Source organism: Grampus griseus (assembly GCF_964374135.1).
Source record: "Grampus griseus genome assembly, chromosome: 2".
In the NCBI taxonomy this organism is placed as follows: Eukaryota; Metazoa; Chordata; class Mammalia; order Artiodactyla; family Delphinidae; genus Grampus; species Grampus griseus.
In genome coordinates, this window is record NC_139018.1 from 10,860,462 (window position 1) to 11,148,819 (window position 288,358).

At 39.3% G+C, this 288,358-nt stretch overlaps 1 protein-coding gene across 4 annotated transcripts; it reads right to left on the minus strand.

Moving 5' to 3' along the window:
• Positions 1-16,841: 16,841 nt before the first annotated feature.
• UNC79 (unc-79 homolog, NALCN channel complex subunit) lies at positions 16,842-217,562 on the minus strand (the record flags this gene model as incomplete). 4 transcript variants are annotated; one of them, XM_082681874.1, is made up of 49 exons in its annotated part: positions 16,842-17,042; positions 18,687-18,728; positions 27,912-27,989; positions 30,049-30,246; positions 31,855-32,041; positions 33,011-33,186; positions 35,194-35,283; positions 40,861-40,938; positions 48,968-49,072; positions 56,594-56,704; positions 60,171-60,239; positions 63,816-63,989; positions 64,876-64,961; positions 65,050-65,162; positions 68,027-68,065; positions 71,117-71,257; positions 73,746-73,848; positions 77,751-77,834; positions 80,428-80,544; positions 83,944-84,051; positions 91,178-92,395; positions 92,978-93,127; positions 95,591-95,753; positions 96,331-96,513; positions 99,108-99,394; positions 107,410-107,475; positions 108,930-109,109; positions 109,907-110,108; positions 111,878-112,059; positions 116,603-116,760; positions 118,864-119,012; positions 119,097-119,176; positions 122,731-122,872; positions 126,879-127,106; positions 129,109-129,330; positions 131,527-131,667; positions 133,669-133,792; positions 134,371-134,561; positions 149,440-149,670; positions 157,540-157,711; positions 160,058-160,287; positions 165,753-165,781; positions 167,970-168,010; positions 168,629-168,717; positions 174,832-174,896; positions 201,648-201,777; positions 202,451-202,506; positions 208,961-209,053; positions 217,460-217,562. In XM_082681874.1, 49 exons carry the CDS (start codon positions 217,545-217,547, stop codon positions 16,842-16,844), a joined length of 7,590 nt encoding a protein of 2,529 aa, XP_082538000.1. The 4 variants fall into 4 exon arrangements, with proteins under 4 accessions (XP_082538000.1, XP_082538002.1, XP_082538001.1 ...); XM_082681876.1 differs by lacking the exon at positions 107,410-107,475; XM_082681875.1 differs by lacking the exons at positions 92,978-93,127; positions 107,410-107,475 and having other exon boundaries at positions 217,460-217,547.
• Between the last annotated feature and the right edge of the window lie 70,796 nt (positions 217,563-288,358).

A 288,358-nucleotide genomic window follows, 5' to 3' on the forward strand; every position in this document is an offset into this window, starting at 1 on the left:
GAAAAATGACTCACTGAACCTCAGGCCCGGGGCCTGGGAAGGGCAGGGGCCACTACGCCTGTCCTCAGGTTCATTCCCTCACCTGACCCTCAGAGGAACCAACGCTTCCATGTGAGCCAGGCCCTGCCTTTCCCCCGGCAGAGGCCGCCACTTGTGCCAAACCCACCGCCGGCCCTCTGGGCCTGGCCCACCCTGCCTGGCGCTGGGGCCCCTGATGCTCCCCTGAGGCCTGGTACCCAGACCCTTCCCTGAGAGTCTCCAGGCCTCCCGTCACCCAGAAGGAGGCAGTGTTCTTCCTGTGGCTTGCTTTGAATGTCTTTTATGTTCTAAAAGCGCTGAACCCTCCAGAGTGGTTGGTAGATGAAGGGAAGAAAAGGAGATGTGAGGAGAGGGACCCTCCAGGCCTGGTGACCCCCATCTACTGGCCCGGTGACCCCCATCTGCCAGTCTCTTTGGCAGTCGGCCACCTGCCCCGTGGGCACATTGCTAGGCCCTTGGAGACAGCAGCCTTGTGGTTCTGCACAGCCCATGCGCTGGGAGAACACGCCCTGCGGTTCCCTCACTGCCCACACACCTGCTGAGAAGGGACCCGACCCAGCCAGCGGCTCCGCTGGCTGGCTATGTAGGGACTTAGCCTGGGGACCCTGACCGCCTCCTAAGCCATCCGTGTCGTTCTCTGGGGGGTGTTTGGGCCACAGGCGAGACTTTCCCATCCAGGGGAGACTGATAGACTGAAAACCAGTCCCCTTTTGGGCTGAACCTTGAAACATCCATTGTCCAGGAGCCCTGGTGCCCACGGAGTTGTCTGTGGGCCGAGCGCAGGGGAAAAGGTGAGTGCGCTGTGACCCTGACCCAGGTCCTGCTCCCAGGTCAGCGGGTACAGGCTGAGGACAGGTCCAGGGCAGACTCTCCCAGAAAGGATTTTTCCTGCTTTTCCATTTTCCCCGTGCGTTGAGGCCTGAGTGTGGGTGCGGATTGGATTTTGCTCTCCCTGTGCACCTTAGCACAGGGCCACCTGTGGCCTGCATCCCTGGTGAGCACATGGCAGTACTCATGGTTCATGCCCTCCAGTTCCCAAGGATGCAGACCTGGGTGACAAGCGGGCCAGAGGCTGTGGGTCCTCAGCGGGGCACACCCCACCCCAGCGCACTTCCCCCACTGCCTGCAGCCTCCTGCTGAGTCCCCCCTGATCCCTGAACAGAGACCCAGGCAGGACCCCAGCCCTAAGCACACGCCATCCTGGGTTCGGAAGTGATAGGAGAGCACCTTCAGCCAGAGGGAAGGATCCGAGCTAAGGGATCGTGGAGTGCTGGACAGCCAGTCTCGGGGGGACCCCGAGGGGGGCAGGTCACAGCCCGGCTTTTGCACAAACCGACTGGTCCACCTTCCCCAACTTGAGCTTAAATTTAGGAGGCCCGGATTTTGCAATTAGCCTAATCCTCCAGCCCCGGCGAAGCTCCCCACGAGGAACCCCAGTGGACCATCCATCCATCACTCTGGGGCCAGTATCCCCTTCCCTGGAGACACACAGCCAGGGCTCCATGAAAAGCTAACGTTTGTGCGTAAATTCCCCCAAATTGGGTTTGTCAAATCTCCTCTCACCAGTTAGTGAAAACTAAGAGAAGGGCCCAGTTTTTAAAAGAGAATTCACTTGAGAACAAACCCAGAACCGGCCATTTGGAAGACAGCTCTCACGGGTGCAGGGGGAGAGCCCCACTGGATTTTCAGCTTAAGCAACAGAAGCAACAATAAAACTACCCCAGCCTGGTGGTTGAGCTTAGAACTTTAATTTAAGGAGTGTATCTGCAGCCCCTAAACACGGACCAATCCTCAGACTAGTCTGAACTTTCGAGAACGAAATGCACATTCCTTCTCTGCATTTTCTCAAATAGATATTTTTCAACCGTCTCCTAGTTGAGCCCAACTTTCGAGTGGCATATAGATCTCCCAGCGTTTTCAGGTGTTCCTTAGAAGCTTCTAAAGTCAGTTTTAGAAGAAAGACTAATAGCTGTAAAAATATAGACATATATATTATATATAGTTATCTATATATATTTAAAGAGATATCTATATCTATATCTATATATAATTACTGTACTCTCTGAATCTGTACAAAGTATGATTTAAACAGCCCAGGTAGTGTGAGATATCTAATGCATGAATGTAAATACCCTGAGACCTGCCTTCCTAACCGTGTGCCGAGAGTACCCGGGAAGATGGCTCTTATTCCCAGGAGTTCTGTCTCAATGGACAAATACACGCATCGGGGCCGTCTTGCCCACCAACAAGCCACTGATGTCGACTCTGTGCTGAGATGTTGCACAGGAAGCAGGACCGGCAGCGCTGGGCGTGGGCTCCGTGTTACTTACGAGGAAGAAAACATCATGCCTTTTTATTTTCAATAAAAATATACTTATAAAGATGGCTGTCAGTTGTCCTTTGTGGCGGAGTGGGGAAGGAGAGAGCGGACTGAGTGTGGTGGTGTGGTCCTTCCTTGAGGCCCTGCTATAGACCCAGGTACCTTGGGTACCTGGCTGGCCGTGGTACTTTGCTTGCCTGGTTCCTATATGGTTTTATCGTAATGCCCCGAGGCTGGCATTTGTGGGCATTCCAAGGTACCAAGCCTCTCCGTCAGCCCCAACCCGGCCACACTGATCCTTGACTCAAGTGAGAGGAGGGTGGCCAACCATCCCAGTTCGCCTGGGACTGGGGGGTTTTCCTAAAATATGGAACGTTCAGAGCTGAAACGGGAAAAGTGCCTGGCGGACTGGATGAGCCAGTCGCTCTAATTTGACAAGTGCTCACGGGAATCAGGGGGGCCAAGGATCCGCGGGCCACGCTGGAGGGGAGATGGGTTACTTCTGTGGCCAGTGACGGGCCTCCTACTATATCTACCCCCAGGTCTAGACCTCGGCCCCCAGGGTCAGTCTGCAGCTGCTCAGATCACTGTGGTGTGGCCTACCCTGCGCCCCCAAGCAGAGGGACCCCAGCCCCACCAGGAGCAGCCCTCTTTCCCTGTGCTTTTGGAGAGAAGAGGCTCCTGTCTGATGGGCCAGGCAGGATAGAGAAAGAAAACAGTTGCCCCTGCAGCATCATCGTTTTTATCTGAGGAGTGAGGAAGCAGTTTGGAGACGGAGTGACAGCCAAGGTCACGCAGACACAGGAAACGGGTGGGACTGGGGTTTGCACCCAGACTTGGGTGTCTTCAGCATGCAGCCACTGGACACGGCTGAGGGGGACCCCAACCCAGACTGTCTCCCCACAGTTGGGGTGCTGCTGGACCCCATCACCTCTACCTGGGTTCCCCACGGCTTCAGAGTCAGCTCCGTGGAGACAATTGGGAGGCCCCTGTGTGCCCGGAGTTGGGGGCCTGGAATTTCTCCAAGCTGACAGCCCAGGGGGATGTTGGCTCAGTGCAGCGGCTCTGGAGGAAAGGGCCTGTGTCTCAGGCATCTGGGGTCAGGGCAGCGGAGGGGAGCCGTGGAAGTCCCTGCTGAGAGCCAGGAGGCTGTCATCCCAGTGGCACAACCCCCGACCTCCACCTGGGATTCCACGAGCTGTCATTTCCCGAAACTTGACACGTGTCCTGGCAGACAGTAGGCGCACGGTGGGTGGTGGCCACCATTGCTGTCACTGTCACTGCTGTCATTAATAAAAGGCTGCCACCCAGGCCACAGGGAGAGCTCCTCCGCCCACTGGCCACTTACCCGGGTCCCCTGTTGGGGGCTGGTGAAGATTCGGTGGGGCACCTCCGGCCTCGCTCCCGAGCACCCCAGCCTGGCCAAACTCACAGCAGCAAAGCCCAAGGCCAGCAGGGCGTGTGGCAGGGAGCACCAGGCCTGGGTGTGAGGCTCTGCTGACCCCTGCAGGTGCCCGGCGGGCAGGAAGCAGCACCAGCCTAGGAGAGGACAGGTGCTGGGGAGCCGTCAGCCCAGAGCGGCAGAGTGCCCCCGCCACTTCCCATCTCCACCCCGCCTTTCTGGGGCTTTTGGCCACGCTTCCAGCTCCAGACGGAGACCAACACGGCAAAAAACGGCGGGTGCTCCGGCCGCCTGCCAGCCCCGTGCCCACCCATGAGCCTCGCCCCTCGTGCTCGGGGTCCTGCTGCCGCCACCCAGGTGTGGGACACGGTGAGATCCACAGATGACCGGGATGGCCGCACGGAGCTGTGCTGGAATGACTGCCCCTGGCCAGTGGGGGGCGGCTCTTCCTCCTTGCTTCCCTCAGACGCCACACTGAGACTCACCGTGTGTGACATCTCGGGAGACGGTCCTGTGAGGTGGAGGGAGCAGCGGCACGTGGTTCCCGGTGCGGACTCGCTGCGGCCTCATCTTTGGCCATGCCCACCCACCCCACCTGCCTAGGGACCGGCCCCACTGGACCTCCACTTCCTTCCTCCACCCTCCCCTGCCACCCACCCCCGCCCAGGAGGGAGCCATTAAGCTCCCTCCTCCCTCTTCCCAAAGTAGCTGTCAGGAAAGCGCCTGAAAACTTCCTTGACATAGTAGTTTTGATGCCCTGTCTCCTGTTTCCATCCCTGGCACAAACAGTGCCACCAGTCCAGACTCCAGGCACCGCTGTGACTGCCCTTATCCAGCACATCCGACCCCTCGGGCCACCCCTCCTTCCCATCCTCTGCTGGGGAGCGGCTCTCCCGAAAGTACATCCTCAGGCTCCTGACTTCAGCTGTCAATCATTTGCTCAGTCATTCCCCGAATACTTACAGAGCATCTGATACGTGGCAGGCAGCACACTGGACACTGGGGTTCAGCTTCCCCGATGCTTGAGGTCCCAACTCGTCCCTGCCCTCAAATCCGGAGGGTCCCGCCCTGGCCCTCCAATCGGCTGTCCAGTCCCACCTCCGCTGTCCCAACCCCCAGTGCTGGTCCCACTCCCCACTTTCCCCAAACTCTGCCTCATTCCATCTAGCCTCTGTCTGCCCACAGGAACTTCCTCAAACCTACCCCGCTGACGGCTAGGGACCGCTCCCTGGCCACGGTCTCTGGCCTGGCTGCCCTTCCCTGGGCCATCCCACACCGCTCACCGCAGCGCAACTCCACGCGCACACCTCCCCGTCTGCAGGTTTCAGGCTCCCCTCCCCCACCCCTTGGCCTGGCTGCATGGCCACATCTGATGTGCTATGCAGATCCTCTCAGAAGCTGCCTCTTCCCTGACCACATGGACCAAAAGCCCACGGGTGCACAGAGCCCAGTGATTTCTACCTTCTCTGGACGGCACAGACAGCCCTGCGTGCACAGCTCTCATGTCTGCCCTCTCCCGTGGACAGTTCCAGAAGCTTTCTCCTCTCTTGTGTGAACCTGTCACCCCCTGGAGAGCCTGCATCCACTCCTACCCTAGGTGTTGATCATGCTGTGTCCTGGGGATTCAGAGAAACAGGAGAGGGCCCCACCCCCAGGAGCAGTCTGGTGGTGGCGATGCAAACAGACAGTGACACCGGTGTGGAGATGGAGGGACACCCAGGGTCGACTTCCCAGCACTTCACGTACATCATCTCTTTTAATGCTTCCTGCAAGCCTAGGACGATGTAGACCATCCCTATTTCACGGAAGAGTAAACTGAGGTTCAGAGAGGTTCAGAGGGGTTCAGCGGCTCACCAAGGGTCAAAAAAGCAGTAAATGGCAGAGCCGAAATTCAGACCCAGTTCTGTGTGGCTATAAGTTCTAGGCCCTTCCAACCCAGACAGGCCCTCAGATTTCAAATGGTCCATCCCAGCTAGATTTACACCCGATTATCTTCCCAGCCCACAAAAAGCAAACAGGACACTCAGCGTCCCCAGCCCCTGGAAGCTGGAGTCAGGGATTCATGGATCTAACATGAATCAATTTTTGTGATTTCTTTTTTTTTTAACTGAAGTATAGTTGGTTTACAACGTTGTGTTAATTTCTGCTGTACAGCAAAGTGATTCAGTTCTACATATATATACATCCTTTTTTAAAAAATATTCTTTTCCATTATGGTTTATCATAGGATATTGAACATAGTTCTCTGTGCTATACAGTAGGACCTTGTTTTTTATCCATTCTAGATATAAAAGCTTCCATCTGCTCACCCCAAACTCCCACTCCATCCCTCCCCCAACCCCCTCCCCCTTGGCAACCACGAGTCTGTTCTCTATGTCCATGATTCTGTTTCTGTTTCACAGATTGGTTTATTTGTGGCATGTTTTAGATTCCACATATAAGTGATATCATATGGCATTTGTCTCTCTCTTTCTTACTTCATTTAGTACTAACATGAATCAATTAATATGTGATTCTGGCAAGCCCTCTCCCCTCTCAGAGCCTCAGTTTTCTCACCCGTGAAATAAGAGTAATAATCCCTGGCCAGCTGCTGCTCCGGGATGTGCACGTGGAAGGGACTGGAAGGGTCCCAGCATCACCGGATGGAGGTCACAGCAGTTGGGTCCTCATTGCAAGCCTGCAGGAACCTGAAGCTCTCCTGTCCTCTCTACCCATCCCTTGGGGACTTACATCTGGCTACGGACTTCAGAGCCTTCAGGGTTGCCCCGGTCCCCAACAAGCCGGCCGTCACGTGACACCCAGTCCCTGCTTCCTGGGTCTCCACAGAAGATTCTCCAAGTCCTGTGAGACATTCATGTACGGGACGACCTTAGGGGGGCTCTGGGTAGGTGGGTGGGGGGAAAATTGCCTTCTCAGTCAGTACTGGCACCTGGACCCTGAGGATGCCCCCAGCCCCAGGGAAGGAACCAGAGATGGGCCCGAGACCCAGGCGGCCCCTCCTTTCTCAGTCTTCGAGAAGGCCTCGCCCCAGCCATGTGAACCACAGACTCGAGGGCCCCTCCACCAAAGGTGGGGAGCCCGCGCCAGGCCCCCCAGGGGTAGTAGGGGCTCCCTGAAACCAGAGGGGCCTGCAGGGCTGCCCAGAACAATGTGAACGGCGGCCCTGGACCTCCTGACTCCCCTTGGCTGGCGCAAACAGCCTGCTTCCCGCCAGGCCCAGCTGCCGCTGGGTGTGGGTGCCTGAGGTACCCTTGGCCTCGCATGTGATGGCTCTCTGTGGGTGGCCGCGTGGCCTCAAGAGGGTCTTCCTGGGACGGCTTCTCAGGGACAGGAAGCAGAATCCTGCCCCCACAAGGTTGCACTGGGCTCTCATCCTCCCTGGCCCCTGGTGGGCATCGTCACCCCTGCCTTGGCTGCAAGGGCGGTCTTTCAGAGTCATTCCCTCAACAGAAGCCCTTGACCTTTGACCTCAGCCCTGTGCTCCTGCCCTCATGCCACATCTCTATTTCTTCCACTAAGTTTCCTCAGGGGGATGGGGGTCCTTTCCTGTCGCCTAACCACAGCCAGAGCCATCTGGGGCCAATAGAGAAGCTCTTCTAACAGTGAAGCCCAGAAGGGACAGGGTTCAGGCTTAGTTCTCTTCTCCCAGGAGCTTCCTGAGGGAAAGCATCCTCCTTTTTTTTTTTTTTACGAAGACAAACACAAGCCCCCCTTTCCCAAAGGAAATGAGTGTCTACGGACTCCCAGCTAAGAGGGGCCCTCAGGAATTCCTCCCAGAGCAAAGAGGCAACTTGCTGTCTCCACCGTTAGAACTGGAAGAAATCAGAAGCTTTTGTTTGTTGCTCCTCATGTGCCCGCCCTACACCCCTTAATTTAAAAAAAAAATGTCCTTTCCAGACTCACTGATACATGGGGATAATGCAATTATGAAAAGGGAGTCAGGCAAGGCCCCCCCACCAAAGAAAGAGTGGCTCTGATGGTGGGCGTGCAGGTTGGGGGACGTCTGAGTAGGGGGCACTGCACCCCTGACGTGAGCGCAACCCTAGGAAGCCCAATCCCTGCCCAGGAAGACAGAGGGGTCCAGAGGATCGTGGCGACACAGCTAAGCACACAGACGATCGCCAGTGAGGCCACTCTGAACCTGTCCTCAAAGAGCAGGGCTGAGGAGGGTCTGGTGGAAGGAGCCCCTTTTCTGTGGAATTCCAGGGGGGCTGGCTTCATGCCACTGACTTTTGCCTGGAGGTTTGGCCTCAGCCTTTCAAATGGGACGTATTCTCAGCGGTAAGTCTGTTCTCTGTGAGAACTTCATTTTCGATTTCATTCTTAGTCAAACTTAAAGAAAAAAAAGTGTAATAAACATGTCTGGATCATAGGAATACATACTGAGATTTCAGGCCCACGTTTGTGTTCACCGCCCGGTGACGACAAACAGCACCATTTTAGTCGTCGTGGGTGATGAGAAAAGAAGCCAGCCGGGCACCGTGGCTGGCTGGCCTCCCTGCTGCCTGGCCTCTCCGTGCAATCCCCCTCCTCTGTCTGCCACACCCTCCCAGAGAGCTCATCCAGTCCGGGGCTTCACACCCCATCAAACATTCATGACCCCCACGTTCGTGCTTCCGGTCCCCACTTCCCAATCATCCCCAGACCTGAGTGCGTCCAACTGCACACTTGCTGTACGCGGGCATCTCATCAGAGCCCGGAAGGACTCCTGGCTCTCTCCTTACGACCTCTCGTCACCCCATTGTCCTCACCTCCACACTTGGCCTCTTCAGCACCACTGTTTCTCAGCCCAAACCCTGACAGTCAGCCTTTATTCCTCTTTGCCTCTCAAAAGGGACATGTTCTCAGGGGTGATCATTTGTCAGTGGCCAATAAACCGGCAAGTCCTATCAACTCGGTCTCCAAAACGCTTAAATCCATCTGCTTAACTCGGCCCCGACCACCCCCATCCAAGCCACCATCACTTCCTGCCTGGACTACAGTGACAGCCCCTGCCTGGGCGCTCTGCTTCCACCCCTGCCACCCCCAGGATTGTTCCCACAAAAGCCAGAGGGATCCTTACAAAACCTAAGTCAGACCGTACATGAGTTAAAAACCTGCCCATGACTTTTTTCATACTTAAACGCCACACTCCGTGCACTGGCTCACAAAGCCCGTCCTGACCTGGCCCCTGCTTCTCCGGCACCCACTCCCCTTCGTCACCCTGGCCTTCCTGAGCTCCTCATATGCGCCAGCACCTTCTCATTTTAGGTCTTTTCAGCCACTCTTTCCTTGGTTATCACCTGTGGCTTTCTTCCACCAGCCCTAGTCTTCCTCTAATCTGTCGCCTTAGTAGTTTATTTTCAATACAGCACTTCTCGCCAGCTAAGGACACTTGTTGAGAAGTGTATGCATTTCCTGGGTTTCTCCTCCCACGTGAATATAAGATGCGTGAGGACAGGGGCCTGCTCTGCTTTTGGGTCTTAGCCATTGCCAAGTCTCTAGACCCCCAGTGTGACTGACACCAGAAATGTTTGTAGGATTCATTGATTAATTAATTGTGGGTTACACATTTAATACCGTACACACAGCGTCAGGAAAAGAATACAGCACTTTATTTCCCAAAACTGTTCAGAGTCCCCACCTCACCGGGTGTAGCGGGGTTGAGGCGGTAGAAAACCCTGAATTTGCAAATTGATGGTGTTTGGGCCTCTTCTGGTTTAACTAGTTTCTTTTGGATGACTCTGTCTCTTTGGGACAGACGCTCAAACTGCGAGCCATCTCCTCAGCCCGGCTCCCCTCCAGGAGGCTCCCAGGTGTGCCCCTGAGGGGGTATCTGTGGTCTCGGGCACAGGCAGAGGCAGGTGCAGACCACGTGGTACCTTTGGGGTCCTGGCAGGTCTCGTGGCAGGCCTGGGCTGCTTCCGGGCCAGGTGACTGCAGAACTGTGCCTGGGCCCTTCCGGTCTCCAAGGGTGACGGCACCTCCAGCTGTCCACACTGTGGCAGGCTCTTCCTCCTGACCACGGGCCCTGCCCATCTTCCTGCTCTCTCAGCTCCAGCCACGGGGACTCTGGAACCTGCACGCTCCCGCAAGCCGGGAGAGAGCTGCCGGAGCTGGGTGCAGGATTCCATCTGCAGCCCCGAGGCTGCCCAGGGCTGCCGGCCCTTCTCCTGGAGGCTTGTGCACCACCATGTGGTGGGGCTCCCTGGGACATTCTCATCAGGGCATTTCTACAATGTTCTCACCCCCAGCAGGGAAGCTGCCGACATGCCCACCTGGCCTCTCTGCCCTGCCCTACATTTGTCTCCCTTTTTCTTTGGCCAACAGTCCACTAGGGTCCAGAAGAGGCAGGCTCTCCATTCCCTCATCCTGTGTGACCAGAACTTTCCCTGCGTCTGAACCCCCTCCCACCCACGCCATCCATGGAGCTAGGCTGGGGAACGCGATTTCCTGGAGAAGAACAAAAGACATATCCATTTATTACTTTCAAAATATCATCCCCATTACAAACACAAGGATGTGTTCACACCATGTGAAGTCCCAGCGATGAGAGAACACACCATATGCAGGAGGATTTCCCAGTTGCTCATTCAAACAGAGAAACGCGGGGGAGCCTTGAGTCACCACACGCAGCCCAGCAGCGTAGGAATGCCGCATTCCAAAGGATGGGAGCCAAGGTCCCATTGCAAGCTGTGATTACATCTCAGCAAAACACCAGCTGTCATTACATGGCATTACAGTTGGAAGAAGAAACGGCTGTGTGAATGTCGGCTTCTTAGCCCACAGCCTGGCATTCCCAGGAGTAGCGAGGGTTCCTTAAAGTTCCACTCTTATTCCTGTTTACGACTCCCTCTTTGTGCTAAGTACCTGACAGACATCATTTCGTTTACTCTTCACAAAAACGTCAACAGAGAGGAATTAGCATCTCCATTTTGCAGCTGATGAAACTGAGCCTTAGCGAGATGAAGTACTTGCCGGTGGTCATAGAGCGGGTCAGCGGGAATGTCCGCAACTGGCCTGGCCACAGAGCCTGTGTGTGTTCCCCTCCAGCTGCCCCCCAGCCCTGAGCCCAGCATCGGGCTCTCTAGCTGAAGGCTCTGGGCACACCGTGCTGTCTGAAACTGGCCGATACCCTCTTGGGAGCTTTCCCACCACCAGCCCCCAGCACCCCACCTGGGCAGCGTGATTGTCCTCACCTGGAGTGTTTCTGTCCTTCATGCCTGATTACTTGCTTGTTCCTTTCTTTTCCAAGTGGCCACCTGAAGGAGCGGAAATCAGGGCATCTGCCAGGCAGCCCCGGGAGGCTCCCCTCTCCACCGGCCTGCGGGCGGGGGCCTGTCTGGACTGCATGATTAAAAAGCCAGCTCTTTGTTCGACCAGATCCGTGCCTTCCGCCAATGTCCCGGGCACCCTGCAGGGACGAGCTGCTGCCAGGGCTCACCTTGGAGGGACCAGCCCTGACTAGAAATGAGGTCGAACTGATGGGTCGGGGTGTGGAGGGGGCCCATGGCCATGCAGATGGAGGTGGGGGAGTGATGCCAGGGAGAGGTGGGCCACTGTGGGGCTGAGAGCACGGCCCCAAGTCCTGCTTGGCCACTGGCTCGCTAAGTGACACTGGGTCAATCCCACCCCGTCTTAGGCCCGTAAAATGAGACGGTCGGTCTAAACTGGGTGGCAAACTCACAAGCCTGCAGGGTGGAGCAGGTGAATGAGTGAAGCACCAACTGGGAGGCAACAGGATCTCTGCCGAGAGGCTGTGGGGTCTTCCTGCTTGGGAGGCAGAGGTCAGTAGTGGGAAACAGTACAGAACTGTAGACTGCATGCTCTAGCGGAAGTATTCAAACTGAAAGGGGAAATGGAAAGTTCAAGTTCATCAAACAAAATATGCTGTGGGCCAAGTTTCACCAGCAGGCTGCCGGCTGCTGACTTCTGGTCTATGCGATTCTAGGTTACCTTGCGGTCAGGTGAGTAGCAAAGGACTCTACCCATCATTGACCTGCCAGAATTATGTAGTAGAAAGAGCCAAGGCTTTGGAGGCAGACATATCTGGATTCAAAGTTTGCTCTGCCTCTTACTGAGTGACTCCTTCAGATATTGTCTCTCCATGCCTCAGTTTCCTCATCTGTAATATGGGGTTAATAACAGAAGTACCTGCCTCACATCACTGTTGAGAAGACTAAATGACACTACTGTATCTAAGGTGCCTGACATGCAGTAAGCCCACACAGAGGGCAGCTATGATTATTTGAATTAGGGGCAAGTCTCAGCAGGGCTGAGTGAACTCAGACCCCTAATCTAATAGAGTTCATCATCCCAATCTGATGAATTCAGAAAACTTTATTCTTTGCCATAAAACTATTATATTAAGTGGGAAACTAAATGTGATTTAATTTGTGAGCTATAATTTTTTGGCAAATAAATGAATTCCCAAAGTAAAGGAGAAAATGCCTTTGTCAGATGAAGTGTCAGTGGCTCAGTGGAAATTTATTATAGATGATTAATAAACAGAGAAACCAACAAGACTGAGCTTCCTCCAAAAGAGCCCTCAGATTGCTTTATCCCATGCTCTTGGCACATTTTAGCCAAAAGAGGCCAGAATCAAAGAAAGGGAGAGAGAAATTAACATTTACTGAGTGAAGCTCTGATGGAGTCAGTTGGCCTTCTGGTCCTAATGCTACTACTGCCAGCTTGACCTTGGATGAGTCATTTAACTTCTGGGCTTCAGTTGCCTCACCTGCAAAGTGGGAATATTAACGGGGAAGAGAGGGCTAAGAGAAGTAAAGATAATGTTTGTGAAGTGCTTAACACCTAGTAGATACTCAGTAAACGGTGGCTCTGTGGTTTCACTTGAACTCCCTCAAAAGAGGCTCACTGCTGTCAGTGGAAGGAACTGGCCAGCCTCTTACTGATAACCCTTCCTCTCCCAGAGGGTTTGACTCATAAAAACATAGTTTGGTTCCATTCCATTGAGTTCCAACCACTCCCTTCATTCTTCTTAAGACCATTACTGTTAAAACACCCAATTTGCCCAAAATACATAGTTTCAAATTAATTCTATTAAAGAGGTATATTAAATGATCTGCATTGTCCGATTAATGCCAGAAGCCCTTGAGTCCCAGCTCACGAAAGAGTCTTGGTGGATAACCCATCTTCTCTGATCCCATCCAACTTTATTTGTCCTGTTGTAGCTTGGAAATGGAGACGAAGTTGCTGCAGTCACTTGGCCTCAGATGAGACTCTTAGGGAAGAGAGTTGCTGAAAATATCCCATTGTCAGGCAGAATGACACGCTTGTAAAGAATGGCATACAATGAAGACTGGACACCCTTGGTTAATGAGCGTGTTTCAGCTCCCATGGGTCTTGTAGGTCTTGCTTCTGAGGGACTGGCTGAAGGAAAAACCAGATGAGCCTGCAGCTGTGAGCTGTCCCCTCGTTTGGTCTTCATAAGGTGGCACAGGTTTCCTCGGAGGTCCATAGAGTCTGGTACAGTCTCCCAAGCACCACCTCAGTCCTCCACTCGTTTGTGCTTTCCATCCCCCCAGGGAGATGCGTAGACAGCTCCATTTTACAGATAAGGCAAAACAGAGGTCCAGAGAGATTGAATAGCGTGTCCAAGGTCACCCAACTAGTAAGAGGCATGCTCACTGCAAAACAGTCATGGAATCTATGCATTTGCAGATTTTGGCCCATTCTACCCTTGGGAATCTCAGAATGTTCTGTTCACATCCTGGAACCCATAGGATTCCGTGAGGGAAGGAAAACTGAATTTATTTATTTATTTATTGGCTCTTCTCCAAGCCAATAATCAGAACTGGCCAGATCTGGATTGGAGTCTCTCTGCCCTCTCTGCTGCTGTCAGAGCTGTCACCCGGGGCTGGACTGTGGGGTAGCAGGAGTCTATATGGACTGTGGTTGAGAGCACAGTCCCTGGCATCAGACAACCTGGGGTCATGTTCCGGCTCTGCCTCTTACTAGCCGTAGACCTTGGGCAAGGAGCTTTACTTCTCTAGGCTTTAACATGAGAATAAAAACAGTAACCGATAACTCTTAGTGAGGGCTTACCATGTGCCCGGCATTGCTTTAAGCTCTCTCCTTGCATTCTTTATTTCGTCATCTCAACAACCCTATGAGGTAGAATGTGTCACTGTCCACATTTTACAGATGAGGAAACACTAGTAATGCAACTTCAAAAACCCTGGGGCTTTGGGGAAAATATACCCATGCAAGGGTTCAACTCAGTGCTCCTCGGTGGCCTTCACCTAGGCCAGAGGTCAGGAGACTTTTTCTGTAAAGGGCCAGATGGTAAATGTTTTAGGCTTTCAGGACTATTCAGTCTCCTTCATGACCCTTCAACTCTGCCGCTGTAGCACAAACACAGCCAGAGACAATGTGTAAATGGCTGGTGTTGTTGTGTTCTAGTAGATTTTTTGCAAAAACAGGCAGTGGGCTGCAGTTGTCTGACTCCTGACCTAGGCGAATGGCTTCTCCTCTTCCTTGTAAGGACCAATCCTGCTAAACTTCCATCTGTCCCTTCTTTTCCTGGCTTCTTTCTTCTAAGTGCCTGAGCCCCACTTGCTGGAGAGGCTGCCACAATGACATAACAAAAGAAGATGAGGATACTGGGTAATGAAGTGGGCAGGGGGGAGTGAGTGTAAGCCAGAGAAGCCTGCTGATCTCTATCAGCCAATGAAGTGGCAGGGTCCCAGCAGGGGCAGTATTTTGGTCAAGCTGGTAGGAAAACTGGTCCCACAGTTCTGAGGGGCAAGGAGGGAGACCTGCCTGGATGGGACCAAGGACCCAGGTTGTGACTGGGGTAAAGGAAACAGGTCCAGATAGCAGGAAGCATTAGAGGCGACCCAGTCAAGAGGGCTGAGCTAAAGGGTCACCTCCAGCCCTTGGGGGGATGCAAATACAAAGGGAAATTGAGGCAGAAGTTCATTCAAGGAACTGGGCAAAGAAGATGGAGAAGAAGCTGTGGATGACTCTGGACTTTGTCTACTGGTAGAATAGGGCCACCAAGATCCTGGCCACCTGTGGCAGGGTGGGCTCAGGACCACTAAAGAGCTGGGCCTACAGCTGAGCCCAGATGGGGAAGTCAGTTAAACCTCCAGGGAGAGCAGCCAGGGCCTCCTGCTCCAGCCTGTGTCTATAACCCCCTCTAGGAATCCCTGCATAAAAAAGAGAAAGTCACAATTTAGCCCTTGCTGAGCCCACTGGGTAGCTCAAGAAAGACCTGCTGCTTAATCAAATCCGTTCCATTCAATAGACACTAATTAAACATGTACTATGAGCCAAACCCTGGGGATACAGAGACAGGACATATCCTCAAAGCCGTCACAGTTTACAAGCGAGATAAGTACATGCGCAACTTTTTATCATACAAGACCAAATGTGCACAGAAGCGTAACCAAGCACGACTGGGACGGAGGAGAATTCTGAACAGGGGAAGGCCTTTCCAAAGAGTTTGTTAGCAAAATATGAAGAAGAATCATTTCTATAGTCTTACTATAAGGACCTATTGGTTCCCCACAAGTTTTCATAAGAATGGAGATCTGCGGGCTTCCCTGGTGGCGCAGTGGTTGAGAGTCCGCCTGCCGATGCAGGGGACGCGGGTTCGTGCCCCGGTCCGGGAGGATCCCACATGCCGCGGAGTGGCTGGGCCCGTGAGCCATGGCTGCTGAGCCTGCGCGTCTGGAGCCTGTGCTCCACAATGGGAGAGGCCACGACAGTGAGAAGCCCGCGTACCACAAAAAAAAAAAAAAAAAAGAATGGAGATCTGCCACCCTGTCTTTCTAGAACTCATGTGAAATACTTAACATTTGAGGACTTGTTTTCCCCTGAGAAGCATTAAGATATCAGACTTCCCAGAAGAAGAGAGAAGCTTCTTTAAAACCAACATAAAAAAAAAAAAAAGTCTCATGCCCTCAAAGTCCCTCCTAGAGAATGGACTTCAAATAAATTGTGTGTTTCTCTCACCAAATGACCTTAAAGAAAGCCTTTTCCTCTTAAAATTGTACTTAGTCTTAATGGAAGTTAGAAGTTTTAAAAGTTTAGAAGAAATGGTTGTCAGGAACTAAACTCTAGCTCTATAAACTGATTTTAAAAAACCCCAGGCTCACAAAGATAATAAAAAATGCATTTAATAGCATGTCAATATACAGCTTAAATGTATATTAAGTCTTCTTTTAGTCAGTGCATTACAGGGATAGAGAAGAGAAATATCATTTGTGAATGCACAGTCAAATGTTAAATATAAGTGCTGATAAATCTTGGTGCTCTTACACTATTAAAATTCCGTTTTATGAAACATAGCTCCAGGTGCAGTGTTCTGTGCCAGCGTGGGGAATCGTCTGGTCCAGTATGCAATCTACAGTTTTAAATTGAATTGTATACAAGTATTAACAAAAGAATAAAATTTATTATTCACAAAACTAAAGTGGTTGTCATAAAGCTTACAAGAAAGTACAGCCTAGGACTAATGAGTTGAAAAACTAGTTTTAAAAATAATAAAACTTACTGGACAGTCCTGGAAAATGATATTATAAAACAAAGAAAACAGTTGGCACAGTTTAACCACCTAATTTCTAAGTGCACTTTGTAATGGTCCTTGCAAGCTGCCACTTTTCCCAGGATAATGACAAAAAGCTTCAGTCAAGTGTCACTGGCTTATGGTGACGGGTTTTTTTTATTGCATTGCCAAGAGTGGATTTTAAGAAAAAACACTACAAAGGTTTCAAAAACCCTATTTATTCTCTATCATCAAAAATAGCAACAGGGGGACTTATACAACTTTTCTGTGAGTACCCACCAGTCTATTTTTTTTTTCTTAAAAAAAATAGAAGTTAGTTAAAGAAAAATGATTTGGTTTTTAAAAAATAATGTAAGGAAACACTTAATCGGATAGCCCAAGGAGTCATCAGAAATATGTAGCAAGAAAGCTTCATTTTGGCCCTCTCCGGCCTTTGCACGTCTTTTACTAAACTAGAAAGAGAATGTACAGTACCAATATGTTCCCCAACCTGCTTGGATCGAATTGTTTTGTTTTGAAACCCATTATTGCTAAACCAGAGTGTTGACACTGAGAGCCGAGGAGTCCGCTCATAGAGGATAAAATTGAGAGGCTGCTTCTGAGGACTGGATCTCCACCTGGGCCATTTTGAACTGGGTGCACTGCAGCCACTTGCGCAGGGCCGCCAGGCTGGCACTGCTCTGGGTGGAACCCGGCAGCGTCCTGAGGCTGTGGTGGTTCACGTTGTTCTGAATGGCCTGGAGGCGAAGCTGGAGTCCCGCAGATAAGTGCTGTAAGAAAGGGCAAGACGGTAGTTTAGTTTCTTTCCTGCTCGGGTTCCCCGTCAACCCAGGGAGTGCCGGCCTGGACTTCTTCTGCAGGCGGGACTTACACGTGGCACGGGAGCTGTCTGGCCTGAAGAAGGCCAACTCCCAAATTTGGGGAGGGCTCAGGGCAGAGGGTGTGGGCCGGTGCCATGTTCTTAGAGCCCACCTGGCCCAAATCCATCCAAATAATGCCCCTCCCATCTCGATTCATTCTTTGCAACACCAGTGCAGGGGCTGACACTTAGACTTGTCCCCCGAGAGCTGTTTGCTATGTGGGCCTGGTGTCGCAGGCTATGCTGCCAGGCTCCCTGGGTTCATATCCTCGGTCCTCTGTAAACAACTTGGGAACAAGGTTTTTCGGTCTGTGTTTGGATTGTCTCCTGGGCAAAGTGGGGATAGTAACACTCACCTGATGGGGTTATTGTAAGGATAAGTGATTTAACAGAGGGGTCAGAACAGAAGCCGGCACATAGGAAGGGCTCAGGACATTTTCATCATGATTATAGTCTCTCTGTTCTCACGTTCATGCACACGTTCATGCACACACGAAGGAGCTAGGTTGTAAGCTTTTCTTATTCTTCTTAGCTTTCCATGAAGTTCTGTTGGCCTCCACTTAGCACTCTGGGCAATGTCAAATTGCCACAGATGACCGCCAAGCAGGGGGAGGGCAGTTTGGAATACCTCGGGGTGAAAGTCCAAGCAGTTTTCACAACAGAAGCTAGTGGTGCAATGAGGTTTTCAGCAACGCCATTGGCCCTACCGGTGGCCACAAACAGCAGTTAGGCCGTGAACCAGTACTCAAAGCCTGTGGGCACTGCTGACAGCTGTATATCTCTCTTGGTATCCCTTGAAGTCACCTCCCTTCCTTCCACAAGCATCCCTCCCCAACTCTGGGAGGAAATCCAGCAACAAGGCTTCCATCTTTATGGAAGATACTCCCTGATACTCCCAGTGCCTTAGACGGGACCCAGTTTGGGAGGGAGAGGGTGGTGAGCTTTGCCATCTTAATGTTAAGCCCCAGTAACTAGATTTACAGCCATGGAGTACGTCTGGCCCTGCAGTGACAATGCGTCACTCAAGGCGGGGCCTGGCAGTGAGAACTACGTTCTGTCTCCCCCTCCCTGGCTGTGGGACCCTGTCCAAGTTACTCTTCCTATGTTTCCTCTTATATAGAATGAGGGGGGGAGTGGGCAGGTCCCTTCTAGTTCAATTCTGTCGTTCACTGAATGTTATCCTCTCTTAATAGAATTCTTCCCATCACAAAAAGTCAGTCCTAGTGGCCAGGAAATAGCACCGGACATGTCTGGGACCAGATCCCATGGGTATCCTCCGAAGGTAGAGTAGCTTTTTAGCCTGTGTTCTAGTCAGTAGCGGAGCCTCGCCCAGACTCTGGGATCCTCCCCCTCCCCCTTCAATCAACGATGAGTAGGACAGCGGCTCCTGCTGTCACCTCGGCCCACAGGCCCCCTACCTGTCCTGCAGGGTCTCCTGCATTATCAGCCCCCAGAGACCAGGAACAGGTAATGAGTGGCGCATTGTAGAGCCCTGTGAATGTTATGAGCTTCTCTGGAGGGAACTGAGCTTCCAGTCCACCCGGGGGTGACTTACCTTGATATTTGACTGAATCATTGGCAACCACATAGGTATCAGCTGTATGGAGAAACACAGAAGGCCCATTATTACTGTTCTCCATTCTCCCACATAAGCTCCGCTTACTGCCTGGCAAAGCAAGGCACACGGAATCCCTTTAACATCACAAAAGGATGTGGGCCTCCGATGCAGAGTTCTCCTCTATCAGACAAACGTCTCTCTGAGGCCAAACCCTGCTGAGCTGGTGGCATTTGGAGGTTAATAAGCGCCCCATGAGTGCCTGAAACACACACCGTAAATGACTGATTGTCTCTTGAAAGCTACCAAGCATGGGAAATTAAATGTGTATTTATTTAATTAAATCCTCTCTTTCTTGAAATAGAATTTCCTCCACGGGATCTTTAGAACTGAGTCTCCAAGTAGCATGGCGAAGCTCTCTGCCTGTGGTCGTTAAGCAAAGATCACTGGGAAGCGGTTAAAATGCTTAAGTGATGGACAAAGACAAGCCCTGAAGCTGCCTGGCTGTGATCTGGAAGACGAGACACAGCACGAGTGAGTGCCGGCCGGGGTTTCAGCAGTGTGGGTGCACGGGCAGGCGAGCAGCGGGTCCCTGCTCCAGCCGGGAGCAAGGCTCTCAAATCTTGGGCATCTGGGGAGCCCTGCCCCTCCGCTGCCTCTGATTTGCCCTGAGACCCTTCCTAGGAGGTCACAGGTGCCCCGCCCGAGCTCCCCCAGCAGCGGCTCTCCTCTGTCCGCTTTGGTCTCTTGCCACACCTCAGCCCTTCTGAACGCAAGTGTTGACTTGTGTTCGTGGCCTCATAAATCCGGAAGTCAGGGACAGAATACATTTCCCAAAGTGTATTCCACAGAACTCCAGTTGGGTGGGATTTAAATGGGGAAGGGGGGCTATGATCTAATCAGTTTGGAAATGTTAGTTTCTTTCAGGACTGTTCAGATCTTTAATATGCTCAAATGCATCATATCATTTCAGTCCACGCTCCTTCTGACCCAACTCCAATAGAGTTGATATGGGTTGCATTGTGTCCTCTCATATAGCCGTTGTAGTCCTTGCCCACACAGCCTCAGAAGGGACCTTATTTGGAAATGGGGTCATTGAAGATGTAGCGAGTTAGGATGAGGTCACTCTGGAGTAGTGGGGACCCCTAATCCAATATGACTGGTGTTCTTATAGAAAGGGGGAAATTTGGACACAGATAGGTACACAGGGAGAGCAGCACATGAAGGTGAAGCAGAGATCTACAAGCCAAGGAACGCCAAAGATGGCCAGCAAACCCCCAGGAGCCAGGGGAGAGGCTGGGACAGATGCTCCCTCACAGCCTCAGAAGGAATCAATTCTGCCATCACCTTGATCTCATAACTTCTTGCCTCCAGAACCAGGAGACAATACATTTCTGTTACTTCAGTCAGTCACCCAATTTGCAGTGTTCAGCAGCCTAGCAAACTAATACAAGGGCACTCAAGGGAGCAAAGCCCAGAGGTGGGCGTGTGCAGAGAGGTGAGGAAGCAGTGGAGGTTCACGTGGTGCTGAAGGGTGAGGTTCTTAGCACAGGATCATGAAAAGCAAGTTTAGAAAAGCAGAGTGAGGCCTCTGGATGTTTGGCCTTGATGTTTGGGAAATACCTGAACTGACCTCTTGTTAAGAATCCTGAGGGACGGGGAGGTGGGTTGAGACCAGGGAACACTGAGTACTCTGCCCCTGGGTGGACACCTTTCCCAGGGTTGCCCCACAGGCTAAGGGCCTTTATGAGGCAAACAAGGAGAATACTGAGGCTGATTTTAGAAGTGCTTTTGTTATTTCCCCACTGATGTAACACAAGACCATAGGATTCTAAATATACCTGCAAGGGGCCGTCAGGTTTGTGATTTACCAACCTGACTGAAGGCATCAGGTTAAGGTTCATTGTGAAGGACAGCATGATACAATCCAGCAGTCATCCTATTTCAGGAATGCTAATTTGACTGTTTTGAATAACGGTTCATTTCAGTACCCTTTTGCTAGTGGCTCCTACAAAGCTGTCAGTAAGAATTAGATGTAATTTATTCTGGGCACTGTAATGTTATAATAAAATTGGTTGTTTTTTCTTCTCCAAAAACAATATCCAGAAAACTGAAGGACACTTAAAAAATATGTTTTTCATCAAAATCAAAGGGATACTTTTCCTCTTATCTTGGTTTATGTTATGGGATAAATTGAAGACTTCCCGCTCAGTTGGACTATATTCATTTCACTCCATGCTTTTTCCAGCCCTCAAAATAAAATTAGTCATGAAACTTTCTCTTTCACCCAAGATGGAGTAACAGAGACCAGATTTACAATCCTGCCTAAAACAAAACTAAAATTCCAGATGAAGGGTAATGAAACAATGATTTTCAGACATTAAGCATCAGCAATGCAGGACAGTGATCACTGAGGGAGAGGAAACAAACAAGGTGACCCCTACAGTTATCCTAGCTCACTGCCTAGACAGTGTTTTCAGGCAGTAGCACAGGGAGAAGGAACCCAGGTAGAGTCTGGTGGTCTTCCTGAGGTGAGGAGATGGAGCTGGGAGTCCAGGGAGGCCAAGGGAGCTAGAGTTTGTAAGGCAGAGTAGTGGAAAGGAGAGAGCTGTAGAGAGAGAGAGAGAGAGAGAGAGAGCGCTAATTCTCTGAAGATCTGTAAAGGGTTCCCCTTGAGTCTTCAGCTCAATACTGACCAGTATACACATGTGAGAAAATTATCCAAGGCTGAAGAAAAAATAACCTAAAAAGATTAGAGGGAAAAATCCCTGGTAATCACATAGCAATAGTTTGTGTTTCCACTAGTTATAGTGGAAAAATCTTGCAAATCATAGAACACCAAGTAGACTACTCAGGATATTACCTTACCAGTGAAGAAATAGTAGCCCTAGACAAACTGCTGCTCCAATCCTACCTAACAAAGCTTAACACCAAGTTTCAAAGGCATAAAACTGTTTCTAAGTAATTTAACTATGGCATAGAGTACAGTTCAAGAATGCTTGTAGGAATAAAAAAATATCTAGCACCCAAAAAAGTCAAATTCAAAATGTCAAGAATCCAATAAAAAATTACCAGCCATGCTAAGAAGCAGGAAAATGTGATTCATAATGAGAAGAAAACTCAAGTAACTAGAAAAGACCCCGAAATGACACAGAGAACAGAACTGGTAAACAAGGACATTAAAACAGTTATTACAACTATATTCAATATGGTCAAGAAGGTAGAGGAAATACTGAGTATGTTAAATCGAGGTATGCAAGAAAATCTTAAAGAAACAATAGCTGATACTTTTCCAGATATAATGAAAACTATAAATTCACAGATCCAAGAAAGTCAACAAAATCAAGAACAAGAAGTATGAAGAAAACTACACCAAGGCATATCATCATCAAATTGCTTAGCAACAATGGTAAAGAAAAAAATCTTCAGAGCAGCCTGAGAAAAAAGACATATCATATACAGGAGAAAAAAAATAAGAATGACAAAGATTTCTTCTCAGAAACAATGGAAGCAAAAAGACAGTGGATGAATAGCATCTTCAAAATACTAGGGGGAAAAAAAAACTTTGAACCTAGAATTCAATAACCACTGAAAATAGCTTTCACATATGAAGGCAAAGTAAAGACTTTCTCAGACATACGAAAGCTGAAGGAATTAAGCTTCAGTAGACCTACACGAGAAGTTGTAAAGAAAGTCCTTTGGGCAGAAGGAAGATGGAAGTTTAATTCTACAGAAAGGAATGAAGAAAACTGAAAAATGTAAATATGGCAAAAACAGAAAATATAAAACAAAATTTAAATTGCTTTGAGAGATAATTGTTTAAAAAAAATTATGGTTTGGTTTATAACATATGTAGGAGTAAAATGGATGACAAATCATAGCACAAAGTCTGGAAATGGAAGTATACTGTTGTACATTCTCATACTATACATGCAGTGGTACATTATTACTTGAAGGCAGATTGTGTTAAGTTAAAAATGTTGACTATAAACTCTTAAGTCAACCACTAAAACAACAACAGCTAAGACATATAGCTAATAAGATAACTGAAAAACACATTTAAATAACCCACGGGTCAAAGAAGAAGTCAAAAGGGAAATTAGAAAGTATTTTGAACTGAATGGAAATGAGAATATATCAAAATTCAGAGGAATACAGCCGAAGCAGTACTTAGGAGGAAATTCAGAAAACCAAACACTGACAGCTGAATAGAAAAACGTTCTCAAATTAATGACCTCAGCTTCCACCTTAAGAATCTAGACCAAAAAGTGGAAATTGTATCCAAAATTTAATCATTAAAAACTCAATTAGTCAAAAAGAAGGTAGAAAAAGAGGGAATAAAGGACAAAGAACAGATGGGAAATAAAGAAAACAAATAGCAAGGTATTTTAAGCCAAATGATATCACAAAACACATTAAATGAAAATGGTTTAAAAATCCCAATTAAAAGGGATTGTCAGATTGGATTTTTAAAAAAGCCCAATACCCAACTACATGCTGCCTATAAGAAATATACTTTAAATAAAAAGACACAAATAGGTTAAAAGGCTAGAAAAAGATATACCATACTAATACTAGTCAAAAGAAAGCTAGACTGCCTTTATTATTACCAAAGAATATTATCGAGGATAAAGAGAACCATTTCATAATTTCAATTCATTAAGAAGATATAACAATCCTAAACATTTATACACCTAATAATAGCTTCGTAATATGTGAAACAAAAACTGGTATACCTGAAAAGATAAATTAGGGAGATATTTCAATACCCCTTTTCAATAACTGATAGACTAAGTGGATAGAAAAAGAAGGAAGGACATGAAAAAATTGAACAATACTATCAACAAGCTTGAATCAACTGACATAGGAAACTATATTCAACAACAGCAGAAGACATATTCTTTTCTAGTACACACAGCATTTACCAAGATAGACAATATCCTAAACAAGACTCAATAAATTTAAAATGAGTCAAATTATACAAAGTATTGATATTTTCTCTGATCATAACGGGATTGGATTAAAAATCCATAACAGAAAATCTCTAGAAAAGCCTCAAATATTTGGAAACTAAATTATTGCCTCTAAATAAGCAATGGGTCAAAAAGGAAAGCAAAAGGGAAGATAGAAAGTATTCTGAACTGAACGTAAACGAGAACAGAACTACCAAATTGTAGGATGCTGCTAAACCAGTGCTTAGATGGAAATCTTAATCACTTATGTTATAAAAGAAAAAAATCTCAAATCAGTGAATTCCACTTCCACCTTAAGAAACAAGAAAAAGAAGAGCAAATTAAATTGGAAGTCAACAGAAGAAAGAAACTGATAAAGAACAGAAATTAATGAAACAAAAACTACAGAAAAAATCTATGAAAACCAACCAAAAGCTGGTTATTGTTGTCATTGTTTTAAATCAAAAGCTCACTAAAATTGATAAACCTTTAACCAGATTGATCAGAAAAATAAAAGTGAGATCACAAATCACCATTATCAGGAATGAAAGAGGTAACATAACTACTGTTCCTACAAATATTAAAAGTATAATAAGGGAATATTATGAGTAACTTCATGCCAATAACATCAACTATTTTGATGAAATGGACAAATTCTTTGAAAGACACACTGTCAAAGATCACTCAAGAATAAGCAGATAACTTAAATAGTCCTGTATCTATTAAAGAAATTGAATCTGTAGTGTAACACCCTCCTGCAAAGAAAATTCCAAGCCCAAGCAGTTCCACTGGTGAATTTGACCAAATATTTAAGGAGAAAAAAAATACCAAACATACATAAACTTTTCCAGAAAATGGAAAAGAAAGGAATACTTCCTGACTTACTCTATAAGGCCATCATTACCCTGATACCGAAACCAAAAATAGTTATTACAAGAAAAGAAAATTACAGTCCAATATCCCTCATAAACACAGATGCAAAAAAATTATTTTAAAGTGTTAGCAAATAGAATTCAGCAATACATAAAAGAATAATACTTCAAGACCAAGTGGTTTGTCCCAGGAATATAAGGTTGGTTTAACATTCAAAAATCAATCCATGAATCTCACTGTTAATAGTCAAAAAAGAAAAATCAAATGACCATCTCAATAAATGTAGAAAAAGCACCTGACAAATCCTACATCTATTCCTGACAAAAATTCTTAGCAGACTAGGAATAGAAGAGACCCTTACTCAATCTGACAAAGGGTATCTATGAAAAACTAACAGCTAACATTTATATTTAATGAATGCTTTCTTCCTAAGATCAGGAACAAGACAAGGTTTCCAACCCTCATGACTTCTATTCAACTTGTATTAGAGGATCTAGCCAGAGCAATGAGACAAGAAAAAGAAATTAAAAGTATAAAAATTCAAAAGAAAGAAAGAAAACTGCTTCTACTTGCACATGACATAATTGTCTACAGAGAAAATCTGATGAAAGCTACAAGAAAGCTACTAGAACTAATAAATGAGTTTAACAGATTGCAGGGTATAAAGGCATAAATCAGTTATATTTCTAAATACTAACAATAAAATACCAAAAATTTAAATGTAAAAAACCATACTATTTATAATACTATAAAATTACTATACACTTAGGGATAAATTTGATAAAATATTCTAGTCCTGTATATGGAAAACTATAAATATTGCTGAAAAAAATTAACAAAGACATAAATAAATAGAGTGGTATACTCTGTTCAAAGATTGGAAGACTCAATATTGTTAACATCTCAATTCTCCTTAAAGTGATGTATACATCAGTGCAACCCACATTCCCAGCAGGCTTTTTGTAGTAATTGACAAGTTGATTTTAAAATGTATCTAGAATGCAACGGACCTAAAATAGCCAAAACAACTTTGAAATAGGTGTAGAAATTTAGAGGAGTAACACTACATGATTTCAAGGCATATTAGAAAGCTATAGTAACCTAGACAGTGTGGTACAAAGGTAGACAAACAGATCAATAGAAATGAATTGAGTATCCATTAATAGAACCATACATGAATGGTCAATTGATTTTTGACAAAAGTGCAAAGGCAATTCAATGGATAGAATTTTTCACAAACAATCCTAGAATAATTGGATATCCACACACATAAAAAGTACCTCAATCCATACCACACACATCCACAAAAGTTAACTCAAAATGGATCATAGATATAAACTAACACCTAGAAGAAAACATATATAATATCTAGAAGAAAACACAAAGAAAACTCTTTGTGATCTTGGATTAGGCAAAGATTTTCTTAAATACAACATCAAAAGCATGATTCATAAAAGAAAAATTTGATAAATGGTATTTCATCAAAATTAAGACTTTCTGCTCTTCACAAGTCACTGTGAAGACAATGAGAAGACAAACACAGAAAAAAAATCTTTGCAAATGACATATCTGATAAAGAACTTGTATCTGAAAGTTCAATAATAAGAAAAAAACCAACTTGATTTTTAAAATGGGCAAATAATTTTAATAGACATTTTACCATGCAGATATATGGATAGCAAATAAGCACATGAAAAGATGTTGAGCATCATTTGTCAACAGGAAAATGCAATTTGCAGTACACAGTTCTTAGAATGACTAAAACTAGAGATTAACTACATTAAGTATTGACGAAGATGTGTAGGCACTGGAATGCATACTGCTGGTGTGAATGTAACAGGGTACAATCACTTTGGAAAACAGTTTGCCAATTTCTTTAAAAGTTATACACATATCATACAGCCTAGCAATTCCACTCCTTGGTATTTATCCAACACACCTGAAAGCCTATAGCTACACAAAGACTTGTGTATGTATATTCATAACAGCTTTATTTGTAATAGCCTCAAACTTTTGGAAACAGCTCAGATGTCCATTAATTGATGAATGGATAAACAAAATGTGTTATATCCATATAATAGATACTACTCAGAAATAAAATAATCTACTGATACATGTAACATGGATTAATGGTAATATAATTATTCTGAGTGAAGGAAGGCAGAGAAAAGCATAACTACTGTATGAATCTATTTATATGAAATTCTAGAAAATGCAAACTAAGCTATTATGACAGAAAGCAGATCAGCAGGTGCCTGGCGATGAGGAAATGGGGTACAGGAAGTGGTGGAACAGAGACTAACCAATGTGTATGAGAAAACTTTAGCTGGGGAGGACAATATTCATTATCTTGACTGTGGTGATGGATGGCTTCACGGGTATAATATGTGTGATGTGAAGATATCAAATTGTACATTTTACATATGTAAAGTTTACTGTGTATAAATTATACTTCAATAAAGCTGTAAAAAACAAAATCAGGTATGATCACCCAAGTGTCAGTCATGTAGTTTCTCCCATAGTGTTGACTTTTGCTATTGACTGTCAAGCTAGATAAGCTATATCTATCCCTTTTTAACCAACAACCTTGCAGTTTTCTGGTAACAGTCAAGTTTTCCCTAAAATCGTGCTGCTTTTCTTCAGCACTGTGTGAGTTAACTTTACAAATGTCCTTTATTGAAGGGAGTCAACCAAGGAGTGAAATAGGAAGTTATAAGGTTCTAAACTGATGCACTCGGTGGGTTGGCGGGGGGGAGGTGGGTGGTGATGGTGGCTGGGATAGTGGAATATAGACATGGAAGGCAAAGAAGGAAGTGGTACAAGAAGAGGAAGGACAAAGAATCAGTGAAACAGAGGTGGAATGATAGGAAGGAAAGGAAAAAGAATGGAAATAAAAAGAGAAAGTGAGTGAGCAACCAGGTTCTCCTTTGTTCTTTTATCTTTTTATCACACTAGCATGTTTCTGATGTCCCTGGATAGATAACAAATACCTGAATTACTTTCACACACTGTACAGTGATTTAGAAGAGTAATATTAGAAACTAAATTAATTTATCTTAGAGAAAAGTATCCGCTACCAAGTCGAACAATGACAGAGTATTTTCCTTGGTTGTCTGGATATCTTGCAAGGCGAGGCTCCACCGAACAATTTATATGACTCTAGGGTCATTTCCAGATCAATGCTTCTGCTAATATTTTAATTACTTATGTTGCATGCAATCATGGTGTGACATACCGAACCCAGCTAGAGTTGTTATAGGAGCCCGATTCCTCCAGCCCCAACTTTGAATGTGAAAATTAAATCAGTTTTATTTTCCTCTTCAGAAGGTACATTCAAAATAAATCCACATTTGTTTTTAGAAGCAAGAAATGGTCTATAGAAATCATAAGATTTTCCTACCTTGACAAAAATTGTTGAATTGCATTCTTGCAATGCCTCCATTAAACTAATCACATGGAGACACACCATTTCTACCATCTGAAACAACAAACAGGAAAATCAATTCCACTCAAGGTGATACGGAAACAGTCTGCAGCCGCATGCCCTGTGCCCACGAGGACATTCTGCACAACAACCAGAGGGGACCAGGGGTATTTATTCCTCTCTAAAACTTCAACCAGAAAATGAATTTTATAGGCTGCAGAGGTTTCCTCATGCCATGCCTTCCTCATCTAACTTGGGGCTGCCAGTGAATTCAGGTATCAATCTCACTAATCTGCACCACACTGCGATTCACACCAGAGGATAAACTGTTTCTGCTTCCTTCATTTCCAACTGCAGAACTCTTGGGCTTGGGTCTTTTCTCCATCTTGATCGATCCTTTCTCCACAGTTTCTTCACTTGGAGCGGCTGTTTCATTTATTGCACCACCTCTGTTTGAGGCTTTATTCTCCGTGGAACAAGGCAGTCATATTTACGACAGTTTAAAAATACCATAGAAATGATATCCCTCATCAGAAATCCCTGTGGCTAGATTTTAAACACTCCAGGGGGGATTTTACCAGACTGGCTTATGTAGTTTAACAAAATTTTCAGAATTTAAAATTAATTCAAATTCATTTGTAACACCATTTGCACAAGATTCACCAGTAACAAATTCATTTCCAACATTTGAATATTAAGAGACATTTGGAGGAGAGGTATTAATGGTATCAAAAAACGAGCGACAATAGAAGGAAACTCTGAATCTCTAGTTTAAATTTAAGGTCCCAGTTTCATCGTCTGTAAAAGAGCAGAATAGAATACTTGACCTCCAAGTGCTTCTTCAGTCCCAGACTCTATGATCTAATAAATGTAATTATCTATGCGGTGGTCAGAACTGTTGGTGTACCCTAAAGTTTTCACATAAATTTCCCTTAAGTTGAATTAAAACACCTCTCTCCCTACAGAACTGCCTTATAATATCTGCTTCTCTAAAGAAAAGAAAGTGCTTCCCTAAAGGAAAAATATAATCCCCTTTCCAATTACAACAAAAAGAAAATGTTTCTTAGACTAATATTCAATCAGTCAAAACCATTGCAGAATGCATTGGTGGACAGTGAATTACTGGGTTTCTGGGCACATTGGAATCATCATTATGGCGTTCTTCCAGGCCCTTTGCCCTTCACAGATAAGAACTCTACTGATGAAGCCCCCATAACCAAGACACTGGATGCTGCTTTCCCAGCTGAGAATCTTCCTCCAAAGTAGCAAACTAAACCAAAGGACTCCCTTGTAAATTCCTTCCATACACCCTCCAATCTTGACTCCATAGGACTAAGCTAAGCTTGTTCAATGAAGTGGGCTCATGCTATCCATACCTCAGCTATTTTCCAAGGTGAGCCATCCACATTAAAATGGAACTGGATTTGAAGATTGAGGAGCTTAGGTCCTCAGAGGGCAACTTAAAATGGTGAGACTCTTTTCAGCTTTGGGCCCTAAGTAGAATTAACACGTACAGTCAATACGCTCTTTTTTTTTTTTTTTGGTACGTGGGTCTCTCACTGTTGTGGCCTCTCCCGTTGCGGAGCACAGGCTCCGGACGCGCAGGCTCAGCGGCCATGGCTCACAGGCCCAGCCGCTCCGCGGCATGTGGGATCTTCCCGGACCGGGGCACGAACCCGCGTCCCCTGCATCAGCAGGCGGACTCTCAACCACTGCGCCACCAGGGGAGCTCCAATCTGCTCTTAAACACCACAAAGAGATGACTTAACTGGCTATGGTTTTTCCAAATTGCCTTAGAATCCAAAAATAATATAAATGTCCCTCCTCACTCTCTGACTTTATAGCACAGGACAACTCTTAAAGGTAGAAGTTTCACATAAATTTCCTTTGGCACTAGGCAGAGAAAACAAAAATGGTTTTTACTGAATTTATTTGTTTGCATTGTTTTTCATCAAAATGATTATGCAGGTAGAACACCCAGGTTATAACATAAAAATTCACCAATCCATTTATGTACTGTTACAACTGAAGTCTTTAAAAAAACATGTAATGTGAGGACTGAGAGTGGTTTTTGAGATTCTGTCCAAGAGGGGAAACTCATTTGTGAACTCACCACTTTGTTATGGGCCATCAGCTGAAGGATGCTGGGTGTCACCCTACTCCAAAATTCCAGTGCTGTCAGTATCGCTGTGAAGCTGAATTCATTCTGACTTTGAACATTTGTAGCTACAGCACTTTGTTCACAATATACGGTCCAGAGCTGAGCAAAGATAAATGCATGGAAAAGAGAACACATGTGCAACACGGAGGTCTGAAAAGGAAGAAAACAGGGAACCGTTACATGCTAGTGGGCTGTGGTGCTCCAAGGAGCCCTCTCCGCACGGCTTCGGCTTTCCAAGGAGCACAGCCAAAGTACGTGTAATTCAAGAGATCCAAGGCTGGAGGAGTCGTCTCCAAGTTACAAACTCATGATTCATCACCTCCAAACAATCTGCTCTTCACTCAGTTAGTGGGAGTGCGCTTAGAGACCAAGCATCTTTTCAGAGAGAAGGCACCTTAGTTTGCAGAATAAATCTACCCTCCCCCTTGCCCTTTAATGAAACTGACGTTCCTATCCCTACACTAGATTAGGAAGAACAATCATTCTACCATTTTAGGGTGTCTGCTGATCTGTAACATGGAGATAACAGTACCCTCCTCAAAGAGTTGTAGTTAAGAGTAAATGAGGTGATATACATGAACGCACTGCCCAGAACTTAATAATTATACTACTATTAGTAGTGACAGCAGTAGCAGCAGCAGCAAAGACAGTATTCCTAACTAGTAGTGAGTACTGATAGTATTCCTGACTAGTATAAGTACTGATAGTATTCCTAACTTGTATAAGTATTGATAGTATTCTTAACTAGTAGTAAGTACAGATAGTATTCCTAACTAGTAATGAGTACTGATTGAGTAAGCACCTATAACGTCCCAGACACTGTGGTAAAGACTTTTTATAGATCACCTCCATAATTCTCAAACCATTTCATCTATTTTACAGATGAAAACCTGGAGCTCAGAGAGGTTAAGTAACTTTTTCAATGTCACAGAATTACAAAGTACCATCATGAGGACTCAAACACAGATTGGGTTGAAATATTAGGAACTGACTGCCTAATTCCTTTTGCAAACATCATTCAGGTCATTTGGATGGGTGCTCTATTTGATTTCAGAATAAATCTATTGCAGGTCAGCTTGCCCCGGCCTAAATCCCAGCTGTTCCCAAACCCGCCGTGACCTCCTAGAATTTGCCTAAGCTCTGTGAGGGGACCTTGTCTCCTCATAACTGATTAGTACCAGTGTGTCTAGTTTGCTTGTATAGGTTCATGATTGATGCTTGCCCTGGACTGACTTTATTCCCTTAAGCACATCATCTGTCTCTACAATTTATAAGTTCCTCTGTGTAAGTGATTCCAACATATACTTTAGTGAGCTCCCAACTGGCCTTATTTTCATTTTTTATCTTCATGTATCTCTAGAGATTTAAGTTGAAAGGCAGTGCATAAAAAATTAGAGTGTAAATTATCCTCCTCTTCATATTTGGTTCTAAAAACTGATCACAGAATTTTTATTATATTTCTATGCTTGTATTGCTCTTCATTATTTTGAGACAGAAATGCCTAGGAAGCTAACTCTTGCTTGCCTCCATAATTTATCTTCATAAAAGTAAACCGAAAAACAATTTAGGGGGAAGAAAAGATAGTCTGGGAATTTGAACAACTTTAAATAAGGCATTAGCACAAAGTTGCTTTCCTAGCATCCACAGGAGGGCAAGTGATAAGATGCATTTTCTTCTCAGAAGAAACATAATTGGCTGATAAGGGTTTCCATTAGCAATTTTGATGCATATGGTTTTAATCTTGCAGAAATCACTTACCTTTGATTGCTCTGGAAATCCAATCAGGATAACAATAAGATGATCTGCAATATGGGAACCTGCATCCAGAGGTATTGGCAGGCAGGGAAAGGAGGCATTTGGACACACTGCATTATGAGTGAGGGAACCCAGAAGCAGCCAGGACAGCAGCCGGATGTGAGAGACACACTCAATGAATTCTTTTGGTCTATTAGGGAGGAAGGAAGTGTTAGAGATGTTTTTGTGTTTTCAGTTTCGTTGGGTGCTTAACAAATGCTTATTGATGGAGGGGTTTAAAAGTGTGGTCTTGTAGGCAGTTACATGAAGTAAAACACCAAAGCAACAAAGTGAGAACAAAATGATAAATCTGTTTTTCTTGTTTTGCACTCTAATCCTGGATCTTAGCTTCTTGAGCAAAGAGCAGCCTTTGGCGACACAGGATTACACATCATTCTTCCGCAAACCTGGCTGCCATTCTGACTAGCTTCTCTTTCTAAACTCTTTCCTTTCTTCTCATTAGAAAGTTCTCGGATATCCCCACCAGAAGGGAAGGAATAGAAGAGGAGATAAAATACACAACCACCCACATTCCTGTTCTCCAGTAATTTTCTCCCCCTGCCCCCCTTACACCCCACTCCAAACCTTTCCTCTAGCCAGGAAGCTGCCCATGCAAGATGGCAGGTCAAGCGTGCTCCAAGGTCCCAAGTAAACTAGCCCACGGGCGCCTCTCTCTTCTCAGCCTCCCTTATGGGCAGGGTCAGGGGCTCACACCTCCTTGAACTCTATTTCATCTCTGATGTAGATTCTGTTCAAGCTATAATCTAAGCTCCTTGAAGGCAGAAGCTACGTAAGTGCACAAATAAATACCTATCAATTTACTTAACTAGTGGGAATTAAGAGTTAAAGTGATAGTTCTAAGCTCCAAGTTTTCATCATCCATCAGGATGACTGAGGTCTTTGTAGGAGGGCAACTTTTATTGCCAGCATGTCATGAAGTACTCGTGTTCAAAAATGCTGCCAGGTCAGCAAATAAGTCTGGAAATTGGTCTCAATTCCCATCTCCCTAAACAACCATATTCTATTCTCATAGGTCTTCAATGCATTCAGTAGCTCTTACTGAGCCCCGGGAAACTCAGGGGTGTTTCCTGCCTCGTGGCCCGAATAATAAGGGTCTTACCCTTGTTGCATTGCAGAAGGGGGATGATAGAGCCAAGGCAGATAGCGAATCACAGCTTTGTTATCTCTGTGGTTGCCCCGTGAGATTTCCATGGCTGCAATCTGAGCCAGCCCAACTTTGAGATGGCCACCAAAGGTATCTTCATGCAGAGGCTGGGAACATGTCTTCATGTGGCTCTACAAAACCAAGTGGTATTTTGTGACTTTGGCAGAGTAAATGGGGATGTTCCAGGGCACTCTTTAAGAAGATCAGGTTGTCATTTCCACATCTTCTATCACCACTCCCAAGCATACAACCCATTTAAACTGCTTCAGGGGCTTCCCATTGTTCTTAAGATAAAGGGGAAAGAGATTCCTTAGCATGGCCTAAACAACTTATGTTGTTCTCTCTCCCTGAAATACCGTTTCTGCCTCTCTTCGCCTAATTAACCCTATTCATTGTTCAGATTTTAGCTCAAGTGTCACCCCCTCCAGGAAGTCTTCCTTGATCTACTTTAGGAGCCTTCCTAACCTCCCTGGTAGGTCATATCACCCTATTAGAAGCTCTCATGCTGCTGTCTACCTCTTTTTCATAGCATTTGTGAAAGTCACAATTTCACTTTAGTTTGTATGAAATTTTCATTAAAATTGGCCATCGCTGCCAGACTCTAACTGAGGGCAGCCACTGTGTCTGTTTTTGCGGATCATCACATCCTTAAATGCCTAGAACAGTGTCAGGCATGTTATTGGTGCTCAATACATACCAGTGGAATTAATTCAGAAAAATTTCGTTGCTCAGTGTGGCTTAGTGGAAAGAGCAGTGAACTGGGAGTTGAGACCTAGGTTCTAGACCCAGTTCTGTCCTAACAGTCACATGGCCTTAGCTAAGCCACTTGCCAGACCTTTCTGATCTGTTTCCTAATACGTAAAATCAGAGGGTTGGATTATGTCTACAGTCCCTAACCTTTTGGTCATCATAGATCCTTCTTATTATTTTTCTCTGTATTTTGGAAGTGGCTATAAAACTATTTAGGTAATATTGTTTCCTCTTCAGACAGCAAAGTGGTTTCAGCGTGGGCAACCAGATTCAGCACGTGCATGAGCAAACACTAGGGGAGCTTACTCAGAAATGACTGGATTTGGATATTGTGAGAAATCATCAATTTAAATTTTGATTCTACTCTCTGCAGAGCATTTGCAAGTCTATCCCTATCCCAAGAAACACTTGGATCATCTGAGCAGAGCCTGGAAACTGAGTTGGGTGCTGAAGGGACCGTAGCTGTAGCTGATGAACTTCTGGGACGACTAGATCCTATTTATCAAAAAGCCACATTTAGTGCTGGACTGCAATCTGGCTGCTCATCGGGCCAGGTCTGGCTCCTCTTCTGCTCTTTGTCTGGGGCCTTCCTCAAATCTCTCGGACTATCAATCTTTTAGCTCCCTAGTCTTCTCGCGGCAGGGAAGTTGACTTGCATCAGCAATTCATTCCACCCTGCAAAGCAATCAATATCCTCAACAACCTCACTGGGATTTTACCCATATGCAAATTAAACGTTGTTCTGTCTTTAATTATTTTCTGGAAGGAGACAGCTTTAATGCAGATAAAAACCATAAACAACTTACGTTTGCATAAGGTGTACACATTTCACACGAACTAAAGTTTACAAAAGTGTCTTCACATGCATTATTTCACACCAAACCTTGGAACGGGCAGCAAAGGTAGGTTGATTTAGGTGGGTTTATTAGACTTCCTTTGCTAATGAGGAAACTGAGGCTCAGGGTAGTTAAATGGGTGCCACAGTGAAAAGAGAATGGATTGGGGGTCACTACAGTCTTAGGTCGCCCCTGACCCCACCACTTAGCAGTAGCGTGATCTTGAGCAAATGACTGCACCACCTTCGGCCTCAGTGTCTACATTGGTAAAACGGGAATATTTTACAATAGGGGTATTGTGAGAATTGAATAAATGGCAAAGTAACGGTATGCACAGAACTGGAGCCGCCATGGAAATATCCTTTCCTTTCTTCACTCCCTCTTCACAGAGGTGGAACTCGGTTCTTCAGAATCCCAGGACATGGGCTCATTCAACAGTGCCACCACGGCCTCTCCAGGTAATGATAAATTTCCATCCAGTCTGCTTAATTCCCTAAAAATGTCTCTCCAGTCTCGCTAACCTGAGGGATGAGGGGACGCAGGCCCTCTTACCTTCAGTTTGGTCAGCGTGTGCATGTCTGCCATGAAGTCCAGCACGTCGTTGATGTACTGCCGCACACACTCCATCGCCGCCGTCCCGCACTGAAACACACAGGACACGGCGGGGCGCGCGCTCTGAGTCACGGCCTGCACTTTTGCCCTGATGGAAGTGATTGTCTCGCTCTGGTTTCACGCTGTTTACTAATGAGCTGTTTCATTTTCTGGATTTCTGACTCACTTCGTTACTCTCAGCCATAGCCTGTGATTGTCTGCCCCAACTTTGGACAAAAATTAATAAAAAGGTTTGTGGTGGAGAGCAAAAAATGGGATGGCCTAGGGAAGACAGGGTTTACAGGCTTTTTTTTTTCCACTGGGTCATTGAACTGATTTTGTTTGCTTGTTTTTAAACTGGTTGGTATATAAAGATTTAGCCTATGTAAAAGTCATTAGTATTGGTCTTCATGACATGAATCACCTCAAAACAACAGTAACACTGAATTTATCACTCCAGGGAGTCTTAGACACACAAAAAATATGTACCACCAAATTCTACCACCATAATCTTAGATGTCTTTCTCTATCAAAAAAAAAAAAAAGGACATAAACAAATATCATGTTTGTTGAAAGAGTCAAAAATTCTTATATTCAAGCACTTACAACTTCTTATACATAGTAGGTACACTATTAAATAGATAAATTTATCATTGTTGAATTCTTGCTAGGATAATTAAAGAAACAAAATGGTCATCTTCCCCACATACTAGCAGCGTGTTTGATACGTTTTAAAGGAAAAAAAAGCATACTTGTGTTTCAGGTTATTAAATGGAATAAACCTGCTCTCTCAGGGCAATGCAGTGAATTTAGGATTATAAACAAAGAAAAGGAAAATGGACAGACAGGCTGCTACATCAAAGCTGTATGAGAGAACTCATACATAAGACTGGATATAGTGTGGATCAAAAGCAGGCCCTCTTTGAAGCCATCTGAATACTATGCTAAGGCCTTTCTTAGCTTTCTTTAGGAAAATCTGGAACATTATATACTTAACTAGCTCACCCAGTGGCTCTCATTTTCCCATATTCATGTAAATCTGCACAGCACTGAACTATATCACCTTCTATCTCTTCTAGAATGTTACGCCTGTCGGTTCCTCTGACAGGATAACAAACAGTAAAATAAGGTCATTGGCAGTTCTGTCAAGAGTGTTTTCCAAGCATTTCATATGTTTTAAGGTTTTCTTCTTTTAATTTAAATCAAGTGAAGGAATTATAAAAGGTTATTGTGCTCCTGCTTTGGGAATATTAGTCCCTTAGTGCAAGAAAGGATTTCCCCCCCAGTTTATTCCATTTTCTCTGACCTTTCACATGTCATGCAAATAAGAGCATATACTCTGCTCCTGAATTTCTTGAAAGGGATTTGTTTCTTTCATAGGCGATATTTTATACCATTTCAACTAGGCAAATGTCACAGAAAATAATTACTTGGAGCATTATTCAATATTTGTCTTTTACTCTTGAATTTCAAAAAATGAGAGGAAAGAATTTACTATTACCAGTTACTTTTGCTCTAGAGACAGTAAATAGATCTAATAAAAGGCTTAAAATACACTTTCTAGTCAGGATAACTTCAGTGAGCCATCTACACTTATAAAACAAAGCATATAATTTCCAATTGCCCCCCTTTTTTCTTTTACTTTGCAAAACATAAGTATAACCTTAGTGTGTTATTTTAAAAAACCAAAAAACATAAAGAGTCTAGCTCAACTTGTTTCAAAAGACTTATGTTTATTTCAGTGGGAAAACTGATGATAAAGGAGTTGAAAACATACTCTAATCTCAAAAACATGAATTGAAGTGAACCACATCCAATTCTTTCTCAAAACTTGTATCTGATTTTAAAGTTACATTTCTTACATTATAAAGATAACACGTGTTCGATGTAGAAACCTTGGAAAATATAAATAAATAAAAGAAAAAGAAAAATCACCATAATCCTAATTCCTGCTCTCTACCTCTGAGACAGCCACTGTTAATATTTCCAAATATTTTTTAATGCATATAACATACACACATATATAATTTTTTATAAGATTGAGATAGTTTTTTCTAACCTGCTTTTTAATTAGATTCATCATAAGCATTTTCCAATAATTAAATATTCTTTGATTTGGTCCACATAATAGTCTATCTTATAGATGTACTTTATTTTATTTAAATAATACCCTAATGTTGCACATTAATTTTGTTTCCATATTTTTCCTATTTTAAATCCTACTTTAATAAATATACTTGTAGATAATTCTTTATGTGCTTGTAGATAAGTCTATATTTAATTACTTTCTCAAACATATTCCTAGAAGTAGATTGGCAACTCTTTTTCAGCAAAACTGACTATCACCAGTAGCTTATAAGAATTTTTGTTTCGGGCTTCCCTGGCGGCGCAGTGGTTGAGAGTCCGCCTGCTGATGCAGGGGACGCGGGTTCGTGCCCCGGTCCGGGAGGATCCCACATGCCGCGGAGCGGCTGGGCCCATAAGCCATGGCCGCTGAGCCTGTGTGTACGGAGCCTGTTGCTCCGCAACGGGAGTGGCCACAACAGTGAGAGGCCCGCATACCGCAAAAAAAAAAAAACAAAACAAGAATGCTTGTTTCACTTCATCATCAGTAAGTTTCTTTGTTAAGAAAAACCTGCTGATTTGCTAACTGATTTTAAATTTTTATATTTTATATTAATTTACAGTTCACTGATTGCTAGTGAGGGTAAAAGGCTTATTTTGAATGGCTTATTGGTCATTGGAAAGGGTTCTATATGTAGAGCTATAACTGTTGCTATTTTGTTGTTTTGGAATATTTGTCTTTTGTTGATTTCAATAAACCTTTATATATTAGGGATATTATTTTTTAGCTATCGCATAGGTAGCAAATATTGAGTTTTAGAGAATTAAATAAGGAAACCAGTGAGTGCTGGGCAGAGACTGGCTAGCTACTCACAGAACCATTTTTCTTCTTCCCTAGGATGCACTAGACCACATTTCCCATCCTCCTTTGCAGTCGGGTGTGGCGGAGTGACTGAGTTCTAGCCAATGGAACGTGAGTAGGAGAAACGTGCACCACTTTTAGACCTGGCCCATGAAAACGTTCCATGTACCATATTCCCTTCTCCTTCCCCAACCACCAGCTGATTGCAGAGGACTGCACATGACAGAAGAAAACTGATCCCCAAGTGCTCATGTGGAAGTCCTCCTCCCTTTGTTAATCAGGACACCCATTCAAACTTCACTTGAGCAAACAATAAACTTTTTTGGAGCTAAGTTGCTAAGAACTGGAATTTTATCTCATAGCATCTTGTATTACCCCAACTATTGTCAAGAACCTTTAAAAAAAGCCCAGAATCTATTAATCTACTCCTAGAAATCTATTATAAAGAAATAGTCTAAAATATGAACAAAGATTTAAGCACAAAGATGTTTATCATACATTAGTTACAATTGCAGAATACTGAAAATAATGAAACTATCCAACAATAAGTAGTGTTTGTTAATAGTATTTTTTTTACTTTTAGTTGTATTTTATTTTTTTATGGACATATGTTTGACATATAATGATGTAAATTTAAGGTGTATAACATGTTAATTTGATGCATTTATATATTGTAATATAACCGCCATCGTAACGATAATTAGTACCTATATCACATTATGTAATTATCCTTTCTTTTTGGTAGGAATAATTAAGTTTTAGTCTCTTAGCAAGTTTGATTATTATAATACAATATTGTTGTCTATATTCACTGACCTGTGCATTACATCTCTAGGACTTTTTTACTGCTCATTGTAAGTCTGTACCCTTAAACATCACCTGTCCTGTGCCCCATCTCCATTAATATTATTTTTAATAGTTAATGTTTACTCAGCACTTACTACATATTTAACACCATGCTAATGTGCTTTACATGCATTATCTCATTCAATCCTCAACCTAGACCTTAGGCCCTATTATATCCCATTCTACAGATAATACAAATCAAAGCATCATGGGTTAAATAACCTTCCCGATCACACAGCTAGTCAATGTCAGGCCTCACACTCAGGTGTGAATCAAAACCCATATTGTTAACCACTATTATATGGTGCAGTCACATGAGGTAATGTCACTTTGGGGAAAATGCTTATGACATTTGAAGCCAAAGCTGCATCTATATTACGGTTTGACTATATTTAAAAATATACATAGAAAAAGCAGAAAGAAAATACATTAATATGCTAGCAGTAAAATTATCTCTGGGTTGAATGACTGTTATTCTTCCTCTCTCATAATATTTCTCCACATCAAAAAAAAAATGAAGTAATGTTTAGTGTGCTGTGGATAAAACTGGTATACTTATAAATGTAAATGAATAAAACCTTCTTGGAAAGCAACATGGGAATACGTATTGTGAAGATGTTCCTGCCCACTGACTAAGGAATTTATCCCAAGGATATCATTCAAAATAAACATGAAGAGGATCTTTGTGTATATGCTATATACTATGCTATGCTATACAAGCAAAGAAACTAGAAAGCATATAGATTTCCAACAATATGGGAATAAGCAAATTAGGATACTGAATAGATTAAAACATGTAAAAAATTTCTAAAACAATAGGGTTCTTATTTTAGGGCAGAAGGATTATAAGTGATCTTTTTTCCTTATTAAAATTTTTCTCAGACTTCTCTGGTGGTGCAGTGGTTAAGAATCCTCCTGCCAATGCAGGGGACACGGGTTCGAGCCCTGATCTGGGAGGATCCCACATGCCGCGGAGCAACTAAGCCCGTGCACCACAACTACTGAGCCCACGTGCCACAACTACTGAGCCTGCGCTCTAGAGCCCGCGAGCCACAACTACTGAACCCACGTGCCACAACTACTGAAGCCCGCACGCCTAGGGCCCGTTCTCCGCAACAAGAGAAGCCACTGCAATGAGAAGCCCGTGCACCGCAACGAAGAGTAGCCCCCGCTCGCCGCAACTAGAGAAAGCCCACATGCAGCAATGAAGACCCAATGCAGCCAAAAATAAATACATAAATACGTAAACAAATAAACTAAAAAATATTTTTTTCTCTACTGAAAATTTAAATAAATTTTTTCCATTAATAATTTATATCTCTAGGTTTTCTCAGTTTGTTGCAATAACCTTGCTATCAATAAGTTATTGTGGTTTCTCATATTCAATCCTATCTATAAGAATCTCAACATATTTCACCAAACAGTTCACTAGTTGATGATAATAGAAGTATTTTTCAATTTTCAGAGGAAATATTATAAAGGAAAACAAGGTATTAAATGCTTATTTCTTTCTGGCAGTAGTTAAATCAAATTGGTTAACAGAAGCCAGTGTAAGAAAACTGATTCTGGAAAAATTGAACTTTAATCAAATCTATGCTGTATGCCTGGTAATTTCTTCCCTCTCCTTAATTGGCTGCTTCAATTTCATTCATGTTTCCTGGAATTAAAAGTTTCCAGGGGCAGAGATTGATTTAAATTTTCACCAGTGCTCTTTCAAACAAGATACTAATGATTTCAATTTTACAGTGTTTGTTCTATCAAAAGCGAACCAGGACACAGGCCAAAAGTACCTCTTGGCTAAATGAGGAAATGAGGAGTAATAGAAAATGTGGATAGTTAACTCGGTCAGGACTTACTCCAGGTACAGAGGCGATCATCTGCTTGCTCAGGATCGTTGACTCAGCTAGTTTGGTTCCAGCATCTGCACAAATAAACTAATAAGAAATTGAAAGGATAATTATTTTTAAGAGCATTTGGACAGTAATAAGGAATTTGTAATTTTATTAACTTGGCTTAAATTCATTAGCGTCTACTTTGGTGACAAGCTGCCCTAGATATATGGGACTTGCTAGTCATGAGAGTTCATTCCTACCAGAAATTCAGAATCGTAGTACTGGGATTAACACACAGATTCTCACTTTAACCAGACAGTAGTTCAGTGGCACTGAAATGCCACATTCAGTCAAGGAAGAAAGGAAAGGTGTCACATTGCCAGATTTATTCTGAAGTCATGCTATTTATTCTTCAGCACTTTTTGACAGTTCCTGAATTTTCATAGATTTTCCGGACTTCTGTCATTATACCATACATTTTGACTGAAAACAGAAAAACAGTCAACTTCAGAGTGAGGACTGTACCTGTTTCTTCCCCTCCGAGGCCCCTCAGTATCTGGTCTTTCTCCTCCCACTTCATTCATGCCTATCCTCTGTGCTGATAATGACCCCCCCCCCCCCCGCTCCCTCTCTGTGTCCCCACAGGACTTTCCACACATTTCCATTGTAACAGTCATCACATCAGGTTGCAATGATCTACAAGTCTATTTCTCAACTGGCTACAAGATCTTCGAGACCACAGATCTGATGCAGCTCACTCCTGGCGCTAGCTTCATGCCTGACATCTCGGAGGGGCTCAGCAAGAGTTTGTGAAATGAGACGATTAATCAGGTATGACTCGAGATCACGGTGAGGATGGATTTGTCAGCTTACAACCTGATTTGCTTCATTACAGATTTTTACAGGTGTTTCCCACTTAATGCAATGCCCAACTATTTATTAATGGTTTTAGGGGAAAAGTCAAACATGAAGTCTGTAGAGTTTGCTAAGAGCAGCTAGTTCCTGCTTAGTTTCTCTTTCCTGGCCTCTGGCCCCAGTGACTTGAGGATCCAAAGCTGCTGCTACCCAGAGCTCAGAGGTTCTGAAAGAAGCTTTGACCCTGACAGCTCTTCCTTCTAATTCATTTCACTCTCATACTGGAAGAGCATGATAAATTTAGGTAGGTCAGCCAGGCAGGCATGGCCCCCGTCAAACTGAGGAGAAGCAGTACGGATCGGGGTAGCAGAAAAAGTCTCAAGGAGGACGAGGAACAAAACCCAGCATGTTGTCAGGTTAGCCAGAGATCGGAATCTAGGCGTTATTAACAGGCAGCATTGGCCAATAAGGTGAAGCTCTAACGTCAAAAGACTTTCTGAGGGTCAGGGGCCTGTAGACTTCTCATCTGGGGCCATGAGCTGGTTTTCAAGTGTGGGAGAGCTGGTCCTCCCTGAAAGGTATTTCGGGACAGGTAACTGAGCTGGAGCTGAGACGACAGCAAGCAGAGCTGTCCCTGAAAGCTGCATGGCAGGAGTGGACACAAATCTCCAGGCTCACATTCTATCCTCTCCATTTGCCTCGCAGACAGTTAGAGAAAGCTGAAGAATCTATTTGGCTATTAACTCTGAAGACCAGCTAGTAACATCTAGGGAACACCTAAAATTTTCTATTATTTTATTCAAGAATGCTTATGTCTGCTCTCCTAACTTGGACTTATTTCTAATAAGAAAAAGTAAATAAATGAGGATAAATAATAATAATGAAGCCTACAACCTTGGCAAACCTCTAAGTAAAAAAGGAAAATATTTGAGGGACTTCTCTGGTGGTCCAGTGGTTACGACTCCACACTTCCACTGAAGGGGGCACGCGTTTGATCCTTGGTGGGGGAACTAGGATCCCGCAAGCCGCACAGTGCGGCCAAAAATTTTTAAAAAAAAAGAAAAAAGTAAAATATTTCATAGAGATACATAGTGAAAAGAAGCAACACTCCCAACCTCCTGGCAGATGCTGCATGTTTTCCCAAAAAATGTATTTTCAAAAGCTATCAGAGTCTGCCATCTAAGACAAACGACTGATAATAAGTTCCAAAAGCCCCGTCAGGACTCCAACGTTTTAATTAATTTCTTTACAGCAAAACCAAGAGACTGCACAGCTAAGAGAGGCAAAAAGAAAAGAGAGAGATGTATCTAACTGTGGGTGAAGCAGGTAGGAGTCCTCTGCAGTATCCTATGTAAGGATGGTGTAAACCCTGACCCCTAAAGTATGCTTGCAAGCCTGGCTGTGCCCCTAAGGGCAAGAGAAAATGTGTGAAGAAGCAAAATTTCAAGTGCCTGTATCTCCCTCAGCAGAAGCGTTTCTCCCTCACCAAACTCAGGTTAGAGCTTCACCTTACTGAGTAGCATAACGTAAGCAGGTTGTTAGCCATGTGGTGTTAAGATTTGAGGCCAAATTCAAACGTCCGATCTGCGAGACCTAATAGATAACTTCAGAAGTCAGAATTAATTTTTTAAAAAATCACTCTAAAAGTTATGGAGGTGTCTCAGACAGTCTGATGTACTAAAAGGCATAAAAGTACATAAACCTCTAAAATCACCTACTATTTTTTATCAATGTCTTTTCCTCCAGTGTAATTTTACATAATATGTATGACTGAAACCCTAACAAACCTTTCTGTCTTCATTTTATATAGCTGCCAACTGAAAAACTCCATTATTATTTTATAGAGTTGTTCAAAATATAAAGATACAACAAAATCAGAGGGAAAAAGAATGATGGCTATAGAAGGAAGAATTCAGTACTTTTAGATAGAAATATGCCACTGAAATAGGCACTCCCACATGAATACAAAAGAAACGCAATACCCATTATGTGTCATTACTAAAATCATTATCAAAATGATACTCAAAATAGGATCACCACCTCTCATCCCAGAGAGTGATCAGATTATTACTAACGCAACAAATATTAATTACCCCACATCAATAGTATCTGGGAATTAAAAACAACAGCCGTAACTCTGCCGTTTCTTTGTCCTCCAGCCCACAACTAAACTATCTTTAAAAGAAAACCTTTCACCCACATGATTTCTCACAGCTTGAATATGCAGGTGTATCCCACACAGTGGGAGTGTTACATGCAAATTAGCAGAATGTCTACTCTTGACACATAATAGGAGCTGAGGAAATTCTTTTGGATTTGAGCCTATATAGATTTTATGGTAGCTTTCAATGAGTTATCACTCCATTATGAAAACTCTAATCCATCCTGAGAACAATAATAATAGCTTATTACACATGACATATCTACAGCATGACAGCAGAAGAGAAAATGTTATAAGTGAAAGCAAAAATGTCAACAGATCTGAATTAAAACAAGATAGGGCAACTGTCCAAAGTATAAAAGGGGAACTATACCCCGATGGTCAACAATAGTAGATTCTGAAGAATACATATATTTTTTCTATTTGGAAAATTCTTTCCTGTCTCCATGCCTCTTTTTCCTTTTTTAAAAAATCCACTTGAACATTTAAGGCCACCTGATTGTATATGTAAGTTAAAACAAATAACAGGAGTGATGGCTGAACGACCATAATACAGCAGACTGGGAGATACTCCACAGTGCCAGGCCTCCAGGAAGAAGTTCTAGAAATTGAAAACCAGATTGGTACCTGTCACCGCCTTGAAATGTTTAGAACCTGAATGACCCTGCATCCCTTGGGCAAGTGTTCCATTGTCTTTTAAAGGAACACTCTTACTGCCAGAGTATTTGGTAAACAACAAAAGTAGGGTTTACCCATGAAAAGAATTATAAACAGCCTCATATCTGTGAACTCATCTATCTACTAAGTTATTAATTAGAGAAGTACAATAGTAGAGGGAATGTCCTAGTGGTTCCCTGTGGGCTGAAAGAATGAATGGTAAATCCAAGGTCTGAGCAACTGACTCTCTTCTCGCCAGTGGGGCTAGTGTCACTCATGATGGATCACCAGGGGACTTTTGGTTTTTTTTACTTCTAAGCTTTAAGAAATTTATCTTTTTTAAAATTTTATACTGGAGTGTAGTTGATTAACAATGTTGTGTTAGTTTCAGGTGTACAGCAAAGTGATTCAGTTATACATATACATGTAGCTATTCTTTTTCAAATGCTTTTCCCATTTAGTTGGTTACATAATATTGAGTAGAGTTCCCTGTGCTATACAGTAGGTCCTTGTTGGTTATCCATTTTAAATACAGCAGTGTGTACATGTCAGTCCCAAACTCCCAATCTATCCCTCCCTCTCACCCTTCCCACCAGGGGACTTTTTCCTTCCAGTTGTTACTTTCTTTTCTTTTTCCAAGTTGCATTTTCAGTTAAACAGAGCCACCTCCAGTGTCCTGAGATGACGGTCATGATATCCAAGAAGGAAGTCGCTGTCTGCCCCAGACACATTGTTCATATTGTGAATCTGGTCTCCCAGGTACCAGGAACTGACACTGCCCACCAGTAAAGGGGAAAGCTTCTCTCTGACTCCATGCTAGATTCTCTGGTTTAAGAGAAACTACCAGAGAACAGGCTACCACTTCTGCTACCCGCCTGAACATTTGTCAAGGGCAAGAGAAAAAGGAACGGGGAAACACTGCAGAAAGATGCACCGCTTTCTGTAGTGAGACAAAAGATGCTTCTCCCTCATCCCATGAGTGGCCCTGTGGCAGACTTTTCTCCACGACTTAGCCAGGAAGCACAGCGGGGAAAAGGGAACTACTTTTGTTTTTTTTAAGGTATGCCTCACTTTTATTTCTCTCAGTAATTTTTTCATTACTGGTTTATTCTGAGTTTATAGAACAAGGATATGTTACTTCAAAATGGCATGGTGTTTAATATTTTTTGTTGGAGAAGGTCGAAGTGTTATTCACTAGGTTGTTCCTCATGGGCATGATCTCAAAATGTCCCCCCCCCAGATATCTCTTTGATCTAAATAATTTTACAATCTGATTTTTAAATTTAACTTAATGACTCAATGACAAATACATATTTGTTTTTAAAGATGAAAATGTTATACATTTGAAATGGCATGAGAGAACCCAAAATACACAGAAGAATTTACTTTTTTGTCTTCCTTCTTCCTAAAGCTAATTTGTGTTTATTTATTCACCTAGCTGTGATGCAATAACCACTGTTTTCATGGTCTCCCGAAGCACTGAGCAATTTAAACTGTCGGTGTTCTTTCACCGTCTTGTGACAAGTTCTTATTACAGCCAGCTAATGTACTTCAGAGAAAAACCCGCCCCCAGTTGCAGTCACAAAGCGGGGTGCTAGAACCCAAGAAGATCAGCCACACAGACCGGCTCTGCCAGGACTGAGGGCAATCAAGGGACCAGCCTCTGACGCCCGCAGGAAAGCACCCTCAGGGCCTGGAAACTGAGGTTGCTTTGAGGTGGCATGTCCCCAATCTAAACGCTATCAGAAGCAACTGACTTCCAGACACTGTCAACCTGCTGGCCTTACCTCTCTCGTGGGCTACTTCACTAAGCCTAGGTCACCTGCCCTCTCCTCCAAACCAGTGTTGATCTTATTAACCTCTATGGTCAGTTGCATCAAAGTTACTTGTACTCAAAAGTGGTGTTGCTGCTGCTGTGTGAAGAGGTAGGACTGGCCAATGGCAATCCACTGGAAGAGATTCAATCTGTCTCTTCTTAGGAACACAGATATTTCCCGGCTATGCTTTGCTTCTGTCTCCCTCTTGGGCTGTCCAGCATCTTGGTACAATGGGAGCCATTTCACTCTGACTATATCATGCCCAACATCCACTGCCATCACTTTCCAGCAGTCACTCCTCTCAGAAAGCATCACTGTGCCTGGGAAAGCTCTTTAAACATGACTTAAGACCATTCTTCACTGAAAGTATACCAACTTTTTATTAAATCTCAAGCCTTTGAGAAAAACTCCGTTCTGTTCCCAAGGATTACTAGTATAAGGCGGGGGAGGAAGCGGACCAGTTAGTGGATATTAAATGGTTAATGACAAGGGTATTCCTCCTCTTCTCCCAGGTAAACACCCAAACTTCTGCACACCCTTCAAAAACATACGATCCCTTTCCACACCACTTCCCTCCTCAGTACACACCTCTGCTACCGTACCCATCACACTGCGTCGGGAATTTTTGTTTCGATGTCAGCTACCCCTATCCGACAGGAGACTCCTGGGAGGAAGGGGCCATGACATTCATCTCTGTGTCCCCAGCACCTGGGCCAGGTCAGGGCTCATAACGGTTAATGAGCCTTCCTCCATTTCCCAGGCTGAGCTGGCCACTCCCTCCTCTACAGTAGTTTATATACCGTGCAGACTTTCAGTATACTGGTTAGCACGTTATAAGGGTAGGGCCTATGCCTTTATATCTCTATATCCTCAGAACCTAGCCGAAGATAGGTGGTCAGTAAATATTTGCAGTGGGAAATAATGCCAGATGATGGAAGACCTTGACAATTCGGGTACCACAAGGTCACCGGAGGTTTTCGATGCACAGAGTGATATGATAAAGAGCAGAGTTTTAGCAAAATTCCTCTAGGCAGCCATAGGCTATAAGACTGGATTGACGTGGGGAGAAATAAACGGTGCAAAACGCTAAGAGCTATTAACGGTAATCCGGGCAAGTGATGTGCGGGGCCTGACTAGGCTGTGCTCTATACTGATTAGACCCTGTGGTCGGGTGCTTACGCTACTTATGCCAGCTGTGTGATCGTGGGCAAGTCACTGAACCCCCCCGAGCCGCGGTCTCCTCATCTGTGGTACAGGACCAATTCCTCTCACGGTTGAAGGAGTGAGGGGGATATATAAAACCCCAGCATGCTGCCTGGCACTTAATAGGTGCTCCATTAATTTCCCCTTCTCCCTCATCTCTCCAAATGGCACCCAAGGTACCTAAGATTCAGGGAAACCGACAGCTTGATATCAAGCTCCATTTTCCTTCATTCATTTAAGCTCAACCTTGTAGGCCCAGACTCTGGGACTGGTCATAACGCTCAGCAGGGAGAACTGAAACAGCTGTGACACACTTCCTGGGTACTTTGCACAAACGCAGGCTGAATGATACCCTGATCCCAGCTGCAGCTCATGACCAAGTCTTTAAAACCAGGCTCAACCTTTGGGGTAAGAGGCAGGATCCCAGTTTACCTGATCCCTTGCTGACACCCCTGGCATGGCCAGCCTTTTTCTAAACCCATCCTCATGTCGTTATTCCTAAATTTATTCCATCTTTCTGCTAAAGCCTCCCTTTATTGCTTGAAGATGGTCAGCCTCTGGTGCTGAACTCCAACCCCAGGCAGAGTTTGGCCTGCACCCACCAGTCCTTTGTGACCCAGTTCAAACGCCACTTCCTTCATGAAGTCTTCCCTGATTTCACATCATATGAGGTAAGATGCCTCCTGCTCTTAACTCCCCCCTAGGACTTTATCTACATCTCTTTCTCACTCATGGCACTAACTGCAGCCTATCTTGTGTGATCAAAACCTGCACACTTGCCTAAGATGCTGAGCTTAGGATGCCAGGGATGGAGAGCTAGAGCCTCTCGTAAGCAGCCCTACAACCAAAAGCACTAATCTTTGCAAGTTCTCTAGAGCCTGCCTGGTATGTGTTCAAGCCCTGCCCCCTGCCTTAGGGCTCCTGTGGTGCTGGTTCTTTCACACCCACATCCCACCCTGGTTGGACTCAGTCCGTCCTGCCTTTTGATCATATCTGGCTGGGCCCACCCTCACTTTCACTTCTGCTTCACAGAGATTTGGCGACCCATCCATACTCATGCGACTCCGCGATCAGACCTCAGCCTCTGGGTCGCTCATTTTTGGCTTCGTTAGTCCTGCCTCAGCTCTGGTAGCCATTAATGGGCTGCCCCTCCAACCTACTGGACCATAAACTTCTCGCGGACACATTATCGTTTCATTCTTCTTTTTCGTTTTTCACAGAACTAGTTCCACAGTAGGAACAAAATAAATACTCCTTTTCCGGTCTTTTTTGGCCAGTGGAAGTGCCAAGTGCATAGTGATAGACAGATCATGGCTCACGTAAGATATTATTTCTTATCTCTGGACAGACATTTAATTTATGCATATGTCCCACACCTTCCTTAAATTTTCCAAACATAAGTGAATTTCATGAAAAGTGAAATGAGGCATAAGCCTACCTGGACAAGCAGAAGGAGGTTTGTATCCGGTAAAGGAGATTTGAGCTTCAGGGCCTGCAGGAGTTCTAGAACAACACTACGAGACAAATAGAATTTATCCCTCTCCTAAACGAAACAAGAGAGAAGAAGGTAAGCGATTTCTAAAACTTCAGTTAGAATAGATCTATGTCAAAAGAGCTTCCAAAAGATTCACAGATCAGAAATAAGAAACAGTATTTTAAAATGCATAATGAACTGTCCTTAAGAAATAAACCCAAGAAAAAAGAAAAAGGGCATTTTTGTGTTTGTAATGAGTTTAGTGAAGCACGGAGAACACATAAGTTAATGGATGAGAGAAAGACAGGCTACCTCTTAAAGACGGGAACCACGAGATTTGGTTCTTATTCACAGAGGAGAGGTTCCAAGAACTGCAGAAACTAAACAAATCTAAAAGGATGTTTTTCAATAGAAAATGATTTAGAGAAAAACATGTAACTGTTGAAAGGGTCTCATATCCTCTCAAAAGGAGCTTACTTTTAAAGTGGACTATTTCAAGCATACAGAAAAAGAGAGAGATGGAATGCGTCATCTACCTATTACCCATCTTTGTTAAATCATAGCATTTTGCTTTATTTAATACTTTTTATCAAAAATCAAACATCACAGAAATAGTTGAAGCTACCTATAGAGTGCTCTCTTTTCTTTCTCCCTTCCTTGAAATAGCCACTATTTTGAATCTGGTGCTTATTATTTCATGTACTACACTTTTACTACATATGTATACCTCCATTATAAGGCTTACTGTTATTTTTGCTTGTTTTTAACTTTCTATGTTATCATACAATGCAAATCTTTCTGCAACTTATAATTTTTTACTCCATTTTTTATATATATATATATATTTTGTGGTACGTGGGCCTCTCACTGTTGTGGCCTCTCCCGTTGCAGAGCACAGGCTCCAGACACGCAGGCTCAGCGGCCATGGCTCACGGGCCCAGCCGCTCCGCGGCATGTGGGATCTCCCGGACCGGGGCGCGAACCTGTGTCCCCTGCATCGGCAGGCGGACTCTCAACTACTGTGCCACCAGGGAAGCCCTCCGTTATATTTTTGAAGTGAGTCCCTGTTGATACATATAGTTCTCATTCTTTCAACTAAACAGTTTAATGATGTTTTATTGTATGAACATACTGAAATTCATTGATCTGTCCCTGTTAATGCAATGCTAGAATATTTTCAATTTTGTAAGCTTTATTTATTGTCAAATATAGCACACATGCAGAAAAGTACATAAAATATAAGTGAACAGATAAACAGATTAGCATAGATTGAACACTCATGTAATCAGCACCCAAGTCGGGTACACATCACCAGTACCTTAAAAGTCCCCTATGTGTCCTTTCTTGATCATAACCAACTTATTGGAGACCCTGTAGGTCTGTATCCACTGTCTTTTCTTTCTACTCATTCTCACTTGTGGTGTCTTGCCTCCTCATATGTCTGGTTATCTTTGCATGTTGCATCCTTTATTTTTAAAATATTTTTAGAAATAATTTGAGGCCTGAAATGTTATCTTCCTCCAAAGAGCTTTCTCTTCATTTTTTACCAGGTACTGGAGGCACTAGTGATCCAGGGTTACCTGAATACACATACAAACCTTGTAATATCTTATCTTGGGCCACCAAAGGTCTTGACAGGGATCTGTGTCCATGTGAGGACAACTTTACTTCTGGGTTATCTTTACTTAGTGGTCCCAGCCAAAAGGTGCAAGGAGGTGCAGGATCAGAGAGTCTCCACTCTTGGAAGGTCCTGGATTCTGACTTTTTTCCCCCTAGCCTCCTGGATCTTCCAGAATTGTCACATCTTTCAGATAGGCAAACACCCCCAGAGCAAAAAAAAGGTCTTCAGTGCTAGGCTCACATCTCTGCATTTCTGTGTTCTCTCAGATCTTAGCCTGGTAATTCTATATCTGGTTAGCATTTTGATGATTTTTTAAAGTGTTCAGAGAATAGTTTGTTCACTTTTTTAAGAAACTTTTCAAATCAGGTGGGAGGATACATTCAAATTATCTAGTCCATCAGTATCAGGAGAGAAAGTCTAGGATATTTATTGGAATTATACTAAATTTATAGGTTATTTTGTGAGAATCAGCTATCTTTATTATGCTGGGTCCTCATGAACATGAGATCTGTCTCCATTTATTTAACGTTGTTTAATAAAATTTTCTGGTTATCTCCATAAAATTATTGCATATTTTTGTTAGATTCATTTTTTTGTTGCCACAATAAATGCTAGTTTAAAAGTATATTTTATAATCATTTGTAGCTGAATAATTAAAGGTAGATGATTTCTGGGTATTCATTTGTATCAGCATCCTTGCTGAACTGTCATAAAAGTTATAAAAAGGTGTCTAGATAGATTCTCTTCAGTTCATTTGTAATCACATCATCTATGAAAAGGGAGAGTTTTTTTCCTTTCTAATCCTTATACTTTGATTTCTTCTTCCTGTCTTACTCAACTGAGCAGGACCTCCAGAACTAGAGCAAATAGAAGCAGTGATAATGGCCATTCTTGTCTTACTTATGATTTTAAAGGGACTACTGTTGGCATTTCACCATAAGTATAATGTTTCCTAGAGATTTCTGGTAGACATCCTTTATCAAGTTATCCCTTTTAGTCCTAGTTTGACAAGATTTATCATAAATGGATGTTGAATTATATAGAATGCTTCTTTTGTATCTCTTGAGATAATGATAAAAGCTTTTTCTCCTTTAATCTGGCAACATAAATAGATATTCTAATATTTAAACCAATTTTATATTACAAGAGAATCCTCACTAGGTCATGAGGCTTTAGTTTTTTTTAATTTTTTAAACTGAAGTATAGTTGGCATACAATATGATATAAGTTCCAGGGGAACAATATATTTATTCACAATTTTTAAAGGTTACACTCCATTTATAGTTATTATAAAATATTTCCTATATTCCCCATGTTGTATAATATATCCTTATATTTTATACATAATAGTTTGTACCTCTTAATCCCCTACCCCTATACTGTCCCTCCCCACTTCCCTCTCCCCACTGGTAACCATTAGTTTGTTCTCTGTATCTGTGAGTCTGTTTCTTTTTTGTTATATTCACTAGTTTGTCGTATTTTTAGATTCCACATATAAGTGATATCATACAGTATTTGTCTTTGTTTGTCTGATTTACTTCACTTAGCATAATGTCCTCCAAGTCCATCCATGTTGCTGCAAATGGCAGAATTTCATTCTTTTTTATGGCTGAGCATGAGGTTTTATTTTTAATGCATTAACTTGGGATTATTCATTCAGAATTTTTGCATCTTTGAAGTATAACTGGCCTATAATTTTCCTTTCCCCTACTGCCCTTGTCTGGTTGGTATCAAAATTCTATTGGCCTCATAAAATATGTTGCAAATTGTTCTCTTTTTTTCTATTCTCTGTTTTAGTTTGCACAAAGTAGAGCTCAATCTGCTCCTTAAATGTTTAATGAAAGTTGTCTTTAAAATTGGAATGGTTTTTAAACTTAAGATAGATAGCTAGTGGGAAGCAGCCACATAGCACAGGGACCTTTGTGCTTTGTGACCACCTAGAGGGGTGGGATAGGGAGGGTGGGAGGGAGGGAGATGCAAGAGGGAAGAGATATGGGAACATGTATATATGTATAACTGATTCAGTTTGTTATAAAGCAGAAACTAACACACCATTGTAAAGCAATTATACTCCAGTAAAGATGTTAAAAAAAATTGGAATGGTTTTTAACTACTGATTCCATTTTTTTATCATTTAAGTCTAGCCATCTTTTTTCTGATTGTTACACATTACATTTTTTTCTAGAAAATTGTCCCTATTTCCCAAGATTTCAAATTTACTGGCTAAATCTTCTCTTTATATTCTTCATTTCTTTATCTCCCTTTGCTGCATGCTATATAATTTCTTCAGATCTGTTTTCATTTCACTAAATCCCTCTTTGGCTATGTCTAATTTGCTCTCTAACCTGTCCACTGAGGTTTTTTTTATGTCAATGACTATTTCATTTCTAGAATTTCTACTTTGTTCAAATCTATCTGGTTTTTTTTTTAAGTGACTAGATCTTTTCTCAAGTTTTTAATTCATCTTTTAATGCTTATCATTCAGAGTATGTTTTTATAGTCTCTATCACATTGTTCTAATATTGGAAGTTCTTAGGGGGAATAATCTGATTTTTGTTGACTATGCTAAAGTAGCTCATGGTGGATTATTTCTTCACATGTTTTGTAATTTTAGATCATGACCTCATGTTCATCCAGACTTTAATTATGGGAATCCTGTTGGGCCTAGGTTGAAGGCATATCCCTCCAGAGAGCTTTGAGGATTGATTTTGAGCTTGCTTCTGGCAGACACTCCAATGCAATTACTTGCCCAGCACCAATTTATTTGACTTTTGGGGGTTCACGGAGCATGCAGGTATTACAAATTCAAATTCTAAACATGTTCAAAGACAGGCTCATGTTTACTAATTCTCAAGGGAAACTACAAATCTTTCAGTTCCCAGGCTCAGATAGAGCCCATTCTTTGTCACCTCCATATAAGAATATATCCTTTCCAAATCAAACTTTTCTCAAACATATAGCCTTTCAAGGGTTCTGGCTTTCTCCTGGGGACAACTCAGCTCCGACTCCCAGCCTGAAATAGTCCCAAGACTTCATTTCCTTTCTCTGTATGGGCTTTAAAACTCAAGTCACTAAGGAATATAACAAAAAAGAAACAGACTCACAGACATAGAGAACCAACCCGCGGTTACCAGCGGAGAAAGGGAAAGGGGTAGGGGACTAAGAAGTACAAACTATTGGGTATAAAATAAGCTACAAGGATATATTGTACAACACAGGGAATATAGCCAATTTTTATAATAACTATAAATGGAGTATAACCTTTAAAAATTGTGAATCACTATATTGTATACCTGGAACTTATATAATATTGTATATCAACCATACTTCAATTAAAAACAAAAAACTCAAGCTACTGAGTTACCAAAACAATCAACTTCTCTACCCCAAGACTGCTACAATATCAGCTTATATGCTTACCACTCTGGTTCTCAATTCCCTTTTCATTTTTTCAACTTTCATTCTTATAAAATTTGCTATATATTTAAAATCATGTTTATTACATGTCATCCATCACTTCTAGCATTTTAAGTGGGACAGTTTTCAAGTTATCAAGACTGCCCGATTGCCAAATAGTCTCCAAAGCTATTACCTTTCTATGTCTTTTCTTGGGCACATGAAAAGATGCTCAACATCACTAATTATTAGAGAAATGCAAATCAAAACTACAATGAGGTATCACCTCACACCAGTCAGAATGGCCATTATCAAACAAATCTAGAAATAATAAATGCTGGAAAGGGTGTGGTAAAAAGGGAACCCTCTTGCACTGTTGGTGGGAATGTAAATTGATACAACCACTATGGAAAACAGTATGGAGGTTCCTTAAAAAACTAAAAATAGAACTACCCTATGACCCAGCAATCCCACTACCGGGCATATACCCTGAGAAAACCATAATTCAAAAAGAGACATGTACCACAACGTTCATTGCAGCACTATTTACAATAGCCAGGACATGGAACCAACCTAAATGTCCATCGACAGATGAATGGATAAAGAAGATGTGGCACATATATACAATGGAATACTACTCGCCATGAAAAGAAATGAAATTGAGTTATTTGTAGTGAGGTGGATGGACCTAGAGTCTGTCATACAGAGTGAAGTAAGTCAGAAAGAGAAAAACAAATACTGTATGCTAACGCATATATATGGAATCTTAAAAAAAAAATGGTACTGATGAACCTACTTGCAGGGCAGGAATAAAGAGGTAGACATAGAAAATGGACTCGAGGACATGAGGTGGGAGGGTGAAGCTGGGGTGAAGTGAGAGTAGCATTGACATATATATACTACGGAATATAAAATAGTTGGCTGGCGGGAAGCAGCAGCATAGCACAGGGAAATCGGCTCAGTGCTTTGCGATGACCTAGGGGGTGGGATAGGGAGGGTGGGAGGGAGGCTCAAGAGGGAGGGGATATGGGGACATGAGTATGCATGTGGCTGATTCGCTTTGTTGTGCAACAGAAACTAACACAGTATTGTGAAGCAGTTGAGGAGAAGCCTCAATTAGATACTGCTATTTCTTTAGCTATTTCTTATAGTTTCTCATTATCTGTGAAAAAGGTGGGAATGCCCTAGATCAAAGCTTTCTACAACTCATAGTCATTTTGAGTTGCAGAATGAAGAAGGGTAGATGACAACAGGAAGAGAGAGGCCACAAAAGTTATGATAGATTATGAGGGGATATAATGCATAATGAATATTTAAAACCAAAAATATCTTGAATTCAAAATAGTGGAAGGTCCACTGTAATCAATACTTATAGTACACAGCATAGAAAGTACAAACTCATTATGATTCCTCCTGTATAAAATATATAATTTAAACAAATCAAACATAAAGAAAATTAAGAAATAAAATGACTTCTAAAAATAGAATATCTTTTCATTGTATTTGCTGCTGTGTCTTTTTTTTTAAGTGGAAAAAAAGAAAAAGAAGTTATTTTTCAGGAAGGATTTGAAAGAAGAAAAAAATACTGATTATTTTCGTAGTTAGAAAACATATTGTTCCAGGCAGAGTAATAAACAGTTTATAATCATAAAGATTAAAGAGAAGGTTATCATGAAACACTTAAACACCATTCCATGGTGGAATGGACACAAGATGGTAAGAAAGGAGACAAGGGTGTTTTAAATAGAATGAAAACTTTGATAGAAGTTAGATTTTTAGGAGAAATTAAAGGGCTTGTAGAAGTGGACAACGTGAATAAAGGAGTATTCTGAATGTTTAAGAGGGAACAACAGAAACAGAAAGCCCATTGAAAATAAACTTGGAAAATTTGGAAATTGGAAAAGTAGCATTTGCACATTGTTCTTAAGGACAGAAACGCTCTCAATTTGTCCTGCCTTCTGCTTTTCCATTAGGATAGTGCCTATCAGCACCAACAAGGCTGCTATATGCACTGGGCAAGCAGTACTTTTCCACTTCCTCAGTAGTGGGGCAGGGGATACTAAAGATAATGCAATAGAGAAACCATTATCAAAGCAAGATGACAAACGATGAGATTACAGTCTCAGAGGCCAAGAACCCAGAACTGGGGAGACAGACAAATGATGAGAATTAAGGAGCTCTCCACAGGCTTTTACAAATGACAAGCTGGTATTTTTCTACTCTGGGTATAAAATTGATATGTACTGATGGCTTGCCCACTAATCATAGGATGGTGAACTTGAAAAGGACATTAGAGGTCATTTAGACCATTATCTCATTTCATTCAGAATACCTCTTCTCCTCTAAACCATATGACCCTCAGTTCTCCACATTTGCATATATAACGTATAGTTTATATATTTGTGTGTGCGAAGTGTTTCCTTCTAATGAATTTTATTAGACCTCAGTTGAATTACTCACTTTTAACTATACTGAGGCAATTAACCTAAGAGGGATTTGATACTGATTAGAAAGAATATGTTTCTGCCAGTTTTTTGTTTCCCAGGGACACATAAACACACATGCAACCTTACCTTAGTGAAAGCTCGGTAACATAAGCCACACACCTCCACCAGGTAGGCCAAAGTGAAGATGGCATTCTGAATTACAAAGCTGAGCAGTTTTGAAAATGGTTCCAACAAACTCTGCAATGAGATTGGGGCCAAAATAAAACCAAAATCAATTGCTGATTCTTTCATTAAAAAAATGTATTAGAGTCTAATGATACCTTAACTAATGGGATCACTCTTTCTTAATTTCAAATCTGTTGCCAGGTGGCTACTGTAGCAACCCTGTTTGTCTAACAAGAACAGAACTGAATCTTCAATCAATGGCTCAAAGAGCAGGACTTAATCATTTTATTGCTAAAAATAATCCATTTTTTCCATGTGGCATCATTTATAAACCTATGTAACTCCAATCTTATCCTCACACCCACCACCAGCAGTCAAGACTCTGTGAAGTGTGCTTTAGGATCTCCCACTCTATTTCTCTGAATCTTTAGGCATGTGTGAGTTCATCAGACCCAGCTCCTCTAGAAGCCTGTCATCTCAGGTAAGTAGCACAAACCACCCTTGCACGTAAGTACCAAAGCAGTGTTAGCTTAGATAATACACATCAGGACCCAGCTTCCTGCCAGTGTTTACCAGGAAGGCTGTCAGTTTTGGGTTCTCCATCTGAATCCCACCCATAAAGGGTCAGTTTTAGATCCTTATGCTTTAAGTCATTTAGAGACATTTATTGGGCACCTACTAAGTAGCAAGCAGAGTTACACGCTTTTGTTTCGTTTATCTCATTTAAATTTCTGATAACAATCCTGGGGAGACAGTATATTATAATAATTAATGACACAAGCTCTAGAATTTCACACCAGTGTTTGCAAACTTTAGCTCTCTGTGACCTTGAATAAGTGATTTAACCTCTCTGGACTTAATTCTCTTCCCTGTAAAATGAGGATAATAATGACCTCCATCTCAATAGTGTTGTGAGAATTAAAGAAGATAATGTATGTAAAGCACTTGGCAACAGTAAGCCTTCCATCACTGTTAGTTATGAACTGCGCCATAACTCTCTGAAGCTTTACTATCCCCATTCTTCAGCTGAGGCAGTTAAGTAGGCAAGTAACTTGCCTAAGGCCATACAGCCATTGAATGGAATTCAAACTCAAATTCCAGGGCAATTTTCCAGAGGGAGAATTGCTCTGTAGGGAAGACAGGATTTTAACTGGGCTCCAAAAGACTTTGATGCTGTGATTTCCACTACTTCTCAACCTCTATGGTCCTAACTATCTGGATTATGAAAGTAATACATGCTCAGTGTGCAAACGCAGGATCTGTAGAAAAGTACAGATAAGGAAATAAAAGTCATCCATATTCCCATCACCCAGTGATAACATTTTGATATATTTCTCTTCTTCATCACACACCAGTTTACTCAGTTGAAATCTTACACGTATATATAATACTACATTTTGTTAAGATAATAACGTACGAAATTTCCAATGCTATTTAATTCTTCATAAAGATCCATTTTAATGGCCACAAAAGTCAGATTTTATTATATATAACATCTCAATAAATATGTTTTTGCATGAAATTTGCATTTTCTTCCTTAGAATAGATTACCAGAAAAAGAATGACTAAATCAAAGAATATGTGCATTTTTGAGGTCCTTTTTCCTTATGGATACAAAAATGAATTCATTACATGATAGCTGCCTCTGAGGATAGGAATTATGTTTGTTATTTGTATTACCCGCAAAACCATGCAGTGCTTTCCATACAGAAAATCTTAGAGACACTCTAAGTGTGTGCCAATAGTATTATAGTATGTGAAGAATGAAGAATGGGGATAGTAAAGCTTCTAAGTGTGTGTCAATAGTATTATTGATTCAGTATTGTTTGCTTCGTATAAATGTTGTTGCCTTAAAACACTAATAATGAATGAACAGGGATAGGGATAGGAATATGTGTCTGGTTGATATACATCCTTATTGGTCAAAAAAAGAAACCTGAATTCAGACCTATATAGACCCTTGCTCTTTTATCTCGCAAAGCAGCATGGTAATGGGGCAATACAGTACAACAGACAAATAAAAAAGCTTGAAATCAAAGGACATAGATTCAAGTCTCAAATCTTCCAGTAACCAGCTCTGTGACCTTGGCCAAGACACTCCATCTCTCTGAGCCTGTTTCCTTATCTGTAAATGAGCAGACTAGACCAAATGATCTCTATGCAATTTTCCAGCATAAACCATGAGTCTATGCAAGCACAGTCAAGGTAAAAAGTTACAGGGGATGTGGCTTCTTGGTATATTAACTAGTAGCTACAAGCCATTGCAATACAAATTATTGCACTATTGCATATAGTGCAGCCTGGGAATGTAGCCAGGAATACGAAAGTAAATGAGCCATAGTGCTGGACTTCATAAAGCTCACAGGCTCACTGGGGAGACTTCAGTATAATGTAACTGCTCATATAGAGAGCTCTGTCAGGTATTGTGGGATCTGATATAGGAGGAAGTTGCTACAGAAAACGTGAGCCTTTATCAATTAGAATGGAATTCAGATTCTCATCTTGAAGAATGAGAAGGAGTTCACTCACCAGCAAGGGTATAAAGCCTTTCGGGCAAAGGAAATGGCCTAAGCAAAGGCAAGGAAGTATGAAATTAAATAAGATTATAAATGTACAGCAATTAGCACAATGTCTGCCATAAGGTAAGTGCTCAGCAAACAGTGGTTATTGTTTCACTGATGATAATGATGATGATTCTGAAAGTACGCAGGAAGCACAGGGATGGGACAAGTAGCCAAAGACTAACTAGGAAAGGTAGGCTTGCAAGCTAATGACGTACCTTCTTGTATGCTCCATTAAGGAATTTGGACATTATCTTAAAAGAAGGCAGAAGTTATCAAAGATTTTAAACAAGGAACCAGTGCGATGAGATCTGTGTTTGGAAGGATCATCTCGTTCATAGTATTGAGGATGAACTGGTGGACATGGCCCAGGACTAAAAGGACCAATGATATTGTAATCTATTAGAGTTCTTCATACTAGGCACTTTCAGAAGGTTGAAAGTGGCAACTACAGATTATCATACTAAGTGAAATAAGTCAGAAAGAGAAAGACAAATACCATATGATATCACTTATATGTGGAATCTAAAATATGACAGTGAATCTATCTATGAAACAGAATCAGGGACATAGAGAATAGACTGTTGGTTGCCAAGGGGTGGATGGTGGGAGAGAGATGGATTGGGAGTTTGGGATTAGCAGATGAAAACTGGTATATCTAGAATAGATAAACAACAAGGTCCTACTGTATAGCACAGAGAACTATATTCAATACCCTGTGATAAACCAAAATGGAAAATAATATGAAAAAGAACGTAATATATGTATAACTGAGTCACTTTTCCGTACAGCAGTAATTAACACAACATTGTAATTCCTATACTTCATTAAAAAATAAATTTAAAAAAAAAGGTTGAAAGTGAAGCATTCAGTATGTGATAACTATTTCTTCAGTATTGCTTGCTATATGCCTGTCTTTTTAGGTTAAAAAAATAACCAAATAACCAACTGGTTATGTTTTTCTGAAACATACATACCCTTGTGGCATTGGTAGAGGGTATCTTCAAGAGGCAAATCATAATTCTCAAACTGGAATCTAAAGAACACTATGAACAAATACAAAAAAAGTAAAAGTCAGTACTCTTCTTAACATATCTTTTGCTTCATATATTTCCTCTAAGCATTTATTTTAGGGAAAAAAAATCTGAAATATAGCTGCCTCCTTACAGTTTTCCATGCCATATATTCATGTTGAAAAAAAAAAATTCTTAGCTTTAAAAATTTCATTAAGCCATTAATTAAACAGTGTTAAACAATTAAATAATATTAATTGATATTAAATGTGCCCAATCCTAAAGAGGTCTATTAATTTGTGAAAGGTCCTGTTGAAAAAAACCTACTTAGATCAATTTAAAACCATTAGGCTTATTAGTCCAAATAAAGAACATTTCATCTGTCATTTCTCTGCTACGAAAAGATATAACAATAACCTAAGAAAAAGCAGTAAAATTCCTACAACAGAAAATCATGCCTCACAAATCAAGTAGCATATTTTGGCACAATTCCACATCAAAATGTACTTTTTAAATAACGTGTACTGGGTTTGGGGGAAAATGTTATAGCAAGAATAAGCAATGATATTATTTAACATTGTTAAATATATGAAAATAGCAGGTTACAGTGAAATCTCTGCAGCTGTGTACAATACGAACCTCTTTAAGATAGTACAAACGAAGCCAGTGTTTCTCCAAGTATGATCCCTGGACCAGCAGCACCTCTATTACCTGGAAACTAGTTGGAATGCAAATCCTCAGGTCGCACCCCTACTGAACCAGAAGTTCTCAGAATAAGGCCCAGGATTCAGATTTTTAGCAAGTCCTTCAGGGACACTGACACACACCGATGTTTGAAATCCACTTCTCTAAATTGATGAGAACAAACTACAGAAGGTCTTTCAATGGCTTAATGTTTTCCCCAGAGATTAAATACACAGCATAGGATGATCAGAGGCAGTGCCCAGACAAAATCCAGCAGGGCAAGTTTTCAGATAAATGCTGAAAGCATTTCACAAGTATCAATACCTCCTAAGGGAACCATTGGTCTATTTAATCTGCTCAATACCCATAGGAGTTGACGTGACATTTACATTACTTTAAACCAGGGGCTGAAAACCGGGTGCTCATCAGGTCCCCACAGTGACCTATGAAGGAAGTCAGGAAACATCTTAGGAAACGTGGGGAGATGAGGATTGCATTCTCAAATAACAGCTGGCTAGAGTGGAGTAGCAGCTGACCCCATTAGAAAGGACTGGTGCTCTCCAGTTCTCAGGGGTCTCAATTCTCCTTATCTCACTCCACTCCACTCATTAACCTTGCAGTCAGGGTCCCTTTGGACAGGACTGATTATTACAAATTAGGTTTACTAATTGTTTCCAGCTGGCAATACTTCCAACTAGTCCATGTTCAAGTTAAATATTTTCATTATAGCACCGCCCTACAGGCATTTGAATTTGCCATGCCTGCCCCACACCTCCTCTAAAAGTGTGTGGCTCCTAAGCAATGAATGGCCCTGAATGGCTCTCTGCTCCTAGGGAGGGTCCATGTGGTCGTGTTAAAATGCATGCACTTGAATATTTTGGTACATGACTCTTTTTGAATTATGGTTTTCTCAGGGTATATGCCCAGTAGTGGGATTGCTGGGTCGTATGGTAGTTAGATTTTTAGTTTTTTAAGGAACCTCCATACTGTTCTCCATAGTGGCTGTACCAATTCACATTCCCACCAACAGTGCAAGAGGGTTCCCTTTTCTCCACACCCTCTCCAGCATTTATTGTTTGTAGATTTTTTGATGGTGGCCATTCTGACCGGTGTGAGATGATATCTCATTGTAGTTTTGATTTGCATTTCTCTAATGATTAATGATGTTGAGCATCCTTTCATGTGTCTGTTGGCAATCTGTATATCTTCTTTGGAGAAATGTCTATTTAGGTCTTCTGCCCATTTTTGGATTAGGTTGTTTGTTTTTTTAATGTTGAGCTGCATGAGCTGCTTGTAAATTTTGGAGATTAATCCTTTGTCAGTTGCTTCATGGACTTGAGGATACGGGGAGGGGGAAGGGTAAGCTGGGACGAAGTGAGAGAGTGGCATGGACATATATACACTACAAAACATAAAATAGATAGCTAGTGGGAAGCAGCCGCATAGCACAGGAAGATCAGCTCGGTGCTTTGTGACCACCTAGAGGGGTGGGATAGGGAGGGTGGGAGGGAGGGAGATGCAAGAGGGAAGAGATATGGGGACATATGTATATGTATAACTGATTCACTTTGTTATAAAGCAGAAACTAACACACCATTGTAAAGCAATTATACTCCAATAAAGATGTTAAAAAATGCATGCACTTGACTTCCTAAGTGTATATGTACAATAGCTATGTACATACATAGTTTCAAAGTACCAATTCTCTTTGCTTGGATTTATTCAACTACTCTAGATTTCTGGATAGACAAGAATCACAGGATGTGAGAGATGGCAAAGATCTCAGTATTCCTGCGTCTTACAGTAATTTCAGACTCAAAGAAACCAGCATACACCAAGGTAAGGGTCCCTGAATTATCATCCTTACAGACCTTATTTGGGGGTCGCATTTTCCAAATTTGCCAATTTGGGAAAAGGTATTATCAGAGGTGGTTGGTCTTTTAAAAACATTTTACATATATGTAATATTCATTTCAGAAGTAGTGCTGCCAACGTGTAACTTCACTTGTCAGATCCAGTTTTGCTGCAAGTTGAATATTTTTATCTGTGACCTGGATAAAGCACAAAAAGCTTGTGGAACCAATGAGGTTCAAAGACACAGCAATGGCCACTCCCAGCTACCTCCCTTCTCCCTGCTATAGAGACCTGAGTGCCTCTAATTCACCCTTGTTCTAGAAGGACTCTAGGAGTCTGCTAGTGAAAGGACACTGGATTGGGAGTCAGAAGACTTGAGTTCTAATCTTTACACTGCCACTATCTCTCTGAATTTGCAGATCTCCATCTGGAAAATGGGAGCATTGGAAAGGATGGTTTTTATGGGTCTCTTCCAGTTTTGACAGTATAGGATTCTGGTTTTGCATTTAATGGGCTCATATGGAAAATGTTCCTTAGGCTACCAGATTTCTAGCTAGGTAATTTTGTGTGTATTCTTGGAGGGCGGTGTGGCGTTGGGCAGGGGCTGGGGGAGGGAGGAGGGGGAGGAGGGGTAAAGTTGTCAAATAGAAAAATATCATCTTGGTCTTTTAAGTACTTTATTCACACACACAGAAGCAATCACTTCCCTTTAGATAATGCTGTAAAATTGAAGCCTTACATTATATATGTCTGGTCTCCTTTTAGATGAAACTATTATGCTTTTATTTAATATCCTTTTGAGAAAAATTTCTAGATGAACACAATCTACTAACGTCTTCCTGAACTTTTTTATGTTTTACTCAACCGGAAACATGAAATCACTAAGTCAAAAGGTCCACTGCATATTACTGTCAATCTGTAACATTTGAAGGAAAACCTAAATAACATTCTCTACTCTGTGGCTAAAAGAGACTCCTTATAGCCCTTTATGAAACATTCAATCACCCAAGACCCAGATGATCTGCAAACAATAAGGAAGTAATTTAAAATGAAATCCTGGGCTCAGCTTACCTTCAGAGGCAAAACACAAGGTAGCTTGGCAAAAAAAGTCTGAAACTGGTTGCTGATGATTGCCCAGAGGCTACTAGGAGAATCCATGGGCAAAGCTTCCATGAAGGTAGCAATGTTTTCCAAACAGCGTATCATAGCACCCCCTGCTGGTAAATTCTTTTTGTTATTTAGACCCTAAAAACACAAAGCATAGGCCATCAACTGCTGAAACTGTGGGAATTCATACAGCTATTTGGCGAAGATCAGTTTTTAAAAATCATATATTCGCACTATAAACACGTGTTGTGTGCCTGCTATAAAGGCTAATCATTGTAACTTCAGGAATACAGGGAAAAATGGACGAGTCCACACAAAGTTGGGGGGGAAACTGTGATCTCTGACTCAGTGAGAAAGGGTGACATGTGAACAGGAAATTAGAAACACCTTTTAAGGATCTACAATTGGTGTGGTTAGGTGTCAAGAAACGCAGTGAATGATGCTTGTTGGCAACTCCACCGGCCAAAGACTGAGGATGACTACTATAGCAACAGCAAAGTCCCTACGGCAATCTGCCAACCCTCCAAGCTAACCGAGCAAAGCTAATGAGCAGAGGACAGGAGACAGACTCCAAGTAAAGCGATACAGCGAATAAGCCGTAGAGGTGAGAAGCAGCTTCAAGTCTCATGATACAGAAAATAAGCAGACCTCGAACCCAGATCCTGTGATACACAAACAAACAGTGAAGCTGAAACCTGAATCCAAGTCTCGTGATGCGATGCACACGGATCTGCGCACCACCCATTCTGAAAGCTGGAGAGTTTTGTGGAGGTGAGTGTTCCACGCCTGGCATCCACCTCTTAGCGAAGGGGTCCAGAGACTTCAAGTAAATTCTAAGTCCGCACTAAACAGCAGTGTCCAACCGACACTATTCTATGTGTTGGCAATTTTCATTTTTTTAATTTTTTAATGTTAAATTACTTAAAATTTAATTTAAAATTTAATACTTAAATTAAATGACTTTGAATTTCTTCCTCAGCAGTGATTTCGGCAGGGGCTCAGAGTGCCGAGAAAGCAAACCTACCTCCAAGAGCTGACTGAGGACAGCAACAGAGCTCAGTTCATTGAAGTCCATCAGAGACGTGGCCAAGGTCCGTAAAAAAGTCCCATCTGGAAAGACAACCATCAGATTTAGTAGCATTTGGGTTTCAGCGACTAGCCACGTCTGTGGTGTCTGGATTCCCCATGGATGAATTACCTTTGATAGTGCTCTGGAACAGCTGCGGGAAGATGCCATTGGGAGCCAGTTGATGGAAGATACAGCGCAGGAACTGCTTGGCCACCCCCGCTGCATTGCCGGGGAGCATCATGCTGGCGTTGACCAGGGAGAGAAAACACAAGGAATCTTGGAGCAACCAGCATGAGTTCAGGTATATATTTACTTATTTATTCACATACACATCAGTCCTCTTATGGAATATCCCACTGTCATTTTCATTAGCAAGATGAAATATTCTAGTCACATGGAATCCCTGTTAACGATACGTTTTTAGAAAGAGGGAACCAGGTAATGTCAGAGTTGGTCTCAGGCTAATTCCAGCCACCCCACTGTACAGATGAGGGCTCCCAGTCAGAGAGAAAAGGTGACCTACAAAGGCTACAAGTCCAGAGAATGGCAGAGTCAGGACTAGAATCCAGGATGGGGATTATCAGCAAGATCCTCTCAGAAAGTGGCGTTGGCTAAGAGAGAGAGCCCCTCTGAGGGAAAATGCAGGAGGGAGATGTCCATTCCTACTGGAAGATCTGGGAAGTTTTCTTGGGGCATCTGAGCTGCTACTTGTAAAAAGGTTAGGACTTTGATATGTGCAGTTTTCCCCTTTACCCTCTGCACTACCAACTGCATGTCAAAACAGGGAGCCAAGAGATGATTATTTGGCCTTTCCCCTTAGACCAAAGTATCAGAAAGGACGTTCCCAGAGGTGATTGTAGCTGAGTTGCTGAAAAGAAGAAGGAGGAAATCAAAGAGCCCAGCGGGGTAACTAGTAAAAAATCCGTCTTGTCTAATTGTTTCTTTCTGCCTTGTCTACCCTGATATGCTGGCTCAAACTTATAGGTCAAAAATGTTCTTCAGGAGGAAATGACACCAAACTCTCACAAACTCTTTCGAAAATTAGAAAAGGAGGGAACCCTTCCCAGTGTATTTTATGAGGCCCTAAAACTAAAATCAGATAAAGCATTACAAATAAAACAAAACAAAAACCAAGAAGGAACAAAATGAAAAGAAAAAGGACAGACCAATAGTCCTCATGGACATTGACTCCAACTGTAGATAAAAAGGATGATTGACCATGACCAAATAGAGTTTATCCCAGGAATGTAAGAATCACTTAATATTCAAAACCCAATCAATGCAATTCAATATCTTAAAGAATAAAGGGTAAAAACCATAGTTATTTCAATAGATAACAGAAAGCGCATTTGATAAAATTCAACATGCATTCATAAAAAACTCTCAGCAAACTAGAAATAGAAGGAACTATCCTCAGTCTGGTAAAGGGCACCTATGAAAACCTATAGCAAACATAATTAATGGTGAGACATTAAATGATTGTCTTGTAAGAGCAGGAACAAGGCAAGGGTGCTCATTCACATCTTTACTTTTACACTGGAGGCCCTAGCCAATGCAAGAGAGTAACAAAAAAATAAAAGGCATAAAAATCAGAAAGAGGTGAAACTGTCACTATTTACAGACGATATGACTTTCTACATACAATTGCCTTTACATTCTAAGGAATCTAAAAGACAGCTACTACAACTAATAAGTGAATTTAGTTTATTACATTACAATATTAATACAAAAATTGTATATCTGTATATCAGCAGCAAAAAGTTAGAAAACCAAAATGTTTTAAATTTCATTTACATTGGCATTAAAAACCCAAAATTCCTGGGAATAAATTTAACAAAAGCTATGCAAGATCTCTACAATGAAAGCCATAAAACATTGCTGAGAGAAACAAAGACCAAATGAAATGACGATAGACACCATGTTTATTAATTGAAAGACTCAATATTTTTATGATATCATTTATCCCCAAACTGACTTAGAGTCTGAATACAATCCTAGGAGGCTTTCCCCCACAGATTGAGAAGATTTTTCTACAATTTATATGGAAATGTAAGGAATCTAGAATATCCAAATCAACCTTCTTTTAAAGGATGACCAAAGTTGGAGAACTCACAATGACTTCAAGACCTACTATACGGCTACAGTAATCGAGGCTACAGTAATCGAGACAGCGCGGCGCCAGCACAAGGATCAACATATAGATCAGTGAGGCAGGACAGAGAGCCTAGAAACAGACTGAACCTAATACGGTTATCTGATTTTAACAGACACCAAAGGGATCCAATGGGGAAAGGGAAAGTCTTTTTTTTTTTTTAATGGTGCTGAAATAACTAAGGTATTCACATGGATAAAATGGAACTTCAGCCCCTACCTCACACCATACATAAAAATTAATTTGAGATGGATCATGTAAATGCTAAATATAAATGCTAATACCATAAAACTTCTATTGGGAGACATTGGAAAATATATTCTTGACTTAAGGATAGGCAAAGGTTCCTTAGATAAACAATAAGAAGGAATAGTCATAAGTTGTTTTAAAATTTTAAAACATTAGACTTCATCTAAGTTAAAAACTTCTCATCAGAGCTTCCCTGGTGGCCCAGTGGTTAAGAATCTGCCTGCCAATGCAGGGGACACAGGTTCGAGCCCTGGTCCGGGACCACATGCCATGGAGCAACTAAGCCCATGGGCTGCAACTACTGAGCGTGCGCTCTAGAGCCCGTGAGCCACAACTACTGAGCCCGCGTGCCACAACTACTGAAGCCTGTGTGCCTAGAACCCGTGCTCTGCAACAAGAGAAGCCACCGCAATGAGAAGCCCACACGCCGCAACTAGAGAAAACCCGAGCACAGCAACGAAGACCCAACGCAGCCAAATAAATAAATAAATTTATTTTTAAAAAAAAAGTATTTGTTGACTGAAATGAGTGAATGCAGGATTGAATAAATGAAAGTGTGAAGAGAAAATGAACGAGTGCTCTCTGGAGCTGCAACTGAACCTAACCATATTCCTCCCGTGGTAAACACTCTAGTGTTTTAGAAATGGATGAACATGCACAGGGGACAAAAAGAAAGTGAGATTTGAGCTCATTTTAGGACCTTACCTTTCTGCTTGATTAGAAAAAGTTGTGCTGGATGCCAATCTAGGAAATAAAGTAAACAGAGTCACATGAGTATCTTAGGGTTTCATGATGAAATGCATGAGTACTGTATGCCGCACTGCAGCTCCCATTTAGATGGGGGACATGTAAAACCATTGACAATTCCTTTGACCAGGGACAGAGGATCCACTCAGGGGTCAATCTCCAGGGTTCAATTTAATCTAGTTTCTGAAATCTGCTTTCTGCATCAAATATTTCCATGGAGATGCATACAATTGAGTTAGTTGAATAGCACCCAGTCAATCTACAAATATGTCCTTTGCAGCCAGGTTAGACAGATAACAGAACAGTATTTGACCCAGTCCATCCCCATATTAACTCAACTCAAAATTCATTTCTTTGTATACAACCTCTGAAACCTCACCACAAACAAACCACAAACTGTAAAAGCCTCTGTAAGATAGCAAAATAGGTAACGGGTATTTGTCAGCTAATCATTGGGTTGAAATGACATATTGAAAAGAGAAATGTATTAGGTTAAGTAATCAATATATAACATGTAATTTTTGAAAAATATAATTATATGGTTCTATATGCATGGAAATATTCTAGATGTATAGAAAGAAAAAGAATGTAATAAATTCGTGGGTTTAGAAAAACACGTCTTGATCAGTGAGATACTGAAGAAACAAACAAGGAGAATGCTAAAAATTTATTTACTTAAGACCACAACAGTGAATCGAGTCAAGAATGCATTTGGACAGGAATAGAGGGTCCAGCACCAGTAACACCAGACATGATTCCCAGTTTCTTTGGTTATGGCCTCTCTCATACTAGTGACACTACAATGAATAGATAAGCATTGGCAAATGAAATAAACAGTAATTAAGGGTGCAGCCAATGTGATCTTGAAGGCTGCATCTAGAAAAAGGGGTGGGTAAATGTTAAGAGATCTAAGTAGAAAGCAAAATATGAAATCATATGGAAAGCCTTGGGTGATAAATGAAAGGATGTGCTGAACTTACACACTCTTAGAACATGCTGGAAATAGTTCCTGTGGGATTAGAATAAACTTACGTGTTCGTAAATCCACGTTGCCTCACTTGGAATTGAGGTATGCAAGGAAAGCCTGAATCAGGTGACTACTGAATCTGCCTTCTTGGTAGGTTTGGTTGCTAAGAATTGGGCAGCTTGCTTTAATGCTCTCCCTGTCTCTTGCTAGTCTGCCCAAAGGAGGTACAGATTTAACGATTTTTATATGTAAGTATGTAAAAATGTATCTCTATTGTTTTTCCTTTGCTTTTCTTCAAAACTTGTTTGTTTCCATCCTAAGAATTGGCAATGCTTGAACATGATTTATTCTCCCTTATGTTAAAACAAAATAAAAACCCCTCTATGTATCTATTACAACTTAGATCAGCTATTTCAAGGAGATGGTAACAGACCAGAACAATAATTCTGTCTGTTCTAAAACTGAAAAGTATTGACAGTAGGAATCGAGACCTTGCATTAATAAAAAACTTTCAATTACGCAAGTATTGCTGATAGCTGGTATAACATTTATTCCACATTTATTATGATTAGGTTAAATCAAGGGCTTAATTCATCTTTTCTTACCTATCTCCCTGTGTTCATCACTTACTTTACACATTGGCTATTTCTAAGTATTAGAGGTGGAATAGTTATACCAAGTCTGACTGCATACTAAGGATACACACACCTAAGGATACTACAGAAAAATTTGGGGAAGGGGGGATAAGGGAGTCACATACTTCTGGGCTTGAGGGGTTTTTAATGCTTCCCTGTTTGTCTTTAACTTGAAATCATCATTTTTTTCATTAAAAAGATTAAATTTTAGCTCCATCAAGATTCATTCTCTTTCCTCCATCGAATACCAGGAGTTTGCAGAATCCAGGTTTTTTCTCCAACCTCCTCCATAGAGACCTTCCCTAAGAAATCATTTCCATCCTGAACTCCCATAGCACTCACCACACATATCGCTCATGAATACAGCTCTTAATCATGTCCCAGCTTTTATGGCTACTCAGTTATTCCACACATCCCTGTCCTCTTCGACAACTAGGCCATAGAGCACTTGAGGGCAAGAGCTAGGTGTAATGGCTGCATCCTAAAGCACCCAGCTCTGTGCTAATAGCACAGACAGGAAACTTAACACACTCACGGGGCGTTAACTCAGTCCTCTCCTATACGCTGTGTATGCTAGGACTACAATTTGTTACTGAATTTGAACTTTACTTATATCCACGAAGTACATCACTTTTCTTCTAATGTCCTATCTTACTAAATGGAATTTTCTTAACATGAAAATTCTCAAAGCAGCTAAGTTTTAATCAGTCAGGCTGAAGGCTCTGTTCCCAAAATGAGTGCATCTTTCCTTTTTCTGAGTCAGAAGTATAAAACTACTATACTTCCATTTATCCCTTCACGTGACGATGCCGCAAGTTGCATAATTAAGTGAGCCACCCTGATTACAAGTGCCTAGAGAACCCATCTTAAAACAGGTAAAGTGAAGGACTTCCCTGGTGGCACAGTGGTTAGGACTCCACGCTCCCAAAGCAGGGAGCCTGGGTTTGATCCCTGGTAGGGGAACTAGATCCCACATGCATGCCACAACTAAGAGATTGCATGCCACAACTAAGGAGGCTGCCTGCAGCAACAAAGACCTGCTACAACCAAATAAATAAATAAATATTTTTTTAAAAAACAGGTAAAGAAAGATAATAATAATATCTAAAAGTTACAAAGTGTTTAGTGTGAATTATGCACAGTTCTGAGCACTGTAACATACACTGGCTCACACAGTATTTAATAGAGAACAACAAACAGTAGGGTTTTCTTAGTGCAGTTTCCTCTAGCTCCACTCTGACATTGTGACTCATGACCCTACATGGCTGTAGAATTCAACCAAAAGTTTGGTACATTCAGTTTGTGCAATTAGTCTGAGTTGATCCCACAAATATCAAGCATCTGTAAGGTTACAAAATGTTTCCCTTTTGAATTGGCAGTTTTTATTTAAGGATACAGATTGAGTAAGGCTCCTTCCTACCAAACAAAACAGAAGCTGACATTCACCTTCCCACAGACTGCATGATATCCAGCAACAACGGGGCTGCCAAGTCTGGGCTTAAGTGAATGAATGTGGAGAGGACCACAATGGCCAGCCCAAGGGTTTCCTCATCATACTCTTCAAGAATGGCCCCACAGTCATGGCATCTGCAAAGAAAACAGAGGAATGCTTTCCGTGAAAGCCGACAGTGGTTTCAAGGTGTAAGTACATGCAGCCATTTTTGGTGAGTCTTGGAAAAGTCCCCAAAAGGAGGTCAGCGGTCCGATTCTAACAATAAATAGAAAACTCCAGCACCACCATCACCTTAGACACAGAAATAGCACACACACCAGAGATCAGGAAGGTTCCGTGGATCACTGAAAATGGTCTTTCAACTCATTACTGTCTGGCCTTTACACGAATTAGTGCTCCATTTTACAATGAGCGCCAATTGGACTAATAGTTTGAAGCTTCTGGTTGAAGGATTTTCTGCATGTGAAATTATTTCTGGGGATAGTCACTAACTAGATTTTTTTTCATTTGTCTAGACAAAAATGGAAGCCTTCCCAATCTTTCAGATTTAAAAACATCCTATTAATAAAGACGTAGACATAGAGAATGTACTTGAGGACACGGGGGCAGGGAGGGGGAAGCTGGGGAAAAGTGACAGTAGCATCGACATATATACACTACCGAATGTAAAATAGATAGCTAGTGGGAAGCAGCAGCATAGCACAGGGAGATCGGCTCGGTGCTTTGCGATGACCTAGAGGGGTGGGATAGGGAAGGTGGGAGGGAGGCTCAAGAGGGAGGGGATACGGGGACATGTGTGTGTACATGGCTGATTCACTTTGGTGTACAGCAGAAACTAACACAGCATTATGAAGCAATTATACTCCATAAAGATCTATTGAAAAAAGAAATAAAACAAAAATAAATAAAAATTTAAAAATCCTATTTGTGGGTGAGAGACAGAATAGTCTATTCAATAGAACCCTGTAGAAAGCCTAGGGAGTCTGGATCAAGTCTCTTCTCTACCCGTCGTCACTCAGATCAGTTTATGAACTCACCACGCCTACTGAGAGTGCAGTCTGTAAAAACACAATGGTCCCTGCTCTTAAGGAACTTCCAGCTTATTGCTCTTTGTAGTATCTAATGTGAGTTCAACTGACGTCATCTCAACCAAAGCGGAGCTCTTTTTCTCAGTGGCCGCTGAACAGATTTATACGGTGAAGGGAAAAGCAAGGGAGGCAGCGCTAAAATAGCTACTGTGACCTTTCCATCTGAAAACTTCCTGATATACATATATATCACTCCTTACAAACTTCCTGATATACATACATATCACTCCTTACAAACTGACTTTTTAAAAAAATATAGGATTCACACTTGTAACTAAAAACGAAGATAAATGGAGTACACACAAAGGCAACCGGGAAGACAACTAGGAAATATTGAGACTTGGAGGAGGACACAAAATGAGAAAATTATACCAGAGAAAGAGCTAAGAAGAGTTGCTAACAAGTTGCTAACAAGCAACTAGGTGCTCCCCATGTGGACACGGTAAGGAGCTGTTCAAGACGGGCCTTTCACTTCTTCAGTAATGACGGCCAGCTGTGGCCAGCTGCATGGATCCTCATACCAGCCCCTTCCACCTCACCTTCCTCTCCTTTTATCACAAGCCTACTCAATTTCTCACGTGGGTCACCTTTACCAGGAAGCCTCCCCGGCACAAGGGATCTCTCCAAATTTGAAATTGTACAAGTCTTATTCTTTATCGTATTCACTGAACAGCATTTATGTGCCAGGAAATGTATAGGGAGCTCAGAGTATAAAGTACAGAAGAAAGGGTACTAGTCCCTAAGGAACTCACAATCTATTACAGAACATGTGTGTATAAACACCTAACGATTAAAATACACCGTGATAAGTGGTAGAACAGAGAGATGTATCAAATACTATGGGAACTTGGAGAATGGCATGATGCGTTCTGCCTTGTGAAATCAGGGAAACTTGGCCTCAGGCTGGGTCTTGAGGCATGAATAGGAGTTCACCAGGCAGAGAAAGTACAGAGTGAAGGGCACCTATGAGATCACAGAGGAGAGAACACATCAGGCATGCTCTGGAGAAGGTGAGGGGGCTAGGGAAGGAGTTCCTGGTGAGGAGTGGTTAAGTCCATACCTTCACAACCTAAAGGGTCTTTTACAATCAGCTAAAGCGTTTGGACTTTATCCCATAAGAAATCTGGGGGGACTGAAGGCTGACAAACAGAGAGGCAACGTAACCAATCTGAGATTCAGAGAATGAATTCTACCAGCTGGATCATATCTCAAACTTAGTCCCACTCTTAACAATTTGAAGCTTCTGGATGAGAGATTTCATTTGTGTGAAATTATTGCTAGGAATAATCAGTAAGTGGACATTACTTGCATTCATCCAAATTAAAAAAGAAAAATGCCTTGGCATAGATGAAAGCTGCCCATACAATACTGCATTTCTAAAGTAACAAATGCTTACCAACACTTATGGCTACAGCCATTTGAAGAACAAATTATGACTTAAAAGCATAGCATGCCTCCTCTGATATTTTCTCACAACCATGGTGAGCAACTTCTCAAATTCTGTAAACAGTGAAGAAAATAACTGTGAGCTTACTTGTCTGTCATCACCGTCGGCTGCTCGTCTGTGAATTCTTCGGGTGCTGGTACAAACATACTCACAATGCTGGGTGCTGACAGCAGGCTGGATTTCGTGGCACCTGGGTAAGCAGCAAAGAAACAGCTGGTGAATAGATATGTGTGTCCGGGGGCCAGGAAAAGCCCTATTCTCCTCTTATAAATCCTCCAAAGATCACATTCACAGGGATGTAGCAGGGACAGCCCAATTCCACTGTGAAAAACCGTCAAGAGTGAAATGAATTCAAGAAAGACTGATTTGTTTCGGCTCATATCATTTTAAGAGCTAGACTCCTATGGTTCATTTTGCTTCTTGACTCTGAAAAAAAATCAGAAAGAGTTCAGGTGTGCCAACAGGGTACTAAAACAGAGAGGAAAAAAAGTGTGTGTGTGGGATCTATTCAAGGGTATCCTTAAATGAGTTACAACCCTTAATTGCTAGGCATAAATGGAAGCTGCTCATACAATACTACATAAAATCACAAATGCATGCCAACACTAAAATGTTGCTAATTTGGAAAGGGAACCAGATCCTAGATCTCTACACACCTAAGCAAGGGGAGAAGTTTGAGCTAAGAAATATCAGGAAAGTTTTCTACTTTGTAAATTAATATAAGCCCCAAAGCAAAAGACTTCATTTTTCAAACTGAAATCTTTATGAATGAAATATGAACTGTTTTTGAATGAACCATCTGGTGACGTCAGCCAATCGATATCACAGAGTTTAGTACTTTGGGTTTTGCTGCCTTCAGAGAAATCTGAGGCAGGAATCTAGTGCTCTAGTGATGAGTAGATCTGGAGATCCAGGAGACTGTTCTCCATTAAGAAAACCACCAGCGCTAGACAGATTCTCCAGGAACTATGGAAATAAGGCACTCCAAGAAGAATACCAAAGTGACAACTCAGAATAATACCATGTTCTACAAAGTACTAACTGAGACTCTGAGTTCTTCAAACAGGAAAGAAGCCAGGAAAACCCAATGGTCGTTAAAGAATCTGTTTTTCATTAAGGAACTGCTAACTTTGTGCTGAAAAACAAAACAAAACTGTCTGGTCTTTCCTTAAATAGGAGAAAGATAATGATTCAGAGAATTGGTTTCTAAAGGAATCAACATAAAAATTTTTAGAAACCTCACCAAGTGGGCAAAGTATTTCAATCTGAGGGAGAAAAAAATGGTATCAAAGCCTTTGATGCTTCCATACTATACAGACTCCCTTGTCTGATCAAAGGCTACAAAATCTGTTTATAAGGAGACCTTCAGACCCAAACAGCAAAGGAAATTATCTGAAAATATCTTGATGTCACTTCTGAGGATCCCAAATGGGAATCCAAATTTTGCTACTATATTTATCAGCTACCTCTGAGATAATACTCTTTCCAATTATATCATTAACAAAGATCTCCAGCTGTTTCATAAAGATGATGCTTTGAAAGGAAGCAACATATTTATTACAAGCAAAAGTATAAATTGATTAATAATAGAAAAGGCAAGAACTGGGCCAAGATAAAAGAAGATATGATTGATTATTAAAACAGTAAGGTAAACTGCATGAAGTTGCTTCAAGAAACCAAAACATAGAAAGTTCAACTCCAGTACTCCACATTTCTTGAACATTGACACACCACATCTGCCAGATGCCATAATGCCTGTGCTAAAAGTGGAAACTCAGCCCACAAGATACGTGGTGATATATATACAGTCTTACTAGAAACATAAGCAACTGATTTTTTAAAAAAACAACAACTCTGAGTCAAGGCTTTCAGAAGATGCTTGCTAATTACTATTGCATACATAGAAATCACAATTCAAGTCAAGAAGAGTGGGAATCCAAGTCATTTGGGTGGTTTCAAGCCAATCCTTACCTAATACAAATGCCGAGGAACAGACTTTTTTTTTTTTTTTTTAAAGAAGATGTTGGGGGTAGGAGTTTATTAATTAATTTATTTATTTTTGCTGTGTTGGATCTTCGTTTCTGTGCGAGGGCTTTCTCTAGTTGCAGCAAGTGGGGGCCACTCTTCATCGCGGTGCGCGGGCCTCTCACTATCGCAGCCTCTCTTGTTGTGGAGCACAGGCTCCAGACACGCAGGCTCAGTAGTTGTGGCTCACGGGCCTAGTTGCTCCGTGGCATGTGGGATCCTCCCAGACCAGGGCTCGAACCCGTGTCCCCTGCATTAGCAGGCAGATTCTCAACCACTGCACCACCAGGGAAGCCCAAGGAACAGATATTTTTGACAACAGCATCATGAATTTGTTTTTCCACACAACACAGAATGTACAAGGCAATATTTATGACAGTCATTTATAAAAGCAGATAGGTTAAGTGATGAGACATTGGCCACCTTATGGCAACATTAGCTGAATCAATGGATTTCTAAATACTGCTTATGATAAGGGAGCAAAGAGTAATATACAAGGAGAAGGTGGGCAATGCAAAAAGGAAGCCATTGACCTCAGCCACCTTGTGCTATAGCTGAGTCACAACTAAGTCTGCAGTATGAAGGGCAGTCCCATTATCTCCCATCATCTAGGGCAACACTTCTGGTGCCACCCCTACTGGTTCCCCTACTGAATACCCAAAGTGCACTGTATATGGAATTAGGAACAGAAACAGAACATTCTTAGAAACTTGAATAAAGAGGGGTCCTCCTCCAAAGCCCAACTTCATAGCTGGAGAATTTTTTGTTTGTTTGTTTTTTGAGGTACGCGGGTCTCTCACTGCTGTGGCCTCTCCCGTCGCGGAGCACAGGCTCCGGACACGCAGGCTCAGTGGCCATGGCTCACGGGCCTAGCCACTCCGCGGCATGTGGGATCTTCCCGGACCGGGGCATGAACCCGTGTCCCCTGCATCGGCAGGCGGACTCCCAACCACTGCGCCACCAGGGAAGCCCATAGCTGGAGATTTTGACAAAAGCTTCTTAGAGAGTCTTGGAGAAAGTATACAGGTGCTGGTTTGTCTCAAAGCGTAAATGCACACATCAGTCCCCTAGTTATATCAATGGACTCTTCAGTTTACCATGAAAGAGACTTTCTTTGTTCCCATTACCTCATGCCACTTTTGCTTCTACTGACCGAGTCACTAGATCACGGACAAGCACCAGAGTTTGTTCAACCACCCTGACTTCTGCTCATAAAAGCTTTTCCTAAGCCCATAAATGAGAAGAGTCTCATCTCATCGGATACAGGAGATAAAACTGCTACTCAATGCCAAATAAATGTTAGCCAAAGCTGGAGATAACTGTCTCCTCATTCCTAAGGAAAATCAGAAGTGATATGGTCCAGGATAATAGGTTTGCTTGATTTATGGGACTAGCTAAGAGATGTGGTCATAATTCATTTTTGCTTTTTGGTTGTCACAAGTAATAGGTTAACCTGCCTTCTAAATTAAAAAAAAAAAAAGAACAAAAGTAATGATTAACTAGACATAAGATGAATTTAAAAAATACATATTCTGATTATCTTAGCATAGATTTATTCTCAGCTTGCTCCTATGATCATCATAAAGTCAAGTGTATATTTTGTTCAGTTCCGGATAGCTGAAAAGAAGCTATTCATCTATGATCTCAATAATCTAGAAGAAACATAGATAAGCTGGGCCATGTTCAGAGAAGGAGATACAGGATGATATGGAAAACTGATACATATTAGGAGGAATATCAAATGACCAGGGATGTGTGGTTTAGAAAAGCCTGAGGAAACAAGCAACTGGTGGCTTTCTTCAAATATCTAAAAATTACGTGAGAGAGTCTAGACTTGCTTTGTGTGGCCCCAAAGGTTAAAAATTCACTATAAGGAAGAAATTTTTGTCAGTCATGTTCAAAGATGAGATGTCGTACATTCCCAGGTCCTGGAAGCGTTTGAGCAAAGGTTGGATCCACTTCATGGAGCTGCTGAAGAAGAGATTTCAGCACCTGCTGGGTGACTAGATGATTGACATATATGGTTTCTTTCACCCTTTCGGTCTGAGATTCTGCGACTCAGCTCACCTCTCATTCTCAGTGGCTGTCCCTCCAGGTCAGGGTTTAGGCACATTGGCACATTACACTGGCGTTTCCCAGGCTGTATCTGTTCTGTGGATAAATAGAACATTTCAGTCTTCATTGCGGTCAATTGCGCACAATTCACAATACAAAGAATTTAACCAATAATCTCTTGGGGCCATATTGTGGTGATTGTTACTGTTGATTATTAACATTTACAGGAAACATCCTAGATTTTAGGGTAGGGTTGCTTGGGGTTTCACTACAAACCTGCCATTCAGGTGTATGAGATGCAGCTGAAAGCAGGAGAGTATCTAAAACCATCCCTAAAAGTCCAGATTCTCTAATCCCTCCCCCACAAAAGCTCAAATCGCAAATCTCTTGATATGAAATGAAAGAAATGAAAGGCTAATGTCACAGCCATGAAAGACATGTTTTATGCAAATCAATAAATACGTAAGTGATCATTTGTGGCAATGACCAGATCGACCGTACAGAAAACATGTGGAACTGGTAGCAAGGAAATGACAGGCATTTGACTGAGGGCTGCAGAACAGGAATAAGGGGACAGGGGCACATGGAGGAGTAGTGCTTCAGGAACATTTTTTTCATGTGAAAGATGAGGCAAAGAAGCAAGCCATCAGATACGCATGGGTGGAGAAGAGGCAGGTATCCTCTGAGCGAGCAGGCACATGCTGAGGTGAGTCGATCATGACCCATGCTTTAGGCTGCCTTTCTCAGTGTGTCTGCATGACCACATCTGTTCTTTTGGAGACTAGCAAGTCACTGAATCAACGTATGTGGTATAAAGTGACATGCCACGTAACAAAAAACTCCACACTCGTCAACTCTCTCTGGTCTTGGATTTGGGGAGAATTTTTATGACACTGATAAAAAAAAAGAATATTGAGATGAAGCTCTAGGAGGACTTGGTGACTAGCAAACCAACTTGGAGGATGGAAAACAAGCCCAGGAAAACTCAGACGAAAGAAATTCAGACAGCATGTGAATGGTTAAGTATTAGATGATAAACCAGAGTGACATGAACAAGGCTGAGGTTTAGTTGAAAAGTGAAAAATTCAGTTAAATGGGTTATTTGGCATCATGTAGGTTTTTTTTTAGATTAAAATTTGGATTAGAAATTGAGATCTATTTGCCTTTTTATCACTCTACAGAGTCAATCAAACTAAGCTGTAATTGTAGTCAGAATCTAAAATGGAGAGCTTAGGCTGAGCTTGCTACAGAGAACAGCAGCATGGTAAAATAATCTTCAGGTCAACCTAAAGAAAGATGGGCATTTAATCAACGGAGAATGAACCTAACAGCAGCTTCCATTCTCAGTTTTACATAGCACGAGCTCAGTAAAGAGAGGAACAAAGTCCTCTTTGGTGTGAACAGAAAAGCTTCACCCAAACCCAGTAAACTCTCAAGGCTGGTTATTCAATGTCTTTCTCCTTGTCTCCCTTGCCCATTGGCTTTTGGCCATTTCATTATTCACTACCACTTATCACTAAAAAGAAGACAAAACACTAAACCTTTAAAATGTTAAGAACCTTAATAAAGGCCAGGAGAGTTGAAATTATCTGTTAAATATAGGATTGGGTATGGTGTGTAGGATTTAGTTATCTAGACTAGCTCTCTTTTTTTTTCTTGAAGAACAGTGGGGAAAATAAGACGAAATATATGTAAATATTATGGTTGTGAAAAATTAACAGTATCTCAACATTTTGGTTTTGTGGACACTGTAATTCCTGGTCATAAAGAAAGCTATTAAAATAATTTCATATAACTGTAGCCAGAAAGTATACTAACCACGATACAAAAATAGTCCTATCCAAGTGTTGGTCCCCAGAGCATATCACAGTAGTAAACCCTGACATTTTCAAAGTGCATGCGTCTTGCAAAAAGCTTTCACATATATAATCTTGTAATCAAATGACCCATTTAATTAAAAAAGAAAAAAGAAAAGGCAGGCACTCAAAAGAGCAGAATTGCAGCAGTACTACTGGCTTGAGAAAGTAGTACATGTGCAGAACGTGGTAACAAAGTTTAGAAAATGCAGAGTGATCATGTTTAAAATAGACATGTCATGGCGGTCAATTCTTACTTTAAAATTGAGGTTAGAGGCAGTTCCATCGTATGAGCATGAGGGTGTGCGGCTGCAACCTGGTGACCCTGCTGACTAAAACACAGAGCTCATATTCCCAAACCTACCGGCAGATCATGACGTCACTAAGCTGACATTTGTTATTACTGTTATTATTACTATCAATAGTCCCTCATTTTTGATAATTCAGAGTTTATAAAACAGAGAATATTGATAATCTGGTGTTTTGTTTTGTTTTCTAATTTGCATCATGAAATCATAGTTCCATTCCCTCCTTTATGCATTTATATCATTTAACCCCCAAAGAGATAGCCTAACATCTGGTATCTGGGTCTTAGAGGAAAACAAACAAACAAACAAAAAAAAAAGAGTTGGACCAGCCGAGATGGAAGAACCGGTGGCTCTAGAATACTTGGAAAGTTTAAATAGACTTATTAATTACCTTAGGTTAAAAAAATTGTTTGAACCACAGAATATGAGAAAAAATCTATTCCTTCACAAGGAAGCAGAGGGGACACAGAGAAAGTGGCATTCGCTAATCTGAGAGGTAAAACAAGAAGAAAAAGCTTGACCCACCAGTGTCCCAGTTGCTGATGTTATGGGGGGCGCTAGACTGATGTTCCAGCTGTCGCTTCATTAACTGGCTCATTGTCAGAGCTCCCAGGGATCCCCTTTTCATCTGCCTATACTGAGCTATATGGAGGAAATTAGGAGATAATTACTAGGGGGAATAAATATGCACAGCACACAAAGGCTCTACACATCCACACAGAATCTTAATTGAACCTTCACTGGCTATTCATCATTGTTTAGTGAGTTGTATGCTCCTGTTCAGATGAAAAACTAAGGCACTATGCTATTTCTGGTGCCTGTCTTCACTCGATAAAGAAAGAAACAGTGCCTATGAGCACTTATCTGTAGCCTGTAAATATTTACCCCAGTTACAACAATATGATATTTTCATTTACTTTTTAATTTATATACTCTGCCTTGTTCCCAAAAGGATTCAAGACAGATACTACTACTTTGAATTTATAGCTTAACTTTCTTTAATGGAGCTGTGCATACATGCATAGTTTCAGTTTCCATTATATCCCTCTGAGGCCCCCGTGCATGTGTGTGTGTTTGTGTATGTACATGCATATTTTGGAGTAGGATGACACATATCAACCCCAATTTTTAGGGAGAAATTGAAGCAAATGAAATTATGTTCCTTGGAACCGACCAGCAAATGAGGTGGTCGTAAAACCAAAACATGTTGACTCCAAAGTCAATGCTGTTTTCAATCTCTGCATGAGCCTCTGCCTACTGTTGGAAAAATGTGAATTGAATAACATTCCACAAGTATATTCTAGTACACATCTTTGTTTTAAAAAGAAATAGTGGTAACATTTTTATCTCGCAATTAGGCATTGACAAATATCCCATGATTGATAAGTCACGTACATAAGCATCTCCAAACCGGAAAAACAGTGAAAAGCACTTCTGACAACAGACTGCTGAGTGAGAAAGCAACCTGTCTCCTACCCTCCTATCCCTCCTCAAGTGGTCCCACCAATCCCTGCCACCAGCCCAGTGAGAAAGGAAGAGCATCGCTAAGAGGCCTTTTATACACGATCCCAAACAACTGGATATTTGAGAACTTGTGGTTATTCACTCTCTTATAAGGACAATTTTAGAAACTGAAGCTCTGAAATACATAGTCTAGAAGGGGATGGTAGAAACCGAGATGTCTTTATGGCCCTAGAAAGCCTTCCTTACGTGTTATACACAGGTTTCACAATCATGGTACCAGGGCAGCAACTTGGTGTGATGTGAAATCAATTATGACATTATTTTTAATGTAATTAGCATGCTGTTTGATTCATGGTGGTCATGGCATGTTTAGCTACAAAATAATCAGCTGATAAACTGAGCAAAAAAGAGGGGTGTGATGAGAATTCTTGTGTCTTGGAGTCCATGTTAACTGAATTCATGGAAATGACTATGCAAACTAATGAAAAATCTGATTCTTGTGGTTGATTGGTAAATTTTGCAATTTCATGGTTCACTTGAAAGTGCAGCTCCAGGTAAAATCCAAAGGCAGAAATCTTTTAGAAAATTTAACAAATTTCAAGTAAAATTCAAAAGCAGAAATCTTTTGGAAGATCGACAAATTTAAAAATTAGCCCCATCTATCAGACAAAATCAAAGAAGGGTTAGAAACCTCTAGTGATTGATTAATTTCTCCAGTCCTCAGTATTTTTTTAAAGACAGAAGAATTCCCTGAGAGTAAAGTCCCTTAATGTTTAGCTCAGTGTGTAAAGCACCTGGCATTATGTCTCTAAGAACACACCACCAAGAGCTATCCAATACATGCTTTAAATGGAGAGAAGGAGGAAGGTGGAAATTTAATGATGCACTATGCTGAATCCAAAAGGGCTAGATTCAATCATGACTTCAGGATCATGATTCATTGATACACTTATTTTATGATACATGTAACTAGCACTGAAGCCAAACTGACTTAAGTCATCCTATCTCAAATTATATCCAACTTGGAATTCTAACTATAATTCACTTTTTTCAGATGACTCATGCAAATTAGGAGGAGAAGATACACTTTCATGATTTTAGTATATGGACTTAAAAATGGGCATTTTTTCATGTTATAAAACAGATTTTTTGTGATAAAAGAAGAACAATTAGATTCAGAACGAGGCGTTCTTCTTTGCTGCCAAAAGGGCAAATAACTGTTACTTGAAAATGCTTTCTTAGAATTTCTGTAATCTCTATTATAACTGAATTTGAATTATTCTAAGGCAGTGTGGTATACTAAAAAACACCATGGGCGTGAAAAATCAAACAGACCTAGCATCAATTCCTGTCTCTATCACTTAATAGCCGTATGACTTTAGGCAAGTCATTTAGCCTCTCTGAACCTGTTTCTTAGTCTATTAAAACTGGGTCAATAATATCTGCCATGCAGTGCTGACACGAGGATTTAATAAGGTAGCAATGTGTTAAGAGAGCAACCACTTAGCACAGTGCCTGGAACATGGTGTCAAATAATTGGCAGCAATTATGACTATTATGTCTGTAAATGCCTGGAGAACAAGGGGTGTCTTATTTATTCACCTGTGATCACCAGTACCAAGCACAGTGCCTGGCACTCAGCAGACACTTAATAAATACTTACTGAATGAATGAAAGCATGAATAAATGAATGATGAAGATGACGATGTTGTTCCATACTACCAGTCCAGCATTTAAGTTAAGATCTTTATCTGGTTTTCAGGATCATCTTTACTTCAAAATACTGTCAAAGGAAAATGCACTAGCCCTTGAGGCAGTGGCCACATGGAACGCAAAATACACCAGCACAGATGACAAGGGTTTGCAGAAGTTGCACCACTGTTTGTATCTCTGATTCCTACTGAGAATTTCCCATGCTAAAGTCTTTTAATTGACTCCACTGAGCCAGGTGGACACCCTTATTTTCACCTCAATGGAACTCAAGCTCTTCATGGGCAAAATATAGGACCCAACAAACAAGGTAGTTTCAAAATACTGAATAGTTGCCTCCAGTAGATCCAGTAATACTTCATGCCATTTTAATTTTCCGATCCAAAAGCGCTATATTCAATAATAACTTTGGGATCATGATATATCTGATACATTTATTTGATGATAACTTAGATAAAAATTTTGTCAATGATGGAGGTGATTCAAATTAAACAAAGGTGTTTCATGTAAAATTCTGTCACAGACAATGTTTTTCACTTGTCCCAAAACCAGTTCCATGTTTTATGTTTAGGCTAGTCATACATAATACTTATTTTATTGAATTATCCAGTGATTATACCTTAACAAATTAGGATTCTTGGCCTATCAGTAGCTGTACTGATTTATCAAACACTTGAGATGCTGACAAAAGTGGGCCTATGTCTCAGGGTCTCTGAGAACATACAACATAGTGTTACCTAGGAAGCTAACACAACGTTAAAAAAAAGAAGAAAAAAACAATACCAAGAGTGTGAAAATTGAAAACTATGCAGCAGATAATGTTCCAAATCAATGTACAGGTGAAATGATCACCAAAGGAAATCTTACTTGATATTGAAGAATGGCTACTTGTTTCTGGCACACCTGCTTCTAATGTAGGGGCAGATGAGGATTCTCGTGGCATTTCCAAAGTTGAAAGTCCTTTAGTAGCAGGATCTACAAACAGAAATATTATTTAAAACTCAGGACATTGATTAAAAGCAAGTTCAAGAACCTTTTTCATATATTTTCCCCTCTTGCCCAATTCTCCCATTCAAATCATTATATACTTTCTGGCCCTACTAACTACTTTAATGGAATCACATACACACTGGTTTCAAAGTTCCGTGGGAGTTGTATCCACGTTATATTCTGCATGTGTTGCTGTGCCTCTCAGAAATTAACGACAGCACAATTACAAAGCTAGAGCTCAGCATGCTCATATCACATATCTTTGCACCTTTCCGGAACTGAATTTCTTTTCATACAAAACCCAAAGACACCTACAGTTGATCCACCTATATCATTCCACCACTCCACCTTTGTCTGGCAATTTCCTACTCATCACTTACATCTCAATTTATATAGACAGTTCCTCCTCCAGAAAAGCATCCAGGACCCCCACCCCCAGATTCAAACAAAAAACTGAATCACATGACCCTCTTATACAATCCCAGAACACCCTGTCCTAACCTGTACCAAAATGAACACGCCATAATGTAACTGTCTGTTTACCGGTCTACAACCTTTGCTAAATCATAAGTAATTTCAGAGCAGGGACTGTATCTAACTTGGAATAATTACTTACCAATTACTCAGGTTTTCGATTTTATTAGTTGAGCAAGAAAGACGTATCATTTGCTTCTGCTGTTGACAAATGCATCTAAGGTAAAATATTTTCTGCATATACTATTGTCTTTTTCATCTATGAATAATGGGAAACAAGCTGTCCCACATTATCCTAGGTAAAGATTATCCTTTAAAGCTTTTTGAAAAGTTTAGTGGTTTATCATGGCAAACCCCTAAAACTTTTTTATAAACTTCCTTGACATCTTAAGCAACACTCACTGTATATTGAGCTCAATGAGCAGCCTGGAATTACCACTATGGGCTTCCATGATTATAAATGTCCACCCTAAACGGCTTCAAGTTCTTAAGCTTCATGACATCTGTCTCCTCCTTTTCAGGTTATCAATTGTTTTTCTTGCCACAGAGCAAGTCACCATACATTCACACATACATAAAATATAAGTATGCAGATGCTATTCTACTATTGGGTGATCATTAAACTTATTAAACTGTCAGAAATAAAAGTAAAATAGATCCTAGGTGAGGGCTGAGGAGAAAAGCTTTTAAGCACTGATTTTGGAACATCTATTTTTGGTTCTCAGAGGTCTTTCTGAATAGATACATTTGCCAGATAAATACTTTCTTCGAAACAAAAGAAGTATAACTGTTACAATGTTTCCCAAACTCTCCAAATACAGCATAAAAATAACTACCCATTAAAAATTCCTTAGTGATTAAGCTATTGCTTTTCTCTTAGGTATTCTCCACAAACCACAAGTTTAAAACATGCATAATTACCTCTCTTACCCTTATCTGCTTCTGGTTTACATTTGCTGCTACTCTGGCATAATAATCTCACCGATAATGTAGAACAAGAAAGCTTAAAGGCAAGAATTCTTTAACAGATTATTGAGACTTTTAGGGTGTCGATACGCTTATTAAAATCCTTGGTAGCTTTAATTGTAAAGAAACGTCATAACTGTAAGATACTTATTAATAATCATTAGTGTACCAAGATTCTTTAAGCCAGGCAATTTTTGCTCAGTCGTAAATCATTTTATGAAGGCTTCCATTTGTATATAGTTTAAGACAACAAGTATTTGAATAGAGCTATACACTTAGCTTAAAATTCTTCTATTCAATTTTTTATACTGATGTGAAGAAAATGTCATGTTATTGATTCATTCATTCATCAAATATTTGCCACCACTCTACTAGGTACTTGGGATACAATCAAAGAACAAACCAGAGAAAATTTCTTGCCTTTGAGAGAACAGTGGGGACAGACAGACAATAATTAACATACATAAAAGTAAATAAATTATTATATATTAGAAGAATAATTCTTTATAGAAGAGAAACAGAGAAGAGAAAGTGATTCTAAGATGCCGGGTAGGGGTGGAAAGGTGGGGTGTGGTCCAGGCCTCATGGAGAACCTGACGTTTGAACAGAGAATTAAAAGAAATGAGAGAGGGAGCCAGGCAGGTATCTGGAGAAGACAGTTTCAGGCTGAGGGACCAGCCGGTGCAAAGGCCCCAAGGTAAGAAAATGTAAGGAGTGTTCAAAAAATGGCAGGAGGCCACTGTGGCTGAATAGAAGAAATGTGGAGAGAACCAAGCAAAATGAAGTCAGAGAACTAATGAGAATCAGGACTACATAAAGCATTTTAGGAATTTAAAGGACTTGACTTTTTACTACGAAAGAAATGGGAGCCAATGGAGGGTTTTAAGCGGAGTAATGGTATAATCTCATGTTTTAAAGGATCACGGTGGCTGCTGAGTTGGGCAGATACGAAGGCAATATGGGTAAAAGGCAGGAGCCCAGTTAGGAGGCTATGGCAGAGATGTTAATGGCTATGTGAGAGATGTTAATGGCTATGTGAGAGATGTTAATGGCTCAGACCAGGGTGGAAGCAGGGCAGATGGTGAGAAGGAGTAGATTCTGAAGGTAGATTAAGGTGGCCAGATAAAAGAGGACACCCAGTTAAAATTTAATTTGGGATAAACAACAGAAAATTTTTTAGTATGAGTATGTCCCATGCAGTTTTTGGCAGATGAGGCCCCAATTCTTCACTCCTCTCCGAATCAATGACCGTTGCCATGTAACGTAAAAGTTCCTCCCACTAAAGAGGCAGAGTGTATCTCCCCTCTTGACTTTGGCTCCAGCCAGGTGATTTGCTTTGGCTCGTGGAATGTTTGCAGGCATAACATGACCAAAGGCTTGCCAAGCTCCTGTGCAACGGGGCTTGCTCTCTTGTGCCTCTTCCATCACCCTAAGAAAAATACTTCCAGGCTTCATGGGTCCCAGGAGGAGGCTGGCCACCCAGTCCAGCCTAGATTAGCTGATCTGCAGATAGCCAACAGCCCTTGAATTGAATAAATGCTTATTGTTATATGTTGCTGATATCTGTATGTTTATTTGTTACACGGCATTATTCCAGCAGTAGGTACCTAACAGAGTTGTCTCAGTATACAGACAGTATGTAAAACTACAAGAGTAGATGACATCACCAACTCACTGAGTGTAGACAAGCCTGAGAAAAGGACCAAGGACAAAGACCCTGGGGCACTCCCTCATTAGGGAGTTAAGGAGGAACCAAAAAAAGAGATTGAGAAGGAGTGACCACTGAATATGCAGAAAACCGAGAGAATGTGTATCCCAGAAGCCAAGTGACGGGGGGGGGGGGGGGGGGGGTGATCAACTCTGTGAACTATTGAGTCAGAAGATAATATCTAAGAGCTGACCATTGGATTTAGCAGTGGAGGCCACTGGTGACCTTGACAAGTGAAGTTTGGGTGAACTCTGGAAGCCTCATAGGAATGATGCGTACTTTTTAGAAAGAATAGTATGGGAGAAAATTGGGAATAGTGATAGTACAGATAACTCCTTAAAAAGTTTTGCTAAAACCTAGAGGGTATTATGCTAAGTAAAGTAAGCCAGACAGAGAAAAACAAATACTCTATGATTTCCCCTATATGTGGATTCTTAAAAACAAAACAAGTGAACAAGCAAAAGAGAAACAGATTCATAGATACAGAGAACAAACTGGTGGCTGCCAGAGAGGAGGGGGATGGAGGGATGGACAAAATAGGTGAAGAGGATTAAGAGGCACAAACTTCCAGTTATATAAAATGAGTCATGGGGATGTAACACACAGAATAGGGAATATAGTCAACAATACTGTAGTAGCTTTAAATGGTGATAGATGGTAACTAGACTTATCACGGTGATTATTTTGTAATGCATATAAACATTGAATTGCTATGTTGTACACCTAAAGTTAATATAATATTGTATGTCAATTATACTTCAATAAAAAGGTGGGGGTGTTTTTTGCTAAAAGGGAAGAAGCAAATGGGATAATAATGGGGAGAATTAGGATCAAGAGCTTTTTTAAAAAGAGAGAAATAAGATGACGTTTGTATATTCAAGTCAAAGATACCTTAGAAAAAACTAAGGGAGGAGCAAGAGGGGAGATTTCTGGGCGTACATCCTTGAGTAAGTAAGAGAGATGGAATCATGTCCACATATGGAAAGGCTGACTTCAGACCAAAACACAGTTCACTTGCAGCCCCAGCTAGGAAGGCCAGGTGTATGGGTGCAGTTGATGGAAGGGAGGCAGAGGAAGGGGTAGGAGGATGTGGAAATCTCTTCAGATTATATCAAATAGGAAGAGATACTGAAAGTCTGGAAAGAAAAGTAGCTATGAAATAATCAGGAGAATGGAAATGTGAATGGACCAGGGAAATACGGTATGATGCCAGGTAGCTTTAAGGACCCAGTTGAGGTTCATGGTCATGAATTTAAAATAAGACCAGTCAATATTGTTATGCGTTTTTTTATCCAGCCACACTCATCTGATAGGTACAGGTGTTGGTAGATGGAAAGGAAGATTTGATGAGGGCTGTGTTTAGCCAAGCAAGTCTGAAAAAGCAGAGGTCAGGAATGATGTAGGCAAGAAGGGATTGTAATGATTGACTTGAGAAGGGAAGACATGAAGAAGGGGAGGAACAGTGAGAGGCGATAGGATCAATACAGTGCTGTCCAGAGAGAGAGGAAATGGTAATCAGAGAATGGGAGACATTGGACTGACACCATGGACTGGCTGCAGTTATTGATAATAACAAGTTCTGTGATATGACCATAGGAATAAGTAACTGAGTGAGGGTGGAAGATGAAAAAAAAAAGTCTCTGGGGAAGACGAATTCGAGGAACTGAGAAGCCAGAGTGTCAGAAAACACTGTACTAAGACACTGTACTATGTGTATTAATACTGAAATCAACAAGAACTAAGACAGGAATAGTTTAGGAAAGAGTAAAAAGAGCCAGGAATTAAAACTGTCAATAAATGAGAAAGTCAGGGTAAGTAATGTGAGATTCAGCGCTGGGTGTTTTTAAAGACAAGGTGGGAATGGTCTGAAGGGGGAAATGATGAGCAAGAAAGATGCCTACACCCTGGCCCTAGTCCAAGGACACGCTTCCTCAGGGAAGAGCTGGGTTTCCATTAGACTAAGAAGGGAAAGGAAACAGAGCACATGAAGGACCATGAATTTCTGATGGAGGAAAAGTTTCAGGAATTGCGATAAGGTGGGAGAAAGGATCTGGACAGGAGATGTGCAAGGCCTTATGGAAATTAGAGTGAGAGAGATGAAGGGTGATCTGGAGCTTCTTGCAGGGGCTGACACGAACAGAAGGAAAGTACACAATGCCATTAGACTTGGCAGACTCGAGGCAATTAGCAATGGCAAGGCTGTGAGTCCAGGCCTCCCTTGACTATGACCGATAGAGGCAAGAAGGTCTGGGGAAGCCTGAGTCTTACTCTGAGCACATGGCCCTCCTTCCAACACCCAGCAAGGAAGGGTAGCTCTGCATGTCTGTGGCAGGTGGGACACTACGCAGATATAAAATGATTATGACAGTATAACCTATATTATAAAAATTTTAAATACGTATCATCTTAATTGTCAGATACTTTCCTTCTTGCTCTGGTAACAAATATATTAATATAATACCAATCTCCTCCCTGGTAGTCTGGGGAACAACCTGACATAAGGATGAATAAAGAAGGCAGCACACACACACAAACATACATACCACAACCTATATACAACCTATATATCATATACACCCACTCTATTGACCTCATATAGTTTCTTATATACCCACCCTACAGACCTTATATGGTTTCTTATATACCCACCTATAGACCTCTATAGTTTCTAGGTCAGTGCTTTGCTCCGTCTATATGCAACAATTTTCTTGGCTCCAAAGAATAAAAGTGTGTCCCAGTTTCCCTAGAAACCTTCTTACACTTTCTTGTTATTATGAGAATCTTTTTCTTCCCCCTGCCTGGCTGGAGCATGGCCTTTTCCAAATACATTAATGTTCATTTGACAAGTTTTTACAGAGCCCCTTGAAGGTACACAGCTCTGTCCTATGAAGTAGAGAACAATTGGAAAGCTCAGGAAACGCCCGGGGCAAATAAAAGGGCTGAGCCTGTTCTCTGAGGAGTTGCTTTTGTTATGGAGTTGGGGAGAAGTGCTGTGTGACCTGGGGCAGGGCACGTCCCCTCCTCCGAGTGTCAGTGTCCTCTTATAGGAAATGAGGGATTATACTAGAGGTCCCCAAGATTTTTGCCAGTGCTCAATGTTCTGCAGTCCACGGATCTACTAAAATAATCATCCCTGGCCAATCTCATTTTTTCTAGAGATTCACATTCTTTTTTGTTTTTTTTTTAAAATATGGGCTGAGAAATGACGCAACATTCTGATCAGTATTATGATAACAGAGCAGAGAACTGTGTTTTAGGATGAGGTGGACTACCAGCTTGTCACTTTTTCAAGTTAATCTTTCTTGGAAACAGTGCCTCCAAGGAAACACAAGAAACAGCACTTGAGGCAGGAAGTGCTCGTACTATAACAACTTCACCATCAACTGGTGACCATGGATTACAGTCTAGGTTGTAACTGGGCTCTTTTTGGTTCCTGAGGGCACACAATGTCTGCCAGACTGCTGATACTTGCTTAGAATATGTAACCAGTATAGACCCTAAATGACTATACAGTCAATTCTTAATCATTCCAAGCACTCTCTGCTTTATTTTAGCCCTTCATGATATTTTAGCTGTATCATAATTCACTAAAGTACAGCAGGAAAAAAAAGAAAGCAATAAGAGTTCAATTAATGACTTTTGCTGTTTGAGGAAAACGAAAATGATACTTGGAATGTCTTGATATGAATTAATCATTGCTTCTTGTTGTCAAGGATGATCAAGAATTGAGTGCAGAGTTTAGAAACAACCAATACAAAAACCTTTATGGAGCCAATAGAACCACATCTGAATCCAAGACACTCCAGTAAGCAGGAAGGGTTCAGAGTGATAATGAAGCAATTATAATGTCATTCCTTGACATTTTAAAATTGAGAGTTTGATGCGTATCAGTGCTAAGACCCTAACAAATAAAATGCAGAAACTTGAACGTAAGGCTGGGAGAAAGAAGAGAGACGCGCTCACCTGGATCTTTCTGATCTCCCAATTTGTCTAGAATGTTGAAGGAAATGTCAAGGTACTCTCTCTGGATGGCACTGACCGCAATCTTCCTCTGTTTCCTCTGCCTGGGGACAATCTGAATCTTAAATTCAGATTCCTCAGCTCCCTCCTCTTCTGCCTTCCTTTCAGGGTTCTGTTCTGCGTCTGATTCAGCACCGGCGTCTGGCTTCTCACTTTCCATTGGATTCTCCGAATCTTCAGGGACTTTGAGGAGGACAGTTTTTGCCCCTGAACTTGGCATCAGCCCACCGGGCTTCGCTTCCTCAGTGCTGGGCTCAGGGTTATCGTCCAGTGACATCTCAGGGAGAGCAAGCGTCTTCTGAAGGAGGTCTCGTTTTTGCTTAAGCGTGAGCGGGCTGCCACAGGAAAACCCTTGCAGCTCCTCAGGCTGTGATAATTCTTCGGAGTCCGTGGGGTCTTCCAGAGCTATGAGAGGGGGGTCCCTGTCACCCGCCGACTGGTTATTTCCTGAGTCCTTAGAAGAAAAGTCTTTGGAACAGTCTTCCACGCTTACTCGCACGAGGGGCGTCGTACTGAGGCTGAGGACAGAGGGGCGGTTGCGGATGGAGGGAGAAGAAGCAGCATCCTTACCAGAGGTACCATCGTCCCCTTGGTCCATGGTCTCCTCTTCATCACTCTCTACTATTCGGAGAGGGGGAAGAGGTTCAAACACAAGGGAGTCGCTGTCCGATGTTGAGAGCGTAGAGTGTTTTTCAGGCCCAGATGTTGAATCTGAGGACAAGTCTATCAGATCTAAATCCTCTTTGGGAGCAGGCTTTAGTGGGGAATCCACTTTCACCTCAAATGTCTCCATGCAGTTTAACCTAACTTCTGGTATTACAGGCCTCCGAGCTTCTTGAAAACCTTCCAGAGCTGGGTTCTCGGGGATTTCGGCATTGTCAGACCTCGTAGCAGAGTTCTGTCTAGACCGTCCATGGTCATGCTGTCTTTGCATGAAATAAGCAGCTTGGGCTGGAGGCTTGTCTATGTCACACCGGTCTATGCAGGACTTCCTACGGTGCTCATCTAGCGTGAACAGGAGGGAGTCTGCATTCCCTATATCAAGAGACTTTTGTTTTAAAGAGCGCAGCTTCTTTTTCTGAATGCTTTCTTCTCTCACACAGTGTAGAATGTTGTCTTGTAATGCACCCGTTTCTCTATATTCAGCCAGTTCTATTTCACCTGATTAAAACAGAAAAAGCTAGTACTATTTTACTTGGAGATTTCACCTTTCTCTTCCCCTCAAACTTGGGCATACAATTGGCATCAACCATAATCATAATCCCAGCTCTACCGCAAGGTAAAACTGACTTCCCGGCCACATTTTCATAAGGTTCATTCTAATTTCAAAACCCAGAAAACTCTGGAATGAGAGAACCCCAAAAGGCAGTTTAAGATCTTATTTCTGAAATCAGGCTTCGGGATAATTCCTCAGCTCTGTTCATTCGTGCACGGGAGAGGGGATCGCTTTTGGCTGAGGCGGATCTAGGAAACTTTATTCAAATTGTGTGGAAGAGAAGCAAACATTTTGCAACAAATCAAATCAAGCAATGGCCCTCTAAGACGATCATGACGTTAATGATGTATCTGTCAGTTCACGTATATATATAAGTGCATATATATATATACTGGTTGTGCATACATACATATCAAATCAACGGCATTAAAAATGTGTAGTAACATAATAAAATTGAGATTTCACCCCCAAAAAATGGTAGAGTACAACATTTCTGCATAAAACTACCGAGAGGAAAAAATTCATACTTCTCTGAACATTCATCTCAACCGGCTGATATTTCACCATTTTGCTGCCGCCTATCCTTTTCAATCTTGCAAAAAAAGTTTGAGACTCTTTATTGCAGGGTCCAGTAGGTGTATCATGAATATCAGATTCATCAAAAACACTATCTTCTTCTAATTGGGGAGAGAAAGTCAAAATTACACTTAAGAGGTTATTCTCTCTTAGGCTGTATCTACACAAGCATTTCATTGAAAGCATTACGGAACACAGCCTGGGGTGGTTCTAAACCAGCCCAAGTCTAGCCTGGCTTGGCGTTTCATTCAGGTGTCAAATTATTCACGCGTTGAACAGAGCAACTGTTACACGTTTGCCCCTCATACTTCATATCACAGTGGGCAGCATTTTCAAGACAGGCGTCTCGATATTCCAATGGGACCTTCATGGGAAAACTTTTCCAATGTACTTAAAACCAGATAACCAATACATGTCAGGAATCTGGGACACTCCTTAAATGTGCCTGCTTTGGGTGAATTTTCAGGCTGATTTGGCAAAAGAAAATTAAACAAAATGAGTGGATCTTGCCCCTTCCAAAAATATATGCCTTCCTGGGATTTGAGAACTGGCATAGACACAGCCTAACAGTACATGCACCTTAAACTTTGTGAATGCAAAATACTGTACTCTACATTTGGCAATGAAACACACAACACACAGAGAAAGCTTAGAAAAGCCACCGGTCATCTCAAAAGCTCCACAAATGATTATGGACTGATAAACAAAGGAAAAAGAAAACAGAAAATAACATTTCCCCATATTAAAGTAAGAGTTTGCCACAGGTAGCTATTATGAATCCCAGAAAGAATCTTTGACTCTTATGGTCCTGAGGCCTCATAAACAAACTGGTCACTTAGAGTCCAATCAAGCTTGTTTCTATGTTCTCTTCTATCCACATTTGGCTACTTTTAAATCAAAGAGAAACCCAAAAACACAGTAATGAGGAAAAGGTTGCTATTTTGCAACCCATGAAGTCCACTGAATAAATTTTCTTCTTGCATCCTTTAGAAAGGCCAAAGCCATGTACAAAGCAGCAAGAGAAAAGGCCACAAAAGTGCATTTAATACCACAGTAAATGGAATTAACCTACTCTTCAAGTTGAACATCACTGAAATCATAGTATTTGGCCTATATTTATATCTACCTATCTGACAAAATGAGCCTCAGGTGTGATTATGATTATTTAAGACTTCTTGAGTATAAGGGGAGTACCAGCATAGGGTTAAGTTTTAAGGACCGATCCTGTCTTAAAACACAAGATTCTATAAGTTAATGAAATTTGAAGCAGTAGATGTTAGACAAAGTAATCATAATAATCTTTTTGGTCAAATAAAAAAATTAGTGTTAATGATCAAAATGGATACAAAACTCCCAGTGAACTTCTGCGATGATGAGGAAGTCTATCAACACAATGATCTGTTTAATTTATTTCCTTTTTAAAAATACTCTCCTTTGAAAAATACAGTTTTTCGAAGAAATCATTGTGTAACTTCCCTTACATAACTTGGAAATGATTCTCAAAATGTACTGAATGAGAGAGATGGAAAGACTTCAAGATGGCTCCTCCCATCCAGAAAGGTTCATCTGGGATTGGCCCAAACACTGAGCCCACATTGACGACATCTATAGTTCAACTGAATCTGTCTAATTTCCCAGAAACTAGGACCTAAGATATTCTTCAGGAAGGATCTGAATGGTACCAGAACTTAATGAACTTAGTTCTGACAGCTCTATCTCTGGCCAACCTAGGCTCTTGGACCTTTTGGCAATAAATGAACAGTGGAACACTGGCTCCAATCCCTCCTATACAGACATTTCCAGAGCAGTCCCACCAAAAAGGAATCTACTAACACCACAAAGGGCCACGGGGCACTTGGCTTTCTCCCAGGACTGGACTGATGATGTCACCTTTTACGAGTCTAGTCACCCTGCGACATGCACTAAAGACACACACCTTGGCTCTTCAGCTCTCACCTGAAAACATCCAGGCTGGAAGTTTATCTAAAGTTTCATTCTACTGCCTCCTTTGCCGACAAGCTATCAATATAAAGAGCGTTGATACTGGAAATAATTTAAACCTATGCAGCAAAAATGTTTCATTTCAGTTGCCTTAAGTTAATTCTTATTGAATAAGGAGGCGAGGAAAAACCACTTCAGCATGTTTAGGCTCCATTCAAATCTATGAGCACAAGGTCAGGAGCAAACTAGAGATGGACAAATTATGGCTCCACTGAGTGCCAACCAAGATCTACTTCACAGTCCAAAGCAAGATGTTTCCAACATATAGGAAAAGGTTTACAAAGCCTCCTTAACTAAACAGCAGACAATTTTTTTTTTACAAAACACGATTTCTTATGAAGGGGGCTTTAGAAGCATATCAATTATTTCTCTTGAGTGTTCATTTTAAATAATGAAAGCAGCAACATTCATGGGAAAGTTGGAAAATTAATGAAGCAGTAGGTCATTTTTTGACTCCAGAATGATAGCTGGGGGGGCTCCTCTATCATCTAAGAAAAACATTGTCCAGAAATGTATTACGTATGCAAGCTAAGTTTGAGACAGAATTGAGATATGTAAAGTACCTTTTTCTTTTTCGCTGTATCTGCTTATGTTACTGTTGTCACTGTACAAAGGTCCTGCCGCGGCATGGGGCTTGCAGCTATGATATTGTGCATTGAGTGTATTGACTGTTATGTGAATCAGATGCAGCAGGACCTTGCTGATATCACAGTCTCGGTATGGATACTGCTCAATGAAATGGAGGGAGAAAAATATAAATGGTTATTTTGAAGGGTAAATTTTTCCACTTGATCTTGCTAGATATTCTTCTCAGTCTCTTCTGGGTATAATAAAAAGAAAAATATAGAAAAGCAGAAACATAAATTCTTATCATGGCCTTATTTTGACAAGGGACTGTATTCCCTTCGTCTTGCACCAAATCATGGATGGCAATGCATGCCACTTTGTAGTTATAATTCCTTTCAAGAAAATTACCTGGCATAAACATTTGGTGTATGAATACAATTTTAAATAGTTTTCTTGTTTTCTGACATAATAATTAATATATAGATAAGATATGAGGTTCTGAGCATAAAGAGAGATTATTGATCAATATTCATCAGATTTTGCTTTAAGCATTTTGGAGTATACACTGGCATGGTCTACATTTCTATTTTCATTCCAATGGCTCTTTACTTCTTGACACTAATTGTGTATCATGCATCTTCCTCTGAAGGTCAAATTACTATCCTACAGAGATCTCTTAAATGTTCTCGCTAAGAGAATCATTCCACCCAAAAAATGAGTGACTACAGCAACTCACCTTGTAAAGGATGACAAGCAAGGCCTTCAACCACATCTGCCGGATGTGAGGTTTTAGGGACCAGAGAGAACAACGAGGTGGCTGTTGGAAATAATGCCGTAGTTGAGGACAAGAGCAGTATTTGAGCACCTGAACCACCAAGGGGAGAAGGTGTTTTCCCAAATTAATGTTATAGTCCATAACCTGAAATAGGAAAAAACGTAATAACTGAAGGAAAACTATAAAGAGCATTTATAAGCCAAAAGGAAAACTTTGAACCATCAAAACACGGGAGAAATATTTTACAGGTATCTCACAAAATAGTAATAGTAACGGCCAGTACATATAGAGGGGGAAAAATCCTAGCTCACAAGAAATTTAATAACTTGTAACTTAAATAGTTTTAATCTACTTACCTATTTAATTTATCTACTTAATTATCTGTTGAAAATAAATTTTATCTTTTGAAATGTCCTATTAAACTATTAACTAGAATTAAACTAGAATCAATGAAAACACATAGTATTGGTAATTATGTAGGGAAATGGGCATTCTCAGACACCACTAGCAAGAGTATTTCTCAATGTTTCAGGAGAGCAATTTAGAAACATGTATTCAGAAGTAGGAAAAAGCACATAGCCTCTAATACAGCAATTAAATATATCCTAAGGAAATAATCCGACAGGCATTCCCAGATGTATGCATAAAGATATCCAGCATTATAGCCACCACAAATTGAAAACAACCTCCATATTCAACAATATGGAATTAAATAAAAGATTGTTTATATGACAACAGAATACTGTGTAGCCATTAAATGGAACATGGTACAAATTTATTTACGTGATATGAACTTCATAATAAATTTTAGGTTTAAAAGATACATATATGTATATATATACATATTCATACACACATCAGGCACATATATATATCAGTATGTATAAATGATCCCATTATTATAAAAAAATATGTGCACATATACATATACACACATATGTATGTATGCATGTATATATGAATGTATGTAAATCTGGAGCCAGTGACATACACCAAAATGTTAGTAAGTTATATTTGTCATGGGTTTCCTGGAGATTTGCATTTTAATTTTTTTCTTATATATCTAAAATAAATATGCATAATGTGAATATAGAAAGAGAGAAGTGAGGGAGGAAGGGAGGTAAAGTTTGGTATCTGAAATGATGTATTCTCTCTCCATCATAGACAGCTGAGTATTAGTGGAGATTCATCTAGTTATCAACACCAGCAAGAGACATACATATTGCTCCCCCTTTGCTTCTCTGTGTTCATTATATTAACGATCTATTTGAGCTAAATAATAACAGCTACCATCACTGAGTCCCTACCATGAGATAGGCACTGATTAAGGCGTTTGCAATATGTTGTCTCTAATCTTTCCCCCAAAAATCTATTACCACAGAGCAAAGAAGCAAGGATGCTTAACAGTTAATAACAGTGGCAGAGCTGAAATTCGTATCCATTTCTGTCTAGCCCCAAGTTCTACACCCTTCGCAGATTGGGACAGCCATTTCGGACAGTGAGATTTGTAACATTGGTCAAATTAGGCATATATATACCCAATGATCCGTTACGTCTGCTCCTGGACCCATATCCCAAAGGAATTCTTACACTGGTGAATAAGGTACACGTACAGAATGTTCGTTGCTGATCTGTATAGGGTGGTGAGGAGTTGGGAGCAATGTAAGTATCCATCACTGGGGGAGTGGATAGTTAAATCATGGAAAATGTATACCATGATGTATAATACAGCAGTTAGAAGTAGCAGAGAAACATGAAAAAAGCCAATGATGATAAGGCGACATGAAGTAAGTTGGGTGATTAACTCAACTCTCCACTTGAAGCCAAGAAAGGAAAAAGATTTTTTTAAAAAAAACCTACAAACAAAACTTCCACACTTCTTTATTGTTTAATGGGTAGAGTTTCAGTTTAGGATGATGAAAAAGTTCTAGAGATGGACAGTGGTGATGGTTACCTAACAATGTGAATATACTTACTGCCGCTGAACTGTACTCTTAAAAATGATTAAAATGACAATGGAATATTACTCAGCCATAAAAAGAAACGAAATTGAGTTATCTGTAGTGAGGTGGATGGACCTAGAGTCTGTCATACAGAGTGAAGTAAGTCAGAAAGAGAAAGACAAATACCATATGTTAACACATATATATGGAATCGAAAAAAAAAAAGGTTATGAAGAACCTAGGGGCAGGACGGGAATAAAGATGCAGACCTACTAGAGAATGGACTTGAGGACACGGGGAGGGGGAAGGGTAAGCTGGGACAAAGTGAGAGAGTGGCATGGACTTATATATACTACCAAATGTAAAATAGATAGCTAGTGGGAAGCAGCCGCATAGCACAGGGAGATCAGCTCAGTGCTTTGTGACCACCTAGAGGGGTGGATAGGGAGGGTGGGAGGGAGGGAGATGCAAGAGGGAAGAGATATGGGAACATATGTATATGTATAGCTGATTCACTTTGTTATAAAGCAGAAACCAACACACCATTGTAAAGCAATTATACTCCAATAAAGATGTTAAAAAAAAAAGATTAAAATGCTAAGTTTTCTGTATGTTTTACCCCCCAAAATCCCCAACTCCCTTTATGATACCAGGCGGTTGACGTCCTCCACGTACCCCTGCCTAATAAAGTAACTTGTGCAAAACTTTACACTTAACCAATGTCAGCTAAATGGAATTTAATGACTTGTTTGTACTAAAAGCCTAACGGCATGACTCCTGAAAGCTTACACTTACTTGGGCAATTCCTGCAATAAACGCATTAAAACAAGTTGACAGGCGCATTTTTTGAGGTGCAATCATGAAGCAACCTTCCTGCTGGTCGTAGCCAAGTAAGACATACAGGTGCCGCTTGACCGTGTTGAAGGCCTTGGCGCTGCTGATGTCTGACTCGGCGCTGCTCTCATCCTTGGCCATGAACTTCATGAGCACGGTAATCAGCTGGTGCACTGTCTGGTGGTCGATCCCAGCATCTTCAGGGAGCAGGTCCTTGATGGTGTTGTCATTCTCAGGGGATTGTTGGCCTGTCAGTACAAGAAAGGCCATCGGTGGGTGGTTCCCCCACAGGGAAGTTTACACTAAAAACTCACTGATCAATGAAGCACCATAGCACCCTGTTTCATTCTTTATATCAATAAAGCCTCTAAATATTTAAAGGTCTGCTCTAGACAAACTTAAAGGCACAATATGGCCTACTGAGCAAAGCACTGGTCCCAGGGTGGAAATTACAACGACCAAGTAATTTGGGAAGAATAAGGGAATGCAAAAAAAAAAGGAGACACTATAAAGCAAAGTTATCTTCAAACAGCAAGACAAATACCTACACAAACTTTGCATTTAGCAAATTTTTGAATATCTTGGCAAAGTTTTATCCTCACTAATAAAGAGAAGTTTCCCTTCCAGCTTTGTAAAATAAGCGTGTAAGAATAACCACAAAAATCATTTTCCTAAAATCTACTGAGCAACTAAAACATCCATTGAGTTATTTTGTCTAAATTATAATCTCAATTCAGTTACGTTCAAATATCAGCTGATGCAAAAAGAAAAGTTTTCTTCTCCAAATCCTAAGATATTAGCAGTGTGTACTCTTTGAATGATATAGTCGAAATTAGAAATAGCAAATTATAAGCCCTGCTGTATGTAATGAGAAACATATAAGGGGTGGGAGGGCACAGACAGAAAGAAAGAAGCATGAACTTTTAAAAACAGAGAAAAACACCACATGAAGGTGAGCTGAAAGTTCACATGGAAAGAAAAAAAACCTTAGCCCTTGACTTACTCTTAACCTAACAAATAATTATATCTGAGTAGGTCCCTGACATTGACTTTCTCTGTTATTTCTCAAAGTCAGAAATTATACCCTGTCTCCCCTTGTTTTCTGCCTTTTCTGATCTGGTTTAGTTTAGGACTTTGAGGGAAGGAAGAGTGAGATTTGCTCTTCCATATTTATGTTTATGTTTTGGGCCTTATTCAAAATACCCTATATGCATTCTTGTCCTTCCTTTGACAAGCCACATGAGAATTTCTAAATTAGAAACAAAGTTTTTGCCTGGTGGGTTAGACCCACACACCAGCATTCTCATCTCTCATCCTGAGAGGAAACGTTCTAAATAATGACAAGCTTTGGTTACAAATCATTACAAACCAAACTTTGATTCTATCCATTTTAATTATGGCATGCAGGATACAACCAAGAGCTAGGTAGTAATTTATTTCCTTTAACGCCTCAACTAATTTGGCAAAAATCTCAGTCTTCTAGGACCAGCCAAGAGAAGCAAGATAGAAGAAATGTTTCCTGGAGACCACAGAAATTAGCTGTCTCAAGCCTAAACACTTTCTCTGAAGTAGTGGCATGAAGGTAATGTCAAATTCCAAATTTACTAGTTTAGAACTGCACGTAAGGTTACATGCTTGGTTGTCTAGTTTTCCCAAGATGATCAGAAGAATGTTGATCTTTTCAAAAGTGATACACTGAGATGGGATACTTGACAATGAGTGAAGAGGCAGCAGAATCAACTAAGTCTAAGAACCTCTAGTATAGGGGAAATCACCTAACAAACTTCAATATGACTCTCGGACATTAACATCATTTTTCGGTCTCATAGAGTCTGTTCATGAAGGAATAAATGTATGCAATGTACTTTAGAGAAGTTTTAACCAAAAATTATTCAAATAAAACCTAAGGATTTGTTTATTACACTGTTTCACATGCAGAGAGTGGTCAATAAATTGTTACTATTATCATTATTTATTAGGCATGCATGACCCATCAGGAAAAAAAATCAATTCATGTGGAACACCCTATTTCACGACAGGTCATAAATGTAAAGCATTACTGTATAATTAAATTAAATGTCTGAAATAGAAGATCAGACCGAATCCTTATTTTAAAAGTTTAAAGAACTATCTTTTCAGCACTGAAAAATATTTAGTCTTGATTTTTTTTTTTTCCATCAGAGTATTACTTTACAACTAGCAGGAGGGTATTGCTCTGGGCAAGCTTGGGCCAAGAATGTGACAAGTGTGAGAATCTAGGTTACCTGCAGGGTTCAGTGTTATTGTAGCAGCAAGCAATGGCTGTTACGATGATATAGCTTCATTCCTCAATTCGTTTTAGCTCTGGGGGGCAAGGTTTAGGAGAGCATGTATCACTCAGCCCTGCTCAGCCACCTCCAAGTCTAGACTGGCTTGACTCCAAAGTTAAAAATGGAACTGAGGAGGAATTGAGAAGGAGATGCAACTTTGTTTTTTAGCCCTGAGAGTCTAGGGGACTCAAACAGAAGAAAGGGAGATCCAGACAAGGCCCAGCTAGGACACCGGCTCCCTATTTCCTCCTATCTAGTTCAAGCCTAGAAAATAAACTATCAGGCTTCAAGTTTAAATATTTCAAATCTCTTCGCCCCATTGCAAGTAGACATTCATTTTAAAAGTGTGTAACCCTTGAGAGTCCGCCTGCCGATGCAGGGGACGCGGGTTCGTGCCCCGGTCCGGGAAGATCCCACGTGCTGCGGAGCGGCTGGGCCCGTGAGCCACGGCTGCTGGGCCTGCGCGTCCGGAGCCTGTGCTCGGCGATGGGAGAGGCCACAACAGTGAGAGGCCCACGTACCAGAAAAAAAAAAAAAAAAAAAAAGTGTGTAACCTTAGTTTTTCCCATCAAATCATATTTTCCTAATGACTAAGTATCATTTCACAAAGGCCCCATCCTCATTTTGGATTCATCTTCTTCCATCTGCAGTGGTTAGCTTTAAGTTTGCTGCTCTTTGCTTTCCCTGAATAGCCAGTAATGAGTGATCTTTCACAAACCATTAAATGTACTGAAAAAAGAACTAGTTAATGGAACTTTTTGCATAAAGTGAAAGAAATCTCTTTTCATTCCAATAATTTACCCCTCCAAGTGTGGGCTTTGCAAGTCTATGCTTTGTACATTGTCTTTCTTTAAAAATAGTGTAAGCATGTGACTGACACCACTCTTCATCAGGAAAAGTTACCTTAATCAAATCCCTAAGAAAAATGAGCCTAGGAAAGCTGAAATTTTCTTTATGGATAAAGACAATATTACTATTTTAGTTATCTATAAAAGATATAAAATTTCCAGTTTAAAACTAAATGCCTATAATATTTTCTCTAAATGTGACAATTAAAACACTTCCTTTTGAATTCTAGTCTGTGAAATTCCTATATCTGTTTTAACTACAGAGATTTAACAGGTTAAGGGATTTGATTTTATCATTTTTGTAAAGAAAAATGTAAAAATCTTTATTATCATGGGGGCAGAGCTACTCCTACCCTCACTTTAACATGGACCGGGTCCATCATGACCTGTCCAGAGAGTGGCACAGCTGATTGAAACGCCACGGTATAATACAGTTTTATTTATTCAGAAGATGTGAAACCAGGCAGGATCAGGATCTGCTTTTCCAGACTTATCTCCTATTGCTCCACCCTAAATGCTCCACAGTCTTACTCACGGGGCTACTCCTGGATCTCAGAACGGAGCCAGCCTTTTCCCATCTTGGTGTCTTTGCTCGTGATGCTCTCTTCACCTTGCACGGTGGTCCTCCACCCGCACCCCCAACTTTATCCTATGGATCTGGTCCCCAGAAGCCATTCTTATTAACATGCCCACCCTCCTCTCAGCAACTGGGGTCCCTAAATCTATACATCTCCAAAAACAAGAAAGGAGGGAAGATGGGTGGGAAAGAGTGCAGGAAAATTTCCTTTAGCATTTCCCAACTCTCATGTGGCAAATAACTATTATGCGAGGCAGAACTTTTTTTTTTATCCATTTGCTGTATTTCCCCTGTAAGAGCAAAGACTCCTTGAAGGCAAGTGCTATGTCTTATCCAATTTTACACCCCTCACAGAATACGGGACAGTGTTTGATATATAGTAGATGCTCATAATTCGTATATGTTTAAAGTGCATTGAATTCAAATAAATATTTCATATCTTTTCCACATGGGCAAAAACCTGATGAAGTCCCCAAACAGCAAGGAAGTGGGTAGGGAAATAGGGAACATTCCTCTTTGTAAGTCGACTCACTGACTCCTCTGTCAAGCCGACAAGTGACAATTAGGTAGTGGAAGGGAGTTTCTATGAGTTTACTCTGCATTTGGTCCAGAGAAACCAACGATCAAGCACTATAAATGAGTCTGCATTATGTTGGTAGTTCTAACTACACTGCCTCACTGGTCTCCGTGGCTCATTAAAACAACTTAAGGCTTCGTTCACAGCAGTTCTGTTCTGTATGCACAGAGCCACAGGAGGGCCGTAAAGCTGGGGCCGGTTACTAGCTGCATAGCCTCATGTGCTCCCCATCCCTGCCTTTGCCTCTCCTATCCCACTCCTATCACCATGCATTTACCTCCTATCCACCTGTCTAGGCCTGGCTGAGTCACCTGTCCACAAAACCTTCCTTGTTCCCTCCAGCTCTCCTCCCATTGCATTTGACGTGAACGATCCTGGAGTACTATCACTTTCACACGAGATGAGAGTTCACCTCTGTTCATACTTTATCTCCCTTACTTGACTATAAGCAAGTTGAGAGTACAAGAATTTCTGATGTATCTTCACATTCTTCATATTTTCTAGTACAGCAGGTGCCCAATAAGTGTTTGGTCAATAGAAACTGTCGTTTTCCGAAACTATCATTTCAATCAAGGTCATTCCTATAAAAACAATTGAATTCTTTGATTTATTGGCTCTTAATGATCAACAGGCATTTTGCAAGTTAGTGAAGACATGAAATGTAAGCCACCTCTAGAAAGAAAGCGAGAGCCCAAAGAGAAGTAATTTGGAATTCTAGGCTGGACATTGAGGGAGGCGGGAAATACAAGAGAGTTTTACCAGTGCTACCCAGTACTGGGTACCTTCTCTTGTTGACACAAATTCAGACCAAGAGATCTCAAGATTTCTCTGCAGGCTGGAGTAGAATTGAAAGTATATATGTCCCTTTAGGGATTAGGATAGCTCTAGACCAATCTATAAGTCCTGGTCAGGAAAGGTCCTTTGGTCTGGACACTCATGGGCTTAAGTCACACTGGAGCTTGAGTGCCCAAGTCAGCTCCCTGATAAGACTGGTGTCCTCACGTACCCCAAGGCAGGGACACCCTAAGACCAATTTATTGAGAAGAAGCTGTAGTGGAAAGAAAGCAAATAAAGTCTCCTGGACTCAAGTATCAGTCTCTATCTAACTAACTAGTTATATGTGATCATGAGCAAATTATATAAGCAGAGTTACTTAGTCCCCCAGGACCTCAGTTTTCCTGTCTGTATGTAAAGTGGAAAAAAAATAATACTTTATGTATATGCAGAGTTGTTGTGAAATCGAAATTAGATGATTTGCATTAAAAACACTCTTTATAAAAAGGTACTATACATATATAAAGTGCTATGGTCGTTATTAACATTATATACCTACTATTGTTTAATTATTCATCCCAGGGGATGAGGAAGAAGATATAACTAAGTTTCCCATGATCACATGGGGTTGATACCAATTTTCCAGTACGGTCCAATGGTAACCTACCATAACTGCTGCATTATATTCAATTAATATTCAACAGGTGTTCTGAATCACCAAAAGCAAAGAATTCCTGGTTCTCACAGCATCAGTGAAAAAACAGCTTATATCTAATTATAATTATACCAAATTCAGACTAGCAGGTAAAATTGTATATTTCATCAATTAGGATTAAATGAAGGTGCTGAGCTCCTGCTAGCATTACCACACATGCCTTGCAAGAGAGATCAAGACATCTGGGCTTGAGACCCAGATCTGTCACCAACAAGCTTGTGAAACTTGTTCCTTTCTGGGAACCTCAGTTTCCTCTTCTGGAAAATGAGAATGTTAACATATCTCTAACGTTTCAGCTATGACAGTCTATGAATTTTACTTTTATGCACAAAGGCCTTTGATATGACTCATAAAAGTCACAGAGGGGGCTTCCCTGGTGGCGTAGTGGTTGAGAGTCCGCCTGCCGATGCAGGGGACACGGGTTCGCGCCCCGGTCCGGGAAGATCCCACGTGCCGTGGAGCAGCTAGGCCTGTGAGCCATGGCCACTGAGCCTGCGTGTCCGGAGCCTGTGCTCCACAACGGCAGAGGCCACAACAGTGAGAGGCCCGCGTACCACAAAAAAAAAAAAAAGTCACAGAGGAATGCAACTCTTCAGTAGCCTTGCAGAGTTTACCCTCTATACAAGTGCATTTCTGCTGCAAAATTTGCTGTGGGCAATATGTAAATGCTAAGATCAGAGAGCCATAAACTGTAAATCCAGTGTCCAAAACTTCAGCCTAAAGAGCAACTAAAATTAAGTCTTGCTGCATAATTAAAGGACACCTGCTTTATTTCAGGCCTGATCAATAAGAGGTGTTGCACAGAGGAGCTCATTACTTGTACCAAACAAAAGCATGTTCGTTAAATAGCAAGGTCTTCCGTTTCCATTTAATTACTATCTTAAACCACTCTGTACAATCTTGTGATTATCCTGGCGTGTCTTTGCTTCCAAGTTAAAACACTCAGTGTTCAGTAAATAATAAAGCAAAAATGAAAAACTACTTTGAAATTGCCTTATAAGCTGAGCCACCTGTTTCCAAATCTAAGCAAGTTTTGCTTATGGTGGTGTCATGTAATTATCTTTGCAGAAGCATTAGCTTTATATTTAATTTAAACAATACTGTTATCTGCCCCTTTTCCATCTGATCACTTTTGATGGGACAATTAGACGCCTAAGGGCTTTTCTTCATGAAACATATGTACATGTTTTTCCAAAGAGATGTGAGAGGACTCCTACGGTTGGATTGTTAAAATGGATAATAATAATCAAAGACTAGCTTTTCAACTAAGCCTTAAGACAAAAAGAAAAGACAGGGTAAGATAAAGGTAACTTATGAAATTGCATAAGACCAATCTCAAAAAGACCTAACTGAAGGGAAAATGGAAATTTTCACATTTTAAATGAAGCTCAGGATCAGAAATTCTTATTTTTATTCTTTTTTTTTTTTAAATCCCAGCACAATTGAGGCCCGAGTGATGCTCAAAACAAGGTAGAGGGACTCTGCCAAGTGTGTGCTCCCCTTTTCTCATCAATTTTAAAAGCAAAAATGCACTTAGGCCAACATCTGCCATGTGCATTCACAGTATTTAGGGCTCTCCCTCTTCCCCTCGTCTCCCACGCCTAACTGCTTCTCTTTCTACCATCGTTTTTACAACACATTCTTGAAAGTCTCCTTACTTGAAATACTCTCCTTCTGAGAGTATCGGTACCATTCTGAAAAGTTTATTTTAAAACTACTCTTAGATGAAAAGCCAAACGTTGTATAGCATGATACATAGGTGGTAGTTACCAGGTTTGTTTTGGACAAATAAGCAGGTATTCAGAACCTCCACAATTTTCCCAGCAAGTATGGCATCATGTGTGTAGATAACATTCAGTCTGTAACAGGCTCGCCAGCGTCCCTTCAACCCTTAAGATACTTCATGATAAGTTAATCTATCAAGAACGTCAAAGGACAGTTACACTCTACCAAGCAGAATATGATCCCATGGTCCTCTAAACAATGGAAATCCTCCTCGAGAGACAGAAATGCATGTAAGAGTTGCAAAGAATCGGAAATGGCTAAGGGGATGAGTGAATGATGGTGGTTCAAATGTATAACCTTTTAAAATGTAAATGAAATGTTTTTCCTAGAGCAGATATATATGAACATAATATTTCTATGTGTAAAAACACATACAAATATAAGTACTAGGTATAGTTCTAGTCATACTGGCTCTCGGGGGAAAAGTGCATACTCAGGTAACATGATGCTTCTTACTGGACCATAAGTTAACAGGATCAAAAGTCATCTGCCAATTTTAAGATGGAAAGAATTGCCATGTCAGGGGCTCAAACACTTGAGCATCTCGAAGGGGTAAAACGCTTCGAGCTTTCAAATCCTAAATACATCACTCTGGTCCAGTTAGAGACATCGTATTCTTTACCTCGTCCACCTGTGATAGACACTTGCACACGGCCCTTCAACGTCAGAAGTACCCACCTGGCATCTGTTCGGGTGTCGCACCGAGAGCTGGAGCAGACTGCTCATGCCTGGTCAACCTCACAGCTTAAAAATCAACAACAACTCTATTTAAATAAGCATTAAAAACAACTTGAGCCTAGAAAACATACTCAGTGCTAACTGCACTGGATAGCAGGAGCAAGTTTAGTTTTCATATTTGTAATTAACATCACATACAAGATGTTTACGTCACAGAAGTTCTGTGGCTTTCTTTGAATCTAAAGAACATCCTTTAATGTTACTTCAATTCTTATTCTTCAAAATTGTCATGTGAATCAATTAACAAGAAATAACAATAAATAAACTTTATATCCCAAACTGATTAGTTAGGTTATAAAAGAGCTGGGAAATTCATATAGAAATTGTAATTTATTGAATCTAGCTACTGGTTTCTAGAATCTGATGCAGTTTCACTGGGCCTAGCAATGCTAAAGGTTATTCTTAAATGGCCATCTGTTATTATCTTTGCTCCCTGAAAAGCTGGGTCATTGATTGCTTAAAGAGCTTTCATTGACTCTTCCAAAGTTCAAAATACCACATTTCCGTAGCTTGTCATAAAATAGAGAGAAATGCAATAAAAAAAATAAAATCATATTTATGATTAAAAATGGTTATGTTACATAAAGCTGACTTCTAAGAAATGTCAATGAAAAAGCAAACATTTCAGCTTCTGACAGGATAAGAAAATATGTTTTATGGTGTTATTTTATTAACTACATGACATTATTTAAAAATTAAATCATTTAATAAATGTTACAAGTTAGTATTATATTTAATGTACTTATTCACTAATATGATGATTTAGTTATGAATTTTTAATTATTTGTCATTCATGAGCCATTGCTAATCATTACAGTTCATCTAGTCATTTGGTAATTTTTTTTCTTTAAAAGTGCAATATAAAAAAAGACCTTTAGAAAACAAGTATATATGGTCTTTTTTTAGTTGGCAATGATGTTTGTTTTTATTTATAAATTATCTGGTGAAGTTGGGCAGAAATTCAACTTATCAGCCTGTTTTTTCTTTTTTGAAAACACCATTATTATTGGTTTTCTAGGAGCTTGTTGGCTGGCTTTGTCATTCATGAAAAGAAAATGCATTCCAAAGTTCTACTCTATCCTCTTAGTTGCCATGGGTCTTGACAAAGTCTCACCCAGGAAGCTCTTAGGTTATAATGGTGGTAGTGGAAACTTTCATATTCTAGGACTTAGGAGCAAACGCTTCTCCTGCGTCTCATGCCATGCATCAACGGACTTAACTGCCTTCTACATTTCAAAACAATCTACTGCTGGATCGGGGATTTGTTTCACCAGCAACTGGGAAAAGCCACCCAGGGCATTGACACACCTGAGGGGACCCTCTAGGGAATGTGAAGGCCAATGCAGCTGAAGGAGCTCAGTTTGCTAAATACACTACTCTCTGTGAACATTCAACAAGACATGTCAGCCTCAGAAAGACATCAAACAGATTTAAGGGAAGGATGGAAGAAGATACTCAACGGATTTTGGAGGTTAGGGTCTCAGGGAGGGAGAGCGCCCTCTTGGACTCCGCGGGCCCTTTCACGCTGTCTCTGAGGGAACGCACACTCTTCTGGCGGTTCCTTGCAAAACGAGCCCTCTTGATCTTCCACAATGCTGCATCACTGAGATTAGCGACATTGGTCCTCACAGCAGTGATAGCTTTGCAAAAGGAATTAGAGGTGATCATTTTCCTTAACTCGCTATGTTATACAAGTAGTTTGAAACAATCCATCTGTGTATATTTTCAATATTAAAAGTCATCTTCCATGGATACATTTCTCATTCATCTATCTCCCTCTATGATAAGCCTTATATTAAAAAATCATGGTATTACCTATTTTGACTATCATTTATCATTTTTCTGTTTAGACCATAAGATTAAAGTATCTAATTTTGTTATCACGGGATAAATAGCTGAGTGACCAAAGTCTTTCCTCCATCTGTTTAGAGCTCCAGGTAACTGATTACTAAGCATGGAAGAGTAAATTTACAAAGTGCAAATATATCTCACAAAATTGCTCACGGACATTACAAACATGATGGTTGAATAATATTTAAGGAACACAGAGTCACAAATAGTTCTCATCGGTCCTCAAATAAATGAGATTTTTTTTTTCATTTTTTTTTTTTTGGCCGTGCGACATGGCATGTGGGATCTTAGTTCCCCGACCGGGGATTGAACCCATGCCCCCTGCATTGGAAGCGTGGAGTCTTAACCACTGGACCGCCAGGGAAGTGCCTAAATGAGAAAAATTTTGATGTTGGAATGCCAGAAAATAGTTAACCTGCAGATTACCACAGTAGTTATCCAATAAACATTTGATGAACTGAGTACATGAAGTCAAGGTACCCTCCATAATGGGAAATTAAACTACATGCGGAGTATCTTCTGTTTATCCAGCAAGCACCAGAATAGGAACTGTGACTGTTTAAAGCAAGTTCTTTGTTTTGCTTACTTGTAGGAAAAGGAAATTCTTTGTTACAATCCAAATGTAGCTGAGCTTCCAAAGAAAGCGTTTCAAATCTGTTGACAAAGAACTCCCAACTCAAAGCAGGAATATCTTGCTTAAGAAAATGCAAGAGTAAAAGCTTGCTCAATATTGTGGGTCGATCTTTAACCACAGTATCAAACTGGAAGTCAAGACAAAGACACAGACCCTGGGGAAAAGGTTAAAAAAAAAAAAAAAAGGCAAATCAGATGTAAATACACCAAGCAAAGTCAGTGAAACAAGGCAGCCTCCTCAATCCATGCTTACAATGAAGAATGATTTAACTGAAATCTTCTTTGATTGCATTTTTGGTAGGGAAAAAAAAAAAACCGCAGAAGAGGAGCTTCTCCTAATTGTTGAATATCTCTTGAATTTTGACTCAGAAATCTGAGCTAAATGTATATTATTGATTCTTCTGATGCATTGAATAATAACCACTTAATCCAAATACCCTCAGACCAGTGTTTCTTTCTTTAATGTCTGTAGTTTCTATTAAGAGAAGCGTACTTCCAAAACTACATTTTAGAATACACAAGAATATGGTCTTTAAATTCCCTTTCAGTGCTAAATTCCATGATTCTAAAAGAAAGGAAAGTCATCTTGTCTTCTTGGAATGTGAGTGGAACATAGAATCTTAAGAAATCCAAGTTGGAATGGACTGAGCATCTATTTCTCTAGTATGTGAGTCTACCATTTCCCTTTTTTTAACTGAATGAAATTTTAAAACTAATTCATCCAATTATGCTATTAATTCATTCAACTCTCATCTAATGAGTGCCTCCTATGTTCCAAGCCCTGAGCGGGGGTTAGACATACAACTACCTTGTCTTATTAAGACCAACACAGAAGGACTATCCAGAAGACAACTGGGAATTTTTACATGGGGAGGTATGGGTCCACAAGCAGCAGAGCTCTACAATTTTTCAGATTCTGCATAGTTTGCCCTTTCTTCTTAGTCTTTTTTACAAGAGAAGCTCTCACACTGGTTTGGGAGACCTTGTGTACACACACACATACACACACACACACACACACACACAATTAAGAACATGGACATTATTATGAGTCAGACCTGAGTTTGTGCTGCCACTTATTAGCCGTGTGACTCTGAAAAAGTTACTTAAACTTTCTAACCCTCAACTTCTCTATCTGTAAAATGGGAACACACACAATATTATTGTGAGGATTAAATGAAGTAATGCATGATGGGACACTTCTCATACATTGCCCCGGAAACACAATACCTGTTTGACAAATGTTAGTTCTTGCCATTATTATTACTTTTAATAATAACAATATAATAATAAATCAGGTGCCAATGTGGAAAAACAGTAGATCAGGACTTTAGAGGTTCTAGTCTTGGTTCTCCCATGAATTCACTCTGTGTTCTTTGAAAAGTCACATTATCTCTCTGAGACTTGGTTTTTTCAAGTATAAAATAAAGGTGCCAAATAAGATAAATAAACAACTCTCTCCAGGTCTCATATTTCATGTCTCTTTGATTTTACTTTGTGGTATTTCATTTCAGTAGTATATTTGCCATCTCTTGTTTTGCTTTGGTTTATATTATAATTCATCTGATTTCTCCTTGCATCTAGACTCAGTGACAAGGGCTTCTGCCCCAGGAGCCAGCTGAATGGTATAAAATAACCAACCTAGTTTAAAAATCTGCCACACACACAAAATTATACAATAATTACATCTGTCAGAAGCGATGGCAGCATAGGGACAAAGACTGGAAAGAAAGAATCAACAAATAAAAACAAGAGATCTGTTAATACAGTGTGGTTCTGGGATGCTTTTCTCGATATAAAAATTTCCACTGTTACCATCATCATCAGTATTCTGTGTGTTTATGTGACAAATAACTCAATGAATTAGTAGAGTAGAGCAGAGCACCATCTGTAGAGCAGATAATGCACATCTGAGGGACGTCACCTGCAAGGCTGGCCTCTTTATGGTGTCAAGCAGGAGACCAGCCCTCGTAGCCACAGCTGGGTTGACGTCCTCCACAGCCGTCAGAAAGCAGCAGAAGGCGTGTGCCAGGGAGTACTTCAGCAGGTGGTTTTTGGTCACTGAATGAATATCCAGAAATCTACAAATTACAGCCACTTTTTCCACTGCAATGTCAAAGGCAGAGAACAAAAAAAATTGACATTTATTTAGACGGTCTGAGAAATGAGCCCACAGAGAAAAAGCTAACTCTGGGCCCCCCTACACTGATGTTAAATACCAAAAGGAAATTCTAATGCCACCTTTTTTTTTTAATTTATTTATTTACTTATTTTTATTTTTGGCTGTGTTGGGTCTTCGTTTCTGTGCGAGGGCTTTCTCTAGTTGCGGCAAGCGGGGCCCGCTCTTCATCGCGGTGCGTGGGCCTCTCACTGTCGCGGCCTCTCTTGTTGCGGAGCACAGGCTCCAGACGCGCAGGCTCAGTAGTTGTGGCTCACGGGCCCAGTTGCTCCGCGGCATGTGGAATCTTCCCAGACCAGGGCTCAAACCCGTGTCCCCTGCACTGGCAGGCAGATTCTCAACCACTGCGCCACCAGGGAAGCCCTAATGCCACCTTCTTTAGTGTTCCATTTTATCTGTGCAGCAGAGACCATTTCTACGCAGTGTAGTATTTTTATGTGAGGCAGCCTTGATTTAGTTCTGGGTTTTCTTTTCTTTTCCTTTTTAATGGTCTTTACCTTTGTTTAACTTTCAGCCACATTTCAAACTTTTCAAAATGCCTCCATGCTCATATTTTTGTCCATTCTATAGAGGTTCTGCAGACCACACAGGGATGTGGGATGTGCCCACCAGGGCTGGCTCTAAGTCCTTAATATGTCATGAAGTGATATGACAACCAGTCTTCCTGGGGCTATAGAAGCCACATATTTCTTCCATGAAACAGATGCACCATTATTCTGCACATCTATATTAAATTATTCCAGCCACTCTTTAAACATAGCTTTATAAAAAGTTATAATAAATAGTGAAGCAATATAGTTCCATGCAAAGACATTTCAGGACTTTACTTAAGCTGTTCCAGCAGCCTAGATAGAATATTCTTTCTATTATTTTCTGCTTATTGACATTCTACCATCCTTAAAGAGTCTGCTGCTGAAATTCTACTATTCTGTAAAGTCACTCTGACTTCCTAGAGTGGCCTTTCCATCCCACGAACTCCTGCAAAAATACTATTCATTTACCTATGGCATTTGTGTGTTCACATATAGCTATATGACATATCTTCTGTTGTCTGAATTATATCTATACCGTTATCTTCTGTTGTCTTGAATTATATTTATACTGTTATAGTTTCTTAACCTCTTACATGTTTATATTTGATCTCATCAATTAAATTCTTGAGGGCAAGAATCTGCTCTTACACTCTTTGTATTGCTCCCATGATAACTAGTACATACAGTATTTATTCAATAAATTCACTGATTCACTTATTTTTAATTAACCATAATGGAAAAGAATATGAAAAATATGTATAGGGCTTCCCTGGTGGTGCAGTGGTTGACAGTCCACCTGCTGATGCAGGGGACATGGGTTCGTGCCCCAGTCCGGGAAGATCCCACGTGCCGCAAAGCGGCTGGGCCCGTGAGCCACGGCCACTAAGCCTGCGCGTCGGGAGCCTGTGCTCTGCAATGGGAGAGGCCACAACAGGGAGAGGCCTGCGTACTGCGCAAAAAAAAAAAAAAAAAAAAAAAACTTCCCTCTTAGAACTGCTTTTGCTGCATCCCATAGATTTTGGGTCGTCGTGTTTTCATTGTCATTTGTTTCTAGGTATTTTTTGATTTCCTCTTTGATTTCTTCAGTGATTTCTTGGTTATTAAGTAGTGTATTGTTTAGCCTCCATGTGTTTGTATTTTTTACAGATTTTTTTCAGTAATTGATATCTAGTCTCATAGCATTGTGGTCAGAAAACATACTTGATATGATTTCAGTTTTCTTAAATTTACCAAGGCTTGATTTGTGACCCAAGATATGATCTATCCTGGAGAATGTTCCATGAGTACTTGAGAAGAAAGTGTATTCTGTTGTTTTTGGATGGAATGTCCTATAAATATCAATTAAGTCCACCTTGTTTAATGTATCATTTAAAGCTTGTGTTTCCTTATTTAGTTTCATCTTGGATGATCTGTCCACTGGTGAAAATGGGGTGTTAAAGTCCCCTACTATGATTGTGTTACTGTCAATTTCCCCTTTTATGGCTGTTAGCATTTGCCTTATGTATTGAGACACTCCTATGTTGGGTGCATAAATATTTACAATTGTTATATCTTCTTCTTGGATTGATCCCTTGATCAACAAAGTGATCATTACATAGTGTCTTTGTCTCTTGTAATTGTCTTTATTTTAAAGTCTCTTTTGCCTGATATGAGAATTACTACTCCAGCTTTCTTTTGATTTGCATTTGCATGGAATATCTTTTTCCATCCCCTCACTTTCAGTCTGTATGTGTCCCTAGGTCTGAAGTGGGTCTCTTGTAGACAGCATATATACAGCTCTTGTTTTTGTATCCATTCAGCCAGTCTATATCTTTTGGTTGGAGCATTTAATCCATTTACATTTAAGGTAGTTATCGATATGTATGTTCTTATTACCATTTTCTTAATCGTTTTGGGTTTGTTATTGTAGGTCTTTTCCTTCTCTTGTGTTTCGTGCCCAGAGAAGTTCCTTTAGCATTTGTTGTAAAGCTGGTTTGGTGGTGCTGTATTCTCTTAGCTTTTGCTTGTCTGTAAAGCTTTTAAGTTCTCCGTCGAATCTGAATGAGATCCTTGCTGGGTAGAGTAATCTTGGTTGTAGGTTTTTCCCTTTCATCAGTTTAAATATGTCCTGCCAGTCCCTTCTGGCTTGCAGAGTTTCTGCTAAAAGATCAGCTGTTAACATTATGAGGATTCCTTGTATGTTATTTGTGCTTTTCCCTTGCTGCTTTTGATATTTTTTCTTTGCATTTAATTTTTGATAGTTTGATTAATATGTGTCTTGGCATGTTTCTCCTTGGATTTATCCTGTATGGGACTCTCTGCGCTTCCTGGACTTGATTAACTATTCCTTTCCCGTATTAGGGAAGTTTTCAACTATAATCTCTTCAGATATTTTCTCGGGTCCTTTCTCTCTCTCTTCTCCTTCTGGGACCCCTATATAATTCGAATGTTGGTGTGTTTAATGTTGTCCCAGAGGTCTCTAAGACTGTCCTCAATTCTTTTCATTCTTTTTTCTTTATTCTGCTCTGTAGTTATTTCCACTATTTTATCTTCCAGGTCACTTATCCGTTCTTCTGCCTCAGTTATTCTGCAATTGATTCCTTCTAGAGAGTTTTTAATGTCATTTATCGTGTTGTTCATCATTGTTTGGGAGGTGGCATTTAAATGGAACCTTGAATAGAAGAGGATTTCAGATGGAGAGCACAGAATGGCCAACACATGGATGAAGGGAAGCAGGAAGCAATGGAGAAATAGCAATGGTATATGTAGAAAGAAGAGTGGGAAATGAGGCTGCAAACACTTGCAGTTAGACCATGGAAAACTTTGAACGCCAGTTTAAGCAGTCTGAACTTTATTCTCTGGGCACCGAAAACCCATTAAAATTTTTTGAGTAGAAAAGCAACATACTCGGAGCTGTGATTCAGAAGGTTAATTTGGCAATAATCTAATCCTTAAATTGTCATGAAAGAGCATAGTTAAATATTTACCTGCCTTATTTGTATTCAAATGCCTATAAAATGTGGCCAATACTATGTAGACTTTTGCTAGAAGGTTTTACTCTAATTTCATACAACATTATGTGCTATCACATAAATAAACCAGCCCCTGGGATTCATGGGGCATTAAAAGCAGGAACTCTTTGAAGTGGTCAGTTATTAGGGAACTGAACTCAAAGTAGAGTAGTTAACTCACCTGATGGAAGTTCCATTTCTCTGCTAAATTTTTGAGACACTAAAATATATGAAACCATTCTGATAAGGCACAGGTTGGTATGCCAACCCTGCTTGCTGCCCCCTGAGAACGGGAGTACCAGCAGATTAGGGTGACAGTGAGACCAGCAGATGCAAGACTAAGAGAACACATCCCAATTCCTTCCTTACCATGTTCCTCTGGGAACTTGCCATTCTAAGCAGTAGGAATTATACCCATCACTTCACCAGATTTGGTCACTGATGCTCCAATGGCAAGAGTACAACAGCAGAGCTTCTCAAACTTCACTGAATTACCTGGAGAACTTGTTAGAAAATATAGACTTCTGGTCTCACCTCCTGAGATTCTGATTCAGGAGGTCTAGGATGAGGCCCCAAAATATGCATTTTTAATGAACATTCCCAGGTACTCAAATGCAAGTAACCTATTAGGTGACTACATAATGTATTATTCAAGCCAGGACCCATTTGAGAGTAAACAAGGGTGCAATTAATAAATACACCTGGACAACAGGCATAAACTAGGACTATCCCAGACAAAACTAGACATGGTCAACCACCTAAGGACCACTCTGAAAAATTCTATTATCAAGGGCTCAACTAAGGAGAGCCATCAAAGAACACTAGCAAGCAGGACAATGCCTTCTAAAAAGAAGGGAGGGGAAGGGAGGGCCAAAAAGAGATGTCATGACTGGACATCTGGTTTACCTTGTGACCCAGAGAGAATTTTTAAGCTAATACAGAGGTACCTGCTTCAAACCTCATCTTCCAGTCTTTGCTGTTGAAATTGCCATTAATGATTGTCCAAAAGATGTCAGCACCATGAGGAAGTGACAAAGCGTGAAGAAGGAGAGGAACTGCCAATGAAGATAGCTGGGAGAATTCAGATTTGACGACTCTCCACAGGCTGGGGAATCAAGAGGAAGCAAAGTGGTTACAGTTATGACAATCTTTCTAGGAAAAGAACCTTATTATCTTAGTTTGTGGGAAGTATAGTTAACAGAGGGCTGGTAGGAATGCTTTTGGTGAAATTCCACTCATTCACAAGAGTATAACCCTTGGAAAACCGTTCCTATGCTCCTTTCCTATGTTAATTTTTTTAAAGAAATTACTTTTATGTAATAACATAGGAGAACACTACCAGTTAACGGTGCATTTTTAACATAAAAGTTAAAAATTGTATATTATAAATGAAGGTACATAATTGAACAATGACTGTTCAATAATAACTGATATCAGTTATGTTAAGATGATGGGGTGATAAGTGATTTTTTAAATTTTTTCCTCTTATTCTAGCAAAGAACAACTTTCTCTACTAAGAACAGCCTCTCCACCAACTGGCAGGACTGTCAATCAAGTTCCCCCACCTTCTCTATCCTAATAATGAACACAAAACCCAGGGTGATCAATGTCATGAAGAGTGATTAGTCCAGGGGTGGGCACGTGACCCAAGCATGAGAGCACTAGCATCCTTTTTCCAGGTTTTGATATGCACTCTGAAATCTCAAGAATGAAGTGTAATGTCAATCTAGGGCTGCTAGCAACCCTCTCTCTTTCCCACCTCACAGGAACAGCCTGAGGAGAAGAAGCCAGCACAGAGAGAACTAGGCTAAGTGATGGGGAGGGAGAAAGGGGCGGGGAAAGAGAGAGAGAAAAAAACAGAAGAGAGAGGTATCCCTGGTAACATCTTATGAGTACCTGCCATTCTTAAAACCAGACTACTACTGGTCAAAAACATACCTTAGCAAGTTTAAGCTAAGTCCCTATCATTGCATGCCAGAATAGTGCTGACTATATATTTCTAGTAATAATGTTTTCAAAATTTTTATTCAATTATTTAAAGTATGCCTTTTATTTCTTTTTGTTTTGTTTTCTATTTGGCTCCAGAGTTAATATCAGAATCAAAACTATGTTTGACTTTAAAAACTTATAATGCAGCACTAAGAGAAAGAAGAAGTGACACATTATCTCCGTTTTACAGAGAACATATTGAGGTACATGTCACTAGAGAGCCTTGTTTTTGAGAAGACGTACTAAAGCTATGGAATGAAAAGGAGTAACTTTCAAACACTGTGTGCTTCATCTTAATAGTAGAAATCAGACAAATATAGATCTAATCCCAACCCTGCCATTAATTGGCTGTGTAACCAAGCATAAATTTCTTAACTTCTCTGAACTTTTGTTTCCTCCCAATGCTGGTTGTATTAAATGAAATGATATGTAGTACTTATCACATAGTAGGTACTCAAAAAGCTTGAGCTACTGTTATTGTGTGATGAAGGATGATGATGCTTCCAGAGCACAACAGTAGGTCTTATATAAGAAGAATGTCCAAACAATTGCCCTCATGGAGCCTGCAACTTAGTTGAAGGAGGCAAAGCATATATATATATATATATATATATATATATATATATATACACACACACATACATACAGCACTAGTAGAAAACCGTCTCAGTGACAAAAAATTCTGGATTTGGCCAGTAACATATAGCTCTCCCAGTTCTCTAAGGCAGTCTTGTTTGAAAAATGGAAGAGTGTCCCTTCCCCAAATCCCTACATTGTCCACCATGGCTTTTGTGTCAGGGTGGTACTTTGGGGGAAAAACCTGGAATACAAAGCCCAAAGGCTGAGGCAGAGATCCCACGGCATCAGCAATCCAAATGGCCTGGGTTCATATTTGGTAGAGATCGCTTTAATAACAACAAAAGTCAGCCCACCTAGAGTACACAATATTCTTAAGCCATCTAACAACTGAAAGGCATAAAATAATCCTTCTTTTGCCTTTTCTACTTCTAAAGTACCTAGCAAAGACAATTACTATTCTTCATACTGACATACTCAAAAATTAGACTACATAAAAGAAAGAAAAGTAGTTCCCATAGGTAATTAGCCTGTGCTGGCTAAGAGAAATAACCCAATGAGTTGCTACGTCTTATTCTAAAATTGATTTTCACAGATAAAAGCCTAAAATATGAACAAACAAAAAACTACTAGAAAGACATACCTTGCAATCAACATATGATCCTGAATATAGGCTAAAAACTGAGGATGATCTTTTCTAGCGCTGTATAAACACTCTCCGTGTAGACAGAGGATCTTCAGGCAATTGAGCATATTAAAAAGAATGTCTGGCTCTTCAAACTTGGCCATTTCCTATGCAAAGAACCACAAGTTTACTGAGTTATCTAAAACGGCAATGCTACTAAATATAATATTCAAATATTTCAAATAATATACCTGGAAAATGGTGTATATTAGTCTCAGCGTTACTGGAAGCTGCTGGTAGCAAAACTTTCTTTCAGTATCATTCTTTATTGCTGGGAAGAAATAATTACACAAAGGTTAGCATAACTCCTTCCCCTCACCGTTCATGAATTGATCAAGACCATAAAACAAAGAGGAGTAAACACAGAAATAGAATATATTAAAAAGTGTTCATGTAATGGGTTTATTTGTTCTCCAAGGTAGCATATATCCTTTCCACGATGCAAGTGCAGGAAACCTTCTAGATTTAGGATCCTCAGCTTCCACCTTCCACTGTGTATTCAGATGTCTTTGATTCCCTGAGGCAACCCCAGCCCAGCCTATGCTCCTGTGGACAGCTATTTCTGCTGATACCTGGAAGGGGCTTAGGGCCTGCCGAGGTTTGCCCTTCTAACTGAAAGGGAGATAAGCAGGTATTAAAGAGAGATATGCAACTTATATTAGCACCTAAGGAGGGATTTACCCCAGGACTCAAGTGTACACTCTTCACACATGCACAGGACCCCCATGTGCAAAAAGGGAGGCTTTTAAAGAAGTCAAGCATATTCAGATCCGAGCTACTCATGGTTTTATCTTCCTGTGAGGAGCTCTAAAAAGACCTTTGGGACTTCCCCCGTGACAAAGTGGTTAAGAATCCACCTGCCGATGCAGGGGACACAGGTTTGATCCCTGGACCGGGAAGATCTCACATGCCGCGGAGCAGCTGAGCCCGTGAGCCACCACTACTGAGCTTACGTGCCACAACTACTGAGCCCACGTGCTGCAACTACTGAAGCCCAAGCACCTAGAGCCCGTGCTCCACAACAAGAGAAGCCACCGCAATGAGAAGCCCGTGCATCACAACGAAGAGTAGCCCCTGCTCGCCGCAACTAGAGAAAGCCCGTGCGCAGCAACAAAGACCCAACGCAGCCAAAAATAGATAAATAAATAAATAAATAAATAAATTTATTTATTTAAAATAAGTAAATAAATAAATAAAAAGACCTTTGCCTCTATAGTGGGTAGTGGTGGTATATTTTACATGAGGCATGCTAGAGAAAAGAATTCAAAAGTTAACCAGATATAGAAACTAACGTAAAATGTTTTCAAATCACCATTCTAAGTTTTGGCCATTCGTAGGATCATAGACAGTGAGAGTCAAACCCTCTTGGTGTATATACTAGTTTATTGGGGATCTTCCACCCCAATGTATTTTAAATACTTGTTATCAGCACTAAACTCCATTCGGTCTAGCATGAAAGAAACTTTTAACATTTTTAGTGGAGGACATCTCTGACTGCTATAAGGAATAGGCACCAGGCCACAAAATGCAGAAACAGGAAATACTCTAGAATGAGAGAGGGAAACCGCTGAACACGCGTCAGTAGAGCACCCATCTGTTCTCTGACAGAGGAGCTCAAGACCAACACCTGGAGACCCACAGAGCAGAAGCAGGGTCAGCATGCGTAGCAGCCAGGGCGGCCGGGCTTGGAAGAAAATTCCTCTTCCCTGAGGACACAAGTGATAACTGTGTCCTGTAAGACAGCAGAAAGTAAAAGAAGGAAAACAGACCAGAGGCTGTGACCAGAGCCTGAAGTAGTGTTTGGGGGAGATGAATAGAGCAAGGGTTTAAATAAGTGGAGTTTACAACAATTAAGCAAAGGAAAGAGTAATTTATAAAAACAAATTGCTTCATTTTAACCATTGTTCAAATAAAATGTTACATATAAATTAAAATGGTAGTGAACTGATTTGTGTGCTATGTCAGGTTTAAAAATATATATTTACATCTAAAGAGTACAGGTTATTGGATCATAAGTGAAATCGTTGCTTCCCTTAGGCATCAATGCCTGATAGAAACATGGCCCTGGGATCTAGTCTCAACCCTGCCACTAACTAGTTGTACAATATTTGGGTTTCCAATTCCCAGTCCCCCGCCCCCAAATATGCCCAGAATCAGGGGTGAGCAGGTGGAACTCATTTCATTTTGTGTTTCAGCTCCTCAGATGACCCTGATGCTCTATTACAGTTTTGAAATCATGTTAAGCATAAAGCATAAATCAGGGCTTCCCTGGTGGCGCAGTGGTTGAGAGTCCGCCTGCCAATGCAGGGGACACGGGTTTGTGCCCTGGTCCAGGAAGATCCCACATGCCACAGAGCGGCTAGGCCCATGAGCCATGGCCGCTGAGCCTGTGCGTCCGGAGCCTGTGCTCCACAACGGGAGAGGCCACAACAGTGAGAGGCCCGCGTACCGCAAAAAAAAAAAAAAAGCATAAATCAGGAATGAATAACTTGTGCTATATGACCATGGGCAAGTTGCTTAACCCATCTTGGATGTACTTTCCTCATCTACAAAGTGAGAAGGCTGACCTAGATCCGCAGGTTTCAAATTCCTTGCTATGGAATCCTTTGTTGAAAGAAAATCTTACTTAGAACTCCAACATAGGAAATAGCGCAAGTCAAAACACTCTGGTTGAAGCAGGGTGGGGAGCCTGGGTCTTTATCATTTGCCCACATGTTCTCACCAATTGCCACCCCAATTAAGGAAGGTCAAAAGGAAACAACACAGAGATTTACAACTCCAAGTACACACTCAAAACCAATGAAGTAGGTTATCTCAGGTGTTCCCTCATCTAAGTTTCAATGGTTCTAAATAGTGTGAGGCAACATATACATCCTCAACTGACTAGTTACACAATCATGCTGAAGCAGTTAGTTTCAACCAAGCATTTTGTACTAATGATGTAGTTATCTTGGTCTGATAAGACACCACGTGACTTGCAATGAGCCCCACAAAACAGTCACTTAATAATGTTTGCTGTCCACTGAAGAAATGATGGAAAGCTTCCCAAACTTTGGTTCTGGGGAGTAGGCTCCCCAGGGGTCAGGTATTCTAACAATTCAGGATAGTGGAAGCAAGAAGATAAAAATTCCGAGAGTGTCACAGTGCAGATCCAGAAACCAGGCTTTCTCAGAGGCACGTGGAGTCCCATCCTAAATTCCTGAAACTCCTTCAGAGTTTGAGGAGCTGGAGATGATTCCAGGCCTGCCTGCCATCTTGCTGGTCCCAATTCACCTACATAGAGCCTTTAAGCAAAGTAGAAAGAGGTCACCTCTCTTCCCAGCTCTCAGCAGAGCCAACTAGCCTTAGAGTACGACTTGTACAGCTACTCACGGTGAGCCCATCCAGGGTCACAGCCAAGCCCCTGGGGCTCAGAAGCTGCACGAGCTCAACTTTGGTCACCTCTATGTGCTTTGGCCAAATGCCCTGAGTGGCTTTCAAGAGTGTTGGCAGCCTCCACTTGGGCCCTTCAGCCTTGATTCACAGCTACTTCTCCACAGAGAACGTGATTCACTATATGTAGAGGTGATGCTCTCACGGACAGGGTAGGTTTTTATCGATAGCAAGAAATATGCGCAGTGACCTCTCTTCTGTGAGAAGCACAAGCTGGATCTGTTCACTTCATAATCCTGAGAGAAATGGTTCATGTGCACAAGTCTGTACTGAGGAACCCGGGTCTGAGCTTGCCCAAGCCGATGGTGACCTAAGAAATCCGGGCTCTGAGAGTTAGACCTGTGCAAACTGGGATGTGCACACCTCTCTCCCCATCAGCCAGAGTCCACCTACCAGCACGTTCCATGGGCTCGGTGCGATTGCCTGGGTTCTCCTCATGCTTAGTTGCTGGGTTCTCCTCGTCCTCACCTTCCGGGCCTATAATAAACTCTGGTCTGGAAGAAAGGAGGCTATCCTCAAGGCTGTCTGTGGGCTCCTGAAACAGATACGACAAGCAGCCAGATGAGCAGCCCTTTGGGGATGTAAAGAACGGCTCCACTTAGTTCCACAAAGATGTATGAGCGCCGGCTGTGTCCCAGGCCCTGTGCTGAGCCCAGAGGGCAAACGCATGTGCCCTCATAGAGACTTGAGTTTATTGCCACAATGGTTAAAGGAAATTTGGATCCGCTGTTTTCTGAAATATTTTCATTCCCTTAAAATAAATATGGAAAAAATCTCAAAAACATTGTTAAATCTTCCTAGGCCCGCTTTCTCATCTCTGCTGTAATCCCTGAGCATGTCTCACTTGCCAGGTGATTCCAATCCATGCTCATTTTGTTTAATCACAGCACTTAATTAGCAGAGAATAATAAGGGGTTCACACCAATATATTTAGATACAAATACTGGTTGCTGGGGGAAGTCAGATTTTTAGGAGCAAGAAATTTCTATAATATGTGAGTTAAAGAGAGCAAGGTATGGCAACCCAGGTGTCCATCAACAGATGAACAGATAGACAAAATGCATACAACAGCATATTATTCACCCTTGAAAAGGAAGGAAATTCTGACACATGCTACAACATGAATGGACTTTGAGGACATTATGCTAAGTGAAATAAGCCAGTCAAAAAAGGACAAATTTTCTTTTTTAACATCTTTATTGGAGTATAATTGCTTTACAGTGTTGTGTTAGTTTCTGCTGTATAACAAAGTGAATCAGCTATATGCATATGTATATCCCCATATCCCCTCCCTCTTGCATCTCTCTCCCACCCTCTCTATCCCACCCCTCTAGGTGGACACACAGCACCGAGCTGATCTCCCTGTGCTATGTGGCGCTTCCCACTAGCTATGATTTTACATTTAGTAGTGTATATATGTCCATGCCACTCTCTCATTTTGTCTCAGCTTACCCTTCCCCCTCCCCACGTCCTCAAGTCCATTCTCTACGTTTGCGTCTTTATTCCTGTCCTGCTGCTAGGTTCTTCAGAGCCATTTTTTTTTTTTTTTAGATTCCACATATATGTGTTAGCATACGGTATTTGTTTATCGTTTTCTGTCTTACTTCACTCTGTATGACAGTCTCTAGTCCATCCACCTCACTACAAATAACTCAATTTCATTTCTTTCTATGGCTGAGTAATGTTCCATTGTATATATGTGCCACATCTTCTTTATCCATCCATCTGTCGATGGACACTTAGGTTGCTTCCATGTCATGGCTATTGTAAATAGAGCTGCAATGAACATTGTGGTACATGACTCTTTTTGAATTATGGTTTTCTCAGGGTATATGCCCAGTAGTAGGATTGCTGGGTCATATGGTAGTTCTATTTTTAGTTAAAAAAGGACAAATATTGGATTATTCCACTTATATAAGGTATCTACAGGAGTCAAACTCATAGAAACAGAAAGTAAAATGGTGATCTCCAGGGGTTAAGGGGAGGGAGAAATGGGCATTATTGTTTGATGGGTATAGAGTTTCCATTTTGCAAGACAAAAAGATTGGTTGCACAACAATGTGAATATACTTAACACTATATCTGTATGTCTATATATAGATATATAACAAGCTGAAAAATGGGTGAAAAAGAAGATTTAAAGAGAGAGAGAGAATGTACTAGGAATAGCTACCGTTTAAAATATCCATCTCTAGTTATCCTCCTATTCCAGTTTTATTCTCTCTTTCAACTCCCACCTTCAAATATCCTCTTCTAAAATCATCCTCTTTTAGGGGAAAGGTTGGGGGAGGGATAAATTAGGAGTTTGGGATTAACATATACACAGTACTATATATAAAATAGATAATCAACAACGACCTACTGTATAGCACAGGGAACTGTGCTGAATGATCTGTAATAACCTATATGGGACAAGAATCTGAAAAAGAATGGATATATGTATATGTATAACTGAATCACTTTGCTGTACACCTGAAACTAACACAGCATTGTAAATCAACTATACTCCAATATAAAATAAAAATTAAATTAAAAAAATTTTTACATAAATAAAATTTTAAAATATCCTCTTTAGCTAACACTTTAACCAGTAATTACTTTAACCAGTAATTTGAAGAATTACTTGATAGCCAGCTGAAAGCAAGAAGGAGGTAAAGATTGATGGGATACACGAAGGACACCAAGAAGAAAGAAACCAGTGCTAAAACGGTGTCTGGGAGGGTTCTGAAGAATATCTTTGCCAACTTTGCAGTTTTGCTGAGGCTGGCCCTGTTCCTTGGTCACCCATGAACAAGACACTAAATCAAATTATAAACTGAGTTTCATAAAATTCGATATGGCAAAAAATTTCCTGCTGCATACACCCAGTTTTCTTCGGCATACACCCAATAACTCACGTATAATTTTCTATAAATGGAAACATCATCAGCTCCCAAGCCAGAAAACATGGATTTGTCCTCAACTTTTCCATCGCTAAACGCTAACTAAACACCAAGTGCTGTTGATTCTCTTTCCTAAAAATCCGTCAGGTCCACACCTTCTCTTTATCACCACCATCATTGCTTTAGTTAAGGCTCCCCTGTTTCTCCCCTGAGCGACAGCATTACCTTCTGACTAGATACCTGTCCCTGGCCTCCAAATCCTCTCATCTCTCTCCTCCACTGGCAGAATTTCTCAAATTCATCAAATTATATCACCACCCTGATTAAAATTCTTCAGGATTCCGCCATTGTCGCCAAGACAAAATCCTTACCTCTTAGTTTGGCAGACAGAGCCCTTAATAAATGTGACTATAAAACTGAGTCTACCTTTTACTCCTTTGCCATCCTCCTCGCTGCTCTGGCAACGATGAACTACTCGTAGTTTCCTGAGTGTATCATCACCCCCTTTCCTCTGTATCATTTAAACAGAGAGCTTCCTGGGTCTCAGCAGTCCTCCTCTCCTATCACCTTCATTTCATTAACTCCACTCCTCCTTCAAATATGTGCTCAGCAGACATCTCCTCCGGAAAGACCTTACCTATCCCCATCACACCTCTAACCTAGATTCATCCTCTCTCTGTCCTCCCATAGTTGTCTTGTTCATCTCTTTCTCACTATGATCATCGTAAGCATCTTAGGTTTTTCATTTACGTAAACGTCTTCCTGATTAGGCTCTAAGCTAGATGATGTTTTCGAACCATCTATTACTGTGACTGCTTTAGACTATATACCCAATGACGGTGTTAAAAGACCGTACTACAGGAACATTATGTTGTGGCAGGTAGGACTAATGAGTTACGTGGGCTGAAAGGTATTTAAAAACTGAAGAAACACTTTACTGCATATATACTATACGTCCCCAAAGAATTTTTTAAAAGAAGTCGCTTTCTACCTAGACAAACACTAGGGGAAGAAAAAGAGAAGATGGCGAACACCGGCTCAAATGATTCAGGTTCATCTACCTATGATGCTATGTGCGTATTTTGGTGATGTGTGTATCTTAGATGAAAAATAGGCTAAACAGGGAATAACTAATATATGGAGTAGATAATTCATGGCATATATTAGCTGTTCCCTATTTAAACAATTTTCTTAAAAAGCAGAAAATGAAATGAAAGCTTTATTGGTTGTTGATCAAGTCAATTGGTGTTATACGCTGAGGTGGCCAAGGAATTTTCAGCGTCCATATCCAATCTACTTACTCAATATTTGATGTCTATATTTTGTAGTATTCATTTTTATCTAAACTTTGTAATATAACTTTGTGATAAAAGTTATTTCAAGAATACCAGTAATGCTTTGTATTTATGAAAACTGTATGAACGGATATACTACAACCCTAACTCAAGACTCAAGAATTCTGTGTAATGTATCTCCATCTCATGTCTCTTTCCAGGAGCCTGAGTTAGCAGAAGGAACAGGGAAACTTTCTTTTAACGCAATCTCACATATAACCCAGCATGGAGCATAAGATAATACTGGAGGAAGACTCCATTACACCATCTACTGCAGTCTTTATTACCATTAGGCATGGATCATCTCACGTCTTCAACTGCTTACCACCAGCCGGCTTTCTTCTTTGGGAGCCAGTCTCTCCAGGAGCTCACAAGCAAGCTGATAGCAGAGAATACTAGACTGACATAAGTTACACTCAATTGCTTTTTCTTCCTTCTGGCAGGTGTGGGAGCCCCCCCAGGGGGCTTGGAAGACATTGTTTATAATGGAAATAATGTCCTTTGATAAGCTGTGTTCTAAGCCCATCGTGATCCCATCATCTTGTAACTCCATCTGAAAGATACCAAAAAAAAGCCAAAAAAAAAAAAAAAAAAGAAGAAGAAGGAGTTTGGTCCTTTTGTCCAATATTTCACTGGCACACTAACTGGGGACAATTTTCACTAACTGATGACAATATAAATTATTTAAAGATGATAAGGCTTACAGACCATGAGCATACATTACTTTCCATGGAATCTTCTAAAAAGAATATAAACACAATACAAAGTAATAGGAATTATTTTTTAAATCATGTAGGACATTTAAAAGAGAGTTCTTTTTTAAAGCCATCACTTTGTGAGATTTTACACATTTAAAAAATGCTGTTCCTCACCTAGTGTCCAGATCTTGGTTTCTAAATACCATTATCCACTAAAGGAACCAGGACTCCTTGGAGAAATGGCTGATTCCAGGGTTGGGGCTAGGAAAATATAAAATGAGCCTGGAACATTCTGTCATGTGAGACATTAAGGAAGTGTTCAAAGAATGATGGGAATATGTCAAAAGAACACAGAAGCCAGTCTGAAGGGACTCTCATTGGCCAAATGTGGGATGAAATGAGCCTCAAAATAAATAATCATAGTAACAGATTTTAGCCCACTGAACAAAAGAATCCATGACTACATTCGGGTATAAGTAGATTAAACAAATAAATATATAAATGGGAGAGGCAGGGAACCTGCTCCTTCAGTAGAATGCCAGCTAATAAATTAAAAGAAATGATGGAATTAGAATATTATCATTTGGTAACCAACAGAGTAAAAATTGATTCAGGCATGAATCATCCATGGATACTAAAACTAGAAGGTGAAAGTCTGATGAAAAACAGGAAATCTGTCTTAAAGTACCTCCCTACAAGTTAGTTATTAATTACAAAGGGGAAAATAGTGGCTTTGTAGTAGAGAAATCTGGCAGAAATCACCTTAACCAAGTTATTACCACCAGTAATGGGACATTATCATGTCATGTGCCCCCCGATATCATGCACTGAAAACAACATAACATCACATCTGTGGTATGACTGACAAAAATGCTTAAGTCAAATTGATTCATAAGGAAACATCAGACAAACTCAAATTGAGAAGTATTCTATAAAGTAACTGGACTGTACTCTTCAGAAATGTCAAGAATATGAAAGATAAACAAAGATTAAAGGACTAATAAATCAGGACAAATCACTGTAATGAGTGATGCTGGATTGTGTCCTCAGTCAAAAATAACTTTTTACTTCTGCTATAAATATGGTATGATTATTATATCAATTTTTAAAATAAATAATTTCTGTAAGTTTTATAATAGATAATAATATTATAACAATATTAATTTCCTGATTTTGATAACTGTCCTTGGTTATGTAAAAGTATGTCATTTTTTAGAAAATATACTCTGAAGTATTTAAGGATAAAGGGACATCCTGTTTGCAATTTACTTTCAAATCGTTCATTAAAAAATTCTACAATTCATACATACACATAATTTAAGAGAGAGAGAGGAGAAATAAATGTGGTAAATGTTGACATCTGGAGAATTTGGGGGAAGTACTTGGGAATTTTTTGTAGTATTCTTGCAGTCTGAAATTATTTCAAAATAATAAGTTAAGAAAAAATGTTCTCCTGACCAAAGCCTTTTTTAAACTTTTCTTTTAAAATTAACTTCAAAAATCAATTTATATAATATATTAAAATCAGCCCATCACTATTGAGTTGTACCTTGCTCTTCCCCAAAACAGCATTACCCAGTTTGTTCACCAAATTTGTTCAACAGAATCAATTCTAATGATGCTAGGGTGTTTCTAAAATTCATAACCATTCTCATGTGTCAACATCATTGAAGTTATTCATAAGTATAGTATTTTTCAGACTCCTTAGGAAATCCCCATAGAAGTTTGTGAAATGTCTTAAGCGATGCTGCATCATTTCAGTAAGTGCCAAGATGCCCAACACATAGAAAGAATCACTATACAATGCTTTCCCTCATTCTTCACCTCTGAACTAAAGGAAGTTCATGCTTCAGCTACCTGCTTCAGGAGAAGATCAAACATGAGGATGAAACAATTTAGATTCATTTCATCATCTTCACAATCAAAGTCAATAGTCCTTCCTCCTTGATGTCCAAAATTCTTGAAAGGACTACGAAATGGGCTACGCATAGGACTCCGAAATGGACTCTGAAAAGGACTATGAAATGGACTCAGCATATTGTGCTGAACTCGTCGACCAGGATCAGAGGCAACACTCACCTAGAAGAAAAAACATTAACACACATAAGTGAACTCACAGGAGCTCAAATGGCTGTACAAAATATTTGACGACTCTGTGTAAGGTATTTCCAGCTGTCACACTGATTTCCTTCCTTAGCCAATGGCATTAGTACCTCCAAATCCTATGAATCTTCTCAAAACATAAAAATAAGAAATAAAATATCTAAACTTTCTAATTGTCAGGTGAATGAAACATAAGTACCCTGAAGAATGAAGGCAGCTCTCTTTGCCATTATATTTTTCATTCCGTAAAACATTTCCAATTAACTAAACTGCATCTACTTAAAACCATAACCTGAAAAATGATAACCTACAGGCATTGCAAGATCACTTTTAAAATCATTAGCACAGAATCTCAGATTGACATGACTGGTTAAAGAAAAATGGTTTCTGGGTATAATAAGTATTAAACTGTCATGAAAAAACAATATATGTCAAGCCTGCTGTACTGTTTATTCTCCGTTTGCCAACCCAATCCTTCCCCCCCAGAAGGCCCTCACTGCCCTTTTCTGCCCTGTTCTATGCCCAAGGATGCCCAGGACTGAGTCTTTCCTGGCCCTCTTGATGGCTGGCTTCCAGTTGGGTTCAGTTAATGAGAGGCACCAGTGGAAGACCTGAAGCTGAAGGAGCGAGAGGTAGGAGTTATTTCTTCCCACCTCCTGCCTCCTTTGATGCTACATCTTTGGCAGTATCTCCACCCTCTATAGTTCCTCTAGCCAGACGTTCCTTATAATTTAAGCTCCCAAAAGGCCCAGGAACATTTTCCCTTGCTCCTTCAGCCCTAGGGGTATAAAGGCTTCCTAGTGAACTACTGCTGGCTCCTGGGTGCCTCACCAACCCCATCGCCCCCTTAACCTTTCCCATAACTCTATAGGCAGAGTATCCATTAAAATCTCTTCATTTGAACCATCCAGGATAAATTCTGTAGCAGGACGCTGACTGACATACCTGTACATCATTCTGAAATCATCTTTTTTCTATTTAAGATCTCTCTAATGATCAGAAATCTCCTTGAACACCATATTTAAAATAAAAAAGAAGAGTATCCCCATTAAGAATCAGAATATCTGGATAATGATAGCGTTATCTATGGCAAATCACTTCAGCTCACTGAACCTCAGGTTAAGTAGTTGTAAAATGAGGCTCATGAGCTCTTCCCAACTGCCTCACACAATCCTGTGATGTCATTAAGTGTGAATATGTTACACAGTATAAAGTGCTAATAATGTACTGTAATATTAAAGATTACTGAAGAAATCAATAAAATATAAATGTTTGGCAGCTGTCTCCTATGAGGCAGATGAGAAAAGAAGTAATGATTTTTTAAAAAGAAAGCACTGAATACAAACTATGATCCCCTGATCACGTTATAGTCTCATTTTCTAATCCCTAGAGAGCAGGTAGCATGACTGGGGGCCTGCAGTATACAGCCGGGAAAATGTTAGGGAGAGGATTGGCACGGAGACAGGTGAGAACAGTCCCTGCCTTGGAGACATTGATGAGAGTCAACCTCTCCAAAACTGATCATGGTCTGGGAATGTCAGAACAACAGCAGAAACTTTATCAGGTCCTCCATAGAAAAATTATCACAGATGTCCAATAGTTCTTGTACACTGTAGACCAGACTATATTTTCTCATCCTCAAAGGTACAAAGGGGTCAATAAGATGGGCTCAGTTAGTTTACAGTGACAACATCACTCACAATCACCCCTAGTTGATCATCTTTTCCCAAAACACAATAGGGAAAAACAAAGAGCAAGCAAACAAAAATATCCAAACTGCTCATTCCCAAAGTGAAGCAGTGATCTGCCCACTAGCTGGTAAAGAATTCTTATTCACCAGAAAACAAAACAAAATTGCATAGTACCCCAAAAGCTCAAGCTACTCTTTTTGGTTTATCGAGGATGAAAGGTAGCTAGCAGAGATGTGTAGGAGAAAAACTCAAAGGAAAATGAAAACTCAATAACTTACTGATTACAGACAATACCAAACATGTCTTAGAACAGTGTTTTCTGTTATTTAATGTGCTTAAAAGGTTAACAGAGTGAGTGGGATAGGATGAAGAAAGCATTTTCAGAGCAGTTTATGAGGATGTGACTTTAAGGCCCACTATAATTGACAAGAGTTTTCAAAATCTTAACAAGTAGGACAAAAACAATTGTGGCAATAATTACCCTTCGAGCTGCAAGGTTCCCTGCCAGTTCACTGACTCTTGATTTTCTTTGATTTGCCAGTTCTTTAACAGAATTAACTCCATCAGAAAACATACTGATTAATAGTTGAAGTGGAACCATGATGTCTAACTCTGATAATACCTGGGGAAAAAAGGCATATGTCCCCCAAAATATAAACATTAAAACTCAAAAAAACTATGTTTAACATTCTTCCCTAAGGTGACCTATTGAACATAAGGACATTTAGCCTCACACATATTCTATCTGCGGTCATCCTCAATTATTCATGCTAAAAAATTCAAAGCTATCATTGAACATTCCCACTCCTCCACTCCCCACACCCGATAAATCACCATGTTCTTTCTATTAAAACTTCTAAGTATCTCCTGATGCTGTCCCCTCCTCTCCATACCACTGCTGTTGCCTTAGTTCATCACTTTTCTCCTGAACTAGTATAATCTGCGAGCAATCTTCCTCCAATCCTTCCCCACTCTGACCTGAATGCCCCATCCGACCTTGCTCTCTGGTGCAAGCTCAGGTACCCTTCTGTCAAAATCATGTTACTTTATCTGTAATGAATTTTCTAGAAATAGATGCCTCCTTCCTTCAGACAGAATTAATCCATCTGTCTTCTCCGCTTTCTTAAAACTTTGTACATACCTTTATTAGAGCAATTATCACTTTTTATTATATTTGATTATTTGATACTATCTCCCCACTGTGAGTTCCTTGAAAAAAGGAAGTATGAGGAAAGGATCATTTCTTATCCCATTTTTATCCTACTGCCTATTACTGTGCCTGGTACATAGGAGCTCTATAAATGTTTCTATAATTAATTAATAAATGAGTCAAGCCAATCACTATATTGTTCACTCTATTCCCCAAATGGTTAGACCAGAGGTTTAAAACCTCCTTCAACTACAGAGGGCTTTGAAGCACTCTGTCTTCAAAGCAAAATTGTGTCAAAGCCCAGTCTGTAAAACATATAAGCTGTAATTGCTCTAGCTATGGAGAACCTCTATGCTCTGGAGGTTTACAGGCCTGTCTGCTCACCTCCAGATGGCACAGCTAAAGGGTGTATAACTGAATAACGGAGGCGCTATCTAGCCATCTGTAGAAGGATGGGCTTTGCTAAAATGGAAATTATCTTATGCAAGTCTACTCGGGGATGAAAAGTTAAAATTCTGAGTCCCAAAAGTGACTTTGTTTTTTAAATCCCTTTACTACTTGTCAGTTATGAAAAATATTATTCTTTAGTTTACAACCCAGAAAGGCATCTCCAGAACTTGAAAAGCCTTTGGGATCACATCCTTCCATGATACAGAAATGTATCTGCATCCGTAGCTAATCTAAATATTGACTCTGTCCTCCTTTTCTGAAATTGTCCAAATTTTATAACAGGAATTCAACTCAATTTAATACATTTTTAAGAATGTACACTAAATAATAAAGTATGTGCCAGATGCTGAGAGGAAAGGATGAGGGAGTTATAAATTCAAAAATGAAAAAGACCTGGACCCTGCACTCCAGGCATTTGTAATCAGGAAAAGAGATAAAAGTTAACTATAATATTAAACAGAAATAGAGTTTACACAGAGAACCTATATGAATACTGGGGGAAGGAATAATGAACTCTAATGGGAAGATAAGGGTGTGACATACGAGAAAACTTCATAGATAATTTCGGAGCTGAATTTTAAAGAATAAGCTAGAGTTCACATATGGAGACAGGAAATGAAGTCATTCCAGGCTGAGGGAATAGCATGAACTACTCCCTAAATCAGTAACTTTCAACCTTTCCAAGTAAAGGACCTATTTAATATCAAAAAATTTATCAGACTCCCACAAGACAGCTATTACACTTTTAGTATCTATTGATAGAAAAAATATAAGAACCAAAAGCTACTATGAATTCAGTAATAGTATTGCACAAATTTGTATTTTATTAACCACAACTATAGCTAATATATTTGAAATATAGCGATTTGTCTATGCATATGAGTTACTAGTCTACAGATAGTCCTGAGCAAACATACGTGTTTAAGGATTCTTTGCAATAACTCTCTGCCCCTCTACCCAAGGAGCTAAAGTTCATAGGCTAAAAACTATTGCCCCAAATGATCAAAAGTGTCATTTACTTACATGAAGCCACAGTAAAGCTTGTTCCTGCACAGAGGAAGGGTATCCTGTGAACCGACAACTAATAAAGCCAAACATCTCTTCCATTGAAAAAGGTAGAGGACAAAGCTCAATGTCAAACATTTTGCTGAAAAGCAGAGCAACAAAAGTAAATGACCAGTGGGCATATAGTAGGGTCTACTGTTGCATTTCCATCTATATCTTATTTGGGGAGCCAAATAGTTTAGTCTGTGTTCTGAACTATTAGCATGTTTCATTTTACTGAAAAGGCTTATGTCGCTGGAATAGATATAAATAATTCATACAGTTGTTAATAACATTGGGGTTCATACTCATATCAGGTTTAACAGAAGGAATTGCATTTCTAGGGAATTGCACTTCTAGGGAATTGCTCCCCAGCATCTAAAAACACTGTCCCTTTGTACTTCTCCCACTTTATCCAAATCATAATTACATTTGAAAATAAACAATATGGTGTATCTTTTTATTATCCCGTAAGAACGAAATCCTTTCTGAACAATTACAAATCATCTTAGCACAATTTATAGCAACTATTTCATTTTGAACCTTCCAATTTTTCTATAGGATCATGTAAAAGTAAATAAGATTATATAAAATGCTTATCACAGTGCCTGGCACACAGTACATGCTCGATAAATGTTAAACATCATAATTAACGGTGACTTCATTAAACTACTTACCCACCTTAATACTTCCCTGAATTCTTTTAACTGATTATCTGGGACTTCTGTTCTGATGGCTTCCAGCCATTCTGGCATGATACACTCCCACACGGACTGACTGATCACATTGTAGGGAATCAGGCAGAGGATTCGGTTGAGACCTTCCTTCAACTGAGTCACTGTGCTACAGGACTTATCCCAGTATCCACCAACCTGATGGCATTTCCACAGCCACAGGGGAAAAGAACAAAGTGCACTTGTTACATTTATACTCAAGGAAATACTACATGAAATGGGTACAAAGACCACTATCCATTACATCTGAAACCTGGGCCAAGTATATTGAGTAAGATTTGGAAAAAACTACAAACCACCAGGATCCCTTTGTTACCAAAAAGAAACCATAGTTACAAATAGGTCCAAATAATGATCACAGACTGAATTTGAACTATTCTACTGCAGACTTCTCAAATCACACATGAATTAAAATTCCAAAGATTTATTCCTAGTAGGGTGAACAGGCTATTGGAGCGTTTTTTCTAAGGTTTGACAAACCCACTGCAAATACGTGCAGTTATACCTGTGTTTCAAAGGAACACAGATTTCTACTACCGTACACTTTGTATTGAAGATTTTTCATATGGAAAACGAAGGGACAGAGAGTACTTTTTTCCCCTATGCTGCATATTCTGCCACAATTTTTTCCCTAAGAATGTTCTAAGGCTGGTTGAATCCATGACTTTTTTTAAAAGCTATATTTTTTACTAAATAAGATAGTATATTAATTTTCTAATGCAGAAGAACTTAAAATTACAAACTGAGGTTCTGTTTGTAATTCTGATTTTAAATAAAGATCCTATATTACTATTATACGTATCAAAGTAACAAAGGGTTGACTGGTCCTAGATCTTTACTGTATAACACAAGATTTGTGGGAAAATATGTTATTTTTTTCCTTCCAGTTTTATTGAGTTATAATTGCCATGCGGCATTGTATAAGTTTAAAGTGTACTGTACACCATAATGATTTGACTTACATACATCATGAAACGATTACCACAATAAGTTTAGTGAACATCCGTCACTACAGATACGAAATTAAAGAAATAGAAAGATATTTTTCCCTTGTGATGAGAACTCTTAGGATTTACTCTCTTAACAACTCTCACATGTAACATACAGCAATGTTCATTATATTTATCATGTTTTTACATTATATCCCTGGTACTTATTTATCTTATAACTGGAATTTTGTACCTTTTAGCTGCCTTCATCTAATTCCCCTTTCCCCCACTCCCCGCCTCTGGTAACCACAAATCTGCTCTCTTTTTCTATGAGTTTGTTTGTTCGTTTTTGAAGTATGATTGACCTAGAGCACCATATCAGTCCCTGTTACACGACATAGTGATTTGATATTTCTATATATTTCAAAATGACCACCCTAATAAGCCTAGTTACCATCTGTCCCCATATAAAGATATTCCATAGTTATTGACTATGTTCCCCACACTGTACATTTCATCCATGTGACCCATTCATTTTGCAACTGGAAGATTATACCTCATAATCTCCCTCACCTATTTCTCTCTTCCCCCTAACCCTCCTCCCCTCCCGGAACCACCTGTTTCTTCTTTGTATCTATAACTCTGTTTCTGTTTTGTTGTGTTTATTCAGTTGTTTTGTTTTTTTAGATTCCACATATACGTGAAATCACACAATATTTGTCTTTCTCTATCTGACTTATTTCACTTAGCATAATGCCCTGTAGGTTCATCCATGTTGTCACAAAAGGCAAGATTTCATCCTCTTTTATGGTTGAGTAATATTCCATTATATATGTACCACTTCTTCTTTATACATTCATCTATTGATGGACACTTAGGTTGCTTCCATATCTTGTCTATCATAAATAATGCTGCAGTGAACATAGGGATGCATGTATCTTTTCTAATTAGTGTTTTTGTTTTCTTTGGACAAATACCCAAGTGGAGTTGCTGGATCATATGGTAGCTCTATTTTTAATTTTTTTGAGGAACCTCCATACTGTTCTCCATAGTGGCTGCATCAATTTACATTCCCACCAACAGTGCAAGAGGGTTCCCTTCTCTCCACATCCTCACCAACACTTGCTATTTGTCATCTTTTTGATAACAGCCATTCTGACAGGTGTGAGGTGATATCTCATTGTGGTTTTGATTTGCATTTCCTGATCATCAGTGATGTTGAGCATCTTTTCATGTGCCTATTGGCCATTTGTATGTCTTCTTTGGAAAAATGTCTATTCAGGTCCTCTGGTCAATTTTAATCGGATTTTTTTATAAGAGTTGTACGAGTACTTTGTACATTTTGGATATTAACCCCTTATCAGATATATCATTTACAAATAGCTCCTCCCATTCAGTACGTGGTCTTTTCCTTTTGTGAACGTTTCCTTTGCTGTGCAAAAGCTTTTTAGTTTGATGTAGTCCCATTTGCTTAGTTTTGCTTTTGTTTCCCTTGCTTGAGGGGCCATGTCTAAAAAATATTGCTAAGACTGATGTCAAAGAGCATACTGCCTATGTTTTCCTCTAGACATTTTATGGTTTCAGGTCTTACGTTTAAGTCTTTAATCCATTTTAAATTTATTTTAGTATACTGTGCGAGAAAGTAGTCCAGTTTGATTCTTTTGCATGTCTAGTTTTCCCAACACCCTTTATTGAAGAGGCTGTCTTTTCCCCATTGTACATTCTTGCCTCCTTGGTCATAGATTAATTGCCCCAAAACTATCTTATTTTAAATGAATCCAATTTTAAATATTTAATTGTTATATCTAGAATTCCACATTATTCAAAACAAATAAACTCCATTTAAAGTTGAAATATCTATTTGGTATCATATTGGCCAACACGCTAGATGATTGACTAGACATTTTCAGGAAGTGACTACATTTCTGGGGTTGTTGTTAGTTACATAGACTCAGAAGAGCTACCACTGATAATGTTGCGATTGTGGAATGTATCATTACTGAGGTCCCCTTGGCTATTTAATTTATGGTTAAGCCATATAAAGGCCTGTTGGTTTTGGGTCACATTTTGGAACAGGTATCCTTATGGAGATACTAAATTGTCAGTGACCAGACAATGGATCCTTTGATTTGGAAAAGTTTTTATGTTTAAAAGGATTTTAGAGAGTTCTCACCCTAAATAAATGTCCTCTTACCAATGGGGAAGGATCAGATTGACAGAAGCACACCAAAAAAAGGATCACAGCTAGCCTAAAAGACTCCCTTAACAAAACTGAAGAACAGAAATCTGATTTAGAAAGAAAAATAAAATCCACACCCACCCTAAACCTCCCCCCTCCACCACCTCCCTCCTACGAATGACCCAGTTGGAGGTTGACATTCAGAGCCTGGTAGGAGCCATTATAAAGGCCTTCCCTCAGAAGTTTAATTGCACTAAAATGGAATGATCTACTTGGAGAAAAGGAATATATCCTAAAACCTTTGTCACACAATTTATAAAAAATATTGCAAAGGCACACAGCTCTAAATCTACAAATCTCAGATCATAGAAGTCTTTTGTTTTCTACTTTAGTTGAAAATCTCGTTTCTGATATAAAGAGGTTACTTCAAAGTAATGTGGTTGCATGGGCAGGCCAGCTCCCTAATGTTATTATTGAGGCTGTCATCTAATTCTTTGAAGAATTAAAAATAAGTGGCCTTGCCTTACTAATTGAATATTTACAAAAACTAAACTGTGGCTCTGGAAGAATCCCAAAGCTCATCCATCCTTCTTACCAGCCCCAAAGCCTCCCCTATTCATCTCAAAATGATTGCAGATACCGTAGAAAGTCAGGACATTGGAAAAGGGACTGCCCTGCCCTTCAGAAGAAGAAACACTTAAACAGCAATCGTCTTAGGCCCAGCCTCCTCGGACAGGCTCCTCTGAGTCCTCTTCTCAACTAAGACCTCACCTTGGACCTGTTAAAAACTGCAGACTCTCAACACAAATAATTTTGTCCACCTCCCATGAACCTCCTCAAAATGCCTGCTTGTAAAAGCTCAACGCTGCCAAGAGAATTTGTTTGTCCCAGTCAAAACCTGTTAAGAGACAAATCTGCCCTTGAAAACCCTCTTAGACTGTTATCTTACAAGCTTGCATCCTTTCTCTCCCTCTTTGACATTTAAAACTTCTACCACCCAGCACTATCTTCTCAAGGACTTGAGAATCATCTCTTTAAAATGCAAATGTTCAAGGAATTAACTGTGGCTCTCTAAGGGGTGCCTTGCTTTTATTTGTACTATTGCCTCCTCTCATAAAATAGGAGAAATTTATTTCTCCTCCTGATAAGCATCACTTAACACTCCCCTTAACAAACCTCCAATGCCTTTTTCCTTAGCACACTCCAGCCTTTAAAAAGTACCTTCTTAGTCAACTAAAACAACTGTCTTAGGCTGAATCACAGCCTCTATCAGATTATATATCAGGGCAAATAAAAAGCTCTTAAGGGTCTCCCCCTACAAATATTGCTTAAAAACTTTAACCCTATATTGAACAGATTAACTAACAACTTGGTCCATCTGCTAGAAACATAATTTGAATAAAAGTGAGGTAAAGATGAAAACCAGCTCTTATATAAACTAGTGAGTTTTGTATTAGGTCTGTATTTGTGTCTGCCTGTAAGTTTATATATGTATGGTATGTATATATGGTATTTTCTTCCTCTGGATGGTTTTGCCAAATTATTTATAAAACACCTTAAAAGATCTCTATTCTAAATGGGCTTTAAAAAAAATAAGAGCTTTTAAAAATTAAATATTCCTCCAGTCCCTCCCATCAGGAAACTTGCACAAGCCTCTTAGATAGCCTTATCCACCAGAGGGCAGACAGCAGAAGCAAGAAGAATTACAATCCTGCAGCCTGTGGAACAAAAACCACATTCACAGAAAGATAGACAAGATACAAAGGCAGAGGGCTATGTACCAGATGAAGGAACAAGATGAAACCCCAGAAAAACAACTAAGTGAAGTGGAGATAGGCAACCTTTCAGAAAAAGAATTCAGAATAATGATAGTGAAGATGATCCAGGACCTCGGAAAAACAATGGAGGCAAAGATCGAGAAGATGCAAGAAATGTTTAACAGAGACCTAGAAGAATTAAAGAACAAACAAACAGAGATGAACAATACAATAACTGAAATGAAAACTACAGGAGAAGGAAGCAATAGCAGAATAACTGAGGCAGAAGAACAGATAAGTGACCTGGAAGAGAGAATGGTGGAATTCACTGCTGCGCAACAGAATAAAGAAAAAAGAATGAAAAGAAATGAAGACAGCCTAAGAGACCTCTGGGACAACATTCAACGCAGCTACATTCACATTAAAGGGGTCCCAGAAGGAGAAGAGAGAAAGGACCTGAGAAAATATCTGAAGAGATTATAGTCGAAAACTTCCCTAACATGGGAAAGGAAATAGCCACCCAAGTCCACGAAGCACAGAGAGTCCCACACAGGATAAACCCAAGGAGAAACATGCGGAGACACAGAGTAATCAAACTGACAAAAATTAAAGACAAAGCAGCAAGAGAAAAATGACAAATAACATACAAGGGAACTCCCATAGGTTAACAGCTGATTTCTCAGCAGAAACTCTACAAGCCAGAAGGGAGCGGCACGATACACTTAAAGTGATGAAAGGGAAGAAACTACAACCAAGATTACTCTACTCAAGATCTCATTCAGATTCATTCAGATTCATTATTCACGCAAGATCTCATTCAGATTCGATGGAGAAATCAAAAGCTTTACAGACAAGCAAAAGCTAAGAGAATTCAGCACCACAAAACCAGCTCTACAACAAATGCTAAAGGAACTTCTCTAAGTGGGAAACACAAGAGAAGAAAAGGACCTACAAAAACAAACCCAAAACAATTAAGAAAATGGTCATAGGAACATACATATCGATAATTACCTTAAATGTGAGTGGATTAAATGCTCCAACCAAAAGACACAGGCTTGCTGAATGGATACAAAAACAAGACCCATATATATGCTGTCTACAAGAGACCCACTTCAGACCTAGGGACACATACAGACTGAAAGTGAGGGGATGGAAAAAGATATTCCATGCAAATTGAAACCAAAAGAAAGCTGGAGTAGCAATACTCATATCAGATAAAATAGACTTTAAAATAAAGAATGTTACAAGAGACAAGGAAGGACACTATATAATGATCAAGGGATCAATCCAAGAAGAAGATATAACAATTATAAATATATATGCACCCAACATAGGAGCACCTCAATACATAAGGCAACTGCTAACAGCTATAACACAGGAAATCGACAGTAACACAATAATAGTGGGGGACTTTAACACCTCACTTACACCAATGGACAGATCATCCAAAATGAAAATAAATAAGGAAACAGAAGCTTTAAATGACACAATAGATCAGATAGATTTAATTGATATTTATAGGACATTCCATCCAACAACAGCAGGTTACACTTTCTTCTCAAGTGCGCACGGAACATTCTCCAGGATAGATCACTTCTTGGGTCACAAATCAAGCCTCAGTAAATTTAAGAAAATTAAAATCTTATCAAGCATCTTTTCTGACTACAACGTTATGAGATTAGAAATGAGTTACAGGAAAAAAAAGTAAAAAACACAAACACATGGAGGCTAAACAATACGTTACTAAATAACCAAGAGATCACTGAAGAAATCAAAGAGGAAATCAAAAAATACCTAGAGACACATGACAATGAAAACACGACGATCCAAAACCTACGGGATGTGGCAAAAGCAGTTCTAAGAGGGAAGTTTATAGCTATACAAGCCTACCTCAGGAAACAAGAAAAATCTCAAATAAACAATCTAACCTTACACCTAAAGGAACTAGAGAAAGAAGAACAAACAAAACCCAAAGTTAGCAGAAGGAAAGAAATCATAAAGATCAGAGTGGAAATAAATGAAATAGAAACAAAGAAAACAATAGCAAAGATCAATAAAACTACAAGAAAAAAAAATTTAAATATTCCCCAAACTCTCAGAAATATAGGAAGCAACCCAAATGTTTTTCAAGTTCATGTGATTTTGAAACTGAGCAGAACCTTGAGCCCCCACCCCACCCCCAAGTACAAAGGCCCCTCTATGTTCCCTGCCTCTTGTTTGTAGAAAAGCTGAAGTCTCCCAGGCCTCCCTGAGTCACCAAAAAGCAGGCTCAAGCAGTTAATGATTAGGACTAGAGAGTCACAGAATCTTTCAGTGTCTGGTGCACATTCCTGAGCTGTTTTACAGATACTCTAACTGCCACCAGAGGGGAAAAGCTGACTGCATGATGACCAGACTGTAGCCATGACATAAGGTGCTCCACTTGAGCAGTACTGAATCTACGGCTAGTACATTTCTAAGAACTGGCCTCAAAAGAATGGGATTAACATTATTGCTCATAATAATCTATATCTTTGTGGGCATCAAAATAATTATAGCTTGCTCTGCCCATATATATAAGTGGGCAAGTAAAATTGTCAGCAAAGAAATGCTATAGACCCATGTTGACATCTTTCACTCTGAGAATACAGTGCCCTATGTCAGCATGAAGAAGTTACAGAGAACAGACCTTCACCCCTAATCCCACAGAAATGGAATGATGTCTGAAAAGTGGGGATTTGTAAGCAGCTCTTTTGCCCCTTTTCCTGTTTGCCTATTTCTGTTCCCCTCAAACCTTATAGGAACGAGATCACTAGACAATTTAACCTAACTCCTGACTTATGCTCTCCTGAGTGCACACCATGCCTTGCCTAACCTGTGGATTCTTCTCCTGGATTAAAAGAAGCAAGAATGAAGAATTAAGGAGTTAAAGAATAACAAGCTCTCTACCCCCAGCAGCACCCTTAGCAATCCTGCAGGCAGATCACGCAGGCAATATAACATCTGAAGAAAGAGTCAGCCAGTCTGCACCCAACGGGGAATGATGCAGAACCCAACTTCCTGCCTCAGTGATTCAGAGATTCTTTCCCCTTTTTCCTTTTAAAAATTGTCATGGGGCTTCCCTGGTGGTGCAGTGGTTGAGAGTCCGCCTGTCGATGCAGGGGACGCAGGTTTGTGCCCCGGTCTGGGAAGATCCCACATGCCGCGGAGCGGCTGGGCCCGTGAGCCATGGCCGCTGGGCCTGCGCGTCCGGAGCCTGTGCTCCGCAACGGGAGAGACCACAATAGTGAGAGGCCCGCGCACCGCAAAAAAAAAAAAAAAAAAACTGTCATGGCTGAGCACAATCTTCCAACTTGGTCTTGGGACATGAGTTCACCTCTTCAGATTGCTGGCTTTTCTAATTAAAGCAACTTTCCTTTCTACAAATACTTGCCTCTCAAGTATTGGCTTTTGAGAAGTGAGCAGCCAAATCTGAGTTCAGTAACAATTTGTGTAAATCTTTGATAAATAAGACTATTTTAATACTGTTGGTTTAATAAAAACAGCTGCATCTTCTGAGTTATCAGCACTGAGTATGATATGAGCATACATTTTTATTCGACGTGGGTTTACTAGTCAAATAAGCTCATATTATATTTACTAGAGGTTTAAGATTATAAAATTTATAGATTCCATTTTAATCAAATTATTATTATGACAAGCTTTATTTCAACAGTAATTGTGTGTTATAATATGTCTTCTTAGAAGTAGGTTCCAAAATCTTTTTGGTAACCTGAAACTAAATTTATATTGAGTCAAATGATAGATATTCATTGAATATCTAGATCATTTCTAAATAAGATAAAACACCAAAACATTAACTACTGAATATAAGTTTAATTTTATCTACTTTTGGCTTCTTATTTTTACAGAGAGCTAAAGCTGTTTGGATCTGTTAATAAATGTGTTCATTTGCCACTCTGAGAAATTATACTATGAAGAAGCATATCCTCTAGAAGTTATGAGATGGTATAATCATAAAATTTGCTAGTATGCTACAAAATGCTGGTATGTGACAAGCAATTCACAATTGTTTACTTCCTGGTCTTCGTGGAAAAATAGAGGTTATTAAGTGTTGAAAATTATAATCAATATATAAATGAAACTTCTAGAAATAATAAGGATGAAGGAAAAACCTCTTTATGCAAAATATTCAAGGAATGAGGGGTGTTCTTGTCAAGGGAAAAGATTGTGATTCTGTCCTAAGGTATCAATAGTGGTTTAGAGGTTGTGTGAAGGCTTTCAGATGAGAAAGAGGAAAGTGAAGGACAAAAACCTGAATGAAAATATGAAGTTGTAAAGGAACTGTGTGTGTGTGGGGGGGGAAATGTCTTCATCATGTCCTCAATTATTTAAAAGAACCGAGTCTTCTCAATTTTAAATTATGTTAGATCCCATATTTACTTTTGATATCTGTATTGCCATTTTGGTTAAATGGATAACTAAGTATCATTTCATAGTGACCTGTCATCCTGGTTAATTAAGTGTCCAAACCTTTTGACATTTTGACAACTTTTGATATTTTGCTTCCCCAGATCAAATCCTTATGCTCGCTTCGGCAGTACATACACCAAAATCAAATCCTAAATAAAATCCTGATCTCAAATTGACTTTGAGACTTCTGAGAGGGCCTCTGGAAAACCTCAGAGGATTTGTTCTCTCCTAGGAAAAAGAGATGTTAAGCTAATTAGGTCTATTTAATATGTTGAACTGCATGAAAATCATGGTCAAATAAGAAGAGATTCTTAACCTTCCCTAGCTTATATCTGTATAGGTAAATGTTTTTAACATAAATATTCCAGGAATTAGATGTAATTTCTAAAAATCTGTCAATGCCTTTTTTGTTCACTATTATATTCTTATGCTATTTTGCCTGATAGTATACAATAATGGCATAATTTTATCATCATAATTCCAGTTGCTCTCATCAGATCTTTAATACAGCCATTTTAAGCCTTTATCATTCACAGTTATTGTTTTATTCCAGTGTTTTCCAGAAAGCTCTTGCAATCGGCTACTATCCAGAATGCTTCATCTTCAGCAAAAAGGACTGTCTCTGAGACCCATGGAAAGGACTATAACAGGTAATCTGGGGTACATACTTCTGATGGAATTGCTCAAGTAACTTTGAGACCATGCCACTGGACTGAGTAAAGATTCCAGAACTCTAGTGGAGAAGCCAATGGGTTCATAAAACTGCTAACCCAAGACCAAGCAGAACAAATAATTAATTACATGGGACTGAATGAACTGCTGAAGGAAGATGGTAATTTTTATGTGTTTTTTACTGCTGGTTCATTAATATTCTGTTTTCTGGGTATAAGATTTCTCTTAAGCTATCTATAACTCATGACTATTTAGTAGATTATACCTTTGTAAACAAAAGCAAAACATTTCTTTTTCTCCCTACCTGAACCTCCCAGAATTCAGAAACTCTTACAATACTCTTATTTATATGGCAATATAGCTATTTACACAAGTTCAGTAAGAATCTGTTCTCCTTGTAACAGGACATAATTGGAAAAATTGGTTATATTATCAAGGCTTTGACTGAAATGTCATATTTGAGAAAGATATGCATAGAATCAAATATGACCAGACAGCTTTAAGGAACTAAGGTTGACATCATGGAACCAATGCTTATAAAGCCCTCTTGGAAAAAACCAGCCTGGTACCTGACTTATGATGTTCCCAGCCTACAGGCAAATAAGAAAAGTCACTTCTTGACAGGCCCAGGAAACAGAGTATTTTGGGGAGCTCAAGAAGAGAAATGCACCCAAATCTATAGGTACTGCAGATAAGTATGATGACAGATTGGCTTCCGAGCATGGAGAGGCTTTTAAAAGTCCAATCTGAGGGACCTTCCTGGCAGTCCAGTGGTTAAGACTTCACCTTCCAATGCAGGGGGTGCAGGTTTCATCCCTGGTTGGGGAGCTAAGATCCCACATGCCTCGTGGCCAAAAAACCAAAACATAAAACAGAAGCAGTCTTGTAATGAATTCAATAAAGACTTTAAAAAATGGTCCACATCAAAAAAAATCTTTAAAAAAATAAATCAATAAAAGTCCAATCTGAGATTCTTTAAAAAAACTTCCAGCAAAGCAAATTTTTAAAGGCCCATGTGGTCAAATACCATTTTTGCTGCACTTATGCAAATAATCAGGCCAAATTTAATGAGACTAGACTTATGTTGTGAACAAGAATCATCTTACTTTGATTTTCTTTGATCAAAATGGTGGTAATTGAGAGAGAAATTTTATGTTTCAGCAGAAAACTATAACCCATCCTGTGGATTTTCAGATTCTAGTCCTGTTCATTGTCTTTGAGCTATTTTTAACCTCTTTATAAACTGGATCCTGCTGTCTTGCACATTTTCAGCAATTAATGTTTCCAATTTTTCTACTACCCTCTTCACTTGGTGTCACTAAGAACTAAAACCTGACTGCCCAGTTCCTTATTGAGACTCTAGGTTGTCTTGTCCCAAAGTCCTGTAAGCTGAAGCAGGACAACTTGACATAAACTTCAGAGGACTAATTGCTGCAACAGTTTAGGCCACTGAGGAAGTTCACCAAACATCCGCATCTTCCATGCTCTGCTCTAGGAAATAACCACGACCATGACACTGATGGTCTCATTCATCATCTAAAGATGCTTCAAGCCCAACATCTAGAAATCTTCTTGACTGGCTGCCCTTCGGACTCAGAAACTAGGTTTACTGTCTACTCTAACCACTAATCTTTGTTTTCTTTTTATTTCCTTGTTCTAATTTATGCTCTTTTCCTCCTGTTCAGATCTCTTACCTAGCATTTCCTAACTCAAATCTTCTTTCCAAGTCAATCAACCTAGATTCCTTTTCGTGTGAAACTTCTAGGGAAGTTACAGATAGGAGAAATGTGGGGACCCACTCAGACCCCCAGAGTTGGTATAAAGATTATTTTTTATCTTTATAAAGTGAAGATAAAAAAAAAAAGTGAAAACATTTGAGCTGAAGAAGATGTAGAGAGAAACCTTATCTGAACTTCCCTTACCTGACTAAAGCAGAGCCTCCAGAAAAATATGGCTGCCATTAACCCCCTTCAAAGGAAGTTTCCTGTGAATTCAGCTGCCTTGGAGACAGGCTGCCCATTTCCATTGGCATCAAAATGCCCAGAAGAACTTTCCATATCTTCCCATTCAAGCCTCCTCCGAAATGCCTCCTCCGAAATGCCTCCTCCCACCCCACCCCCTGGAAGTTTGGTATATAGACCTTTTATCTCTGGTTATTAAAGAAATTACCCGTCAATGAAGAGTACTCCTGTGCATAAATATTAATAAATTTTGTCTCTTCTCTTGTTAATATGTCTCTTAACAATTAATATGCAGGCTCGCAACCACTGAACCCAAGCTATAAGAGGAATAGTTTTCCTCCCAACATAATCACTTCTTCTTATCTTTCAGAATCAGATCACACCAGTTCTTTACTATTCCAAAAGGAACAATGATAGAAAACATATCAACACAGTCAAAGAATGCCAGGAAGTGGCATTCTTTGCACATTTCCATCATGCAAAAATCTAATTTTATATATGAGTCAGTAGGTGGCACCAAAGAAGAAAGAAGTGTATCCTGGTAAATGCAAAGAACGCTCTGACTCCTGGAAATCTAATAAAACCTACTCTTTAGAAGGTCTGTGTTCTGTTTTATCCTTAAATATCTTATTTAAACTGAAAACTGGGACTTCCCTGGTGGCGCAGTAGTTAACAATCCGCCTGCCAATGCAGGGGACATGGGTTTGAGCCCTGGTCCGGGAAGATCCCACATGCCACGGAGCAAATAAGCCTGTGCGCCACAACTACGGAGCCTGCGTGCAACAACTACTGAAGCTCACACGCCTAGAGTCCGTGCTCCGAAACAAGAGAAGCCACCACAATGAGAAGCCACGCACTTCAACGACGAGGCCCTGCTCACTGCAACTAGAGAAAGCCCACGTGCACCAATGAAGACCCAATGCAGCCATAAATGAATAAATACATAAATAAATAAATAAATGAAATAAAATCAACTGAAAACTGCCTCAAGACTTCATTGAAAGTAAACCCAAAAATCACACAAAAAAATTAAAACTTAGAAAATACCTTGAAAAAAATTCATATATTGCTGCCAGAAACTGATTCTAGATATCCATCTTGCTGGGTTAGACACAAATCATATTGTATTCAAGAAATATGATGTCTTACCAGCTGTATATCTGAAGCCTGTGATCCACCGAGGCAGAAGCAAGAGGATAAGCACAGAGAAATTTGTCCTATAAGCCAGAGGAAAAGGAGCATTGTGGCAGTTCCTAAATCTTTTGGGCATTCCAGATGGGAGGGCAGGGACCATTCATCTCTAGAAATATATGTGAAACCACAGAAATTGCCCCTAGTCAAATGTTAGCCTTTCCACAGACTGTAAACCAGAAAAGGACTGAGCTCTTGCCACCTCATGGAAAGGCTTTTTTATTTTCTGCTGTTTCTTAATAAAAATATTCAGCGATATCAGGAAAGAATATTTCCTTAAATTTCTTAAAGATACTTTGCACATTCATCTTGCCATTCTTCCTCATCACAAACTATCATCAAAGCAGCACATCACTTAAAATGTAGTTACTAAACTCACTTAGCTATAATAAAAATTAATATAAATAAATAAAAGACTAAGTTAAAGAGAGATGTCCCTCTTCTACAGTCACTGATAATACTCTAGCGGCTAAGGTAGTGTAAGCAGATAGGGTAGGGTGTCCCCAGAGAAAGAGAACCAGGAATGGCTTTCTTGACAGAAAAGAAGCCATTTCACCTAAGCCATTTTGTGATCTAAGCCTGGCCACAATGCTTGCCCTTGAACAGGTCTCAGTAATTAATGATTTTAAGGGCAGGAACAAAGGAAAAGCAGTCAAGAAACAATAGTTCAGCAATAAAGCAGAGTCCTAGTTCCTCCTCAAGAATATACATCACAATCTGATACATATTTTTGAGTTCTGCAGGAACTAAGCCCCCCCCCCACACACACACACACACCCTACCAGGTAGAGGATGGTAACTACATGCTGAGACCCCAGACTGGTCGGAACCTAAGGAATGATGATGTTGACCTTTTCTGACCCCCGACTTCTATCCACTAAAGTCTGGACTCTGTCCATCTTTGCCCCAGTTCTATGCTGAATTCTCTGCTCAAGTCCCTTCATGAATATGCACGTACCCTTAGCTTAAAACTTCCCCAATTTTGCTGTTCAGAGAGACACTACTTTGGGAAAGAGCCCTGGTGTTCTCCTCACTTGCTGCAAGTAATAAATCCCTCCTTCTCCAGCTCTTTGCCTTGGTTGTGTCTTCTGGCTCGACACCCACCAAGAGGCAAACCCAGTGTTTCTGTAACAATAGTGCTTCTCCCTAAGTCCTCCTCTCCAACAAGGTCCAAGCTGTAGGCCTTGATGAAAACAATTCATATTTTATAGCAAGACAAGAAAATTTTAAACATAAAATTTTTCTCTGGGCTTCCCTGGTGGCGCAGTGGTTGAGAGTCCGCCTGCCGATGCAGGGGACGCATGTTTGTTCCCCGGTCTGGGAGGATCCCACATGCCGCGGAGCAGCTCGGCCCGTGAGCCATGGCCGCTGAGCCTGCGTGTCCGGAGCCTCTGCTCCGCAACGGCAGAGGCCACAACAGTGAGAGGCCCGCGTACCGCAAAAAAAAAAAAAAAAATTTTTCTCTGCCCATTTGGGCCTCCTCCATCCCCTTTAGTGTGTGTTGTGCAACTGCATTAACCAGACTTCCTTAGGAGATAACATTCCTTCTTAACCTCATCAAGGGTCACAACTCCTTAGAAGATAACTTCCCTTCTTGATCTTGTAAAGGGCCATGATGACCCATGACCCACTACGTGCTTTGTATGTGTAGATCTGGATTCTGTAAACTGTCAATAATACATCATTTGATGTAAAACCCTTTGTCTCAAAATTTTACATACCTGGGCTTTGACCTCTAATGGGCAGAACAGTCCTCAGAACTTTCTGAAAGACTCTCTCCTGGGTTATAATCCTCAGGTTGGCTCAAATAACATTTTCCATTTCTTTCTTAGATCGATTATTGATTATGTTTTTTCATCGACAGCCTCCACTTACCCTGGCAAATTCCATTGGTTTGGGAAGAAGGCACATGACCATGACATCAAAGCGAACATCACATACTGTCTTCAACCACTTGGTGACAAACTGAGGCTTCAGCTTTTCCACTAAACTTCCAACTTCATCATCCATCATATACGCTGTGGAGTGAAACCACTGAAACACCATGGCCACCAGCCTGGCCAAGCTTTCCGTAGGGGTGTTCTCACTGGGCGTGCAGAGGCTCACCTGGAAATAGGTAGATCAGACTCTCCTTCAGCCTCCTTACATAATTATTACATGTTTGGTAAAAGACGAAAACAAAAGAAAGATGCCCCGTATAATCCATTTGAAATAGGCAGAGGCTTTTTCAGGGTTTTTTTTGTTGTTGTTCTTTGAACCCTTTGAATGCCTATTTATTTATTTAAATGTTTGAACCACTTTAAGAATTACTGAAATATGATTTGTTTAAATTCTTATTAAAACTACATTTATGAGTAATTGAAATCTCCCCCCCTTGACAGGAGTGACATAATACCACTGTCGGGTAACTGCTTTACCTCGTCCTTCTCTTCTTGACATCTGCTGCAGCTTATTCACTTAACAAGAGGTAGAGGCCTTTTCTGGTTTTTGGTTTTGTTTTTGTTTTGTTTCGTTTTTTAATGTACAACTTGTCAATATTTGGCCAGGGAAACAAGTCTTTATAGCAATTGTATCTCTATCTTTTGGGCCAAAGTTTTTTTTGTTTGTTTGTTTTTTATTTTCTGTTTTTTGGTTTTTCTTGAATTTTATTTTATTTATTTTTTTATACACCAGATTCTTATTAGTCATCCATTTTATACACATCAGTGTATACATGTCAATCCCAATCTACCAATTCATCACACCACCACCCCCACCACTTTCCCCCCCTGGTGTCCATATATTTGTTCTCTACATTGTGTCTCTATTTCCACGCTGCAAACCAGTTCATCTGTACCATTTTTCTAGGTTCCACATATATGCGTTAATATATGATATTTGTTTTTCTCTTTCTGACTTACTTCACTCTGTATGACAGTCTCTAGATCCATCCACGTCTCAACAAATGACCCAATATTGTTCCTTTTTATGGCTGAATAATATTCCATTGTATATATGTACCACATAATCTTTATCCATTCGTCTGTCAATGGGCATTTAGGTTGCTTCCATGACCTGGCTATTGTAAAGAGTGCTGCAATGAACATTGGGGTGCATGTGTCTTTTTGAATTATGGTTTTCTCAGGGTATATGCCCAGTAGTGGGATTGCTGGGTCGTATGGTAGTTCTATTTGTAGTTTTTTAAGGAAGCTCCATACTATTCTCCATAGTGGCTGCATCAATTTACATTCCCACCAACAGTGCAAGAGGGTTCCCTTTTCCCCACACCCTCTCCAGCATTTTTTGTTTGTACATTTTCTGATGATGCCCATTCTAATTGGTGTGAGGTGATACCTCATTGTAGTTTTGATTTGCATTTCTCTAATAATTAGTGATGTTAAGCAGCTTTTCATGTGCTTCTTCAGCATCTGTATGTCTTCTTTGGAGAAATGTCTATTTAGATCTTCTGTCCATTTTTGGATTGGGTTGTTTGTTTTATTAATATTGAGCTGCATAAGCTGTTTATATATTTGGAGATTAATCCTTTGTCCGTTGATTCGTTTGCAAATATATTCTCCCATTCTAAGGGTTTTCTTTTTGTCTTGTTTATGGTTTCCTTTGCTGTGCAAAAGCTTTCAAGTTTCATTAGGTCCCATTTGTTTATTTTTGTTTTTATTTCCATTACTCTAGGAGGTGGATCAAAAAAGATCTTGCTGCGATTTATGTCAAAGAGTGTTCTGCCTATGTTTTCCTCTAAGAGTTTTATAGTGTCCGGTCTTATATTTAGGTCTCTAATCCATTTTGAGTTTATTTTTGTGTATGGTGTTAGGGAGTGTTCTAATTTCATTCTTTTACATGTAGCTGTCCACTTTTCCCAGCACCATGTATTGAAGAGGCTGTCTTTTCTCCATTGTATATTCTTGCCTCCTTTATCAAAAATAAGGTGACCATATGTGTGTGGGTTTATCTCTGGGCTTTCTATCCTGTTCCATTGATCTATATTTTTGTTTTTGTGCCAGTACCATATTGTCTTGATTACTGTAGCTTTGTAGTATAGTCTGAAGTCAGGGAGTCTGATTCCTCCAGCTCTGTTTTTTTCCCTCAAGACTGCTTTGGCTATTCGGGGTCTATTGTGCCTCCATACAAATTTTAAGATTTTTGGTTCTAGTTCCATAAAAAATGCTATTGGTAATTTGATAGTGATTGCACTGAATCTGTAGATTGCTTTGGGTAGTAGAGTCATTTTCACAATATTGATTCTTCCAATCCAAGAACATGGTATATCTCTCCATCTGTTGGTATCATCTTTAATTTCTTTCATCAGTGTCTTATAGCTTTCTGCATACAGGTCTTTTTGCTCCCTAGGTAGGTTTATTCCTAGGTTTTTTTGTTGTTGTTGCAATGGTAAATGGGAGTGTTCCCTTAATTTCTCTTTCAGATTTTTCATTATTAGTGTATAGGAATGCAAGAGATTTCTGTGCATTATTTTGTATCCTGCAACTTTACCGAATTCATTGATTAGCTCTAGTACTTTTCTGGTGGCATCTTTAGGGTTCTCTATGTATAGTATCATGTCATCTGCAAACCGTGACAGTTTTACTTCTTCTTTTCCAATTTGTATTCCTTTTATTTCTTTTTCTTCTCTGATTGCCATGGCTAGGACTTCAAAACTATGTTGAATAATAGTGGTGAGAGTGGACACCCTTGTCTTGTTCCTGATCATAGAGGAAATGCTTTCAGTTTTTCACCACTGAGAATGATGTTTGCTGTGGGTTTGTCACATATGGCCTTTATTATGGTGAGGTAGGTTCCCTCTATGCCCACTTTCTGGAGAGTTTTTATCATAAACGGGTGTTGAATTTTGTCAAAAGCTTTTTCTGCATCTATTGAGATGATCATATGGTTTTTATTCTTCAATTTGTTAATATGGTTTATCACATTGATTGATTTGCGTATATTGAAGAATCGTTGCATCCCTGGGATAAATCCCACTTGATCATGGTGTGTGATCCTTTTAATGTGTTGCTGGATTCTGTTTGCTAGTATTTTGTTGAGGATTTTTGCATCTATATTCATCAGTGATATTGGTCTGTAATTTTCTTTTTTTGAGTATCTTTGTGTGGTTTTGATATCAGGGTGATGGTGGCCTCATAGAGTGAGTTTGGGAGTGTTCCTTCCTCCACAATTTTTTGCAAGAGTTTGAGAAGGATGGATGGGTGTTAGCTCTTCTCTAAATGTTTGATAGAATTCACCTGTGAACCCATCTGGTCCTGGACTTTTGTTTGTTGGAAGATTTTAATCACAGTTTCAATTTCATTATTTGTGATTGGTCTGTTCATATTTTCTATTTCTTCCTGGTTCAGTCTTGGAAGGTTATACCTTTCTAAGAATGTGTCCATTTCTTCCAGGTTGTCCTTTTCATTGGCATACAGTTGCCTGTAGTAGTCTCTTAGGATGCTTCATATTTCTGCAGTGTCTGTTGTAACTTTCCTTTTTCATTTCTAATTATAATGCTATGAGTCCTCTCCCTCGTTTTCTTGATGAGTCTGGCTAATGGTTTATCAATTTTATTTTTCTTCTCAAAGAACCCACTTTTAGTTTTATTGATCTTTGCTATTGTTTTCTTTGTTTCTATTTCATTTATTTCCACTCTGATCTTTATGATTTCTTTCCTTCTGCTAACTTTGGGTTTTGTTTGTTCTTCTTTCTCTAGTTCCTTTAGGTGTAAGGTTAGATTGAGATTTTTCTTGTTTCCTGACGTAGGCTTGTATAGCTATAAAATTCCCTCTTAGAACTGCTTTTGCCACATCCCGTAGGTTTTGGATCGTCATGTTTTCATTGTCATGTGTCTCTAGGTATTTTTTGATTTCCTCTTTGATTTCTTCAGTGATCTCTTGGTTATTTAGTAACGTATTGTTTAGCCTCCATGTGTTTGTGTTTTTTACTTTTTTTTCCTGTAACTCATTTCTAATCTCATAGCGTTGTAGTCAGAAAAGATGCTTGATATGATTTCAATTTTCTTAAATTTACTGAGGCTTGATTTGTGACCCAAGATGTGATCTATCCTGGAGAATGTTCCGTGCGCACTTGAGAAGAAAGTGTAACCTGCTGTTGTTGGATGGAATGTCCTATAAATATCAATTAAATCTATCTGGTCTATTGTGTCATTTAAAGCTTCTGTTTCCTTATTTATTTTCATTTTGGATGATCTGTCCATTGGTGTAAGTGAGGTGTTAAAGTCCCCCACTATTATTGTGTTACTGTCGATTTCCTGTGTTATAGCTGTTAGCAGTTGCCTTATGTACTGAGGTGCTCCTATGTTGGGTGCATATATATTTATAATTGTTATATCTTCTTCTTGGATTGATCCCTTGATCATTATATAGTGTCCTTCCTTGTCTCTTGTAACATTCTTTATTTTAAAGTCTATTTTATCTGATATGAGTATTGCTACTCCAGCTTTCTTTTGGTTTCCATTTGCATGGAATATCTTTTTCCATCCCCTCACTTTCAGTCTGCATGTGTCCCTAGGTCTGAAGTGGGTCTCTTGTAGACAGCATATATATGGGTCTTGTTTTTGTATCCATTCAGCAAGCCTGTGTCTTTTGGTTGGAGCATTTAATCCACTCACATTTAAGGTAATTATCGATATGTATGTTCCTATGACCATTTTCTTAATTGTTTTGGGTTTGTTTTTGTAGGTTCTTTTCTTCTCTTGTGTTTCCCACTTAGAGAAGTTCCTTTAGCATTTGTTGTAGAGCTGGTTTTGTGGTGCTGAATTCTCTTAGCTTTTGCTTGTCTGTAAAGCTTTTGATTTCTCTGTCGAATCTGAGTGAGATCCTTGCCGGGTAGAGTAATCTTGGCTGTAGGGTCTTCCCTTTCAACACTTCAAGTATATCATGCCACTCCCTTCTGGCTTGTAGAGTTTCTGCTGAGAAATCAGCTGTTAACCTTATGGGAGTTCCCTTGTATGTTATTTGTCATTTTTCCCTTGCTGCTTTCAATAATTTTTCTTTGTCTTTAATTTTTGTCAGTTTGATTACTCTGTGTCTCCGCGTGTTTCTCCTCGGGTTTATCCTGTGTGGGACTCTCTGTGCTTCGTGGACTTGGGTGGCTATTTCCTTTCCCATGTTAGGGAAGTTTTCGACTATATCTCTTCAAATATTTTCTCGGGTCCTTTCTCTCTCTCTTCTCCTTCTGGGACCCCTATAATGCGAATGTTGTTGCGTTGAATGTTGTCCCAGAGGTCTCTTAGGTTGTCTTCATTTCTTTTCATTCTTTTTTCTTTATTCTGTTCCGCAGCAGTGAATTCCACCATTCTCTCTTCCAGGTCACTTATCCGTTCTTCTGCCTCAGTTATTCTGCTATTGATTCCTTCTACTGTAGTTTTCATTTCAGTTATTGTATTGTTCATCTCTGTTTGTTTGTTCTTTAATTCTTCTAGGTCTCTGTTAAACATTTCTTGCATCTTCTCGATCTTTGCCATTCTTTTTCCAAGGTCCTGGATCATCTTCACTATCATTATTCTGAATCCTTTTTCTGAAAGGTTGCCTATCTCCACTTCACTTAGTTGTTTTTCTGGGGTTTCATCTTGTTCCTTCATCTGGTACATAGCCCTCTGCCTTTGCATCTTGTCTATCTTTCTGTGAATGTGGTTTTTGTTCCACAGGCTGCAGGATTGTAGTTCTTCTTGCTTCTGCTGTCTGCCCTCTGGTGGATGAGGCTATCTAAGAGGCTTGATGGGAGGGACTGGTGGTGGGTAGAGCTGACTGTTGCTCTGGTGGACAGAGCTCAGTAAAACTTTAATCCGTTTGACTGCTGATGGGTGGGGCTGGGTACCCTCCCTGTTGGTTGTTTGGCCTGAGGCAACCCAACACTGGAGACTACCTGGGCTCTTTGGTGGGGTTAATGGTAGACTCTGGGAGGGCTCACGCCAAGGAGTACTTACCGGAACTTCTGCTGCCAGTGTCCTTGTCCCCATCGTGAGCCACAGCCACCGCCTGCCTCTGCAGGAGACCCTCCAACACTAGCAGGTGGGTCTGGTTCAGTCTCCCCTGGGGTCACTGCTCCTTCCCCTGGGTCCCGATGCGCACACTATTTTGTGTGTGCCCTCCAAGAGTGGAGTCTCTGTTTCCCCCAGTCCTGTTCAAGTCCTGCAATCAAATCCCACTAGCCTTCAAAGTCTGATTCTCTAGGAATTCCTCCTTCTGTTTTTGGACCCCCAGGTTGGGAAGCCTGACGTGGGGCTCAGAACCTTCACTCCAGTGGGTGGACTTCTGTGGTATAAGTGTTCTCCAGTCTGTGAGTCACCCACCCAGCAGTTATGGGATTTGATTTTACTGTGATTGCGCCCCTCCTACCGTCTCATTGTGGTTTCTCCTTTGTCTTTGGATGTGGGGTATCTTTTTTGGTGCGTTCCAGTGTCTTCCTCTCAATGACTGTCCAGCAGCTAGTTGTGATTCTGGTGTTCTCGCAAGAGGGAGTGAGAGCACGTCCTTCTACTCCACCATCTTGGTTTCGATCTGTCCAAAGTTTTAAATGTACACTTTCCTTCTGGCTATTAGGAATTGTATGTTAAGAAGTCCAAGACTGGCCTTCAGAAGAAGCTGAATCAGGCACTCTCTGCCCCTCAATCAGAGTTTGGGACTAGAGCTGTGTCCCAACCACCTTCTGCTCCTAACTGGTTGTTAGCAGTGACTGTGGGCAAGTTGAACTGCCTCTCTGGGCTTCTCTGTCCTCATCAGAAAAATGAAGGGGTAAAATAGGCAGTTTTTAAATTGATGGAGGACCACTTAGCCTGGAAACTGTGTTCTTCTCTACAGAGAGAGATGTACTGTAAGAATTTCCCCTCGAGATTGCACCTCCCTATAAGCTTTTCCCATATAAGAAATCTGTTACATAATCTGCACTAGATACTTTTAACAAGTTAAGTCTACAAAGTGAAATTTCATAAATATCTTCAGTAAAAAATAATCTATATATATTTCAGTTCTAAAATGATCAGATTTAGCCAAGAATTTCCTATCAGTAATAATTCTGAAACCTTAGAGCCCACCCCCCAGTTCACCATATTATAAATAGACTTTCCAAAACTGCTCATCACTTAGTAATTCAATCCTTCTGAAATAATCTCTTATTAAGCACTGAAGCAGCGTTCAGGAATATAAGAAATAAGTAAAACGCTATCTTTGCCTTCAGGAGTTCACAATAATAGTCAGTATGTCATTAGATAATAAGTTCTAGCAGCAAGACATGCGAAATCAACAATTAAACCCCAATTTGGCAAAACAAAACAAAGCAAAACAAAACCAAAAAAATGTGTGAAAGCATAAAAGAGATGTATCCCTTTGGAGACTTAGTCCATGTCTCCAACGGACAAAAACAGAAGTCTGCTTTTCTGCAGAACTGGCAAATTCAGCATGCTTGGAACTTTGGATCTGTATGTTTGATCTTTCCTGAATGAATACTGCAGTTGAATCAGTCAATAGCAATCAAATTCCTTGCATTGGTTTGGCTATAATTTTTCTGGCTGTATTGCAGACTTGCCATAAATACACAAAAAGCTCCACAGAGACTGAACTTTCAAGCAAACTTTCATGTCGATCGGATGAATGATCTGTAAATTATATTGAATCCAGTATCTCACAATCTACCCTAGCAACTTCCCCACTTGTTTATTGTCAACCTGTGCATTTCCAACAGTTTAGGGTCTGGCACGGTAGGTTTCAACACCTGGCTATTCATTAGAATCAACTAGGGAGCTTTTTAAAAAGGTCCCAAGATTCTGGGGTGGAATCTGGGCAATGGCATTTTTTAAAAGCCTTCCCAGGTAAATCCAATGTGCAGTCACTGTCCTAGAGTATAGAGTCCCTATGCTAAGTTTAATTTTTCACTATTTACTATTTACTTCTTTAAAAAGAACAGAAGAAATTCCTCATCAGCGCAATGTTGGAATGAAACATAAGAAAGCAGAGAAGAGTTAACTTCTTTTCTTACTAAGAACCATATCCCAAATTGACTGAGTAGCCGCTGGTCGTGTTTATCATCATCTTTGTTGTCAAAGTCAGCGTTATCCAGGGAATGGTGGGAGGAGGAGAGGCCCAGCTGCCGCCGGCGATTGAGCTCATGTTCCCGCTGCTCAGCATGGAACTCGGCTTCTTTCAACAAGCTGCCAAAGGGGAGAGATTTCAAGTGAGACTGCCAAAAAACACATTCGAGATTATGACCTATTCAGAGCAATTACTTCATGAGTACTCAAGCATTACTCATTGCTCTCCTTTAAATTGGAAGGAGCCTAATTTCCTTACTATTTTCTACTCCATCCCCATTTCAAAGATGAACAGACTGAGGCACAAAGAGGCTACTTCCTCCAATCAATTAGAATCAAGCAGAACTGATGCCTTCTGGCTTCTAGTTCACCAACCATCCCACTATATGTCAATGCTTCTCCTATATCTAATATGAAGCTGTGTGGACATCAAATGCATAATACAAGGAAAGACTGAGGAACTGGTACCCAGATGGAAAACTATTTAATATCTAGTATTCAAAGACCTGACAGTGAGCAACGAAGATTCCTTTTTCACTTGCTAAGCAAATGACAATTTAAAAACATAATACCCAATGTTGGCAAGGGTTTAGCAAAAACTATCAGTTTCATACGGTGATGTATGAAATTCACATACACTCTCTGAAAATCAGTTGGGTAATGTATCAAGCACCATTAAAATATTCAGATCCTTTGACCCAGTCAACCACATCTGGTCATCTACCCTAAGAAAAAAAATATACAAACAGCACTATACACAAAAATAGTTATCAGAGTTATTTTTAACAGTAAAAAAAAAAAAAAAAAGGAAGAAATTGAAATATCTACTGGTGGAGGAAAATAATCTAGATAAATATTATGTAGGCACTAAAAAGGATAAATGTGGAAACTACACAACATGGAAAAGAGCTAATGGTATAAGGTTACATCAAAAAGAATGTGGATACACTGTGATTACAGTTATATAAATAAAATATGCATTTGAATAAACCTAGAAGAACATGTGCAAAAGTGATGATGATGACAGCTGTATGGTTGATTTTTTTTTCTATTTCCAAACTTTCTGTAATGTTTTATTTAGCAAACATTTATTGCACTTCTACATGTATCAGCCACTGGGATAAGAGAAACAGAAGACTTAGTCTCTAGCTTTAAAATTTGCATTCTGGGGCTTCCCTGGTGGTGCAGTGGTTGAGAATCTGCCTGCTAATGCAGGGGACACGGGTTCGAGCCCTGGTCCGGGAGGATCCCACATGCCGTGGAGCAACTAGGCCCGTGAGCCACAAGTACTGAGCCTGCGCATCTGGAGCCTGTGCTCCGCAACAAGAGAGGCCGCGATAGTGAGAGGCCCACGCACCACAATGAAGAGTGGCCCCCGCTTGCCACAACTAGAGAAAGCCCTCGCACAGAAACGAAGACCCAACACAGCAAAAATAAATTAATTAATAAACTCCTACTCCCAACATCTAAAAAAAACTTGCATTCTAATATTTTTTCTTAATTTTTAAAAATCTTGCCTCAGTGAATATTATACAAAAAGAGAACAAATCTAGAGGTTATCACTTCTAAAGCTTCCTTTTTTGTGTGTGACAGAAGGAGAAAAAGCCAGAAGCCTGCAGGATCAGGCCCCTGCCTTACTCCACAGTCTTCTGGTTTACTCCAGGACCGAATTATCTAGAGCTCTCCCATCCTTCACTGCTATCAGTCAGGTCTGGGACAGCCTTATTCCCACCTCTCACTCTGACTGGCGCCTCCACTTCATTCCCCTAAGACCCCCTACTCTGTGTTGTCATTGTGCTCACCACACTGGATTGCAATTTCGTCCTTCTGTTTTTATAGTCCCTACATGGGTAACTTGAAAGCAGACGTTACATTTTACTCTCTTCTGTCTTCCAAGTGTCTGATACATGCCTGGCACATAACTGGCATTAGATAAAAATATTTGTTGAATGAATGAATTAAAACATCGTCACTGCAACATTGTGGAAGTTGAGCTGCCCGGCTGAGGGCACTTGAAGTTGAATTAAATTTGCACATCTCGGACTTCCCTGGTGGCGCACTAGTTAAGAATCCGCCTGCCAATGCAGGGGATGTGGGTTCGAGCCCTGGTCCGGGAAAATCCCACATGCCACAGAGCCACTGAGCCCGTGTGCCACAACTACTGAGCCTGCGCTCTAGAGCCTGCGTGCCACAACTACTGAAGCCCACGTGCCTAGAGCCCGTGCTCCACAACAAGAGAAGCCACCGCAGTGAGAAGCCCGCACACCGCAACGAAGAGTAGCCCCTGCTCGCCGCAACTAGAGAAAGCCCGCGTGCAGTAGCAAAGACCAATGCAGCCAAAAATAAATAATAAATAAATAATTTTAAAAATAAAAATAAATAAATAAATTTGCACATCTCAATGTGAACAGGGTGGCTCAAAGCAAAGGCAGTGTTTTCAGGGTAAGTTTCTAATGAAGCTGTTACCTAATCACCGCCTCCACGGCGCAGACAAGTTCCTCGGCACCACATTCTCGAGTGTTGATGGGTGGAGGGGAGGTCTGATAGAGGTGGGTCTCCGAGGCAGCTCCCAGTTCGTTACTGTGATGATTTGAGTGGCATCTTTTGCAGTACCGAACAGGCCTGTTTCCGTGACGACCACAACACCCTGCTGAAAAGCAGGTGACAACAGCTCTTCTAACGTGGGAACTGCAGTTCTAGAAGAAAAAGAGTGAAATCAATTAAAAGTCACCACTGAGGTAAATTTGGCTACTAACTGGAACAAATGGAAACTTAAAGGGCCACTGGAAGTGGCAGCGCATTTCTGAAGTGCCACTAGTTTCCAAAATGCAGGTCATCTCTAACCAGTGAGATTTCAGCTATAGTTAAAAATAAAGGTGAGAAGTGGTTTCTATTAGTGTGAGTGGTAGAAACGTTCTAAATATGAGTGAAACTGTAGAAAAGTCCTCTGTAAAGTGACCTCAGCCATGAGGCATGGGGGTCTTCCTGGATTATTTCAAGTTAGCATTTCAAGAGTTTTCAGCAGAAATATGAAAAAAAATTAAAACTGTGGTACAGAGACAGTGCATCACAGCACATGAGAGTCGGAAACAAACAATTTTAACCCCTAAAATAAACTTTCAAAATTATTTTATCCACCACCTAAAGGGCCGATTTCCACTGCAGCTCATCTGTCCTTGGTGCGTTCAAGGACAGGCAGGGAGCTGTGCTGCACCGAGCTGATGACCCCAAAGCTGGCCTGTCCATCCCCACGGGCACTCTTTCTATCAAGACCTAAAGAATATGTCAGTGGACACCACAGGAACATCAAAACACAGCAAGAAGCATTCACAGACTCAGCAGCTGACATCAACTAGAGGAAAGGAGTCAACAGATGAAGTGAGAAAAGTGGTGCAGTATAAGAGAGATTCTGAAGCTCAGGGGGGGTTATTATCAGAGCTGCCCTGACAAGAAGCAGGGGAGAAAGGCAGCGCCCACATAACGCAATTTGAGGAGCAATCAGGAAATATCCCTGACCTCTGCACAAAACTGTGCCCAAGCCTTTTAGAGATGTCACCACCACATAATCAATGTCTTGTGTCAAGAGAGCATTTCAGTCTTTTAATAGAGCTTATTAAGATGGAACACACTGAAAAAGAATGACTATATGTATATGTATAACTGAATCACTTTGCTGTACATCTGAAACTAACACAACATTGTAAATCAACTATAATCCAATAAAATTTTTTAAAAGATGGAATATAATAGGGGAAATAATATCCTAAGCCATTATGAACTCAGGGCTTGAGGAAGACTGAAAACCTTCCATGACAGATATCTTGCGAAGTGCAGAGACAGAAGAAGGAAAAAGGCAAGTACAAAACCTATATCCAAACATTGACAATGTATTGAATTGCCTATCGGAACAACCATTTCAAAGTAAGGCTTGTTCCACTTCGATTTTAGCACAAGGCTTTGGATACGAGTGCTAGGAAATCTCATTTTCTGAACAGGACCCAGGTCAATAAATCATAAAAGCAAGTTTAAATTTTTTATGATCTTTTTTCCCTTTTATTAACAAGTTTTTAAAAATTATTTGTTAAAATACAGTGTGCTGCCTCTGCATCTGAAGCCCAGGTCTTCTTCAGCATCCAAGTCAGCCCTGACTTCTCCAAGTGAGGTGTCTTTCCTGCTTTGTGCCTTTTCTTTCTCTTTCACTTACTAAATTTCATTCTGGAAGCACATGAATCCTTACTGGTTTGGGGCTTCTCCAAACCAAACCAAACCAAACCCAACCACATCACTAGCAGGGTGGGTTATATCGGAGTACATTGTTAGTGTTTATTTCTTCCTTCCAGTTATAGTTAGTCTTTGTTCCTCTGGGATTCCCACTGTTACATAAACAATAGGATGTGGATATGGGTTTAGTGGGTAGTTATTAGCTATAATAAAGTCCCAACGTTTAAGGCCTACAATTTCCAATCCTATTTTCTGGTCACAAATTATTTACATTCTTCCCACATGCAAATTCCTGGCTGGAGGTCCAAGGTCTTCTTGTCTAAATTAAGTCCAGCTGTGGGTGAGGCTCTTTTGGTTTAGTTCCTCAGATATGCTTTCATGAGCCTTGAATCTGGATGGGCTGTGGCTGCTTCAACCAACAGAGCACGGCAGAAGTGATACTCACAGGACTCCCAAGGCAAATTCTAAAAGGACATGCAGCTTCCAACTTGCTGTCTTAGAATATTCTCTCTTCAGAAGCTTCCTCATCAGGACACTCTTAGAACTGTGCCATGGTCAAGGCACATGGAGAGGCAATGTGTAAGTCTCTACTCTAAGCCCAGCCTTCAAGTCACCCCAACCCAGAGCCCAAACATACGATCTAGATGTCTCTAGGTAATTCCAGCCCCTAACTAGTCAAGTTAGTCTTCCCAGATGAGGCCCCAAACATCATCAAGCAGAGATAGGCTGTGGACTGTGTCCTGTCCAAATCCCTGACCCTCAGAATCTGTAAGCATAATTAAATAGTTGTTGTTTCATGCTGCTACATTTTGAGTGATTTCTTAGGTAGTATCTGGACATACTGTGTATGTTAGTATCTGGAATATCAACTAAAAGTCAACCTGCCTTATCCCCATGTGCCATCAATTCTAAATAATATCAGCAATAAAATACTTTGCCCCTAAATAACCTTTGGTTGGTCAAAGTTCTAAACAGTTGCTGTGGTTCCTACTAAGTTTTAATAATATATTTCCAAGCCACAATCAGTCCTAAACCCTGTGGACTCAGCTACATGCATTCATTTCAAAAGTAAATTAGAGAGATTTCCCTTAGGTTCAGATTCAGCTGGGCATGTTTTCAAAGGTTCGCTCTAGCCACTCTGTTGCATTGCTTTGAATTTTAAATATAAATAAATAATTCCAAGTGGTCTCACAGAACAGCAGAATTGAAATAAAGCATCTGTCTCTCGATGCTTATTTGATACAGTTTTTTAATTTATTTTTTTACTGAAGTATAGCTGATTTACAATGTTGTATTTGATACAATCTTGATGTTTATCTCAAACCTACTATTCAAATGTAGGAATATGTAGTACTGAATATATAGTATTGAAAGACACAAACTTTGCCCAAAGCAAGCTCAAACAATTCTGATCTATTAGGAACTTAAGGAAAGTTCTCCAAGTTAACTTTCATATAAAACACAACATTTATTAAAGGATAAGTAATAAAAATGTGCTAATTTTAACTTTATTACTGAAAATAATTTTGTCATATAAAGGAGGGGAGTATTAAAAAATGATCCACCCTGGGTGTCAAGTATGTTACGTATACCACCAGAGCCAGGAAATGCCAATTTAGAAATAAAACTGTTTCTCATCCTAGTCTCTCCAGCTTGTAAAAGATTCTCAAAGTAGGAAATAGCCTCGGAATAAAAATGAAATCAAAAGTATGCTGAATGACTATATGATCCCTTGTTAAAACTTCAGAAAGCTATATAAGGCGATGCCCAGTTGAGCCTTCCAGCTAGAACAGGGCTTCTAATAATTACTGTTAAGGGCTGAAATGCCCAAAGTATAGAAGGCATTTCTATACTCAAAAAGAATTATAGATGTGCCTTTGACAGCACTGAACCCCAAATAGATTCATTGAAAATCCACAAAGTTTTAAAGAGAGGCATACTAGCAAAAGTACCACCAGCAGACCAAATGGGACAGACACAGTTCAACACGAAAAGAGGACTATGGAACCCCAACTTCTACATACAGGAAGCAGACTGAGAGGGTTACTCAGCTGCAACATGGGCCATTTCTTATTATAAAGGAAAGATGTCTTAAAGAGTGGAGCAAAGATCCCAGGAAAGAAATGACTTAGGAAACTATTCCCAGGAAGCAAAATCAGATCCTAATCAAGGCATATTTGCTATTCCTTAAAGACAGAGGAACTGTTGACATGTTCCTGGCTAGAGCTGCTATTGACTAGTAACAGCTACCTGCTTCCCCTTCCTCTTTCTGAACAGAGGTCTATTGCTGTTATCCAATCCCTGTCTCGCATTTTGTGTTGGGTATGTAACTTGCCTTTTTAGTTCACAGGTCTCTGGTTCAAGAAAATTCATACCCGAGGGGTTTCATCAGTGACCAGACCAGATGCAGATCATAAGACAATGGACTTTAAGCCTGAAGCCATAAATGGGTAAGACTTTTGGAGGTCTTATAAGGTGCTGAGAGTATTTGGTACATGGAAAGAATGTAAGTAATGATGCCCAGAGGGTAGATTGTGGTACACTAAATATGACCACAAAATTCTTGCTGCTCCTTCTGTAAAGAGGAGGAGTCTATTTCCCCACTCCTTGAAATTGAGCTGTCCTTTGGACTTGCTTTGGCCAATGGAATGCAGCAGAAGCGATGCTGTGTTAGAATAAAAGGTATATGATACAAACTATGATTTAGAAATTAGTAATGAGTGTTCTTCTTTCTATAGTATAATGCTTGGAAACACAGCATCGTAAATGTGATAAAACATAACATTTAACATTGTAAAAAAAAAAAAAAAAAAAGAAGTGATGCTGTGTGACTACTGAGCTTCAGGTTCAAAAGGCCTTGCAACCTCCTCTCTCGTTTTCTCAGAACACTGATATCTTGTGAACAAATCCAGCCTAGCCTCCTGGAAGATGAAACACCTAATGGAAAGAGGGAGGGCCAGACACCCCTGTCATCCCAACCATTCCAGCCATCCCAGCTGAGGCCCCAGACATGGGAGTAAAGTCATCTGGGACCAACCAGTTGCCAGCAAACCCACTAACTGATTGCAATTATCAATACATGAGTGAGCCTAGAGGAGTTTATCAAGAGAACTACCCAGGCGAGCATAGGCAAAACTGCCGATCCACAGCATCGTGATCAAACAAATGTTTGTTGTTATAAGCCAGTACATTTTAGGATGGTTTATTAGGTGGCAATAGATAACTGAAACAGCCCTCTAAAGGTATCCACTCATAAACAGCTCCCAAAAAGCATAAATGACTTGTACATAGTCTCATAGCTAGGTGGGAATAGAGCCGACCAGAACCCAAGTATCACAACCAACTAGTGCAAAGTTCTTTGTATCACACCATACTACCTTCTCTTGTACTTTTCAGCAACTGGAGCAAGAAAAGAAGATGGAAATGGCTTAGGGAAACTGTCATGAACAGTGGCTATTCAAAAGTGGAATCGTTAACTAGAGATATCATTCAACTTACATATAAATTAATATTTTCCATATATACTTGGTCTGGGTATGTTTCTGACACACATATATTGGACTATTTGCATTCCACTTCCAAACAATAAAGACTTTTAGCAAACACGATCATCCTTTACCAAAGTTAAGTTCCATGTATTGCATTGTCACTCAAACCTTTTTGTATTTAGACTTCTATCCCAGAGTTACACATATGCTTTTATTTCAGATTACTTTTCAGAAACACTGTGCATAGATGGGTAAGCAAAAGCAGAAATGTAAATAGAGACCATCCAGACACAGCAATCTTGCATGCTGAATTATTTCCTTTCCCCCTTCACAAATACAGTGACATGTACACACTGGGAAACCATGGTGCAGAAATGAGGCAGATGTCAATGAATGAATTTACATACAAACACAGCAAATCATGCCCCACCATACAGATGGTTTGCTCTTACCTTCTTCTGACATATAGCAGATATTTCAGCTGTAAGGGGAAGGTACACAAAATATCAACAAAGAAAGAGAGCCCGTTTTAAATAAGGGCAGCCACCAAGGTGAGCAAAAAACAAGCTTAGTAACACAACCTCCAGATTTGGCCAAAACAGTTTCTCCCTCCTCTCATAAACTGTCATCTAGTTATGTTTAATGAGGTTAAAAATACCTGTGGTATGTTTAATGAGGCTGCAAATATTTTCACCTATCCTTAGAAATAATTCAATCTTCTCAGACATGACTTAGAATTCAGATCAAATAACTTTAACCTCACCCCCTCATTTGACAGAGAACAAAATTGAGGGTTACATGGCTTCTTCAGAGTCACACAGGCCATCAATGGTACAGGCCAATCTGGAGCAAATGTCACTGGACTCCCTGTCTACTGTTCTTCCATTATGCTGTGACACTGAGTTGATGTGATATGCTTAGAGTTTCACCATGGAGATGATTTGCTATATCAGAACTATAGAAAAAAACTTAATAACTTGGATGAATTAGACTCAAACTATCAACTTACATCAGTCCTTAACTAGTGCAAAACCAGCTGCAGGCTTATTTAAGAGAAAGCAATTTCAAACCCATGGATTGGCCAGCTGGAGTAAAGCTGTCAAATTACTTTAGTACTTCAGGATTGATTTTAATAAATGGATAAAAACTCTTTTTAGTGGGCATACCAATTATTTCCATGAAAACTGATGCTTGGGTGTAATTGAAAATAATTTTTCCAAGAATCTGTTAACATTTCCCATGAAATAGTAAGTGCTCAAAAAATAGACTTAAATGCCGATGTCACAATTTATTAAAAAGATCAAAGATAAATGTCTCCCAAACTCTGTCTGGAAATTATGAATTAGCGGATGTCAAATCAATGAAATTAACAACTCAGTTGTTAAAACTGATTTTGTATAATTAATGGTTATTTAACAGTTTGATATCTTGGAGTTTATCTTAACCTGAGGTTAATGGGTCACATCTCTGGATAAATAATGAAAAGTTATTATCGGTTTTCTTCCACAGATGAATATCATCTGCAGATCATGGCCAGAATTCAGCAACATATCTGAAATTTAAAACATAGTTTAGAACCTGACTATGGGTTTTACCTCGGAGCACTGGAAGTTCACTAATTTAAGGGGAAAAAAAGGTTACCTTTACCCATGTAAGCCCAAATCTTTTTACAGATATTCTTATATAAAATTTTTAAATGTCTCTTTAAAGGACATAGAGGCTGACATTATTGACCCATTTTACAGATGCAGAGCACTCACTAAACAATTTATTTCTTCAGGTTGAGATAACCTAATATTAAGAGTTAGACTACAAAGAAGGAGTGTAATTATCATCAGGCAAAGACCTTAAATTTTGAAAAAAAGTGTTTACCGAATTTAGTTAACATGAGGTTTTTACATTTCTTTTTAAGTGAGGCCTTTCATAAAAATTCTTTTATTATCTACCTCTGAAGTTATAGATCAAGTTCTTCCTGGGTGCCTGATCTGTGCTCAGTATGCCCCCAGCTTTTTCCACTTTTCATCTTTCCTCTGCTAAGTATTTTTCCTGGTCATTTCATCCTGCAATTAGGTGGCTGGAATACCTGCCTCCCCATGTGTAGGGAAACACTCTGTCTGCAACCTGCCAACTTATCAGGCACAGCTTTCAGAACTCTAGCAAACTGCAAGCATTACAATCTCGTCTTTTGACTGAGATGGGTCAGATATATTTATCCCCATTTTACTGAAGGGGAAACTGACTCTCAGAGCGATTAAATAATTTTCCCTAAAAACACAGAGCTGGTAACCGTGGCAAGAGAAAGACCCATTATTTATGCTCTTCTCACTGATGTTCCTTATTTCCTTTCTGACTTGCACAGCAAACTTGCAGGCAACACCTGTTATATACACAGAAAACCCCTTAAGGCAGAATCCAGCTTTGGTCATACAGAATCCTAATTCCAACACCTACCTCTAATTGTGGTGGAGATGATACCTCTTCCCTCATTATTAAATGTGTGGGTATATTACAAGCAAGACATTGATATCATGCTTCTTATCAGTGAATATGCACAGAAAGTAATACTTTGGTTGCTGTCTTTGTAAAATAAAACAGTACAAAAGGAGAAAAATCAACGGTGCCATTAGTCATGATTACTCATTATTCATCCCTTCTGAAGTAAGCCATACCTTGTGGCAGAAGAACGTCAATCAACCATTCACTGTGGTCCCTATAAAGAAAAACAGAATTCATTTTTGAACTTTGTTGCAATGTTACCCTTCCACATGAATGCTTATAAGCTGCACGCTATTGCTAAAAGGCTTTTAATATAAAGGATGTGTAATTAAGAGCACTATCATAATAAACTTTTTAAATGTCTAATGCATTCCATCTAAATTATAAATTATAGGCATTTCATCATATTCAGTTATCTTTAAATGATACTTTCCAGATGCTAATTAAGTCAACCAAAATACAGCATGATTTGTACAAAGCTGAGTGTGATTCTGTGAAACGAACAAGCATAGAAAACCCATATGAATTTTATGTCATGTTTGAAAACCACAGCTTTCTTTTCTTTTTCTCTGCGGCCATTTTCACAGGGTCAATTGAAGAGTGGAGCTGCTTTATTAAGTGGAATTGCTTTCTCTTGTCACATGGAGAGAAATACTGCAATTTTTCAGAGCTGAAATCTTTTCAAATGAAAGTTTGATATATATTAAATATCTGACAAACTAACCTTTAAAAAACAGAGAGGCTAGTGGAAAATGAAGGTAACAACCAATTTAAGTCGAAGTGATTATTCTTCTCTTCTCATTGTAGCCCTATTTCCTTTTCTTATACCTACCCTGCAATCCTCTGGCTGCATTCTTCACAGAGATACAATGGGGGTGGTTTATCACCCAAAGCTACAGACAGGGAGGGGTCTATACACATCTGAAACACAGGAAAAGACAGAATGAACTCTCCTGTTTATCACGTTCCCTATATCAAGCGCACAAATGTTTCGATAATAGATTTTCGAAAGCAAAGCAGAATAAATATTTTCAGTAAAACCCATTCAACCTATAACTGTTTTCCCACATTGGAGGTTTAAATGTGGCTGCTGTGGTTTTTCACTTCTCCTGTTATTTGCAATTCAAGTCACAAATAGTGTCAAGAAATCCACCCTCTGGACTTCCCTGGTGGCGCAGTGGTTAAGAATCTACCTGCCAATGCAGAGGACACGAGTTCAAGCCCTGGTCTGGGAGGATCCCACATGCCACGGAGCAACTAAGCCCGTGCACCACAACTACTGAGCCTGCACTCTAAAGCCCGTGAGCTGCAGATACTGAGCCACAACTACTGAAGCCTGTGCACCTAGAGCCGTTGCTCCACAACAAGAGAAGCCACCGCAATGAGAAGCCTGCGCACCGCAACGAATAGTAGCCCCCACTCGCCACAACTAGAGAAAGCCCGCGCACAGCAACGAAGACCCAACGCAGCCAAAAATTAATTAATTAATTTTTTTAAAAAAAGAAATCCACCCTCATTCTATAAAGATAAAAAATCATCTTGTGGGTTTCCCTGGTGGCTCAATGGTTAAGAATCCACCTGCCAATGCAGGGGACACAGGTTCGTGCCCTGGCCCGGGAAGATCCCACATGCTGCGGAGCAACTAAGCCCGTGCTCCACAACTACTGAGCCTGCACTGTAGAGCCCACGAACCACAACTACTGAGCCCATGTGCCACAACTACTGAAGCCTGTGCACCTAGAGCCCATGCTCCGCAACGAGAAGCCACGACAATGAGAAGCCCGCGCACCGCAACGAAGAGTAGCCCCGGCTCACCGCAACTAGAGAAAGCCCATGTGCAGCAACGAAGACCCCAAACAAAAAACAACAACAACAAAAAATCATCCTGTTCTGTGGCTGTTCACATTGCTTCTGTATTACTCATATAGTAACTCCTTCTTTAATTCAGTAAACACAGTAATCTCTCTTTGGGAAAAGGAAAATGTATTATTAAGATTTAAAAATCATAACTGTTACCGAAATGCTGGCAGTAGAGAATTTTGCTTCTCAAGATAGACCTCATTCAGAAAACTTAGCATTAAATCTAACATTGAGTGATTCACTTTTCTTACTCTGGAATAAGTTCTATATATCCAACTTTCAACTTCAGGTAGTTTTTTTTCTTCCACATATGAACTGTAGTTTGTTTAACCCTGTAGTGCTCTGTTCAATTTTGAGTTATTTATGCCTATTTTCATTAGTGTAAGTACAGAGATTAAAGTATTAATCTTAAATTGATCATTAGGATATTTCAAGTATCTGGATGTTTTAAATCAAATGGACAAAACATTCAATGACTAGTAAAAACTGAATTTTGTACTTTGCATTGGTTTAAATGTCTATGACTTACTGAACTCTTTTTTTTTTTTTTTGGCTGTGCTGGTCTTCATTGCTGTGCTCGGGCTTTCTCTAGTTGTGGCGAGCAGGGGTTACTCTTCGTTGTGGTGCTCGGGCTTCTCATAGCAGTGGCTTCTCTTGTTGTGGAGCATGGGATCTAGGTGCGCAGGCTTCAGTAGTTGTGGCATGTGGGCTCAGTAGTTGTGGCTCGTGGGCTCTAGAGCACAGGCTCAGTAGTTGTGGCGCATGGGCTTAGTTGCTCTGCAGCATGTGGGATCTTCCTGGACCAGGGCTCGAACCCGTGTTCCCTGCATTGGCAGGTGGATTCTTAACCACTGCGTCACCAGGGAAGTCCCACCAAAGTTGTCCTTTTTTTAAAAATAAACATTTATTTATTTTATTTTTGGCTGCATTGGGTCTTTGTTGCTGCACGCAGGCTTTTCTAGTTACGGTGAGTGGGGGCTACTTTTCGTTGCGGTGCACGGCCTTCTCATTGCAGTGGCTTATCTTATTGCAGAGCACAGGCTCTAGGCACACAGGCTTCAATAGTTGTGGAGCACTGGCTCAGCAGTTGTGGCTCACAGGCTTTATAGCTCAGGCTCAGTAGTTGTGGCACACGGGCTTAGTTGCTCCATGGCATATGGGATCTTCCTGGACCAGGGCTCAAACCTGCGTCTCCTGCATTGGCAGGTGGATTCTTAACCACTGCGTCACCAGGGAAGTCTCAAAGTCATTTTGAATTCTGTTCCTGCCCTTCAAGAAGTAATCAATCTATGCTACAGCTGAGTATGCAGTTAACATGCCTAGTACACAAATTCTTCTAGAACTTCACTCTGCCTTTTCTTTAGGCTTTTTTTTTTTTTTAATGATTTGAAGGGGATAAATGAACTGAACTTATGACCCAAGCAGCCTGTCATTTAAAGTTAAAACCCTTAGGAGTTTCAATGGTTGGGGAAGTAAGAGTTAGAATTCCTAAACTTAAATAATTATACCATCAAAATCTGTAAATTATATATTCCCTGGTGCTAAAGGCCCAGTGTGAAAATTTTCCTTAGGTAACTTTCATGCTTCCTTTGATACAGTGAATAACTACTTTGTGGTGTGTTAAATCAGGGATTGGCAAACTTTCTGTAAATGGCCAGGAAGTAAATATTTCAGGCTTCGTGGGGCATAAGTTCTCTGTCACAACTACTCAGCTCTGCTGTTGTAGCATAAAAGCAGCCAGAGACAATACGTAAGCAAAAGAGCACAGCTGTGTTCCAATAAAACTTTACTTGCAAAAACAGGCAGCAGGCCATATTTAACTGCAGCCATAGTTTGCTGACTCCTGTGTTAGCTAATTATCTGGGATTCAAGTATTTCATAAAGTGATTTTCAAATAGGACCAAGTAAAACCAAAAAACAGAGTGGGATATAATGAACTATAATTTCCAACATACTTTCATTTTAGGATCCTATCATAACTTTTGGCTCTTCCCTTAAAAGTACTTTGGACCTTATGGGGCCTTCCCGAGACAGACCCTTCCCCCATATCCTCTGCTGTAGCTCCTCTCCGAAATACCTAGTTATATAACAGTATCTGATGAACATTTCCCGAGTTGTTTTACAGATTCTAAAACCACCACTAAATGGAAGAAATTAACTACTTCATGATCACGAGCACTTTGTAGCCCCCAGACCTACTGGCACCTAAGGACTGATAATGTTAACCCCTGTGACATCACCGTGTTACCTCACCATCAACCAATTGGAGAACTGTGCACGAGCTGATCACAGACCCTGCGACCCCTCCCCCCTGCCCCCACCTGGCCTTTATAAATGCTTTGCTGAAACCCACCAGAGAGTCACGGTGTTTTCAGCACTAGCCGTCCCAGACTACTTGTATGGCGCCTTACAATAAATGCTGTGCTTTCCTTCACCACCAGCCGGTATCAGTAGACTGGCTTTACCGCACACAGGCGAGCAGACCCAAGTTTGGTTCATTACTGCCTAGAGGTATAACTCACATTATGGAGATATTAGGCTTTTTGTGAAAATAAATCCATTTTCCCTGAGTTTTTCCCATGCACTCCATGTAGACCTCTTCTTCAGCATAGGTACTTTACTCTCATTTCTAATGAGTCATTGATACCTCTGTCAGGTAAAGATATTTTTTCATTCCATTCCAAAGTAAAAACTCCTAGGATGTTAGAACTGTAAAGAGTCATTAGAGGTTAGCTAGTTGACCTCTGACATGTTAAATGAATTAACATGACCCTTCAGATTTGTGGCTAGGAGTGTCAATCCTGTTCCGCACTGAACAGGTCAGTTTACATCCACATTAATATGTTCACATCTGACTGTTACATTTAAAAATAGTTATTTTCTATCTATAAATATAATACATGCCCAAGGTAAAGGCTTCAGATAATGAAGAAAAGGAAAGAAGAAAATTTAAATAACTCATTAACCCTCCATCTCAATGCAATCACTGGTAATATTTTGATGAGAATTACTGGTTGGTGTTCATTATGAAGATGAATATAAAATTCATATATGTGATTTTTAAACTACATTTGCATCATACTGTACACTTCATAATTTCTGTTTCATTTAACATTATTCTGTAAGCATCTGGATGTTGGGTACCCTTGATTTACATGTCATATGCTCATATCTCTGTGGGTTTGTGGAGTGCTCATATTGTAAAGAAAGAATAACCCTGAGCCAGACCGGTGGTCATGCAAAAACAGCCTCTGCACAGGAAATGACAACAAGAATATTCCCTTTCTGGGAAGCATAGAGTGAAAATGTAAAAGGAAGCCCTTTAAGAAAACTGGGATTGAGAAAGTAAAATTTGGGGGGGTGAGAAAAACGTTTAGGAACTAGATAGAGGTAGTGGTTGTACAACATTGTGACTGTGATAAATGCCACTGAACTGTCCACTCTAAAATGGTTAGTTTTATGTTATGTGAATTTAACCTCAATTAAAAAATGACAGAAAGTGGGATGGTTTGGCTTATCCTGGAGGACTGGCTATAGGGAATGGCCTGTGAGAAAAGTGAGGCCAGGCCAGAGGAGTAGACTGGGCTGTTTGCCTAAAGAGAGGGAGAATTTCTAATTCATGATGACTTCTGCGGGAAGGAAGCCAAAAACCATTACTAATCAGGAAGTCAGAGGACACCCGAGAATGCAGTCTGACATAAAATCAAGGAAAAAATAACTGGAAAACTTAAAACAGATTTTCAGTACCTCCTTTCTGTTGATGTCTGGGTGAACGAAAAGAGGGCACTGTAACTTAGGCAGAAAGAGGAAAGGACAGATATAGAAACTACGGGAATTGTGAAAGTCTCACCACTGTGAAGAATTAAGCTGAATACTACATGAACTCACTTGTGTTTAGCTCAAAATGTCCTCACACCAAAGAAAAGTACCTTTGAACCCCAAATGTTTATGGAAGTTCAGAGGAAGAGTACACATCGTAGAATGGGAGAGGACTAAGCTTCCATTGGTGGGTTACCCTCACCTGCTCTTTCTCAGCATAAATTCATTCAATTTACTTTCATCAAAAGCAGAGATCAAGCATAATAATATAAGGATGTCCTTTGTTGGTAAGATATATCTAGATGACAATGTGATAATTGGCACTCCTGTGCCACTTTTGGTATATGAAATACATGTTTTATTCCATTTAGAGTTCTTTTTGGTTCCATTTATATTTATATTTTTTATACCTCATTTTACCTCTTCTACTCTGTTTCTAAAAATTAGAGTATTATTTTTCTATTATTTGATAATCTTTACAATCTACCTCTCTATAGAACAAGAGAGGCAAACTTCCTTGACAATAGGTTCTAAAAAGCAACTTGAACTCTAATCACTTGACCTAACTCCCACTCCTCAGAATTTAAAAATTAACCCTTGTAAATCCAGACACAGGTCTCTCCAGCCAAGTGTTGTATCCGACAAATATACCAAAAGTAATTTTGTTAAGTGGTGTAATTATTTTTCTTAATTTTCTACTTCAAAGATTCAGGATTATAACAGGACAGAACCAATTAGATGTGGTAGGAAAAGAATAAGGCTGAGAGTCAAGGTACCTAGTTCTGTCTGCGTGACCTTAGGAGAGTGACTTGACCTCTCTAAACCACTGTTCCCTTACCTCTTTTGTAATTTTCCATGTGCTTGCTGTCCAACTACCTCTCAGTCATTTCAATTAAGTCACATCTGTGATCTGAGCTAAGACTTAACAATTTTATCTGTTTTTGTCCTACGACTCTTGAATTCACATAGTCACACACTAGACCACTCATAACTTGTAGCAAACACATGAAAACAGGGCCAAAGTACATTCCCCTGAGTTTATTAGCCCAGACAGAAATCAGTCAAGGACTATGTAAGTGTTTCACCAGAATTATTCCGATAATTAGCGCAGTTCTCCACAGCACTTGGCTATGAACTCAGAGTCAAATTTGCAGATATCACTATTCATTGCTCTGTCTTGAACCAATCCACCAGAGTACAGTCAGATCCGAGTAGAGAACAGTCATTTGAGATGACCACAGAGTACAGGATTCTGCTTTACAGAGAAGGATGCAATCTCCATTTCATTCAGCAATTTGCTCCTGATAATTTGACCACTGACAATATAATACAGCACCATGTCTAATCAAACAGTACCTTCACAGCTGGTTTGTTAATTGCGTTGTGGCATTCAGTGTGCTGGCAGTGGATGGGGTTCCAAGCTGTAAAGCAAAGCATAGCTGATGAGTATTTCTCACTGAATTATTCATGCCCTAGGAAAAACACAGCAGATACTTCACTAGTTTTCCTTAAATAGAACCATCATCAGAAGGTTTCCTAAAATAATTATTTTTTTTTCAGTCTATTAAGTATTTTTAAATTAAGCAAAGATATCACAACCCCATCCATTTTCCTATGGGGAGAGACAAGCTAATACAAGGTGGCATACCCAATACCATAATATTATTTCACAATGATATACCATTACTAAATTCTTAGAAGCTTTTACATCTGTGTTTTCACTTGATCCTCCCAACAACCCTGTGCGATAGATACAGTAGATTATTAACCTCATTTTATGTGTAAGTTAAAATTTAAAAGGTTAAGTAGTTTGCTATGGTCACAGAGTTAGTAAATGAAAAGCTACGACTAGAACATATATCTCTTGGTTCTCAAAACTGTGCTCTTTTCACTATAGTATACTATGCTAAACATCCTAGATTTTTGGCACCAGGAAGTGTTTCAGATTAATAATAACTGAAATGAGTAGTAAGGCAACCTCCACCATTCCATTTCCCACCCATCCCCATTAAATGTGGAGACTGAAAAGATGAGTTTCTTGCCCAAACAAAATGCGTCCCTCTCACACATTAGTCACAGTCTAAACCTCTGCTAGTTTGCTGATACCCAACTCCTCAACACAGTATACACACAGAATGAGGACAAGAACCAAGTGATCTGAGACAGATCAGAAAGAGAATTACAATTACTTCTCATCATCCAGATGATTCTGTAGCCCAAGGCACTTAGCTAACAATATTCCACCATTAAAAAAAAATGCAATAGGATTTTATGTTTGAAAGTAGGACATTTTTCTAAATCGCCATATTCTAATCCTATAGGACCATGGTTGGCCTAATATATAAAAATCTGCAGATGAGAAGATATTCTTAGTTACATGTCTAATTATAATCCAAAAATATTTGTTATTAATGATCTGAGCCTAAGTTGTGCTCTGAACATTTTGTAAAATTTTCTAAGAGTGTCCCAACTTCAATTCTTCTATGCTATTGTTAGACCAGGAATAAGACTATGTGTCTGATTTGGAATTCAAGAAAATATGGTCAACAGAACCAGTGACCTTAAAAAAAATACACAATGGGTCTATTTATTTAAAAAGAAGTACAGACTAGAACTACTACTATAATAACACAATATCATATTGATTATATCTTTTGAGAGAAAGAAAGAGGAAATGAATAAGTAAAGAATGGATGAATGAAGAAATAATTTAAATAAAGACATTCCATATTTGTTTCCTACATGTGGAAAAGTCAAGATACAGTAGCAACAAGTTTTCTTGTGTAATTAGAGAAATCTAGAGAAAAAAGAGTGCCTTCAACCAGTACAGAAGTTGCAAATACATGGAACGTGTACCCCATTCCTCCAATCCCAAACTCATGACAGATAAGAGCATTCTTTCCTGCTGAGTCTAGAACTGGCCTTAAAATCTTTCTCAACACTGAGCTCCAGGAAGTCACCACTAATCAAAACAGAGCTGGCATACAAGATGAAATCTGCTAACCATCTCTGAATCCATGTATTATGAGAATCCATGTATTATGAGATCACTTTATAAATATTAAGAAAAAGTTCATGGCATTTTAAGATAAAAGTAATATTTAAACTACATAACAACTGTTATGGCACAGGTACAAACAAATTAGAACGTGAAATGGCCACAGCACTTGATCAGAGTTCCAAAAACTCCTGCTCTGCCAGAAATTAATGCTTTATATGTGGATGGTGGGGATATCTAGGAGGTCCTACTCCTCTCTTTATTCTATTTTTACAGGGTGTCACTAACTTAAGCACAGGTTGTAGAATACCTCCTTTGAGTTCACCAAAGTCACACTAGATTTAAGCTTACTAGACCAGTGATTATTGGCTTTTGTTTTGTATCACAAATCATCTGTAAAGGTTTTTAAAATATGATGCCTGGAACCTCAAAGCCCAGGTATCTGTAACTGGGAAAAGCAACACAGTTGATTCTGATACAAGGACAATCTACATACCTTACCATATGGCAAATATTTTTATGACAGACCTCCCTTTATTTGAAAATAAAAACAAAAATATAGCATAAACATGGCAGACAAGAATTCTGCTTCCAACAATGACAGAGTAACTTGTATTAGACTCGCCCTCTTACCATAAATAACTAGAAAACTAAAAAATACATGAAACAACTGTTTTAAGAAACCTGACTACAGGTAGTACAGGACAATGACCTTTGAGAGAAGAAACAATGAAATGAATCCTACAATTACCCTTGGTCTCTTCCTGGAAGCAAGTTCCAGGTCTTGGTCCTAGAGGTAGAAAGATAAGCACAGTAGGGTGGTTTCATTGAGTTGAGGGGACAAAAAAAGAATTTAGAAAGGCAAAGCGGCTTAAACTTGCTGGGTAGAGTACCAAAGACGAGGGATCTATGCAAAGAAAGAGCTCCAGATATCTGAGTAGGAATCCTTTTGGGTCTTTGGCTTTACACTAAGCTGAGCATGTGTAAGGCAAAACTCCATTAAGCTGCTTAGAGAAAACTACGGGGGATCTGTAAGCTTAATAATTCCTACATCTCATACAGGGCTGAGAGATATTTGAGCTTCAACCGGCCAGAGTGGAGGGAACTCAGTGAAAACCTGCGATATTCAATTGAGACTCTAGGAGGTCACACCTTAGTAGTTGGGCTAAACTAACATTAGGGAAATGGCTAGTCCAGGTTCACCCTAAGAAAATATAAGAACAAGGCTTGAAAGGGTCAAGCTGATCCACCAGTAAGCTGGCTGCCAAAACAAACTTCAATGCACTGTAATGGAAGGCAGCAAAATCCAGACACTCAATAATGTAATGTTCATGAAGTCCAGTCAAAAATTACTTGATATTTGAAAGGGGAAGAAAATATTATGCAAGAAAATATTACCCACAATTAGGAAGAAAAAATTGGCCAATATAAACAAACCCAGAAACTACAGAGATGAGGTAATTAGCAAACAAAGACTTTAAAACAGCTATTATAAACATATTCAAAGTAAAACATGAACACAATGAGGACAGAGATGCAGGACATAATAAAACAACCAAATGGAATTTCTAAAAATTAAAAATACAATATCAAAAATTAAAAATTCTCGGAATGGGCTTAAAGGAAGATTAGACAATGCAGAAGAAACGATCAGTGAATTCAGAGATGTAACAACAGATCCTACCCAAACTGAGGTACTGGAAGAAAAATAAATAGAGCTTCAGTAAGCTGTGGGAAAACATCAGGCAATATACCTGTGGTTAAAAGCCCAGAAGAAGCAAGGTTGTGGAGGTGGGGATGGAGGCAAAACTTTGAAGAAGCAATGGCCAAATTTTCTCAAGTTTGATGAAAACTGTAAACCCACAGGTCCAAGAAGTTCAATGAATCTTAGGCAAAATAAAAGCAAAGAAAATAACACCAACACTCATTATAATCAAATTGATGAAAACCAATGATAAAGAGAAATATCTTAAAAACAACCAGGGAAAAAAAGACATTACTTACAGGGGGTCAAAGATAAGAATGATCACTGGTTTCTCGTCAGAAACAATGCAAGCCAGAAGACAATGGAACAACATCTTTAATAGGCTGAAAGAAAAAAACTGTCAACCTATAATTCTAGACCCAGTGAAAATATCCTTCAAAAATGAATATGAAATAAAGACTCTTTGAAGGCAAACACAAGATAAGAGAATTCATTGCCACCTGAGTCCCACTACAAGAAAAGCTAAAGGAAGGTCTTCAGGCTGAAGGAAAATGATACCAGATGGATGCTAGGGCCTACACAAAGGCATAAAGAGTTCTGAGCATGATAAATATAGTGAATAACTACAAACAACTTTCTATATATAGAGAAGTAAAATATTTGATAAAAAACTAAAAGGATGGGAAGGGGAAGATGAAAGTGCACAGGATTCTTGCATACGTGTAAACTAGTATAATATTACTTGAAGGTAGACTATGAAGTTAAAGGTGCATATTGTAATTGTAGAACTGTAGAGTATTCTTTTTAAAAAGAGGTATAACTAACAATTTAAAAAGAGAAACATGGAATAGTAAAAATTAACCAAAAGAAGGCAAGATATTAAAATGAAAAGGAACAAAGAATAGATGGGAAAAATAGAAAACAAGCACAAGATGACAGACTCAAGCCCAACCATATCTGTAATTACACTAAGTATAAATAGCCTAAACAATAAATACATTACATGTAAATAGTCTAAAAGACAGAGATTGTCAAATAGGATTTAAGTTTTTCAAAAAGCATGACCAAATATATGCTGCCTGTGAGAAACACACTTGAAATACAAAGGTAGAGAAGTTAAAAGTAAACGATAGAAAAACTTACACCATTTAAATGCTAGTCATAGGAAAGCTGGAGTGTCTATATAAATTCAGACAAGTAGACTCCAGGACAAAGAATATTACCGGGAACAAAGGAGGATGTTTCACACTGATGAAAATGTCAATTCATCAAGATAACATAACAGTCATAAATATGTGTGTATCTAAAGATAGAGTTTCAATTTACATGAAGCAAAACTAACAGAACTAAAAGGAGAAATAAGTCTATAATTAGTGTTGTAAATTTGAACAATCCTCTCTCAGTAATTGATAAAACAAGCAGACAAAAAAAATCAATAAAAATAGAAGACTTGAACAACATTCTCAACAACTTGACTTAATTGATAACTATAGAATTCTCTACTCAATCACTGTGGAACAGACACAGTGTCTAGGTAACATTTCCTGAGACAATATTCACATTCATAAAGTAAGCTCCAAAAATTTAGATGGAGTGGTAGAATAAAGTATGTTCTCTGACCACAATAGGATTAAACTAGAAATAAATAACAAAAATATACCTGGAAAATCACCAAATATTTGTACATTTAAAAAAATACACTTCTACTCAATCCACAAATCAAAGAAGAAATCACAAGGAATATTATAAAATATTCTGTTCTGAAATACAATGAAACCACAGCATATCAAATTTGTAGGATGCAACTAAAGGAATGCTTAAAGGGAAATTTATAGCTTTAAATTCTTATTTTGGAAAATTTTAAAGGTCCAAAATAAATGATTCATGCTTCTACTTAATAAGATAGAAAAAGAAAAAATTAGATTAAATATTAGTAGAAGGAAGAAAATAATAAAGATAGAAGCAGAAATCAATAAAATTGAAAACAGAAAACCAACAGAAAAAGTCATAAAACCAAATGCTGGGTTTTTTTGGAAAGTTCAATAAAATTGATAAGCCCCTAGGTAGCCTGATGAATAAAAAAATAGAGAAGAAGTAAATTATCAATATCAGGAATGAAAGGTAGGACATCACTGCAGATACTGCAGACATGCCAATAAATTGGACAAGTTGGATAAAATGCCCACATTCATCAAAAAACTTGGTTACACAATTACAAAATTCAACTCAATTAAAAGTAGACAGTTCAATGCCCCATAACTGTTAAATTGAATTCATAATGTAAAACCTTCCCACAAAGAAAGCCCCAAGGCCAGATGGATTTACCAGATGGATTCACTATTAATTATTAAAGGGATAAATAATACAAATCTTACATAAATTCTTTCAGAAAATAGAAGAGGAGGAAACACTTTCCAACTCATTTTATGAAGCCAGCATTACTCTATAAACAAAACCAGATGAAAACATTATAATAAAAGAAAACTAAATCAATATCCCTCATAAATGCAGGACCAGAATCACTTAACAAAAAATTAGCAAATTGAATCTGGCAATATAATATAGCCAACAATGTGGAATTTATCCCAGGAATGCAAGGTTGGTTTAACACTGCAAAGTAAATCAATGTAATTCACCTTATTAACAGAATTAAGGGGGGAAGTCATATGATCATCTAATAGGAGAAAACACACTTGACCAAAATAGACATTCACTCATGATAAAAACTCTCAGCAAACTATGAATAGATGAGGACTTCCTCAATATGATAAAAAGCATCTGTGAAAATCCTACAGCTAACATCATGTCTAATGGTGAATATCTGAACACTTTCCCCCTACAGATGAAGGAAAAAAACAATGATATCCACTCTCAGCACTTCTATTCAACACTGAACTGGAGTTACAAGCCAGTGCAATGAGAGAAGAAAAGGAGAAAGGAAGAAGGGAAGAAAGAAATGGAAGGAGGGAGAGAGAGAGAGGGAGGCAGGCAGGCAGGTAGGCAGGCAGACAGACATACAAATTAGAAGAAAAAAAAGTTTAATTATCTTTATTTTCAAGAAAGCATAATCATATATACAGAAAATCTTAATAAACTTACAAATAAGCTACAAAAATTAATAAGTGAATTTAGGAAGGTTCAAGGATATAAAAGTCAAAATACAAAAATCGATTATATCTATATAAATAATGTCAATAAACAAGTAGAATATTACATTTTAAAACACTACTTATAATAGCACCCAAACCAATAAAATATTTAGGAATACCTTTAACAAAATATCTACAGGACCTGTACACTGAAAACTAGCAAATATTGTTGACAGAAATTAAATACGACCTAAATAAATGGCTAGAAATGCCACGTTTATGGATCAGAAGACTCAATATTGAGTCTTTTCTCAGGAGGTCAATTAAACTACAGATTAAACTACATATTCAATGTAATCCCAGTCAAAATGCAATCAGACTGTTTTGTAGAAACTGACAAGCTGATAGTAACATTTCTATGAAAATGCAAAGGTCCTAAAAAATAGTCAAACAATTTTGAAAAGGAACAAATCTGGAGGATTTACACTACATAATTTCGAGATTTACTATAAAACTACAGTAATCAAGATAGTGTGATACTGGTGAGAGGACAGACAATGAAATAGAATATGGGGTCTAGAAACTGATCCACACATATGTGGTCAATTGGTTTTCAACAAAACAGTCCAGGTAATTCAATGTGGAAAGAGTAATTTTTTCAACAAATTGAACTGGAACAATCGGATATCCTTATGGGAAAAAGTCAACCCTTACGTCCCACCATATACAAAAATTAATTCCAAATGGATCATATACTTAAATGTAAAAGCTTAAACTATAAACTTCTAGAATAATACACAGGAGAATTTCCTTACAACCTTAGGAGAATTTCCTTATAACCTTAGGGGAGAGGAAAGAACCATAAAAGAAAAAGGATCGATACACTGAAATTTACCAAAATTTGAAAATTTTGCTCTTTGAAATACCTGAAAAGGAAATCCCCTGATTAAAAGAACATATTCACAATACATATATCTGAAAAAAGTCTTCTATTTTAAACATATAATAGACAAGCAACCCAATTTAAAAATGAACAAAAGATTTCATTGAGAACTTCAAAAATATATGTGTGTGTGTATATATATATATATATATATATATATAAAAGCACCTGTAAAGAGGTTCATTAGCATTAGTCATCAGAGAAATGCAAACTAAACAACAACGTGATATTACTACTTGGCCATCAGAATGTCTAACATTAAAAGACCAACAATCCCAAGTGTTGATAATAATATAGAGCTAGAACTCTCATATACTTCTGGAGGGAGTATAAGATGGTACAACCACTTTTGAAGAAGTGTTTGGACATTTCTTATAAAATACACTTACCATATAATCCAGCATTTTCATTGCCAGTTATTTATCAAAATAAATAAATGTATATCTTCATAAAAACACTTTTATATGAATGTTTATAGCTTTACTCATAATAGGTAAAATGTTCATCAAGAAGTGAATGGATAAACTGATATAGCCATACAATGCATTACTACTCAACATTTTAAAAAGTGAACTACTTATATACCAACATGGATAAATTTTAAAAACATTATGCTGAGTGAAATAAGCAGACACAAAAATAGTACATTCTATACGATTCCATTCATATGAAATCCTAGGACAGGCAAAACTAGTCTATAATGACAAAAAGCAGATCAGTGGTTGCCTATGGTGGATGGACTGAAAATAAAACTAGGAGATATTTGTGGGGTGATGGAAATGTCCTGTATGTTGATTACAGCTTTGGTTACATTAGTGTATACACTTGTCAAAAGTTATCAAACTATGCTTAAAATGGGTCATTTTATTGCATGAAAATTATATCTCAACAAAATTGATTTTTTAAAAAAATGAAGGACCAACCAAATGTATACATCAAAGGAAATGAAATAGTATACTGAAACCTGAGAGAAAACATTTGTCTGAAAATTACCTAGTCAATGAATCAAAAGATTTTAGGAAAGTGTGTGGCATCTGCAACATGAAGCAAGAACATAAGACCTCTATAAAAACAGGAGTAGACAGTCACAGAAATTCAGGGTGACATAGGACACTAACAGAATGAGATAAAAATAGAGTTAGGTAAGAGACATGATAAACGTAATTAAACTAAAAATTAGATAGCAAAATTAGAGACCCTCATTCAGTGCAATAAATAGAGCTGATTTGGGGAAAAAGTCAAGTAAGTTATAGAGTAAACCAACCTGAAAAACTAAGAATACAGAGAAAAAGATAAATGTATGGAAAATAGTGGCTATTAACAGCTACACAGCACAGAAAATGAAAACATGACCTATGAATTACAGGTGTTCCTGAGGAATAAACCAAGACAATTTGAACACAGCAATAATTTAAAATTTCATTAATGTGAAATTTCCTGAAAAAAGGACCTGAATTTGCAGATTGAAAGTGTTCTTCACATTATAGAAATTAATGAAAAGATACTTATATAGAAATATTTAAGAAAAGGTTTTTTTTTTTAAATAAATAGATAAGGCTCCAAGAATTAAGAACAACAAAGGTAACTCTTGTAACAGATAAAAATCACTGGTCTAAGATTTGTCTTCTGTAACTCTGATATTCCAGAAAACTATGAAGCAATTTTTACATATTTTTCACAGTGAGGCAGACGTTTCTTTCATGTGTGAAGAAATAGAAAGACATTCTTAAATATGCCTGACCTCAAAAAATATATATGACCTTCATTTCACCATTGAAAATATTACATTAAAAAAAGTCTGGGTTCCATTTCTCCAGAAACAATAGACAAATAAATTCAAGTCAGTTCTCCTAATGAGAACAATTAGAAAACCGGACAAGATTAAATGCAAAAGGAAATAAACAAACAAACAAAAACCCAGAGAATTGTATGGGAGAATTATGGGGCCATGATCCAAAAGAAAATGGGACTGCCAAAAGGTAGGCCTGGCATTTGAGGCCACTCTTTCTCCTTTGCCTATTTCTCTTTCTGCCAATTCCACAAGATGAGCAGATTTTAACAGACTCTCTGAAATAGGGGAACTAAATTTGGAATTGGGTGACTACCAAGGAATGGGAAACCTAAAAATCTCCCTGGGCTGTGGGTAGAGGTCCCAAAAGGTCACACCTAGGAGTAAAGAGGAACCAGAAATAGACCACCCCTCACAGGGACTGAAGACCAGCTTCAAATCATCTCAAGAATTGACCACAGATTTTTTTTTCTGAGCTGCATTAACGTGACCTGGGTTACCAATTCTACAGCCTCCTGCCAGAAGCAAACACACACATACTCTCTGAAGAAACATAACTTAATCCTAAACCTCAAATTAACTCCATAGTTTTTCTACCTAATATCTTGCACACAATTATTTAAAAAAATACAAATACAAAGACAAGAAAAAAAAAAAAAGAAATGACAATAGAATCAGAATCTCCAGAGATCTGGAATATTGAGTTATCAGGAAAAGACTTTAAAATAAGTATGCTTAATATATTCTATAAAGTAAGAGACAGTTAGAGAAAATAATCAGATATTGGAATTTTTAAAGAACCAAATGGAAATTCTAGAACTTAAAAATATAATTAACAAAATTAAGAATACACTTGGGAAGTTAACAATTAATGATGGGGAAGAAAAGTCAGACAAAAAGATTCAGAATGAAGCATAGAAAGATGAAATGAGAGAGGAGAATACAAAAAAATATTCATAGAAGACATGGGAGAAAAGATGTAACATATGTGTCATTGGAATTCTAGAAAGAAGGATGAGAATATGGTATAAGCCATTGTTGAAGAAATAAGGGAACTTCCAGTTACAGCCATGATGTTTTAAGAATGTACTGGACTTACCCTTCAACTGGACAAAATGTATAAAGCAACTTGTTTCCGACACTGGGCATAGATTTTAACACAAGGTTGCAATCCTCTGAAAAGAGGGGAACACATAAATTAAGTTCTACATTCACCTTGGTTTTCTGCCTGGGAACACTTGCAAACTGCAGCAAAGAGAAGTGAAACCCAATTAGTAATTAGCATTTTCGGTGGGCAGAGGAAACATCAGGGTGAAGAAGTGCTAATGCAACTGGAATTTGTGAGTAAAGTGAGAACAGCAGGGAGTGCCAGAGAATAGGTCCCATAAATCTGTGTAAGGATGCTCCTCAGGTCCTTGGCTTAATCCTAAACTGCATGGTCTCACAGAAAAACTTCACAAGGACTAGCAGAGAACACATGTTTAATGGTTGAAAGCTGAACAGAGATTTTATAGGTCACATTGTGCTAGAGATGCACTGCATTTCCAATGTAGCCAAAGTGAGGAACTTTGGTGAACACGCCAGATATTCAGGAGACCACAGATAGGTCACTATTAAAAAACTAAAGGTCAATATCCCTGATGAATATAGATACAAAAATTCTCAATAAAATACTAGCAAACTGAATTCAGCAGCACATGAAAAGGATCATTCACGATGGTCAAGTGAGATTTGTCTGTGGAATGCAAAAATGGTTCAACATACAGAAATCAATAAATATGATACATTACATTAGTAGAATGAAAGAAAAGAATCATAAGATTACCTCAACAAATGCAGGAAAAGCATATGACAAAACTCAAGATTCATGATAAAAACTCTTAACAAATTAAGCATAGAAGAAAAATATCTCAACATAATAAAGGCCATATATAACAAGCCCATGGCTAACATCATACTCAATGGTGGAAGGTTGAAAGCTTTTCCTCTAAGATCAGCAACAAGACAAAGTACCCACACTCACCACTCTTATTCAACATAGTACTGAAAGTCCCAGCTAGAGCAATCAGGCAAGAAAAAGAAATAAAATGTATGAAAATTGTAAAGGAAGACATAAACCTGTCTCTATTTGCAGATGACATTGTTTTATATATATAAAATCCTAAAGACCCAACAAGAAAACTGTTAGATCAATGAATTCAGTAAAGGTGCAGGATACAAAATTATGATACAAAAATCAGTAGCATTTCTCTATACTAACAATGCATTTTATGAAAAAGAGATAAAGAAATCAATTTCATTTACAATAGCATCAAAAACTATAAAATACTTAGAATAAACTTAACCAAGAAGGTGAAAGATCTCTACTGTGAAAACTACAAGACGTTGATGAAAGAAATCAATGACACAAATAAATGGAAAGGCGTCCCAAGTTAATGAACTGAAAGAATTAATATTGTTAAAATTTCAATACTACCAAAAGCCATCTATAGATTCAATGCAATTCTGTCAATATTACAATGGCATGTTTTATGGATGTAAAAAACACTCCTAAAATTTATATGGAGCCACAAAAGACCTCAAACAGCCAAAGAAATCCTGCAAAAGAACAAAGCAGGAGGCATCACATTCCCTGATTTCAGGCTACACTATAAAGTTATAGTAATCAAAACAGTATGGTACCAGCATAGAAACAGACATACGACCAATGGAATAGAACTGAGAGCCCAGAAATAAACCCAAGCATATATGGTCAAACAATATTTGACAAAGCGAGCCAAGAGTACTCAAATGGAGAAAAAACAGTTTCTTCAATAAGTGGTGCTAGGATAAGTGGATACTCACATGTAAAAGAATGAAACTGGATCCTTATCTACTCACAAAAATTAACTTGAAATGGATTAAAGACTTAACTGTAAGACCTGAAACCATGAAAATCCTAGAAGAAAACATAGGAATAAGACTCGTTGACATGGGGTTGGTAATCATTTTTTGGATATGACACCTAAAGCATAAGCAACAAAATCGAAAATAAACAGGTGGGACTCCACCAAACTAAAAAGCTTCTGCACAGCAAAAGAAACCTTCAACAAAGTGAAAAACAACCTATGGAATGAGAATAAACATTTTTAAACCATATATCCAAAATATATAAAGAACTCATACAGCTCAATAGCAAAAAAGAAGAGGAAAACAATTTAAAAATGGGCAAAAAACCTAAATAGATATTTTTCCAAAGAAGATATACAAAAGGCCAACAGGTACATGAAAAGGTGCCCAACATCACTAGTCATTAGGGAAATGCAGATTAAAACTACAAGGGGACTTGGGGACATGGTGGGGGAGGGGGAAGCTGGGGCAAAGTGAGAGTAGCATCAACATATATACATTACCGAATGTAAAATAGTTATCTAGTGGGAAGCAGCAGCATAGCACAGAGAGATCAGCTCCGTGCTTTGCAATGACCTAGAGAGGTGGGATAGGGAGGGTGGGAGGGAGGTTCAAGAGGGAGGGGATATGGGGATATATGTATGCATATGGCTGATTCACTATATGTATGCATATGCCTGATTCACTTTGTTGTACAACAGAAACTAACACAGTATTGTGATGCAATTATACTCCAACAAAGATCTATTAAAAAAAAAAACACACAATGATATACTACCTCACACCTGTTAGAATGACCAGCATCAAAAAGACAAGAGAGGGCTTCCCTGGTGGCGCAGTGATTGAGAGTCTGCCTGCCGATGCAGGGGACATGGGTTCATGCCCCGGTCCGGGAAGATCCCACATGCCACGGAGTGGCTAGGCCCGTGAGCCATGGCCGCTGAGCTTGCGCGTCCAGAGCCTGTGTTCCGCAACGGGAGAGACCACAACAATGAGAGGCCCGCGTACCACAAAAATAAAATAAAATAAAATAAAATAAAGACAAGAGATAACAAATGCTGACATGGATGTAATGAAAAGGGAACCCTCATGCACTATGGTAAATTAGCGCAGCCACTATGGAAAACAGTAAAAGGAACACTCAAAAAGTTAAAAATACAACTACCATTTCCACTTCTGGAAATATATCCAAAGGAGACAAAAATACTAACTTGAAAAGATATCTACACCCCATGTTCACAGCAGCATTATTACAATAGCCACGACATGGAAGCAACCTAAGTGTCCATCAATGGATAAACAGATAAAGAAGTTGTGAGTACAAATTTCCAGTTATAAGATAAATAAGTACTAAGGGTGTAAGGTACAACATGATGATTATAGTTAACACTGCCGTATGATATATAACAAAGTTGTTAAGAGAGTAAATCCTGATTTCTCATCACAAGGAGAAAAAATATTTTCCTTTCTTTCTTTTCTTTGTGTTGATATATGAGATGATGGATGTTAGTTAAACTTACTGCAATAATAGTTTCACAATATATACAAATCAAACAATCATGCTGTACACCTTAAACTTATACAGTGACATGTTAATTATTTCTCAATAAAACTGGAAAAAAAGAAAATTTCAATCAAATAGAAAAAAAAAGAATAGTTTTCAAAAGAAAAAAAGGCAGTTTAACCTTCAAAAGAGCAACAACTTGGCATGAAACTAGAAATCAACCACAGAAAAGGAAATGAGAAAAAATGATCACATGGAGACTAAACAACCTGCTACTAAAAAAACCAATGGGTCAACAATGGAATCAAAGAGGAAATTTTTAAAATACCTTGAGAAAAACAACAATGAAAACACAACCATACAAAATCTATGGGATGCAACAAAAGACAAATATATATATATATATACACACATATATATATACATATAAAAACTGAATCATTTCACTGTACAGCAGAAATTAACACAACATTGTAAATCAACTATACTTCAATAAAATTTTTTAAATTAAAAAAAAAAATCTATGGGATGCAGCAAAAGCAGTCCTAAGAAGGAAGTTTATAGCATTACAGGCCTTCCTCAAAAACAAGAAAAATCCCAAATAAACAACCTAACCCACCACCTAAAAGAATTAGAAAAAGAAGAAAAAACAAAACCTAAAGTCAGCAAAAGGAAGGAAATAATAAAGAGAAGAAATAATAAAGAACAGAGAGGAAATAAATAAAATAGAGATTTTTAAAAAATAGAAAAATATCAATAAAACCAAGAGCTAGGTTTTTGAAAGTATAAATAAAATCAACAAACCTCTGGCCAGGCTTACCAAGAAGAAAAGAGAGAGGACCCAAATAAACAAAATAAGAAAAGAAAGAGGAGAAATAACAATCAATGCCACAGAAATCCAAAAACAGAAATCATAAGAAAATACTATGAACAGTTATATGCCAATAAAATAGAAAACCTACACGAAATGGACAAGTTTGTAGAAACATACAGCCTGCTAAAACTGAATCAAGAAGAAACAGATAACTTGAATAGACCAATCATAAGAAGTAAAATAGAATCTGTGATTTTTAAAAAAATCCTGGCAAACAAAAGTCCAGGACCAGATGGCTTCATTTGGGGATTCTATCAAACATACAAAGAAGAACTTATACTTATCCTTCTCAAACTCTCCCAAAAGAATGAAAACGAGGGAAAACTCCCAAAGTCACTCTATGAATCCACCATCACTCTGATACCAAAACAAGACAAAGACACTACCAAAAAAAAATTACACGCCAATATCTTTGATGAATAAAGATACAAAAATCCCCAACAAAATATTTGCAAACTGAATCCAAGAACATATAAAAAGGATCATACAACATGATCAAGTTGGATTCATCCCAGGGTCTCAAGGATGATTCAATATATGCAAATCAGTCAGTGTGATACACCACATCAACAAAAGACAAAAACCACATGACCATCTCAATAGATGCAGAAAATGCATTTGATAAAACTCAACTTCCATTCATGATAAAAACTCTCCCCAAAGTGAGTACAGAGGGAACATATCTTAACATAATAAAAGCCATTTATGACAAATCCACAGCCAACATAATACTCAGTGGTGAAAAGCTAAAAGACTTCTCACCAAATTCTGGAATGAAACAAGGACGCCCACACTCACCACTCTATTCAACATAGTATTGGAAGTCCTAGCCATAGCAATCAGACAAGAAAAAGAAATAAAACGTATCCAAATCAGAAGGGAAGAGGTAAAATTGTCATTATATTCAGATGACATGATACTCTATATAGAAAACCCTAAAGATTCAACACAAAAACTATTAGAACTGATAAATGAATTCAGCAAGGTAGCAGGATACAAGATTAACATACAGAAATCTGTTGCATTTCTTTACATTAGCAATGAAATATCAGAAAGAGAAAGTTTTTTTTAAAAACCCATTTAAATCTCATCCAAAAAATAAACCACCTAGGAATAAATCTAGCCAAGCAGGTGTAAGACTTATACACTGCAAACTGTAAAACATTGATAAAGGAAATTGAAGATGATTCAAGGAAATGGAAAGATATCCCATGCTCCTGGATTGGAAGAATGAATATAGTTAAAATGGCCATACTACCCAAAGCAATTTACAGATTTAATGTGAACCCTATCAAATTACCCGTGACCTTTTTCACAGAACTAGAAGAAATAACCCTAAAATTTATATGGAACCACAAAAGATCCAGAATTGCCAAAGCAATCCTGAGGAAAAATAACAAAGCTGGAGGCATAACCCTTCCAGACTTCAGACAATACTGCAAAGCTACAGTGATCAAAACAGCATTGTGTTGGCAGAAATGTTGGCACAAAAACAGACATATAGGTCACTGGAACAGAATAGAGAGCCCAGAAATAAACCCAAACACCTATGGTCAATTAATCTTCCACAAAGGAGGCAATGGAGAAAAGACAGTCTCTTCAGCAAGTGGTGTTGGGAAAGCTGAACAGCCACATGTAAATCAGTGAAGTTAGAACACTCCCTCATACCGTACAAAAAGATAAACTCAAAATGGCTTAAAGACTTAAATATAAGACATGACACCATAAAACATTCTCTAACATAAATCGTAACAATATTTTCTTAAATCAATCCTCCAAGGCAAAAGAAAGAAAAGAAAACATAAACAAATGGGACCTAATCAAACTTATAAGCTTTTGCACAATGAAAGAAACCATAAATAAAATGAAAAGAGAATCTACAGAATGGGAGAAATTATTTGCAAATGAAACGACTGACAAGGGCTTAATTTCCAAAATACACAAAGAGCTCATACAGCTCAATAAATAAAAATAAAAATAAAAAAATGGGCAGAAGACCTAAATAGACATTTCTCCAAAGAAGACATACAGATGGCCAACAGGCACATGAAAAGGTGCTCAACATCGCTAAAATTAGAGAAATGCAAATCAAAACTACAATGAGGTATCACCTCACACCAGTCAGAATGGCCATCATCAAAAAGTCTACAGATAAAAAATGCTGGAGAGAGCGTGGCAAAAAGGGAACCCTCCTACACTGTTGGTGGGAATGTAAATTAGTACAGCCACTATGGAAAAGAGTATGGAAGTTCCTTAAAAAACTAAAAATAGAATTATCATATAATCCAGCAATCCTACTCCTGGGCATATATCCAGAAAAAACAAAAACCCTAATTTGGAAAGATACATGCACCCCAATGTTCATAGCAGCACTATTTATAATAGCCAAGACATGGAAGCAATCTAAGTGTCCATCAACAGATGAATGGATAAAGATGTATATATATACAATGGAATACTAGTCATAAGAAAGAATGAAATATTGTCATTTGCAGCAACATGGATGGACCTAGAGATTATCATACTAAGTGAAGTAAGTCAGACAGAGAAAGACAAATATTATATGTTATCACTTATACATGGAATCTAAAAAACAGCATAAGCAAACATATTTACAAAACAGAAACAGACTCACAGACATAGAAAACAAACTTATAGTTACCAAAGGGAAAAGGTGGGAGAGGGATAAATTAGGAAGATGGGATGAACAGATACACATTACTATATACAAAATAGATAAACAACAAGGATTTACTGTATAGCACAGGGGACTATATTCATTATCTTGTAATAACCTATAATGGAAAAGAATCTGAAAAATAATATATATATACATGTATGCATATACATATATATATGTAACTGAATCATTTTGCTGTACACCTGAAACTAAGACAGTATTGTAAATCAACTACACTTCAATTTAAAAAAAGGGCAAAAACTGACAGCTCAACAGAAACAATGAAAACAAGAAGGTCATTAAATACCTTCAAAGTACTGAAAGAAAATGCCAATCTAGAATTCTATACACTGAGAAAATATCTTTAAGAAATCAAGCCAAAACAAAGACATTTTCAGACAAACACTAACTGAGAACATGTATCCCCAATAGAAAGGCACTAAAGGAAATACAGAAGGATATTATTAAGGAAAAACATTAAATCCTAGATGGGAGCTTACAGATATAAAAAGGGAAAAGAGCAAGAAAAAATCTAATGAATACTGACTGCAAAGAACAATTATAATTATGTTTTCTGTAATTATTAAAAATAGAAAGAGCATAACAGCATAGCATGAAAGTCAGGAGTGTGTAAAAGAAGTTAAAATCTTCTGCCATTTTACAGAAAAAGGTAAAAGTACTATTTTATACTGGACACTGACAAGTCAAAATGCATGGTGGGGCTTCCCTGGTGGTGCAGTGGTGGACAGTCCGCCTGCCGATGCAGGGGACACGGGTTCGTGCCCTGGTCCGGGAAGATCCCACATGCCGTGGAGCGGCTGGGCCCGTGAGCCGTGGCTGCTGAGCCTTCGCGTCCGGAGCCTGTGCTCCGCAGCGGGAGAGGCCACAACAGTGAGAGGCCCGCGTACCGCAAAAAAAAAAAAAAAACATGGTGTATGGTAATCCACCCACCCCTTATCTATGGGGGATACGTTCCAAGACCCCCAGCAGATGCCTGAAACCATGGATACTACTGAACCCTGAGTATAATATGATTTTCCTATACATATATATCTGTGATCAAGTTTAATTTATAAATTAGGCACAGGGCTTCCCTGGTGGTGCAGCGGTTGAGAATCCGCTTGCTGATTCAGGGGACACAGGTTCGATCCCTGGTCCAGGAAAATCCCACGTGCCACGGAGCAACTAAGCCCATGCACCACAACTAACTGAACCTGTACTCTAGAGCCCGCGAGCCACAACTACTGAGCCCGTGTGCTGCACACCTAGAGCCCGTGCACCACAAGAGAAACTACTGCAATGAGAAGCCTGCACACCGCAACGAAGAGTAGCCCTCACTCGCTGCAACTAGGAAAGCCCGCATGCAGCAACGAAGACCCAAAGCAGCCAAAAATAAATAAATAAATTTGTTTAAAAAAATTAGGCACAATAAAAGTTAACAATAATAACTAATAATGAAGTAGAACAATTATAACAATATACTGTAATAAAAGTTATGTGAATGTGGTCTCTCCCTCTCAAAATATCTTATTGTACTGTACTCACCCTTCTTAAGATAATGTGAGATTAAAATGCCTGCATGATGAGATGAATTGAGATGAATGACGTAGGAATTGTGTTGTTGTGTTACACTACTATTGACCTTCTGACAATACATCAGAAGATGGATCTTCCGCTTGGGGTGATCCTGGATCTTCAAGCCATGATGATGCTGATGATTGGATGTCAGGAGAATATGATGTCTATGGTTGGGAATCCCAGGTGGGACACTGCAGGAGGGTGTGAGATTTCATCATACCATTCAACACAGCACACAATTTTAAACTTATGAATTATTTCTGAAATTTTCCATTTAATATTTTCGGACTGCAGTTGACTGTGGGTAGCCAAAACCATGGAAAGCAAAACCATGGGTAAGGGGGGACTACTGTAATCTCTAGGGTAATGTTTAAAATGAATAACTCACCAGGACAAAGATGAAATATTTAAATATACTCAATTAGTGCAAAATAGGCAAAAAGAGAGAAAAAAGAGAACACAAAAGGCAGGAGAAATAGAAAATGGTGGATTTAAAATCAAATATCAAAAAAAATCAAAAAAACAAAAAAAAATCAAATATCCTAATAATTACATTGCATATATATGGACTAAGTCTTTCAATTAGAAGACAAAGATCATGAAAACTGAGTTTAAAAAATAGAACTATATGCTACTTACAGGACACACATGAAATAAATATACAAATCTTAAAAAGCTGAAAACAAAATGGTCAGAAATTTTATACCACACACACACTCATGAAAGCTGGTGTAGCTATATTAGAATAAAACAAAGTAGATTTTGATATTAAAAAAAGCATTACTAGAAATAAAGGCATGCATTTCATAATGGTAAAAGTTTCAATTCACCAGAAAGATAGTGTATTCTAAATTTGTCCACACCTAATAAAACAGCCTCCAAACTTATACAGCAAATACTGACAGAACTACAAGGAGAAATACACAAATCCACAATCATCAGTGGGAGAGTTTAACATTCTACTCTTAGTAACTGATGGAAGAAACATACAAAAATGCAATAAGGATATAGAATATTTGAACTACACAATTAAGAAATTTTATTTAATTGATATATTTATGTAGAACACAATATCAAACAACTGCCAAATATGAGCTCTTCTAAGTACACAGGAATGTTTACAAAAATGACCATAAGCTCAGCCCTAAAGAAAGTAGGGCTTAAAACTGTCAGAGGAATGAAATAATACAAAGTATGTTGTCTGACTATAGAGGAGTCAAGTTATAAACCAATATAAAACTTCACTATGAAAATCCCCATATGATTAGAAATTAATCATCATCCTTCTAAATGACCCATGGGTCAAAGGGGAAACCATGATGGAACTTAGAACTCAGCATAGCATAGGAGGTTTTAGCTCATACAACAAGGCAAGAGACATAAAAGCCTTAAGGACTGAAAAGGAGACATTAAACTGTTATCATTCAACAATAATATAATTGCAAACATGAAAAATTTTTTAAAAACAAAACTACAGATTCATTATTAGAATTAAAAAGTGATTTATCAAGGTTGCTGGATATAAGATCAATATACTAGAATTAATTGCATGTCTATATACTAGCAAAAAGAGTTAGAAAATGTAATTTCTAAAAGATATATCATTGACAATAACATCAAAATAAATAAATAAATACTTAGCAACACACTACATGAGTCATAGGCAAGACATCTACACAGAAAACTACAAAACAGCATTGAGGGAAACTAAAGAAAGCCTAAATAAGTGAAGAGAGATACTATGCACATGGACTAGAAGATTCAATATTACACAGATGTCAGTTCCCCAAACTGATCTATAGATTCAAGGCAATTATCAATCAAATCCTAGTTGTTTAGGTATATGTTTGTGTGTGTTTAACTTGACAAACTCCTCAACTTAGCAAATAGCTAGGAATAACCTTGAAGGAGGAAGAGAAGAAGAAAGAACAGGAAGAAGAGAAAGCAGGGGAGACAAGAAAGAGATCAACAATTACAACAAGGTAGAAAGACTTGCACTGAAGGATATAAAATTTTATTATTAATGTACATTAATTCAGACAGTGTAGTATTGTGAAAAGGAAAAATACACAAATAGAACTAAATAAAGAATCCACAGACAGAGCCATCCTCAAATAGACACTTGATTTATGAAAAAAATGGTACTACAGAGCAGTAATAAAAGGACGATATTGGGCTTCCTTGGTGGCGCAGTGGTTGAGAGTCTGCCTGCCGATGCAGGGGACGCAGGTTTGTGCCCCGGTCCGGGAGGATCCCACATGCCACGGAGCGGCTGGGCCCGTGAGCCATGGCCGCTGAGCCTGCACGTCCAGAGCCTGTGCTCCACAAGGGGAGAGGCCACAACAGTGCGAGGCCTGCGTACCGCAAAAATAAATAAATAAATAAAAGGACGATATTTTCAGTAAATGATGTTGAGTCGACTATCCATAAGAGGAAAAAAAAATTGTCCCTTACCTCACACCATACAGGAAAATTAGTCCCAGCTACATCTAAATGTAAAATGTAAAAAACAAATATTCTATAAGATAATGAATAATATTGTCATAATTTTGGAGTAGGGAAAGATTTTCCTAGGATATAAAAAGCACTTTATATAATGAAAAAGATTGCTAATTTGATTACATTAAAAATAAGGAGCTCAGTTAATCAAAAGTCATCATTAAAAGAGAGAAAAAATAAGAAAAGATATTTGTAACATATGTAACTGACAAAGATTATATAAAGAGGATATACAAATGACCAATAAATATATGAAAGTGTTCAACTTCATTAGTAATCAGGGAACCACAAACTATAAGCACAATAAGGTACTTCTACAAATCCTCAAATATGACTACAGTTTTGAAAACAAATAAAATTAAGTATTGCTCAAAATGTGAAATATAGACAAAAAGAACTCTCATACACTACTAACGGTAGTACAAACTAGTACAACCATTACTAGTTTTGGAAAACTGTTTGCCATTATCCATTAAAACTGGATAGATTCATACCCTCTGATCCAATAATTCTACCCTAGGCATATATCTAGCAGACATGTGTTCATGTGTGTACCAAAAGATATGGGGAAGGATGTTCATGGCAGCATTATTTGTAAGAGCCAAAAAGTGTGAACAGCCCAAATATCAATTAATAGTAAAATGGATACATAAACTGTGGTACATACATTTGGTAAAATATTGATATATATATATATAGTAATAAAAATGAACAAAGTGCAGTTATGCTCAACCCACGGATAAATCACACACACACAGACACACTGGCACACACACACACAAATAATGTGTGATTCCATTTATATAAAATTAAAAACTAGGCAAGAATGATCTCTGATGTTAGAAGTCAGGCTATCAAAGAAATGGGAACAAACCGACCCTGGAACTGAAGATAACTGTACTTAAGACAATCAAGATGATGCTGGTCAGACCACCAATAAGCAATTTCAAAATGACTGTCAGAGCTGACTGTTCTGTTTCTGCATGTAGCCCCCTCCCTCCGTCTATAAAAGCTCTTGCCCACTGACTGTTGGCAGGGCGGGGTGGAGGGGGTGTGGGAGGGAGGGAGTCGGCCTTTGGACAGGAGTCCCCCCGCCAACCCCCTTGTGTGCCGGCATCCAAAATAAAGCAAACTTTCCTTTCCAAAAAATAAAAAGAAGGCAGGCTAGTGGTTACCTGTGGGACAGAAGGAGAAGGTAATCATGGTAGTAAACATGGTGGGAGGTGTTCCACATATACTTAAAATTTGTATTTTTTTACATGTCTATAATGCACCAATAAAATGGTTTTAAACATTTTAAATTATGTGGACATAAAATCAATATAATAAAAAGATAAATAAGAAGTCAATGAGGAGGAAGTTAGGACATAAAAGGACTGGTAGGCCTTCTTGTATTTTTAACTTGTATACAACTCAAGAATCCAACTCTCCTAATGTAGGGTTAGATATGTGGTAGACTAGATCAAAGTTTAACCTTGTAGTGCTATCTTAAGTCATTCTTGATCTACTTTTGCCACAATCTCGGTCTTGGAAAATTGTATATTGTGCCACATTTTTGTCCTCTAATTCAGATGGAAGCTACACAATAACTTGTGTTCATCTTTGTTACCACAGGCTAAATTATGTACTATTGGCACACTGTAGCAAGAAAATTGCTAAGTAATTTCTTTCTCCCCCACAGCAGAGCTTTATAGAACAATATAATGGCTATTTCATTCCCAAGAAACTTGTAATTTTTGCATCTTTAAGATTTGTATTTAATGACCAAAATAATTGGGGTAGTTTTTGTTGTTGATAAATACTAATAAACTCAAAAGAAGCAAACATTGTAGATTACCAAATCCTCACTATTTGATCATCATCTTCATATGAGCTGTAAATATTCCCATGTTATTACGTTTTAAAAGCAATAAATAAATTAAATACATATATGTACTGTTAAAATTATGGTGAATTACTAACAATTATTAAATCTAGGTGGCTATATATGTGTTCATAGTGTTACTCTTTAAACTTTTCTGTATTTGAAAAATGTCATAGTAAGGACGGGGGGTAACTTTGTATAATTATATACAATATGACCTCTATTGTATTTTAAAATGCTCATCAAAAAAACTGGAGGGAGGGGCTTCCCTGGTGGCGCAGTGGTTGAGAATCTGCCTGCCAATGCAGGGGAAACGGGTTCGAGCCCTGGTTTGGGAGGATCCCACATGCCGCGGAGCAACTAGGCCTGTGAGCCACAACTGCTGAGCCTGCGCGTCTGGAGCCTGCGCTCTGCAACAAGAGAGGCTGCAATAGTGAGAGGCCCACGCACCGCGATGAAGAGTGGCCCCCGCTTGCCACAACTAGAGAAAGCCCTCGCACAGAAACGAAGACCCAACACAGCAAAAATAAATTAATTAATTAATAAACTCCTACCCCCAAAATCTAAAAAAAAAAAAAACTGGAGGGAAATATACCAAAATGTTAATAATGGTCATTTCTAGTTAGTATTTTTTCTTTCTTTCATATTTCTATGATTTTTCTAGAAGCAAATTTTCCTTTTATAAAAAATAAAATTTACTTTTTAAAAAGGAAATAAATCACTGGGAAGACATACAGTGCTGCTGGTCCCTAAGAAAGCATTTCATCTTTGAGCTTCCAAGTCCATAAAATTCTATCTCCACATAATTTTTTTATTGAGAATATTTAGGATTTTAATGCCACCTAAATACCGAAGATACCCTTTAGTGCATATTTCATTGTCGAAAGCATTGCAGAAAATTTTCTAGTGCTCCAGCTAAAGTTTAATTACAGAACTGAATTGAACAGAACAATGTGGATTTTCAGTTAAGATGATCTAGGATCAAATTCAAGCTGTGCCCCTTTATTATCTGTGTGAACTTAGTGCTGTTACTTAAACTCTCTGTCCTATGCTTCATCTGTAACATTGCAATAAGAAAACTACCTCTCAAGATTTTTGTGAGAATTAACTGAGAAAAATGTCTATAAAACCCAATATGGCCCTTGGTCCATAAATTTTGTTCAACTAGGAGAAGGCTAACATATTAAATGAGATAATAAGCAGCTAGAATAACGTCAGACAGACAGCCAGTGCTGGATAAATAGTAATACATAGATCAGAATGATTAATTTTTTTCCATGATCCCTTGTTTCCTGCACAAAACACGATGGTCAACTAGCATGGTAGTTCCAAGAGAGCTGTTTCCCAGGGCCTTGGACAGAGGCTGGCAGGTAGAAGACAAATAATGACACACTGAAAGGATGGAAGTGTGTGGAGGTATGAGTACAAGAATGGACTGGAGAGTGAATGAATGCCTTTAGACAGAGACATCTTGTTCAGATAAGCCAAGAGAAGATGAGAGCGTCTCTTCTGATCTCGGTAAGCATAGGCTGAGCTATTCTGAGGAGACAGGTTTGGCTGGCTCTTCCAAGAGGGTATGGTCATGGGGGTAAATGGAAGTGGCTGTCAGTTTGCCAGGCTTATCATATGCTCTGAACAGGCAAATCTCATCATGTGGTTTCTCCATCTAAAACCTGTGCATGGGGCTTCCCTGGTGGCGCAGTGGTTGAGAGTCCACCTGCCGATGCAGGGGACACGGGTTCGTGCCCCGTCTGGGAAGATCCCACATGCCGCGGAGCTGCTGGGCCCATGAGCCATGGCCGCTGAGCCTGCGCGTCCGGAGCCTGTGCTCCGCAACGGGAGAGGCCACAACAGTGAGAGGCCCGCGTTCCGCAAAAAAAAAAAAAAAAAAAAAACAAAACCTGTGCATGGTTTCACTTTGCTGCTAGGATAAAATCCACAGTCTTTCACGGGCCCTGTCAGACTTTCTGCTTCTCTCTGGCTTTTCTCCTCCTGTCCCTCCACTACCTGGCTGCATATGACTTTTTCCAGTTCCTAAATACGATCATGCTATCTTCGGCCTCCAAGTCTGAACCCATGCAGTTCCTTCTGCCTCAAACTCACATTTTAGCGGTTCATGATTCACTCCCCTTATGACTCTATCTATCGTGCGTATATCTTTCAGGCATCAGCTTTCATGTCACACACTTGAGGACTTTCCTTGACAACTTAACCCTCCCCAAATTTGCCCACCATCAGGGTGAGTTCAAAGGCTCTTCCTGGGTGTTCCCACAGCTCTCTGTATTTTGCTCTACCTTAGTGCTTATTACACTGTCAGGTAGTTTCCTGGTCTTTCCCCCAGCTGGAATGTTCGCACCAATGTCTTAGCCTATTTTTTTTATCACTGTATCGCCAGTGCTTAGGATAATGTCTGGCTAATAGTAGATGCCCCATAAATATTTGTTGAGGAAATGAATGAATTTCCATATCTAGACTGCATTAAGCTCCATGGGGTCTGGATTTGTGTCAGTTCTTCTAACATCAACACAAAGTATAGTGCCTGGCACTATACTTTCTCTTTCCTATAGTACTCTTCAAATATGTATCAAATGAATAAATTTCATTTGATACTAGTTACCCATTCATACATCACATAAACGCTTATTTCAGGGATCTATTGGGAAGGGATTGGTGTCAAATATTTCTGTCATTTCACCTTTTATTTTATTAGTGCTTCCAACTTCTTGCTTTTACACTCAAATTATCCACTCAGCAACGCTTAAACATTCTCCACTAGCAATGATATAAAACATCAATGATACCAATTTCCATTTTTTTAAATTTACCTACTATCTACCTTCATCATTTCAATTAATACTATTGTTACCACTAAGGCCAATATTATTTGTTCTGAGTTTAGAATAAGCCCACCAAGCACCATCAATACCTCTAACACTTGGCTTTAATCAGGAGCATAAAACAGACACTTGAATTATGTTAAATCCCCTCTGAACCACCTCAAATCACCTTTGGAAAGATGAGTGATGCCAAGAAAAAAGTATTTTCTCAGAATATCAGTATACAACTCCACAGTAACTTGAATAAAAGCTATGCCAAAATATCCATCTCTTCCATTTTCAGAAAAATATTATACAGTTAAGTGGGGGGAGAGGGTAGTCAGGGGCATCAGAAGCTCCATTAGCCATAGATTGCTTCTTTGATTTTATAACATATAAACATAAACTACATAAGGGTTAGTTAGTTTGGTTTTTGGTAAATATATGTCTTTACAATAAACTCAGTGTTTACTTGTTGGTGATTAATTATACCAGTATTCACCAGTGGTTGAGTCTTCATGTCTACCTAGGCTTTCAGGGTCATTTAATTTTTATTTAGTGCCTGAACTGGTAATGTTGAAAGCACTCCAAGCCTTCTCAACAGAGCAGAATTAGCCGCTTGGGATTTTGCTGAATCTGAGCCAATCTGCAGCATCACTGACTGCGCACACCTTTGCAGCGATCAGCGTTAGCAGTGTTAAGACCAGAGGCCAGGTGTACAGCAAATGGGACTGGAACTTAACATGGTTTGCTATGATGTCATAAAAGCTTTTGAAATTAATTTTAATTAATTTATTTTTATACCACCTAGTTTCAAAAAGGATTTATGACAACCTAAAGGCACAGTAAATTTAATCTAGCAAGATTAAAAAATACAAGTAAGTGAGGCAAATGTGGCACAGAAGAAATAAAGATGGGGCATCACAGAGCTATCCTAATCTTACCTGTGTACTGTAAGCCCCTGTACTCGCTTATTGCCCCAGGAGGTTTTAAATTGGGCCAGTAATGGAACAGCATTTGCACAGCTGGAGGTTTCACCTGTGAAGGCCCATAGGCTATCACATACAAAAGATCCTAAAGGAGACAAGAAGCATATTTTCACTAGCATCATCAAATAAAAATAAAGGTAGCTCATTCAACATTACCAAAGCAGTGAAAATTCTAATGGAGGGATTGAGCTGGTTAATTTCCCTGGAATCTCATCATCCAGATGGGCTTTGCAGATTAAATTATAATATATTTTTTATTATTTTTATGGGTCCTGTAAATAAGCCCCCCAGTAGTGTTCAGATGTACACTATCTTTTAACGAATTCTTCTCTCCTCAGAATAACGTGAAAGAAAGATTTTAGAATAGCATAAAGCCAGTTTGCCAAATACTGCATTTTTAAAAACATTTCCCTAAAACATATTTCTTAATAATTCACATCTCCTATTTGAAAGAAGAAAGTTTCCCAAGCAACATTTCAAATCAAGTAAAACTGTCACATAATATAGTATCTGCTAAATTTCAAGAATAAGATATATCCAATTACATTTTCTGTCAAGCCACTGTGTTCTTCAAGTATCATTTCTGCTCTAAATGGTAAATAATTAACCAGTAAGGAAAGGATTATAAGTTCTACCATACCAAAATAATAAGACATCAATAAATTTGATCTAAACAATAGTTTTAATATGCAAACAATTTTTACTACATTATACAAATTGAACTTGTGACTGTGAGTTTAATGTGGCCCCAAACTTACTTTCCAGACTTCTTGTTTATATTTCATGAGGCATTCCAATAATTGACAATGATATACTGTAAGGAAGAAAATATAATTTGAACGTGAAATGCAAATACCAGACAAAAGGTCCTTTAAAATAAACTATATTAGTCTAAATTATATTAGACTTTTCACTCTAGTCATTAAATTAGAAATTACTTATTTTCATATATTCATGCCTGTCAAAAATCATATAAGCCCTTGACTTTATCAAGCTTTATTCCAAGATCCTTGAGAAGTATTTTATTCATCTTAACAAAGGAAATATTTAGAAAACTCCCTAGTAATCATACTTTTATAACATAAACTTATATCAATGTAATCAAGAACTGCACGGGGAAAAAAATAGCCTAATAGGATCATAATAACAGCTTACATTTATTGAGCGTTCATTATGTGCCAGGTACTGAGCTAAGAGCTTTATGTATTATGTATCTCATAACCACCATGTTGCAGTTAAAAAAGTGAGGTTTAGTTTCCTACCTTGCCCAAGGTTGGACAGATAGCAAGTGACAGACTGATGGATTAGAATGGCAGTCTTTTATCACCAACTCCATCTTGTTGAGGAGTCCTTAAAAGCTATACAACAGCAATCTTCTTTGATTTGCCTATGTTTACTTGAGGAATAAAGATACTTTCACCTTAGTTAGATACCCGTTTTATACCTTCCCTAATCTATCTGCCAACCCCATCATGGCACTGAAGCAGGTCTCCCTTTAGTCACCGATGACCTCCATGTCGTTCAATTCTATGGACATTTATCAGTCTGCCTCCCACTTGACTTTCAGCAACATTTAGTACTGCTGACCACCCTCTTTCCTTGACTTCATGACTGACCCTCTCCTACTACCTGTGGCAGACACTGTTGTTGCTACTCAACTGCTAACAACAACGCTTTCTTCCTTGTTCAGCTCCCAGTACGCAGACTGCCAAGCAAGACAATTTCCCAGATTCTGTTGCAGCTAGGGATGGCCATGTGACTCAGTGCTGGCCAGCAAGACCTAAGAAAGAATCTGCTGAGGAGTTTCTGAGACTCATTCTTCCTCTTTGACAGAAGGAAAGAGGCACACCAGGAGACCTTTCTCTGATTACCCTGACTGATCCTATTTTTGATAGGATTTGATAGGATATATTTTTGAAACCTGTTTTTAGATGTAGTTTTGTAAGAATATAATAACCTCCACTGTGGCATATCTTGCAAACATGAGGAGAAGTTCAAGAGAAACACAAAGATGGTCTCTCAGGCCCCTGATACTGCGGAGCTGTCTCCAAGACTTCTTCTTCCACTGGGCCAGTATCTGTTGGAGTTCCTGAAGGCCTGGTCATAAGTCAAATCCACTTTTCATTCTGTGCTCTCTTGTAAGTAATGTCACACTCATATACAGCAATATATCAGAGATACTGCAGGTTCCATTCCAGATCATAGCAAGAAAGCAAATACTGCAATAACGCGAATCATACAATTTTTTTGGTTTCTCCATGTATATAACAGTTATGTTTGCACTATACAAACATTAAGTATATTAATGTATACTTTATATAAACATAAAGTATATATTAAGTAGTCTATTAAGTGTGCAATAGCAATATATCTTAAAAACCAGTGTACACACCTCAGTTTTAAAATATTTCATTGCTAAAAAATGCTAACCATTGTCTGACAATGCAGGGTTGCCACAAAACTTCAATTTGTAAAAAACACAATATCTGTGAAGCACAGTAGAGCAAAGTGCACTAAAAGGAGGTATGCCTGTACAACTTTAGGTACCCTCTATATGCAATTCAGTGAATAGCACTGGACACTTACATGAGGGCTCAAAGTTCATTACTTCTAGCCCAGAACTCAGTTCTGGGTTCATAATACAACTTCCTAATTACTATTACCTCTTTTTTCTGAAGAAACCTGATTTTTTTGCATTTTTGTGTTTTGGATATGTATAACTATTACTGAGGTTATGTGTGATTTTTTTCCACAGTTTTATTAAGATATAATTGACATATGACATTGTATTAGTCTAAAGTATATTATTTTCTCTCAAATGTCTCAAAGACGCTTCTAACATAACATGTCCAAAGTAGACCTCATGATCTTCCCTTAGAAACCTGGTCTTTCTCTTCCAGTGTCTCTTTTTGCAGTGAATGGAACCACCATGCACCCAGTTCAGAAGCCAGAATGCAACCATATCCAATACCTCACCACACCCTATCAGTTTTACTTCCTAAATAGCTCTCAGATGTATCCACTTTTCTCGGCCTCAATCAACCCTGACTTTTACATGCCTACACAAATGCAATGGCCTCCTCATGGGTCAATCTGTATCCATTCCAGCTCCTTCTTAATCCATTCTCAACTGCAGCTCGGGTGACACACACACCACCACTCAAAGTCCTTCAGCACTTTTCCATTAGACTTGGGATAAACGCAGGACTCCCAGAGCCCACGACATCCTGCATGTTCTGGCCTGCAGAAGTCTACAGTCTCATCTCACACCAGGCAGCCCTCACTCTGAGCTCCAGCTACAATGACTTTTCAGTCCCACCTGCTTGCCAGGCTCCCTCCTGACATATGAGATTCCTCTGCCTGGAAACCTCCACTCCCTGATAGGCCTTGTTAATGCTACTCATCCATCAGTCCTCAGACAAAACGTTATATTCCCAGAAAAGTCCTCTCTGACCTCTTCAATAAAAGAAAAATCCCCTTTTATAGGGTCTCATCATAGCACAATGTACATCTTTCGAAGAACCTGTCACAATTGAAACTGGGCATTGGCCGTTACAATTATTTGATTAATGTCTTCTCCTTCCACCACACGATAAGCTTTATGAAGAGAGGAAAGGGGTCGGTTCTGTTTTACTAATTATGGTGTTCCCAGTGCCTGGCACATAGCAGATACTCAGTAACTGTTTGTGGAGTATATAAATGGTCCTCTAGACTTGGAATTTTCTGAAGCCATGACTGAGTTCTCAAGCACAGATGCTCCGGGGTACTTTCTCTTACACGGTGTCTGCTATTCTCCATATGTTTGCTACACGAACCTTGCTCAGAGGAATACACTGACTGCCCATGAACAGACCTAGAGAGCCCCTTTATTTAAACTGCTTCCCCTCCTCAAAAATATACAATGGAGAAAAGACAGTCTCTTCAATAAGTGGTGCTGGGAAAACTGGAGAGCTACATGTAAAAGAATGAAATTAGAACACTCCCTAACACCATACACAAAAATAAACTCCAAATGGATTAGAGACCTAAATGTAAGGCCAGACACTATAAAACTCGTAGAGGAAAACATAGGCAGAACACTCTTTGACATAAATCGCAGCAAGATCTTTTTTGACCCACCTCCTAGAGTAATGAAAATAAAAACAAAAATAAACTAATGGGACCTAATGAAACTTCAAAGCTTTTGCACAGCAAAGGAAACCACAAACAAGATGAAGAGACAACCCTCAGAATAGGAGAAAATATTTGCAAACAAAGCAACTGACAAAGGATTAATCTCCAAAATATACAAGCAGCTCATGCAGCTCAACATTAAAAAAACAAACAACCCAATCAAAAAATGGGCAGACGACCTACATAGACATTTCTCCAAAGAAGACATACAGATGGCCAACAAACACATGAAAAGATGCTCAACATCACTAATTATTAGAGAGTGCAAATCAAAACTACAATGAGGTATCACCTCACACAGGTCAGAATGGCCATCATCAAAAGATCTATAAACAATAAATGCTGGAGAGGGTGTGGAGAAAAGAGAACCCTCTTACACTGTTGGTGGGAATGTAAATTGGTACAGACACTATGGAGAAGAGTATGGAGGTTCCTTAAAAAACTAAAAATAGAACTACCATATGACCCAGCAATCCCACTACTGGGCATATACCCAGAGAAAACCATAATTCAAAAAGACACATGCACCCCGATGTTCATAGCAGCACTATTTACAATAGCCAGGTCATGGAAGCAACCTAAATGCCCATCAACAGAGGAACGTATAAAGAAGATGTGGAACATATATACAATGGAATATCACTCAGTCGTAAAAAGGAACAAAACTGGGTGACTTACAGAGACGTGGATGGACCAAGAGAGTGTCACACAGAGTGAAGTAAGTCAGAAAGAGAAAAACAAATATTGTATATTAATACATATATTGTATATTAATACAAATATTGTACATATATGTGGAATCTAGAAAAATGGTATAGATGATCTTAATTACCAAACAGAAATAGAGACACAGACATAGAGAACAAATGGATACCAAGGGGGAAAGGGGTGGGGGTGGGAAGAATTGGGAGATTGGGATTGACTCATATACACTATTGATACTATGTATAAAATAGACAACTGATGGGAACACACTGTATAGAACAGGGAACTTTACTTAATGCACTGTAGTGTTCTAAATGGAGGCGATACATGTATATGTATGGCTGACTCATTTTGTTGTGCAGTAGTAGAAGCTAACACAACACTGCAAAGCAACTACACTCCAACGAAAATTTAAAAATAAATAAATAAATAAATTGCTTCCCTTCCCAGAATGCCCCATTTACCTTATCAATCAAAATTCTATCTGTATTTTAAGACCCATTCTTTGCTCAAGTGGCACAAAGCCCTTCCTGATCATTTCAACCCACAGAGTTCTCTTCTCTGATGAATTAATACAGCCTATAGTATTTATTTGGTACTTTTTACATACTACTTTGCATTGTAAATTAATGACTTATGTAAACATGCCTAATCTTCCCAATGAGACATAAACTCCACAGCAAGCATCATATCTTACATTTCAGGGTAGTTTTCACAATGCCTAGCACGGAGCCATGGACACAGGTGTTCTGCAATGAATTCCTGGTGCCTGAGCAAGAACCCTGCTCCATCCTTGATACACAATCAGCTACAAGGACCAGGCTGCCACTTGCTGTCTCCCCTAAAAGTTCAAAGGATAATGATGCCCTACCCGCTTGATCTCAGAGAGTCCCCTGGTGGATAGCACCTCACTTCTTATGTTTCCCCCATCATAAGATTAATTTGGGGTCCCAAATGTCATTCTTAGTATAGAATAGCTAGCTATACACGTTCCCCCATGAACAGATGAAGATACAGATTAAGAAATAACAGAAGTATTTGATCACAGTGGTTTCCCAATGAAACGTTCAACTCCAAGAAGACAATGGCAGATTGCAGAGATCTGTGTTGCTGTTTACTGAGCAGTGCTTATGATGTGTCAAATCACTATGCTAAAGAAGCACTTCACACACACTTAAGTCATTAAATCCTCACAACAACATTTTAAGGTACTACAGGAAGAATTCCCATTTTATAGATGAGGGAACTTGGTCTTAGGGGAGTTAAAGAACTTGCTCAAGGTTAAGATACCTGGCAATCTGCGCTGAGCTCAGATATGAACCCACACACCCTTAACCTCACGATTCTACCCAACCCGCTCTACTGCCTCCCAACTTAGAAATTAGGACCAAACCCTGATGATGAGACTTTAGTTAACTAACTAGATTCTATGTGAAGGGGTTTTTTTCAGGACATAAAATCTAATAAATATAAATGACATTATGAGGATCCTTTAAGCCAGAGTGAGACACGAGGTATAACTTCCCCAAAAATTTACATTTTAATTAAATGCACGTAATAATCATAAGGAATTTCATATTTAAAGGATGACACTCCAGGCCAAGAAGCATTAAGATTTTAAATGAAAAAAATTGTTTTCCTTATGCTGAGTCAAAAACTCAATTATTATTCATTATGTAATTAAGCAGAAGGCTGAAAACAGGGCCACCAAATTTGTTTACTTTCCAAATGAAAATAAAAACTGAGTTCATATCTTAGCATGTGACTCTAACAGTCAGCCCCCCTTTATGTCAGTTTCCCAAAGTTCATCTGCAATTACACGGATGAATGGAAACCCAACAGAATATATCAGATTATATCTGTCCCACATTACTAGAAATCAAAGAAACACAGATCAAAATGACATATTACTTGTTATCTGTCCATCTCTATACAAATGTTATAATAACACTCAGTGACAGGTTACAATGTACTTTCACGTATAATTAGTGGGAATGTAACGAACGCTTTATGTGCAAGGATGTTCATGTGGTGTCAGAGTAGCGAACTCACGAAGTAGTCCCAGTGGTTATCTTTAGTTGTTAGAATTGCAGGTGATCTTTATATTTCTAATTTAATTATTTCTATATATTTATATTCAAGCAATTTCCAGTCAGTGTTCTAAAACTGTGTTCTCAGACATTCTAAAAAGATCAGTAGTCAGCAAGATGACTGCTAATAGCAAGAGGCAAAGGAAATTTATTTCAAGTTGAAAGTCTGTTTTCTAACACATCTCCAGTTTCTATTTACCAAGAGAAGTTCTTCTCACATGAGAATTCCTAGCTTGCTTATTTGATGTCTTATTTAATTATTGGTTCGGAATTACTGAAGCCATCCAAATTTTCACTTACCTGGATTGGATGTGTACTGCATTGCAATCATTAGCATGGATGATGCGGAGAGATTAACGTGGGCAGGAACACCTTCTCTCCTTGAGGAGCCCACTGAAACCAAAATTTTTTTGATTAGACACAATTTATTTATATATATATATTTATATATTTGTACATTTATATTTAGTTGCTACTTTGCATAGACCATGAGAGCTGAGAAGAAACTTGAAAAAAAATCAATAGAAGTTTTGCATAAATAAAACCACAAAATCTGTCCTAGCCTACAAACGCTACAGTAGTCATTATCATAGGCACATTTAGGGAGAATCTTCAAGGAGCACGAGTAATGCCAGAAGGTAATGTAATCGTTTTATCAGAATTGTACTTAAACGTGATCTCTGTTTCCAAGATGTTTATATCTAGGTAGAAAAGAAAGAAAAAACAGAATCCTCCATGTACTCAAATATAAGGCATATTGAAGGTTATCCAAATAAGAAGGTAAAAATAAAACGTTTTTGAACACGACTTGAATGTATTAACTTCAAGAGATGCAGATGAAAGAGTCTACTTTTAATGGGTACCATATGCATTTAGTTATATCAATTTTAAAATTAGTTTCAACTCTCACCTATCACTAAACAATTTTATTCAAACCTTCACATGTAACTTCATCATCAGCATCTTAATCACCATGACAATCACTTTTTTAGTCTTCCAGAGCTTACCATCTTCACATCCACCTGAGTTGTTTGAAATACAGCACTTTTTGAATCTGCGAATAATGCTGTTGCTGGACATTTTATCCTATCCCGCAGTATTCAATCACAAAGTCAGTTGGTTTCTTCAAAATTCCTCTTTTAGCCGTATAATTGTGATCTCCATGTGATAACCACTTACATACTGCTTTTAAGAGACATCTTTAAGTGGCTTGTTTAGGATGACATCCAATACTGTATTAACTTTCTTTCTCTTTCTTTTTTAATAGAGGGTATCAGGTAACCTCTATAAGCATCCAGAACTATCGCTGATGGAGGTCATTCGGGGTAATATGTTGTCCCCAGAGTACTTTATTATTCTAAACACAGTAACTGAGAAAGGACTCAAATATAAAATGAATTCCTTTTCTCAGGATAATTGCAGGAATAGCAGAAACCTCTCCTTAGAGCTGGGCTCCTGTAGCAAATTGTCAAGAAAGCATGAACAGAACAGTAAACAGTGACTATGACACCCTCAAAAAGTCAACTCTCAATTTCCAACACATACTGCAGAAGACCATCAACATAGACAACAAGAAAAAAGCAGATAACCCTAAAATCTGCTTTATTTTAAAGTATTAAAGTGCAATGTGTGGGAATAGTATCTCACCTACAACCAACAAGAATAAGGCAACTTATAATAAAACACAGGTATAAAAGAATCATTAAAGCACTAATAAAAGGTTTGTTGTACAGTAAAGTAGAGAAGACAAAAAAAAATTTAACATGATTCTTCTTTTTAACGTAAAACACTGAGCACCACAATGGACAGTGGCTTTACAATAGTTTTACAGAAATAAACAAACAAATAAAACAGATCTATAATTAAGTTCCATTTACCTGAGTTTGCTTTTATTAGTAACTTACTGCTGGGCTGCTGCTAACCCACTAAGCAGGTGATATTCAGGTACATAAATTAGTTTAGTTATACAATATAAATAAAAATTAGTTATTATACAAAGATGTGAGGATCAGCTCACTGCTCTTAGATGTTAAAGCTGATTAATCAAATACGATTAATCAAGGAAAACAATCTTTGTGCCAAATCCTAAAGAACAAGATTCAGTTTCTCTAAGAGTTTAGACAGGGAGGTGGTTCAAATTCAGCTTCCAGGGCCCCATACCTAGAGAGTCTAACTCAATCAGTTTGGAAGCAGGAAAGCTACATGTTTAATAAGGACATCAAGTGATTCTGACCAAGTGGGCCTTGGAGCTGCATTTGAGAAGTACTACTACAGGAATGAGAACAAGAAAGGAAATACTCAGTAAGGTGTCCAAGTGTAGGAGGAATAATTGCATGCCCTTGTGTTCTTTCTTTAAGGGGAGAAAAAAGCAAAAGAAAGTGTAGTCTTTGACATACGCAAGGAAAAATAATTATATGTATACTATATCCATTCCTTTTGGGACAAGTGTTTTCACCTTTGTTTAAACTCATTTCAAACTTGTAAACTATAAGTGTTTCTAAAAAATGAAAACTACTTATTAAGGTAGGCTGAGAAGCACTGTGCCTGGAGGCCTTTAAAAATGGGAGAGATGGGACTTCCCTGGTGGTCCAGTGGGTGGGACTCCACGCACCCAGTGCAGGGGGCCCGAGTTTGATCCCTGGTTGGGGAACTGGATCCCGCATGCATGCCACAGCTAGGAGTTCGTATGCTGCAACTAAAAGATCCCGTGTGCTGCAGCTAAGACCCGGTGCAGCCTAAATAAATAAATAAATATTTAAAAAAAAAAAAAAAAGGGAGAGATGCCCAAAATGTCTCAGATGATTTAGATGAAGTTCATTTGGAGAACAGGACAAATGGCTCGGTGACCTCTGCATGTCCCCCCTACCCCTACGCTCTCCCTCAAGAATGGTCAGCCACAAAGCCAAGAGTGCTCCCGTGGCTCCAGCCCTCAGAAACTGGCTCCAATATTTCTATAAACAGACAGCGCCTTGCAATTTCATAGCTTTCTAACAGACTGAACAAAATCACCACAATTCTAATTTAATAAACATGCAGAGGCACACATCATTTATTGAATCTTGTTAAAAAGGCACGAGGCAAACAGATGTGCAGCTTGTCCCCATGAGGGTGTCTAAGGTCAAAGCTACACACGATGGAAGGAAGCAGAGAAGTAATAAAAATAAGAAAATTTTACATTTAATGTTGTGCTCAGAAAATACAATTAAGTTTTAAGACCTATTCCCTGATCTTCCTAGCACCACCAAAACAATCATTACCACCATCCCCTCCTTCTGTGAACAATAACAATTTCTTAATCTGTTTCTGCATTTTATAATTCCTAACGTGTTATCATGTATAGCTCTTATATGATTCTCATTAAAAAAAAAGTATATGGGAAAAGCCATCTTATAAACGAGAAACCAAATTTTGCATGTGAACACCAACCTAATTATTAGGACTACAGCCTGTCACTTGACTTCACAGCTAATGTGCTAGTCACTTATTTATTCACAGAGTATTTTTCTTTTCAGTATCCAGACATTGTTCTAGGCCCTTGAGACACAGCCATAAATAAGATAGGCAAGTCTTTGTCTTTATGAAGTTTAAATGCTAGAGCTGTGCTATCCAATATAGTAGCCACATGTGGTTAAATTTAAACTAATTAAAAGTAAACTAAATTAAAAACCTCTCTCTCACTAGATACATTTTCAAGTGTTCAGCTGCCACATGTGGCTAGCGGCTATTCTACTGGACAGCACAGAATTTTATATAACATTTCCATCATTGCAGAAAGTTCTGTGGACAGCACTATTCCAGAGGAACAGGCAAACAAATACCTGTGAAGAAATATAAAGCAGGGCAAGGGAATACGTAGAGAGCAATGGAAGGTCCTATTTTAGCTTGAGAGTAAGGAAGGGCCTCTGGGAAGACTATGATACTTGAGCTGAGACCTGAAGGGAATGAGGAAGCAAATCATGTGACCATTTGCACAAAGGGCTTTTGACACAGAGGAAAAGCAAAAGCTTGGTGCCTTTATGAAACTGCAGAAAGGCCAATATGGACAGAGCAGAGTGAACATTAGCAGACACAAGTGATTTAGTAGTAAGATAAGCAGGGCCCACATCACAAGGCAGAGGGCCTTGTGGGCCACGGAAGGGTGTTGAATTTGATTTGTAGGAGTGATCGGAGGCTATTACACGTTTTCGAAGAGGCAAGTGACATGATCTGACTCACATGTTCGGAGGATAGCTCTGGCTTTTTGGTGGACAGCAGGTTGTAGGGGGGCTAAGAGTAGAAGCATGGAGACCAGCTCAGAAGCTACTGGTCTGGTCCAGATGAAAGACAGTGGTAAGAAGTGGTCTGAATTGAAATATATTTAAATAAACTCCTCTAGTCTTATACCTTTTTAAGGGGTAAAGGTAAGGGAATCACCTGGGAAGAAGAAAAACATTCTGATGCCAGTTCTACCATATGACAGAACCATTTCCTGTGCTGCCTGGATTAGCAAGTGGCCTCTGTTTGTGTAAGCAGAGGTAACTGTGTTCCATGGGATAGGGTTTGAACATAAGATACCTGTGCTGTCAGAAGGTCATATCAGTTCAACATAAAGGGAGGACTAAGACACCATGAACCTGAAGTCTATGTAGCATTAAAATATGTGCAGATTGGTAGATTAATAAAAAGTCATAGAGACAGGATTGCTCATCAACACTGCAGAGGTGTTCTGTCAGGTTCTATGAGATCAAAACCTGACATAGCAATTGCCGTTGTTATACAACACACTCTAGGGGGAAAAAATCCCAAGTCTCAGCAGACAGTCCATTATTATTTCAAGCAATATTTAAGATGATAAAATTTCAGGACAACATGTGATTTTGAGCAGAATGTTGGAATTAGTTGCAATGGGATTTGACATGTCCGTTATTTGACTGAGTGTTACACATTGATATAACATCAGACAATATTCAAAGGTCATTCCCATATGTTATGTCATGGTCTTCACAACAAACATTGTGATGTAGACAAGTGAGGTTACGATTATTCACAAATTTACAGCTAAAGAAACTAAAGTTTGATAAGGTTGAGAGAGTCAGCCTACAATTCAGCCCTCTGGATTCCTATTCCAAAACATTTCCCACAATTCAATAATAAAGCTCTTAAAGTATAGTAAGATCTACTTTATAAAAACAATCATTAGCTAATGAAACAGATTTTATATATAAAAGATTATTTAAATACCATCAATATCTTGTGTTGGTAGTTTACTGTCTTTTTTCTATTATCTTTACTTATTAGTGTTTGGAAGATCATAGAACATAACACACATCCTCTGTAGTAGCAATAGAACAAAAAAGTGATACAGGGCCAATGGTTTGGAAGCAGACCTTCAACTAAATCATACAATTGCTTTTAATTCAATGCAAAGATCTAAATGAACCTCTTTTTTTACCTGAGGATGAGTGATTTTTGAGGAAATTTAAGTTGGAAAAGAAACTAGATGAGACTGCACAGTTCAGGATACCAAGATACCGCTAGAAGGCTCTTTCACTGATTTAATTGTTCAGCTTTACTATTCACTTTAAAATAACGTATCCTACATCACATAATGTTCATTTGGGACCCGCTTTTTCTTTTCTCTGCCAAAATATCATCTTCCCAACATCCATATTTCAATTTGGTCCACAAATCACAGAACCTTTGTGGAAAAAGAGAGGTTTCCATGGTGAAATGCAAATGACTTTTTCAATTCTTAGTAACTCCTTTAATATATAAACAAAGCCTATTGCACACATGTGGAATAAAAACAAGTGTATCTTAATATATACACAAGGAAAGAGTTAACAAGAAAAGGTTATGTCAAAGGAAATTTTTACAATAAATTGCAGTTTGCTCTGCAGCACCTCAAAGGAGTTATTTAAAATAAAAGCACAGTACTTGGTTTAATGACAAAAATGACATAAAAGACATAACTGATATACATGCAAGGCTCTTAAACTGAAGGAGCTGCAATACCTCATTAGGTCCACTTGAGAGCTCAGACTTTCATCTTCTAAGTCCTTAATGATATAATAATTTAACACCTGAAAAACTGTCCATGTATTACATTTGACCTTGTGAATACCATACCAAAGAGATAAAAGCCTTTTTGTCTTAAAGACTTTATCAAGTACTCAGAAAATGCAACATCCTTCATCTCAGGTCTGAAATAAAAATATTCTCGAAGAAGTTAAATGCTCCCCTCTTGTTCTGGTCAGAATTTCTACACACTGAAACAACTTCCAAAAATAAAACCAACATGGGTGCAAACAACAGGCACACGTTCTCACATCAATTCAGTTTGACTTGATTAATCTGGAACTCAATTCCCTCCATCTTTGGATCTATGTCCTTTGTATCTACTCTATGAAGGAATAAGTACAAAAGAAATGCCTGAATCGTTTAATAGAATTTGGCTTTAAAGATTAGTACCACAATTTCTTTTCAAAGATTTAAAGATGATACAGACTGGCTACTGTTGAACTACAGGAATAGTGATGAGAAACGAGAAAGTCAGAACTAGGAGACTAAAACCAGAGCAGCAAAATAAATGAACCAGATCAGCGATTGCATTGGAGGAAGATATGTGCCTCTTACGTAAAATAAGATTGATGTTATTTAACCTAGAATTATTAAGACAGAAATAACCTTAGAGATGGAACATTAATTTCTAAACCTCTCCTTTACAGTAAAAAAAAAATGGAGACAGAAATGACTTGTCCCTACCCTTTAAACGAACACCAAGCTACTCCACTAATAAGCACTAAAATTTTCACACAATTTTTGTAAACTCAACTTACTATTTTGTTCTCCTTAGTTGCCAAGTTCACACATTTAAATAAGTAAGGATTCCAATTGACTACAAGGCATGTTTGGGGGTCTGTTTCTAATTAAGCAGAAATTAATAATCAAGGGTGAAGAAACAAGTTGCCAGCTGTCACATGCTCGTTTGCTCTTTATAACTTCAAGGGACTGAAATACGCACTACATCTCCCAAAATTATTAACTTATTTCTAAGAAGGAAGGATACAGTGAATTTACACTCATTATTAGAAAGATGCAGCCTCACCTGCTATTCTTAAAAGAAAAAAATTTCTATGCTTAAGTTTAACAGTTAACATACTTATTAAGAAAAATACAGGGGTGCTTCCCTGGTGGCGCAGTGGTTGAGAGTCCGCCTGCCGATGCAGGGGACACGGGTTCGTGCCCCGGTCCGGGAAGATCCCACATACCGTGGAGCGGCTGGGCCCGTGAGCCATGGCTGCTGAGCCTGCGCATCCGGAGCCTGCGCTCCGCAACAGGAGAGGCCACAACAGTGAGAGGCCCGCGTACCGCAAAAAAAAAAAAAAAAAAAAAAAAAAAAATACAACTATGCAATCCTAAGGCTGTATCCATAAGCAAGTACTTGTCAATAAGGATACACAGAACCAAAAAAGAGAACGATCAAATATTCTATTACTTGAACAGTATAATCTCTGCTAATTTTTTAAATAGCTATATAATTTAGGCAGAAGTCAGACTCTTTGTTTAAAAGACATGAAAATTACAATTCCATAGCTAAAATTAAACTGAATTGTAAAATAAGTAAATGTGGCTCAAAGGTACATATGTTTACCAACTGTTATTACAAAGCAACAACTTTAATAAGATCATAAAAGTACATAACATTAAAACAGTGAAAAATGATCTCTAGGAATTGAATGTGACCAACACAGGCATTATTATAGAACAAGAGTTGAGGGAACGAGAGAAGTAAACTAACACTTATTGAACACTAGGCATTGTGCTAGCACTCTATCAACATTCCAGTTAATCATCTCAATTGTCACAGCGACCTTATGAGGCAGTATTATCATTATTCTCATTTTACAGGTAAGAAACAGAAAGGTTAGGTAACTTGCCTAAGCTCACACAGCTAGTTGGTAGCAGAGCTGTGATTTGAATCTAGATATGTTTGACTCCTAAACCCATAATCTTTTCAGATTATCCACTGAAACGTAAATTAATTAATCACCCATTTCTTTTAAAAAATACTTAAATACTTTACAGGACTTTGATCATAAAAAACACAACCCAACTTATTTTTTTCTCTCTGTTATCACATCTGGAAAGCCTGCAGAATTAAGTTTATAAAAGTGAAACAGAATTCATATCGATTCCATGTTTATAAGAGTACCTTGCACATGAGTTGTAAATTTCAGCTTTTTACAAAGTGTTTTCATAAATTTTGACTCATTTTGTCATCACAACACCCCTGTGAGGGAAAGCTGATGATATCATCATTCTGGAGATGAGGTTTCAACTATGTTAGTCGCCCAACCTCACATCATACATCAGATTACAGATAGAACTGAGACCACAGGAGATCTACATATCCTGATTCTATCCATTGCTCTTCCCGACACACCCTACTTCTTTCAGATGCAAAAGATAAGAATTACTACATCAAAGGCAGCACTTTGCTCCACCCTTTTCTCTAAAGTAGCCAAAAAATACCATAATTTATATGGAGGAAATACAGACTGTGCCTTGACATGTTCCTTCTTCCTATCCAATAAGATCAAACTATGTGAATACAACAGTTCTAAGGTATAATTGTCTTTTCATTTCTTTGATGTTCACCATACTATTCATGCTGAAATAACTGCATTTAAATCAAAGCATATGTATACAGCAAGTGATTCCATTATAATCTTGAAAATCTGTAGCCTAAACAGCAAAAGCAATTTCCATTCATACAACACATAAAAATAATCTAGTATTAGGTAAGACCGAACTTACATATAGCCATTGGTAGAAAAGATGTGCTGAGATATTCAATAATATCCTTGTGCAGAAACGGAGGAAAGGTAGCTAAAGTTGATATCATCGTGTAGGGCAAAGTACTCAGAATATCATCATTGAGAAAGGGGAGCAAACACGTAGTTGTATAAAATATTGACTGTCCAAGATCTACAAAACAAAATGAAGTAATCAGTCACTGAATATTTTGCCATCTAACAAAAAATGCTAATTTTACATTTTATGAACTGGTTTAAATTATAAGCAACCATCACTCCCTTCCTATCAAGAGTTCTGCAGAGTGCGTACACAGTCTTTGATGAATGATTGCATTAAGAAATATACAGGGCTTCCCTGGTGGCACAGTGGTTGAGAGTTCGCCTGCCGATGCAGGGGACATGGGTTCGTGCCCCGGTCCGGGAAGATCCCACATGCCGCGGAGCGGCTGGGCCCGTGAGCCATGGCCACTGAGCCTGCGCGTCCGGAGCCTGTGCTCCGCAGCGGGAGAGGCCCACGTACCGCAAAATATATATATATATATATACAGTTGATTCGTGAACAACACAGGTTTGAACAGTGTGGGTCCACTTACACATGGATTTTTTCAATAAATATAGTACCTGTATCTTCATTTTACAGATCTTTAAATCAACTAAGTGTGGGGAAAAGTTTGTGTTCATTTAGAGATCACAATAAGTGGAACCCAAAGAACTAGGGTTTGAGTCCTGATTCTATCCAAACTGTTTCAGCTCCCTGCCCTTAGGTGAGTCATTTATCAATTCCTTTGTTTTTGAGGCAGAGAGAGCAGCAGAGATTGCAGATTTTCAACTGTATGGGGGCTCAGTGCCCCTAACCCCACAGGTTGCTCGAGGGTCAACCATATCTATGATGTGAGCTTTTCCTCAACACCTTATCCATCTTCAGTAGTACTTGGTATTCATATTACTCCCTGATTTCATAAATTAAAAGCACTTTCCAAGTGATTAACAAATCTTGAAATCCTTCCAGCATTCTTACCTCCGTTACATTTTACACAAGATCACTGTGGCACAGCGATGTTAAATTATTTTCTCACGGGAATTTTTAGAAAAGTCAAGGGCAAGACTGGAAATAAAACCATGCTATTTCTGCTCCATCGACCGAACAATCCTCCTACATCTGGAGTCCTGGGCAATGAAGTAATCTGCGTCTTCCAGCACAGCGGCAGATTCAGCACGCACCCAAGAAAGGAAGCCGTAAACTGATACTGCATGACCCTGCGCACTTAGTTATCAATTATCACAGAAGGACGTGCCACCTAATAATAATCTTTCTATCAACATTTTTAAGTGATAGGAACAGTACCTACCTCACTTCATTAGAAGGATTGTTAGGAGGTTTAAATGAGAAAAACGTAAAGTGCTTAACATAGCACCTAATGTGTGCTCCACAAATATTAGATATTATTATGAATATTAATATTGTTATTACTATTACCTGCACAAGGAGTAAAAATAGAGGACATTCAAAAACTCATAACGATTTAGCTTTAGAATGCATGTAAACCAAATCCCATTACACTGAATATATATTTTGATGTCTCTGGATCTCCTGATATACAGGTCATCAGCCAAGACTTGACAATGAAGACTTTTTCTCATTTTCACGTCCATTATAAAAGAAAATTATTAGACTTGTTTGTCTTGTAGCAGATGCACCTTCTTTGTGCTATTTTGATGCCTAATGTTAATTCTGATTATCATTAGAATTAATATGCCACCTCAACAAGCACATCAACTGACAGCAGAGAGGATGTGGCCACACTGTCCACTGGGGAGTGAGGGTCAGTCAACCTTGGGCTCAAATTGATAAAATCGAACATTCACAAGTGTATTCCTAAGAACTGACTGAGCCTGTGCACATAAGACACCTCAGCTGCCTTTTAGCCTAGTTACAGAATATTGGCACTGAAAGGAACCTGAAGCCCCCCTGGAATATTTTTCAAATGAGGAGACTGAGGCCCAGAGAAGGGAAGTGATTGCCCAAGATCACCTGAGAGTTAGTAGCTGAACTGCAACAAAAATGCAGCTCTGGGGCTTCCCTGGTGGCGCAGTGGTTGAGTCCACCTGCTGATGCAGGGGACATGGGTTTGTGCCCCGGTCCGGGAAGATCCCACATGCCACAGAGCGGCTGGGCCCGTGAGCCATGGCCGCTGAGCCTGCGCGTCCGGAGCCTGTGCTCCGCAACGGGAGAGGCCACAACAGTGAGAGGCCTGCGTACCGCAAGAAAAAAAAAAATGCAGCTCTGCTGGGTACAGTGCAAGTGCAGTGGTTCTCAAACTTGGTGTACAGAAGAATCACCCAGAGAGCTAGTTAAAAATTCAGATCCTCAGGACCCACCCCTCAGTCATTCTTATTTAGAAGTTCCAGCTTGGGAACCAGAATTCCACATTCCGAACTCCCTCCCTCGGAAAGTCTGATGTCATTCAGATCAAAACAGGGTTGTATTGGTTTTTAACTTCTAAGGGATGGTCTAGTGAGTTTTTCCTATCTTCTAAGATCTGTTATGCAGAACACAGCCTATAGATAACAGTAAAGAGGAAGGTCACAAAATAGCTGTGGGTAAAAGAGCAAAAATACAAATAATCCCCCCTGAAATTGTCACAATTTACACATTAACTGCAGTTAAATGGGCTGTGAGATACCAAAGTGAATGCTTTTATCTTAATCAAGGGGCCCTAACTCAGTGGCCCATCCCAAGACCAGGCAGGTAGTCACAAAGGAAGAGCACTGACAAGTTCACCACCATGGCAAGCTCCGGGAATATTACATTCAAAGAGTCATCTCCTTTAAGTTCTGAGCTGGGGTAGGATCACAATAAAAGTGACTAGACTCAAACAGCTACAAAATTGTACAATAAGCAAACTCACAAGTTTCTACATTTTTTTATATTCACTGTTATACAGAATTGTAAATATAAGAAAAAACAAATTAATAATCATTATTTCATCATTCTTATAAAAGAAGATTTCTCTTTTAAGTTCAGAACACATCTTACTAAATAAACCATTAAGCATTCTCTTAGGAAAGTTAGCCATAATTAAAAGACAAAATAACCTCCACCACCCACCCATTTCTGAAATTCCAATTTTTTGGACAGTGAAACTTTGGTTATCATACCTCCATGGACCAAATTATCAGTGCTTTAAAGTTAAGACAACCGGTGTATTAAAAGCTCATTTGCTGCAAAAGTCATTTTTCTTACTGTATGATTTTTCATTTGATTCTCCCAAATATAATATTGAATACTTAAGCAGTAGATATTATTGTGCTCCTTTTTATGGGTTAGAAGAATTTGGTAAGCATGCAAGATAATGAAATTTACTAAAGACACACAGTAGAAAGAGGAAGAGTTAAGAAAAGAAGCATGCTCTTAGGCTTCTGTCCTAAAGCACCACTAAGACTGTGTAGTGTATACCATACACGGCATGCACATACTATATATGGCATATAGCACCACTATACACTGTACCACTTGGTCAACACTTTCTAATAACTATTGATTGTTTGTTAAATTTGGAAGAGTTCTTAGAGATTTCTTATTATCTAACCTCCTGGGTTTAAAGACAGGAAAAATGAGTCCTGGAGAGATTCTGTGATTTGCTCCCAAAAATCACAGAATTAGTCAGTGGATATGACGTGCCCTTTAAGCTCCACCTCATACATTTTCTGCAGGGCAAGTTTTTAAAACTTAATCCTCAAATCGTAATTTCAACCAGAGTCTCCCTGATAAGCAGATCAGGGGAGAATAGGTAAGTTCCTTTTATAGTCTTCCTCCTTTCTCAAGCCCATTCCCCCCACCCATGGGGGGACCCACTTGGGTAACATCCCTCTGGCCATAAAACAGCAAAAAATGATAACAAGGGAAACACCATAATTAAGTTTCAGTGTAAGAAAGGTTTTAGCCACACAAAGACCTTTCAAGCAATTTATTATAATAACAACAACAGTCTCTAGCATCTATAAACATACATGTACATTTTCAAAAGTTTTGATTAAATGCTCACCATGTTGGCCATGCTGTAGTAAAGGAACTAGATCCAGGAGAGTCACCAAAGTCACGTAGAGGCCTTGATAGTCCAAAGAAGGGTAGTCTGACAAGTGAGCATCACGACTTTGCAGGCCACGTTCAGAGGGAGCATCTCGCAGGACGCTGTAAAGGAGGGAGCGAGTAACAGTAGGGTTGATGGAACTGACCTGCGGTCTTAGAGATGGGGTGAGTGGGAATGGCACAGGAAAAAGACACATGGTCATGGGCACTGTCAAATTGGAGGCATCTTGGTTTTCCTTCTTCCCTGTGCGGGACAAAATGCTGTTGGGGGGACAAAGAAAAAAAAGAGACAACAAAGACACAAAGAACAGCACATTACATTGAAATGACACTCTAAAACAAATAATAAAACACCAGATACATCCCACATGAGATGCAATTGCCACACCAGCAGCATCTACAAATCTAGTACGGGTCGCAGAGCTTCATGCGCAGAGATACCAATAACGTAAGGCTTATTTTGTGGAAGTTGCATTGCATCTCATGTGTTATCTGGCTAGTAAGGAGCAAAAATATAAAAATGCATGTTTCAGTGCCAAACCCATGTTTTACAGTTTATTGATTCGATGAAGGCGAGGTTTCCGGAAAGGAAGAATGATGGCTTTGTCTAATGAGTTAGAGCTTTCATTGCTAATTAAAAGGAGCTTTCAAAGCAAAGGAAGTTTTCAGCAAGACTGTCTTAATCAGGTAAAGAAAAACTTGCAAAATATAGGTATGGCACTTGCAGAAACATGTTTTAGCAAAGAATAAACATGTGTGTTTATTAAGAGAGTCTTAAAAATCACATGTTTATTGCATCAAAATAATGTCTATATGTATATTATGATACTGTTTCATGACATTCTGTCAGTATCATTTGAGATAATGAAGTTTAAACAGGCATATGAATTTAGAAATAATACATATTTCTAAAATGTTAGCTAAACTACATTGGAAAAGCTATAAAATAATATAGAGTAGATGGTCCATAGCATATGTTTGTGAACTAATGATAATGGTTATTTATGTGTGTTTTTTAAATTTTGCATGTTGGGGAGGAAACATTTTATTTTATGAATACAAACAGAGATTTTTTAAATAGTTACCTTCAAAATTCTAAAGACTAAGCAAGCAGTATCTGTCATATAGCTGCACGTCATACAATAAGATCTCATATATATATTACTGCTGCTACTTACGTTATTATTCAACAAAACTCACTAAAAACTAAAGGAAAGATAATTTACAAAGTTAAAAAAATTTTAATGGAAGTAAAAAGAAATTCTTAAAAATAAATTGGCTTTCTTTTAGCACTAATTTTTAAATAAAAACCTTTTAGTAAAAGCAATAAAGCAGAAAAGTTGCTAATTTAAAAATAGAAGAAATGACTGCTTAGCCAAATGTTTAGTTTTTTTTAATTAGGTTATACTATTTAATCATTAAGACATTATAATGGTAATATCTATACATTATACTGGTAATATCTGCTGCACTTACAAAGTGCTTTGATATAGTACACTTCGATGTTAATCAAAATAGATAACAATTTATAAATGTTTCATTACATAGAAATAATCTTATCTTACACTTATTCTATGTGCATCAAACATTACTAAGTTCTTAGTTAATGATATTACATTTACAATTTTACAGTGGTGTGAAGAACTGGTTAGTGTCAAGCATGCTCGCTATTTCAACTTTACATTTATTTTTATTTACTCTTAGTGCAAAATATGTTACAATGTAAGAAAAATGACTACATGCTTTTTATTTGCCATGTGCCTAATTTACCTCGATTTCCTTTGTCTTCTGTTACCCAATGTCCAGGGAAAAACAATTAATAATAATAAAAATAACTTCAGAATAGTTATATAATACTTCTTAGCAATAAATAACTTAAGATTTAGTGTAACTTTTTTATTTTTAAAGGGATTTAATTTACCTTTTTTGTGTGTGATGTATTTAACTTTGTAAGCTTATACTTTACAATGGGATAATATCAACATTCCAGTTACCCCTGCCTGCCTACATCTATTATAAATACCATCAGACTTTATACTTTCCTCATATAACTCAATTACTCCTAAAAGTACCCCCTTTAAATGTTATATTCTTGATAAACCCACTCACCAAAAATCTGTTTTAAACCTGTAGGATTTTATCCCACTGAAAATTCCCTTAAAATCACAACGGATGTAAGTCAGAAATATTATTTCCCAAACTTCAGCCCTAAATTAGCCTACTACCAACATCCTTCTAAAATTGCAACATGTGGCTCTTATAGAAGTGGCATGGAAAAACAATACTTTGCCTTAGAGAATAAAATTAGTTGCAGAGCATACATTAATGCTTTTCTCTAAATTAAGTACATTGCTCTCATCAAACTTTTCCTTGGTGGGGGAAATATAGCACATTATTCTTTTCAAATACAAGTAGTATTTTTCCGAAGTTTGATATAATTTAACAAACATTAGTGAAATCAACTTTGGAGGCTCTACATTGGTACTTTTCCCTTCCGGTATGTGCAGGGTTTCCAAATGATAGCACCAGCTTCATATACGTAGGGAAGAAAAAACGTCAGCACTGAAACAGTAAACTTCTTTCTCACTGCTTTTAGATTTAGTAAGTAGGTGAGGTTGGGAAAAAATGGCTGAAGATGAATAATCCATGAAACCAGTTTTAAATTACCATTCATGTTTCAATGTAAGGAAATGTTTTCATTTGTGCAAAAACTTAAGAAGGGCTCATGAATAAATGTACAATGCATTGTGATTTCATGATGTTTTGTGAAGTTTATTCATTGAAAAAAGGAAACTTATTTCCCCAACCAAAATGTCTAACTTGGGAATGATAAAACCATCTTCCCCATCTGAGATTCTTTCCCAGAGGTCTGTACACCCAACCAAAAAGAATATTAAGAATGCCCTGCTCAGAAGAGTCTGACCCAGCAGACAACTCTTCACCTTTCCTCTTCACTCCTGAGATCCTCTTTACCAAGCATTTACTTCCAACATCAAGAGAAACCAAGAGAAGAGGAACACTGTGGGTGTGGGGAAAGATGAGGAGTCGCCCTGAGGTATCTATAGCACAGAAAATTAATACGTCATATAAACTTTCTATAAGATTATGAACTTTGCCATTTGAATTAGATCTATGCACTTCATAAAATTTACTTGATTATGCTGTGCGCTAAAGCTACTCTGTGGACAATAAATCAGTCATTTGAAGGTCTGTATTTTGTTCCTAAGCCATTAGAAATTAGAATTCAATTAAGATTATCGAACTGAAACTAGAATCCCTTTTAAAAACATATTAAACATTTACTAAAGAGTTAGCAGCAAGTAGCTTTCCCCAAACTCAATGACTTTTTTAAAAAGATTGTATGTGCTAGCAGTTCGAATGGCACCAGAAGAGTGATCTGGGGGAAGGAATTCCAAAAGAATGTTTGAAATAGGAAGACTAGAAGAAAGCCTTTAAATGTTCTCCCAGATAAAAGGCAAGATCCCTATAGAAGACCTTAGATGTTTAAAATATGGTCCAAGAATGCTTCTAATATAAAATGGACAGATTCCTCTGCAGCCATGAGGGGAGATTAAACTAGATGATCTGCATAGTCACTTTTAATGCTAAAAGCAAACAAAAAACTAAACTCTGAAGTTGTGTATAAACTGTGTGTCCATTGCCACACTTAGATCCCTACGAAGTTGAAATGAGGACACCTCAGCACTCATACAAAATCTTACCCAGGACCCTCGGTCACTGCTAGATTAAGTAAATGCTCTAGAAGAGTTCTTGTGATGGATGGAATTTGGACTCAAGTCAATTCAATTCAACAAATACTTACTGATCCCCTTCTAAGGACAGAACATTGCTCTAGACTCAAGGTCTAGCAAGCTGAGTAACACAGAGGACTTGCCTTATGCTCACCTAGAGTTTGGGGAACCTCCATGAACTCTGAGTCCAACAATAAACTAAGTGGACCTATGTGGACTGTTCAACTGCTGATATAGTCAATTATGGTCTCTATATTTCTCTGCAAATAATCTCTCCTCTCCTATGGATTAAATTAATTGAAGTTAAACACCTAGCCTAATCTCTGCCTTTGAAAATATGTACAAACCTCTACTGAAATCAGAGAGAATTACGTGCATGCATGAATACCAAAGGACTATTACTCTAAAAATGCAATTGTGACTTAAATGATGCTGTTGGAACTTCAAGTTGCATATTTTAACCAAAATAATTTTAACTTCATTGAGAGTACCCAAAGAGAAAGACAGAGGGTTACTCTGTGAGAATTTAATGCTTTCTTGTTTCTTTCCAAGAACCTGAATTCTGAAAGCAAGAAGTGCTTCTGAATGTATATAATAAATTATATAAAATGCAAAGGAAACCATCTTGTTTGTAAGTAGAAAGCATTACTGTCAAAGAATCTTGGACACCAAATACTTAGACCATCTTATTTGTCTTGAACTTTCTAACAGCATAAGTAAGATGAAGAATTATAAATATGATTATAACGGATGTATAAACCAACAGTGAGAATGATGAAAATGACCATAACTTGGTCTAATACACAGGACAATAGTTGTAAGTTCTGCATTACTGGAATTATAGGAAAGTAAACAAAAGAGATGAAAACTTTTTTAAAACTGAGGTAGGCAAAGAGAAGAAAGGAAATGTGTTGGGTTCAGCTCAAGAGTTGAACCTGTGAGTATTAAAGTCCAACCAGGGACTTGTTACATTCCTCAGTGTCTTCTTTCTTCCTCCCACTTGATGTGTGTGTGTCCTATAGGCTGTCAACTCTGCTCTGACCTACTAGCCACAACGAATTGCTGAGTGGGAGATAGCGCTAAAACATCTGGGAATTGAAACACTGTCCACATCACCTCAGGTATAGCTCAATATAACTTTCAAAAGGATGGGGACTTCTCTGGCGGTACAGGGGTTAAGACTCCGGGCTCCCACTGCAGGGGGCATGGGTTCAATCCCTAGTCAGGGAACTAAGATCCCACAAGCCAGGCAGCACGGCCAAAAAATGCAGCGCGGCCAAAAAATAAAGATGGTAAATCTTTGCACCAAGCACTTCCTTTCCTCCCTAGATCTCAAAGAGAGCCAAAATTATACTCTATGGACGCATAATGGATGCCAGCATTCCCAAAGGCCAAACCAAGTTTTTACTAAGAGAAGTGGATTACGATAAGCAGCAATAGTAAGGAGAAGCAGCGGAGCCTAACTGTTCAGAGCGTGTGCTGTGGAGTAGGACTCCCAGGGTCGAATTCTGGTTCCAACGCTCACCAGATACGTAACTTTGAGCAATTTAACCACTCTGGGCTTTAATTTCATTATATATAAAATGGGTATAATAGTATACTTATTTAATAGAATTAATATGAGGGGTTAAATGAGATGACACATGTAAACTGCTTAGAAAAGTGCTTGACATATCATTTCTATTATGTATTATAATATAATATTGCTATGATAATAATAGCTATTGGTTAGTACTACCATTTGTTGTGGCTGTTGATATTGTCTCCCTTTGAAAATAGACTCAATTGCATAGAGTCTTTCCCAACAGCACCTGAATAAACTATTTTAACACTAGTTTTACCATTAAAATGCTGGCACCCATGATCATATTCTAATGATTCACTGCTCAAGAAAATGGAATCCTCATGTCTTGCAAACATGACTTCAATATCCCAAATTTCTTAATTTTTTGGCACCATGACTAAGACCTTAGCAGCAAGTTTCAAACTGCCAACTAGAATGTCACAGTTTCTTTGCAAATGGAATTCGGAATTTGCTTCCTACTGAAAAGTGTCTCTCACTTAGAGAGCTTTCAGAATTTGTGATAAAGGAAAGTGTTTCCCGTTGAGAACCCTGACCTCAAAGACAAAAGGAGAATTCAAGAGGACAGAATCCGGATGCCTTGGTACCTTACCGGATTATTACTGTGAAAACTGAGCTAATTATTCCACTGCCATTGGAAAAGAGAAATGTCCTATAACAAGGTCCTAAACTTACTATGTAAGTATGAAATCTACGAATCTGATCAACAGAATCCCTTTAACATAGAACAAGGACACTAAGGGTTCTAAAGAAGAAGAGACATTCCAAAGAATAAGAACACAGAGATAGTGGCACTGAAGACTAGGAGCTGACTTTATCTAGTGAGGCTTCTTTCTACAAGGCATTCAGTCCGCCCAGGGCAAAGCCTTAGACTGCTGGGAACTCCAGTGCCACTACAGTCGTTCTGAGCTGGTGTTCTTTCCCTAATGCCTATCTTACAAAACTTTTGCTGTTGTATAGCTGAAAGAAACGTGTTTCTAAAATCAGATTTGGAGTGAGGAGATCAGGATAATGGAGGAGACCAAGCCTTAGAATTTAATGGAAAGTGAAGTGTGCTCTCACCCCTTCGATGTTATTTCCCCGACAATTGAGTCTTTACCTGAAAGGCTCACCTTTGTCTGCCTGTTTTTCCTAATGAGAACTCTGAGGCAGATGGGTCCTCCCTGTCTCTACCTTATAGTCAAAGCAGACAGTATAAAAGGGTGGCCATGGTTTTGTTTGTTGTCCTCCATATCGATTGTAAAGCATATTGAACACTTGAAGTGTTACATGGATTAAAAATAATTGTTATTATCATAAATTATGCTTCGAGAAACAGGAAATACTACTGATGAACTTAAAATGCTTCGTAATTCTGATTTTCTTTAAGACCATAAGTGTTTCCTGTTCTTAATTTTAAGCAAATGTAGGTTCTCCTTTTAATTCCACTCTATATTAGTGCCAAACATATAACTTTTATCACTATATAGATCTCTTGAAAAGGCGTTCAACTGAGGAAAGCAGGCAGTAGCCATTTTTATCAGTTAGGCCTCTGATCTCATCTGCTATATACACCCAGAAAGCTTGAGTCCAGACTCTTCTGGCAGAGCACTAGAAAACATAAGGCCCTTCAAGACTTTCAGTTCGATAAAAATTTAGGTCCCAATCAATTTAGTAGAACTACCTAATAATTCTTTCAAAGGACAGGATATTTTAAAGCTTACCTTAACAAGGTCTGAGAAAAGTATTTCAGGGTGTTTGCAATATCTGTTCCTGAAGGTACAGGATAAATGTTGTGGAGAACTCGGTTATGATATTCCTGTAAGTACCGGATCTTGGAAGCAACTAGATAAAAGCAAAAAAAAAAAAAAAAGAAAAAAAAAGAATCATCTTATAATATTTATTAGGCATACAGTTATTTTTTTTAATGATCAGATACAGGAAGTTAATCAGTATTTTAAGGAAAATATGTACATTTTTACTGGAATTCCATGATGGAAACAATTATAAAAGGCCTTTAATTTACTTATAATTGTATTCCACACACAAAATTAGCTATAGTTATCTGGCTTAATATCCTAGTCACAAATTAGCCATTACTTTTTATCACTAAGAAAGGCAGTACTCCAAATCATCCTATAATCACCCCCAAGTTAACTTATTATTAGCAAAATAATAATAGATATATATCTCTGCCACCAGAGAATTATATTTAATAGTGCTTAACTAAAACTGGAGAAAACTCAAAAGGTCTTTCAACAACACTAAAACTCCTGAGACGTAGGGAATCCGTTGCATAATAGCAACAATCAAAACCAGATTTTTAACGCAATAAGGGATCATAAAGTGTGTTTAGTGAATGTTTGAACTGTGAGAATTGTTAAAGTAGATTAACTTGGTGAGTGTTAAGTAAGAATGCAATGACTGTGTGGTAACAAATTACAAAAAATGAATGTCACATTTTTCTTCCAAGTAATTTCATAAATTAGGAGACTTCCTAATAGCTTTCTGAGCTTGGCTGCCCAGATCTTCTCAAGATTCAGGAGGGACTAAATAGGCTTATTTACCCTCCTAGACCTACCTGGAGTCACCAGCATTGTCCACATTCCTGACCTGACCTTTGACCTGGCAGCAGTGAATGGCCCAGTTCTAGTCATTCCTCTTTGCAAATCCCAAGGGGCCATGATGATCAACGTCTCTCAGGTCTCCTCTTCCACAGAGCTCTCAACACTGTCCATTTGTCCTTTCAATCTTTAAGGCTACCAAAGGAGCCTTTTTAGGTGGTATGGCTCACTGTCAGCAGTTAACAGAAGACATATCAAGTCCTGGAGAAGCACGGCCTTGCTGTTCCCAACAGCCCATGGAAACAAGCTCCTGGATACACTCTAACTGAAATGCTGGCTTAAGCAACTTGAAGAAAGTCAAAATGCTTTTGATAGGCATGGGATGTAGAATCACAGAATGATGAGACAGCAGAACTAGAAGGACCTTAGTTAGAGACCTTTGCCCATAACCATTTCATTTTAAAGGTGAGGAAAATGAGGCACATAGGTAGTCAACGGCCGAGCTAGACTAGAACTTATGAACCCTGACTCCCATCCAGTGCTCTTTCCACTATGATATACTCTAGAACACCATCTGAAATGAAGTCAGTATGTGTTCACTGCATGACACTGCATGACATCAAAGCAGTTTTCAGCTGTTATTAGGTTAATTATAGATTCTAAATCTCAAGTATACCATTTATCAGATTTGCCTTTTTTCCCTCCTACTATCTGCACGGTTTCCATAATATGGTTAGCATTTTCCACACAAGTAAGTCTACATTGTAGATAATAACTATATAACTTGAGTTTATATAGCACATCACCTCTGAAGAAAGCAACAAGTTTAAATCCATTGTCTCAATTAACCCCAATAAGTGTTTGGTTGTAAATAATTTTTTTCCTGAGATGATAAAAATTTAGGTAAAAGTAGATGATAGTTGAAAATGTTTCAGTTACATAATCTGCAAAAATCCATTTTCTTCTCCATGTTTTTGATCTGCCATTCATCAGCCTTTTTAAAATTACATTACAGGGAACCCCTATATTAATACATAGTTCTGAGATCCAAGAATTTGAGATATGTGCTAGGCCAGCATACACTTTCTGCATACCCGCCATCACAATAATGCTTTGTTACTGTGACTTTTCTCAAGCTTTAACATTCAGCAGGTTTCTGTCGAGTATTTCAGGAATACCATTAATCATTCTACCACCTTAAAAAGGTGTTGATAGTGTAGGTTTTGGACAATAAGCTCAAATGAGGAGAAAAGTCATAGATCCCCCAACTCAATGCTTGCTCGTGATTCAAGAACTACAAAACTGTCACTACACAAAGACAGTGAGCATTCGAAAACGTGAAATGAACAAATGTGCTTTTTACAGTTCCTTTCATTAAAACGCAGCAAAGACTCCTTTCAATGGGTATCCAAACATTCAAGGGAAAGCACAGAGTCACTCCCTTCTTTGAGATCTTTTAACATTTTACAAATGTTACAATGTATTGCCTTTGTTTACTTACCTGTTTATTTTTCTTTACCAGGTTGTAAATTTCTTGAAGGCAAAAACTATACCTTATTCATGTCTCTATCCCAAGCCTAACACACTGCCTGGCACTTAATAGCAGGCACTCAATACATTTGCAGGATAAATGAACACATGAATTATTAATTTAATAATAGCACTATCACTTCGGGGTTTTTTGCATATATACCTGTCTCCCACACTAGATTGTGGACTCTTTTTATCCCTAGTGCCAGACATCTAGTAGGTGTTCAATAAATAATTGATGAGTGAAGATGGGGAAAAAAGGAAGAAAGAAAGGGGGAGAGAAAGAAGAACAAAAATAGTGGTGAGTAATCATTAAAAACAATTTTTTTTTTATAGAACCGGTTGGAAAAATGTTCAAGCTAATTTGTTCATTGGTGAATGCAACAAAATCCTAGCAGTCACTGATTTATTTAACTTTCCTGTTTTCAACTATTTAAGAACAGCCAGAAAGGTCCCTGACATACAGTAATTTGTAATTGTGCTGAGGATGTGAATGAAATTCATTTACATTTCAACTTTGCATACAAGAGATGGTTGTTTGAGCACACAGCAACCTCGTGGCAGCAGAGGGTTCATATGTAATAATTTACTCCACCCATACGCCTAAATATTGCTGCAGAAACTCAGATAACTGGGTTGACTGGATGTAAACAAATCGTCTCCAATCTCACCTGACCCTAAAGTTACATTTCTCTACTAAGCTCCTTCTTCTACCCTCTTCAGTCACTGTTTCATCTTTCTCCACACTTTTCAAGACTACCCCTACGGCCAGTTTTTTTCCCTTATACTTTAAGAAAACAGAAGCCATCTGCTATAGACTGAATTTTGTCCCCCAAAATTCACATGTTGAAGTACTAATCTCAAAATGTGACTGTATTTGGAGATCAGGCCTTTAAAGAGGCGATTAAGTTAAAATGAGGCCCTTAGAATGGGCCCTCATCCAGGCTGACTGGTGTCTTTAAAACAAGAGGAGATTACAGCCCAGGAGAGACACCAGAGATGTATGTGCACAGAGAAAGGGCCATATGAGGACACAGTAAAAAGTCAGCCATCTGCAAGCCAAGGAGACAGTGCTCAGGAGAAATCAAATCTGCCGACACCTTGGTCTTGGACTTCTGGCCTCCAGGACAGCAAGAAAATTAATTTCTGTTGTATATGCCATCCTGTCTGTGATACTTTGTTATGGCAGGCCTGGCAAACTGACTAAAATACCACACTAGAGGAAGTCCTCTAAGAGTATAAGTAAAAGCTAAGAGTCTGAGCTCTGAAATCAAACAGCTCTGGACTAAGAATTTGGTTCTCTCTCTACTCAACCCCAGTTTCCTCATCTGTAAAATGGGGATAATCATACCAACTTCATGGGGCTACTGCGAATAATAAATCACTTACTGTGCTACTAACTTAGCATATACCTAGTACATATTCAACATACAGTAAATATCAAACATCAGTCCCACCACGAGTGCCCTCCATCCATCAGTTGTCTCTCCTACATCATTAATTTCTCCCTCCCTATGAAATTATTTCCATAACCATTCAAATAAACTCTAGAATCTCCCTTGTCAAAGGGAAACAAAAAACTTTCCCTCGACTTGACAATCCTTTCCAGCTATTGGCCTCTCTTTAGAGCCAAGATAATAAAGAGTTGTGTACACACTCTCATCTCTCCATCATTTCTATTCTTACTTCTACTCACTCTGCAGCCTGGCTTCTACCTGCACCACTGCTCAGAATCTGCTTTTTCCACCATCGTCTAGAGTCTCTATGTTGCCAAATCCAATGGGCACTTCGCAGCCATCATTTTACTAGACCTTTCAGCACATTCCATCCCTCCAATCCCTCCTTCCTTGAAACTCTCTCGTTGGTTTCCCTGACAACCACATTCTTTTAATCTTCCTCCTACCTCCCTAGTGTATCCCTCTCAACACACTTTGCCACCTCTCTTATTACTTAAAGTTTAAATGTTGGAATTCCTCAGGACTCAGATTCTGTGCTCCTCTCTCTATACTCTCTCCACAGTTCCATCCATCCAAAGGGCTTGAAGCACCATCTGTACCAACTGCTCTTGAATGTATATCTCGGGACTTCCCTGGTGGTCCAGCGGTTAAGAATCCTCCTTCCAATGCAGGGGACGCGAATTCGATCCCTGGTCGGGGAAATAAGATCCCACATGCCGCGGGGCAACTAAGTCCGCGTGCCACAACTACTGAGCCCATGCGCTCCGGAGCCCGCATGCCGCAATGAAGAGCCCACTCGCAGCAACAAAGGACCCCGCATGCCGCAACACAGATCCCGCGTGCGCAACTAAGACCTGACGCAGCCAAATTAATTAATTAATTAAAAAGAAAACTACACTGAAAAGAAAACTGTATATCTCCATCCCAGATGGGGATGGGTCGCTCTTCTGAGTAACAGACCTTATCTATTCAATTTCTCTTACAGATATTACGCAGCAAACATGTCCAACACTAAACTCTTATCTCTTTCCTCACCACCATCCATGTATTCCACCAAGTCACCCCAGCAAAATGTCCTCGACAGCTCCTATTCCCTCTCCCCCACTCCTTAATCCAATCTGTCACTAAGTCCTGTCAGTGCTACCACCAAAATACACCTCCAACTGTCTTCTGTTCTTTATCTTCACTGTCATCACTGGGCACCATCATCTCCCGATCAATTCTAAAAGCCTCCTTACTCACCTTTCTGCTTATTTCTCGCCTCTCTCCAGTTCTTTCTCCTCAGAGAAAACAAAGAGATATTTTTTAAATATAAACTGTTTCATGCAAATCCCTCAGTGGCTATCCATTGCACTCAGAATAAAATCCAAAATCCTTAACCAGGTCCCTGCCTATCTTCCAACCCGTCATACCACAAAGGCCAGACACATTGGCTCTTGCCCCAGTTTTTTTGAACACACAAAGCTATTTTTTGCCTGAAAATCTTTATACGTGCTTGTCCCTCTGCCTACTATGCTTTTCCTTCCATATTTTGTCTGTCTAACCCCTTCTCATGCAACAAGGCTGACTTTTCTTTTTTTTTTTCCCATACGCGGGCCTCTCACTGCTGTGGCCTCTCCCGTTGAGGAGCACAGGCTCCGGACGCGCAGGCTCAGCGGCCATGGCTCACGGGCCCAGCCGCTCCGTGGCACGCGGGATCCTCCTGGACCGGGGCACGAACCCGTGTCCCCTGCATCGGCAGGCGGACTCTCAACCACTGCACCACCAGGGAAGCCCAAGGCTGACTTTAAATGTCACTTCCCCATGGAAGTCTTATGTCTAAATTGATTCCCTCTCCTCCACCCTCATTTTCCTCTCTCACAAAACCCTATTCTTTTTTTCACAGTAGTTAGCACAATTCTTAGTTATATACTTATTTGGGTGATTGTTGACTATCTCTCCCAAGCGGACAGTAGGCTCCAAGAACTATGTCCCCTGTTCACCACTGTATATGCCCAGTGACTAGTGACTAGTGGGTGCTGAATTTGCTGGATCCTAGTAAGAATGAAAGGAAGAGCAGGAGGGAGGTAGAAAGTGGCTTTCTGCAGTGGTTAAACAGGTTACACTTTGCTTCTTTATGAAAATAGCCAAGGAAGCCAAAGGTTAAAGCTGTGATGAAAATGAAGAAAACATGAAAGGGGGGTCTAAGAAAGTGATGATTTTTATCCAGGCAAACACAAGTCTAATCTCTGCTCTCTGCTTCTTCATTGCTCATCCTATCCCTACCATCTTGGAAACTGCTACATCTTGAGAGAAAGAGCCACGGAAACAAAATTCAGTCGTTCATTTTAGGCATAGATAGAAAACTACAAAAATACTTTAACAAAAATAAACTAATAACTTGTTTTTCTTTAAATCTTAAGCATTTTCCTACGTCTCTAAATATTTTAATTAGGAATTCATTCCTATTTTAAAATTTTTAATTATCTATGCTTATTACCATAAAAGTAAAAAATTCGGGTAAGAAGATAAAAATTACCTGAAGGCCCACTATTCTGAGACAACCACAGATAACATTTTTGGTATATTATCCTTCCTGAAAATTTTCTCTTCATAAATATACATCTACAAAAATGGAGTTATACTGTATACAGATTTAGAATCTGCTTTCCTCACTTTCTATATCTGAAATATATTTCTACATCATCATTTCAATAACTTTATAATTGTCCTTTATGTAAGTGTATCATAATTTATTTACCAATCATCTATTTGTGAACTTTCGGGTTATTTTTACTATTCTATTCAATGCTGCAAAGAATATACTCTTAAATATGTGCACACATCTTTATTCCTTAGAATAAATTTTTAATTGTGTAATTGCTGAGTCAAACAGGAAAAATACTCATTTTAAAGCTTTCGGTAAGAACTGAGACATTACCCTTCAGAAAGACAGTATCTCTTTACATACCAATAGTATATGTATAACTAATAATGAATAATAATGTTTATTGAATGTCCACTATTTATCAGGCACTCTATATACATTATTCTTAATATACATTATTTTTAATCCTCACAATAACTTTTCAAAGTGGTTATTATCATCTCCACTTAAGCTGAATAAACCAAAGCTCAGAAAGAGTAAATGACTTGCCCAAAGGCACCAAGCTGGGAAGTAGTAGAACTGACAGTTTAGCGGGTTACAAGCCAGGCTTCTCCACCAGGTCACATGGTTCCTTAATGATTCTTACTAGTTTAATAATATTTAATTATTAAATACGATATAGCATGAAATACTGACATTTCTCCTATTCTATTGTTCGACATCTAGGTTGTTTCCAATATTTCATTAAGTAACACTAGAGTGAACAGACGAAATATTAGACTAAATCTGTTTATTTTTTTAGGAAATACAAAATGAAACTTGCTTACTTCACCAGTCCCACACTTCTCTGCCTGAAAAAACAAATCCCTTTAGTCCTTGAAGACCCACCTTAAGAGTCACACCATTCAAGAAACCTTCTAACTGACGCTTACCACTGCCTCCCTTTCGGAAGACTTAAAGCACTCGTTATCTGCCTCAAAAATTTTGCCACTTAATTATATAAATTTTTCACTGATAATAAACTGTTCTGGACGGTTCTAAATGAGTTTCATGTTTGCAAATCTAGTCTCCCTAACAACACTTTAAGATCTTTGAGGACAGAACTCATATATTATTTGTAATGCCCTTAGATCTTGTCACAATGCTGGGCACATAACAGATGGTCACGTTAACACAGGGGTTGAAAGGAATTAAAAGTTTAAACGTCAGCTATCTTACATCTTATTAACGTCCTCTAGATAAATTCTTTAACATTCTAGTATCATTTACACAAATAAGTAATTTCCAGATAAAATTTGTTTCTACAACATGTAATTAACCCAGAACTCTTTTCCTGATTTATTTTCCCCTCATCTCTCACTCAAAAGAACTCCAAATAATCATTTCACTTTATATACTCCAAACATTTTTATAGGTTCTTCATTATTTTTTGCAGTATTTACTCATTTTTTTTTCTTAGAATAGGCCACTTATTGTACTTTTCCTGACTTGGACCCTAAACATGCTGGGTAAATGTTGTGGAGCCATCACAACGTCTTGCAGAGAACTCTGGGAAGCAGTGAGTTTCCACCTACAGCTATGTGTGAGCCTCAGGGGTTCTTGTTTGCTTGTCTGCTTGTTTGTTTGCTTGTTTTGTTCTGTTCCTTTTTTGCCAAGTAAGAAATTAAAATAATACTTCCTCCACATTCTTTGCAAAAGTTGATTATTAACGTTGTAGATTTGGAAGCATATATCTTAAATCCATCTTATTTTTTATTGGTTTCCTCTTCCACTCCATAAAGTCTAAGACTTTATGGATTTGCTGTGATTGCGTCCTTTTAAACTATTCATCTTCTTTTCAGTTTAACCTTTCATTGAGAAATGACAGACATAAACACAGAGTATTTGGACATACTTCACAAATTTGGATTGCTATAAATATTCACTTCAGTGGTTAAAGTAAGAATTATGCCTGGTTCCTTTTTCACTTCTTTTTTTATTAATTTATTTTTGGCTGCTTTGGGTCTTCATTGCTGTGCACGGGCTTTCTCTAGTTGCGGCAAGCAGGGGCTACTCTTCGTTGCGCTGCGCGGGCTTCTCATTGCAGTGGCTCCTCTTGTTGCGGAGCACAGGCTCTAGGCGTGCGGGCTTCAGTAGTTGTGGCACGTGGGCTCAGTAGTTGTGGCTCACGGGTTCTAGAGTGCAGGCTCAGTAGTTGTGGTGCACGGGCTTAGTTGCTCCACGGCAAGTGGGATCTTCCTGGACAAGGGCTCAAACCCGTAACCCCTGCATTGGCAGGCAGATTCTTAACCACTGTGCCGCCAGGGAAGTCCCTCATTTCTTCTCTTGATTAGAGCATCAGACGCCTTAATCACCCTACATATCTGTCCTAACTTACTATTTTTGTGTCTCTCAAAGTGTTTGTCGTGTCCAATAGATTCTACTCCTTGGCCCAATTGGTTCTATCTAGAAATAGTCTCTAAAATCTATTCTCTTCTCCATCTACATTTACATCACCTTAATTCAAGCCTGCATATCTCTTTCCTAGATTACTGCTGTCACATCCAGACTGATCCCCTTCTGATCCTTTTCTTACATGACATCCGGAGTAATCTTTCCAAAATGCAAGTCTTCCTCCTTTCCTGCTGGTTGAAATCCAGATAATTAACTCAGCGTATAGAGTCCAGCATGAATGGATCCCTGCTCATCTGTCAAGCTTCATCTTCCGTCTTTTCACTAAGTACCACACTTCAGCCATAATGACTTGCAAAAAACCCCGACACGACGCTCTCACCCTTCCATGGTTTTGCATACACTATTCTCTCTACAGGAATACAACCCATACTTCTCTGCCTGGCCACCTCCTAAGAATTCTTCATACCTCAGCTATAACCACTTCCACCGTAGACAACTAACCCTCCCTACCACAAGCTGCATTAAATGGTCTCATTGGCACTCTCACAGCACACAGGGCTTCACTCTATCATAGCCCTTATTGCCACATGCTATTGATATAATTATTAACTAACGGCCTCCTCCACTGCTCTGAGCCTCAATTTCCTAACCTATAAAACAGGGATGATGATATCTCTCTCGCAGCGTTGCTAAAGGATTTAAAATATTACATACATAAACTGTTTAGCACAATGACTGGCACATAGTGGATAATAAATTGCTACTAAAATTAGCAGTTACACGTGAGATCCTTCTGCTTCCCCCTTTCCAGTCCAATACTCTGGTCCCTCGAAATGGAATGACTGTAGAGTAAGGAAAACACAGCAGTGATCTTTCATCAACAAAATCAAGCATAACCCCCTACCCACACACACACACACACACACACACACAATATAAATACTGCGTTTGGTACTAAAACCCAGTTCTATATTCAGAAACTCATCTTTTTTAAAGAATAAATACAGCTAATAATAAAGTTGTTCAGAAATGGAGATGTGGGGAGAACAATGCAGCAACGCATGGCTTGGGAGTTCTAATGAGGAGCCAGAGTTCTTTGCAAATCCTTGATCAAAGAATGATCCTCCCTCTTTGAGGAAGGTCACCCTCTTGAACTGAAACCTCCTAAAAGTAACAAATGAAGGGAGACGGGAAAGGATACACATATTTAGAGAGTCAAACAGTGAAATCTCCCCTCAAAAGCAAAAAGATGTCACATGTCACAAATCTCATTGTCAATTCTTCCAAATATTCGTGTACTTACATGTATAACCTTCAGTGAGTTTTACTTCCAGGAGACAAACTTTATATGGCACTTTCAGCAGACAGGAGAGGTCAGCGAACACTCCCATTCTTGGGCAAGTGACTCCAACACCACCATCATCATCGTCATCATCATCATCACCATCAATCACACTTGTATAGCCATTTACATTTTTCCAAGCATTTCCACATACATTATTTGTTACATTTTTTGAACAGTTAACTTGTGAAAAACAATACGTCAGGAGTTCTAAGACATTTTTGACATTGAGCAAAAGTTAAGCATCAAAGGTGAAGGGAAAGATACTAGTGTTCTTATTCATTCATCAGATATTGTTGATTGAACACTCACTATGTGCTAGGCACCTTGAGGCATGGGTAAATCAACAATAAAAAAAGACATAATCCTCATCCTCTGAGTCACAATCACAATAATAATTCTAAATTCTGACTGTTTACTTTGTGCCAGTGAACATAAAAATAATAGTTCTTTTTTAATAATAATTATTATTATTATTATTGCCATATTACCAATGAAAAAACCAAGGCTTAGAGAGGTTAAGTAATTTGCCAAACGTCACACGAGGTAAATGATAGAGCGCTTACATGTCACCTATAAAGAGAAACAATTGAACAAACTGTGGCCCACCATACATTTTTTAGCATATGTTTAAAAACACATAGATACATAAAATCGTCCAATGCTTTCACGCATGAATTAGTGAGACCTGACCGCTTGCCAACTGGAAAACCTCTTAACATGGAAAAACCTCATTTGTCAGAAATGGGGCACTGGAAATAAAGAAAGGGGGGAAAACAATTTATTCAAGTGAAAACTGAAGATTCCTGTTTGGTTCCTATTGCACTGTTGGTCCTGAGAGCTTGTGCTAGGAACTGTGAAAGTCAGATTCATTTCATATTGTGATGGAGAAAGTGATAAAGGCAGTGAATCTTCTTCAAGTTGAGTGTTTGTTGGATATTAGTAATATTTGAAATGGAATATGAATCTCTATTTTATTTTAATACAATCAGGTTAGGTTATACAAGTTTGTTTTTAGAAGTTTACTGGATAGCTTCCTCAGATCAAGATTTTGAAATTGAAGAATCTAAGAGGCCAAAATTTAAGTACCTCACATCCCATCTGAAGAGTTACTCACAAGCTTGTACTTTCTTTCTGATGTGATGAGACCTCTGAATACTGTACTTGAAACTGCAAGGACGGGGGGAACACGAGTATTACTGATTTGTTCAAGGAAGTATAAATCTAGACATACGGCTTTAGCAGAAGAAAACTAGAGAATATTTTAACTCTCATTGCTAAACTGTACTGAGCTGTCTATAAGCATAGATTTTTGAGGAACTGAGGAGATATTTGGTAGAAATTTCAGAGATATGCCAAGGTTGATGAGTATGAATCATTCTTTAAGTTTCTACATCTAAGTGCAATACCCAAGACATATCTGAATTATCAACCATCTATCCAATCAGTGTGGTTCCACCTCAAAAGAAAATGATTGTACCGAAAATAAATTATACTCCTTAAGAATACGCAGATATCGTGCAACTGCCTAAATAAGAACCTGACTTACAGACAGCGCTGTCCTGAAACTTGAGTGTCTGGTTACATGGACAAACTCAAAAATGTCTGGGATCCTGTTTTCCTGGTAAAGTACACTCTCTTCCATGACAGTGCTACAGTCCAAATTGAGATTCATGATCAACCTGCAGTTAAAATTCAGATGTGCTGTGACTCAGAACATACTACACAATACTCAAAAACGATTCAGTCCATCACACAACAACATTTTCTCTAAACTGATCAAAACTGAACACCAGTTAAATATAAAATGATAACTCTTTAGAGACTCTTTTTTTAAGACTCTTAAAAATATAACGTCTCCTTAGTATTTACCATGTGCAAGGCAATGCTCTAAGCACTTTACCCTTTTAACCCTTGTAAGCCTCACAACAATCCAATGAGGTAGGAGCTATTTTATTCCCCTGCCCTTCTTTTTGTACATATGAAAAAACTGAAGGCATTGCTATCAAGTTTAAAAATTCAGGCCTACATGTAATTTGTACTTTCACTCATTCAGCAAATATTTACTGAAGGTCAACTATGTGCCAAACACTAGGGATATAACAATGCATGAGAGAGCTGCAGCCCTTGATCTCATGTTGCTTATGATAAAGTGTGAAAGATGAATGGAAAGGGCAAAATAAAATTGCTTTAAAGGTCTATAAAGATATGGGAACTAAAATAGAGAATAAGGCAAAGGATAAGGAATGCCTCCTTTACATAGGATGGTTTGGAAAAGCCTCTCAGAAGAGATTATATTTAAGTTAAGACATAAAAAATGAGAAGACAACAGCCATGAAAAAGTGGGAGAAAGTTTCTAGGTTAAGACCACAAAAGTGAACACAAGCATCTAAATCACGCGTACTTGAAATGCTACCAAACTACAGTAAAAGATTTTTTTTAAGACAAGAAGAAAGGGACAATAAGCAAGAAGACACACAACAACATAATTCTGGAAGCTTGAAAACCAATAGACAAGTAGCCATTGACTTGGCAGATCAAACAAAGTCAAATCCCAGGCCAGCAGTGAGGAAAGCTGAGAAACAACGATGTGCATCTCAGAATTCTCAAAAGGCATGGAATTGGCAGCACTGTTAGCTCTGGAACTGCGGGGGTGGGAGGCTGGGGGGTACGAATAGGAACTTTTAAAAAGAGAGATTGGTTGAAAGCTGTTTAAGAAGCAATTGGGGGACTTCCCTGGTGGCGCAGTGGTTAAGAATCCACCTGCCAATGCAGGGGACACGGGTTAGAGCTCTGGTCCGGGAAGATCCCACATGCCGCGGAGCAACAAAGCCCGTGCGCCACAACTACTGAGCCTGCGCTCTAGAGCCCGCGAGCCACAACTACTGAGCCCATGTGCCTAGAGCCCGTGCTCCGCAACAAGAGAAGCCACCGAAATGAAGAGTAGCCCCCGTTCGCCACAACCAGAGGAAGCCTGCATGCAGCAACGAAGACCCAACGCAGCCAAAAATAAATAAATAAATATTTTTAAAAAGAAGCAATTGGATCCCTAAATTCTCTCCCTACCTCACATCCCTGAGGGAGCACCTCTCCCCAACTCAGCAGAGCTGAAGTTTATTGTCTAAAGAGAATGTACACCAAAGGGTCTCTGGAATGGAAGAAACTAAACACAATTGAAGACCAAGGTAACCTACTTAAACACAAGGAACTGGTGGTTATATGAAGTGTGAATACTGAATAGAGAGTAAGTCAAACTCTGCCCCCTCCCCACACACACACCTAGCAGCCAGACCCTTACTCTTCAAGCTGTAGATTAGAAGCCTCTTTTTTTCTCCTTCCTTCTGTGAATCTGACCAGTCAAAGAGGAAAGACCTAAAGACAGACAGTGACATCAGGGGTTCCCCCAGTAAATGGCCCACCGACACGCTCAGGTCAGCTCCTTAGTCCCAACCCGTAATCATGAGTGGATAGCAAAGGACGTCCAGCCCTCTAAAAAAAAGCCTCTAGCATGGAAGACAAACGGAAGGAACAAAACATCAACTTGGAGAAAAAGAATCTATGTAAGAGAAGGAAACCTTTTTAAAAAAACTGTCATTAATATCAGAAATATGAGACTCTATCCACAAATGATAAAAAAGCAATATACAGAGAACAAAACAAAACAGAAAACAGTTCTTAGAAATTAAAAACATGATCCCAGAAATAATCAATACTCAATAGAAGGGCTAGAAGATGCAGTTGAGGAAATTTCCCAAAGTACAGCAAAAAGAGAGACAAAATAAGAAACGATCAATCCTAGAGCTCTAACATGAGAATAAAAGGAGCTTCAGGAGAAAAAGCAATAGCAAAACCAAAAGGGTTAAAAAATTAACATGGGAATTCCCTGGAGGTCCAGTGGTTAGGACTCCGTGCTTCCACTGCAGGAGGCCCGAGTTCAATCCCTTTTTGGGGAACTAGGATCCCACAAGCCACGCGGCACAGCAGAAAAAAAATTAACAAAATTATTTTTTTTAATTTAGAAAATGGCAGATTAAAAAGGTCCACCAAAATGAATAAAAATAGACATATAACAAAGCGCATCTTTATGAAATGTCAGAAACTTGTGACAAAAAAATTCAACGTGCTTCTAGAGGTTTTTTTTTTAAAGCAACATCACTTAGGAAAGATCAGGAATTTTGGACTTCTCAAAAGCAACACTGGAAGCAAGACAATAATGAAACAATGCCTTTAAAACCCTGGGAGAAAAATGATCCTCAAAGTAGAATTCTATATTCAGGCAAACTATAAATCAAGAATAAAGACATGTTTATACATTACTGGTTTCAAAAAATTTATTTCCCATGCATCCTTTCTCCTGGGAAAGACCCAACTGTGCATCAGGCATAGACAGCAACCGGACAAGATCAGAGCACTGTGGTCCAAGACAGAGTGTTGAAAGCTGTCATCACAAAGAGCCCCATACCTATATACAGGGTTGTTTTGTTGTTGTTTTTCTTGTTTTTTTAAATTTATTTATTTAGTTAGTTATTTTTGGCTGCGTTGGGTCTTTGTTGCTGCACGCGGGTTTTCTTTTTTCTAGTTGTGGCGAGCGGGGGCTACTCTTCCTTGCAGTGAGCAGGCCTCTCATTGCGGTGGCTTCTCTTGTTACAGAGCACGGGCTCTAGGCGCGCGGGCTTCATTAGTTGTGGCACGTGGGCTCAGTAGCTGTGGCTCACGGGCTCTAGAGCACAGGCTCAGTAGCTGTGGTGCAAGGGCTACGTTGCTCTGCGGCATGTGGGATCTTCCCGGACCAGGGCTCAAACCCGTGTCCCCTGCATTGGCAGGTAAATTCTTAACCACTGTGCCACCAGGGAAGCCCTATATACAGGGTTTTTAACCCAAGGCGGAAGGCCTGGGTGAATGTGCCCCAGACTCTTATTTGTTCTCGAGCCAGCAAAGCACCTACTCTCTTCCACAGTCTCCTGGAACAGCTAAGAACACTCATTTTACTCCCAAAGAAGTGTTCCTTGACCTACTTCTAAGGGCTGGGGGTAGGTCATGTTGAGCTTAAGCAGAAAATACAGAGTAACCCACTCCCCAACCATATTTTTGCCAGAGGTCCAGTACCTGGCTCACACTTCTGCATCTGGCAAAAGCCCCAGCTGTCTTGTTTTTCTGGACTCACTCCTGACCTTGCTCAGTGATGTCCCTAGAAGGGACTCTCATGAATACTGAATTCGGACTGTTTTCCAGAGACTCTATTTAGTTTCTCTTGATGTTATGAAAGAGGACATAAAATTATATATACAGATTCAAAAATAATATTAAATGCATACTCATGTACCCACCACCCAGATTAAAATATGGAACATTTCCTGTATCTTATGCGTTATCTATCTCTAATTTCATCCCTCTCACTCACCATAAAGGTAAATACTTTTCTAAATTTTCTGAATCATTTCTTTGCTTTTCTTTACAGTTTCATCCCCGGAGCATGTATATAGTGCATATAAACATTATACTATTTCATTTCAGAAAACTGAAGAGCAAGCCTAAGCCTACTGGTATAAGGAAAGCTCAATATTGCCATTGATTAGGAGGCTCCCATATTTACAAGTTTTGGTCATCTCCTCTTAATGGCAACAGGAAAAAAGAAAGGACTAAAGGGACTGCTGTGACTTCATCTTGATACAGACGTAGAGAGTGGGTGAGGAGTCACAAGCCTGGTTCTAAAGGCAACAGCCATTTATCCAAGAAATGGATCTTAAATACCAGAGAATAGGGTTTTTAAAAGAGTCATGTTAAATACCGTAAAGGAGGAGGATTCCAGGAAGAGGGCAATGGCAGCAGCATAGGTTGCGAAGCAACCCAAGCCCCTCCAATAAAAATGGAAAGGTCAATGAGGGTGACAAACCCAAAGACTGGCTGACAAAACTATCTACAACAAAACTAGGTGACAAGGTAGCCCCATGAATCAATTACAAGTGGATAGGGACAAACTTCTGTTAGCTACACTTCCATGCAACATCAGTATCCATGTTGGAAGATACACAGGGAAGACACATAAGGGCCTCTGATGGTCCTCTGGTCAAAAGAACTCTCAAATCATCCACAGGTACTCACTGGAAACTGTGGTGTCCCAATCTGAAAATAGAAATCAAAGCAAGGAGGGAGTTCTTCAGATGATAAGATCTGATAATGATGGAACAGACTCTCAACCCTAACAAGTAACAAGCCGAGCCTAACCTCGAGATAAAGCTCTGTCTTTAGAAGAAACTGTGGGGAAGAGAATCCCAATCCCAAGAGAGAACAGTGTAAGGATATTAGATGCAAAGGAAGTCCAAATTAAAATGGGAAAGAAAACCAAAGAAAGCAGGTCTCAGAAAGTACACGAGTATATTGTTTTATCACTCTGCCCAAAAAATATAAAATGAAAGAGGAGCCCTAAAGTTATCCTGAACCACCCCCTCTGTCTTTAAAAATTGTAGAAAAACCTATTTCACTTTAAAAATGAGCAATGGAAAATCCCATATGAATTTATCATAAGAGAAAGAGAATAAGAAGCAGAGGCACGTGCACTAAGCAGATGAAAACTGTAACCCAATACTTCAAAGCAAAAGCTAAAAGAAATTAAGAAAATGATTGAAACTGTGTTGTTAACACACTGAAATTAGAAGAGACTAAAGAAGAGATTGTGACAATCAACGTGAAAGAACTCTAGAGAGAATTAGAAATAAAAGAAAAATATATTTTTTAAATGAAGACTAAACCAGTAGAAACACAGGAGTAAATAAACGCAATGGGTGATGCTTAAGAAAGATAAAGCATGGAAAGGAGGAACTCTTTAAAATTAAAAAGAAGGGCTTCCCTGGTGGCACAGTGGTTAAGAATCTGCCTGCCAATGCAGGGGACACATGGTCTGGGAAGTTCCCACATGCCACGGAGTAACTAAGCCAGTGTGCCACAACTACTGAGCCTGTGTTCTAGAGTCCGTGAGCCACAACTGCTGAAGCTCGCACACCTAGAGCCCGTGCTCCGCAACAAGAGAAGCCCCCACTCGCCGCAACTAGAGAAAGCCTGCGTGCAGCAACAAAGACCCAATGCAACCAATAAATAAATAAAAGAATCTGCCTGCCAATGCAAGGGTCATGGGTTTGAGCCCTGGTCCGGGAAGATTCCACATGCCGCAGAGCAACTAAGCCCGTGCACCACAACTACTGAGCCTGCGTTCTAGAGCCCAGGAGCCACAACTATTGGGCCCACGTGCCACAACTACTGAAGCCCACGCGCTTAGAGCCGGTGCTCCACAACAAGAGAAGCCACCGCAATGAGAAGCCCGCGCACTGCAACAAAGAGTAGCCCCTGCTTGCTGCAACTAGAGAAAGCCTGCGCGCAGCAACGAAGACCCAACACAGCCAAATAAATAAATTTATAAAAAAAAAAGAAAAGAAAAGAAATGAAGAGGCTCTAGGTTATGATAAAATAAACCTCTACCTACAATCCCTCTTCCTCTCACAGAAAACAACTAAGAAGCTTGTACATAATGAAAAAGCAACCCCCTGAAGGTACAGGAGAATGAGCAGAAGCAGATAGACTCTGATAGGGGAATTCCAGCTACCAAGGAGGAGGGAAGACAGGCAACTATACCAGCAAGCTCCTGTCTCCATGGGCCTGGAGCTAAGTGCAGCCCACGCAGTGTGCACAGTGGTGAGAGCAGACATAGAAAAACCCACAAGCTTTCTGGCCTGGGCAAACAGAAAAGGAAAACTGGCAAACTGTGAATGTTGAAGAGAGTAGGGGAATCTACCTCCCTGACTGACCCCTGAACCACACGAGTATAAAACAGACTCTAAGCAGCCCAGCAAAAGGCAAAAGATTTGAGCAGAGTAAGGATTTACTGCATAAGCAACAGAGTTTTACGGTTCAAGTCCAGCCAAGAAAATGACCCATTAAAACAAAGGAAACACTATTTGCCAGTGGGAAATAACAGAATCCAAAGTTTTCACAACTTTACATTCATAATGTCCAGGACACAATCGAAAATTAGCCAACATATGAAGAAGAAAGAAAATAAAACACATTCTCAGAAGAAAAGAAAATCAAACTAGTTTGATCACTAAATGAAACAGAGGTTGGAATAACAGACAAGGTATAAGCAACTACTATAATATCCTCAATGAAGTAAAACAAAACATGCTTTCAATGCTTGAAACTCTCATTAGAGAAATGAGAAGTCCCAGCAGAAAAATAAAAATAATAAAAGAAGAACGAGATGAAAATTCTAGAACTGAACAACATAATTTCTGAAATAAAAACGTGACTTGATAGACTTAACAGCCAAATGGACATGACAGAAGGAAGAGTACATGAACTTGAAAACAGAGCAATAGAAAGCATCCAAGGTGAAGAACAGACGGAAAAAAAGGTTGAAAAAAACAAAGTGATCAGGGCCCAGAAACCTGTTAGATAACATCAAACAGTACAATTAAGGATATGTAATTGGACTATCAGAAAAGGAGAATGGAAAGAATAGAGCAGAAAAAAATGTTTAAAGAAATAATGGCCAAAGATTTCCCAAATTTGATAAAAGACAGAAATTTTCAGACACAGAATGATAAGCAAACAACAAGCAGAATAAACTCTAGCAAACTATGCCAACAGAAACCCATATGATATTCAAACTACTGAAGACAAAGATAAACAGTATATCTTGAAAGCAGCGAGAAAAACAATATATTTTATACATATTATGGGAATAATACAACTGATGGCTGAATTCCCCTCTGACACCATGAAGGCCAGATGGAATAATACCTTTAAAGTACTGAAAAAAACAAGAAAAGCTGTCAAAGCAGAACTCTATATTCAGCACAATTATTATTCAAAAATAAAAGCAAAATGGAGGGGATGAATTGGGAGATTGGGATTGACATATATACACTAATATGTATAAAATAGATAACTAATAAGAACCTAATGTAAAAAAAAATAAAGCAAAATGAAGACATTTTCAGGCAAAAGAAATCTAAGAAATTTGGTCATAAGCAGAGTTGCAGTTACAGTTTTTGGGCTGAAGAGAAAAGATACCAGATAGAAACTTGGATCCTCAGAAAAGAACGAAGAGCATCAGGAATGGCAAATCTCTTGGTAAATACAAAAGACTATATTTTCTTTTTCCTCTTAATTTCCTTATTAACTATACAATTTTAAAGTTATAACATTGTCCTGTGTCGTATATAACATATGTGTATGTATTACATATAACTATAAATTAAAGAGCGATATGAGACTATAAGGTTGCAAGGTTTCTATATTTTAAATAAAGTAGTACATTAACTGCAAATCAACTGTGAAAATTAAAGGTACGTTATAATTGCTAGGAAGCCAATAGGAAATTATAAAACATTAAAAGAAAATGGATGGAAAATATACACCACACAAACAGTAAACAAAAGTAGGCTGGAGTAGCATTATTAATATTAGATAAAACAGATTCCAAAACAAACTACATTAACAAGGATAAAAAAGACACTTCATAATGTTAAAATGGATGACTCAACAGGGAAACATAACAATCATAAATGAGTACCAACCCAGTATCAGAGCTTCAAAACACAAGAAGCAAAAAATGACAGTTTTAAAGGGAAAAATAGAGAGTTCCATAGTCATAGTTAGAAACTGCAATATGCTTTTATCAGCAACTGACAGAAAAACTAGACAAAAAACAGCAAGGACATAGACGATTTGAACATATCAACAAACAACTGCAGAATATACATTCTTTTCAAGTGCTTATGGAATGTTTACCAGTCAGTGTAGACCACGTTTTGGGCCATAAAACAAGTCTTAATTAATGTCAAAATACTAAAGTATATAGAACATGTTCTCTGACAAAAGTGGAATTAAGTTAGAAATTGAAAACAATAAATAAGATAATCGGGCAAAATCCCAAATATTTAGAAATTAAACAACACCCTTCTAAAGAAACTTTGGGTCAATGAAAAATATTACAAGATAAATTAGAGAATATTTTGAACTGAAATATAATAAAAATAAAACCTATCAAAATTTGTGGAGTGCAGTTAAAGTAAGGCTCACATGGAAATTTATGGATTTAAGTGCCTATATTCAAAAACAAGAAAGGTCTCAAATCAATAAACTTTCACTCTAAAAAGATGGAAAAAGAAGAGCAAATTAAACCCAAAGCAAACCAAAGGAAGGAAATAGTATAGATAGTGACAGAAATCAATAAAATAGAAAACAGAAAACAATCAAAATCAGGGCAACTAAGCCCACGAGCCTCAACTAGAGAGCCCATGTACCACAAACTACAGAGCCCACGTGCTCTGGAGCCCACATGCCACAACTACTGAGAAGCCCGCGGGCTGCAATAAAGATCCTGCATGCCGCAACTAAGACCCGACCCAGCCAAAAATAAAATAAATATTTTTTTAAAAAGAAATAAAAGACAGACATAGCAACAGATTCTACAGATATAAAAAAGGGTAACAAAGTATTATTACACACAACTTTAAGACAATATATTGACAACTGGACAAATTTGTCAAATGGTCAAAATAGACAAATTCCTTGAAAGACACAAATAACAAAACTAAGAATAAATTAAAGCAAAACAAAAACTTGAAGAGTTCTATATCAATTAGATAAATTCAATTTAAAATTTAAAACATTTGTTAAAAAGGAAAGAAAAAATCTTCAGGCTCTGATGGCTTCAAATGTCAATTTTATCAAAAATTTAAGGTAAAATGAATATCAGCTCTATACAAACTCTTTCAGAAAATGTAGAAAAAAGGAACATTTCCTAACTCATGAGGTCAATTTTACCCTGATCTGAAAACCAGACAAAAATATTACAAGAAAATAAAACTGCAGACCAACATCTCTCATGAGCATAGACACAAAAATCCTTAACAAAATACTAGCAAATAGGGAGTTTCTTGGTGTCTAGTGGTTAGAATTTGGTGCTTTCACTGCCGTGGCCCAGGTTCAATCCCTGACTGGGGAACTGAGATCCCACAAGCCATGCTGTGCAGCCAAAAAGAAAAAAAGTAGCAAATAGAAACCAACAAAATTTTACAAGGATATACATTATGACCAAATGTGGCTTATTTCAGGAATGCAAGGTTGTTCAATATTGTGAAAGGCTCAAAGCTTTCTACCTAAGACCGAGAACAAGGCCAGGATATCCACTCATACCACTTTTAATTAACACTGTCCTGGAGGTCCTAACCAGTGCTGTAAGACAATGAAAAGAAATAAAAGGCATAAAGATTTGAAAGGTAGATGTAAAACAATCTTTATTCACAGATGACATGATGATGGGGTGTGCTGAAAACCTTAAGTAATTCCCAAAAAAGCTACTAAACTAATAAGTGAACACTGCAGGGGTGCAGAATATAAGATCAACATACAAAAATCAATGGTATTTCTCTAAACTAACACCAAATAATTAGAAAATGAAATTTGAAAAACAACTACATTCACAAAAATGCTTAGGAATAAATTTAATGAATGACATGACAACTACAAGACATTACGAAGCGGAATTAAATAAGATCTAAATAAGTATACATATATATCATTCCAAGGATTGGAAGACTCTATGTTGTTAAGATACTAATCCTCCCCAAATTGATCTATAGACCAAAATTCAAATAAGCTTCTTTTGAAAAAAATGACAGGTTGATTTCAAAATTTATATAAGAAAACAGAGAACCTAAAACAGCTAAAATAATTTTGAAAAATAAGAGCAAAGTTGAAGGACTTACACTACTCGATTTTAAGCCTTACTATAAATTTACAAAATAAAAACAGTATGTCACTGGCATAAGGATAGACATATAGATGGATAAAGAGAATTGAGTCCAGAGATAGACCCACATATACACAGTCAATCAATTTTCAACAAAGGTACCAAAGTAATTCAATGGAGACAAGACAGTTTTTATAAGAAATGGTGTTGGGACAACTGGATATTATTCGTGGAAATAATGAATGTCAAGGGGCTTCCCTGGTGGCGCAGTGGTTGAGAGTCCGCCTGCCGATGCAGGGGACACGGGTTCGTGCCTCGTTCTGGGAAGATCCCACATGCCGCGGAGCGTCTGGGCACGTGAGCCATGGCCACTGCGCCTGCGCGTCCAGAGCCTGTGCTCCGCAACGGGAGAGGCCACAGCAGTGAGAGGCCTGCGTACCCTCCCCCCCAAAAAAAGAAAATAATGAACGTCAAGCCTCACCTCATACCATACATAAAAAGTGACTCAAAAATGTTCATTGACCTAAATATTAGAGATAAAACTATTATATTTCTAGAAGTAAACACTGAAAAAAATCTTTATGTCATTGAGTTAGGCAAAGATTTCTTAAACAGGAGACCAAAACACAAATGATAAAAGAAAAAATTAATAAAAATGGATTTCATGGTTTAAAAGTTTCACTTCTCAAAAGTCATACTTAGGCAAACACAAAGGTAAGCCACAGAGCAAAAGCGAAATTTTTCAGAACAAAGGCCCTCTATTCAGAATACGTAAAGAACTCTTACAACTTGATAAGAAGACAACCAAAAAAAGCTAATAAAAATGGACAAAACATTGGAACAAACATTTCCCAAAAGATATACATATGGCCAATAAGCACATGAAAATATGTTCATCACTGCTAGTCCTCAGAGAAATGCTAATTAAAACCACAATGAAATACAGCTACACACACACTAGGATGACTAAGTTAAAAAGACTGTCAATAGCAAGTGTTGGTGAGGATGGGATATGGAGCAGCTGCATTGCTGGTGGAAATGCAAAACATTACAGCCACTTTCAAAAACAATATGGCAATACCTTACAACAGTAAATACCATATTGTCAAGCAATTCCATTCTTTGGTATTCACCCTAGAGAAATAAAAACATATGTCCCCACGAAAACATGTATGCAGATATTTTAGCAGCATTATTCATAATGGCCAAAAACTAGAAACAATCCAAATAATAGATACAAACCATGGAACACTACAGAGCAATAAAAAGAAACAAAATATTAATACATGCAACAATATGAATGAATCTCAAAAACATTATGCTAAATAAAAGCAGTCAATTAGAAAGACTATGTATTGAATGATTCCATTTATATGAAATTCTAGAAAAGGCAAACTATAGTGATGGAAAGCAGATCAATGTCTGCCTGGGGCTGGGGGTACAGGAAGGAGATCAAGAGCAAAGGGGCACAAGGAATCTTCTTAAGGTAAGAGAACTGTTTCATATACTGGTTAAGGTAGTGGTTACAGGATTCTATCTGCTTTGCAAAAGTCATTAAACTGTGCTTTGAAAATGGGTGAATTTTATTATATGTAACTATTTCCACAATAAACAAAAAGAGGACAAAGTAACATGCATTCCAATATGTAGGTATTTGGGCATGTCTACACTAGAAGACAGAATGATATAGTCAGATGCTTGTACTTACTTATATTGATTAAGTTTGGATTTATGAGAAATAAGGTAATATTTAAATGAATAGTGTCAATTTTATTTATATTTGACATTTCAAGTTAAGAGCTAAATAAACATATATACATGTGGAATCACCATGAATAGGCTAGTTCATATAAAGACTAATAAAGATATACTGCACAGGTAACTCTTTTAAAAACTCAAAAGAGGGGGCTTCCCTGGTGGTGCAGTGGTTAAGAATCCACCTGCCAATTCAGGGGACACGGGTTTGAACCCTGGTCTGGGAAGATCCCACATGCTGCGGAGCAACTAAGCCTGTGCGCCACAACTACTGAGCCTGTGCTCTAGAGCCCGCGAGCCACAACTACTGAAGCCCACATGCCTAGAGCCCGTGCTCTGCAACAAAAGAAGCCCCTGCAATGAGAAGTCCGCACATTACAACGAAGAGTAGCCCCTGCTCACCGCAACTAGAGAAAGCCCGCACACAACAACAACAAAGACCCAACTCAGCCAAAAATAAATTAATTTTTAAAAAAAACTCAAAAGAAATAGAGAGAGATTTTTAAAACATTCAATAGAAAGTGATCCATACAGAAGATAAGCAAAAAAGACCCAACATACATATGATAGGGATCTCAAAGAATGTCAAATGATAGACCAAAATAAATATTAAATTATATTCTATAATTTCAGAACATTTTCCTAAAATTAAAAAAAACTTGAATTTATACATTGAAAGAATACACCACAATCACTTCAGCATGACCAACGCTGAATCATATTACAGTGAAAATTACTTTAAAAAGAAAATAAAACATCATTTGGGCAACTAGGCAAAAAGGCTAAGACACTAATACGGGAAAGAAAACAAGATTCTCCCCTGACTTTTCAACCAATTCCTAATACCCAAAGAACATGGTGTAACAAATTTAAGACACTCAAGGAAGGGAAATATGAATCAAGGATTTTACATGTACCCAAACTGGCCTCCAAGTAAAAAGCTGCAAACAAACTATTATAAACTTGCCAAAACTCAAGGTACATGGATCCTGTGAGCCCTTCCAAAAGAATCTCTCAGAAAAAAACACTCAGACAACCAAAAAGACTGAGAGAGACAGTGATATAAGAACCACTGGTGAGCACTAAATATAACTATTCCTATAGAACAAAGATAAGCCATGGTCATAAAAGAGAGAATATAGCAGACAAGTATAATTATCAAAAATTGGGGTCGGGGGAATAAGGAGTGCATATGGATATGACTGTCGATTAAACGTTAACTGGAAATAACAGGATATTACTTTAGATCAGATACTGGGATAGAAGGAGCAAGGGAGAAGAGGTTACAAGCTAATTTCAATATTTTTCAACGTAGGGAACCAGTAAGTCCAAAAAAAAAAAGTGGACTAATGGTATTATATAAAGGTATTAGTATAAAGTTAACCAACAGAATGAACAAGCAGGTAAAACCAACTGCATAATGAAATAACATAGATACAAAAGACAAAAAAAAAAAAGTATGATAGAACTGAGGCCAAACATATTAACCATATCAATAGATGTAAATGGGCTTAACTCACCTATCGAAAGAAAAGGATTTTCAGATTGGCTAATAAATCAAAATCCAACACTATGCAGAATACAAGAGACACACCTAAAACAAAGAGATTCAAAAGAGTTAAAAATAAAAGGATGGAGAAAGACATATCAGGCAAACACAAAAAGAAAACAGGAGTCTTAATCTTGATATCTGACAAGGTGGAATTGAGACCAAAAAGCATTACAGTATATTAAAAAGGCCACTTCATAATGGTTAAGGCTACAATTCACAATGAGGATATTACAGTTATTAATATTTATGAACCCAATAACACAGCAATAACTTTAATTAAGCTGAAACTTACAGGAGATGCAACCAGAAATAGACAAAAACACACTAACAATAGGAGATTTAACATACCTCTCAAAATCCAAGATCAAGCAGACTAAAAATTAATAAGAGTATAGAAGACTAAAACAACATAAATCAGGTGGATCTTTTAGATCTATATCAAACTTTGAACACCAATAACAGAGATTACAATTTCTTTTCAAGTACACGTGGAACATTCATAAAAACTGACCTAACCTTACACCACAGAGAAAAGCTCAATAATTTCCAAAGAATAGAAAAAATGCAAATATCATCCTCAGACTATAATGCAGTAAAACTCAAAATCAATAACAAAATAAAAAGATGTTAACTAAACTTGTGGTTATCTTTTGCAATATACACAAATACTGAATTATGTGCACACCTTAAACTAATGTTATATTTTAATTATACCTCAAAAAGAAATGAAAACGCACACACAAAATAACAAAATAAACAAAAATGCCCTTCCATGTGGAAATTTACAAGCACACTTTTAAACAACACTTGAGTCAAAGGCAAAATACAAAATTAAATTGCAGAACTTTGTGAAAATAATAATAAAAACCTGACATCAGAATCTGTAGCCTACAGCTAAAGAAAGTGTCAAATAAAATATATTGCATGAAATGCCTGATCAAAACTATTAAAATAAATAAACACCCGACTCAAGAAGCTAGAAAAAAAACACCAAAGTTTAAAAAAACGATGTCTGGGACTTCCTGGTGGTCCAGTGGTTAAGACTCCAGGCTTCCACCGCAGGGAGCATGGGTTTGGTCCCTGGTTGGGGAAGTTCTTCATGCTGTGCAGTGCAGCCAAAAAAAAAAAGAAAAGATGTCTGGGGAAAGGGGAATTAATAATAAAAGTAGAAATTAATTTACAAACCAAAAAAAAAAAAACAGTGGAATTAATAAATAAATCTAAAACTGGTTCCTTAGAAAAGAAATGAATAAAACAGACAAACCACTAACTAGATCAGGAAAAAATGGGATAGGGATGGGGAGAGAAAACACAACATTAAATATATAACATTAGAAATGACAAGGAGAAAATAAACATCAAAATAGGGGAAATCTTAAATTTTCTAAAAGACTCTTCTGCATAATTCTATGCAAACAAATTTGAAAACTTAGATGAAATGAAAAAAATTTAGAGAAATAAAACTTACCAAAATTGACCCCAGTAGAAACAGAAAGTCTAAATAGAACAAGGGTCATAGAGGAAATAAAGGAAAAAGTTAAAAAGTTCCACTACAAAAAAGCAGCAGGCCAGATGATTTCACAGGGGAACCCTAACAAACTTTTAAAGATCAGAAAACCTCAATGTTACTTTAATTATTCCAGAGCATAGAAAAAGAAGGAAATCTTCCAAACTCATTTTATGTAGTCAGTATAACATTGTTTCCAGAACCTGACTAGAATTACTCCCCACCCCACCCCAAAAATGGACCAATCTAACTTGTGAATATCACTGCAAATATTATTAAATAAAACATAAAATCCAATCCAGCATATTAATAAAGTTAAGAGAAGAAGTCATATGGTCTCCATAGATACAGAAAATAAACTTGACAAAATTCAACACCATTCAAGTTTTTTTAACTCAATAAAATAAGAATTGATGGACACTTCCTTAGTATATTACCTCAGCCCCCCCAAAATCTTACTTAATAGAGAAATACTAGAGGCTTTGCTACTAAAATTCAAAACCACACAAGAATACGCTCTATGCTATATTTAACATTGTGCTGGAAATATTTGCCAATGCAATTAGAAAAGTGAAGGTAATTAGAGATATAAGAATTGGATGGAAAAGAATAAAATTATTTTCTATTTGCAGATTATATAATTAAATATCTTGAAAACCCAAAGAATCGATGGAAAAGCAATTACAAAAAGAAAATAATTTGGTAAAGTAAGGTTAGAAAATAGGCATACAAAAATCAACAGCCTTCGGGTATAAAAATAAAAATATAGAAGAAAAGACAAATCTCAATTATGATAGAAAAAAAAGGATTTCAAAAAACATTAAGCAGGGGCTTCCCTGGTGGCACAGCAGTTAAGAATCCGCCTTCCAATGCAGGGAACACGGGTTCGAGCCCTGGTCTGGGAAGATCCCACATACTTACCGCGGAGCAACTAAGCCTGTGCACCACAACTACAGAGCCTGTGCTCCAGAGCCCGCGAGCCACAACTCCTGAAGCCCAGCGCCTAGAGCCCGTGCTCTGCAACAAGAGAAGCCACCGCAATGAGAAGCCCGTGCATCACAACGAAGAGTAGTCCCCGCTCACCGCAACTAGGGAAAGCCTGCGCACAGCAACAAAGACCCAACGCAGCCAAAAATGAATAAATAAAATAAGTAATAATAAAAATATTTAAAACAAAAAAAACACTAAGCATGAGCTTAACAAGAAATTCTAAAAGCACCCCCTCTAAAAGCACCTTTTTGGAAAGGCACAGAAAGACTTGAAAATAATTGGAAAGACATACAATGTTCTTAGATAGTGAGATTCAATATCCTGAAGATGCCAGTTCTCCCTAAGTTATTTTATAAATTTAATGTGATACTCAAAAGTACCATCAGGCTTTTTTCTGGACCTATGCAACTTGATTGTGAGATTAGTTCGGAAGAATGAAAAAGAATAGCCAGAAGAACCTGGAAAATAAGAAAAATGTTGAATGGGGGAGAGGGGATTCCAATACAATTCTCTACCAAAAAAAAAAATTTCAGCCTACAGTTTAAAAAAAAAAGGAGAGAGTGTAGTAATGGTCATAAGGAGCAAGTACTGGCTGCCTGTGAATAAGTCATGCCAAGTTCACTTCAATTTCTTATTTCTTTGGGGGAATCTGGACAGAGTAACAAAGGAAAGCTAAAGATAGAGTATATACATCTCAGCAGAGTAGACTCAACTGTAAGCTCCTCTAGAGCCTGGTACAGAGCCTGACACACTGCAGACACCCAATAGATATTTGTTGAATAAGAGAACAGACAAGTTGATAAAATATGGATTGGGTAGTACCACAGTAGGATGCACTTGCAGTTGGTGAAACTGTCTTATCTAAAATGTATTGATCAATGGCTCAAAAGCAACTTGAAACAAGCTATTTAATGGCACACCACATTCTTTTTTTTACTTCTTTTCTCCTGATCAACATTTTTATTTTGAATATTTTATATAGGGATGCATATCATTTTGGTAGTTGATGCAAAACTAATGGAGAAATGTCTATTATGTTGAATGATAAAATCAGGCATAACAATGAGACGACACTAAAAAGATGAAATTAGTAGTTTGTAGTGGGTTGAATCGTGTTCCCCAAAAAGTTATGTTCAAGTCCTGATACCCATAAATGTAACCTTATTTGGAAATAGGGCCTTTGTAGATGTAATCGGATTAAAATGAGGTCATATTGGATTAAGCGAGGCCCTAAATCCAATGACTGAGGTATTTATAAGAGAAAAGAGAGGGAGATTGGATACAGAGACACAGAGGAGACACAGGCCATGTGAAGACGGAGGCAGAGATTGGAGTGATACAGCACAAGCCGAGGAACACCAAGGGATACCAGCAACCGCCAGAAGGTAAGAGAGAGGCAAGGAAGGCCTGCAGAGGAAGCAAGGCCTTGCCAACACCTTTATTTTGGACTTTTAGCCTCCAGAATTGTGAGAGAATAAATTTCTCTTGTTTTAATCCACCCAGTTTGTGGTAATTTGTTACAGCAGCCCTAGGAAACTAGCACAGGGTTAAACAAAGCTCTATTATCGTCCCACTGCACAGCTGGAGAATGAAGGAAAACAGGCTTAACAGGTATTTCCTATGGAAAAGATCTGGCAGTTTCAGCAGACCAGAGGCGTGACATTATAATACAAAGAGCTAAAGGACTCTTTACATTTTGAAATATAGATTCCTGTACTCTGCACTAGAGAAGGTATGTATAAGGTATTGAGTCTTTTTCAAGTGCCACATTTAAAGGACGACATAAGAAGGACCTGGAACGCATATTAAAATGTAATGTAGGGCTTCCCTGGTGGCACAGCGGTTAGGAATCCGCCTGCCAATGCAGGCGACACAGGTTCAAGCCCTGGTCCGGGAAGATCCCCCATGCCGCGGAACAACTAAGCCCATGCGCCACAACTACTGAGCCTGCGCTCTAGAGCCCGTGGGCCACAACTACTGAGCCCATGTGCCACAACTACTGAAGCCCGTGCACCTAGAGCCTGTGCTCCACAACGAGAGAGGCCACCGCAATGAGAAGCCTGTGCACTGCAACAAGGAGTGGCCCCCGCTCGCCGCAACCAGAGAAAAGCCCGCGTGCAGCAACAAAGACCCAATGCAGCCAAAAATAAAATAAATAAAATTAAAAATTTTTTTAAATGTAATGTAAAAGTAAAGTGCCTCGAAATTAAGTCATGCTATCATCCAACATCAGTGAGCAGTTACTGTATGTATAATGGTATATAGTCTAACATCTAGGAGGAGCTCACCCAACTCCCAAAGAGGTGGAGCTCTAACATGGGTCAAAGGTGATAGGAAGTTATTTAAAGATAGGAAGTGTTTTAAAGAAGAGAATGATAAAAATGACACGATAGCCTCTGTATTTTAGATGGATCACTAAGGGGACTACGTGAGGATAGATTTGATGGGGACAAAAGCAGACACAAGGAGATAAATTAAAAGGCTGTTATAATAAAGAAATGATAAATTCCATAATTAGGATGGTGATGGTAAGAATAAAGAGGACGTGGGGTACCTGAGGAATATTTAAGACATAAAACCAGAGTTTTACATAATACAATAACACTTGACTCTCAAAAGTATTATGAGAATGAATTAAGCTAATATATGTCCAACTGCTTATTACATAATAGGCATAAACAATAGATATCTAAACCCTGCTTTCTAGAGATCTTAAGATTCAAATACATAGAACTCTGACATGTTAAATTGGTTATATGATTAGGAGTTATCTATTTTCACTTCTGAGGCAAGCTCATTTCTTCTTAAGATAGCATTATATATATATATATATATATAAATGTACAGGTATATAAACACACATGTGCATATATATACATAAGTACCTATGTACACACACACATATCCTTTAAGTTTTGTCCTAGTGTCAGACCAAGCTTCTAAGACGAATGAAGATGAAATACACTCTGAAATGCTGAATATCCCTCCAATTTTAATCCCACATCAAATAGTAAATGAGACTCACACAATAAACTATATACTGTTTAGAAGCATTGTCCTTTCAAGAAATGTCCAAAAGGAGAGAAAAACAAGACAGAAATAGAACGTATGGGTTGAAAAGAGCTAAATATTCTAAATGAAATGACTGAGCTTTCCACACTACAGGAAGCGAGCTTGTTGATAAGTATACATTTTTGCTTAATGTAGTTTTTTTATGCAATAAACATTTCATTTCTAAGCCAATGTATGTGTTCGTTTATGCAGAGCTACCCATATCTTTTCAGAATATGAAAAACAAATGCATGTGAATTTCCAACATAATAATACTGCAAAATGAAAATCCCAATTTAAAGCCTATTTATTGGTTGAGTAATCAATACAGAAAATTTGCACAGGTATACTATCAAAGGATCCAAGTCAAGTTACAGCATGAAGAGTCCCTGACTTCAGATGTATTGTCACTTTATCTTAAAAGAAAAAAGAAGCTGGTTGCGTGCTACGATTGTCTACCAATTAGAAATCGTGATTATTATGCTGAATATACTAAGAGAAAATTTTAACTAAGAGAAAGAACCAAAAATATAATGAACATTCAGGAAAAGTGTAAGTTGTTATATAAATACTATAAAATTTGATTTAGCAAATATGTTTTAAGTACTTTTGACAACTGTATTTTTATTTACCTGTAAATCCATTTGAAAAGCATGTGAACATTGTATATAGTACAGAACTTCACATTAATGAAAATATGAAACCTTCAGGTGAATGATATCCAAAATGTAATTATGTAATCCTTCTTTATGAAAGACATTTACTTCACCTTCATTCATTTTTACTTATTCAAGAAACAGTTTTTGTGCAAACACTGCCCTAGACAATGATTTGCATGCTGAAGACACAGAGATGAACATAATACCGTCTACACACAAATTAGGGCAACTAACAAGAAGACTAATTATTTCAATACAGTGTGAGCACACGAGTAGGGCATACAGGGGAAGAGTGACAATCACACAGGGCTTCCAAGCTAAATAATGAACAATAAGTAAGCATTAGGAAGGCAAAGAAAAGGGCCGAAAGAGAAAAGAAAGAAAGCATGTCAGGCAAAAAGAACATCGTGCACTGGAAGAACTGGAAAAAAATAGTCCAATGTAACTAGATCAAGGAGTTAGGGCAGGGATTTAGTTGGATGGGCAAGAATCATTAGGGCTTAAATAGTAATGGTAGAGAGTAGGAGAAGTTTAGGAAGACTTCCAATTTTTTGACTTAGGTTAATCGGTGGATAGATCATGGAGCCATTCACCAAAATGAGTATTATAAAAAAGAAGTACAAGTTTGGGACAGAAGACAATGAGTTTGGGTTTGAGTTGCCTATAGGACGCTTCGATAGGCATAGAGGCCATAGTTCAAGAAACACGTTTAGACTAGAAAATTGAATTTGGGTGTCATCCACATAGAGGTGATAGTTAATACCACAAGAGTGAATGAGAGAAAGAGTCTGTGGGATTTTTTTTTTTTTAAAAAGAGAGAACTAATGACAGAATCCTGTTTTTAAAGATAGGGAGAAGAAAGGTAGCCCTAAGAAAAAATCTGAGTAGGAATGGCCAGCAAAGAAAGAAGAAAAGGAGAGTTTAAATAAGGAATAGAAAAGCTAGTGTCAAATCATGCAGAGAAATCAGAGCTAAAAACCTGGTGTTCTTTTCGCGACCACAAGTATGGTTAATAGGTACACTCTAATTTTTACACATGTGAAAAAAACTAGAGTTCCGTCTATGAGAAGTCAGCTATGTTGTTGTGCAAAGATTTCTAAATGACTACAGGTTGCAATGATATTCAAAGGAGAAGGGCTTTTATATTTTAGTCACATTACCAAATAATGTACATAAAAATAAATAAAACTACCTATTGATTTCTCTAAGTATGACCCTTAAATATGTAGGGGATAGGGCTTCCCTGGTGGTGCAGTGGTTGAGAGTCCGCCTGCCGATGCAGGGGACACAGGTTCATGCCCTGGTCTGGGAAGATCCCACATGCCGCGGAGCGGCTGGGCCCGTGAGCCATGGCCGCTGAGCCTGCGCGTTTGGAGCCTGTGCTCCGCAACGGGAGAGGCCACAACAGTGAGAGGCCCGCGTACCGCCAAAAGTATATATATATATGTAGGGGATAGGAGCAAGTTCAACTTCAAATCATACTGCTAATTATCTATACTCTTAAAACTGTTTGTTTTGATGTAATCAAAAGATTTTTAGTTATTGAGATAAAGATGCTGAGTAGGGTAAATACATTAAACATGGCACACATTCACATTTCTGTCATTAGCTATACTGAGATTATACCCCAAATATCAGCAGGTTAATTTCCAAATTTGACAAACATTTTGATGGATATTTATATGAGTGATTTATGTTAACCAGATGCTACACTGTCATCATAATACAAAAGGTGATGGATAGGCAGTTCATGCCCTAGAAATGTTCTGTTTAGGTGATCAGCCAGTTCCCTGCTAGATATATCAAGTCAAGGAATTGCCATGCAGGGATCCACTCCCACCCAAATACGTTAGGTTGATTGTTGTAGAAGAGACTTGGAGACAAGCAAAGGAGAAAAAAAAATAGCCCAAGAGCCCATGTCCCATTTAAACAATGGCTACTTTTTTTTCTGCTCCACTCTGGGCTGGTGGTGGCGGGGGGAGTGGGGGGACTAGATCCAAACTTTATAATTATCCTTATTTTAGCAGTAAGCACAAGGTTTAATACTTGATGATAATGATAATAATAATGAGCTAACTTATTTATTAACTCCTCATTATATGCCAGGATTCTGTGCTATGCACTTTTCATGGATCACCTCATTTAATCTTCACAACTATGACTATCCCCATTTTACAAACAATGCAGTTGATGTTTAGAGAGGTCGAGTTAACTTGTCCAAGGGCACAGAGAATGCAAGAAGCAGAGCCAGGATTTAAACCCAAGCAGCAGTCTGATTCTAGAACCCTGACTCTTAACTTATGCTGTTATCAAAAGCAAGCTTCTTTTGAAAGAGCACACCCAAAGTGCCCCAGATTGGTCAATTTTAACTCTTAAAAGACAGGGAAAATGGGGGGCGGGGGTTAGATTCCTCTTTCTCCTCTTTAGAATCCCAAATGAAAGAACTATAAATTCTTATTTTTATCATTCTATATCAGCTACATAAACATTTTCACTACAGTGAACTTTGACTTTAAGAAAAAGAAGCATTTCAAGGAAAATACCTGTAACTCTTGTGCAATCGCCTGAGAAATTGCTAGGAAGCTTTCACCTCCTGTTAGATGTTCTGCACAAAGCACAGGAAACTGATTGAATGTATAAAACAAGCTCCAAAGTATATCTTAACTATACCTACACTCTCTTTCATCATTATCACTTATTTTATTAAAGAAAATGCTACTACATAAAAATAAGATCATCTTTCACATAACTGGGATACATTACATTTCAAAGGTTAAGTCACGTAATTTGTTTGGTTGAAATGCAATACTTCCTCTTGCTGGCTCAACCAAACTATGTCCACTTCCTGTACCAAAGAAACCTGTACCTACATCCAGAGGCCTCAGAGTAACAGAAATATTATTTTGACACTGCATTAAGCCTCCATCTCCCCTTTGGTCCTTAGGCAAACAGTACTATGCACACTCCTCCTGAATGCAGAAAAGAAATGAACTCTCTCGTTCTCTCATGTTCTGGTGGTCTTCACATCCAGTAGAAGAGAAAAATCTCACGGCCCTCCCTTCTCTTTCTCCTTCCTCCTAGCCGTACTCCTACAGAGTCCAAGAATCACAGATCTGCAACTTCACTTTATTAAAAAGTATTCACCCTTCATAAATAGTAACCATGCAGCCTTTCATGTATTTGCTCTATTTTCGGGTATATAACGTGCACTGGAGTGTCAACTCATTCATGTTAGTGCACGTCAAAGAGAGAGAGAAACGAGATTCGTAACTTCCCTCCACCCTAGATAAAGATGCCGAAAAACACCCAAAGCACCTCATCCTTTTCACAGCCTACTCCTGTGTTACCTCCTTTGCCCTCCAAAATGCTAACGGCTGAACAAAGATAGCTGCTACTCCGACTCCTTACTTTACAGATGAAAACTCTGAGGCACAAAACGATTAAGTTAATTGCCCAGTTAACTGTCTCACAGTTAATCAGAAGGACATGAAAAACTCAAATCCATATGTCCTAGCTTCAAATATGGTATCCTTTCCATCTACAGATAAAAAAAAACAGAACAAAACCTGTTTTACAAAAAATTCTAAACTACCTACTAAACTACACACTATGTGCACTACACAACCTAGTCCACAGATAGATTTTATCCATCTTGGCACTAAATGCCCAGGAAAGAGACAAGACAAAGCATCCAGTGCATCTCAAAGTATAACAAGGAAGAGGACAGTAATACTCACTGGCTTTAACCTGATATTTCTTACATAATATGTAACTATAAAAGCAAATGACAGGTAGTGGTTTTTTTAACAACTGTACTAAAATAAAACCTTTAAGGGTGTGTTATCCTCAAGTTCTGCACCAATTCCAACTATGTTACCATTACTCAAAACGTAATGCATAATTTTTTCAAAAGCCTCTGTAGAAGCCAAATTTATCTTTGAGGGTTAGATTGAACTAAAACAGGCCAAAAAAATCACAAAAGAACTTCCTAATGATTTAGAAGAGATGGACTAATAAGTGGGAAATGATTGTCAATATCATAACTATCATTTATTGAGTACTTGCTATATGCTGGACTCACTACTCAACATTTTATGTGTATTCTCTCACCTATAATCACAACCACCCCACTGGCTTTATTACCCCAGGTCTACAGATGAGGAAATAAAGTTCATAGAAGTCAATTATTTTGCCCAAGGTCAAACAGTAAACGGCAGAACTAGGATTCAAACTCAGGTGTTCCAGATTCCAAAAAAAAAGAAAAAATTTATGTAGAGGTACAAGCACTGGATGGTAGGTGCTCATAAAGGATCTCTAATGAAGCATCAATCTGGGAATTCTGTGAGTCTTCAGTTCATTTAACCTACCTGGTGAATAAGTGACATACTGCATTTTAACAAATACAAGCTACTGCCCCAAAATAATGAGACTACTGTTTTTTGGTGTCTCACAAAATGGCTTTAATAGCCATTCCAAAGAAGAATTAAAAAGACTTTCAAGCAGTGACAACATAACTGTGTGCTGCTCTGAAAGAAACTAGAGTCAATTCGTTGAATAGCTTTTGGTATACTTGTCAAAAATTCAAACTCATTGCTTAATAAAAACACCTTTCATTTACAGAAGTTTAAGTTCCTGAATCCTTCACATGCACTCAGGAAAAGGTTTCATGTTAATCAACCTACCAAGTACATACCAAAGGCCTACTAATGCGCACTGCAATAAGAAATGCTACAGGGAGCCTATTAGAAACTTCCTCTGTCCACAAGGAGTTAGCAGCTTGTTTCCAACCAAACACACAGCCAATCATTCCTGGGAAAACTAAAACCCTCCTGCTATTTTTTATAGTTTGTGTGAGCTGCCCTACAAAGGAAACCTCTCTGGAAAAATAATTAGATCATTTTTCCAGAGCCCCTTTCACTTTCTTGCAAGCAGTGGCTCTGGCTTTAACCTCTGGTTGTGGTTAGTTTTAGCATTAGTGCTGGTGTTATTGAGCTGATTTTCCTCACACTGAATCCAGAATTCAGACTCCAGAATCCTCCCTCCCTCTTCTCTGCCTTCTAGCCTCTCCAACCCAAAGTGGAAACTGCAGACTCGAACTCCCCTATGGCTCCAGCACCGAGAACTGGGCATGCTCAGAAGGCCCGGCAGGCTCGGGTGGCACTGACAGTTCTCCGCCCCTGATGTGCTGCTGCCCCCCTTCCCCCACTCCAACAAGAGATACCGAAATGTTTATCTGAAAGATACGAGGCCTCTTTTTCCCGAAAATGACCCCATTTTAATTTCGTTTCGTAGGGTCTTTCGGTCTTGCCAAACCCCACCACCAGCCGAGGAAGCCCGCATAATTTTTCAGCACCGGGGACAGCGCCGCGCTCCCATTAACGTCCGCCCTCCCCCCACCTTCTCTTTCCCCCCCACGCCCCACCCCCCACCCCAACTTCAGCCCCCACCCCCGCACCAGCACGAGGCCAAGGTCTCCCAGCAGCCGCAAACGCTGCAACTGCAATAGCTCCCAGCCGGAGGCCGGGCCGGAACGCCGGGCCGGCTGCTACTTACACTGCTCCGCTTTGGTGGACATGGTGCTGTCCAGATGCAAAGGCTTTGCCCCAAAATCTGTGTCGTGTGAGCTCCCTCGCTCCGCCAGCGATGTTGCGAGGAAAAGAGCGCATACCCCCCACCCCCACCCCCTCGCTTTCCCCCTCCCTTAGGCCCGTGTCGCTACCATTCGGACAAAACGCACATCAAATTGCAGAATTCGGTCCCGGAAGGTTAGGAAATCGCCCCCGGAGAAATGGGTGGGATTTAATAGGCGGCCAAAGGCTTCCTGTCCGTCCCCTCCTGGAGCTGCCCGCGTTGATGTGGGCGGGGAGACCGAAAGGAGGGAGCAAGCTGCGGCTCCTGGTGAAATGGGAGAATGGGCTCGACCGGGGGAGGAGGATTTCCATTCATAAGGCGCACGGAGGGGACGGGTGTTTCCCAGAGAAAAGCCTCTTAAAGTGCCGGAGTCCCCGACCATTTGGATCTCCCATTGGCGTTCTCCGGGCCTGTAAATCCTGCTCCGGGAGCAGCCCCGGTGTCTCAGCGGTGTGACCGGAGAGGGACACAGGTGCGTCCCACGCCTGGTCTCAGCCTCCGTGCGGCAGGAGGGGGAGGCGGATCAGGGGCGGGCTGGAGAGAGCCGGGGCCGGAGGGCGGCGAGGATGCTCCCGAGGACCGCGAGGAAGGAAATGCAGAAGTAACCCTCAGCATGGCTTCCCGGCGTGCTGCGGTCCGTGCCCTGTCTCCCCTCTCTAATGGGCTCTCCTGCTGATGATCAGGATGGGAGGTCCCAAGGCCAGGGGGCTGTGAGAAGACTTTAGAAGTCGAGTCTAGGGAAGGAGGAGATTTCCACGGATGGTGAAGCTGGAAGAGCCACAGAAAAGGAAAATGCAAGATTGGAAACAGGAGGAACCTAGGTGGGCTCCCATGCAATCACCCAGGAGGGAGACAGGCACGTTAGGAAGCCCCTCTGCTGGGAAACCAAATGAAGCCAGTAGAAAAAGAAGGCGATGGAAACACACCTCAAGCATATTAATAGGAAAATACTTAAAGAATCAAGTAGTGAAAAGACATTCTGAGCCTGGACTTGGAGTCAGGAAGAATCAGATTCAAGACTCAGTTCTACCACTTACTTATTCATTCTAGGACAATCCTAATCTCCCTAAGCCTCAATTTCTGTAAAATGGTAACAATAAAACCTGCCCTGTCACCTAAAGAGTTAGTGGGTGGATCGAATGATATAATGAATGTGAAATTCCTTTTAAAATTCAAGTACTGTGCAAGTGTCAACCATTATGACCATTCTTAATTCAAATAATTTAAATAGCCGGTGAAAGCTGAGGAGCAATGATCAAAGCAGGTTAATTTAGCAAAAAGCTTTGGGAACAGAACTGAAAGAGGTGACCAATTATTTTTAATACTGATAACTGTGGTGACTAAATCACTGTTTTTCCACCTCAACAACAACAAAAATCCTTAGTTTAGGTAAAAGAATGTTAAATTATATATGATATGGACAAAATATTCAAAAGAAATCTTTGACAATTAAGAAAAAAAATAAAGATCATGGCACTAGCAGATGCGGTGTCTGGTGAGGACCCACTTATTGGTTCATAACTGGTGTATTTTTGACATGACCTCACATGGCAGAAGGGGCGAGTGAGCTCTGTGGGGCCTCTTTTATAAGGGCACTAGTCCCAATCCACCTCCTGAAGGCCCACATCCTAATACCATCACCTCGGGGACTAGGATTTCAACATATGGTTTTGCGGGGGAAAGAAACATTCAGCCCATGGCCATGTCTGTCTGCAATCTCTATTCTCAGGCTAGGGTCCTGGTTGGGTAATATTCCATGGGCTCTACTTTCTCTGCCTGGGCTGAGAACACTCCCTCTATTTCTTGAAAACCTCTAACTTTGTAGCATTCAAATTTCCTTTTCAACGAAAAGCTCTTCCCTCGACAACCTTTAGCTGACAAACTTTAGTCATTCAGTAAACACTTTTTGGGCTTTGAATACAATCTTCATGGTGACAGCTCCCTAAGTTTATCTCCAGTCCAGACTTTTCCCTGCATTCCAGACTTGGTCCTCTACTGTCTACTCAACATCTGCTATTGTGTGTCTAATGGGCACTTCAAACCATGTGTGGCCCGAACTAACTCCTGGTCTGACCCAAGCCACCTTAATGTCTCACATTGTATAGAATCCTCACTAGTCCCCCCTCCATGATTTTCAATACAGTTTCCTGAGTAGTCCTACTAAAATCTAAGACAGAACATCCTTCTTCTTGGCACAGAACCCTGCAGGTGCTTTCCATCCCATTCAGAGTAAAAGCCAAAGTCCTTAAAATGGAGAACAAACCCTGAATGGTTTTTCCTTCCCAACTCCTGTCATCCTCTCTGAGCCCATCTTATCCCACTCCCTTGGCCCCAGTGACCCTAAGCCTGCTCCTTGGAAACTGCAGGATCACTCTCATCTCAAGATCTCAGTCCTCGCTATTGCCTCTGCCTAAATGTTACTCCCCCTGTAAGCTGGCCTCATGTAAAAACTGTGCCCAGCGATCATCCCTTGGGGGAATTTTAATTTGAAGCTAAGATCATTGGGTTTTGGGGAGCAATTAAAATGATGATTCTAAAACTGTTTTATTTAGCCTTGAATAAAGTTAAATTTCAAATCAAGCCGGACATTTTTAATAGCAACTTAAGAAAAAGGGAAATTTTGAACTGTGAATGTAAGTATTTCAAAATACAAAGCATTGAGACAGCTGTTATATTTAGTTATCTAAATAAAGGTGAAAACTTTTGGATGCCTGTAAAAAAAAAAAAAAGAACAAATGTCAAGGAAAGTTTTTTCTGAGTAACCCAAAATAGTCTATGGACAACAAAGAAGCTGCCCATTATGATACACACAGTGGCCAAGTTTCATGATATTGGTGAAAATGTTCATAAAATGTTAGGGACTTGGCTCTTTAGGATGTACACACAACTGGACTGTGTCACCTCAGTGATTACCAGGTTGGTCTGGCTAATCAAGCCGATCATCCTGTACTATTGTTCATTCCTAAAAACACACCCCAAAGAGAAGTTCCTAGCTTCAAAGATAAATGATGATGTAAAGAGTGATGCTGAAGAGTTAAAAAAATTGGAATCATTCTGAAAGAAAATGTGAATATAATATAAATTTCTGAGAAGATGACAAACGTTCTATGTGAACAAAAGAAAGCTCAATGATTTATTCAGAAATTTCTGGGAGGCTTGAGGCTTTGATAAAGAAAATAATAATTGAATTTTTTTTTTTTTTTTGGTGGTACACGGGCCTCTCACTGTTGTGGCCTCTCCCGTTGCGGAGCACAGGCTCCGGACGCGCAGGGTCAGCGGCCATGGCTCACGGGCCCAGCCGCTCCACGGCATGTGGGATCTTCCCGGACCGGGGCACGAACCCGTGTCCCCTGCATCAGCAGGTGGACTCAACCACTGCGCCACCAGGGAAGCCCTAATTGAATTTTTTTTAATTGGTATCTTGGATAACCCAGAAACAAAGTAACAAAGTATATTACTCCCTCTTGGCCTGTTTTACTAACCCTGCTGTTTGTCATCAATTAAACCTTCTACTGCCTCATTGAGAGAGTATAATATTATTAAGGAATGGACTCAGGAGTTAGACAGCCTGGGTTTGAATTCCAGCTCTGCCTGGGTGTGACCTTGAACACGTTACTTCCCTATGTCTCAATTTCCTCACCTGCAAAATACACATAACATAGGTTGTTGTCAGAATTAAATGGATGCACATAAAGAATCTAGAACAGACAAAACTATAATTCAAAAAGATACATGCACCCCTATGTTCATAGCAGCACTATTTACAATAGTCAAGACATGGAAACAACCTAAATGTCCATCGACAGAGGAATGGATAAAGAAGATGTGGTATATATATGTGCAGTGGACTATTACTCAGCCATTAAAAAAAACAAAAGAATGCCATTTGCGGCAACATGGATGGACCTAGAGACTATCATACTAAGTGAAGTAAGTCAGAAAGACAAATGCCAAATGATATCACTTATATGTGGAACCTGAAATACGACACAAATGAACATATCTGCAAAACAAAAACAGACTCACAGATACAGAGAGCAGACTTGTGGTTGCTAAGTGGGGGGGCGAGGGGGGAGAGGGAAGGAATGGGGGTTTGGGATTAGCAGATGCAGATTATGTATAGGATGGATAAACAACAAGGTCCTACTGTACAACACAGGGAACTATATTCAGCATCCTGTGATAAACTATAATGGAAAAGAATATGAAAAAGAATATATATATGTATAACTGAGTCACTGTACTATACAGCAGAAATTAAACACAACATTGTAAATCAACTATACTTCAATAAATGTTTTTTAAAAAGAATCTAGAACAATCCCTGGCACGTGTTAAATGACATACGAGAATCTAGAATAATCCCTGGAACATATGAGTGTTTGCTTTTGTTAGCATTACTGTCCAAGCCACTCAAATGCACTCATTCCATTAAGGTTTATGCTGACTATGTCAAACCATTCAAAGCCTGAAATCATCCATATTATTGATATCCTAATTATCAACCTAGGCTCTTACAACTTCAACCTCCTAACATGTCCATTGGGCTAATTCACTAACCTGAACCATGTCCATTATCCAGTTTCTCCATTCCAACAGATGGCCTGACTTACTACATCAAAGAAACAAATAGGAACTCCCTCACGTTCCTTGTCTTTGTCTCCATTGATCCTCATCAACCTTTCTTTCTTTTCTTCTATTTCAGAAGTAATGCCTCTCTACACTGCCAAGTGAAGTGCTCTTTTCTTCTTAATCTATGCCTCTAATTATAAATGCATCCATTAATTGCCCTTTCTTTCCAGCATTTTAAGTCTCTGTCTTTTCAATGGATTGTTTCATTCTGCTCACAAACATGAATAAATTTTCCACTCTGGAAAAGCTCTACTTGGCATCACACTGAATAAGTGATCTCCATTTCTCCACCAGCTGTCTCCATTTCTTCAGCATCTCACCTATTACCATCTCCTTACTGAAACAATTTCTTGCAATAGTCACTAATAATTTCCTAATAGTCAATTACAATTATCTCTTGGTGACTAATTCCGCATTTTAAATATCTCCCTATCCATTTTTGAAACTCCCTCTTCCCTTAAGTTCAATGTTATAATGTTCTGAAAAATCTCCAAACTTTTTGGTGTTTGTATTGTTTAAGGAAGTATTTCCAACATAGAAATATAAAAAATAATGATGTCATAAACACTAATTTTGCCTCTACCCAGTGCCATCAGATCTTAATCCTTTGTCATATTTACACTAGATACTTTCCTTTTAAGAAATATAACATTTTAGATTCGTTAGAAGCCCCCAGCAAACTTACCTAATTGGTGGTTATTTATTCAGCAAATACTTATTGAGTACCTACTATATGCCAAATAGTGTTCTAGGCACTGGGGGTACTGTCGTGAACAAAGAAGACACAAATCTCTGCTTTCGTGTCCTCTAGTGGGGAAGACAATCCAAAAAAATTTAAATATGTAAAACATATAGTGCATTAAGTACTGGTAATTACATAAAAGAAAAAATACTAAGGCAGGGAAAAGAGACAGGAAATGTTGAAAGAGGTTGTAATTTTGGATAGAGTACATTTTAGATAGGGTAGCTACGTACACTGTATGTATCTATATCCAAAACAATATGTATTGTTTCACATATTTTTAACTTTATATAATTATACTATACATATATTTCTGAAACTTACATCTTTTAACTCAACATTGCATTTTGACTTAATCATATTGACATATATATATATAACTTCTTTATTCATCTTTACTACTGTATAGTATTTCATTTTATAAATATCTCACTGTCTATTCACCTACTTTCTTGTTGATGAACATTTAGGTTATTTGAAATTTTTACCTATTACAAAAAAAATTGCAATGATCATTCTTATACATATGTACTTCTGCAAAAAATTCTCTAAGACATTCTCAACTTCAGCTTTTACTAGATACTGCCAAATTCCTTAACAAAATGATTGTTATCAACGTATATTCTCTCCAGTTTCCACTTTCAATGTGCCCAAATAAACTACTGCTGGTTCTACCCTCCCAAAAATAATAATTACAAACTCAACACTTGGAAGAAGGAAATGGCACAGGAATATGTTTCCTCTCTTTACGGCTTTTAGCCTGAGGGATGGCTTTAGTTGGTGCTGTACAGGGTGGCTAAAACTCCAATAGCATACTCACAGCCTTTTTAGTCTGAATTACCAAAGCACATAGTTTAGAACAACCATATCTACTGGAAAGGGAAAGGGTAACTCCTAGAAAAAGAGAGCCTGAAAGGAGGAAATGTAAATTATGTGTTTCTGCCCAAATCTCTAGCTGATCCCTGAACAATACACATGCAGGGGATGTGCAAACAACAATCTAGCTAGGGATAAAAGAAATAAATTCAGATTTAAGCTAACACCTAAGAGTTAGTTTGTAGTTTAAATTGAATTAAATTAGTTATCTGCTAAAACAAAAAAATCAACACCTTTCAGAGGAAAATAACGAAGTTCAATCTTTACAACGTAACATTCACAATGTCCAAAATACAATTCAAACTTCCCTGACACATAAAGAAATGTGACCTATTCTTAAGAAAAAAGACAATCAACGGAAAAAAACTCAAGATGACCCAGATGTTGGAATTAGCAAACAAGGAATTTAAAGCTTAATTCTGCTCACTGAGGTAAAAGAAAATATGCTCATAATGAGTGAAAAGATAGTCATGTCAGCAGAGAAATAGAAAATACATTTTTTAAAAAACGAACTGGAAATTTTAGAACATAAAAATACAGCATTTTAAGTTAAACATTCACTAGATGGACTTAATAGATGAAGTAGTAAAGTGAATATAAATCCATGGAAATTATCCAATATGAAGAATGATGGGGGCAGGGGGGAACTGGAACAAAATAAACAAAGCCTTAGGCCTGAGGGTCAAATAGCAAAAGGTCTAACATATATATGATGTTAGTCACAGAAGGAAAGGATAAAAAGAACAAGCAGAAAAAATATTTTAAGAAATAATGGCTGAAAATTTTCCAAATTTGCTACAATAAAATTTACAGATTTAAGAAGCCATGCAAACCTCTAAACAGGAGAAATACAAACAAAATCATGTCCAGATACATCAACTTCCAACTGCCAAAAAACAAAGATAAAAAAGAAATCTTAGAAGAAACTAGAGGAAAATGACAAATTACATACAAGGGAATATCAATTCTTAGCCACTGACTAATAATGGAGATCAGAAGATAAGGAATAAATGAACACTCTCAGTATATCTATAGCCAGCAAAAATATCCATCAGAATGAAAACAAAATAAAAAATGTTCAGGGCTTCCCTGGTGATGCAGTGGTTAAGAATCTGCCTGCCAATGCAGGGGTCATGGGTTCAAGCCCTGGTCCGGGAAGATCCCACATGCTGAAGAGCAACTAAGCCCATGTGCCACAACTACTGAGCCTGCAAGCCTAGAGCCCATGCTCCGCAACAAGAGAAGCCGCTGCAATGAGAAGCCTGCGCACTGCAACGAAGAGTAGCCCCCACTCACCACAACTAGAGAAAGCCCACACACAGCAACGAAGACCCAATGCAGCCAAAAACAAATAAATAAAATAAATTAATTAAAAATATTTTTTTTTCAAAAAATGAAGAGAATCTGTCACCAGCAGACTTTCACTATAAGAAATGCTAAACAGGGCTTCCCTGGTGGCGCAGTGGTTGAGAATCCGCCTGCCGATGCAGGGGACACGGGTTCGTGCCCCGGTCTGGGAAGATCCCACATGCCGTGGAGCGGCTGGGCCTGTGAGCCATGGCCGCTGAGCCTGCGCGTCCGGAGCCTGTGCTCCGCAGTCGGAGAGGCCACAACAGTGAGAGGCCCGAGTACCGCAAAAAAAAAAAAAAAAAAAAAGAAATGCTAAACAAAATGCTCAGGCTGAAGGAAAATGACACCAAATGAAAACTCATATGTTCACCCAAGCTCTAGTTTGATTTTTACTTTCTTTACAGAATTTTTATTGAACAGAAGTTTTAAAACGTAAATGTAGCCAAACTTATCAATGCTTTTCTTCATAATTTGTGCTTTTTATATTTTAAGAAATTCTTTCCCATCCCCAACATTGTAAAGATTATCTTATATTTCTAAAAGTTTCAAGGTTTTACTTTTTACATTTAAGTGTAAATAAAATTAATTTTTGTGTATAGTGTGAGGTAGGGTTTACTTTTTCCTGTATGGATAAGTATCATCCTAAACCACTTATTAAATTCTCCTCCAACAATTTCTAATACCATGTCAACCTTGTCATAAAACAACTTTTTATATATGCCTGAGGCTCTTTGCTAACAGTTTTCTCCTTTACTCCCATATTACCTTTTTGTTTTTTCACTTTAAGGGTTTTTGTTTTTTAATTTAAAATTTAAAATATTCTCTGAGGTAAGGCATCTATTTTTTCAACATTTCATTTTATATTGGAGTACAGTTGATTAACAATATTGTGTTAGTTTCAGGTGTACAGCAAAGTGATTCAGTTATATATATACATGCATATATTCTTTTCCCATTTAGGTTGTTATATAATATTGAGCAGAGTTCCCTGTGCTATATAGTAGGTCCTTGTTTGTTATCCATTTTAAATATAGCAATGTGTACATGTCAACCCCAAACTCCCTAACTATCCCTGCTCCCCACCCCTCCCCCCGGCAACTGTAAGTTTTTTCTCTAAGTCTGTGAGTATGTTTCTTCCTAGTAAATAAGTTTTTTTAGGTCCTGCATATAAGCAATATCATATGATATTTCTCTTTCTCTGTCTGACTTACTTCATTCAGTATGACAATCTCTAGGTCCATCTATGTTGCTGCACATGGCATTATTTTATTCTTGTTAATGGTTGAGTAATATTCCATTGTGTATAGGTACCACATCTTCTCCATCTGTTACTCTGTTGATGGACATTTAGGTTGCTTCCATGTCTTGGCTACTGTAGACAGTGCTGCAATGAACATTGGGGTACATGTATCCTTTTGGACCATGTTTTTCTCTGGATATACGCCCAGGAGTGGGATTGCAAGATCATATGGTAACTCAATTTTTAGTTTTTGAAGGAACCTCCATAGTGGCTGTACCAATTTATCTTCCCACCAACAGTGTCAGGAAGGTTCCCTTTCCTCCACACCCTCTCCAGCATTTATTGTTTGTAGATTTTTTGATGATAGCCATTCTGACTGGTGTGAAGTGATATCTCATTGTAGTTTTGATTTGCATCTCTCTAATAATTAGCGACGTTAAACATCTTTTCATGTGTCTCTTGGCCATCTGTATGTCTTCTTTGGAGAAATGTCTGTTTAGGTCTTCTGCCCATTTTTTGACTGGGTTTGTTTTGATGAGATTAAGCTGCATGAGCTGTAAATTTTGGAGACTAATCTCTTGTCCATCACATCATTTGCAAATATTTTCTCCCATTCTCTGGGTTGTCTTTTCATTTTGTTTATGGTTTCCCTCGCTGTACAAAAGCTTTTGAGTTTAATTAGGTCCCATTTGTTTATTTTTGTTTTTATTTCCATTACTCTGGGAGATGGATCAAAAAAGATATTGCTGCAATTTATGTCAGAGAGCGTTCTCCCTGTGTTTTCCTCTAAGAGTTTTATAGTGTCCAGTCTCACAGGTAGGTCTTTACTCCATTTTGAGTTTATTTTTGCGTATGGTGCTAAAGAATGTTCTAAGTTCATTTTTTACATGTAGCTGTCCAGTTTTCCCAGCACCACTTATTGAAGAGACTGTCTTTCCTCCATTGTATAGTCTTGCCTCCCTTGTCATAGATTAATTGACCATAGGTGCATGGGCTTTTTTCTGGGTTTTCTATCCTGTTCTATTGATCTATATCTCTATTTTTGTGCCATACTGTTTTGGTGACTGTAGCTTTGTAGTATAGTCTGAAGTCAGGGAGCCTTATTCCTCCAGGTCCATTTTTCTTTCTCAAGATTGCTTTGGCTATTTGGGGTCTTCTGTATCTCCATACAAATTTTAAGATTTTTTGTTCTAGTTCTGTGAAAAATGCCATTGGTAATTTGATGGGGATTGCATTGAATCTGTAGATTGCCTTGGGCAGTATAGTCATTTTGACAATATTGATTCCTCCAATCCAAGAACATGATATATCTTTCCATGTATTTGTGTTGTCTTCGATTTCTTTCATCAGTGTCTTATAGTTTTCAGGGTTCAGGTCCTTTGTCTCCTTAGGTAGGTTTATTCCTAGACGTTTTATTCTTCTTGATGTGATGGTAAATCGGATTGTTTCCTGAGTTTCTCTTTCTGATCTTTCATTGTTGGTGTGTAGAAAGGCAACAGAGTTCTGTGTATTAATTTTGTAACCTGCAACTATACCAAATTAATTGATGAGCTCTAGTAGTTTTCTGGTAGTGTCTTTAGGGTTTTCTATATATAGTATCATGTCATCTGCAAACAGTGACAGTTTAACTTTTTTTCCAATTTGGATTCCTTTTATTCTTTTCCTCTCTGACTGCCGTAGCTAGGACTTCCAAAACTATGTTGAATAAAAGTGGCGAGAGTAGACATCCTTGTCTTGCCCCCGATCTTAGATGAAATGCCTCCAGATTTCACCATTGAGTATGATGTTAGCTGTAGGTTTGTCATATATTGCCTTTACTATGTTGAAGTAGGTTCCCTCTATGTCCACCTTCTGGAGAGTTTTTACCATAAATGGGTGTTGAATTTTGTCAAAAGCTTTTTCTGCATCTATAGGGATGATCATATGGTTTTTATTCTTCAGTTTGTTGATGTGGTATATCACACTGATTGGTTTGCAGATACTGAAAAATCCTTGCATCCCTGGAATAAATTCCACTTGATCATGGCATATGATCCTTTTAATGTATTGTTGGATTCCGATTGCTAGTATTTTGTTGAGGATTTTTGCGTCTGTGGTCATCAGTGATATTAGCCTATAATTTTCTTTTTTTGTCTCGTTGTGGTATCAGGGTGATGGTGACCTCATAGAATGAGTTTGGGAGTTTTCCCTCCTCTGCAACTTTTGGAACAGTTTCAGAAGGATAGTGTTACCTCTTCTTTAAATGTTTGATAGAAATCTCCTGTGAACCCATCTGGTCCTGGACTTCTGTTTCTTGGGAGGTTTTTTTTCTTTTTTTTAAATATTTATTTATTTATCTATTTATTTGGCTGTTCTGAGTCTTAGTTGTGGCACGCAGGATCTTTGTTGCTGCATGTGGGACACTCGTTGCAACATGCGGGATCCTTTTAGTTGCGGCATGTGGGATCTTTTGGTTGCAGCATGTGGGCTCTTAGTTGTGGCATGCGGGATCTAGTTCCCTGACCAGGGATCGAACCCAGGTCCCTTGCATTGGGAGCACAGAGTCTTAACCACTGGACCACCAGGGAAGTCCCTGTTGGGAGTTTTTTAATCACAGTTTCAATTTCAGTACTTGTGATTGGTTTGTTCATATTTTCTATTTCTTCCTGGTTCAGTCTTGGGAGATTGTACCTTTCTAAGAATTTGTCCATTTCTTCCAGGTTGTCCATTTTATTGGCATACAGTTGCTTGTAGTAGTATCTTATGATCCTTTGTATTTCTGTGTTGTCTGTTGTAACTTCTGCTTTTTCATTTCTAATTTTATTGAGTCCTCTCCCTTTATTTCTTGATGAGTCTGGCTAAAGGTTTATCAATTTTGTTTATCTTTTCAAAGAACCAGCTTTTAGTTTCATTGATCTTTGCTATTGTTTTCTTCATCTCTATTTCATTTATTTCTGCTCTGATTTTATCATTTCTTTCCTTCTACTAACTTTACATTTTGACTGTTCTTCTTTCTCTAGTTGCTTTAGGTATAAGGTTAGGTTGTTTATTTGAGATTTTTCTTGTTTCCTGAGGTAAGATTGTATCACTATAAACTTCCCTCTTAGAACTGCTTTTGCTGCATCCCATAGGTTTTAGATCATTGTGCTTTCATTTTCATTTGTCTCTAGGTATACTTTGATTTCCTTTTTGCCTTTTTCAGCGATCCATTGGTAGCATATTGTTTAGCCTCCACGTACTTATGTTTTTTTACAGTTTTTTTTCTTGTAGTTGATTTCTAATCCCATAGCGTTGTGGTTGGAAAAGATGCTTGATATGGTTTCAATTTTCTTAAATTTACTGAAGCTCACTTTGTGGCCCAGCATGTGGTCAATCCTGGAGAATGTTCCATGTGCACATAAGAAGAGTGTGTATTCTGGTACTTTTGGATGGAATGCTCTATAAATATCAATTAAATTCATCTGGTCTAATGTGTCATTTAAGACCTGTGTTTCCTTACTGATTTTCTGTCTAGATGATCTGTCCATTGGTGACAGTGGGGTGTTAAAATACCCCATTATTATTGTGTTACTGTAGATTTCTCCTTTTATGGCTGTTAGTATTTGCCTTATATATTGAGTTGCTCCTATGTTGGGGCATATATATTTACAATTGTTATATCTTCTTTCTGGATTGATCCCTTGACCATTATGTAGTGTCCTTGTCTCTTATAACAGTCTTTAAAGTGTATTTTGCCTGATATGAGTATTGCTACTCCATCTTTCTTTTGATTTCCGTTGGCATGGAATACCTTTTTCCATCTCCTCACTTTCAGTCTGTATGTGTCCCTAGGTCTGAAGTGGGTCTCTTGTAGACAGCATATATATGGGTCTTGTTTTTGTATCCATTTAGCCAGTCTATGTCTTTTGGTTGGAGCATTTAATCCATTTCCATTTCAGGTAATTATCAATATGTAAGTTCCTATTGCCATTTTCTTAATTGTTTGGGGTTTGTTTTTGTAGGTCTTTTTTCTTCCCTTCCTCTCTTGTTCTCTTCTGCTGTGGGTTTTTTTTCTTTTTAAGATTTGTTATTTATTTATTTTAGGTTGCATCAGGTCTTAGTTGCAGCACATGGGCTCTTTGTTGCAGCCCATGGGCTTCTCTCCAGTTGTGGCGTGTGGGGTTTTATTTTCTCTCTCTAGCTGTGGTGTGCAGGCTCCAGGGTGCGTGGGCTCCAGAGCGTGTAGGCTCTGTAGTTTGCAGCACGCAGGCTCTAATTGAGGTGTGCGAGCTCAGTGGTTGTGGCATGCAGGCTTTAGTTACCCCACAGCATGTGGGACCTTAGTTTCCTGACCAGGGGTCGAACCCGCATCCCCTGCATTGTAAGGCAGATTCTTTACCACTGGACCACCAGGGAAGTCCCTTCTCTTGTGGTTTGATGACCATCTTTAGTGTTGTGTTGCTTTTTCTTTTGTGTGTGTATATCTATTGTAGTTTTGGGGTCTGCTATTCCCATGAGGTTTTGATACAGCAGTCTATATATGTACAAGGTCGTTCTGAGTCACTGGTTCCTTTAGCAACTGTTGCAAAGCTGGTCTGGTTGTGCTGAATTCTCTAAGCTTCTGCTTGTCTGTAAAGCTTTTGATTTCTCCATCACATCTGAATGAGAGTCCTGCTGGGTAGAGTTTCCTTGGTTGTAGGTTCTTCCCTTTCATCACTTTAAATATATAGTGCCACTCCCTTCTGACCTGAAGAATTTCTGCTGAGAAATCAGCTGATAACCTTATGGCAGTTCCCTTGTATGTTGTCATTTTTCCCTTGTTGCTTTTAGTATTTTTTCTTTGTCTTTAATTTTTGTCAATTTGATTACTATGTGTCTTGATGTGTTCCTCCTTGGGTTTATCCTGCCTGAGACTCTCTGCACTTCCTGGACTTGGGTGACTGTTTCTTTTCCCATGTTAGGGAATTTTACAGCAATTATCTCTTCAAATATTTTTTCAAGTCCTTTCTCTCTCTCTTCTCCTTCTGGGACCCCTATAATGCGAATGTTGGTGCATTTAATGTTGTCCCAGAGGTCTCTTAGACTGTCCTCATTTCTTTTCATTCTTTTTTCTTTATTCTGTTCCACAGCAGTGATTTCCACCATTATGTCTTCCACGTCACTTATCCGTTCTTCTGCCTCAATTATTCTGCTATTGATTCCTTCTAGTGTATTTTTCATTTCAGTTATTGTACGCTTCATCTCTGTTTGTGCCTTAGTTCTTCTAGGTCTTTGTTAAACATTTCTTGCATCTTCTCAATCCTTTCCTCCATTCTTTTTCTGAGATCCTGGATCATCTTCACTATCATTATTCTGGATTCTTTTTCCAGAAGGTTGCCTATCTCCACTCCACTTAGTTGTTTTTCTGGGGTTTTATCTTGTTCCTTCATCTGGGACATATTCCTCTGCCGTTTCATTTTGTCTAAAGTTCTGTGATTGTGGTTTCCATTCTGCAGGCTGAAGGATTGTAGTTCTTGCTTCTGCGGTCTACCCTCTGGTGGATGAGGCTATCTAAGAGGCTTGTGCAAGCTTCCTGATGGGAGGGACTGGTGGTGAGTGGAGCTGGGACATGTCCCTCTGGTGGGCAGCCAGTAAAACTTTAATCCACTTGTCTGCCGATGGGTGGGGCTGTGTTCCCACCCTGTTGTTTGTTTGGCCTGAGGCGACCCAGGGTGAAAACACAACTATCAGCAGAGCTTCAGCTACCTCATGGGAATGTGCTGCCCTTTGTGACACCAAGGTTTGGCTTTTAATGGCTGGAAAGAGCACAAATGAACAACATGGAGCAGGTTCCTGTGGAAGGAAAGCTACACTCAGAACTGTGGCTAAGGTCACAAGAGAGAAGGACCTCAGGGAGAAGGCCAGCACAGCCCCTTGACATACTAACCGAGAGCAGCACCTCGGCTTTTGCTCATACACAGCAGAGCCCCCACGCACCATCTCATCCTGCATGGCTCAGCCTGGGCGTCCTCCTGAGACAGAGCATCCATCCTGCTGTCTCCTCACAGAACAGCAACCTGATTCTCATAATGTGAAGCTGCTGTTGGTTGACTTCCTCCTCATACATCATGCAGCCCCTTGGGCATTTTTCTCATGGAACATCCTCTCACAAGTTAAACATCTCAAGAAATTGAAAAACACTGAAAGATATAACATGGTCTCACATGTGAATTCTTAAAAAGCCAAATCCATAGACGTGAAAAAACAAAACCAAAACCCTACAGGCTGTTTGGTGGAGCTAATGGTGGCCTCCCAGAGGGCTCATGCCAATGTGTACTACCCAGAACTGCTGCTGCCAGTGTCCTCATGCCCACAGTTAGCCACAGCCACCCCCCGCCTCCGCAGGAGACCCTCCAGTACTGGCAGGTAGGTCTGGCCCAGTCTCTTATGGGATCATGCTTTTTTCCCCGGGTCCTGGTGCTCATGAGTCTGTGTGCACCCTATAAGAGTGGAGTCCTGTGATCAAACCCCACTAGCTTTCAAAGCCAGATTCTCTAGGGAATCCTCCTCCCATTGCCAGACCCCCAGGCTGCGAAGCCTGACATGGGGCTCAGAACTTTCACTCCTGTGGGATAACCTCTGTGGTACAGTTGTTCTCCAGTGTGTGGGTTGCCCACCTGGCAGGTATGGGATTTGATTCTATCGCAATTGCACCCCTACCATCTCACTGTGGCTTCCTCTTTGTCTTTGGATGTAGTGTATCCCTTTTTGGTAGGTTCCAGCATTTTTTTGTTGAAGGCTGTTCAGCAGCTAGTTGTAATTTTGGTGTTCTTGCAATTAGGGGGTAAGCTCACTTCCTTCTACTCCATCATCTTGAGCTTCCTATATTGCTTTAATAAAAAAATTTCTGTAATCCTCTTTTTCCCTCTGCTCATTTGAAAGATATAGATTGTGTTTCCAGTCTTTAACTGATTACTTTTTCAGATTTTAAAATAAAATGTTTAATTATGAATTTTTCTAACAAATTCAAGCTATTCAGTATTTCTATCCTCCTTGCAATTGGACATGATTCCCTATTTTGTTATTGTTGTCTAGCGTTTCAGTTTGCCTTTAAAAATAAAACATCATTCATTTGATCAATAGCTAAGTAAATTTAACAACGTATTTTGTCCATTTCTGTGTTCACAATTATTTCTTGTATACCATACTTTCCTTCTTGGTTCACTTTTCTTTCTTACTGAAGTACAGCCTTTATTCTTTCTTTTAGAAAAGCTATGGAGCTAGAGAATTCTCATATGCTGAAATGTTTCTCTTTTGCCCCACCCTATCATGTGGTAGTTAGCTGGGTATAAGATTCTAGCCCAAAATCATTTTCCACTCAGAATTTTGAAGGTATCATTTCATTGTTTTCTGCAATTCTTTATTGATGAGAAGTCTGTTGTCACTGTAATTGCCTTTATTAAATAATACCTTTTTTCCTCTCATTTCAGACATTATTTTGATCATCAATGCTCTGCAGATCCACTATGATGGATCTACATGTAGACTTATTTTATTCTGTTTGGTATTGAGAGTGCACTTTCTATCTGAGAAGTCATGCCATTTTTTAATTCTGGAAAACTGTCTGCATTTTCTCTTAAATATTTCTTCTCTACCATCTCTTCCCTTTTCTTGTTGTGGAACTTCTATTTCTATTTCATAACCTCTCATTCAATTCATATCTCTTAACTGCTTATTCATATTCCTTATCTTTTTACCTCTGAGTTAATTCCTCAGAAATGGCCTTTTTTTTTTTTGCGGTAAGCGGGCCTCTCACTGTTGTGGCCTCTCCCGTTGCGGAGCACAGTCTCTGGATGCGCAGGCTCAGCGGCCATGGCTCACGGGCCCAGCTGCTCTGCGGCATGTGGGATCCTCCCCGACCGGGGTACGAACCCGCGTCCCCTGCATCGGCAGGTGGACTCTCAACCACTGCACCACCAGGGAAGCCCCAGAATTGTCTTTTAATTCACTGATTCTCTTTGTGTTCAATCTTGTTTGTGTCCCAACATTGAATTTTCTATTTCAAAGATGTAAATATTTCATTTTCCTATATCTAGTTGTATTATTCATTTTCTACTGTTCTCATTTAGTGTATGCTAGATTTTTTTTCATAATTTTTTCCTCTTTATGGATTTTATTCCTTCATTCAATCCCAAACATCCTGTTTTAAGGTTTTTGACAGCTCTTTCCATAAAAATTAATTTTATTTACATTGAATTCACATTATCATAATTTATTGTCTTGCCCATGTTTCCTGTGGATTTATTTGGGGAATCTTTGTTTGGATGCATCCTGTATAAGAGGCTTTTGTTCTTATCTTTATTTTTCTCTGTCTTCTTTTCCCCTGTATTCAACCCTCTCCATCTAGCAATTTGTGATTTGTTTGTTTCTACCTAACTCCCTGGAGAGCAAGTCCTGAACCAGATCCTATTATATTAGCAGATAAGATTGTTAAATAGAGGTATCACAAATCTGGTCAGAAGTCTTTGGGCAGTTTGATTCAGTCCCAAGTCTCAAGGCTATATCAGTATCTTTCTGAATCTCTAGGCTTACGGTGTGCTCTAAACTGTATGTATCCCAAGTAAGAGCCAACAGTTTTTTTCAGACTCTTTTCTCGAGATGGAGTGAGGCTAAGGAAAGCATAAGACTTCAAGCAGTAAGTGTGGTTCTAGTTCCTGTCTTACATGGAACACTTTAACCTCCATTATCCTGCAGGAGGTAAATCCAAAATACCATTGCTTTCTTTCAGCCTGGAGTCCAGCAGACTTGTGGCATCAACCCTACTCATAAATTTGCATTTCTGTTCAGTTTCTAACACAAATTGATATTTATCTTGTTTTGAACTCAGCCATGTGCTATCTATCATTACTATGAGTTTAGGCCCAATACATGTACATACAACCATCTTGGATGAGTAGTATCTGTCTACTCCATTTGACCCTTCCTTCATCTTCTGATTCTACTCCCCCAAAATATGAGTTGTTTCTCAAAGCTTCGGCCTCAGAATTCTTATGTTTTCTCTAAATCTCTCTTCTTTGGGTATACTATCTATTCCCATGCTTCAACTATAACTTACATGTTGAAGATTCTCAAATCTTTAATTTTTTTGGCCCAACCAGTCTACCAAGATTCAAGCTCATAATTTTAACTGATACATGTTTATTTCTGGATGTCCCATTAGTACCTTAAACTCAGTATACATAAACCATGCATTATTTTCCTATCCCCACCAACACCTCTTCCTGAAGCCATTATTCTCACTGTTACCCAGACTTGAAATCTCAATGTTGTTTTACTCTCCACTATACCTCATCCATATAATCTAATCACAGGCTTTGCTACAGGCTGGGTTGTGTCTCCCTCCCTCTCCAATGCATATGTTGAAACCCTAACCCCCAATAGGATGGTATTGGGAAGTGGGGCCTTTGGGAGGTAATCGGGATTAGATGAGGCCATGAGGCGGAGGCTCCCATAATGGCATTATTAGTGCCCTTATAAGAACAGGAAGAGAGACCAGAGCTCATGCTCTCTCTCACTCTTGCTCTTGCTCGCACACTCACTCTCTCCCCCATGTAAGGAAACAGTGAGAAGGTGGCCCAGGAAGAGAGCCCTCACCAGGGAAATGAATCTGCCAGCACATTGATCTCGGACTTCCCAGCCTCCAGAACTGTAAGAAATAAATTCTTATTGTTTAAGCCACCCAGTCTATGGTATTCTATAGTATTAGCAGACTAATATAGGCTTCAACTCTCGCCATTTCTTTCAGAGTTGTCCTTGAATTCGATTCTTTCTTTCCACACTTTTTGCCATAACACTAATATATTTTTTCTTGATCTGACGTCTGAATTATTGAAACTCCTTCCTTAGTAGTTCCCCTAGCGCTAATCTCACTCCACTCTAATCTATCCTTCATGCTGTTCCCAGATTAATCATCCTAAAGTAGGCTGTACCATAGATTCCAGTACCTTATCCTATAGTCAAATTTATCCTTGCAACTTCCTCATCATTAAGCCTTTACTTATGTCATTCCCTTTGCCTGGAATTCATTTCTTTACATTCCCATCTTTAAAAATCTCCGGGGCTTCCCTGGTGGCACAGTGGTTAAGAATCCACCTGCCAATGCAGGGGAACACCCTGCCTGTACCATTCATATGGCACTTATGACTTATGACTGCTAACTTATACCACATTTATCTACTTACTGTCAGCTCCTTGTGAAAAGGGGTTATTTACATAGCCTCATCAAGCCTAAAACAAAGTCTTGCCCAAAAGAACAGTAAAAAGAATATAATCTTTGAGATAAATTGTCATTCAAATCCTGGCTCTGCCACTGCTTGACCTTGGGCATACTAAATTTCTCTAAGTATTAAACCTGTCAAATACTGTGCCTGATACCCCCACAGTTTCTTCTCAGGTAAACTGACCCAAAACAGCACCTGCTGAAAGAGTATAAGAAGTTCCTCCCCTGGGACTTCCCTGATGGCACAATGGTTAAGAATCCACCTGCTGATGCAGGGGACACAGGTTCGAGCCCTGGTCTGGGAAGATCCCACATGCCACAGAGCAACTAAGCCCATGTGCCACAACTAGTGAGCCTGCGCTCTAGAGCCCGCGAGCCACAACTACTGAGACCACGCGCCACAACTACTGAAGCCTGCGTGCCTAGAACCCATGCTCCCCAACAAGAGAAGCCACCGCAATGAGAAGCCCGCGCACCACACCGAAGAGTAGCCCCCACTCGCCACAACTAGAGAAAGCCCACGCACAGCAACAAAGACCCAACGCAGCCAAAAATAAATAAATTAAAATAAATAATTTTTTTTAAAAGTTCCTCCCCAAAAGATCTCCCCTCACAGAAATGTAAATAAGAAAGCAAAAGAATCAGCCAGTTAATCATAAGAAGAGAAGAGCAAAGATACATAAATAGGCAAGTAGGGTTACCTGAGTTAGGTCAATGATAGATAACCGCACAAAGACTCACAGACTGCTTCTAAGGTCCCTAAAACTCCCAAGGACTATGAATGACCTTCTCACTCCAGGCGCTATCTCAGCCTGTCATGGTTCCCATTCTTCCTGAGGAGTACTAATTCAGCTTTTCCCAGATAACTGTTAAGGATAACTGCTTTACTAAGATTCCTGCTTCCTACACACACACACACACACACACAATTTCCTCTACTTAATATAGTAAAATATATTTGTACATCTTCAAATATGCGTGTAAATATTAACTTATACTATACTGTTATTAATATTATTATACTATATTATTATTAATATATATTATGACATAATATGCTATTATATTTTATTTCAAAAACTGGAGCCAGAATTTCTCTTAGAAGGTCAATTCTATTGCTCTGGTAAATACCCTGACAAGTGCTTGGGGAAAGAAGCTCCTGTAAATTTGGGTATGGAGAGAACTATTCTGCCAAAGATAAGAAGGATTTTCCTGTTACTCCTGATAAATCGAGGGAAAAGACAATAAAAAGATAGAGACAGAAAAATGATAGAAGTTTATCCAGTGTTTGACCTGACTCCTTTCTGTCCTCCCTTAAATCTTCAATAAAGTTATCTAAATGATAAAATTCTTGGTGCTAATGGATATTTTGTGGAAAGAAGTGTCTGGGCTTTGTGCCCACAATGATATGAGGTGGAACCAAGATAATGTCAGAGATGCAGGAGTAGAGACTATGAGAAACATGATAAAATATGCCAAAGGAACTAGTGATATCAAAGAAAGGTTGTATAAATGAGATTTGGCCAATTTAATCACATCTTTAATGAAAAGAAAGACCCTAATTAATATCTGGGTGACCCTCACAATAAACCCTCCACTACTTGTGGTGAATTTGGTTCCAAAGAAACAAAAAGGCCCAGCTAAAATACTAAATTTTTTATCTGTATAAGATGGGGTTAGTGATGACTACCTCAAAAGGTCAGATATGAGGATTAAATGAAATATACATACAAAGTGCTCAGCAATGGATATTAGGTACATAGAGCTCTGGTCCAGTCTGCTACTCATGGTCTCAGTCTTAAACTAATCACCTGGGCCTGCTTATGTGATTAGGCTCTGTTAAGTACTCTATACGTTCTTCTATTTCTACCCACATTTCCAAGTTTATGTGCAAAATTTATGTGCCCTTACAAATTTATGTGCAATATTATCACCCAGGCTCCAACTCTGACTCTTCCCCATAATGTTGCTGCTCCTCTATCCTGGACGCCTTACCTCAAACTGCCTTCACTTATGACTTATGGCCCTCCTGGTTACATTCAGTCTTGTGCCCAGCACAACATCCCACCTGACTGGCTTACTCTGATCCTGTAGATAGGGTCAAATCACAAGACTTTTGTGGCACAAAAGATAATATCTTTTGCTTCTATATACCCACATTATGTAAAACAAAGCAGCTAAGCTCCTAACAGTTAGTGAGATATCAATGAAAAGGGAAAGTAAGGACTTCTGAAAATTCTTCTCCATAAAAGCAAAGCGAAAACTGGCAAACATTGCCAGAATCAACTTTTTCCAAACTCTGTAAATTAACTAAAGGCTTGCAGCATTAACTAAAAAAACAAAAGCAAAAACAAAAAAACTGAACCTCAATAAGATCAGAGACCTTTGTAGCATTTTAATTTGCCCTAGTCCCATCCCCCACTCTCCTGCTCTGAAGCAGACTTGAAAGCTAACAGACTACATCTGCAGAGAAAACTAGCAGCTGGCAGCCACTGGATGTGGCAGAACCAGGTTGGGGGCTTCTTCAAAGCCCTGTTCTCAGAGGACTGTCATTATTTGGTCAGATGGTTTCCTACAAGATCCTACTTACAAGTCTGTCTGTATTTGACCTGACTGGGAGCTTGCCCAAGTGCAAATTTGAAAAGGCTTTTCCTGAGGCATCTGTCAAAAACAACTGCAGGCATCACAGATGCATGAGGGGGTGGGAAACAGTTGGGACAAACAGTAGACTAACCAAAAAGTTTAAAAGGAAAAGATGGAGAATGAGATATTACAGGGGCTTTGAAAAGCTCCAACATATTCCCAGGAATCTAGAAGACCATCCACACATATAGGACTATGCACATGCCTGAGGTGTGCACATTCTCAGGAAAAACCCAAGAAGGCCCTAAGCTCTCACCTCTGGCTAATCTTAAGACATTGTATAGGAAGTGAAGACTAAGACAGAGTTGTCTACTGCTCAGCTGAGAGTTGAAGGCATACCCCCCAACACACACACACACACACACACACACACACACACACACACACACATCTTCAGCAAAGACTGGGAGACTTATTGGTTCTAGGCGGTTAGGAAAATCTCCATCCAATAATTAGCTGACCACTAAGCTAACCAAGAACAGACTTCAGTGGCCACACACAACAAAGAACATAGACTTTACAAAATTAATTCAGAAAACTCACTAAACAAACAAACTATAAAAAACAACAACAATGAACCCTAGGGAAGGAGAAAAATCTGATTTCCAGAGTTACCACATTATATAATATTGTGTCCAGTTTTCAACAAAAAGATATGATACAAGAAAATACAACACATACAGGGAAAAAAGCAACCAACAGAAACTGGCCATGAGAAAGCCAGAAAAAAGAAAGTAAGAAAGTCTTTCTTACTGGAGAAAGACAAATCAGCTATTTTAATTATGTTAAAGAAGTAAAGGAAACCATACCTAAAGGATAAAGGAAAGTATGAGAGCAATGTCTCACTAATTAGAAAATAGCAATAAAAAGATTGAAAAAATTTTAAAGTACCAAAGAGAAATTCTGGAGTTGAAAATGATAATAACTGAAATAAACAATTCAGTAGACAATCTTAAACAGAAGATTCAAGCAGACAGAAGAAAAACATTGGTGAGCTTGAATACAGGTTAACTGAGAGCGTCCAGTC